The 247,749-nt window shown below is 45.8% G+C and overlaps 1 protein-coding gene and 3 long non-coding RNA genes across 5 annotated transcripts; 1 reads left to right on the forward strand and 3 right to left on the reverse strand.

The window, feature by feature from the left end:
• Window positions 1-78,679: 78,679 nt before the first annotated feature.
• On the reverse strand, window positions 78,680-83,097 carry LOC311519812. The gene is made up of 4 exons (XR_014711389.1): window positions 82,923-83,097; window positions 82,543-82,615; window positions 79,956-80,066; window positions 78,680-79,073 (listed from the first exon to the last, which is right to left on the reverse strand). It is a non-coding gene; the product is annotated as an uncharacterized lncRNA (long non-coding RNA).
• Window positions 83,098-94,265: 11,168 nt separating this feature from the next.
• LOC311519811 lies at window positions 94,266-106,842 on the reverse strand. Its single transcript, XR_014711388.1, has 3 exons — window positions 106,768-106,842; window positions 99,161-99,333; window positions 94,266-97,213 (listed from the first exon to the last, which is right to left on the reverse strand). It is a non-coding gene; the product is annotated as an uncharacterized lncRNA (long non-coding RNA).
• Window positions 106,843-117,021: 10,179 nt separating this feature from the next.
• Window positions 117,022-155,113, reverse strand: LOC311519810. The gene is made up of 3 exons (XR_014711387.1): window positions 154,865-155,113; window positions 145,041-145,157; window positions 117,022-117,617 (listed from the first exon to the last, which is right to left on the reverse strand). It is a non-coding gene; the product is annotated as an uncharacterized lncRNA (long non-coding RNA).
• Window positions 155,114-155,205: 92 nt separating this feature from the next.
• On the forward strand, window positions 155,206-222,747 carry RNF24 (ring finger protein 24). Of its 2 annotated transcripts, none has more exons than XM_084626765.1 (6): window positions 155,206-155,373; window positions 197,161-197,310; window positions 206,801-206,843; window positions 210,675-210,716; window positions 218,360-218,439; window positions 221,538-222,747. In XM_084626765.1, the coding sequence occupies exons 2-6, from the start codon at window positions 197,168-197,170 to the stop codon at window positions 221,674-221,676; spliced, it is 447 nt and encodes a 148-aa protein (XP_084482891.1). In that variant the 5' UTR covers window positions 155,206-155,373; window positions 197,161-197,167; the 3' UTR covers window positions 221,677-222,747. The 2 variants fall into 2 exon arrangements, with proteins under 2 accessions (XP_084482891.1, XP_084482890.1); XM_084626764.1 differs by lacking the exon at window positions 155,206-155,373 and adding an exon at window positions 167,058-167,145.
• Window positions 222,748-247,749: the final 25,002 nt, after the last annotated feature.

Below are 247,749 nucleotides of genomic sequence, written 5' to 3' on the forward strand. Positions count from 1 at the left end.
TCTTAAAAGAGCAACACTCCAAGGTAGAAACTACGGAACCCGAACCACCAAAAAAGAAAATCAACCTTCTGCTGGTGGCATCTGACTCAGATGATGAAAATGAATATGTGTCGGTCCACACTGCTTTGATTCTTATCGAGCAGAACCCGTCATCAGCAGGGACACATGTCCCTTGGAATGGTGGTTGAAACATGAAGGGATATATGAATCTTTAGTGCATCTGGCATGTAAATATTTTGCAATTCTGGCTACAACAGTGCCATGAGAACACCTGTTCTCACCATCCTGCAACATTGTCAACAAGAACCGGGCAGGATTATCTCCTACAAATGTAAACAAACTTGTTTGTCTAAGCGATTGGCTGAACAAGAAGTAGGACTGAGTGGACTTGTAGGCTCTAAAGTTTTACATGGTTTCATTTTTGAATGCAGTTATTTTTTGTACATAATTCTACACTTATAAGTTCAACTTTCATGATAAAGAGACTGCACTACAGTACTTGTGTTAGGTGAACTGAAAAATACTATTTCTGGTTTTTTACAGTGCAAATACTTGTAATCAAAAATATAAAGTGAGCACCGTACACTTTGTATTCTGTGTTGTAACTGAAATCAATATATTTGAAAATGTAGAAAACATCCAAAAATATTTAAATAAATGGTATTCTATTATTAACAGTGCGATTAATTACACAATTAACAGTGATTTTTTAATCGCTTCACAGCCCTAGTAATAACCTTCAATTGCTCTTTGCCTGCAGCTTATTTTAATAGGGGGGTGGGGGGAGAGGCAGGACGGGTGAACAGAATGCCTGTGTATGAAGGCAAATCAAGTGTATCTTTATGGGAGAGGTTTGAGAGATATTGATCTGTTCTCATACTTTAACACCCAGAGAGGGAAACATTTAACAAGATGAAAAGCACTCTATGAAAGTCAAACAATTACCAAGGCAGCTGTGCCATGTGCATGTGCTGGACTGCTCTTGTTAGCGGCTGCCACAAGCTAGAGAGGCTGCACATGGCTTTGGCTGGCGACATCCAGCAAACCCCAGTGTCCTGCATGAAAGGGTGTTGGTAGTTCAGTTTGTGGGATTCTACCTTTTGAGCTGGCATTGCATAGAGTTGGTCTGGTCAAAATATTTTCAATGAAATCTCCGAGACATTTTGGTTTCAACAAAGTCTTCATCAAAAAGGATTATTTTGGGGAAGTTCTCTGGCCTGTGTCATACAGGAGATCAGACTAGATGACCACAGTGTTCCCTTCTGGCCTTGGAATCTGTGAATCTAGAGTGTGCGCTTTGGTTGAAATGGGCTATACCAGTGGAAGTTATTACTTTTATCAGGCAAGGCTATTTATGAAGAGGAAGGTTTTAAAGAGGCAAGAGTTGACTCAAGTTCCTGTAAAATAGATGTAGGGCGGTGAATGGTGGGGGGGGTGGAGAAAGAAAATCTTACTGTTTAAGAGGGTGGGTGAGCACCTCTGAATGATATGCTTTACAATATTCCATACAGTGAAGGAAGGACGTATAGACTTCTCTCAGTGCCTCCTAATGAGAAAGACAGTCTGGGGGTTGGATGTTTGTGTCCCTTTGGGGTGATGTTCAAATATAACCACTACAGCCAGGAAAATGGGTGCCCCTATGCCCCGCCCTGCTCTGCCCGCCCGCTTGCCCTGCCCATGCGCCCCTATCCCATTTCCCCTGCAGGAACACCAGAGGGGCAGACCAGGGGGGACTGCAGGTGGAAGGGGTGGGGAAGGGCCCCCCACTTGCTCTGGCCCAGGGCCCCACAAAACCATAATCCACCTCTGGTTTCGGGGGTACATGCTGTTCCATGGGGGCTGTTGAGAGTGAATGGAGCTTCTAAACCCCAGCCTGACAATTGCAGACCTGACCAGAGAGTCAGGGAACTGCAGCCAGCTCCCTAAAAGCCCCCTCCCCTTGCACACACAGTAGGAACTGGGGGCAGCAGAGAATCTGGTCGCACGCTTATTAAGTTCTGTAGGCAGAGCTCACGGCAGTCACCCGGGCTGCACCTTGCCTCCCTCCATTCCCTCCTACAGGATCCATGTGTGCCACCCTTCCATACCTCTCTACTTCAGTGACTCCTGGCAACCCCTCTACCCGCTCCTCATGCCAGGGGCTCTAGGTGGCCCCCGTCACTCTCTCTCACACACACACAAAGCCCTGGTAGAGCTCCCTCAACTGGACAGTGTTGTGTTTGGGGCCCACCCAACTAAATCCACATGCTTTCTAAGCCTCTTGAGTCTGAAAAGGCCCAAGGCACTGCTTCTGGCTGGGGTGTCTCAGCACGCTCTTGGGGTCCAGGCCCTCTCTTTACCAGCCCCTTCTGAGGCTGAGATCCCTCAGTCCAAATGTCTAGCTGCTATTACCAGTACTGACCCCTGAGACTTCCCCGTAGCTTAAACACACCCTCTCCCAGAACTCCAGCTGTGTGGAGGGCTGCCAACCCCCCAGGATTGTCCTGGAGTCTCCAGAAATTAAAGATTAATCTTTTAAATTAAAGATTATGTCACATGATAAAACCTCCGGGAACACATCTCACCAAAACTAGCAACCCTCGCCATATGGGTGCGCTGAGCTTACAGTTTAATTCTTGAGGGATATGGAAACAGACACACAGACAGACTTTGTACGGGATTCTAAATGCAATGATTTTGTATTTATCAGCATGAGAGATACATGAGGCTCTGGCTGCTGGCACCCTGGGGATAGGCAGGATGGCACCCTCGTCTGAGATGGGCCCCCAAACTGAGTGGAAAGGCAGGAGGGGCAACCCCCTCTTCTAGTTTGCAACGCCACTCACTCAGCTGGGGGGGACAACCATGGCAGTGGCTCATTTGTGAGCTGGAGAGAAAGCCAGCTTGTTACATGGCTCATAGGGGGAATTCTAAAGCTCAGGACCAGCTTCCCCAGCCAGGGGGAGTATGTAACCTATGCCCACTCCGTGTGGCACTTTATCCCTTTCTAGTGGTAGCTATGGCTTGTTATAGTCTTGCTTAACAGAAGAGTCTTTTAGCACAGCCAGTGACAAGAGGCACATCCGGTATTTAGATCAAGAGGTCCCAGGATCAATCACAGACAGCTGCAGCAGCACAGGAGCTAGCAAACAGAGCTGTAAACAGGGGAGTTTGAGTGGGAGTTCTGTTGGAGGAGAAGGTATTTGTGTTTGTTTGGTTTTGTATTGGTAGTATCTGTATGTGTAGAGGCTTGTAGGGGCTTTGTGCTGGGAGAGAAGCTGAGGCCTGATTAGGGGGCGGGGCTTCACTGACTAGGGGTCCTATAAAGGCAGCAGCACAGACAGCTGCAGCAGCACAGTAGCTAGCAAACAGAGCTGTAAACAGGGGAGTTTGAGTGGGAGTTTGAAAGGGGAGTTTGTCTTGTGGTGCTTGTGTGGGGTTTGGTTTTGCTGTGGGTGGTGGTGTTTTGGTGTGGTTTGTGTTTCCCAGATTAACAGGATTTAGGTGGGAAGGCTATGATAGATTCAGAAGTGGCAGTGGGAGTGACCCATGTAGCAGATGACACAATGAAGATGACTGGATGTGGAAGCTGTGGTATGTACATGATCCTGGAGGGGGCACCTGGTAAGCGTTTTGTCTGCATGAAATGCCGTCTGATAGAGCTGATGGAGGAAAAGATCAGAGGTTTGGAGATGCAGGTGGAAAGTCTGGTAGAGTTTAGGAAGGGGTTTGAGCAGATTATGGAGCAAAGACATGAGGTATCTGAAGGGAAAAGCTCAGACTTGCAGATGGAAGCAGGACTAGGGAATTCTGAGGGGAGACTGGGTGAGGAAAATGGTCAGTGGAAGCATGTGACTAAAAGAACTAGGCAGAGGAAAAGACGGGCTAGTGAAGGAGAAATAGAGCTTCAGAATAGGTTTGCAGAGTTGGAAAATGAAGAAGGGGCTCAGCAGGTAGTCACTGAAGGTGACAGGGCAAGGAAGAAGAGAAGAGCAGTTAGTCCTATAGGAAAAGGGGAAGAGTTAATGGAGATTACACCAAATATGAGCCCCAGGAGGATACAGGATGGGTTAAAAAGGATTACAAGGGAGAATGGGAATGGAAAAAACTTGCAGCCAGAGGGAACAGGGGATAGACTGGAGAATAGCACCGTCACTAGGAAAAGGCAGGTCTATGTGATTGGGAACTCTTTACTGAGAAGAATAGATAGGCCTGTAACCAGAGCTGATCCAGAAAATAGGAGGGTGTGCTGTCTTCCAGGTGCTAAGATACGGGATGTAGACCTGAGGTTGAAAAGGATTCTAAAGGGAGCGGGAAAGAATCCCCTAATTATCCTTCATGTGGGAACAAATGATACGGCTAGATTCTCGCTGGAAAGTATTAAGGGAGACTATGCTAGGCTGGGGAGGACGCTTAAGGAAATTGAGGCTCAGGTGATCTTTAGTGGGATTCTGCCTGTTCCTAGAGAAGGGCAACAAAGGTGTGACAAGATTATGACTATCAATAGATGGCTTAGGCAGTGGTGCTATAAGGAGGGCTTTGGGATGTATGGCCATTGGGAGGCATTCATGGATAGAGGACAGTTCTCTCGGGATGGACTTCATCTGAGTAGGGAAGGAAATAGACTTCTAGGATGGAGGCTGGCACAACTGATTAAGAGAGCTTTAAACTAGGAATTTGGGGGAGATGGTTGGGAGATGTCCAGGTAATCTCCACGCCAGAATTTAGCATAGAGTGGAAAGAAAATGAAGTAAGAGTGGATACAGCTGTAGGTAGGAGGAAGGGCAGTGTAGATACAAGTCTAATAGGTTATACTGGTAGTAAAATAACCGTGCCTAATAGGGTACAGAATGTGAGTGAGGCCAAACAGCAAAAATTAAGATGTTTGTACACTAATGCAAGGAGCCTAGGTAACAAAATGGAGGAACTAGAGTTACTGGTGCAGGAAGTGAAACCAGATATTATAGGTATAACAGAGACCTGGTGGAATAGTAGTCATGACTGGGCTACAGGTATTGAAGGGTATGTGCTGTTTAGGAAAGACCGAAATAAAGGTAAAGGTGGTGGAGTAGCACTGTATATCAATGATGAGATAGAATGTAAAGAAATAAGAAGCGATGAAATGGATATGACTGAGTCTGTCTGGGCAACAATTAAATTGGGGAAGAAAACTATTAGAGCCTCCCCTGGGATATTGCTTGGGGTGTGCTATAGACCGCCGGGATCTAATTTGGATATGGATAGAGCCCTTTTTAATGTTTTTAATAAAGTAAATACTAATGGAAACTGTGTGATCATGGGAGACTTTAACTTCCCAGATATAGACTGGAGGACGAGTGCTAGTAATAATAATAGGGCTCAGATTTTCCTAGATGCGATAGCTGATGGATTCCTTCAGCAAGTAGTTGCTGAACCGACTAGAGGGGATGCCATTTTAGATTTGGTCTTGGTGAGTAATGAGGACCTCATAGAGGAAATGGTTGTAGGGGATAATCTTGGCTCAAGTGATCATGAGCTAATTCAGTTCAAATTGAATGGAAGGATTAACAAAAATAAATCTGCAACTAGGGTTTTTGATTTCAAAAGGGCTGACTTTCAAAAATTAAGGAAATTAGTTAGGGAAGTGGATTGGACTGAAGAATTTATGGGTTTAAAGGTAGAGGAGGCCTGGGATTATTTTAAATTAAAGCTGCAGAAGCTATCGGAAGCCTGCATCCCAAGAAAGGGGAAAAAATTCATAGGCAGGAGTTGTAGACCAAGCTGGATGAGCAAGCATCTTAGAGAGGTAATTAAGAAAAAGCAGAAAGCATATAGGGAGTGGAAGAAGGGAGGGATCAGTAAGGAAAGCTACCTTATTGAGGTCAGAATATGTAGGGATAAAGTGAGACAGGCTAAAAGTCAAGTAGAGTTGGACCTTGCAAAGGGAATTAAAACCAATAGTAAAAGTTTCTATAGTCATATAAATAGGAAGAAAACAAAGAAAGAAGAAGTGGGACCGCTAAAAACTGAGGATGGAGTGGAGGTCAAGGATAATCTAGGCATGGCCCAATATCTAAACAAATACTTTGCCTCAGTCTTTAATAAGACTAAAGAGGATCTTAGGGATAATGGTAGCATGATAAATGGGAATGAGGATATGGAGGTAGACATCACCATATCTGAGGTAGAAGCAAAACTCAAACAGCTTAATGGGACTAAATCGGGGGGCCCAGATAATCTTCATCCAAGAATATTAAAAGAATTGGCACAAGAAATTGCAAGCCCATTAGCAAGAATTTTTAATGAATCTGTAAACTCAGGGGTTGTACCGTATGATTGGAGAATTGCTAACATAGTTCCTATTTTTAAGAAAGGGAAAAAAAGTGATCCAAGTAATTATAGGCCTGTTAGTTTGACATCTGTAGTATGCAAGGTCTTGGAAAAAATTTTGAAGGAGAAGGTAGTTAAGGACATTGAAGTCAATGGTAAATGGGACAAAATACAACATGGTTTTACAAAAGGTAGATCGTGCCAAACCAACCTGATCTCCTTCTTTGAGAGAGTAACAGATTTTTTAGACAAAGGAAACGCAGTGGATCTAATTTACTTAGATTTCAGTAAGGCATTTGATACCGTGCCACATGGGGAATTATTAGTTAAATTGGATAAGATGGGCATCAATAGGAAAATTGAAAGGTGGATAGGGAATTGGTTAAAGGGGAGACTACAACGGGTCCTACTGAAAGGTGAACTGTCAAGTTGGAGGGAGGTTACCAGTGGAGTTCCTCAAGGATCAGTTTTGGGACCAATCTTATTTAATCTTTTTATTACTGACCTGGGCACAAAAAGTGGGAGTGTGCTAATAAAGTTTGCAGATGATACAAAGCTGGGAGGTATTGCTAATTTAGAGAAGGACAGGGATACCCTACAGGAGGATCTGGATGACCTTGTAAACTGGAGTAATAGGAATAGGATGAAATTTAATAGTGAGACGTGTAAGGTCATGCATTTAGGGATTAATAACAAGAATTTTAGTTATAAGCTAGGGACGCATCAACTAGAAGTAACGGAGGAGGAAAAGGACCTTGGAGTATTGGTTGATCATAGGATGACTATGAGCTGCCAATGTGATATGGCTGTGAAAAAAGCTAATGTCGTCTTGGGATGCATCAGGAGAGGTATTTCCAGTAGGGATAAGGAGGTTTTAGTACCGTTATATAAGGCACTGGTGAGACCTCACCTGGAATACTGTGTGCAGTTCTGGTCTCCCATGTTTAAGAAGGATGAATTCAAACTGGAACAGGTACAGAGAAGGGCTACTAGGATGATCCGAGGAATGGAAAACTTGTCTTATGAAAGGAGACTCAGGGAGCTTGGCTTGTTTAGCCTAACTAAAAGAAGGTTGAGGGGAGATATGATTGCTCTCTATAAATATATCAGAGGGATAAATACCAGAGAGGGAGAAGAATTATTTAAACTCAGTACCAATGTGGACACAAGAACTAATGGATATAAACTGGCCACTAGGAAATTTAGATTAGAAATTAGACGAAGGTTTCTAACCATCAGAGGAGTGAAGTTTTGGAATAGCCTTCCGAGGGAAGTAGTGGGGGCAAAAGATCTATCTTGCTTTAAGATTAAACTCGATAAGTTTATGGAGGAGATAGTATGATGGGATAACATGGTTTTGGTAATTAAATATTCATGGTAAATAGGCCCAATGGCCTGTGATGGGTTTTTAGATGGGGTAAGATCCAAGTTACCCGGGAAAGAATTTTCTGTAGTATCTGGCTGATGAATCTTGCCCATATGCTCAGGGTTTAGCTGATCGCCATATTTGGGGTCGGGAAGGAATTTTCCTCCAGGGCAGATTGGAAGGCCCTGGAGGTTTTTCGCCTTCCTCTGTAGCATGGGGCACGGGTCACTTGCTGGAGGATTCTCTGCTCCTTGAGGTCTTCAAACTACAATTTGAGGACTTCAATAGCACAGATATAGGTGTGAGGTTTTTTTAGGAGTGGTGAGTGAAATTCTGTGGCCTGCATTGTGCAGGAGGTCAGACTAGATGATCATAATGGTCCCTTCTGACCTAAATATCTATGAATCTATGAATCACTGCTGCCGCTGACCCACCTGGAAGTGTGGCATTACAAAAGCCCCTTGCTGTCCTGTAGCAGGAGCAAATTTCTGACCCCAAAGCAAATACAAGGAGACATGCCCACAGGAAACGTAGCAGCGCACTCCATTTGTCAGCTGAGGCCCAAAAGAAATAGTTCCAAGCCATGTTTCCTGAGCTGCTCCAGCATGCCTGGAGAATTTCCTTGATGTCAAAGAGATTTGGATCAGGCTCTACTTTTGCTCAATTTAACTAGGGAGAAGATTTCATTTTTAAAATGTCAATGTTGCTGCTTTATCCTGTGACCTGAGATACAAACCGTGCAATACCTCACTCTCAGAATTTAATTGTTTTGCTGATGCACGAGACAGCTAGGATCCAGCTTGCTGTCTGTAGCTTTGTCATCTTTGCTGTGTATAAGAGCTGTCAAAACTTGTTTGTATTTGTCCCTTAAACAGATCTGATTCAGAGACCCAGGGAGCAGGGAATTAAGAGGAAGGTGCCATTTTACATAGGGTATGTCAATACTTTAACTTAGCTAGATCTGGCACAAACCCACCTGGAACCCCGGGGTAATTACTTGTAGGACTAGCCTGCACAGAAACCAATGGTACTGCAGCTTTGCTGCTCCAGGACCTATGCTAGCTAGATTAAAGCTAGCAGCGGTATGTCTACACGAGCGGCAATCGATACCTCTAAGTCATTTTTCTGACCACAGCCCCACTTTAAAGGTGCAATAAAAGCCACAGTAGTCAGTGAACATTACGCTGTCTATGTACGTGATGGGGCACTTGCCTTCAGAACCTGATACATGTCATGTAACTTGTGCTAGCAATTAAAGTACAGTCTCTCCCAAGCACTCCTGTGTGTGTCACACTCATTACATAAGTGAGGCTGGTGATCAGGGCTAATCAACTTGACAGAGTCTCTTAAAGCACTTCGGCAACTCGCTGCTAACAAGCTCACATGGGAGCTGGAGTGCAACTGCTGTGTCATAGAGGGAGGCCCTGCTCCCAGGAACTGGGAAGGTTTTGAGTAAAATTTGGCGTGGCAGCTTGTCGTATCTCTTCCAGTTAGAGGGGAGCATTCTGGAGCTGGTGTAGAAGTCAGACAGGCTCAAGCTTCTCCCTTTCCCCAATGTCCCAGACTTTGTCATCACTTAGTCCAGGCCAGTGTGTGTAGCCTGGATTTAATAGCAATTGGGCATCTAATACAATGAATGCCAGTGAAAATGAGGTAGGATCAGAGGTTAAAATAGGGAAACGAACAAGTTAAAAACTACTTAGACAAGTTAGATGTCTTCAGGTCGCCAGGGCCTGATGAAATGCACCCTCGAACATTCAAAGAGCTGACTGAGGAGATATTGGAGCCATTAGCGATTATCTTTGAAAAGTCATGAGAGATTCCAGAGAACTGGAAAAGGGCAAATGTAGTGCCCATCTATAAAAAGAGGAATAAGGACAATCTGGGGAATTATAAACCAGTCAGCTTAACTTCAGTACTTGGAAAAATAATAGAGCAAATAATCAAGTAATCAATTTTCAAACACCTAGAAGAAAATAAGTTGCTAAGTAACAGTCAGCATGGATTTGTCAAGAACAAATTGTGTCAAATCAACCTAATAGCTTTCTTTGACAGGGTTACAAGCCTTGTGACTAGTAGGAAGTGGTAGATGTACTGTATCTTGACTTTAGTAAGACTTTTGATTCTGTCTCGCATGACCGCATAAACTAGGGAAATACCACGTAGATGGATCTGTTATAAGGTGAGTGTGTAACTGGTTGGAAAACCATCCCCAGAGAGTAGTATCAGTGGTTCACAGTAAAGCTGGAAGGGTATATTGAGTGGGGTCTCACAGGGATCAGTCCTGGGTCCGGTTCAATATCTTCATCAATCATTTAGATAATGGCATAGAGAGTACCAGGGATAGTGTCCCTAGCCTCTGTTTGCCAGAGGTTAGGAGGGGCAGCAGGGGATGGATCACCTGGTGATTGCCTGTTCTGTTCATTCCCTCCGGGGCACCTGGCATTGGCCACTGTTGGAAGACAGGATACCAGATTAGCTGGATCTTTGGTCTGACCCAATATGGCCGTTCTTATGTACGTATATAAAGTTTGCAGATGATACCAAGCTGGGAGGGGTTGCAAATGCTTTGGAGAATAGGATTAAAATTCAAAATGATCTTGACAAACTGAAGAAATGGTCTGAAGTAAATAGGATAAAATTCAATAAGGACAAATGCAAAGTACTCCACTTAGGAAGGAACAATCAGTTGCACACATACAAAATGTGAAATGACTGCCTAGGAAGCAATGCTGTGGAAAGGGATCTGGGGGCATAGCGGATCACAAGCTAAATCTGAGACAACAGTGTAACACTATTGCAAAAAAAGCAAACATCATTCTGGGATGTATTAGCAGGAGTGTTATAAGCAAGACACAGGAAATAATTCTTTTGCTCTGTTCCACACTGATACAGCTTGAGCTGGAGTATTATGTCCCGTTCTGGGTGCCACATTTCAAGAAAGATGTGGACAAGTTGAAGATCAGAGAAGAGCAACATAAATGATTAAAGGTCTAGAAAACATGACCTATGAGGTAAGAGATTGAAAATTTTTTGTTAATTTAGTATGGAGAAGGGAGGACATAACAGTTTTCAAGTACATAAAAGATTGTTACAGGAGGAGGGAGAAAAATTGTTCTCCTTAATCTCTGAAGATAGGACAAGAAGCAATGGGCTTAAATTGCAGCAAGGGCAGTTTAGGTTGGACACTAGGAAAAAACTTCCTAACTGTCAGAGTGGTTCAGCACTGGAATAAATTGCCTAGGGAAGTTGTGGAATCTTCATCATTGGGGATTTTTAAGAGCAGGTTGGACAAACACCTGTCAGGGATGGTCTAGATAACACTTTGTCCTGCCTTGAATACAGGGGACTGGATTAGATCACCTCTTGAAGTCCCTTCCAGTCCTATGATTTCTCAAACACAAAGGGCCAGCCATTGGCTTTATACCAGAATATGTCATGTACCTGCATGTTAGGCAATGTACATGATCCCATGTGCCTTTGGAAGGACAAGCTCATCCCTGTAGTGCAAACAGTCCTCAACCCAACAGATGGTGAACAGTGAGTCCAGTTACAAAAGTCCCAGTCTGACAGAGGGGTGTTTTTCAGAACAAGAAGCGAGAACCCTGCTAGAAAACCTAAAGCTGAGCAGTGTTTCCGGTCTCCCAGCAGCTTGCCCTCTTTCACCTGCCTGCTCCCTGTAAAGTTTCTGAGCTATTCTCTCAGTATAGATTTCCTTCTAAAATGTGCTCCCGGGACAACAAAGTTAACACTGAAAAAGAGACTGGGAGGTGAGGGGCCATCAGTGCTAGGAAGCCAGTTTCAGTAGTAACAGCTGGGTAGGCAAATCACCTCTCAACAGGCATCAGGTGCCCTGCTGCCCTTCCTTCCTGGACCCAGCATGGGAGGCTTCCCTCTCTCAGATGAGGAAAAATCTGGGATTTCCAAGGGGCAGGGGATAGGAGACCAAACTGGGAGGCCAGATGCCTGGGTTCTATTTCTGGCTGTGCTACTGACTCAGCATGTAACCATGGGCAAGCCACTTCATCTCCCTGTGCCCCACCTCCTTACTGGAAGAATGGGGGCAATGGGGGCAAAAAACCCGCCTTTGGAGAGCTGTGGATGGAAAAATGTGATTTAAGTGCTAAATATTATTAAAGTCCCAGAGGCCAGATCTCACTGCAGGGAAGAGGAATAAAGCTAGAAAGGGGGACCCCAATTTGCCCAGAAAAGCTTCAGGCTCCATATGAGGAATGGGCAGAAGTCCAAGTTGGCTCTTATTTTAACCCAACAGCCATTGTTAGTCAAAATGCCCGGTTGCCACTAGTCAGGAGAACAGGAAGTGTGTTTAGCAGACGGAGCACACCCACTGCACAGAGCGCTCTGAACCACTGTAAATTCCCTAACCACGGGCATAAGAGATTCATCACACATTGCTGATTGGACTACGTAACCAACAATGTGATACAGCCACCACTCCCAGGGCTGGCCATGCCAACCGGCTCGTGGGAGAAAAAGGACGGGCTCTGTTGAACTCTGCCAGTTTCCGCGATGCAGAGAAGCAGCCCCTTTGTGCCCCACGGGTTCTCAGTACAGCCCCACAAAGCGCACATTGTGCATGAGCGGTTTCCACAGGCCGGGGCTCTGCACTCAGCTGCCAGGATGGAGTTATTATGCTTGCTCGGTTTCATTTCAATCCAAACAGGAAGAAAGCCCAGGAAGCTGGTTATGGGCTCCTGTGTGTAAATCTCAATTGCCTCCCATGAACTAAGTGCTTTATCTGCCACTTAAGCCAGCTGATAATTCAAGAAGTGACTCTGGCTAGAAGGCTGCTCTCGACAAAAGGAGGTTGGGGCAACACAGAGCTTGGCAGGGTCGCTCGGAGCAGGCAAGCAGCACATTGCCTGTGCTCAGAGATCGCTTGGGGCACTTGCCGATGGGTCAAGAAAGGAATCAGCAGCAGAGAGGTGGACAGGTCAAACACAATGTTCTCTGGCTTGCTTCACCGTAGCCGGGGCCCATCAGGGCAAGAGATGGGATTTCAAGCTCTCTTTAATATTAGTAGTATTACAGCAGCACCTAGTGTTCTCAGACTGAGACCAGAGCCCCCCATTGTGCGAGGCATTGTACACAATCCAGTGAGAGACAGCACCTGCCCTGAAGAGCTTAGCGTCTGCACGCACAAGGGAGAAAGGAAGTGTGAGTGTTTGGACTCACCCAGCTGCACCTCCTGCTAGTCATCCTTGGGAATTAGCTCAATTTCCAGCCCAGAGCACCCTCTGCAGGCCGGTGATCTGCTTAGGCACTGGCCCCGGCCCCCAGTCCTTCCCATGACCCTGTGCCCTTGCCTTGGGTGCTGGCCCCCTGGCAGTACCCCCACTCCCTGGGTCTCCCCACCCCAGGGAAACCTCATCCACTATCCCCACATTGCCTCAGTCGTGGCTACTGCCAGTCACCATTGAGCCCCCGCACACTGGGGCGGACTGCAGTGTAAAAGCCAATCATCACAGGCAACAAGGGGTTTGGACTGCCTGCCTTTACCCATCCTCAGGCAGCCCCAATACTTATATGGGCCTGGGGCCAGGCCCTGCAGCCTGGGGAGTTGCTGGCCTAGGGCTTCCTGGCTCCTGAGGCCTTTCCCCAGCCCTGCCTCACTCTAGGTCCCCCGGATGAATTTCCCCCACGGTCAGGTCAGGCCCTCACTCACTCTCCAGCCAGAGAGAGTCTACCTGAGCTTCTGGCTCCCAGCCTTCATAAGGGCCAGCTGGGCCCTGACTGGAGCATAGCCCAGCTGCAGCTACTTCCCCACTCAGCCCAGCTTCTAGCCCACAGCCCTCTCCAAGGGCTGGCTTTTCAGCCCTTCAGGGCACGAGCGGGTGACCACCCTGCTACAGGAAGTATTAGTCCCCAATTCACAGATGAGGAACCGAGGCACAGAGCTCATGTGACTTGCCAAGGTCACACAGGACATCTGTGGCAGGGCTGGAAATGAACAAAGGCAGCCTTGAACTAGCAGCAGAACTGCCTTCTAGCTACTTGGAGGTTTTGTCCTTTTAATATCCATTTCCTAAGTCATTTCAGAAGCAAGTCTAGGGCTGGTGAGCTGCACCAGCCCTGAGTATACAGCAAGGCAGTGATAGCAAACTCCCCTCCACCCACCACCCCAGATGCTTGCTGTGCCCTCCGGGGAAGGGATGCCAGCAACTTAGCTTCATGCCAGCTCAGCCCTTGGTCTCTCCACTGAGACAGCCAACAATGATGCCCCTTACTGGTGGGTTCATTTGTCCTCCAGCAATGACAGAGACATGATACACACACACACATTTCACCGAGGCCACCCCGCAGGTGTCAGATATTAAAGAATTTGGGTCACCGTCATCCTGGAGCTGGATTTGAACCACTGACCGAGAGCTGTTTGAAGCAGTGACCTAGAGGAATGCAGCAGTAGTTTATTCAGCAAGGGTCTTTGGAAGGTGTGGTTTAGATAAGGGTGTCTGCTCTGAAAAGGAAGATCAAGGCATCCTATCTGGAGCCCAGTGAGCTGCCTGCCACTAAGGCAGATGGGTGGGAGCCAGACATCATTGTGCAGATGGGCCCCGCAGGGGCAATCACGTGTCCTGCAGGGGAACTCAGATCACTGCTAGTGTTACCACTTGTAGCAAGCTTGTCACTTTATTTTTAGCCCATTTGGGCTGGAGAGTGGGGCTGGATCAAGGTTTGTTTGGATCCCTTCGATGTATTTTTAGCTTCATCTAAGAGGGGTTATAAACAGAACTAATAGCTGGCTAAACTGTGTGTAAACACACCCCGGCCATCCTGCGTATGCATGTGTCTATGTGACTGGGAGGAGGCAGTGGGTGTTAGGACAGCTTCCCAGCAAGGGGCATTATAGCGGCTTATGTGCAGAGCAATGTCTAGGAACTATTTGGTGAGAGTACAGCGCATGTGGGGGAAGGAATAAAGCTGGAATATTGCACTAGGGTTGCAACTCGTCCAGGTTTTATCCGGACAGTCCGGTTTTTGGCTACTGTATCTAAGTGCCATTTAGCGTTGCCAGGTGCCTGGTTTTCGATTGGAAAGTCCGGTCGAAAAGGGGACCTGGCCACCCTAAATGGCACCTGAACCAAAAGCCTGATTACTGCAGGACAGAGGGAGGTGCCAGGTCATTAACCCATGCCAGCCTCTGCTCAGCCGGGGCCACCTCCTACCAGGGACAGGGCCCTGGGGAGAAAAGGCAGAGCAGGGGTGGGGCCTCAGAGGAGACGCAGAACAGAGGCAGCGCCTCGGGAGTCTGATTACCAGCAGTTAGAAAGGTGGCAACCCAATATTGCATGTTCTTGGCTCTGTCTCTGTGTGTGCTTGAACACTGAGGAGTAAAGCCGAGGACTGGCTGTTGCTCGTGAAGAAACTTGGGCACCTCTGCAGTTGGAAGCCACATACTTGGTGTGGGTCCCTGTCTGCTCTCCAGGCTTGCGCTAGTCTGCTCTGGCTGGGAGAACCTGAACAGATTGGAAAGCAGCTAGCATTTAAAGGGGAAGAGTGTTGGGAATTTTGACTCTGAAATACATAAGGAGCTCAGTGTTTGTGGCAGATTTTTTTCCCCCTTCAGAAGACTGATAAAGGGGAGTACAAAGGCAACAGCTACTGGGAGGAGGGACACATGAAAAGCAGTGAAAGAAGGAAGGCCAGAGTGGCTGGGATGGAGGCGAGCATGCTGCACACAACCCTGGCTGGGAGCAGGACAGCTGACCAGGAAGGAGATAGAGGGGCTGGAAAGGGTGGGAAGGACTAAGGGAAGCCGGACAGGGAGATCACAGGGCACGGGAGGAGTTAGAGAGCTAGGCGTATGTTCAAAGCCACAAGGAAGGCTTTGGCCCATGGGCCAACCTGCCAGGAGCAGGCAGCAGGAGGAGCTGACAGCAGTATTCTAAGTATTCTTGAAGGAGAAGGTAGTTAAGGACATTGAAGTCAATGGTAAATGGGAAAAAATACAACATGGTAAACCAACCTGATCTCCTTCTTTGAGAAAGTAACAGATTTTTTAGACAAAGGAAACACAGTGGATCTAATTTACCTAGATTTCAGTAAGGCATTTGATACCGTGCCACATGGGGAATTATTAGTTAAATTGGATAAGATGGGGATCAATAGCAAAATTGAAAGGTGGATAAGGAACTGGTTAAAGGGGAGACTACAACGGGTCCTACTGAAAGGTGAACTGTCAGGCTGGAGGGAGGTTAGCAGTGGAGTTCCTCAAGGATCGGTTTTGGGACCAATCTTATTTAATCTTTTTATTACTGACCTGGGCACAAAAAGTGGGAGTGTGCTAACAAAGTTTGCGGATGATACAAAGCTGGGAGGTATTGCCAATTTAGAGAAGGACCGGGCTATCATACAGGAGGATCTGGATGACCTTGTAAACTGGAGCAATAGTAATAGGATGAAATTTAATAGTGAGAAGTGTAAGATCATGCATTTAGGGATTAATAACAAGAATTTTAGTTATAAGCTGGGGACGCATCAATTAGAAGTAACAGAGGAGGAGAAGGACCTTGAGGTATTGGTTGATAATAGGATGACTATGAGCTGCCAATGTGATATGGCTGTGAAAAAAGCTAATGCGGTCTTGGGATGCATCAGGAGAGGTATTTCCAGTGGGGATAAGGAGGTTTTAGTACCGTTATACAAGGCACTGGTGAGACCTCACCTGGAATACTGTGTGCAGTTCTGGTCTCCCATGTTTAAGAAGGATGAATTCAAACTGGAACAGGTACAGAGAAGGGCTACTAGGATGATCCGAGGAATGGAAAACTTGCCTTATGAAAGGAGACTCAAGGAGCTTGGCTTGTTTAGCCTAACTAAAAGAAGGTTGAGGGGAGATATGATTGCTCTCTATAAATATATCAGAGGGATAAATACCAGAGAGGGAGAGGAATTATTTAAGCTCAGTACCAATGTAGACACAAGAACAAATGGATATAAACTGGCCACCAGGAAGTTTAGACTTGAAATTAGATGAAGGTTTCTAACCATCAGAGGAGTGAAGTTTTGGAATAGCCTTCCGAGGGAAGCAGCGGGGGCAAAAGATCTATCTTGCTTTAAGATTAAACTCGATAAGTTTATGGAGGAGATGGTATGATTGGATAACATGGTTTTGGTAATTAAATATTCATGGTAAATAGGCCCAATGGCCTGTGATGGGATATTAGATGGGGTGGGATCTGAGTTACCCAGGAAAGAATTTTCTGTAGTATCTGGCTGGTGAATCTTGCCCATATGCTCAGGGTTTAGCTGATCGCCATATTTGGGGTCAGGAAGGAATTTTCCTCCAGGGCAGATTGGAAGAGGCCCTGGAGGTTTTTTGCCTTCCTCTGTAGCATGGGGCACGGGTCACTTGCCAGAGGATTCTCTGCTCCTTGAAGTCTTTAAACCACAATTTGAGGACTTCAATAGCTCAGACATAAGTGAGAGGTTTTTCGCGGGAGTGGGTGGGTGAAATTCTGTTGCCTGCGTTGTGCAGGAGGTCAGACTAGATGATCATAATGATCCCTTCTGACGTTAGTATCTATGAACCTATGAAGCATGCTAGATGGGTGGCACATGCCAGCATGAAGCAACTACTTGAAACTCCCCGCAAGATTTGTCCAGCCATTAGTTAAAGGCCAGTCTCTGTTGTAGGCAGCTTGGGAATTCCCAGTCTAGCCAAAGAACAAACACCAGTCATCCCAGATGTTGGCTGAAGTTTGGGCGCGAGGTGCAGATGGAGTCCTCTTCCCTGTGTGTGTTCCAGAGCACGTCCCTTGGGCTAAGGGGAGAGAACAAAGCTGCCACTACAGCCACTCTGGGGAAGGCTTTTACGTTGCCAGGATGTTCTTTCCCCGTGACCCGCTGCAAGGTAAAACCTGCTGGGCTGGTGGAACACCAGCCGGGTCAGAGCAGCCAATGTACAAAGCCATGGGGGTTTCTCCCAAATGAGCCGTGAAGCAAAATTCTGATCTGGTCTGTGCCCTGGGTGAAGTGAGCTGGGGGAACTCAGCCCAGCGCATCTGGAGGGACATCCCCATCACAAAGCAGCAGCATCCCACTTGGCAATAGTCTGCCCCTTTGTTGGCAAGCTCAGCAGAAAGGCCAACGACTCAGTGGGCCATGTAGACTAAGGTCCCCTACTGCTCAGAGAGGTGGCCCCTCTAGTTTGTAGAGGAGGCATGGAGGAAGCTTAGGCTATATCTATTCTCTAGGAATGGAGAAACGGCCACACTGGATCAGTGAGGCGGGTCACTGCGTGACTGTCAAGCATTATTGATAATGACATCTCCGATCACAGCATGGCAAAGGGGAGTGCAGCCCCGGATAGCACTGGGAGCCAGGGATGGAGATTTCAGAAGAGCAGGCTTGCATATGACACTGGGCCAGAAGGTTCTGAAGAGCAAACTGCCTTTCCTGGGGTCTTTCATCACTTTGTACTTTGTCTCACCTGGAGCCAGGAAGAACCTCCATCGAGGTCCAGTCCAGATCATTGTGATGGATGAAGCTCTGGACCATTCCTACTTTATCCAGGAGCTTTGCACATCTCCACTTCAAGCACCAGCACAAGATGCTCCAAGAACCTTTCAAGTAACACATGGGTTTCCTGATGGAATTCAGTTTGCCGAGATTTCCTTGTACAGATTCCTATAGCTGAAGCACAATCAGCACTGGCTCCCAACCCTGACATTCACTGATACTGTGTCATCTTTGGGACCCACCCAGTTTGCTGCCCTGACTTCATATCTGGGTTGCCGGGAATGCACTTTTCATAGTGTGTAAATTCAGCAACTAAAGAGTTAGATCAAAAGAATGGCCATACTGGGTCACAGCAACAGTGCAGCTTGCCCAGTGTCCTGTCTTCCAACAGCAGCCAGGTGCCCCAGAGGGAATGAACAGAACAGGCAACCAAGTGACCCATCCCGTCATCCAGTCCTGGCTTCTGGCAATCAGAGGCTAAGGACACCCAGAGCATGGGGTTGCATCCCTGCCCATCTTGGCTAATAACCATTGATGAACCTATCTTCCATGATCTTATCTAGCTCTTTTTTGAACCTCATTATAGTTTTGGCCTTCACAACAACGTCTGGCAGCGAATTCCATAGGTCAACTGTGCGTTGTGTAAAGTACTTCCACTCATGGGCTGCACAACAGACAACCAAATATTGCAGCAGTCACTGAGGCCTCCATTAAAGGTATGCAAAAAAGGTGTTTGTAAAGCGCTCTTCTTTTGCCCCACAGCCTAAGGCCTTTCAGCTGTAAGATGCCTCTCATCTGACATGCAGCATACAATTACCATGTTCTACTTCCCATAGAAACTGCTCTGATGGAGCTAAATTACTGTGAAGTACTATACAGCTGAGATGATCAGCTGAGGAAGGGCAACGCAAGAGTTAGGAATCATACAATATCAGGGTTGGAAGGTTTCAGAGCAACAGCCGTGTTAGTCTGTATTCGCAAAAAGAAAAGGAGGACTTGTGGCACCTTAGAGACTAACCAATTTATTTGAGCATAAGCTTTCGTGAGCTACAGCTCACTTCATCGGATGCATACTGTGGAAAGAGTAGAAGATCTTTTTATACACACAAAGCATGAAAAAATACCTCCCCTCACCCCACTCTCCTGCTGGTAATAGCTTATCTAAAGTGATCACTCTCCTTACAAATGTGTATAATAATCAAGTTGGGCCATTTCCAGCACAAATTCAGGTTTTCTCCTCCCCCCCCCCACCCCACACACACACACAACCCCACTCTCCTGTTGGTAATAGCTTATCTAAAGTGACCACTCTCCTTACAATGTGTATGATAATCAAGGTGGGCCATTTCCAGCACAAATCCAGGGTTTAACAAGAATGTCGGGGGGGCGGGGGGGAGGGTAGGAAAAAACAAGGGGAAATAGGTTACCTTGCATAATGACTTAGCCACTCCCAGTCTCTATTCAAGCCTAAGTTAATTGTATCCAATTTGCAAATGAATTCCAATTCAACAGTCTCTCGCTGGAGTCTGGATTTGAAGTTTTTTTGTTGTAATATCGCAACTTTCATGTCTGTAATCGCGTGACCAGAGAGATTGAAGTGTTCTCTGACTGGTTTATGAATGTTATAATTCTTGACATCTGATTTGTGTCCATTTATTCTTTTACGTAGAGACTGTCCAGTTTGACCAATGTACATGGCAGAGGGGCATTGCTGGCACATGATGGCATATATCACATTGGTAGATGTGCAGGTGAATGAGTCTCTGATAGTGTGGCTGATGTGATTAGGCCCTGTGATGGTGTCCCCTGAATAGATATGTAGGCACAGTTGGCAACGGGCTTTGTTGCAAGGATAGGTTCTTGGGTTAGTGGTTCTGTTGTGTGGTATGTGGTTGCTGGTGAGTATTCGCTTCAGGTTGGGGGGCTGTCTGTAGGCAAGGACTGGCCTGTCTCCCAAGATTTGTGAGAGTGTTGGGTCATCTTTCAGGATAGGTTGTAGATCCTTAATAATGTGTTGGAGGGGTTTTAGTTGGGTGCTGAAGGTGACGGCTAGTGGCGTTCTGTTATTTTCTTTGTTAGGCCTGTCCTGTAGTAGGTGACTTCTGGGAACTCTTGTGGCTCTATCAATCTGTTTCTTCACTTCCGCAGGTGGGTATTGTAGTTGTAAGAATGCCTGATAGAGATCTTGTAGGTGTTTGTCTCTGTCTGAGGGGTTGGAGTAAATGCAGTTCTATCGCAGAGCTTGGCTGTAGACGATGGATCGTGTGGTGTGGTCAGGGTGAAAGCTGGAGGCATGTAGGTAGGAATAGCGGTCAGTAGGTTTCCGGTATAGGGTGGTGTTTATGTGACCATCATTTATTAGCACTGTAGTGTCCAGGAAGTGGATCTCTTGTGTGGACTGGACCAGGCTGAGGTTGATGGTGGGATGGACATTGTTGAAATCATGGTGGAATTCCTCAAGGGCTTCTTTTCCATGGGTCCAGATGATGAAGATGTCCTCAATATAGTGCAAGTAGAGGTCATCTAGTCCAACCCCCTGCTCAAAGCAGGACCAATCCCCAACTAAATCATCCCAGCCAGGGCTTTGTCAAGCCTGACCTTAAAAACTTCTAAGGAAGGAGATTCCACCACCTCCCTAGGAAAAGATCTGATGTCAGACCAGTATCCTTGGCAAGGACTTTGGACAAGTAATAAATCATTTACAATAATTAATCATCAAAATGGCAAGATACGAATAGGAACATGTTTCAAAATGAGAGAGAATTCATTGGTGGCAGACGCACCCACTCTTCGTGACCTCCCTTAATCCTTGCTATTCAGCTGATCGGAGAGAGGTGGTTAGAGCACCCTCAATTCAGGCACCTAGAAGATGAAAGCTGCTCTTAAGGTAATTAATAAGTGAAGATATAATTATGGTGCCAGGTCAGACAGGAAAAGTTAAGAGCCTTGTCCTAATGAATAGGTACTTCTGTCTTGCTTTTCATCTCTGGACATCTACATGCTTGGCAGATGAAGCTTCCCACCACCCTTATGAAGTAGTTATTTAACTGAGGGAACATCATAGAAAGTTCTCTCTGACTATTTGCTTGAAAATAATCAATTGGATTCACTTCACCCATCTTCTTGCCCCTGTCTGTGTGAACATTTCGGCAAGTGAGTTCACCAGCGGGAATGTTGGTGGAAATCCTGAATTTTAAGAGAATATTTGTGGAAACCCAAAAAAACTTGCACCATAAGCCTGAACCAAAGAGTTACATTCATCCAGCCAGAGAATCGAAACACCAGCAACAACACGTGGCCTCTGTGTCCAATAAAAATTTACCGATGTAGCCCATGTTTGGATATCAAAGAGTCCCAGCAAATTCCTGACCAAGAATTCATATCAGCAATCATTTATTCAGGAAGTACAGTTGCAAAAATGTGTACACAGCTCACACAAGACACAAGCAGGGAAAGTTAGGCAAAATCTATCCAAAAAGTATTCACTGAATCATTTGATGATTACCTGTTCTGTTAATTCTCTCTGAAGCACCTGGCACTGGCCACTGTCAGAAGACATGATGCTCAGTTAGATGGACCTTTGGTCTGACCCAGTATGGCCAGTCCTATGTTCTTATTCACGCAGTTCTAGTAAAGATTGTTGTGAACTGGGGCTGAACAGAGGCCCAGAGAGGTTTAGTGATGTGCCCAAGGGCAGAAAACAAGTGGGAATTATTAAGTTTTTGTAGTACAGTAGTGTCTAGAGGTCCCAGATGAGATCAAGGCCCCAACCCATTAAGCAAGACACTATATAAATATACAAAAAGAAAAGGAGTACTTGTGGCACCTTAGAGACTAACCAATTTATTTGAGCATAAGCTTTCGTGAGTGAGCTGTAGCTCACGAAAGCTTATGCTCAAATAAATTGGTTAGTCTCTAAGGTGCCACAAGTACTCCTTTTCTTTTTGCGAATACAGACTAACACGGCTGTTACTCTGAAACCTATATAAATACACAGCAAGAGAGTGGCCCAAAGAGCTCACAATCTAAATAGAAAAGACAGAGGGTAAGAGGGGAAACAGAGAGATGAAGTGACTTGCCCAAGGACTCACAACAAGTCAGTGGCTGAGCCAGAAATAGAACCGAGGAGTCCTCATTCACAATCCTTCCGTTTTAACTACTAGATAACAGTACCTCATCAACAATTATTTCCCCACAGTCATGCAGGCCACTCACTGCAGGTAGCACCTCCTCCTGGCAGCTCTGGGGATTAGCTCTGGCCAGGCGCTGCCCTCCTCTGGTGATGTCTCTACCCATCATCTCTTTCACCCTGTGCCCCCTTCTCACTCCTGGAAGTGCAGCTTTCCTGTTTGTGGCTTGACCCTCCAGCCAGGTCACTAAGGTCTTCCCCTTTTGGGGAAATCAAAGTCCTTCCAGACCAGCTGTCTGGCAGGCGTCTCCAACACTCTGCACCACTCCCCAGTGCCTGGTAGGGGAACCCAGGCCCACCTTCTACACTGGGTTCCAGCCCAGGGACCCTATAACAAGCAGCCACGGTCTGCATGATGCTAACCCTTGCTGCTGTTTCCCTGGGCTTTTTCCTACCTACCGGGCTTCCCTCTCTTTCTGTGTTTGCCAGCCCACACTCCCTCCTCCCAGGGAGGGACTATAGACTACTTTCTTGCAGCCCCTTGCTGCTCACAGCTCCTGGGCTTTATACAGGCCTCTTCTCTTCCTGCCCAGCTGAGCCCATCTCCAATTAGTGGCCTGTCATGTCTCCTTCTTCAGATGTAGTCTGGGCAGTTAATTGGCCTGCCTATCCACTTTAACCCCTCCGCTCCAGGCCTTGTGTGGGGTGGGGACCCCATCACACCCACATATGAATGTAAGTTACTAGACTGTCCCCTTTAATATACGGTCATATTTCAACATACGCTCCCACGCCTGCATCTCAACTGGTGGCTCAGGGCAACTGTACATATCAAAAACCACTGAGCTTGTAAAGAGAGAGTCATAAAGTAGGAACATCAGTTGCCAGATCAGACCAGGAGTCCATCTAACTTGGTATCCTGTCTGACAATAGCTAATACCAGATTCCAGAAGATAAAGGAAACCTCATCATTGATAATTATGGAATAAGCTGCTTACAAGGGGGAAATTTCTTCCTACCTCCAGGCAGTCAGTGGTGTAATCAGTTTCAAATTCTTTGCTATCGAAGCCTAATTAGTGGCAGATGCACAAATCCAACCCTGACTGTACCCAGTAGGGTGAAGGAACCAGCATCCCCGTTCCCAGCCTCTGGCCGGAATTGTTCTAACGGTGTGTGTCTAAAAAAAGAACTTTAATCGTGTGAACTTCCCAGAGAAAACATAGTTTCTACTGGAGAGGATAGAAGATGTGTTCCCTAGGAGCAGTTACGAAAATGCCACCAGGAAGTTCCTTCCGGGCTTCCTGTGCAGGAAGGAAGATCTTTGATTTATACTAGGTGTCAAACTTGGCAAGGCAGGCCAGCCAGATGTTCACATTGGCTCCATTTCCCATCTGAGTGCACTCCCCTCTCCCTCTCAAGTCATACACTTCGGAGTCACATTGGGAGATGCCCTTTGAAAATCCAGGGGCATGCGCAAGAGAGGGCAAGCCGAGGCACAGGCCCCTGCAATCAGCAGGGCCGTGGCACAGAACTCCTCCAGGGCCGGACAGCCAGTTCCTACAGCTGCCAGGAGAGAGCCAGCTCCTTCAGCTGAGGGGAGCACAGAAAGTGCCCCTCCAAAAGCAGACAAATTTTTATTTCTGTGCACACACCTGAAATCCACTGAAGCATTTAAGTGGTACACAGGCTGGGCTACAGGAAGATGTGTTACATAGTGATCAGGACTCGGGTCTGGGAGCCAGGAATTCCCAAATTCTGTTGCCAGCTCTGACACTGATGCCCTCCTCTGGCCTAGATTCAGCCATTACAGCTAACGTGTGACTTGTTAGGAGGCGAGGTGCATTATGTGCTTGAGCCCCAGCCAGGCTGCAGGCTTAGGGCTGAGTTAGGCAGAATGCAACTGGGGGGAAGAGCGTTTCAGCTGAGCTGGCTAACTAGGGGTCGTGTTTAACACCTCCTGCATAACCACGTATGGCTGTCTCCATGGAACCAGCTGGGATAAATCTCAGCCTTTCAGGGCAGATTCATGTTGCCAGAAATCCAGGCCAGACCTGGCTAATTGGAACAGCAACATGCTTCCTCCAGAGCAGGAGGGTCAGGGAAGCAGGCAGTGGCAACCACATGGGGACTGACAGCTGGAAATCAAATGTCTTATTCTGCTAAATGCACCAGCAAAGCCTCCACTAGAGATTTAAAGTTCAGTTATCTCAGATGTATCTGCAGAGGCAGCCGCCAGTCACTGGGGTGAGCGTAGCTGTTGCCAATACGCCATCAGGTACAGTATAAAGCTGCCTTCAGCTGAGCCTGGTGTCACGCGACTCAAAATTCTCTCCGGTTCCCCAAAATCTGCACATCTCCCCCCGCCCCCCTCCTTTCCTCTTTTGTTCACTAGCCCTGCACAGAGCTGTCTGCAAGCACCTAGAAGAGGACAGATGTTTCCAAATGGAGCATATGGAGGCAGCATGTGGCAGTGGTTCAAGCTGGGGACTGGGAGTCTAATTTTATTCCCAGCTCTGTATGGTTGGATGAAGAGCACTATCGACATCAGTCGTTATTACTGCTACAACTAAAGTAGATTTATTTATCAAGATTTTTTTTTATAAAGTGGCTGCTAGGCCTTTGATCTTCATTTATGATTTCTGCTCTCCCAAGGCACCTCAGTCTCTGTGGTCCTTTATTCAAAATTAGTAGGCTTCCCAGGGATTAATAAAGTTTTGCAGTCCCTAATAATTTCTGACCCATGCCAAGCTCTGGCAGAAATGTTCTTTGTTGGAGAAGAAGAGAGCGAACTGAGAGAGTCTCTTATCAAAGCTGAATGCAGTCACTGCAGATCAAATCAGCGCTGGGAACTGTAGAGCTTTGTTAGAAAGGATGTGATGCTACCATGGAAAGCTAAATTTTCTGGGACATTTTGTGTTTCGAAAAACCTAAATCGTGCTACACTGCCTGCCAGAGCGGCATGTTTAAATTATATTTCAAATCGTTTTGATTGCATCAAGTGCAATATAACAAGCCATGCATGGCAATTCATATCATGTACCGTTCTTTCAGCTCCTCAGTGCTAACATCATGTATATTATAGCAGCACCCAAAGACACCTGTCAAGGTTGGGGCCAAATTGTGCTAGGTACTGTATGTGCACATAGTAAGATTGTCTATATAGAGTGTAAGTAGGGACTAAGGGTAGGAGGAAAATCAGAGGGACAAATAGGGGAAGCGACTTGCCCAAGTCATACAGCAGAGCAGTAGCCAAGGCAAGCATAGAACCCAGAGCTCTCAGCACCTGGGCTGGTACGCTAGCCACACAGTCTCTCCACTCTGTGTATGTTTTTCTATGCTGCCCTCTATGCATCGAACTCCTGCCCTTATCCCAGTTGGCCAAGCCACCATCCCGACATGTGTCTGGCAGCTAGCAATGTTCTCTAAGGCCTCACGATGCAAATGGACAAGCAGAGTCTAAGAGGGGACGGAGTCAGCTAGTGTGCAGCTGTGACACTAAGAGCACTCTGTTGCCAGAAGGCAAGGGGCTCCCCAGTCGGTAGCAGCAATCCTCAGCTGGCCTGACCAGCTCAGTGTACCCCAGCTCACTGTTGTCATAATCTGTCTCTAAAATGTGTCATGTAAGGTATCACATGCAAACTGGCCACCAGCTGGTATTAATATTATTGCATGGTGTGTGTACAGATGATATATGCAAAATCATAAATATGTGCTGGAAATATGTTCTTAAAAGGGGGTTGGCAGGCAGGGCTTAAATCACTCCATCCTAGATAAAGGAATGTGGCTCGGCCTGCTTGAATGTGTCTCCAATGTAAATTGAGCAAGGAGAGACAATAAAATGACATTGACACACAAGGTAGACCAGGGATGGGCAACCTTTGGCCCGCGGCCCACCAGAGAAAGCCGCTGGCAGGCTGGGACGGTTTGTTTACCTGCAGCGTCTGCAGGTTCAACCGATCGCAGTTCCCACTGGCCGCGGTTTGCCATCCCAGGCCAATGGGGGCTGTGGGAAGTGGTACGGGCCGAGGGATGTGCTGGCTGGTTGGCTATGAGGCTGGTACTGTCTCTTCAAAGGAGCAGCAAATGTGTAAGGGTTTGGGGTCCAGGGAGAGGGACTGGACACTACCGGGGAGATGGTTTGAAGGAAACTTGGGGCTGTTGGGGTCACCCTGCATGGAGTAACCAGGCTGGTGAGAGACTTGTGCTGTGAGCAGGCTGGTGGTATCAGGGCTCTGAGACACAGCTTCACAGAATAGAAGCACCCAGGGTTACAGCCAGGCGTGACATAGCCCCTTACTGGGCTGGGTTGAACCAGCAACCCATTTCATTCACCACTGAAATGCAGCCACCTCTGAGACGGATTGTGGCAGCTGTTGAACAATGCAAATAACTCTAAGCAGTTAAGACAGGAAGTGAAGAAGTATCCTGTATCCAATGGAAACTGCAAAGGGAATTTAGGAAAGCTGAATAAACTACCCAAGTCTTAATACCTGCACAAACATGCCTTCTTTTTTGTGATGAGATTATATACAGTGAATAGGCATGAAGAATCATGCATTTAGCTCAGACACCTGCATTTAGTGAGGCACATGTGAGGTAAGTGTTGGCTTCAATTACTGGCTTTATAGCTTCAATGTCAACCCTTTAATGTTATAGAATTATATTGACATGTATGGTGCTTAAAAATCATCCCATTTCTACTGCTATAGCTTCCAGTGAGGTTTGGAAAATGGACTGTAGGCACATACTTGGGGTGACTAGTCCCTCCCGTAGCTCACGACACCACAGCTCTACTCTATTTTTAGAACACTCGCTCAATCAGAGCTGGAGCAGGGCTGTCTCCTTGAGCTGAAATCTATTCGCCAGCTGGAAGAGCAGATGTATCCTAATAGGGAAGAGGCCCCATACTCTACCACCAATTCCCTGAGCCAGAGTCATTGAGTCACTGCTTTTCACTGACTGCAGCAGTTAAACCTGCAGGAACACTGTCTCCAAGACTCTTCCAGTTACATTCTTGCTTTGTCAACATTAGCCATACACCAGGGATGGGCCAAACCAAAACCAGTAACCATAGAGGAGGCAGGTGCAGCCCCAGACACTTGCAGTAAACTCGCTCTCCCTCTCTGGCCAGGGGTTTATGCTGAGCTGTATGTGCTGGATTGTTATTGTAGGGTTGCTCATGGAGTCACAGCTAAGGTGGCTGGTTTGTTATTGTGTTGATTATGAGGACAGAGCTGCACATACTGGTTTGTTATGGTAGGGTGATTCATGGCATTTTCTTTTTTCTTTTAAAAAAGTGATAAATAAAAACAAACAAAAAGTGGCCTGCATTTTAGAGTATTAGGAAAAAACAGAGTAAAAAACTGGGTTTATTAGTTTTGACATTGCCTCTTTAAGATAGCGAGACCCTACAAATATTAGAAGAACAGGCTATTATCCAGCCAGCCAGAATCCCATCTCTACCAGTGCCCAGCACTGGATGCTTCAGAAACTGTAAATGCTCCATTTTATACCTTATACAGTATTACAGCAAAAAGAAAAGGAGTACTTGTGGCACCTTAGAGACTAACCAATTTATTTGAGCATGAGCTTTCGGATGCATCCGATGAAGTGAGCTGTAGCTCACGAAAGCTCATGCTCAAATAAATTGGTTAGTCTCTAAGGTGCCACAAGTACTCCTTTTCTTTTTGCGAATACAGACTAACACGGCTGTTACTCTGAAACCAGTATTACAGCAGAAATTCTTCCTGACCCCAGCTAAGGAGGAGCAAATGCCCTGAAGCCTGAGGATGTCCAGGGTAAAAATTGTAAGAACCATTCAGTGCAACTGCGATGCTATTTGTATCATAAATGCCTAATATTTTAATATCTGCCAAGCCATTTGCCTTGACAGTACATGGCAACCTGTTTCATAGTTTAACTATATTGTAAAAAGGTATCTCCTGTCCAACTGTGTTGCCTTGTAATTTCATAGAGTTCTCTCTTGTTCTTGTATTGCAGGGAAGGCTAACTTAAAACCCTATTGATTTGAGCATGTTACAGAACCAAACCAGAAGCTTTTAGTCATTTAGTTGGATTACGTGAGGCCCAGAATAGTCACAGAGATGGCTAGCTGGGCACTCTCTTCGTTTTCCAATTGTGTTTTTGCCTGAAGCCAATTCCTGAGAAATGTAATGTTAAGCATGAGACCATTACAGGAGCAGAGCACGCCTGAATGCATATAATCTTCACAGTGTTAATGGGAGGCAAATCCTATTATCTAGCATGAAGCACTGATTGGTCCCTCTGCTACTGCTAAGCCTATGGGATTCCCTGAACACCAGCCTTTGTACAAGTGTGTATGTGTGTGCACACAGATGGCACAGATTGAGGGCCCCGATTCCTACTGGTAGTGTGGAGAATGGCATGAAGCACCCAGTCCTTCCATGGCAAACTCAGGACACTCAACAAAAGCCCATGGGATTTTGAGGCTGGTTTCTGTGGCAGGATCAGTGCATAACCGACCAGGCCCTCACCATAAAACAGGCCTGTATTTTTGCTACTGGATATCTAAGGGCAGAGAGACTTTAGAGGGGGTGGTCTAGTGACCCAAACATCAGGTTTTAAATACCTACGCTTCACAGGTTCAAATTGCAGCCTGTAGCCTCAGTAATAAACTGAGTTCCACACCGTTTTCTGTTTGAGAAGCCTTTCAGATGAGACCTTAAAAACCAAGGTCTTGTCTGCTCCGCTAAAGATCCCACCATGCTGTCTGCTCAGAGGATTGCCCAGTTTCCTTCTCTCCCAGCAGCGAGCTGCTGCCTTCCACCCAGAAGTGGCTGCATTCTAATGGGTGCTCTGTACTGTTTAGGGAGGTAGAGTGCATCAGCCTGGAAGGTGCTATAAAATTCTGTGTCTTATGACTGACCTGTGTGCATGTGCTGCTCACCCCGCTGATGAGAGGATGGGGGCCACCCAACACCAGACAGAAGGGGAAGCCACTCTCGGGGGGGGGGGGGGGGGTGGAGAGGACATGGTGACAGAGAAAGGGCTGGACAGTCATCTCTCAAGCCATAAAATTCCACACTAGATGATGATACAGCAGGGGAGAGGGGGAATGTGAAATCAACGTGGGAAATCTGCTGGAGGCCAGCAGGGTTCTGCATTAATGCACAGGAAAGAAGGTAATGAGCCTTGGGTCTCTGCAAACAATAAGCAGGCGGAAAATCCAGACCTTGAAAGAGATGCGGGCCTTGGGGAGGTGTGGGATTGCGGAGGCAGAGTGGGGATGATGCTGAGCCATGGCCCAATAAACCCTGTGGGATGCAGTGTCCAGGAGCAGGCAGCCCTGGAGGCTTGGGGATTATAACAGCCGGTTGCACTGGTAGAACGTCAGAGCCCTGTGGTGAGAGAAGGGTCTCTACTCTCATCCCCCACCCCAGAGGGATGAAAGAGAAGGAAATGAATCATCCCCCTCCAACCTACCAAACCCCTTCCTCTGCAAGGAGACGAATGAAATCCTGAGCTCCAGGATCCCACACTGGAGAGAAGGGCAATGACTGGTGCCAGTCTGCCACCCAGCCAGCCAACCCTCCCCTCTGACACAAGAATCACAACCTCCTGTCCACATCTGCCACCCACTATCCAGTTCCTTCTATGTGACAAGAGATCAAGCATGACATCTCCCCGCTGTCAGCCTCTCTACTCCAGTAACCAGAGCCTTGACTCATCCCAGAGTCAAGTTTGGACCTGAAGCCCCAGCTCCAGCTGAAAAGCCAGCTTGCTCCTTGTCCCCTGCAGATGAACTGACACCTGTAGACAAGTCTAGTCTCTTGGAATCAGAGTTTGGATTCTCTGACCCCCCTGGAATCCCAGGCCCACCTCTAGCATGGGGACATGTGCAGAGGGCAAACCACATGAGAGAAGAAGTTGGCCAAGAACTTGTTCAGGAAGCCTAGCCCTAGGGACAGGCAGGAGCAAAACAGTGGCTGCATGAGAAAGCTGCTGACAGATGTTTCATGCTCCTGGGCCCATCCCAGAAGAGCAGGGAGGAGAAAGAGCCAGGTGCACAAAAAAGCAGCTGGCAAAGAGTGAGTCCTGAAAGCCCATCCCTGGAGTAGAGAGTGTGCCAGCTGCCTTTTCATGTTCATGGAGCTCATCTTCTAAGAGTGGGCAGGAGCCCTGAACCAGCCATATAAGAAAGCAGGAAGTTGCCACCCATTCTGAGTTTGCCAGGGCACTCCCACATCCTGCAGGCAGTGAGTGCAGGACAATTTTACTAGCTCATCAATTATTTCCAGCTTGGAAAACGTCACCACATCTCAACACAAGAGTTTCTCCTGCAGGAAACACTTCCCTTAGTGATGAGCGGGGGAAGGTGGGTAGCCCATCCTCAGAAAGGGAAGAGCAGAGGGCCAGCCTCTTAGGGGAAGGATGCTGGTTTGGAAGGCATCATGCCTGACAAATAGGGGATCAGCAGGGAGAGGTTGCTCAGACCTGGGAGCAAAGAGCTCTTACCACTTTTGTCCTTACTGTAAGAACTACCCTAGCCGGCATCCTGGAGACAGATTCCCGTCTCATCACAGAGAAAACCCTTGGCCTCTAGGTTCTCTTTCAGCACAAACTCTCCTCTCCCCTAGGAAGCTTCACAGTTTGGTTTTAAAAATAGGGAACAGGTGGGGTGGCCAGCACCTGCTCTAAGCCATTCCCTGGCTGTTTTGGTTGGACTGAGATGAATCAGAACACGTCGGTTTAGACGGTTACGAGTCCCACCAGCTACTGAAATATTATTTTAATAAGTGTCTTTGCTTCTGCATCCATTTACAAACAGATCTTTCCAGGCTTGTGCAAAGTGGGTTTGGGATGTTTTATTGAATTTGGCCTCAAATGAAGACACGAAGCAGAGAAAGATAAAAATATCAATCTGAAGCTGCTCGTCTTGGAGAATCGGAAGCAAATCTAGGCAGCATCTGAATCACCTTTACCTGGCAGTTTTCTGATTAACAGTGCAGGCTGTTGCTGCATCCTGCCCATTCTTCCTCCATAACATGGTACCTTTAAAATCTGACTTTTCCTCACGGCCAAAACATTGACCCATCCCCTGGTTATCCATAGCCTAAACTCTCGCAGCTTCCCCCAAGACTGACCCTGAATCCCTCAAATCTGGCTGACATGCTGCCATTAGAACCAGACTCCTCACCAGCCTTGTTGAATGTGGTGCCCCTGCACTGGTTTCAAGAGTTCTTCCATGTCACTTTCCAACTTCTCCTCCCCTAGACTCTTCCCCTTGATTCCCAGCCACTCCCCACATTGTGTCAAGTAGGCTCAGCTTGATGCTCCCTTGGTCTCCTTCTCAGCATGCTCCCCTGACAGCTGGACCACATTCCCTCACTTGGTGTGCTGTGCAACTTCAAATCCTTCCTCCAATCTCACTTTCTCCAGTGAACTTTCCATTGCTCACTTCGTCCCCTGCTATCTTTCCAGACTCTTTTTCCAAGTACTAACTGAAAAAGAGAGGCTCCAATATGAAGCACACATTTCAGTCTTATGGTCTTCACTGTTTTAAGCCTGGCCCTCTCAATAGTCCCTTGTTTACCATCTTCCATTGCTGTGTTATGTCTGATTTAAGATGTCAGCTCTTTGGGACTAGTCACTTTTATTTACCTGGAAAACCCATACCTATCTTTAGCGATCTACTAAAGTTAATAACTTTTATCACCCAACATAGAAATAGCACCTCAAATTCTCAAAGCTCCTAAAGCACTTTAAGAAGCACTATCTGTGTAAGAGTGTAAACAACATTACCATTTGCACCTCCACGTGATTTGACTTTACTGTGATATCTTCACTATTTCTTATAGCTGAAGTAGGACCCATCAAAAACACCTCAGATAATGAAGGTTTACTGGTCTGTGGTATTAACTGGTGAACACTGCATATACAACACTTGGAAAGTTTTTGGAAAATGTAGGGGACAATTTCCTGGTGCAATTGCTGGACGAACCAACTGGGGGCAAAGCTCTTCTTGACCTGCTGCTCACAAACTGGGAAGAATTAGTGGGGGAAGCTAAAGTGGATGGGAACCTGGGAGGCGGTGACCATGAGATGGTCGAGTTCAGGATCCTGACACAAGGAAGAAAGGAAAGCAGCAGAATACGGACCCTGGACTTCAGAAAAGCAGACTGACTCCCTCAGGGAACTGATGGGCAAGATCCCCTGGGAGAATAACATGAGGGGGAAAGGAGTCCAGGAGAGCTGGCTGTATTTTAAAGAATCCTTAGTGAGGTTACAGGGACAAACCATCCCGATGTGTAGAAAGAATAGTAAATATGGCAGGTGACCAACTTGTCTTAACAGTGAAATCCTTGCTGATCTTAAATTCAAAAAAGAAGCTTACAAGAAGTGGAAGACTGGACAAATGACCAGGGAGGAGTATAAAAATACTGCTCGGGCATGCAGGAGTGAAATCAGGAAGGCCAAACCACACCTGGAGTTGCAGCTAGCAAGAGATGTTAAGAGTAACAAGAAGGGTTCTTCAGGTATGTTGGCAACAAGAAGAAAGTCAAGGAAAGTGTGGGCCCCTTACTGAATGAGGGAGGCAACCTAGTGACAGAGGATGTGGAAAAAGCTAATGTACTCAATGCTTTTTTTGCCTCTGTCTTCACGAACAAGGTCAGCTCCCAGACTACTGCACTAGGCAGCACAGCATGGGGAGGAGGTGACCAGCCCTCTGTGGAGAAAGAAGTGGTTTGGGACTATGTAGAAAAGCTGGACGTGCACAAGTCCATGGGGCCAGATGCATTGCATCCGAGAGTGCTAAAGGAGTTGGCGGATGTGATTGCAGAGCCATTACCCATTATCTTTGAAAACTCATGGCAATCGGGGGAAGTCCTGGACGACTGGAAAAAGGCTAATGTAGTGCCCATCTTTAAAAAAGGGAAGAAGGAGGATCCTGGGAACTACAGGCCAGTCAGCCTCACCTAAGTCCATGGAAAAATCATGGAGCAGGTCCTCAAGGAATCAATTCTGAAGCACTTAGAGGAGAGGAAAGTGATTAGGAACAGTCAGCATGGATTCACCAAGGGCAAGTCATGCCTGACTAATCTAATTGCCTTCTATGACGAGATAACTGGTTCTGTGGATGAAGGGAAAACAGTGGACGTGTTGTTCCTTGACTTTAGCAAAGCTTTTGACACCGTCTCCCACAATATTCTTGCCAGCAAGTTAAAGAAGTATGGGCTGGATGAATGGATTATAAGGTGGATAGAAAGCTGGCTAGATCGTCGGGCTCAACGGCTAGTGATCAATGGCTCCATGTCTAGTTGGCAGCCAGTATCAAGTGGAGTGCCTCAAGGGTCGGTCCTGGGGCCAGTTTTGTTCAGTATCTTCATTAATGCTCTGGAGGATGGTGTGGATTGCACCCTCAGCAAGTTTGCAGATGACACTAAACTGGGAGGGGAGGTAGATACGCTGGAGGGTAGGGATAGGATACAGAGCTAGACAAATTGGAGGATTGGGCCAAAAGAAATCTGATGAGGTTCAACAAGGACAAGTGCAGAGTCCTGCACTTAGGACGGAAGAATCCAATGCACCGCTACAGACTAGGGACAGAATGGCTCAGCAGCAGTTCTGCAGAAAAGGACCTAGTGGTGACAGTGGATGAGAAGCTGGATATGAGTCAACAGTGTGCTCTTGTTGCCAAGAAGGCCATGGCATTTTGGGCTGTATATGTAGGGGCATTGCCAGCAGATCGAGGGACATGATCGTTCCCCTCTATTCAACACTGGTGAGGCCTCATCTGGAGTACTGTGTCCAGTTTTGGGCCCCACACTACAAGAAGGATGTGGAAAAATTGGAAGGAGTCCAGCGGAGGGCAACAAAAATGATTAGGGGACTGGAACACATGAGTTATGAGGAGAGGCTGAGGGAACTGGGGGTGTTTAGTCTACGGAAGAGAAGAATGAGGGGGATATGATAGCTGCTTTCAACTACCTGAAAGGGGGTTCCAAAGAGGATGGCTCTAGACTGTTCTCAGTGGTAGCAGATGACAGAACAAGGAGTAATGGTCTCAAGTTGCAGTGCGGGAGGTTTAGGTTGGATATTAGGAAAAACCTTTTCACTAGGAGGGTGGTGAGATACTGGAATGCGTTATCTAGGGAGGTGGTGGAATCTCCTTCCTTAGAAGTTTTTAAGGTCAGGCTTGACAAAGCCCTGGCTGGGATGATTTAATGGGGGATCGGTCCTGCTTTGAGCAGGCGGTTGGACTAGATGACCTCCTGAGGTCCCTTCCAACCCTGATATTCTATGATTCTATGAACACCATTTCAGCTACCCTGCAACATGTAGGGTAGAAAGCAACCACCACTGGATGCCAGCAACATGACAAGTTAATGCAGAGTGAAGGCTTGACAAAGCTTTGGCTGGCATGATTTAGTTGGTGTTGGTCCTACTTTGAGCAGGGAATTGGACTAGATGACCTTCTGAGGTCTCTTCCAACCCTAATCTTCTATGTAATTCTTTGAAGGGAAGAACAACTTCACCTGAAAGAGCGTGGGAAACATGCCTAGAGAGAATGCAGCTAGCCACCTGGGGACTGACCAGGATGTTGCAGCTAACACCTCCACTCTTCTGAAGAGTGCCATGGGACCTTTTATGACCACGTCAGAGACTCACAACAAATCCGTGATCACCCATAGCATCAGATTGCCAAATGCTCAGGATCCACAACTAAGGCCAGATTTGCTAAACGGCTCTGCACCAAACACGCTGAGCTGCTTGGAAACTCTAGCCACTTGTTGTGGTGCCTAAAAGAAAGCAGAATTCACTTTAAAACCTGGCCCCAGTTGTGCACGCTGAGCTTTTTTGCTACATGACCACAGCTCAGCCACACTAGGGGTGAAACCAGACACCTCCGACTCTAAAAGCAAAGCTTATCTAGGAACATCTATGCTTCCCATTCCCATGGTGTTAGAGCACTTCTGAAAGGAGCCCTCCAGCTGTCACTGCTAGTAGGATTTTCCTCCTTTTACAGGCCAGCCACTAATAAGCAGTAATATAGGGCCTGGTGCAACCTCCAGTGAAGTCAATAGAAAAACTCCCGTTGACTTGAGAGGACATTGGATCAGGCTCCATATGCACTGTGGTCACTATACTACAGTTGCATCGGAGAGGTGGCAACTCTGTGCCGTCTAACTCCTTGCTTAGGTACTGGTTCAATACCCTGGGAAAGGGAAGACAAGCAACTTCTAATTGTTGGGAATGATTTTCCAGGAGAAATTCAAAGGAAAAGGAACTATTAAAGAGCCAACATGTGAACTGACTGAAATGAGTGGCATACTGTAGGAGCAACATGAACTAGGGGAGTGAAGGGTGAGTCATCCTTTGACATGACTGATCATGAGTAATGTAATTACACAGCCACACAGCTCCAATAATCTTATTGGATCGGCCTTCTCTTTTCTTTTGCTGATGGGAGAAAACCACCTTTCCAGTATCTGGCAGCCCTTCTAAAGAGCCAGGTTGCATAGCCTGCAGCAAAGTAGAATGTAAGGAGAGTGCTGCTTTACTCCAACCCCATCTGACTGCTTGAAGAACAGCTGAGTCAGCCTGTATGTTGACAACTGTAGCTTCTTCAGGCCCAAACCTACTCCCATTGAATTCACTAACTGAGCCTCTGGCCACCCCAGTTCTGGCACCATCCCCAAAGTAGGGGATTACAGGTGGGAGTGCTGATAGGAAACCAGCAACTAAAGCAAAGACTATTTCCTTCCTTCCTTCTGTGTTTTTTCTGAATGTTTCTCGAAGTTAGCCGGTCTATAATGGTACACTCAAGGAATTTAGGCCCAGATCCTCGAAGGTATTTAGGCACTTCATTCCCATAGAAATCAGTCTGAGTTAGGTTACTAAGTAACTTTGAGAATCCTGGACCCTCAGCCGCATGTTTGGGTTTGGAAGATATTGAGTAAAATCTTATATTCTCTTTTTGAATGTGAAACCTAATTAGTGTTATCAGGAACACATACCTCAAATGAAATAGCTTTGGAAGTTAAGCGGACTTCAGTCAGCAGCAACAGTTCTGAGCCAATGCAGGAGACCCACAAAGCAATCCTGTCTATAACAAAAGTCAAACTGACCCGTCTACTCTGTGAAATATGAAAAAGAAACAGATTGAGCCCATGCGGGAAAAGTCAGTCGGATTTTACAAGTTCTTTCAACTTTAATCATCCATAGTCGTGTTATTAAAAACACTACTAAGGATGTTCTTGTGCTGGAAATGGCCCACCTGATGATCACTTTAGATAAGCTATTACCAGCAGGACAGTGGGGTGGGAGGAGGTATTGGTTCATATTCTCTGTGTATATATAAAGTCTGCTGCAGTTTCCACGATATGCATCTGATGAAGTGAGCTGTAGCTCACGAAAGCTTATGCTCTAATAAATTGGTTAGTCTCTAAGGTGCCACAAGTACTCCTTTTCTTTTTGCGAATACAGACTAACACGGCTGTTACTCTGAAACCAACTTAAAAGTGACACTCTAGTATTTGAAACAACTTTAACTCCTTTTTTAAAGTGATTACATTTCAAGATGCTAGCTTCTTTTTAAATATAGGAGGTCAGATCTTCAGCTGGTGTAAATCAGCATAAAGTCAGTGGAGCTTTGCTGTTTTACGCCAGCTGAGCATCCGGGTCTATGGTTTCCATCTTGTCAATATCCCTTTACAATTTCCAGACATCTACATTTGAGTTGATCATTATCTTTCACTAACGAGACCTCTTAATCTCCTCTTGTATTCTGACATACTTGTCATAATCTCTTAATCTCCTGCTTTGTAGTGACATCTGGAATTGGATAAGTGGCAAGAAAGGATTAAAAATTTTGAGGAATAAAAAAATAGCGCCTGCAGTCACCCTAGCTCAGATGAAGCTGCAAGGCCTGTCAACCCTTTCACTTTAGGGCATAGTAAGGTGCTCACAGGAAGACATTTCCCCCTGTGGTGATGAACTGCACATATAGATACTCAATAAGGGTTTTAAGCCTTCCTCTGAAGCATCCAGCATTGTGCAGGGTATTGACATTGATCCAGATCCTGCAAATATTTACGCACTTGAGTAGTCCCATTGAACATGTGGAACTGCTTATAGGCTCGGGCCTGGTCTATGCTACAAAGCTAGGTCAGCGTTAGCTGCCTTGCACTGACCTAATTGTGCATGTGCCTACACTTAAATTCGTCTCTCACTGATGCAAGTGCCCCGGTATGGCACCATGGTAACACCACCTCCCCGGGCACTGTTGAGCCACGGTCAATATACTGAGGTTGACACAGTGTGAATGTAGACTCAGTATTACCTCTGCTGATCCTAACAGTCCACCAGCAGCTGTCCCACATTGCTCAACCCTGGCCACTCTGGTCACCATTCTGAACTTTACTGCCAAGGGGTCAAAGAGACCAGCTGCAGCCTCCTTAAAGCCCTGCCAATTTTTGAACAGCCTTTTCCCAATTGTTCAGCTTGGCGAGTACACCTAGCCGCTCTCCAGTGCTGCGTGCAACTGCCCAGCTGACCTTGCTGTCTATACGCTCCAGACACACTCTGCCCTGGACCGGACAGGAGACATTGGATCTCCTGGGCCTGTGGGGAAGCGCAGAGGCTGTGTAGGCCCTGCTACAGACCAGCCGTAGAAATGTGGACATCTATGAGCAGATTGCACGGGGGATTCAGGAGAAGGAAGGGGTACAACAGGGGTCAGGAGCAGCGCCACATGAAAGCAAAGGAGCTGTGACAGGCATATCAGAAGGCCACAGATCTGGGAGGAGTACAGGGAGGTGTTGCCTTCCCAAACTGCGAGGGCCATAACCAGAGTGGGGCAGCCGTGCAGGGCGCAAAGCTGCAGGGGTGGCTCCATACACACACACCTCCTCTGATCCCCTGAGGCCCAGGATGACATGTTCAGTGAGATCCTACAAACCAGTGCTGCATGAGACTGTCAGCAGAGGGCCTGGAGGGTGAATAGTGCAGACTGTGTGGAGAAGGAAAGAGTGGACAGGAGTCTGAGCAGGAAAAGGAGAAGGAGATGCACCAGGACATAGTGCAGCTTCCCCAGTAACAAACACAGATGCTGCAGGCTCTTGTGGACCTACAGATTCAACAAACACAGGCTCACCTCCCTTTGCAGCTGTTATAAATATAAAGGGAAGGGTAAACACCTTTAAATCCCTCCTGGCCAGAGGAAAAACCCTTTCACCTGTAAAGGGTTAAGAAGCTAAGACAACCTCGCTGGCACCTGACCAAAATGATCAATGTGGAGACAAGATACTTTAGAAGCCGGAGGGGGGGAAAACAAAGGGTTCTCTCGGTCTGTGTGTGTGTTGCTTTTGCCAGGACCAGAGCAGGAATGCAGGTCAGAACTCCTGTAAAGGGTTAATAAGCAATCTAGTTAGATATGCGTTAGATTCTGTTTTGTTTAAATGGCTGATAAAATAAGTTGTGCTGAATGGAATGGATATTTCTGTTTTTGTGTCTTTTTGTAACTTAAGGTTTTGCCTAGAGGGATTCTCTATGTTTTGAATCTGATTACCCTGTAAGGTATTTACCATCCTGATTTTACAGAGGCAATTCTTTTACTTTTTCTTTAATTAAAATTCTTCTTTTAAGAACCTGATTGCTTTTTCATTGTTCTTAAGATCCAAGGGTTTGGGTCTGTGTTCACCTATGCAAATTGGTGAGGATTTTTATCAAGCCTTCCCCAGAAAAGGGGGTGTAGGGCTTGGGGGGAATTTGTGGGGAAAGACATTTCCAAGTGGGCTCTTTCCCTGTTATATTTGTTAGACGCTTGGTGGTGGCAGCAATAAAGTCCAGGGACAAAAGGTAAAATACTTTTTACCTTGGGGAAGTTTTAATCTAAGCTGGTAAAAATAAGCTTAGGGGGTTTTTCATGCAGGTCCCCACATCTGTACCCTAGAGTTCAGAGTGGGGAAGGAACCTTAACAGCAGTCCATGGAGAACTCTATTTCAGGACATCCCGGCACCGTCCCTCATCATCCCATGTGGCATCAGGGGCTGCAAACCCTACCCCAACCACTTCACTGTACCCCAGGGTACAGTAAGGACCACCACAGCTTCACGTACACTGACTTGTGACAGCCATGGTCAATGTGTGTAGAGGTAAAATTAACACGAATGTTCTTTCCCCTTATTAAGTTCTGTTCCCATAATTTATTAAGTTTTTAATGCAGATGCTTTTAAATTGCACCATTTTTGCAGTGTTCTTGTTACACAACAAAATTCCATTGTTTGGATAATCATTCATCTTTATGAGTTTCTGACATATGCTACAGAATGCCTAGCAGTAGTGAAAGCATCTGCTTGCTTGTTATTGTATAGTGCAACACAACTCATAGGATCAGTGACAAACACTGTGTAAGAATCATAAATGTTCAGCGAAAACTACACAAGCAATAGGGGCATTGACAGTGCTATATTCATGGATGTGCACCAAGCACCACACAATGCCTTACAGGCCCTGTGGCGAAGCGAGACTCACCACCACAGCGCCTCCTGCTGAGCATCCTGGGAGTTAGCTCATGGCCCACTCCAGAGCGCCCTCTGTTGGCCGGTGTCTCGCCTGCCTCAGACCCCGTGTCCCTCCCAGGACCCCAGTGCCCTTTACCTCAGGGTTCTGCCCCAGCAGTACCCCCACACTCTGGGTCTCCCCTCCCAGAACCCCCAACCCTCTAACCCCACACTGCCTCAGTGGCTACTGCCAGTCGTCATCTAGCCCCCTCTCACTGGGGCAGACTGCAGTCCGTAATGGCCACTCATCATTGGCAAGGAGGTTGGACTCGCTGCCTCTGCCTAACCCTGGGCTACACCTCTTTAGCCCCAGTACCTGCCTTGGGCCTTTAACAAGGCCTGCAGCCTGGGGAGTTGCCAGGCTGGAGCTTCCCAGCTCCTTTTGCCTTTCCCCAGCCCTGCTCCACTTCAGGTACCTTGCTCCCAGGAAGCTAGGTGCTTCTCACTCTAAGTCTGGAGAAAGACTGTCCCAGCTCCTCCCTAAGCCCTTATAACAGGGTCAGGTGTGGCCTGACTGGGGTGTGGCCCCAGCTGTGGCTGCTTCCCCAACCACCCTAGCCTTTTTCTATCAGAGTGGGGTAACTGCTCAGCTACAGGCCCCCAAACTGCAGGCCCAGGTAGTGCACAGTTCACCATAATGCATTACAGTGGCTTATGGTTAAACTGTTCTTTCAGGGCTTCCCTCAGCCATACAGCCCTGTGTGGAGCTCTTCTAATAGCTCTTGTGTCTGGCTGGTCAAACTTCACTCTCCACCTTGGCAACAACTTTTTCCCCTTTGCCTCACAGATATCATGCAGGACACAGCAGGCAGCTATACCCACTGGGATGTTTTTCTCACAGAGATCTTATCCTGTTGATAAACAACACCATCATCCCTTCAATCTACCAAAAGCACATTCAACTGTCATTCTGCAGCTGCTGAGCCAATAGCTGAATCTCTCCTTGGTGCTGTCAAGGTGGTTGGTGTACAGCTTCATGAGCTGGGAAGCAAGGGGTAGGCTGGGTCCTCCAGGATCACTATTGGCATTTCAACATCACCAATGGTCATCTGCCAGTCGGGTAAGAATGTCCCTGCTTGCAGCTTTCTGAACAGTCCTGTGTACTTAAAGATACGAGCATCATGCACCTTTCCTCATCCGCCAACACTGATATAGGTGAAGCATCCCCAGTGATTCGCCAACACTTGCATTGAAAAGTAGCCCTTTCTGTTGATGTACTCTGTGGCAAGGTGGTCTGGTGCCAATATAGGGATATGAGCGTCGTCTATCAACCCACTGCGGTTTGGGAACCCCACTGCTGCAAATCCCTCCACTGTGTCTTGCACATTGCCCAGAGTCACAGTCCTGCGTAGCAGGAGGTGATTCATGGCCCTGCTGGCAGGGACCAGACCGGCTAGGAACAGCAGCTGCTGGCCTGCTCCCTGACTAACTACACTTGCTGGGCAACCAGTGAGCCCAGCTGCTCTGCCTTAAAACAATCAGAGCCCCCACAGCAGATCAGCAGCTGCTCAACACAAACTATGCTGCAGCTGTGCTCACATGCGTTCCAGTCCCTGTTTCCAGCCCTTGCTCGTGCCCCCCTGCCACCGGCCCCACCCCAACTCCACCCCTTCCCCACCTGTTCCACCCCTGCTCCTGCTTATTCCAGCCTTTTCTCCAGCCCTGCTCGCTCCAGCCCTTGTTCCAGTCCTGCTCCAGCCCCCGCGCCTCTCTGGCTTCAGACTTGTGGCTTCAACCCCCTGCTTTGCCTCTGACTTACAACTCTGGTTCTGGCATTCAACTTCTGTCTCTCCGGTACTGATCCCTGGCTCCGCCTCTGGCTTATGACTGGTTTACTCCCTCTGGCTCTGGTATTTGGCTTCTGCCCCTGCTATACTGAGCCTCGGCTTGTTTCCTAGACTCCGTCCATCCTGGACCCAGCTCTAACTGGTAGGCCGAACTCTCTCCTTCACTACTAGGCCTGACCACCCACGGCCCAGTCAGCAACACCTGCACACTTGCATGACATCGGCCCCCACAGCGGATTTTCCAACTCCAAAATGATTTCCCATGGATTGATAGTAATCCATCATTGCAAGTGTCCACAGTGCAATCACCATTCGCTTCTCCACCATCAGCGCAGCTCTCATTCTGGTGTCCCCATGCCGAAGGGCTGTGGCAAGCTCAGCTCACAGATCCAAGAATGTGGCTTTTTGCATCCAAAAGTTCTGCAGCCCCTGTCCATCGTCCCAAACCTGCATTACAATGTGATCCCACCAGTCAGTGCTCGTTTCTGGGGCCCAGAAGTGGTGCTCCACCATCTGCAGCTGCTCTGTGAATGCCACCAACAAACTTGAATTGGATTTTGCTATGCCCCACAGCAGTCTGTCCTCCACAAAGTCGTCATGTTCCCTTCTGATGCAGTTCTTCTTGCGGGTCTGCAAACACTAGAGGATTGTGCGTCCTGTGCTTGCAATACTCATGACAACAGTGCAGAACTGTGCAGGCTCCATGCTTCTCTCAGCAAGGGGGACTACACAGATTCATGGGATTTTTTAAAAAGGCACCAAAATTATGGGATATAGATGGCATTATGGGATGGAGAAAGTTGCATGCTGGGAAGTTGACCCCTTGCTCCCAGTCACTCCTGCGTGAACCATTTTTGCCCAACCATGCATTGCAAAAACTTCTCAAAAGACAGCACACTTGATGGTGAAGAGTTGCACACTGGTATACCTACCCATGGTGCACCAACCTGTGCATCGACACAAACACTCCTGGTGAGTATGCACACCCCCAAGGCTAGGAGTCAAGTATGCACACGCATAAGCAATATATTAACTTCAGTGGCTTTATCCTGATGTAACATGCATCAACCAAAGTTTGTGGCGTTGACATGGCCTCAGGGCTTGTGTGCCTTAGTCACTGTTGCCTTCTAGAGGAATACGGACTTAGAACTGCTTCCAAGCCAGGGAGTTTTCATCTGGCTCTAGAGACCTTTGATTTTGGAAGGACCAGGGTTCATATTCTAGCTCCAATTCCATCTATTTGTGGGTCATTTATACAGTAACTTAGTGTGTTGTCTGCAGGACATTGATTTGTTCCAGTTGGTCATCATTATGGGCAGGAAGTTGGGCCAGAAGTCCAGGCATAGCCCAGGTTGTATTTTTGTTGCAGTTTTCGTGGGAATCATGGTTTCTGTGAGCTTCATGAATTTTTAAAAGCTATATACACCACTTTTGACCTCTTGCATGAATAGGGGTATGATGGTCATAGCTGAGGGAATGCCACTGAGAACTTTGAGAACCACCAAGGGAAAACCCGCAAGGGAGACTCGGGGAGAGCAGGAGCTTATGTCTGGTGGTTTGTCTTGGAGAGGAAGGTTCACAAGTTCCATTTCTGGGATGTGTTGGAAAAAAAGAGTCATGTACTTGGCTGAAGCTGTTCAACACTGCTGGCACCCTGCTGCCATTGCAGAGGCCAAGGATGGGGTACTGCACTGAGTAAGAGGCAGCAAAGGTGCTCTCCTCACCACCAGCCTACCTGCACTAGGGTTGCATGGAAGTCACAAAGGCATGAATCGCTGTGTCTACATCTGCATCAGAGATGCCAGGACTCAGACTCCTGATTGACAAAAGTGCTTCATGTCACAGTTGTCACCAAGCAATCCAGGAGCATTAATGGGACCAAAAAAATCCAAAACCAAAAACTTCTCTTGACGAATGCTGAGTACATATCCCGAAAGGAGGGTGCACTCACAGCCTCTGTCCTTTCCTTCAGATGCTTCTCCTTTCCTGTATCAGCACCAGTTCTCTCTTATCCAGACTGAGCCAACACCAGATTGTTGCCATCCTCTCTTCCAGTTCCATCAAGCTCCAGGACAGCAGCAAACCCACAACATCCAGGTTGAGTGAAAAGGTATAGATTGGAGTGCCACTCACGTTGGTGATGCTGCACACCCAAATAGTTCACCTTCACTGTGATGGCTCTACGTGCACATCGAACAGGATCGGGCAAGATAGAATCATGTTGAACCCAGCATGTGAGAGTCCTTGGCACGTCTCAGACAGGAAGGAATCCACTGAAAGGCCTTGCTGGCCACTCCCACAAGTTTTAGCAGACAAGTCAATCAAATCACCTGGGTCAAATACTGCCAACAGATCTAATAAAACTAGCACAGACTTTTCTTGTATCCATCACCAGGCGGAGATGGAATTATCTGAGAATGACTCATTCTAAAAACCTATACATAAAACTAAATTCACGAGGAGTATAGAAACCTATGAGATCCAGATGTGCCCAGGATAGCTGCAATGTCACCTTCTTAATAGCCAATCCTGAAGCACTTACATGAGAGGAAAGTGATCAGGAACAGTCAGCATAGATTCACCAAGGGAAGGTCATGCCTGACTAATCTAATCGCCTTCTATGATGAGATTACTGGTTCTGTGGATGAAGGGAAAGCAGTGGATGTATTGTATCTTGACTTTAGCAAAGCTTTTGACACGGTCTCCCACAGTATCCTTGTCAGCAAGTTAAGGAAGTATGGGCTGGATGAATGCACTATAAGGTGGGTAGAAAGTTGGCTAGATTGTCGGGCTCAACGGGTAGTGATCAATGGCTCCATGTCTAGTTGGCAGCCTGTGTCAAGTGGAGTGCCCCAAGGGTCGGTCCTGGGGCCGGTTTTGTTCAATATCTTCATAAATGATCTGGAGGATGGTGTGGATTGCACTCTCAGCAAATTTGCGGATGATACTAAACTGGGAGGAGTGGTAGATACGCTGGAGGGCAGGGATAGGATACAGAGCTAGACAAATTGGAGGATTGGGCCAAAAGAAATCTGATGAGGTTCAATAAGGATAAGTGCAGGGTCCTGCACTTAGGACAGAAGAACCCAATGCACAGCTACAGACTAGGGACCGAATGGCTAGGCAGCAGTTCTGCGGAAAAGGACCTAGGGGTGACAGTGGACGAGAAGCTGGATATGAGCCAGCAGTGTGCCCTTGTTGCCAAGAAGGCCAATGGCATTTTGGGATGTATAAGTAGGGGCATAGCGAGCACATCGAGGGACGTGTTCGTCCCCCTCTATTCGACATTGGTGAGGCCTCATCTGGAGTACTGTGTCCAGTTTTGGGCCCCGCACTTCAAGAAGGATGTGGATAAATTGGAGAGAGTCCAGCGAAGGGCAACAAGAATGATTAGGGGTCTGGAACACATGAGTTATGAGGAGAGGCTGAGGGAACTGGGATTGTTTAGTCTGCAGAAGAGAAGAATGAGGGGGGATTTGATAGCTGCTTTCAACTACCTGAGAGGTAGTTCCAGAGAGGATGGTTCTAGACTATTCTCAATGGTGGAAGAGGACAGGACAAGGAGTAATGGTCTCAAGTTGCAGTGCGGGAGATTTAGGTTGGATATTAGGAAAGACTTTTTCACTAGGAGGGTGGTGAAACACTGGAATGCGTTGCCTAGGGAGGTGGTGGAATCTCCTTCCTTAGAAGTTTTTAAGGTCAGGCTTGACAAAGCCCTGGCTGGGATGTTTTAATTGGGTATGGGTCCTGCTTTTGAGCAGGGGGTTGGACTAGATGACCTCCTGAGGTCCCTTCCAACCCTGATATTCTATGATTCTATGATTCTTCCCCCAAAAAGAGGAAGTAAGGAATTAGGCTGTAATTAGCAAGGCTGAAAATGTCAAGATGATTCCTGGAGCAGGGACCTCGCCACTGCCTAAGGACCTTGGCCTTTTGCAATCCTTGTCAATTATGAGCAAAAATAAAACCTCACTATATTCTGTCAGTCACAAGGATCTAACCTGCAGGTAGCCTGTTACAAATCTGAGACCTTAGGATGAAACTCAACCAGAGAAGGAGGTTTAATCATAGCTTTCTCCCCCGCCATTTATCCAAGTCTCAGCTAGATAAAACTGAACTTTTAGCAAAACAAATGGGAAATACTTCACAGCAAGAATAACCCGATGATGTAATTTCCCTTCAGGCCAAACTCTGGCAGCGGGACGGCGGCTTGGCCCGGCAGGCACTCGGGGATCAGGGGGGCCAGCAGCTAGGACCGATGCTGGGGCCAGCCCGGCGCTGGGGGAGGCCAGTGGCTCGGCCCAGTGCTCGGGGAGGCTCGCAGCTTGGCCTGGTGCTGGGGCTGTCTGACTCGGGGGGGCAGGCGGAAGGGCCGGCTCAGCCCGATGTGGCTGGGGCAGGCGGGCCGGGGCTCCTGTGGTTGCGGGGGCCCCTCAGAGTCAGGACTTCTTCTTTTACGGCGTAAGAGGGGAGTTTCAGGGTTCCTGCATGCAGGGAAGCGGGGCCTTGGGCAGAAGGGGTAGGGCTGGCAGACCATCCTCCCCAAAGCGGGGATTCACCCGCTGCCCATAGTTGCCTCCCTGACCATCTTGGCTAATAGCCATTGATGGACCTATTCTCCATGAACTTATCTAATTCTTTTTTGAACCCCATATTTACATCTTATAGGCTGCATTCTCACTAAATATTTATGGTGTTTTCCTGTCTGTAGATTTTTCAAACAATCGCTCTCCAAGTCTTCTCATTTTAAGGTGTATCACAGCTCCCAGCAACCTTACAGCATGAATGACACCTTAGCAACAGCCCATCAGGAAAGCTTATTGCCAAAAAACATTGTGTCATGTTAAGATGCAATTAAAATCTATCCTAGGGCAACAGAATAGATGGAAAGGTACAAATGCAACTGAATAAATTGCCTTCCCCCAGAACTGCAGTCTTACATTTCTGTACTTTTTATTTTTAAACTGACAACGGGCTCAGAACCACATATACTAATAAATTCCAATTCCTGGTGGCTTCAGAATACAGAGAAATGCTCTATTCATTAGAGCAAATTAAAAGAGAGCTCTCTTTGTTTTAACATCGATTTACTGCAATGACTTGGATGAGGAGCCCAGAGCAAGAGACTGGGAGGGTAACAATATCAGAATTGGAAGGCAGGGTGACAGAACTAGCAGAAGGGCAGACTTTAGGGTGGCAGACAGGTCTGTGCCCTCTAAAACACACACCCCTCCAGAAGCTGGAACTGAACCCAAGATTCCAGTCTTTATGTTCCTCCACGTCAGCAAATAGCTATGAAATCCAGTGTGTGCGTCTCATCGCCCTCTAGTGCCTGGTCCACATAGAGGATGGTATTTGATGAAAAGAGTTGTAGAAGACATAGGTATTATTTCAGAGTAGCAGCCGTGTTAGTCTGTATTCGCAAAAAGAACAGGTGTACTTGTGGCACCTTAGAGACTAACAAATTTATTTGAGCATAAGCTTTTGTGAGCTACAGCTCATTTCATCGGATGCATTCAGTGGAAAATACAGTGGGGAGATTCATATACATAGAGAACATGAAACAATGGGTGTTACCATACACACTGTAACCAGAGTGATCACTTAAGGTGAGCTATTACCAGCAAGGGGAGGAAGGAACCTTTTGTAGTGATAATCAAGGTGGACTATTTCCAGCAGTTGACAAGAACGTCTGAGGAACAGTAGGGGGAGGGGGGAATAAACATGGGGAAATAGTTTTACTTTGTGTAATGACCCATCCACTCCCCAGTCTCTATTCAAGCCGAAGTTAATTGTATCCAGTTTGCAAATTAATTCCAATTCAGCAGTCTCTCGTTGGAGTCTTTGTTTTTGAAGTTTTTTTGTTGAAGGATAGGTATTATTGTTACTGCTCTGAGTTACTCTCTTAGCTCAAGTGGCAGAGATCTGTGTGGTGGAACTAAAGGTTGCAATCCTGCTAAGGAAACCATGTAGGGATTGGTATGATTCCACATGAGAGAACTTCTGTGTGTTCTGTTTGCTTTTTTGAAAACCTAGGAAATTACAGGCACCAAAAAAACCCCTGTGTTTAAAAGAACAGAATTAAGGTTGATTATGCAACCTTATTTTGCTGCCTTGTGTGTATGCATTATGATATGGTCTTTAATTATGTGATCACCTACTATTTTTCCCACAGGACTCACGCTGGCGATGAAACAGGGTCGTGCAGTGAAGGATGCTGTTGTCTGTAGCACCCCTGCTTCATTTGCTGCAGAAGCCCAAAGGTGTGCAGCTAATGAGACGGGGGCTGCAGGAAGAGAAAGGATGGTCTCATGGGTAAGGCAGTTGAATGGGGCCCTGGATTCCATCCCTGCCTCTGTCACAGAGTTCTGGTGTGATACTGGGTGGGTTGTTTAAACCACACTTTTCACAGGTGGTCACTAATTGTGTGTTCCTCATTTCCTGGGTGCCCCACTTCAGACTCTGGGATCTGCTTTGCAGAAGGGCTGAGCACTCACAGCTGCACCCAAAGTCAATGGGAGCTGAGCTTTGAACCTCAGAAGTGCTACAGACTACTAAGTAGTCTGAAAAATCAGGCCCTCGGTATCTCAAATTGGGCACCCAAAATCGGGTACACTTTTGACTTGAATCTCCCTATTCCTCAGCACCCGATCTGTAAAATGAGGTTAATACCACCCCCTCATTTCACAGAGATGTTGTGAAAATAAATTCATTACAGTATTTGGATGCGTCACAATTATTAGCAATGAGCACCATAGAAAAGCCCATAAGGAAATTAATATTTCCATCTTCAGAGCAGGGTTCGAATAGTGTGCAGTAAATAAGGCCTAGAGCCAGGGATCCTGTAGAAAAAGTAGCATGTGACCATGTAATTAAAGACTATTATAATGCATACACACAAGAGAGGTGAATTCAGGTTGCATGGGCAGCCTTAATTCTGGCATTTCCTAACTTGCTAGGATTGCAAAATCAAGCACTCCCATTCGTTGAAAGGATTTCTGTGTGTAATATGTATAATGAGAACACCCAGAGATACATTAGATAGGAGCAAAAAGAAAAGGAGGACTTGTGGCACCTTAGAGACTAACAAATTTATTTGAGCATAAGCTTTCGTGAGCTACAGCTCACTTCATCGGATGCATTCTTCTACACTTTCCACAGTATGCATCCGATGAAGTGAGCTGTAGCTCACGAAAGCTTATGCTCAAATAAATTGGTTAGTCTCTAAGGTGCCACAAATACTCCTTTTCTTTTTGCGAATACAGACTAACACGGCTGCTACTCTGAAACCTCTCATTAGGTAGTATGTGATGGGGTTACAAGGGATATAAAAGCTCATGCTTCAGGCTATGAGCTAGCCACTAACGGATGGAGGCTAAGGAGAAATGTACCCTATGGGTAAGTTATTTCATAGTTTTCCATTACAGGGTTCTTGCACTTTCCTTGGAAGCAGTTGGCACCGGCCACCTGCCAGAGAAAGGTTTTTATACTAGGAGAACCACTCGTCTGAATGAGTGTAGTCATTCCTTATGTACCTGGAATAGACAAGAGCTTAATTTTGTCCCAAATACCAAGAAAGTGAGGCAACACTGGATAGGTTAAGGAAGAGTAAAAAAGCAATAAATTAGTTCTTTTAATTACAGTATTTGATAACTAAATTGATATAAAGGTCTGACCCTGGTGGTTATAACTAATGGCTACAATTTCTATCAACCTTCAGTGTGGGGAAACTCTTCTGATTAATGTGGGTTGGAAGTTAAAGAGATCCAGCTTGGAAACCCTGAAATATTTTTCACTTCTGCCCAGCAGGAAAACCATTGTCCTATAATGACAACAGGCTAGTCTAGAGAAATTACCTCTTCATAGCATTAAAATCTGAGAACAAAGGCAAATGTCAGGAAGGGGAAAGATTAATTCAGTTTTAAGAAAGGTCAGCTCCCCTTCAGGCATCTACACTAAGTGGCCATATTTTCCAAGAGTGCTCAACAAACAACGTACTGAGCAATTTTGATAAGATAGCCCCAGTTGTGGGAGCCAAGCCCTTCTGATGACTGGCCTTAGTGATGACAGCTGGGGCAAGATTGACAGCCCTGAAGATCCTCTATTGAGCAACAAAGCAAATACAGCACAGACAATAGCAGTGCAAGCTCCCCCCACATTTATGAACCCTGACAGGGCAGGATTGCCTTTAGCCATCTATGTGCAGTTCAGTTCTCGTCTACTATGATAGTCAATGTTGGGATGAGTGTGGAAATGTAATGCCCGGTTGCTGAGGCAAGTTAAGGGGCAGTCCAAAGCAGTAGTCAAGTGTGTGTGGGTAGCTAGCAGGTCAGCCTGTATCAGAGGCAGTCTGGGGCAATGGTCAGAGTTCTCAGAGGGGTCACTAGCCAGAAAATCCAATGCAAGGGGTTGGGTTGGGAGGGGAGGGAGATTGGGCAAGGCAACAGGGCAACAAGGTAGCGTCAGGAAATGTGGTCTAGGCAGCAACCAGCCAGCAACGGTCTGTTGCTCAGACAGCTTCCTTTTCCTGTTGGAGCCTTTATATAGTCCAGGTACCCAATGAGAGTTTTGTCTGTCCATCCAATCAGGGACTTGGGGCGTGACTGCTGTGAGCCTGCAGGCCTTTACCAGTTAGGCTCCTGGTCCGGGGCAGTGGCTCAATACATAGCTATAGTGAAGCAGCTAAGGATGCTGCTGGTGGTCCTGGCTTCAAAACTTGGGTCCTGGCAGGAAGATAATAGTTGAAAGGCAAGTGTGGCCCAGTGGATAGGTACTGGGTTCAGGAGACCTTGGGTTCTGTTTACAGCTCTGCCATTGACTTGCTGGGTGACCTCTGACAAGTACTTCACTATCTCTTAAGTGGGGCTAGCGCTACCTGCCCTCCTCTATGAAGCACTGAGATCTACACCTCAGAAGGTAGTGTGTAAATACTAGGTACAATCAAAAAGCTTCACACACTCCTGTACAATGAACAATCCCCTCTGAGGGGATTGACCTTAATAGCTATAATATTCATAGTAAATAGGCCCAATGGCCTGTGATGGGATGTTAGATGGGGTGGGATCTGAGTTACTACAGAAAATTCTCTCTTAGGTATCTGGCTGGTGAATCTTGCCCATATGCTCAGGGTTCAGCTGATTGCCATATTTGGGGTCGGGAAGGAATTTTCCTCCAGGGCAGATTGGAAGAGGCCCTGGAGGTTTTTCACCTTCCTCTGTAGCATGGGGCACAGGCCACTTTGCTGGATGATTCTCTGCTCCTTGAAGTCTTTAAACCACGATTTGAGGACTTCAATAGCTCAGACATAGGTGAGAGGTTTTTCACAGGAGTGGGTGGGTGAGATTCTGTGGCCTGCGTTGTGCAGGAGGTCGGACTAGATGATCATAATGGTCCCTTCTGACCTTAATATCTATGAATGCTACAGATCAGAATACTATGACTATCAAAGACCATGCAGACCCCTTTTGAGTTATTCATATATGTCATGGCCAGAAGGGTTCATTGCCATCAGCTAGTCTGACCTCCTGTATAACACAGGCCAGAGACCTTCCCCAGAATAATTTCTAGAGAATATCTTTTAAAAAAACCATCCACTCCGGATTTAAAAATGGTCAACAATGGAAAGATACACCTTGCCGCTTGGTAAATTTTTCCAATGGTTAATTACTCTCTCACTGTTAAAAATGTACCCCTTATTTCTAGTCTGAATTTGTCTAGTTTCAGCTTCCAGCCATTGGATCATGTTATACCTTTCTCTGCTAGGTTGAAGAGCCCATTATTAATTTGTTCCCCATGTAGATACTTATAGACTGAATCAAGTCATCCCTTAACCTTCTCTTTGTTAAGCTAAAGAGATTGATCTCTTTGAGTCTATCACTATAACGCATGTTTACTAATCCTTTAATCATTTTTGTGGTTCTTCTCTGAACCCGTGACAATATATCAATTGCGGACACCAGAACTGGACACAATATTCTAGCAGTGGTCACACAGGTGCCAAATGCAGGGGTAAAAGAACCTTTCCACACCTACTTGAGAGCCCTGTCTATAAGCATCCCAGGATCACATTAGCCCTTTTGGCCATAGTGTTGCCCTGGGAGTTTATGTTCAGCTGATGATCCACCGCAACCCCCACATCTTTTTCAAAGTCGCTGCTTCTCTGGATAGTCTCCCACCTTGTTAGTATGGCCTGCATTCTTCGTTCCTAGGTGTATACATTTAGCCATATTAAAATGCTTATTGTTTGCTTGCACCCAGCTTCCCAAGTGATCATTGTATCAGTGTCCTGTCCTCTTCGTTATTTACTACTCCCCAAATTTTTGGGTCATCTGCAAATTTTATCAGTGATAATTTTTTTGTTTTCTTCCAGGTCATTAATAAAAATATTAAATAACATAGGGCCAAAAACCAGTCCCTGTGGGAACCCACTAGAAACACACCCATTCAGTGAGGTTTCCCTGTTTACAATTACATTTTGAGACCTATCTGTTAGGCAGCTTTTAATCCATTTAACATGGGCCATGTTAATTTTATATCTTTCTAGCCTTTTAATCCAAAGTGTTTTACGGTACCAAGCCAACCATCTTACAGAAATCTAAGTCTATTACATCAACCCTATTACCTTTATCAACCAAACTTGTAATTGCATAAAAAAAAAATCAAGTTAATTTGACAGGATCTATTTTCCATAAACCCAAATTGATTGGCATTAATTACATGATCCTCCTCTTAATTCTTTATTAATCAAGTCCCGTATCAGCCTCAGCATTATCTTGTCCGGGATTGATGTCAGACTGACAGGCCTATAATTCCCCAGGTTATCCCACTGACCCTTTTTAAAGATTGGCACAACATTAGCTTTCTTCCAGATTTCTGAAACTTCCCCAGTGCTCCAAGACTTATTGAAAATCCCCAGTAAGCTAGAACAAAAGAATCAGGACTTCATGCTGTGAGAAATCTAATACAGGTACTGGGAAGAGTCAGAAGAAAGCAAGCCAGGCGTCTCAATATTATGGGTCATTATCTAATACTGCATTGACCAGGAAGGCAGCAGATGAATGTCCTTTGGAACCCCATGTGGTTTGAAATTTATAGGAAAAACACTAATGTGCATTCCTGGTTTATACTGTGTTCTTGTAATCACATAACTGTTTGGTCCCAATTCACCTCTAACTTACACAGAGCTGGATTCTGCCACCTTTACTCCTTCAGTAGCCTCTTACTCCATTGATTTTAATGGGACTACTCCAAGAGTAAAGTATTTATTCAACACAAGGGTAGCAGAATCTAGCCCATTACCTTTTTACCTATGTAATCCCATTGGCTTGATATGCAGTTACTTCCAATTTACACCAGTTTCCACTGACTTCAATGGGCTTTGGATCTGTCCATACGCGAGAAGAGAATTGGGTCCTTTGTTTCTCTGTGCGTTGTGGTAAAGGCTGATTGACATAAATATACTACTACTCCAGTTATTAGCCTGTGGCTTCCAGAAGATCACTTAATTAAACGCAGAGGGAGGAAGGGGGCAGGTGTCCATATCCCATAAACACAAACAGCAAAACACCTAACCCGGACAGCAGGTGCTTCCTGCAGTTCTGCCAAATGGATCTGTCTGGCTTGCAGTGATGCCACGACTAAAATAATCTAATCAATGCCCCATCCTTTCAGAGTGATAGCCCATTGTTGAGCTTACTGGGCAAAGTTCTCTCCAGAGGGTCCTGTCACCCCCATGCTTTGCTGGTTGTGAGGGCAGCCAGAGCAAACAGCCATGGAAGTCACAACAATCAGGTTAATGGTCATCATCAAGGAAGTCAAGAGAAAACTCTGTAGGTTGGGCTGTACTTTAAGGTCTGGCTTATGTGAACCCTACTGCTGTGGGGCAAAACCAGGAGGAGACTACACATGCCAGCCGCACTCTTAGTGAAAGAGAAACATTCATCCAGTGGACATGGGACTTACCCAGTCTGGCGTTGGGACCATCCACTACCTCAGTTTCCCTCTCTCAAATGGGAGACCACCAGCTCTGAGCTGATTTTGCTTTCCAAGTAAGTTGTGAAAGTCCACCCCATCCAGAGACAACTGGAATCCAAAAGGAAACAAAAAGAAAAGCCAACTCCTGCCAGGCACAGCCCTTCTTCACAGGGTCTGTCCTCTTCCACAACAGCCTTTTCCTGGGCTCAACTTCCAGCCCGCGTTGGCAGGTATCAATCCCCTCTTCCCCTTGATGGTAAGGGTGGCAGCATGGGGCAATCTGCATCCACACTTGACTACGTGTCCAAGCATTGTCAGCTCTCATGATTTCCTTTGAAGGAAGGCAATTTTGGCCACAGCTGGAGCCACTCTGGTGATGATAGAGAAATTCCAGCCATACCCAGTGGAAAACCTGCAATGATTGGCTGCCTTCCCCACATCCCCACCTCTTTGGGGGAAAAGTAACCAATCAGGGCTACTGAAGGAGGCAGGACTCCACTCTAGAGCCAAGAGGAGTTTTTGGTGTTGGATCCTCCTTCTCCTACCCATTCTCATAGGAGGGACAGTAGGGAACAGAAAAACCCCAGCAGCTCAGGGAAGATCTTCTCCTTCATCCTCTGAATAGTGGGTCAGTCTTTTGTGTGCTCCTCCCCACTGCATCCCTGCAACACCAGGCCAGGGATGGGGAGAGAGTGTGAAAAACCTCTTGGAGCTGTACCCCCTATCTCAGGCCTGGAAGGGGGCAGAAGAGGACCCACCATGGTTAATCCTCCAGACCGGAGGGTGGGGAAAGCCTCCGGAAAAACAGGAGGAGCAGATGTAGGGCTGAGGGTCAAGAATTGATGAGGGACTCATAATTAATTACTGGGCTGAAAGGTGGAAGGATAAATAGATTGTGGTGGAGAAGGTGGAAGCTCTGCACTATCCAGCAACCCACGAGAGCTCCTGCAGCAGGGGCCAATGGGACCTTACTCTAAAGACTTGGGGAAGTTGGCAACCGCATAGCTATCTCACACATAGACCCATACAAAAGGGGGGTGAGGAGTTGGAGGTTCAAAAACCTCAAAAGAAAGACCAAAAACAAATGATAACCTTAAAAAAAAAAAAAACACCTCATGGGTTTGAACTTTTGAGAGTTGCAGTACTGGGGTCCCTGCCCAGTGTTTAATTTATAAGGAAAGAGGTGCCGGGGCTCAAGCAATTAGGTGGTGGGGATCAAGCCATTTTATTACATTCATAACTGATGCAGCAAACCCAGAGGTGCCAGGGTTATGAACTGCCAAACCTAGAGGTGCCAGGGCTCAGCCCTGGCACAAATTAAGCTGGGACCCTACACAAGTGAGCTGTCTATCCCACAACTCAAATGGCTCTGACTATCCTTCCCAGGATATCTTCCCAGGGCCCAGCTTAGATCTCCTGTCTGGTCTGCTGTTTAATAGGCCACTCACACCCAGGTCTGCTCTCCCTGCAGTATCAGCCCTGACTGACCAAAGGCTGCTCTTAGATCTCCCAGCAGAGATCTTAGACACATGCTCCCCCCACCACGGGACCCTTAGACTCATTCCCTCCACCTGGGGAGATTGTATAAACCTGATACAGGTGAATAAGGCTGAGCCCCACCCCCCTTAAAGGGCCAGTTTACCCTACGACATGCAAATCCAGCTCAATCCTGCTTGCTAGGGAAGGCAGTGGGAATTTTGCTATTGAGTTCAATGGGAACAAGCTCATGGTTCTCTGTTTTATTATTTTTATAATACCAGGGAGTACATGATGTGTTGCAGATATCAGTGAAGACACTGCCTGTCCTGAAGGGGGACACTCCCTGCTAACCTAGTCCAAGACTTTTCTAAGGTTGCCAGACTAACCAAACTCAAAAGCCCAAGTCCCGTCAGGCACCCTTTGTAGGTGCTTCTTGTCTTTGTCAAGTGACTCATTGTACTTTCATTAGACCAAGTTTGTGGAAGGCACCAACTGGAGGGGAGCAAACATGCAGCCAATTTTGCCAACACTAAATATTTAGTGGGGTCTCCTCTTTGGTCCAGGAAGAACCTTTAAGTAGCCCTGAGCCATCCCAGTAATAGATGTTCTCCAACCACCATCCAAGAGATAAGTAGTACATGGCTGCTGTACCTGGATTATAGAACTCAGCCTGAACAAGACACGGACAGTGAGCCAAGGGGTTAGTAGGTCACAGTTTTGCTACTAATATTTTCAGTGATACTCAAAAGATTGCTGGACCTTTACACTACACTCAGACGCATCCTTCACCTGTGCTTCAGAAACAGCATGCGTGTTCCCTCAGTGTCCCCTACAGGACAGCAACTGGTGCGCAGGGAGGGCAGAGTCCCACCTTTCCCTTTATCTGACTGACCATGTATACAACACTCTATAGCTCCTACCATAGCTAGCCCACCAATCTCATATCTTCCACACAGGCTTAGTGTTCAGATGTTTGTCCCCCCTTTGGCATTCCTCTGCATTGCTTTAAATGAATCCCATCCCCTTCCTCTAATCTCTCCAAAATCCTCTGGGATTCAGCCTTCATCTTCCTCTGTGTTTACAAACAACTCTTCCTAATCAAATATCACCTGCAATTTTGATCAGCCCTGTACCATGTATTTCTTTCTTTAGCTCATTCAACAGTATCTGATCACTGCACACTCTACGAGATCGGCACATCCCGCCACTTTATGTGGATGCCATAGACGCCAATGGAAGCTAGGTGCCTGAACACTGAGGATCTGAGCCCTACTGACTAGAACAGGGGGCTGGGAGTCAGTGCTTCTGAGTTTCATCCCAGCTTTGTCACTGACCTGCTGAGTGACGTTGGGCAAATCACGTAACTATTAATTATTTCCATTATTGTAGCACCCAGAAGCCCCAGTCATGGGCCAGGACTCCATTGTCCTAGGCACTGGACAACACAGAACAAAGATGATTTCTGTCCCAAAGTGTTTATGATCAAAGTATAAGACAAGAGACACTAGTTGCATACAACAAGCAGACGGGGGAGCACACAGAAATGACGGGACAGTGCTGGTTAGCATGCCCAGTTTACCCATTTGTAAAATAGGAATAATAGTTGCCTCCCAGGTGTGCTGTCAGATTCATCTAGTTAGTGTTTATGATGTGCTTTGAGAACCATGGATGAAGGGTCACAGATTAATTCTAATCAGTTGCCTATTAGCCAGTTTGGAATCTGTTCTGTTTCTCTCTGTCAAACAGCAGGCAAAGTTGCAGTTACTTAAAACCCCAAAGTATGAGTTTTTTATCCCGTGATCGCGGATACAAAACATCGTATGGATGGTGAATTCGGTGTTGCCAGGTGACCCTGGAAGCTCTCCAGCACAGCCATTGCTGCTGCACTCATCCAGGAGTTTTAGAGACTCAGAGATCCATAATCAGAGGTGACAGGCTGTGCTTAGAAGAACAACCTAGACGCTCCACAACCTTAGTGGTGACCCAAAGAAGTTAACATAATGAAGACACAAGTATAGGCCAGACACTGGAGAGGGAAGGCACCCGTCACAGATCGCAGGCTGGTACTCCCATTGTCATTTTGCCTTCATATGGCATATAAGACAGGGCCACATGTCTTAAGTCTATTCCCCCAAACAGTGCAGGATTGATCCCTTCAATGAATTCCACAGTGCTTTGTCCAATTCAGTTTTAAGGGTATCGCGTAAATGCAGCAGTGCATTAAGTACATCACTCGAGTAGATTTCATCATTAATATTCAGTACTGGTTTGCTCAACTTAACCCCCTTACTCCTAGTTATAACCATCCTGAACAATTGTCCTTCCTTAGGGCCAGAGTGTGAACTCCCAGATGAGCGGCTACTTATGTGAGGAGTTGCATTGGAGTTAATGGCGAACTGGAGCAGGTAATTGCTCATCAGTACGAATAACGGGTTCATAATCTAACCTCTGAGAGCTTTTCACCCTTCAGATAGGTCTCATAACCCTCCTTCAATACACACAATACTTGTCATTAGCCTGTATCACAGCAATGAACTCATGCATCCTAGACTGCACAGGCTGCCTGTAAACACTCCCAAAGCTTGGCATGTGCCTAAGAATTTAGACTAGATTTGACATTCTCCTGGAGAACATTTAGGGCAGGTGATGCCGAGAGCAGGACTAGAAGCCCTGCAAAATAAACCTCTTCTTCTCAAGTGTCCCCACTGCCCAGCCAAGTTTTTTAAAAAGGGAGGGTCTCCCTGTGGCCCCACTGAGGGACTGCCATTCCCTGTTCTGACTGAAGTAAGACAGCGGGGAGACTGGGGGTGGGCGTAGAGTTTCTTCATGACTAAGTGTTTTCTCTGTTTAAATGATTCCCTAGGTGGATAACAGTTAAATGAGGCCACAGAAGCACCACTCCAGTTGCCCATGACCTCCTGCCTGCCTGATAACATCAGCAGCCTGCCATTGGAGATTAGATGAGAGCGCTAAGGCTAACAATCAGAGATTATGACAATAGTGTTTAGGGTGTGAATACTGGGGTGCACTCAGTCACACCCCAACTCTTCTAAAAGGTGCTGTGGGCTCTTTAATGACCACAGGTTTTTATGGCTCAGCTGGATTAATGGCTTGTTTCTTTGCTGAGGCTCACAACTCAGTTGATCACTATGCTGTTTTATGCCTTCTTGCACAACCTCATTTTGAGCAATCTGAAATACACAAGTCAACACAAAACTGAACCTCCAAATAGTCACTGTTTCCCCTTGCATCTTATGGGCGGAGTTCAAGTTTCTTAGCTGTCTGGCTGGTATCTGAAGGGTCCATTTGATGACCGAGAGGTTTTTGCAGGCCAGTGGCTCTAGCTGATCTGGCTGTATCTGGGAGAAAGAAAGGAAAACTAATCTAAGAGCCATATGCCACTATAGCTAATTTTATATACTTTCTCAATGGTGGGGCTCAATCTTTAACCTAATTTATGAAAACCCTGATTTCACCCCTGCCATCTTTGCAGGAAACAATAGAGAGATCACTAAGTCATAAAGCACACTGTGATAACACAGTCCTCTTCATTTTCACATAAAAGCACCTAAGGGCTTATTTGCATATACGAGTCATACCATGTTAACGGTACTGTACAACTCTTCTAGCATGGACAGTTATACCCGTATAAATGTGCTTGTAGCAGGATAGCTTATTCCCATATGGAAAAGGAAATAAGCTATATGGGTATTAGACACCTTTATATAAAAGGTTTCAGAGTAGCAGCCTTGTTAGTCTGTATTCGCAAAAAGAAAAGGAATACTTGTGGCACCTTAGAGACTAGCTCACGAAAGCTTATGCTCAAATATATTTGTTAGTCTCTAAGGTGCCACAAGTACTCCTTTTCTTGTTATATAAAAGTGTGTCCACACTAGGGGTTCTCCTGGCATAAGTATGTCAGTAAATAAGAAAAATCACCTCCCCCATCCCCATGCTGAAATTGTTATACCAGAACAAAATCTGTGTGTAGACCAGGCCTGAGTGATTGTGGAGAACAAGTCTGATTGAAAGGCAATGGACTTGTGCTCCTAAATCACATAAGAATTTTTGAAAATCCCACTCCTAATGAACACCCAGGTATTCCACTCACTCTTCCCTCTCCCCAGCCTCTAAGAGGTTTTCAAACCATCAAGGATCTCTCAGTTTGTACATTTGACTTTCTCCCCATTCCATCCAGCTATGCTCAAAGGGTGGACAAAGATGTAGGTCACTGTGAGCTTATCACTGCCACCCCAGAGTTGACCAGAGGGGACACTATAAAGCAGAGAGTCCACCTCCAAGAGCTAAGCCCTAGAGCTTAGTGGCAATTTTTTGATGAAATGGTTTTTCAATGTAAAATGCGGATTTGGCAAAACCAAATATTTTCATAGGAAAGGGTCGATTTTGACAAATATCACTGCAAAAAAAATTTGCAAAAAAAAAAACTTTCAAAATTGTCATTTCAATATTTTGGAAACAGAAAGTTCCAGTTTTCCAACTGAAACAATGTTTCATTGCTAAATTTAAGAAAATTGACAGTAAGAAATATGAAAGAAGATCAAAATAAAAGTAAAACATTCTGAAATGATCAAAACAAAATATTTGGATGGATTGGATCCAAAAATTGTATTTATTATTTTTTTGGATTTTAGGTTAAAAAATATTTGAGATTTCAGTTTTTTGTTCTGATTTGAGATGGGAAAATTTTTATTATTATTATTTTTCTTGAAAGTTCCCACAGGATGGGAAAATTGTTTCCTGCTTAGCTATTCTCAGCACAGTTTTTGTGAGATCCCTGGCCTGTGCCTGCCTGGGACCCAAAGCTCTAGCTCGCTGATCCTCATCCCCATAGACAGCATGGGCAGAGGCAGGGCAATTTCCCCTCATGTTGCCCTCAGCTCCATTCTGGAAAGCCCACCAGACCACAGACTACTCCCCATGCTCCAGTCAGTGTCTGCCATCCCTCCTGAGCCAACATAATGGAGCCAACTCATCAGACCACAGATAAGGAGATGGTGTGTTTTGCAAGACACACCCTCTGTTTCAATCTATAGGGGCCTGGTGGAGACCTCCAGCATCATTCCACACTGTCTATAGCAAACGCTGGCTGGAGCGATTTCAGGATTGGTTTGTTTCTCTGTGCCAAGTTCCAATTCTGTTTTTCCCAGGCTTGGGTAGGGATTCAGAGTCTGGGGTGGGATGGAAAATGAAGTGTTAATCAATCTGGCAGAGGACCTCTGGGAATGCCCACCTGCAGCTTTGAGACCGAAGAAATCAACAGATTGAAATCGACCCTGTATCTTTCCATACTGGAACTGCCAGGAGCAGCCAAGAGGACTTGTCATTGTACAGCTACTATTAGGCTTGATGACAGGAAAGCTAAGAATATCAACATCCTGTTTACCAAACACCATGTAGTTGTAGCACCAAGTGTGGGATCAGCAGGCTGCACCCAGGCCATGACTACGTAGTCTGAACCAGTTGCTAAACAATAGAAGAGAGCCTAACTCGTCTCTCTTTAGCCAAAATGAAAGCCTTAAGGTTCACCCAGGTGTTTGACAGCTAAATAGCAGCTTTCTCTTGGTTTTGCAGGGAAGACATTTCCCACCCCCAGTCTCTCACTGGGATTTTTGTCAGTTCTCCCTATACCAGAATAAGGATCTGTGGCAGCAAACCCCACAAATTGCAGCCATCTTAGTTCACGCTGAGAATTCCTCCAGAAGCCTAAACACTATTTATAGAGAAGTGTGGGGTAGTGTAGAGGAGAGATGGGCCCCAGGCTACAAAGTTCAGACCAAGATCCCAAATTTCCCAAATTCTGGGATTTAGATTTGTAGTTTGAGTTTGGCCCATTATATAGAAGATGCAGGAGTGAAGATCAGGTCTAGATGCAGATCTGAACTTCCTCAGAGTGTTGGAATCCAGTGTTTTAGGCTTGTCCTCGGAGGCATGAATCAGCATTCACATCGCATTCCCCATCAGAACCCAGGCCAAGCTGGGAAAGCTAATGATCCAACCACAGACCAAATTCAGTGATGAATCCTGGTCACATGCCACTTGAGGCACATTGTGCATATGCTAAGGAGAAGAAGTTGGGCCTGTTTGGTTCAGAGGACAGACGAGAGAGGCTCAATTTCTGGCATGTCACTTCCTGCAATAACTACTGCATCATCTGCAATTGGGCTCCTAGGTCATCGCCTGCCAATTTATCTGCTGGCTCAAATTACTTCCTTCCCTGAGTGTGAAGTGTTTCCTTCCCAGGTAGGAGGCATCTTAATCTCATTGGCCAGCCTTGCATATTCATTTTCCCATGTCTGCTTTGCCCTTTCAAGGACTGCTTCTATTTGCCTGGTTCATTCCCACTGTGTGGTCAGCCCCTCCACCTAATTTCTTAGATTTGGTCCTCCTGATTCTTTGTCCAACCATCCAACTGCTGGTAGAAAGTCTCCAAACCTGAAGTCTATTGAATTGTTTTGACAGCCACATCACAGTTCTTGTTGCTAGCATTTCCCTGGCCTTCCAGATCTTTTTCCTGGCATGCTCAACCCCAGCGTGATGTTATTGACATGAACTGGGACCATATAGATCTTTGTTGCAAGAAAAGTCCTGTAGTGGCACCAAATCTTGTATAAAGGGGGTCAAATAAGGTGTCTAAGACAAGGTTACGGTTTGCTGGTTATGATTATGCTATCTGTATGCATGTATCATTTTTGTACTCAAGTTATAAGTATTGGCTCTATACTGTCTGTAGTTCAAACTTATGCTATGCTTCTGGGTGACACCCCAGACGAGCTGGTGTCAGCTCTGCTCAGCCTGCTTGATAGCCCACTAAGGACCATCAGCTATCCAGTTGACCCATTGAGAGAAGGCAGATACACCTTGGGACTCAGCAAGGCAGGCAGGGACATGCCTATGGACAGAACTCTGAGGTTTTTCATGCCATTAGATGGACAGCTTGTCTTTGGGACAAAGAAAGCAGGGACCACACGGCAAGAGACTATAAAAAGCTGCTGCAGTTCCTCCATCTTGTCTTCAATCCTGCTTCCTACCTCGGGAGGGACTTTGCTACAAACAGAAGCTCTACACAAAGGACTGATGACCCATCCCAGCAGTGGATGGACTCCAGAGACTTGATTTGAACCTGCAGTGTATTCCATCACTGCTGCAAGCCTGAACCAAGAACTTTGCCATGACTGCATGTAATTGATTCCATTTAACCAATTCTAGCTCTCATCTATATCTTTTTCCTTTTATGAATAAGCATTTAGAGTTCAGATTCTAAAGGATTGGCAACAGCATGATTTGTGGGTAAGAGCTGACTTGTATATTGACCTGGGTCTGGGGCTTGGTCCTTTGGGATTGGGAGAACATTTTTTCTTTTACTGGGGTATTGGTTTTCATAACCATTTGTCCCCACAATGAGTGGCACTGGTGGTGATACAGGGAAACTGGAGTGTCTAAGGAAATTGCTTGTGTGACTTGTGGTTAGCCAGTGGGGTAAAACCAAAGTTTTCTCTGGCAGGTCTGGTTTGCCTTGGTGTGCATAGAAACCCCAGCCTTGGGCTGTAACTGCCCTGCTTTAAGCAATTTGTCCTGAATTGGCACTCTCAGTTGGGTCCCACCAGAACCAGCATTGTTACACCCAGATCTAGTCATCCCCCAGGGCAGTTGCTTGAACCCCTCTTGGACAGAACAGCTTTGGGTCTGACCTAGTTCCTTTACCAGATTATTTGAGTTCCCCAGCCTCTCACCCTCTGGGGCTGAAAGTGGTGTCAGGGTATCTTCCCTAACCAATGGGAAGAGTGAAACCCCTGGCCGTCCCCCCACTTCAATTTTATACCCCCAGCCTATTTCCTTGCCTATCCCCTATTCATCTATTCTTGTAGGCTCCAGCTTCCCCATAATTACAGCCCATTTGCCCAACATTGACATTCTTAGCAGGAAAACACCTATGTGCCAGTTCTCCCCACAACCAAAACAGTCTGCCCCGGGGCATCATCCCTCCTTGCCCAAACTGGATCCCCTCAGTCCTTTGTTCAGACTTCACAATAGGCCAAACCTCAGCAGTTTGTGGTCCGGTGTCTTGAACCGCTTAGTCCCCCCCCCCCCATTTCCTCTAGTGCTCAGTGCAACCGGGCCATCTTTATCATCTGTGTTATTACAGGGGCAAACCCATCCTGCATGCCCCACTTCTTCGCAGTCAATTCATTCAGTTGGTCCAGCCTGGTACCTTTGTCTCTTTTATTGTCAATGACAATCAACTCTCACCTCTCATGGAACATCCTCCACAGGCCTCTCCTGCTTTTGGGTACCCCCACAAACTGGAGCTGGAACTGCTGCCGCTCTGGCTGCCCCTCCATATGCTGACGTGGGAGGGTAAATGTGTCACTGCCAAGGAAGACACCTGCACCGGGCTGCTTGGGCATCCCTCCTTGATGGGAGGGTGTCTCAGAACTCCACTTGTAGTACCGCTTGTCACAGGGTGGCACCCTTGAGTGCATCCCTTTGTGGCACAGTGTGGCTTTACCAGCTGGATGCCTTCTTTCTCTCTTTGCAGTCTTGCAGTGATTTACTCAGATCCAGGAACTGAGAATAAGGTGCACATGGTCTCATTTATTAGCTCATTTTCCAGAGTTACCAGGACAATCCATCCTTATTAGCCCTTCAGGTTCAACACTTCTTCAGCCCTGGACTTATGCTGACAAGCAACCTCTCCAAAGTTCAGGTGTCAGCCCTCCTCATGCAGCTGGTTTATCAAGAAGTCTTCCTCTTCTTAATCCAGGAGTCCCCCAGCTCTCCTCCCAGAGCAGGATTATGCTTCAGGCCAGCTGTAGGCCTCAGGCAGCTTTTCCCCTTTTATACTCATTCCTTTCACCTGTCAGCTTGGAGAAGTTGACAGGCTCCAGTCCTTCTCCTGCTAGGGTCTCAGATAACTTCTCTCTCGAGGAGCACCTCTATGCAACTGAGCCCTGATGGCCTTTTATCAGGCCCAGGTGCTCATTATTCAGTTAACTGCCTAGATGGGTTCACTCCCTTTAAATGATCTCCTTGCGGGTAGCCAGGGCCCAGCTTCTCCTTAAAAGGGCCAGGCAACCCATGACATCTTCCTTCTGAAACACACCTGTTTCACAGAGCATTCTGTCTATCTATCCAGCCAGGTACTTATATGGCCTTCATTCCCCTTGAATCAGAGCACATTCCAGCTGCAGTGCATCACTTAGGTGTCAAGAGTTCAAATTGCTGTTCAAAGGGGTGAATCACTGGGAAATGGGTGAACGACCTTTTTACAGTTAGAAAATAAAGAGAGAAGGTGATACATTAGGCAGAAGATGTTTACCCTGTGATCTGGGAGAAAGTAACTCTTTATATGCTAATTCAAGGCTAGAGCAAACGAAGCTATCCAGATTAAATTTATTCTGGGACCAGAGACAAACCAAGCCTGTTCGCCCACGAAAAGGCAGGTAAGGAGCACAGATCTAAGGGTATCTCCCCTAAGGACAGGGCAGCACACACTGCACAGACACAGGAGCAAACCAGAGCACGTGCCATCGATCTCCAGGAGTCAATGTGAAACGCACTCACCCTGAGCATTTGCGTCTGAAGTGGAGTTAGAGAGCAGCAGTGCACACAGCATGCATCAGCGTGCGCTGGCATCAGTGGGACTTATTAATTGCTTCTCCCGAGCCTTTGGGGTGAAATGACATTTTCAAACATTTAATCGATCTCCCTATCTCCACGCTCCAGGCCTGGCGGCTGCTCCCTCCACTACACCCCCATCCCCAAAAAACGCTGCTAAACAAACGGAGCCTCCTGAACTGTGGCACTGACATTTATTCCATATGAACTGGTTTGTTTATGTTGAGCTTGGCTCGAAAGCTGAGAGAAAGGGCTGGATTTGAAATCTGCTTAAAGGGAATGTAGGGCAACACTCCCTGTGCGTGACCTGGGGCTCCATCGCCCCCATCTCCGCTTCGTACTCCCTTTAATATAGTTCTTGTGTTGGTGTTGTTGTTGAGACAGCTGCACCAATTGTTCCAGGAAATCCTGTACGGAGAAAGGACAGCTCCTGTGTATAGGAAGGCAGACAGGGGAAATGAGGCTCTTTGGATTCTAAATAACAATATCCTGTGCAAGTTGCGTCTTAGGCTGCGTCCAGTGACGTTTTCACCTTCCACTAGGCCCTTTAGCCAGAGCTATCTGGGATTCAGACCAAAGATTTGGCAGATTTTTTGCTTCACTTCTTTGGTGGCTTTATTTTATTTTTAAATACCTTCACAACACAGCTCTGCCCCCAGCTACCTCTCCAGGCCTAATCGCATCTCTTCCCCTCATCCTTTTGTCTCTGCCAGCAATTCCCACCAAACCTCCTTTCACTCTACCCTACCTGCTTTCTTCCATGCTGCTGGGAACTCCCCCCTCACCCCAATGTACCAGGCAGGCACCCGTCCCTCCTGTTCTGAAATCCCTCCTCAAAGCTCACTTTTCTCTGCACCCTGCAAGCACAGCCCATCATTTCATTCTATATAAAATCAAGGTCATAAAGTACAGTTTTCTGCCGAGCATCCCATGTGTTTGTGTTGTCTGCCTAAGCTGTGTGACAGGAACCTTCCCTAACTCAGCGTTAGGTGTAGCTGTGTCGTTACCAGTCCACATTCTCCCTCTGGGGATAGGGCAATTCAACCCTCCACCTAAAGTAGTAGTATCCCCCTTTCTGGGGTAGCAAGGTTCTCAAACAAGACAGGGCTCTAATAAGCCATTCTTGGCCCTCTCTGAGCCACAGCTACTCCTGCAGAGTCCCCCAGCAGTCTTTCACCCCTCCATGAGGCCACAGTCCCCCACCTCAAGTGTCTGTGCAACCATTCCCTCCTCTAAGGAAGGAGAATAAAGAGCTGTGGGGCTTCTTTTCGCTCTCTCTGTAAGCCAGCCTGGGCCCCCTAAACATTATGCAGTGCCTATTTAAGGTCCCAAGCCTACACTGCTTCATTTGTCTCAGGCCACCCCCTTCACTTCCAGGTTAAATCACTCTCATTCCCTTGGTGCAGAGCTCACCAGCACCACTTAGAGTCCAGCTTGTAATTACCCCTCCAAGGGCACCTTATTGCCCTACCTATCTCTAGACCTACTTCCCAGCCAAGACGTCCATCTCTGCTGGGAGCACCATGTCATTCTTGCTCAGCCCTAGTCATCCCCTTTCTGAATCACCTCATACTTCTCTCTAGTGGGGAAGAGAAGACACTTACATCCCACCCCCTTTCCCAGTGTCGTGCTTGTCATTTGTACATCTCAAGTCCTAAATGACCCTCATGGATCTTCTACAGCATTTCTTTTCAGAGGCTCATTGGAATTACAACCTTACTGCCCTTGAAAATCACCCCATCTATCATAGTAAGTTCATGTCTGCAGTTCCAATAGTCTCTTATACTTGGAGAGTAACTGCTTATTTGTTCAGGCCACTCTTTCATTATCACTTCTCTAAGCAAGGGTGGCAGAGACATCCCAAAAGAGAGGGTTCCAGGGGGCCCATCCTCTTCCCCCCAAGGCCCCACCCCACCACTTCTCTTCCACCAAAGGCCCCACCCCAGCCAAGCCGGAAGCCAGAGCAGGATCGGGGAGGCCACCCAGGGGCCAAAAGCAGCCCCCTGCCCAGGTCCCCAGGCCCTCCACCCAGGGCAGATGGAGGGACCCAGGCTCCCCACAGCTACCTGCCAGCTCTTACCCTGACCTAGCTCAGGCTGGGGCCTCGGAACTGCAGCCAGGCCATGGTAAGAGCTGTGCGGGAAGCTGTGGGGAGCCATGGCATGGACCCTCCATCTGCCCTGGGTGGAGGGCCTGGGGTGTGGGGACGTGGGCCAGAGGCCGCTCAGGGCCCCGGCACCACGGGCAGGTGGAGGGTCCACCATGGCTCCCCACAGCTGCCCAAGCAGCTCTTACCATGGCTGGGCTGCGGCTCCAAGGCCCCGCCCCTTGGCCAGAACCAGCTTGGGGTAAGCACCATGCAGGCAGCTGTGGGGAGCTGGCACGGACCCTCCACCACCATCTGCCCTGGACGGGAAGCGGAGGGGAAGGGGTCCACCATGATGAAAAGTGGACAGGCCAGGCCTGTCCACTTTCAAAAAGTGGGAGGGCCATGGCCCCCTGGCCCCACTGTTCTGGGGCCACTGTCTCTAAGTATCCCTGATTCATGTTCTCCATTTCCCCTCTTATTTGTTACAGTTTCCTATTAGCTAAGGGAATTGACTTTACAATCATATCTACATAGGCTTGCATCTCTATCTCTGAAGTCTTCTCTGGTTTCGTAGTGGGAGTCACTGCTCTGGAAAGTGCATCTGCAGTGAACATGAATTTACCAGGCATCTAGGTCACAACCAAATCATATTTTTGCAGCTTTATCACCATTCTCTGAATCCTTAAGTTATAGTCATTTAGCAGTTTGTTAAATAACCATATCAAGGGGCTTGTGGTCCATTTCGACTTCCACTATCTGGCCATAAATATACTGATTGAATCTCTCACAGGTAAACAATATTCCTAAAAGCTTCTTCTCAATCTGTGTGTATCTGGTTTCTGCCTCAGTCAGTGATTTGGATGCACATGCCACTGGTTGCCAACAATCCTCATGCTTCTGTAAAATCACTGTATCTAACCCAGACTGCAAAGCGTGTGCTGAGATTTTAATAGGCCTTCCTGGTGCATAGAACTTCAACACTAGCTATTGTATCAGTTGTTGTTTCAAACTTGACCATGATTCCTCCTGTTCTGCACCCCAACACCATTCATTTGTATTCTCAAGGAGTTTTCTCTCAAAGCTGCTGCTTTGGTAGATAGATCAGGTATGAATTTTTCAAGGTAATTAACCATTCCTAGGAACCACTGGACATCTTTCTTTGACTGGCGACATGGCATCATTTCAATGGCTGAAATCTTCCTCTTATCAGATTTTGCACCTTCACTGGAAATAATGTCCCCAACATAAGCCAGTTCTGTAACCCCTAAAACACACTTCTCCCTATTTAGTTTGAGGTTTTCAGCTCAAGTTGTATGCAGGACTTCCTGAAGCCTACGATCATGCTCCTCTTTTGTTGAGCCCCAGATCATGATGCCATCCATTCAGGTGTCAACACTGTTAATACGTTCATAGATCATATGCATGGTTTTGTGGTGCTGGAGCTATGCCAAAGGGTAAGTGTAAGAATCTGTATCTTCTAAATGGGGTATTAAATGTGCATAGTTTTGAGCTTTCTCCGTTAATTTTAGCTGCCAAAAAACTAAGGATGCATCCAATTTACTGAAATATTGTGCATTGAGCTATAATCTCCCCAACATACCATCCCGCAGATCACCAACTATCACAGAATCGTGCACCCCCAACATTCCACCCCATAGACACCTCCTAACTGAGCTGGAAACTCTGGCCCCCCAAACATTCCACCCCACAACCCCCAATTGCTATGGAACCATTACCCCCCCCCCCAGCATTGGATCCCACAGCCCTCCAAACTGCCGAAGAACCATGGGCCCCCCAGCATTCTACCCCACTGCCTCCCAACTGCCATAGAACCAAGGCCCACACAACATTCCACCCAACAGCCATTCCCAACTGCCATGGAACCTGCCCCATAACCAACATTCCATCCCACGGCCCTGCCAACCGTCATAGAACTATGAGGCCCCCAACATTCCACCCCCCAATTGCCAAAGAACTCTGCGGCACCCCAAGGTTCCACCCATGCAGTGCAGAGCACATTGAGGATCCTCAGGCCCAGACGCGCAAAGTAGAGTAAGTCTGCCTTGTTGTTTTTTACACAATCTTGAACAATCCAATACTGGGAGGGTGAACAGGAGGGGGTGACAGAACCATGGAGCACCCTAATTGCCATAGAGCAATGGGACACCCCCCCCAACTTCTGTGGACTGTTTGGGCCTCCCCATAGCCCTCTCCCAACAGCTCTGGAACTATGCCCAGCTCCCCCAACATTCCACCCCATACCCCCCAACATTCCACCCCACAGCCCCCCAACTGCTATAGAACCATACCCCCCAACATTCCATCCCACAGCCCCCCCAACTGCTATAGAACCATACCCCCCAGCATGCCACCCCACAGCCCCCCAACTGCCATTGAATCTTTGTGCCCTGCCCCGCATTCCATCCGTACAACATGTGAAGCATTCACAGCTGAACGAAGCAGACAGCCCACTTCCGCAGCTTGGGATTTACCCTCGCCCGGTGGCGTGAGTAAGGAGCACAGTTGCCTGCCTTGAATACAGTGATTTCCAGGCCAGCAGGGACAGGCCTCCTGTAAGGAAATTATCCCCCTGTCACACAGTAAAACAGATGGGACCAAAGGCTTGTCTACATGGGAGGGGGAGTCACTAGGGGCCAAGTCCGACTGTGAGAGTCAGGACTCTAGGGGGAACGTCTACACTGCAATAAAAGATCTGTGGCACAGCTGCAGTTGGCTCAGGTCAGGTGACTTGGGCTCATGGGGCGGGGGCTGCAGGACTATAAAATTGTAACGTAGATGTTCGGGCTAGAGTTGGAGCCCAGACTCTCTGAGAGCCCGTGAGGCAGGAGGGTCTCAGAGCCCAGGCTCCAGCCTTAGTCCAAACAGCTACTCTGCAATTTTTAGCCCAGCAGCCTGAGCCTCATAAGCCTGAGTAAGCTAACCAGGGCTCTGAGTCTTGGGGTGCCCCTATTTTTTTTAATCGCAGTGTAGACAGACCTTAAGTGGCAGCTAGAATAACAGGGGGTCTTGGTGACTGGTAGCTGACATGGGCCAAGGGAAACTTCATTGTATTTGTGCTAGGCAAAAAACAGGGGTGCGGTGGTCATGGAAATATAAATCCCTTGTTGTTTTAAAAGATTTTTTTTAAGTTTGAAAATTTGGGGGAGGAGGGAGTTAATGAAAAAAATCCTCCCCCATCCCATGCCCTGGATTCCTGAAGGCAGAAAGGAAACGTTTTCTTTCTGCATTGAACAAAAAAAGTGTCATTTTAAAAATGAAATTTTTTTGTTTTGGAGCTAGGCCATTTTTTGGGGTGGAAGGAGCAGGGGGGAGAACGTTTTAATTTTTTTTTTTAAAAACTCATCTAACTCGAACATCAACTTTCTGTGCTCTGCTAATGCCCACCACAAAGATGGTTAGAAATCATCCATGGCTCCTCATTACCTCCCACTCTTTCATCTATTTATCCACGGCAAGGCAGGACAGTGCTATTCTCCCATTGTACAGATGGGAAACAGAGACAGACACACTAAGGCCCAGATTCCCACTGGTCTTTGTTTTCAATGGGAGTTAGGCACCTTTGAGGATCTGGGCCTAAACCACTTGCCCAAGGTCACACAGGGCGTTTGTGGCAGAGCAGAGATTTTAAACCTACTGTCCTGAATTCTAGCCTAGTGCACTCACCACTGGGCCATCCTTTCTCTGTGAGGACAGAGGTCTGCAAAACCCCTTTTGCAGCCTGTCCCAGGACCTCAGCTCCCCCAGACACCATGTGCTTCATTAAAATGCATCTGCTGCTGTCCAACCAGCAGAGGAAAGGAAAATAATATTTTCCAGTGTTCACCTCCTTTTCTGCCCTCTTAGATTCTGCTAGCCAGGACCTGAGGCAAAGGGAATATGGCTGGCTCACAGTGATTTCTTTAGCTACATGGAGTAGACATTTTCCTAGGGTAGAGGCTGCAGATTTATGCAATAAGTTGTGGTGTGATAGTAGAAGATATGTAATATTGCCTGCTTTAACTGAATGCTAACTACATTTCTTAATTGGACCACTAGAGGACGGCAAAGGATTATTTTAGTTTCTTTTTGGCACACTCTGTAGGCAAGCTACAAGTGGGCCCCAGCCTTGGGTCACAGTGCATGTCTATACTGTAATAAAAAACTCATGACTGGCCTGTGTCAGCTCACTAGGGCTGCAGAGCTATAAAACTGCAGTGTAGATGTTCTGACTCAGGCTGGAGCCCAGGCTTTGAGGCCCACCACACTTACAGGGTCCTGGACTCCCAGCTCCAACCTGAGCCCAAAGGTCTACACTGCAATTTTATAGCCCCGCAGCTGGAGCCCAACAAGCCCAAGTCAGCTGACACCAGCTGCAGGTGTTTTATGGCAGTGTAGACATACCCATAGAATTTAAGGCCAGAAGGGACCACCAGATCATCTAGTCTGACCTCCAGCATATCACAGGCCACCAATACCACCCAGCACCCACACATTAAGTCTAGCCAACAAGTTCACAATTCACTATCAGGCTAATCTGGTGGCAGACTGGATAAGAAGACAACTTTTCACTGGTTTCAGAGTAACAGCCGTGTTAGTCTGTATTCGCAAAAAGAAAAGGAGTATTTGTGGCACCTTAGAGACTAACCAATTTATTTGAGCATAAGCTTTTGTGAGCTGTGGCTCACGAAAACGTATGCTCAAATAAACTTTTCACCATGTACAAATTGAGGCAAGGTCAATAGGGAGCGAAAGTTATTGCCATCTAGTAGCTTGTGTGAAATGAATCTGTCTCAATCCAGTCCCTAGTATGTCAGCATCCCCATAAAAAAAAGACACCCAAAATGCACACTGTTAGCAATCATGGAAGAGAAGCAAAGGCCTGAACAGGCCATAGACTGAGCTACCTACTTTGCTTGGAGGTGTGCATTTTAGGGTTAAAGGCTGAGCGTATTGGTAGGTAGCATGGGGGGAATTGCATTGCTACCGCCTCTACTGTTCCTCCTCCGAGCACTTCTATTAGACCTGCACTGATTACACATGAAAGGGAAAGAGGTAAGAGCATTCCTGCTCAATAGTCATCTACTCCCCTTCTCCCTACAAGATATAAATACGGGTTCAGCACGAGCTCCTTTGGAAGGAGTTGGAAATGGCACAGCTTTGCAAGTTCTGTCAACCAATTGAGCTAGCACAGAACCAGAGATTGGGGAAGCAAATACATTTTAGGTGCACTGGCCTTTACCAGCAAAGTGTTGTCATTTCAAGCAGGTCTAAATACTCAAACTCACCCCATAAGATAAGGTGTGAATTAAAACTGATTTTGTTAGGCTGATTCTAATGTGTGTGGACAATTATTTTGGAATACAAGGGGCTAAAGAAACCCAGTATGGTCTCATTGTTTTTTGTAGGCCTCACGGCTAGGGTTGCCAACTTTCTACTGGCACAAAACCGAACACTCTCGCCCCTCCTCTGAGGCCCCACCCCCATTCACTCCATCCCCCTCCAGCTGTTGCTCACTCTCCCCACCCTCACTCATTTTCACCGGGTTGGCTCAAGGGATTGTGGTGCGGGATGGGGTGAGGGCTCTGGCTGGGGGTGTGGGATCTGGGCTGGGGCCAGGGATGAGGGGTTTGGGCTGCAGGAGTGTGCTCCAGGCTGGAGCAGGGGGTTGGAAGGCAGGAGGGGGTGCAGGCTCCAGGCAGTGCTTACCTCAGGTGGCTCCCGGAAGCAGCGGCATGTCCCCTATCCAGCTCCTACGCTGAGACATGGCCAGGCAGCTCTGCATGCTGCCCTGTCTGCAGGCACCACCTCTGCAGCTCCCATTGGCCGTGGTTCCCGGCCAACGGGAACTGCTGAGCTGGTGCTTGGGGTGGGGGAAGCACACAGAGCCTCCTGGCTGCCCCTACGCCTAAAAGGGGGAGCTGCGGACATACCACTGCTTCTGGGAGCCACGACAGGCAGAGAGCCTGCCTTAGCCCCATTGTGCCACCAATGGGACTTTTAATGGCCCGGTCAGCAGTGCAGACCAGATCCGACAGGTCCCTTTTTGATTGGGCCTTCCAGTCAAAAACTAGACACTTGGCAACCATACTCATGGCAAAGGAGAGCTTAGCCACTTTTATTCCCAAATTTGCACTGAAATAACTAAATGGGTTTTCAGGAACCAATTTTGGACTGCTATTTTGTATTTTATTAATTTTCATAAACAATCAAAATACAAAAAGGTCAACCACATGCTGCTCATTTCATAGGATAGCCAATAAAATTATGCAACAAAACTTTACAATTTTCTCAAAGCTGCAAGACCAGACAATACAAAAATCAGACAATATTACACAGATAACATGGTATCGTGGGGGTAACAATAAAAAATAAAAAAGTAAAAGACATACACAAACAGGCAAAAAATAGAAAGAGGAGACCGGGGGAGGAGGGAAAGGAAAAGCAGGTGGAATGGAAGTTTAACATTGTTTGATCTATCTCAGTATTCTTTATCCAAATGTATCGAGAAATGGGGTCTGCATTTATTCAAATTCATAAATTGCTCTCTACATTGATAAGCTATTCTTCCTTTCCCTGCTACCTCAGACAGGTCTGAATATCACTGATCTATTCTGGGCATAAGCCTGCTCCTCTGTTGTTGTCAAATCAAGCGCTTGGTAACCACTACAGCTCTCAAGAGCCAAAGTCTTTGTGGTGGAGTTAAATCCGGCATAGGAGGTCCATAATCTAGGATCTAGTTTTCAGCTGAGGTTTGGTTGCTGAAACCAACCACTACTTCCACTCTTGTGTCCACCTTGTCTCACAGATACCTGACAGTTGGTCAGTCCCATAGCATAAGCATCAGGGCTCCTTTTTCTTTGTTACACCACAAACAACTAACACAGGACAAGGCCCCCCCATCTTGCACCACCTTTGTGGCATCCAATACATTTTGAATAGACTCTTGTTATACCAGGCGTAGCCTGAGATCCACAGAAGCATTTTTAACATTCTGTAATATGTTCTACCATTAGAGCTCTTTTTCCACAAAAAACTCCAGACCAGTAAAGTCCCTCTTCATTGGTAAAGCATACATAGCACACCTGGGCCTAGGGAATTTATGAAGCATGTCCAAGGTTCCCAGTAGCTCTGGAGCCTCTGGCAGTCCTAGGGCATCTGGACCAAATTCCTACCTTAGCCAGTGTTTTAGTGCTAAGTACTGCCACTCTGCTGAGAGTAGTGGGTCATATCCTTGCAGTTAGAGAGAAGGAGGGTGAAGAACTCAACCAACAGAATATTTGTCCCTCGGACCTAGAGATGACTTGCTATGAATCTTCTGGGGAGGAAAGGAAGGTTTTAAAAATGTGTGATATCCAAATTATAGAGAGGCCTGGAACAAAAACCCAGACCTGGACACTCCAAACTAGGGGAAAGTTTGGATCCAGACCTGAACTTTGTGGCTAGAACCCATTTCTGTCCCAAACACCAACAGAGACATGACACACAAAGAAAGATACAACACTAAGGAGTCTGACTGCAGACAAATCTACAAGTGCTTTCGTTAAGGGAAGAATAATCTCATGTTGCCCTTCTTCCAAAGGGACTCAAATCATATACATACATCGAGCCAGATTTTCAGAAGACCTCAGTTGCCATGTACTTACTTAGATAAGAGCCAGATTTCCAATGGAGCTCACCGTCCAATGTATTGAGACCTTGCAACAATCTGGCCCAGATTGTGGGTGCTGACAATCTCACCCTTAGAGCATGATCCCATAATCACTTGTGCACATGAATAATATTACTCACACATAAGTTTGTAGGATGAAGCCCTTAATATATACAGGGCAGAAATCGCTTTACCAGCCACTGAAATGCAGCCACCTCTAGGATGTCCCGTGGCTGCTGGTTAACAGCAGACAGGAAAATGAAGGATCCCATGACCAACTGAAACTTCAGGGAGACTTCAGGGTTGTAATAAAGATGTGACAGGAGGTGCTACTAGAGGCTGATCTATACTGTCTGGTCCTGCATGAGTGAGGATTACAAAATACTCCTGTCATGTGACAGGGATTAGTAAGTATCCAATGCTTCCAGTGGCTGTTGTTACAGTGGGCCAAATGTCATTTTATCCATTGCTTGAAACCTATGCTGATCAGTAAAATGGATTGGGTGGGAAGAGCTATTTCTCTACAAGCTGGTTCCAGTGCTTCCTTTTCCCCCCAGTTAATAAAACCTCTTGAATGGAGTTTGATTGTAACCTTTTATCTCTCACTGTACAGGGAGATTTTGGCAAACCAGTAAAGTGCCTGAAACCACTATTGCTTATTGCTAAAAGTAGTCAAGTCAGCAGACCACAAATTGGTCATGCAGCAGCCTTAGCATAACCAAGTCAGGAGGGGAGGGGGTTTTGCGTGCCACAGAAAGGGCAGCTTGACCCCACACCCTTCCTGCCAAGAATGTTGAAATTCTAGATATATGTATTTTAGAAAAAACAGGAAGCTTGTCTATAATGTACCCTGAGGAATGTGTTTGTCAGGGTCCCAAGACATGGACACTCTGGGGAGAAAGAAAAAAACATATCTGGTTAATTGACCATCATAAGGAAACCTCTTGCTTGAGCTTTAAAAACTGCTTGCTTAGCAAGTTTTCTTTAGTAATACAATGACATATCCCTTAATGTATAAATAAGGGGGGAAAGTTTAAGGTAGCAGGACTTCTCAGAAGGGGCTCTTCAGGGACTCTCCCCCTGGATGAATCTTGGGTTCCCCACTGGCACTCTGCCGCTGTGCCACTTGAGAGCCACATTCAGCTTCAGTAATTATCGAGGGTTGGGGGTGTTTTACTAACTTGTTGTGGACGTGTGTAAGTGCTTGAGGCTAAGTAAAGTTTAGCTCTAAGTGAAAGCACTCGTGTTGTCCTGTTTGTGCCAGCCATCTATCGGTCACATGGCCGTGTCTCCCCTGATTTATTTTTTGACACCACTTCGCACAGATTAAAAGTTACCAAGAGCTTTGGTAAGAAAGAACCCTGGGTAACACCACTAGAGGCCACCTTAGTGGGTGCTTCTCCAAGAGTGTCTTGGAAAGCTCAGCATTACAGAGACATGGTTTTGTGGTCTGACAGTTGCTGAATAAAACTGACAATCAATTCAAGATGATGGCTTTCATGGAGAGTGGTTTGTAAAGTTGATCCACTGATCAGGAGTCTTGAATGAGCCACAGTTACCAATTTTCACTCAAGACTGGAGCATGAATGGGCTCTGAATGTGTTTTCAGTGGAGGATTAACACAAGAACTAGGAAGGCTGCCCAATGAAAGTAACAGGCAGCAGGTCTGAAAAACAAAAAGAAGTACTTCTTCATATGACACATAGTGAACCTGTGGAATTTGATGCCAGGGGATGTGGTAATGGCCAAAAGTATCACCGAGTTAAAAAAAAGAATTGGATAAGTTCGTGGAGGATAGGTTCATCAATGGCTGTTAGCCAAGATGTTCATGGATACAGCCCCACACAGTGGATGTCCCTAAACCTCCAACTGCCAGAAGCTAGGACTGGATGACAGGGGATGGATCACTGCAGTCTGTAATGGCTACTCATCATTGGCAAGGGGTTAGGACCTGCTGCCTTTGCCTATCCCCAAGCTACCCCTCTGCAGCCCCAGTACCTCTGTAGGCCTTCAACAAAGCCTGCAGCCTGGGGAGTTGCCAAGCTAGAGTTCCCCAGCTTCTCTTGCCCTTTTCCCCCAGCACTGCTCCAGTTCAGGTACCTTCCTCTCAGGCAGCTAGCCCTTCTCCCTCCAGGGCTGAAGAAAGACTTCTGTCTCCTAGCCCCCACAGCCCTTTTATCAGGACCAGCTGGGCCCTGATTGAGCTGGCCACACCTGTGGTCAGCCCCTCCCTAATCAGCCTAGCTTGGCTGCTTTTAACTCCTGCCTATCAGAGTCAGGCTGCTGCCCCACTACAGGCTAGATGGACCATCAGCCTGACCCAGTATGGCCATTCTTATGTCCTTAAAATTCAGAGCAATAAAAAGTAGAAAGTCAAGGCTAGTGACTGGCACGGGATAAGCATCCTGGGTTCTGTTCTTGACTCTGACTATGACAACGAGACAGTCACCTCTGTGCCTCAATATCGTGGGGGGTTGTGAGGTTTCATTAATGAACATTTACAAGCACTTTTAGAAGTATGGTATCTTGCATGGAAAAAGCTTCCTTTTGGGAGGAGTTTGCTTTGGGGTTATTGATAATGGAATTTTCGTCTCTAGATTACTGGGTCTAATTCAGCTCAAATCAGCAGCTATGAAGAGTTACTATTCCTTATTTGTATCAAGGGGAACCCAGAGACCCTAACTGAGATCAGGGGCCTTTTGAGCTGGTGCTGCACAGACAGTGAGAAACTATCCCTGCCTGAAGACTTTGCAGTCTAAACAGACAAAACAAAAGGGCAGACAGGAGAGTTGCACAAAGAATTGAAATGATTTCCCCCAGGACATACAGCAGCTGACTTGCAGAGCTAGGAACTGAACTCAGGACTCCTGAATCCTGGCTCTGGGCTCAGTCCACTAAATTACATTTGTCCTTCTCTGAGTAGGTACATTATCAGGGATTTTCTTCATCTTCCAAGATACTAACTGTTGAATCCTATCTGATCTGGGATGGTGCCTCCTATGAGCTAACTGTTGCAATTTCATCTGTTTCACCAGAGAAGCATCCATTTTTTCCTTATACTGAGTGAGAAGCGTGCATTATCTTCTTATACTTGGGTGGTATCCCTGTACCAGCTTGACTTTTGTGGGCTGGTTGTTTTCTGATTAATACCAAGCCCACTCAATCTATGTGTTCTGTTGTTGCATTAGATTTCATATCAGTTTCTTCACTTAACCCTCTTTGCTAACAAAAATTACCCATGCAAAGTATCCAAACCACCTCATGCTTTTGAGCTCTACCCAGCAGTGCAAGTAGGGCAGTCCAGTCGACCATACCAGCAAGATATTTATAGCTGGTACGGTGTACTGAAAAAGCCACAGGAGGAGCAGAATGGAGGAGCCCAGTGGCCCCACACCTCCAGCAGGACCAGCTCTAGGCACCATCAGAGCAAGCACATGCTTGGGCAGCACATTTCCAGGGGTGGCATTCCAGCCCTCCAGTTTTGGGGGGCAGTTGTGCTCTCAGAGCTGTGCCACTTAGGGCAAGGGCACCCCACCCCGGCCACAACAGGAAGGGGAAGCCCCAGGATGCTGAGCTGCCAGGGCCCAGCCACTACCTGGGGAGGACAGGACAAGTCCTGCCAGGGAGCCAGGGCTGCACAGCCTCATCTGTGCACTGGCTGCTGCGCTGCTTTGTGCCACCCTGATATTGGGGCTTCTCTGCGGGGCCAGGCAGGGCAGGGGGGAAAGCCCCTGCAGGCACTGGGAAAAGGTGACATCACTCCCTTGGCTTCCAGCACCACCTGCAAGCCCCAGCCCCACCTGAGCTTGGGGCAGCAAAAAAACCTAGAGCTGGCCTTGACCTCCAGCACAGCTCAGCCCTTCCACGCAGGGTCTCCTCTGTCTGTACAGCAGTCTCGCCAGAGGCTAGGGCTGGGGCTGCTACAGCTGCCAGAGTTGCTGCTGGTGTTCTGCTCTTTTCCCCCACAGGCCTCTCCCAGGAACCACAGCGGGGAAAGGAGCAGAACATGGGGCCACTGGGTGGCCCCACGCCAGCAGCTCCTCTAGTCCAGCTGTGCCGCCCACAGCCCTGTCCTCTGGAGAGGCTGCTGTACAGCCAGAGGAGACCCTGTGTGGAAGGGCTGGGGTGATAGAACCGCCCAGAGGAGCTGTGGGCATGGGGCCTGCCCAGCAGGGCAGGGAGGAGTCACATGGCTCCCCCATTAACTGCTGTTCCCCCCGCCACCCACCCACACCAGTAAGAGATGGATTCCACTTGCACCACTAGCCCCACCAGACCTTGCCCCTCAGTAACAGAGCCCCAAGTACTGCTGCATCCTTTGTCTTAAATGTCAAAGTTTAGCTCAGTTCATCCTCAAAAGCCAGGCATCTAGGGGCGAATCGACAAATAGGTAGCTCCCTTTTTCTGATGATGGTATTTTGTGATCCTCTGACAGAAGAGGCTATGGAAATGCAAAGTGCTTTGGAACCACCCTTCCATAGAGGAACTATTGTACTCATGTCCCTCTACCACCAGGAGACAGACTTGAATGCATGGTCATCATCCCTTCTGCTGAAGCAGCCTCCTTGCTTGTCTCCACCTCTTCACTTCCTTTCAGATTTCATGTGAGGAGAGATGATCATGACAATTGTCTTATTTCTGGCCTGTAACTGTATCCCAAAGAACGTTACTAACAACCTCTACAAGTTATATTACAGAGCAATCATTTCACCCAACACTGAAGTGCAGCCACTTCTGGGGCAGAACACAGTGACAGTGTGCTGTGCTGCACCCTAGTTGTGATGGGGTTCTGTGCTGCACCCCCTCATCCACTAAGACTGCTCTAAGACCTTCTTGTTGGTCAACAGTGGCATGTACTTTGTTTACAGTGCCTCAGTCCCTCCACCAATACATATCAGCGCTTCCACAACTTTTCCAGTGGGGATGGGGTTTGAAGTCTACTCAGACCTCTCCTTTTCAGGCTCTCCAAGCCTGCTCTCGTTCATTCATTCCCCTCTCTCTCAAGCACTTCCTTCCAGTGCTCTTTTTAAGCCACTTGCCTGTTAATGGGTTAATTAGTTCATTTACTAGTCCAGACTAGGTTAGGTAGTTATCAGGCAACCTGACCAAAAAGGCTTCCCCCAGGGGAAGCCAACTGGTGCTAACAGTGACCAGAGTGCTGGCTCAAACTGTATCTCTCAGTGCTCTGTCACATGCCTGCAGCAAAACAGTATAGGGACAGAAGTGATAACTCTGTCTTAATACTGTCTAATGCCCTCCCTCACTAATGCCCTCCTTTACTTGTACCACTCAAGTTTCTCTCCCTCTATTATTTCTTATTCAGCTCTGTACAGTGCTTTGGGGAGAAGGAGTATGGAAAGTGCTATACAAGATAATGCTGCATTGATTGGGTTGCAATTTACAGGGATAGAAAGGAGGTCAGTGTGAGTCTGTGTAATAATAAACCCCAACTCTCAGTGTTTATCAGTCGATTGCAAGGCACTTTCCAAAGGATGGCAGTGTTGTTAGGGCATAGGACAAGAGTAACTTACCCCTCGCATTCAGTCCTCCTCCTCCCAGGGCTGTACAGACATTAACCGATTAGTCCTGGCTCCTTTGTGGGGCCCAGAAGTACTTTTATTCCCATTTCACCAAAGAGGAAGCTGGAACAGAAGTTAAATGAAGCTGAGAGGCTGAGCAGGGCCTTGCCCAAGGCCACAAGGGGACAGTTACAGAGGTTCTGCTGGCCTCAGCTGTTGCATAAAAACATTTTGGTCAATGCTCTGCCTCAGGCTTGGCTGAACATTGAGTAATTAGCAGAGGTGAAGGCCAAACAGTAACAGTTCTGAGTGCATCTGTCAAGTCAGGGATCCTTCCCCAGAGCTTATCCTAAGCAGTTCCCTGGCTGAGATCCTAGCTCTATCAGAGGGCTGATGTATCAAAAGGAATGCAGACCACCATTTGCAGGCCTGGCTGCATCTACTTGCTCAGAAGCCCCAGTCGCTGGCCCCCTGTTAGTGATGAGAAGTCAGCTGAGCTGGCTATCTTGTTGGCACTGCAGAGACATTAGCTGAGCTGATCGCCCTTGCTGAGAAGGCATGTTTCTAGCTGCCGCTCTGTGCACAGTAATTACCATTAAGCATTATGTAAGGTTAAATACTCCACCAGTGGCCTGAGCCCTACCAGTCCTTACAGTCTTATTCTGAAACCACTCCAGCAACATAGTCAGATGCTTTAACAATAGTTATAATCAAACATCTGTATTTGATGAACAGGAAGTAGCAATCAGTGGGAACTATTTGGATTTAAGTGTACAGTGCCCAAGAGGGTGTTACACCCAGTAACTCCCACTGATCTAACAGCTATCAGATAAGCCTTTAGTAAGGCTTTTGATACTGTCTCGCAAGATCTTCTCATAAACAATCTAGGGAAATACAACCTAGATGGAGCTACTATAAGGTGGGTGCAAAACTGGTTTGAAAATTGTTCCCAGAGAGTAGTTATCAGTGGTTCACAGTCATGCTGGAAGGGCATAATGAGTAGGGTCCCGCAGGGATCAGTTCTGTTCAATGTCTTCAATGATTTAGATAATGGGATAGAGAGTACACTTAAAGTTTGTGGATGATACTAAGCTGGGAGGGGTTGCAAGTATTTTGGAGGATAGGATTAAAATTCAAGATGATCTGGAGAAATAATCTGAAGTAAATAGGATGAAATTCAATAAGTACTCCACTTAAGAAGAAACCATCAGTTGCACACATACAAAATGGGAAATGACTGCCTAGGAAGGAGTCCTGTGGAAAGGGATTTGGGGGTCATAGTGGATCACAAGCTAAATATGAGTCAGTGTAACGCTGTTGCAAAAAAACAAAAACATCCACCCACCAAACATGCTGGGATGTATTAGCAGGAGTATTTAGTAAGCAATTCTTCCACACTCCGTGCCGATTAGGCCTCAACTGGAGTATTGTGTCCAGTTCTGGGCACCACATTTCAGGAAAGTGGTGGACAAACTGGAGAAAGTCCAGAGAAAAGCAACAAAAATGATTAAAGGTCTAGAAAACATGACCTATGAGGGAAGACTGAAAAAATTGGGTTTGTTTAGTCTGGAGAAGAGAAGTCTGAGAGGAAACATAACGGTTTTCAAGTACATAAAAGGTTGTTACAAGGAAGCAGGAGAAAAATTGTTCTTAACCTCTGGAGGATAAGACAAGAAGCAATGGGCTTAAATTGCAGCCAGGGTGGGTTAGGTTGGACATTAGGACAAACTTCCTAACTGTGAGAGTGGTTAAGCACTGGAATAACTTGCCTAGTGAGGTTCTGGAATCTCATCACTGGGGATTTTTAAGAGCAGGTTGGACAAACACCTGTCAGGGATGGTTGAGATCAGGGATCTCAAACTCAAACCACCATGAGGGCCACATGAGGCCTAGTACATTGGGCCAAGGGCTGCATCACTGACACCCCACACACACTGCCCCTGGCCCCACCCCCCACTCCACCCCTTTCATGAGGCCCTGCCCCCACCCCTATTCTAACCTCCTCCCCAAATCCCTGCCCCACCTCTTCTCCGCCTCCTCCCCTGAGTGTGCAGCTCCCAGCGCTTTCCAGGGGGGAGGAGCAAACTGCCACCAAAGAACTGTTTGGTGGCGGAAGTGCCTGGAGGTAGACAGAGGCGTGGGAATGCGGCATGCTGGGGGAAGAGGGGCAGGGAGCTTGGTGGCTGCAGGAAACAACTCCTAGGGCTGCATGCAACCCGCAGGCTGTGTTTGAGACCTCTGGTCTAGATAATACTTAGTCCTGCCTTGAGTGCAGGGGACCGGACTAGATGACCTCTTGAGGTCCCTTCCAGTCCTATCATCCTATGATTCTATAAGGCTACACTATGAGAATCTCTGGCAAGGTCTCACTCTGTTCTGTAGCAAAGTCTAATAATTACTAGGAAGGCTAACAAGCTGTCTGAGCACAGGAACATGAAAGGGTGCAGTGGCAGGTCAACAAGGATTTGTTTTCTCAGTACAGTATCCTCCTCCTCTCTTACAGGTGCACTATAATTAGTCTGCAGACCCTTGGGAAGAGATCAGTATTTGCAGCCAGGGCTACATGAAACCCCAAGGTGGAGTGTTTTCTACTTCTTACCTGCTTAGGTTATTGGTATGCCTTGCTGCCTGCAGCTGTTTTTCTTCTGGCTCAGCTTGCAGAAAAACCATCCCTGAAACCAAGACATCAAGCAGGAACATCACATTAGACAGCAAAGACAAAGTGTAGAACGGTTCACCTACCTGGGCAGCACCATGCTAGCCAATTGAGACCTCCCAAAAGAAGGGACATAAAGGATAGAAAGGGCAGTCACAACACTCACTAAACTCAACAACCAACTGGAATGAGGACACTAGGTCTCCCTGGAGAAACATTAAGGAGAACCCTTAGCAGGGAGGGCAGAACAGCTGATCTCAACTGCTTAGAGCAGATAGAAGCAGCAGCTAATGACAGAGGGATGGAAGAGACTGTTTTCCTACCCTGTGTGCCACCATTGGTGTGAGAAGCATGTAATCAGATTGCAGGGTAGATCCACTGGAGAATCCCTCTTGGATCCACCCTGGAGAGAATCAATGAGCAGAGAAGAAAGTCCTGTTAGATTAGTTTGTCCTTATAAGCAACCCTCCCCACTATGTAGGATTGTTCCCTGTACTATGTTCCATGTATTCTTTTCTCAACTTGCTTCAAGTCACTGCATGACTTTCAGTAACAAGACACTGGACTTTTGAATCTAGGACATTCATTATGGCAATACATAGGATCAGGCAAGATACAGAACATGTAGGGTAGTGCAAGGGTGGGGGTATAGGTGAAAAAAGGATGTAATTAAGCATGGGGAGGAATCAGACTGGTTATTACAATGTTTCTTATTATTAATTATTTTTATTAATTTTCCAAACACCAAAATACCAGCTTTCTTATAATATGCAAAGTAAATAAAGAGGTTTAGGATAAAGGGAGGGGAGGGGAAGGGACATATTGATCTTCAGGGTCTACATTAATCATAAACCTCTAAAAAAAGTCAGCCCAAATTGCTTTGAATTTTGAGTATTCCCTTTCTGCAGAAGGCCAGTAATTCATTAGCTGTGAGGTCAGCCACATTAATATTTGATAGGGATCAACTTCTCCATTTTTACAGGATTAATTTTTTAGCAATGAAAACTGTACATTGGAACCATGCTACCTTGTTACCAGGTAACCTCCAGGTATCAGGAATATATCCAAGAATGAAACTGGAGGAGGGCTCCAATTTAGCATCCAATATCAAATTAGGCCCTTGGTCCACCTCAAACTAGAAATTCTTGATACAGGGGCACTCCCAAAACACATGAGCTAATGGAGCACCAAGGAGTTACATTTCCAACAGCAGTCAGCATTTCTGAGGCCCATTACCATTAGTCTATGTGGGGACCAGTATATACCAACAGACACCTTTTTGAAAATAAGCAGTAGTCTCAGGTCTATAGTTGCTTTTTTAAGCATTATATTCAATTGGATCGCATTGGCTCAGAGAGCGCCATGTATCCAAATCTCTCATCCAAGCAACTCTCAAGTTAGTCTTTGGCAGTTTTGCGGGCCGGAAAAATCAAATATTACCGCTGGGCAAGTAAACCCAGGGAGTTTCCTCCAAAATAATAGGAGTTCCAGAGGTTCTGGAGCTCCTAGTGCATCCCATCAAAATATATTCATAAGCAAGAGCTTTCACTGGAGATATTTCCATGCTCTGGAGCAGGGCAAGCCAAACTGTTGCTGAAGATCTACAAATAGTTTCAGTGTATCATTGCCAATTAGCTGTGATATAGTTATAGTTCCATTGTCCATCCAATCCCTCCACATGAAGGTTTTGCCACCAAGTTTAAGGATAGGATTGCTCCATAGGGCCAACTCTACATAGAAGAGTGGATGGGAGCAGAATTTTCTAGTCAACTCTGACCAAGCTTGCCTCACAGCTGCTATTGTGAGAGCTCTGAAGCCATCAGATCTATAGTAATTTGATCCTACAATGCCTGATGGGGGAGAGGGTGTACCAATTCTCATTCAGTTGGAATCCAAGGTGGAGTCTGTGGGGTCATATCTAACAGTCAAAAAGACGCTTGGGTTAACAGAAAGGAGACAGAATAATTTTCCAAGTTGGGAAAATGAAATCCTCCCAGTCACAGAGGGAGCAGTAATTTAGTTCAGTGCCAGGCTAGGTTTCTTACTTGAGCCCCAAATAGATTCAATATTGTCAGAGCATTTATCAAAATAACTTTGAGGCATAGAAATAAGGAGAGACACACACCCCCCTCCCCCAAGACATACAAAATTCTAGAAAGGACATTTATGTTCAGTGTATTAATTAATTTTACCCCACAAACTGGGGATTAACAAACTCCATCTCCCCAAATCCACTTGGGCAATAGTTGGTTCTGTGTTTGCCTTAGGGATGTCCTGAATATTTTGGGGAATCAGAATTCCTAAATATTTCCATGTAGGATGATTGCCATTGAAAGTCCCAATTTGAGAAAAGGCCTTTGTGGGCATAGTTGATAATTCCTAAAATTTCTGATTTACCCCCCCCCCCCCAATTAATTTTATATCCTGAGAGGAGTCCAAATGTATTAATAGTGGTTAGAAGGTTAGGAATTGTAACCTCGGGCATAGATACAAATACAGGAGCATCATTTCTCAAATTGAGGTCTGTGTACCCCTGGGGATCCGTGAGGGTACTCCAGAGGGTCTGTGGGCCCTGCTGATCAACTCCTCCTCCTCCCTCAACTTCTTCCTCCACCCCCCAGCACCTCCTGCACACCTGGTAACAGCTGTTCCCTAGCACGCAGGAGATGCTGGGAGGGAGGGGGATAGAGGCACTTGGAGGAGGGGGCAGAAAGAGGCGGGGAAGAGGAGAGGCAGGGGTGTAATGGGGACAGGGCCTGGGCAAAATTTTAAATCAAAATGTGAGTCCTTGGATTACTAAAGTTTGAGAACCACTGAGAGCATAATTTTATGCTTTGTTCAGCCTTCCCGGCTACCATGAACATGTTGATTTGCTTGGATGCAAAGGCTAAAGGTTCTACAACTAAATGAAACAGAGGAGAAAGGGGGCAGCCCTTCCTAGTATCTCTGTGTAATGGAAAGGGGTAAGAAATAATATCTTTTCTTATTGGTGACTACCTTGGAAACTGTGTTAGAATATAAAAAATGCAATCCAAGCAATATCCAAATTTTGCTAACACATGGAAGATTGATCACACAGCCTGGGACTAAGGCCTTTTCAGCATCTAACGAAATACACCTACAGGTTCTTTAGAATTTCTTAAAGAGGAAATAGCAATCTGTTGATGCAAATTATATGAGCCATGTCTATTATGAAGGAAGCCTACCTGATTTATGTGTAAGAGAACTTTGTCCATTCACATAGCAAGAGCTTTAGCTAAAATCTTAGCATCACAATTGATTAAAGAAATTGTCCTGTAATTATTACATAGTCCGAGTTCTTTCCCAGGTTTAGGAAAAATTGAAATTACAGTTTGAGTTTGCAGATTCTTGGCCTCATTGAGCATATGTAGTAACCTAGTGTTAAAGTCTCAGATAATTTTTTGTAAAATTCAATTGGGAACCCAACTGCACCAGGAGACTTTTTGCCATTCATTTCTTTTATAGCCTGAATCAGTTCTGCTATTTCTAGTGGGGCGTTGAAAATTTCCTTCTGAGAGTCAGAGATTTGTGGAAGAGAATCCACTAAAAAGAGTTCTTTACTGATTCCCTCTTCAGCTCAATAAATATTTAATATCTGACTGCAGGGGTGCTGAGAGCCATTGAACCAAACTGTAAACCCTGTATATAATGGAAACCACTTCAAGCTGGGGGGTGTTGCAGCACCCCCCACACCCCTAGTTCTAGCACCTATGTTTGACTGTACTATACAAAGTATTGCTACTGTTGTGAATAGCAGTGTGATGGGGTCAGGACTCACCACCACTGGCACCTCCTGGTGGCTGCTCCGGGATTAGCTTGTCACCTGTGAAGTGCCCTCTGCACATGGTGTCTCACCCATCATCTGCTCTGCTGGTTTGGGACCCACATTGCCCCCGACTCAGCAGCATCCTCTTCAGGACACGGCCCTCTGGCAGTGCCCACTACTCCATTCTCACCCCCTTCCACAGGGTGGGGGGGGGGAGGTGTAACAGTCTTTTGGCTTGCACCTGCCTCAGTGGCCAACCACAACCGCGAAGTCTAGCCCTCTCCTCAGGGCAAGTTGCAGTCTGTCTCAGCCACACTCCTCAGTTGCCAGGTGCAGTGTAAGCAGGGGAAGGGGGACTCAGGCCCACCTACTACTCTGGGTCCCAACCCAGGGACCCTCTAGCAGCAGCCTCTCTCTGCCCTCCTTCTCTCCCCTCTTGTCCACCTATCTTCCCTGGGCCACTTCCCCTTTAGCCCCATGCACCTCCTTGACCCTTTTTAGCAGAGGTCACAGCCTGGCAGGTAACTGGGCCAGAGCTGCTCTCTACTCCCTCAAGCCTGCCCAGCACTGCTCTGTCCAAGGTGCTACCTCCTTACCTCAGGAGCCAGTCCTCCTCCCTTGCTAGTCAGGGAGAGACTGCCCTCTCCTTTGCTAGGCAGCCTTTATATAGGGCTCAGCCCGGCACTGATTGGCTCTCCCCAGGCCCTTGCTGATTGGCTGCTGGTCTGCACAGCCTCTCTGGCCTGTTCCAGCCCTTTCTCATGGAGTGGGGTAGCTGCCCACCCACTTCCCAGGACCCAATAGGTACAAGCAGCAATCTTATTTCTGTTAGCCTTTTGTTTAAGTCTGTGTGCCAACAGCTTGCCAGCTCTCCCACCAGATTTCTAGTAGTTTTGCTTCAAACAGAATAAAGCAAACTCAGCCCTTTGGGACAGAAGTTTGTTGAGTTCCCATCTTAGATTGATGGGGGTTCTGAGTTTCTCTGGGGAGGGGGGAAGAATCTATGTCCAAGGCCTTAATTTCCTTTGCAAGGGTATCAAGTCTATGTTCTCTCCATTTCTTTTTAAAGAGATGATACAGCCTCTGATGCAGGCTTTAAAGGCTTCCCAAAGTGTGGCAGCTGATGAAGCAGTGGGGGCATTTGTTTTAAAAAAGAACTTCAAACTCCTGTTGGATGGAGTTAACAAACGATGCATCAAACAGCAGAGAGGTATTGAATCTCCACATTTTAGTTGGGGGGGGTGCATACTCTGGGGGCCTAAAAGACACACGTATAGGCACATGGTCAGATAGAACAGTACCAATGCCACAATTGGTGACAGAACTGATCAAGTCTTGTAACGCTAAGAAATAGTTCAAATCTTAAATATGTTGAATGAGCTGTGGGGAAAAAACCTGTAGTCCCTGGCTTTAGGTTTACCCAGTCTCCACACATCATATATACATGGCTGATCTAGGTTTACAGGAAGTACCTGACAAATATTTGTGCTTTTATATGAAGATGGAGAAGATTTATAAAGGACTGGGTCTAGATTTTCATTAAGCTCTCTAGCTATAATAATAGGATGGTGGCCCATGTCATTAATACTCCTAAAAAATTAGGGAAAATATTGGGATCATTCTGGTTTGGCCCATAGAGATTGGCAAAGAGGATTATAGAATTGCCAATTTCAGCCTTGAGCACAGCAAATCTGCCCTCACTGTCAGACCCTGTGCTCAGAATACTAACTTTCACCTTTTTATGGATTAGTAGAGCAACACCTCACTTTCAAATTAAAGCAACTAGAAATCAAGAGGCCTATCCAATTCCTCATCAGTTCACAAGCTTCAAGTTTTGTCAGATGTGTCTCCTGGAGCATGGCAATGTTAATATCTTTTTAAAGCATTGAGTATTTTTTTTCTTGTAATAAGGTTATTAAACCCCTTATAGTCCAAGGGGCACAGGTAATTATCAGAGCCACCATTGTTAAAATGTACTGGATAAAATGTACAGTTGCTTTGTGAATAAATGAGACATTGCAAATTTTCCTGAGCATCATATCGTTCTTGCATATCAAAGCAGCGAACGTTATATAATCCAGGGGTAAGGTGTCGCTTCCCAGTACATATTCTACAGGAGTGGGAAGGAAATTCCCAACATGGGAGGGTAACAAGGAGAGGCAGAAAGAGGAATTAAAGAAGTGAAAAAACAAAACAGAAAAGACAGTGGATAGACAAATACACATTAGTTGCAGGGAGTGGCTCCTCCCCGTCCTGGTCTGTGGGCGGCCAATCCACCCCTCTACATCTCCAGGGGTTGCCTGACGTGGGGATCAGCAGGACAACGGGAGACATGAGTTCAGGCCTGTGGGCAGGGCCGAACAAACACACACAGTTATGGACCCCCAGCTCCTGGTCAGGGCAGTAAAGAGTCTGAGGGGCTCAGGGCTGCACAGCAAACAGTAGGGCCTCCTAGCTCTGGTGGAGGGCTGACAAGCACAGGCTTCTTGCTTAAGAGAGGGGGACACTGTCCCACATGGATTTGGGTGGCAGGGGGGGACACAGGCCCACCCACTCCACTGCATCCCAGCCCAGGTCTCTAACAGTGGCAGAGTGGTCTGCCACCGGGTCCGTGGGGTCCTGACCGCAACACACTGACTCACTTGCTCTCAGTGTTGCAGCCAGACAGGGGTCAGCTACCCCGGGCCACTTCCCAACTCCCCCTCAGGGTACTGGCTCTGGAGAGGGTCATCCTGGAAGAAGGCTTCTGTCAGCGTTTGCAGCTCCTCCATGCTCAGGTCTGTAAATGGCCCTGGTGGTCCTGACCAGTCCTCTGCTCCCTCAGGGTCTGCAGCAGCCGCCCAGCTCAGGAGCTCACAGGAGGGGTCTGGCTCCTCCAGTGGCTGCCTCCCAACGGAGTTCTCCAGCCCACCTTTTATACTTCCAGTCCCACCCACTAACTTCCAGTGGGAAGGGTGAGCGTGGTATGGCTCCACCCCCCAGGATTCAATGAGGGACCCCTCCCACTCCGGGTCTGTGGGCAGCCAATCTGCCCCACTACAGTAACATACAATCAAAAAGAAGAATCTGTTTAAAGCGTCCAAAATACGGATCAGGTGAAATTTGAAGATGCTCACAGCCTCTGAGTCCCCAAACATCTCAACTATAGTAACCACCTATTACCAACAGAACCTTGATACATTAATCCATAAGGAAGCACCATCTAATAAAGCACTTATTATATATAATTACTTATCAAATGATAGATTCTACACTGATGCTCCTTTTCCATCAGTTAAGGCAATAGGAAGTAAATTGATAATATCCCTTCAGCCCCAATCATAGGGAAAAAAAGAAAAGGAACTAAAATATCAATATCAACTAGCGCCCATCAACTTGTTTGGAGCAGCCATATCAGATCTCATCGAGCAATACATACATTTCATATGGTCAGATCATTCCATAGATGTCTCCTCTTACAAGGGAGGTGTTTGCAGATTTCTGAGGTATTTTTCTGCCTCAAGAAGGGAACTGAATGATACTATCTTCTCACCATTTTTAACATGGCATGTGGCCAGGTATTTAATAAAATACCTCCAGTCCATCTTCCTGGCCAATTGTTTTTCTTGGTTAAAAGCTGCCCTCATTGCAACCACATACATCATGGGCATAATATTGAAAGAACAGTATTTTAATTGTTGGTTCTCCCCATAACAATCCCTTTTTTTCTCTGCATTTATACAGTATAAACTCCTTAGTTGTAAACTTGGAACTTCACAGTCAGTGCTCTAAGCTGACCTCCTTGGGGCAAGGGCCCAGCGTACCCACTCTACATCAAAACAAAAATCTACCAGCAGATCTGACAATTTAGCAGTTTAAGGACAAATTCAGAGGAATTGCATTTCTCTATTTCCTCAGGGACACCCACAATCCTGATGTTACGTCATCATGAGCAGCTTTCTAGATCAATTGGTCTTAATAGCCTTGATATCATTACAGTTCTTCATAACCTGTCATTTGTTCTCTTTACAGTCATCTTCCACTTCAGGTATTCTGCTCCACCCATCCATCTCGATAGAGCGTGTAGTGCACCCTGAATCTCATTCATGGGTGGTCTATAAGGTGGAAACTGTAGATTTAATTTCAACATTTTCTGCAGTCACCCATGGGCCGTTTCAGAGCTCAAGCAACCTGCATCCATCCTGGTCACAGCATTCTCTGGTGTTTCTATTACAATGTTTCTTAATGATTGCATCTAATACCTGGTGGAATAACCTGCCGTGGGATGTGCTGGAAGCCCCATTGCTTGGGACACTTAACATTAGACTACAGGTAGATCTAGTAAATATACAGTAGGGAACCAGCCTGCTGAGGTAGAGATGGGCTGGCTTACCTTCCATCGCTAAACTTCCATGATTCTATTCACTAAAAGAAAAGAGTTAAACCCTGGTGAATCTTACCCAGGTGACTTGAAATGATCAGAACACGTCTTGTTTGAGCTGAGCCCACTCCACCCCTCCCCCCCGCCCCTTCCAGTTGTCCAATTCCCTGAACAATTCCTGAGGTTGGACCGTATCCGAGGACAGATCTCACAGCAGTCATGCTTGCTTGGTCAGCACTGTGTTCTGGCTTGGCATTCTGATGTCAGATATCTGTGACAAACAGAATAAGGCAACTATCCTGCAAAATCATGAAATTCAGCCTAGGGCATCTAGCCAAGGAGCTGTATGAAGCTGGTTTATCCCGCTGATAAAGTGCCAAGCACAGAGAGAAGTATTGAACAAAGCGTAGGAAAAGGCAATATTTTGTATCTATTTAGTGCTTGGGCAATATAGGGCTTCTCAAACGCTGGGCTCATTTCAGCAAAAATCCCAGCGGCTTGAATGACATCAACACAAACTACCAGCCGGGTCTACAGGGGGCAGGCAGTTAGCGCACAGCACATGAGAGCGTTCCATGGTCACTGCAGCCTGCAGCTTGCCCCGCCGCAAAGGAACAAAGCTCAAGAGAAGAAGCAGCTGCAGCAGCTGGGACCCATGGAGATTTGCCCTCAACAGCACTCCAGGCAGGCTCGGTGAGACGTTCTCTGCCTTCCGGGAGTTTACCACAGACCAAACGAAGACTTGGCTCTCCTTCAGCACCCAACTGCCCCCCGCCCCATTTTGCTGCAGCTGCTGCTTGAGCCTCCAAGACCCACCACCTTCCCCAAGGCTCACCAGCTGCCACTAAATCAGGACTAGAACTCAGAAATCCCCCATTCCCAGCCCTGTGCATAAACCAAGAGACCTCACTTCCCATCGCAGGATGGGAAAGTCTTGAATAAGCATTAATAACCCCCAGAGCACCCCTTTGAGTTAATTAGTGTACCCAGTGAGTTTACACATGGAGAAGCCTGCAGCTTCCTCAGAAGCATCCACTCCTGATTGCCCTCAGAGGCAGGATTCTGGACTATGGGGTCATAGGACTGATCTGGTATGGCAATTCCTATCAACTGAGGCGCAGAGACAGTAACTTTCCCTGGACCACCAACCAAATCAGCAACAAATGACAGCAGAGCCAAGAAATCTCTGCTCTAACCATTCAGCCACAGTCCCTCCCTATCCACATCAGACCAGGAGCAGTGCATCATTCTTGCCTAATATCTAGTACTTAGGCACATAAGTCTCCTACACTTAGGTTCTGCCTCTTTCTAGCCTCTGCAGCTCTCCCACATGCCTGTGCATGCTTTATGTGTTTAGATTCCACTCCCCAGCAGGCGAGCTGGATATGAGGAATGTCACCAGGTTCCTCTCCCACTTCATCTCCAAAGGATGCTGAACTGTTTGTTCATGTCTCTGCTACATCTTGGTGGAATTATGGCATCTTACGGTCTCTTTGGGTATCTCCCAGCAGGACAGTCAATTGAAAACAACAGATTTTAAATGCCTCTGCCATCATTTCAGCCAGGCATGATGAGTTGGTTTTTCCTCCTGTTTTACCTGATTGTATTTCACTAGAGTAGGGTAGCATGCTGGACTATCAGAGTGTCAATGGATCTTGCATTTTGTGTAGGGCATCTTGACCTTATTGCATTTTTATTGGGAATATTCCTCTACCGAGGAGGAAGGGCTCTGTTAGTGCAAATCTCCAGCTCTCTGCCTCAGTTTCCCCTCTACCAGGGGGATAACACTTGCAACCTTCATTACTAGGAACGTTTCAAATATACAGGCCTGTGTCTAGTCCACGGGTGAGCAAACTTTTTGGCCCAAGGGCCATATTGGAGTTGCAAAACTGTATGGAGGGCTTGGTAGGGAAGACTGTTCTTCCCCAAACAGCCTGGCCCCTGCCCCCTATCTGCCCCCTCCCACCTTCCACCCCCTGACAGCCCCCCCCCCCCCCATAACTCTCACCCCATCCAACTCCTTGTCCCCTGACCGCCCCCTCCCTGGACCCCCTGCCCCTAACTGCCCCCCCCGGGAACCCATACCCTATCCAATCCCCCCTGCTCCCTGTCCCCTGACCCCTATCCACACTCCTTCCCCCTGACAGGCGCCCTGGGACTTCCACGCCTATTCATCCCCAGTCCCCTGACCGCCCCCCACTCCCAGAACCCCCAACCCATCCAACCACCCCTTGCTTTCTGTCCCCTGACTGACCCCCGGAACCTCTCTGCTCCCCATCCCCTTACCATGCCAGAGCCAGCCACACCGCTACGCTGCCCAGCAGGAGCGGCAGGCCAGAGCTCGGGCATCACAGAGAGCTGAGGCTGCAGGGCTGGGGGGACAGCAGGGGAGGAGCCAGGGGCTAGCGTCCCCGGCCGGGAGCTCAGGGGCCAGGCAGGATGGTCCCACGGGCTGGATGTGACCCGCAGGCCACAGTTTGCCTACCTCTGGTCTAGTCTCACCAGGAGTTTTGCCAAGGACTTCAATGGGTGCAAGATCAAGGTCTTTGTCTTAAACGTCTACCTGCTGGTCACTTGTGGGTGACATTCAGTTGTCTTACAAAAGCTACATCTATTTGCATTCCAACTAGGGCCTACTCTGCCAGCCTGTCTATCACTTCTATTGAATGCTGTTACAAGTCCGTGGATAGAGTTACCACTACATACTGGGGTCTTTTGGAACTTCAGGACAACAGCTGACACAGAACTCAGGTCCTTCTACTCCCAAACCAGAGAGTCCACCACTCAGGTTAAGGGAGCATTAACTGCTAACAGTGCAGGGTTCATGACACACAGTTGAGCAGTTCTGGTTCCATCCAGCAGTGAGCAGTGACCCACCCACACAATTCTGATTTTTTTTTTCTAAGGGGTCTTGCAAGGATTCATTAAAGTTTACAAAGCATCTGGAAGATTACGAAAAGAGCTTCAGAAAGCCACGGCTGCAGTGTGATCAGAGGAAATACTCCTGTTAATGGGGAATGTCAAGGTTCCTCCCCCACTCTGAACTCTAGGGTACAGATGTGGGGACCTGCATGAAAAACCTCCTAAGCTTATCTTTACCAGCTTAGGTCAAAACTTCCCCAAGGTACAAAATATTACACCCGTTGTCCTTGGACTGGCCGCTACCACCACCAAACTAATACTGGTTACTGGGGAAGAGCTGTTTGGACACATCCTTCCCCCCAAAATACTTCCCAAAACCTTGCACCCCACTTCCTGGACAAGGTTTGGTAAAAAGCCTCACCAATTTGCCTAGGTGACTACAGACCCAGACCCTTGGATCTTAAGAACAATGAACAATCCTCCCAACACTTGCACCCCCCCTTTCCTGGGAAATGTTGGATAAAAAGCCTCACCAATTTGCATAGGTGACCACAGACCCAAACCCTTGGATCTGAGAACAATGAAAAAGCATTCAGTTTTTTACAAGAAGACTTTTAATAAAAAATAGAAGTAAATAGAAATAAAGAAATCCCCCACTGTAAAATCAGGATGGTAGATATCTTACAGGGTAATTAGATTCAAAAACATAGAGAACCCCTCTAGGCAAAACCTTAAGTTACAAAAAAGATACACAGACAGAAATAGTTATTCTATTCAGCACAATTCTTTTCTCAGCCATTTAAAGAAATCATAATCTAACACATACCTAGCTAGATTACTTACTAAAAGTTCTAAAACTCCATTCCTGTTCTGTCCCTGGCAAGAGCAGCATCCAGACAGACACAGACCCTTTGTTTCTCTCCCTCCTCCCAGCTTTTGAAAGTATCTTGTCTCCTCATTGGTCATTTTGGTCAGGTGCCAGCGAGGTTACCTTTAGCTTCTTAACCCTTTACAGGTGAGAGGAGCTTTCCCCTAGCCAGGAGGGATTTCCAAGGGGTTTACCCTTCCCTTTATATTTATGACAGGGAAATTATCAAACGAGTTGGGCTCCGGAATGAAATGGGCTTATTAAATGTAAATGGGGAAGCATTTTAGAATAAAACGTTTCTCAAATTGATTTTAAATTAGATCATATTTAACAATATGATCAGGCTCTCTGTTACATGTTGGCTATTAATGCTTGTGCATGGCTCTATTAACCCTCCACCGCTGTTGCCTGGGGGATCCAAATGGATTAATTAGCAGGCTGGTCTCCTCGGTCACCCAAGAGTTCAATGCTGGCCAGTGCTGAGAGCACTCCACACCAAGTAGAATCAGTCGGAACAGACGGCATTCAGCCCCTTTGCAGAATCAAGCCTGAAGTGGATCTGCAGTAATAGCACACCTAACGTGTGGCTAAAACTTCCCTAGCTAACCCTATATAATAGTCCTTTTGCTTCCTTAGCTGGTGAATTTTATATAAGCTTCTTTGGAATATAAAAGCCAAGCAATATAGTCTTCCTAGCAGCTAATTAACTGGCAGCATGTGTTTAAAAATGGTTCTGCAAGGCTTTTAAGGATCCTGAGCTCTGGATGGCAATAGCTGCTTCCATTTACTAGTTCACAGAATCAGAGGACTGGAAGGAACCTCGAGAGGTCTTCTAGGACAGTCCCCTGCACTCAGAGCAGGACTAAGTATTTGCTAAGCCATGAGCTGCTACAGCATGATCTAAGAGCCATTGCTCCCTGGGAAGGGCTCATCTTCACAGTGGATCAGGAACAGCAGGAGAGCAGGAATACATACTCACCTGCAGGTTGCAGTTGTTTCTGGGATGGGGGTGCAACCTGTTACAGACAAGGGGGGTAGGATTTTCAGAAGTGCTCAGGGCCTGGCCGAAGCCTGCTCCCACTTCTGTCAATGGGAATTTTATTACTCTTGTTTAACATTTATGTTATGATAGCACCTGGAGGCCTCCATCCGGCCAGGCCCCCGTTGTGCCAGGGGCTGCACAAACATGATCAATGGCAAAAGCTACCCCAGAGATCTTAGAATCCAGGACATAACTGGAGGATGAGAGAAACAAATAAGCGGGGCCTGGATGGGCTGGGAAAGATGGATAAGAAAATAACAGGCTGACCCCAATTCTTAGCCAATCAGGAGTGATCACAGCTGGACACTCCATGGGCGCTGTCAAGATCACCCTTGGCTCTAATGGGAGCAGAGTTAGGCCAATGCTCAACACTTCTAAAAATCTCACCCCTGAAGCTGAGACCTGGAGTTTTGGGTCAGGCCTATCTCAAGTGTTGGGTGCTGAGGTGACAGGCACCATCCCGCTTCCAGGGGGGCCACAAAAGTACTTAGGCACCCCACCTATCACGGTAAGTGCCTAGCCTCACTCAGCCTCTCAGCTTTGCAGTAAAGGTTCCCACCTCCGGGCATGCACGCTGCTGCCTTCCTCTGGCACCAGGCACCTCTCTCCCACCTAAGCCCCAGAGCCATCCACGAACCAATGGGAGGTTGGCGTTCGGACGCCTAACTCGCATGTGGGGCTCCAGCCAATAGATGTGCTCAGAGGCTCCCTAACCTCCCACAGAACAGCTGGGATGAATCACGTATAACCCTGAGCCCAGTGTTTGAACCCAAGTTTATGGCATTTGCTCATCCCTAGCTAGAGGGAAGAATGGAGACTTAGGGGGTTGGGGGAACCAAACAAACAGCTAGGTCAGCTGTCAAAGCTCCCCCAAGCCGGTGGCCTAACAAGCTGATGGAGTGAAGGCAACAGTACATAAGGGAGCAACAGGACCGGCATCACACCAACAGTGCTACCCCAACGGATCAGGGGCCCATCCGCAGCAGGAGGTGACCTTTCACCATGAGATTAACCACTTAGCTACCAAACCGCTGGGTCGGTGTGTGGAGTAAAAATCCAGCTGTAACAGACCATCCTGCCAGAGAGGCCATGTACACAGCTGGGTGGGGCAGACAATGTATGACCTGAAGCCCTGGCCAGGATCAGGCTGGCATTGAAACACTGTGTATGGTCTGGCTCACTGGAAAGCGGCTGGTTTTCTTTTTTGCCGGTTGGATAGCTTGGCTGCACAAATCCACCCCCCAGCTACTCAACCGGCGAGGCACCTATTTGGAAGAATTATTGGATTTGGATTTCTTATTGACCGTAATATTTTGGTTGCTATCGTACTGCCCAATTGGTACTCGAACCGCCTGCTGCTTTGTCTCATAAGCACACAGATAAAGGCTGTAATGCAGCAGAAGGGACAGTAGGTGGCAATTAGGCAACATCATGATCCCTTCATTCCAATTCCTGGATAACACCACTTCGCGTCCCTCCGTGATCTCCAGCTACTTTTCCAACCTTGATTAAACCCTCTGAGTTATGTTTTCATGCCCCTTGTGGAAGTGGAGCAGTCACACAACACCTGAGTTCATCCAAAGTCTCACAGGTGGAAACAGAACAGAAGCGTTTGGTCTCCCAGTCCCTGTTCTAGGCCAGTCTTCTCCCTGTGCAGCCATATCCTCTGAATGATAAATCCCTCTTCCTGTGTTTCTAAAGAAAGACAGAAAAAGGCTTAAGAAACCCTGCACGGTATGAGAGAGCTCCCCATGCAGAGAGGGGCAGCACTTAGTTGGTAGCACAGAGGGCATACTACGAGCCTGCTGCCATATTGATCTCAGTCGCTATGCACTCAGATAGGATTTCCTCAACCAGATTCATTTAAAGGTCTAGATGGTGACCCCAGCTTCTCCATGCAAAGGGGCACTTTCTCTCTCACTTTCCCCTTCCCTTTAGGGCAGTGAGTCCAAAGGGTTAACCAAGGGTCCTGTCCTTATCCAGCAAATATATTTCTTCTCTCCCCACACCCTCCCTCTTGGAGAATTTGGGCAAGAAAGGGTGACCAGCAGCTCAGCACTCTCCAGCATGGCATGGTCAACCCCCCACCCAGGGATGACCTCAGCCAGCTACACCAAGGTAAAGACTACAGTGCCCGCCCTGGGACTGGAGACTGAGCCAGCTAACTCGTTGTAAAGGCTCACCTCTTTTTGCAGTGAGGACAGCACCTTAGCAAAGAAGGATCTCAAGAGTTCGGCCTTGTCTACTCTTAAATCCTATACCAGCAGAGCTATGCTGACTAGAGAGGTATAGGTTTGTAACCAACATAGCTCTGCCAGGATAAGCCCTAGAGGAGAGGCATTTATACCAGCATGAAAGTGCTTTTGCTGGGATAACTGGGATAGGTCTCTGAGGAACTGGTGTATATTATGGCAGAAGCACTTTCATGCCAGCGTAAGCTGCATCTCCACTAGGAGAGTTTGCTGGTATAGTTACGCTGGTTTGGCTCTGCCAGCAAGACTATTCTAGTGTAGACAAAGCCTAGGAATGAATGCTTTCCTTGGCGATACTCTGTCTTGCTACAGCATAGGGAGCCCAGGTATGAGGGGATCTCTAGCAGGGCCTGCTGCCTCTTGAGTGCCCCCTCATGGCCAATGGTGGCTCACTGGCACTCTGCCTCAGTTTCCTCACTTGGGTAACCCAAGGATCCTATGTCAGGCTCTCTTGCTTGAATAATACCCATCCTGGGGACAATTTATTACAAAACGTAATGCAAATAGTCTGTAACAAAAATCCCAAAATGTAGCCCCTATCACCCCTAATGCCTGTAGTCCTTAAAACCCTGCTCTTCCCAGCAGGAACATACACACACCACTCAGCCTCTGTGCTGGGCATGCATCATCACCATACCCCAGTGTCTTTCACCACACCTAGGCTCCTTGTCCATCTTCCTCCTCTGTCCCTCTCCCAGGACAGCTACCCCACTCTACCCAGCAGAAAACCCCACAGCCTCTCTGCTGGGAGATCATCTTTACCAGGGGAGCACCCCTTATTCCCCTTGGCCCTCTCACCCTCCCCCTGGTCCAGTCTCCAGCGTGGAGACATCAGCAGGTAAGTCCCCTGCTGCTCCCTGCCTTCAGTCCTCTCCAGCCTTGGCTTCAGCTCTCCAACTTAGAGCCAGCAGGCACATCCCTCTGCTACTGCTGCTTCAACCCTTTCCAGCTTTCTGACTCAGGGAGGTCAGCCAGCAAACTCCTCTGCTGCTCCCCTTGCCTTCAGCCTTTCCCCAGGAACCATCTCCTGGCTCTGACAGCTCTCATCTCCTGCCAGGCAGCCCTCACTGCCCAGGTCTCCCTTCCCTCTAGGGCCCATCTGCCCTCCGTCCAGCCCAGTGGAGTGAACTGAAAAGGCACCGGGACACTGGCCCTCCTCCCTCCTGATTCGGCCTCCTGGCTCTGGCAGGGGTTGGAAGCATGGCGGAGGTGACCGAATGACCGGCCAGGCCAAAGGGATGCTGCGCCTGTTTGAAGAGAGAAAGGTCAGTGTGAACCACCCCCAGCAGTTCGGAACCAGGAAGAACCGTGCTTGTTCTCCTGATCCAGCTCAGCTGCTGTCAAAGCAATGCCCAAGATAGTGACTGCCACGCCCTGGCTCTGATTTGACCTTGAATCCGGCTCCTCTCCCTGGGCTGGATGTCTGTATTCCACCCACTCTGCCCATCCCGCAGCCTTGTCAGAGCGCCAGTAAGTTCTTGTGAGGAGATGGCCTTCTCTTCTCAGCATGTGTCCTCCCTGCATCCTCAGACCACAACTGGCAGTAGAAGCAGGAACAGCCATCTAGAATAAAGGAGTGCATGTCATCAACAATTATCTTTCTTGCCACTCATCGGAAAGACAAGGGCAAAGACTGTGGCTCAGTGACCTGTGACAAGGATGCAGCAAGAGCCACGTGAAGGGTTGCAACAAAACCAGGTGGTGGACCTGCCCTGATCTCCGGTTCAGTTACAAACCCTAAACTCACCACGTGACATTGAGGACATCGTGTCACTCCTTGGTGCCTCCGTTTCCCCAGAGGTGAAATGGGGATCATGATACCTGGCAGGGACGTTATGAGCCTAAGGAAGTGCTTGTAAAACCATGGGCAGATTATAAATGTCAAGCATTATTACATAAACAGAGAGGCTACCGGTTTGTCCAGACTCCATCAAGCACAAGCAGGAAAAATACAAATCATGCAGGTGTGTCTTAGCCATTAGATGATGGTGAATGAAATAACAGAGGTGTGTCGGAGGGAGCTTACATTGGTTACTTTCTGACATGTTGCTGCTGGTTGCCTAGTTACACCACCAGTAACTAATCCCTGACACTTCTCTTGTAGATTTTATCTCAGAAGATATCAAAGCTTTAGCCCTGCATTAGATTACCTGGGCATAGAATCACGCACATAAAAGCAGCTGTTCCACTGCACGCAGAGGGGAAGGATTGAATTGTGGTTCAGACACTGGATAAGCAGGAGACCCAAACTCAGTTCCTGGCTGTGTCAGACTCTATGTGACTTTAATCTCTCTGGCCCAGGTCCCCAAAGGTATTGAGGTGCCTAAATCCCATTGTAATCAATTGAGTTAGGCACCTGAACACCTTTGAGGATCTGGGCCCTTATGCCTTAGGTCCACATCCATCAAATGGGGCTAATACTTACTTTCTCCCACCCTTTGTCTTGTCTATTTAGACCAGTGGTTCTCAACTGTGGTCCACCGCTTGTTCAGGGAAACCCCTGGTGCACCGGGTCAGTTTGTTTACCTGCCGCGTCCGCAGGTTCAGCCGATCATGGCTCCCACTGGCTGCGGTTTGCTGCTCCAGGCCAATGGGGGCTGCGGGAAGGGCGGCCAGCACGTCCCTTGGCAAACCGCGGCCAGTGGGAGCTGCAATCGGCCAAACCTGCGGACGCGGCAGGTAAACAAACCAGCCCGGCCCGCCAGGGGCTTTCCCCGAACAAGTGGTGGACCACAGTTGAGAACCACTGATTTAGACAGTCAGCTCTTGGAGAGGCAGCTGTTAGGGCACTGAACTGGGAGGCCAGACACCTGGGGTCTACCTCCAGCTGGGCTCCTGACGTGCTGCATGACCTTAGACAAGTCACTTCCTCTCTCGGGACCTGAGTTCCTCATCTGTAACATGGGGTGCTGGCACTTCCTTGGGCTGCCTGGTCTATTGAAATCGTAAGCTCTTAGGGGCAGGCATTGTCTCTGACTGTGTTTGCACAGCCCTGGCATAGCAGGGCCCCACTCTCCCTTGGCATCTCTAGGCCCTGTTGCAGTAGAACAACACCAGCTCTAACACAGCACTTCTCATCTTTTCTTTAGGTCTCACAGCACTTTGCCTAGGAGGTCGATTTCATTAACCGCCCTTTGGCAGATGGAAAAACAGAGGCATAGCCCTGGTCTACACTAGGACTTTAGGTCGAATTTAGCAGCGTTAAATCGATGTAAACCTGCACCCATCCACACGATGAAGCCCTTTATTTTGACTTAAAGGGCTCTTAAAATCGATTTCCTTACTCCACCCCGACAAGTGGATTAGCGCTTAAATTGGCCTTGCCGGGTCGAATTTGGGGTACTGTGGACACAATTTGATGGTACTGGCCTCCGGGAGCTATCCCAGAGTGCTCCATTGTGACTGCTCTGGACAGCACTCTCAACTCAGATGCACGATTGTTTGCCTCTGACGGAGGGAGGGGCGACTGACGACATGGCTTACAGGGTTGGCTTACAGGGAGTTAAAATCAACAAAGGAGGTGGCTTTACATCAAGGAGTATTTCAGGCAGGACTTCACGGAGGGTTCCAATAAGAAATAATGCACCTAATAATAGTGCACCTAAGTTATTGTTCTTATTGGAACAAGGAGGTTAGTCTGGCCTCTGATTGATACATGGCTAGATTTACCTCGCTGCACCTTCTCTGTGAGTGACTGCAGTGTGACCTAAAGGAATGAGTCCCCTAGACGGGGGGGTGGGGGGGTTTGCAAATGAGTACAAAACAAATCTGGTCTATTTCTTGTTTTGATACACTCCATCTATCTTTTACATCTTTGGCTGGCAGCAGACGGTGCAGAGGACTGCATGCCATCCTCATCTCATGGCTGCTTGGCAGAAGATGGTACAATAGGACTGCTAGCCATCCTCATCTCTTGCCTGCCGGGCAGAAGATGATGCAATAGGACTGCTAGCAATCCGTATCACCTGCCTGCTCACCATAAGATGGTTCAATAGGACTGACTGCAGGACTAAAGAGAATGACCTGATCAAGTCACTCCAAATTTAGTCCCTGCGCCCATGTCTGCCCAGGCACTCCTGATCGACCTCACAGAGGCGACCAGGAGCACCTCGGACATGACGATGACGGCTACCAGTCCTATTGCACCGTCTACTGCCACAAGGCAATGGGTTGCTGCTACTGTGTAGCAATGCAGTACCGCGTCTGCCAGCACCCAGGAGACATACGGTGACGGTTAGCTGAGCAGGCTCCATGCTTGCCGTGGTATGGCGTCTGCACAGGTAACTCAGGAAAAAAGGCGCGAAACGATTGTCTGCCCTTGCTTTCACGGAGGGAGGGAGGGAACGGGGGCCTGACGATATGTACCCAGAACCACCCGCGACAATGTTTTAGCCCCATCAGGCATTGGGATTTCAACCCAGAATTCCAATGGGCAGCGGAGACTGCGGGAACTGTGGGATAGCTACCCACAATGCAACACTCCGGAAGTCGACTCTAGCCTTGGTACTGTGGAAGCACTCCGCCGAGTTAATGCACTTAATGCACTTAGAGCATTTTCTGTGGGGACACACACACTCGAATATATAAAACCGATTTCTAAAAAAACGACTTCTATAAATTCGACCTAATTTCGTAGTGTAGACATACCCATAGAGAAGGAGATGACTTGCCCAATGTCACCTGGCAGGGCAGTGTCAGAGCTGGGGATGGATAGCAGGTCTTCTGAGTCCCAGTCTCGTGTCCTCGCCACTAGGATGTACCGCCTAAATAAATCATAACCACACCCAACAAAAGCAGCTCTCAAGGCGGGGGCCGGGGGAGGGCGGGAGGCTTGCAGCAGTTTCAACAGCTCCCAGTATCTCTGTAGCACGGAAATCAAGACTAACTCATTGGGCTGAAATTATAGGGCTCTCTTCTCTGGGCAGAGAGCATCTGGTGGTCCCTCCTATCGTGTTTGGGCCCGGGTTCAGCGCTGACACAGCAGGACGAGAGCCACCTTCTGAATCACCCACACCAACACGCAGGTGCTCCTTGGAGATTTCCTAACCAAATCCCAAGCCAGCCCAACCCTGCTTGGCTGGGGAGAGCTGCTAGGAGGCCAACACGGAGGCCTCGGGCTGCATATGTGGAGTCTATTTTCAATTGTTCATAACTCCCCACCTACAAATTACCTCCTGGGCTGAAGTGGCTCATCCCTGAGCTTCACTAGTAGTATATTTGTGGGAGGGGAGGGGTATAAGTGCCAAGTATTAAATCAGCCTCCATATCATCCTACAGATATTAATTTAATTAGGCATATGAATACTTAGCTCTTACATAGCCTCTTCTCTCATTAAGGTGTGGTACAAACACTACCTAGTGAACCTCCCAACACCCCTCTGAGGATAAGTAGATAAGTATTAACTCCACCTCACAAATGGGGAAACCGAGGCATGGAGCAGCGACATGATTTGCTGAAGGCCACAGAGTCTCCAACACAAGCATAATCTAAAACCCTGGAGCGTGTGAGACCCAGTCCTGTGATCAGGCTTCTAGCCTGCGACTCAAAACAAGCTCTTCTAAAAGCGCAGGCTGTGAAGCCCGGCCTAGCAGAACCCAAAGGCACTCTGAGCCCCTGGGCAGGCAGCTTGCTCACTCCCTTTGAGAAGGCAGCATGTCGTACCCCTGAGCTGTTGCTGCACATCAGTGTAGGGAGTGGTGTTGAAGGGCTGCAGTTCAGGCCTGTGCCTAGCCAGAAAGATGAACTAGCACTTAGGGCAATGGACTGGGGTGTGGGGGATGTGGGTTTAAGTCCTGCCTCTTCCACAGTCTCCCAGTGTGATATTGAGCAAGTCACTAGGGCCTGATGGTCGAAGGTATTTAGGTGCATCTAGGGTGACCATAAGTCCCGTTTCAGCCAGGACAGTCCCTTTTTTAGGCTCTGTCCCGGCTGTCCCGACTTTTCTGGCAAATCTGGGCATTTGTCCCGTTTGCTCTTGCAACTGATGATCCGTTCACAAGAACAAACTGGACAAGTGCACAGTTTTGCCAAAAAGAGTGGGGTGCGGGGCATGGAGGAATGTGCAGGGTGGTGGGGACGAGCAGCAATGCCAGTCCCATGAGGGAGGGAGGGCTTGGGAGAGCAGCTTGGGCCAGCCCTGCAGTGGGTGGGTAGCAGTGGGGCCTCGGGATGGCCCCGTACAGGGAGGCTTGGACCAGCCCTGTGGGAGGAGTGGGAACTTGGGACAGCCCCATGCAGGCAGGAGGCAGGGAGGGCTCAGGCCAGCCGCATGGGGGGAGGAGAAGAGGGGCCTCGGGCTGGCCCGTGGGGTGTCCCATTTTCCGTTTGGGAAAATATGGTCACCCTAGGTGAAACTCATTGATTTCAATGGGAGTAACCCAGTAGGCACCTAAATGCCTTTTAAAAGCTGGCCCTTAATCTCTCTCTGTCTCAGTTCACCATCGGTAAAATGGGGACAATCCTTGTGCCAGCCTTCCCCTTGTCCCACCACGCACTCTCGCCCTCTCTGGGATGAGAGCCTTCTCCTCTGCAGCCCCTAGTGTCTGCCACAGCCTCGTCCTTGGTAGCTCCCCTTCTCCCTCATTGTTCCAGTTAATTTCTCCCTCCTTCCCTCACTCTTGGACGCTACCAAGGAACCAAATGTGCCTCTTGACACGCAGAGGGAACAGGAAGCCTGTGACTGAGGTCAGAGAGGAATCTGCTGCCTCCTTCCATCTACACCCAGACCAGTGCTTTTAATTTGTGCCAGGGCTGCGCTCCAGCACCTCAAGGCTTGGCAGTTCATAACCCTGGCACCTCTGGGCTTGCTGCATTGGTTATGAATGTAAAAAAAAATTTCTTGAACCCCAGGCACCTAATTGCTTGAGCCCTGGCACCTCTTTCATTACAAATTAAGCACTGACTCTGAGGAAGCCCTCCCGTGGGGGAGCAACAGGGGTCGGGTTGTGTGTTCATGGGCTGGCCTCTCTCTCTGCCCCCCTCATGAGCACACAATCCATACTAGCTGGAGGTTACTCCTGCCTAGGAGAGCAAGCATCCCTGGGTCATTCTCTCCAAAGCATCACGAGATACTTAGTGCATGAAAGTGGTGATGCCAAACATTCAGCAGAGGCAGGAATATTGCCCAGAAATCCTGTGGGAAACACAGCATGTGATCACATCATTGAAAAGTGTAGCTCACAATGTATACACACAAGGGGACTGAATTCAGACTGTGTGATGGGCTAGGGGAGTGATATGCTAACATCTGCTATGATATTTCTTTCCTCTTCCTGTACCTCCGCACACTTTTGTGTGGTGACCAGTGTCTACTCTTTTCAGACTTTGACATGTCTCTCTATTATATGGAGCTAAATCTCTGCTATGAAAGTGTGAGGGGGCACACCCTGCTCTAGAAGCGAGGAAGCTAACAAGTTCTCTGGGCACAGCCAGCATTAACCCAACACACCTGCAAGGGATGCTCTCCCTGGAAAGATAAAGCTTAAAAAGGGAAAGCCTGCTAGAGGAAGGGGTGGTGACTAGGTGGGAGACTGCTGGCTACAGGGACAGACTGGGGAAAAGGAGATGGGTACAGACCTAGCCACCCCTGAGGCTGCATGGACCAGCTATCAACTGTGGGTGAAGGACACTAGAACATGCAGATAAACCAAACCTTAAAGAGGTCATCAAGAGACTGACCCTGTTAGGATACAGATATTCACGCCTGTCTGCAAAGGCCTATACTCTAAGAATTTAGGTGTATTTTTATCACTTAGCTAGTTATAGAGGTATAAAAGAAAGAATCAAAATCACTGTCTGCTGGTGTAAGGGCCTTCTCTTACTGTGACAGTCTGAGGCCCTGTTCTTAGGCTAAGGCCTTTGGCTAAGCAGCAGAGGCAGCTGTAAGCTGGGAGGCGACCGGTCACATCCTCACATTCCAACCTAGTCACATTGAAAGAAGGTGCTATTGGGCTGTTAGGAATATAGTCCTGTCCTGGTAATGCCTATCACCTCCAGAGAAAGGGAAGTGCCTAGAAGATGTAAAAGGAAACTTAGTTTGATAGCATCCTGTCTGGCAGGAACTCACTTATCAATAGCTGGGATGTGAAATCCTCATTTCTGTGTTTGTTCTGTCACTGTAGTCCCCATTTCCCTATTGTTTGTCTGTATAATCTCTGTCTGGTTCTGTGATTGTTCCTGTCTGCTGTATAATTAATTTTGCTGGGTGTAAATTAATTAAGGTGGTGGGATATAATTGGTTAAATAATCATGTTACAATATGTGAGGATTGGTTAGTTAAATTTCAGGAAAATGATTGGTTAAGGTATAGCTAAGCAGAACTCAAGTTTTACTATATAGTCTGCAGTCAATCAGGAAGTGGGGGGGGGGGAATGGAACAGGGAATGGGAGTTGGGAAATTGGAATCATGTTTAGCTAAGGGCAGGAATGGGAACAGGGACACAGGTAAGGCTCTGTGGTGTCAGAGTTGGGAAGGGGGACACTAAGGAAGGAAACTGGAATCATGCTTGCTGGAAGTTCACCCCAATAAACATCAAATTGTTTGCACCTTTGGACTTCAGGTATTGTTGCTCTCTGTTCATGCGAGAAGGACCAGGGAAGTAAGTGGGTGAAGGAATAAGCTCCCTAACAGACCCCTTTTGTTTTTTTTTTCTTTTACTCTGCTTCTCCCTCTCTCCGGGCAGGGAGAGGGAAAGAACTGTTTTGTTTGGCTGGCTGGCTGGCTGGCTTATAAGCAGCCCAGATCATGGTCTGAAGACAGCAACATAAAATCTCTAAACAAACACTCTTACTAAATCTACAGCTACAGGACTACACAACCCTTTATTTATAATCCTTGACACAACTGTGACTTGTCAATAACAACTTTTTTAAAGCCAATGCGTTCAGGGGTTTCCCCACCGAGGGTTAGTATGTGTTACTATGCAAGTTCAGTGCAAAATGGAATTCTGCTCACATGTGCATTTGTTCCCCTAGAGCACTTCCCTAAGAGGATTTACCCTTCTTGTCACCAACTCCTTGAAGTGTGGGAAACTAGTGGTTGTCCCAGAGCCTCCTTCAAACTCTGAGGTTCTGCAGCAACAGCGGGTGCTTTGGACAGCCCACAGCAAATCTAGTTTTCTTCTTCTCCAGTGAAGTAAGAGAGGGAGTCTGCAGTCTAATCCAACAGACTGGTAAAGTTCCTGGAACAAAAGCCTCACAGTCAGGCCTGCCTGCTCCTTGTGCTGTTCTACCACTGAGTCCTCCCACTCCTCCCATTTATGAACTTCTTCCCATCACCTTATGTTCTTCATGGTTCTACTCTCAGTGACTCTGGATGTGACCTACCAGGCTGCTTGCCCACAATGGAAATCATCCAAATAGCTTCAAACAGCTAATGAGCCCACCTAATGCTCCCCCCTCCCCCATGCAATTTCTGGATGATTCTAGCCCATCCAGCAGAGTATCCCTACCTGGCTCTAGCAAGTCTGTAGGCACACAGTGGGGAGGATGCATAGGTCTTGTTTTTGTTCTGAGGGCTCTGTTTTTTTCCCTTACTTACATCACTAAATGCTACAGTGCAAGCATGTGGGTTACAGTTGCATGGACAACCTAAATTCTAGAATTCCCTCATTTCTGAGTGCTTGACTCTGCAGCCTTTATGCTTTTTTAAGATCGGGGTGGAGGGGGGGTTGTTCATAATGTGAAATATTTATTGTGCCAGATCTGGTATAAATACCTGTAATGGAGTATACTGGCCCTTTAAGACTAGAAGGGCCAGGAGACCCCATTCTAGGGACATTGTGGGAAATGGCCTTGTGGTGGGAAGAGAGGAAGCGGTCCTGGGGAATTAGTAACTGGATGGGGGAAAGCCAGGCTGCTATCCTTTTAAGGGCCCAATACCAGGAGCCCTGCAGCGTAGGGTGGGCAGGGCTCCCCTCTCTCTCAGCCAATTGAGGGGAAGCTCTCCAGTGGAGGGCGGTATATATGCTACCTTCTCTCTCAAAACAGGGAGAAGAAAACCAGGAAGGTGACCTCCTGCTAGGAAAGACAGGACTGGCAGCGGCGTGAAGAGCTGTGTGTGCGGCAGAAGAGCTGGAGACGTCTATGAACTTTTGTGTTGCTGTAATGGGTGTTATTTTGGAGACACTGAACTGTTTTGAACTGGGTTTGGCTATTAACCCAGCCCCAAGGGGAAATAGAGTAGGGGTGCTGCACAGGCACTCCCGGCCACAAGGGGGTGCTCAGTAAATGGCAACCCTGAAATACCCACACATCCGTGTCAAGTTAGAATTCTACCGGTTTGTGTTAACTTGTATTTTGACTGACCATGGCGGGTTTGTGGTGTCATTTTTATCATTTATTTTTTTTCCTCTTTATCCTAAATTACTCCATTTCTCCATTATTATTTTTTAATCTTTTTTAACCTCACTGACTTCAAGCTTCCAGTTGCTTGCAGTCTGCATTGGGAATGAGTTAAAACTATTGCTAGCCTTAGTTGACAACTGGATCCCAGTCTTGTGTGAAACTTACGACAACACTTTCTTGTCCGCCAAGTCTCCGCAGGACCGTGGAAGCTACTACCCCTCCCTCATTATGTAACTGCTTTGATTACAGCTGAGATTCAGGGTGCCCTTCCTCCCACACGCAGTCTAGTGGTGACTGTCTAGTGATGTTGCTACCTTCATTATTAAGTCCTGATTTACAGAGTGATACTAACAGTCTTAATCCTGCTTTAGGAGTTAATCATCTCTCATTACTTGGCCCCACTTTCTCATTATAGCTCAGTTGCTCTGTCACTTGGGATCATTTCCCACTGTTTGCCTAATGACTTGTTTGGGTTTTTCCTTCCGCGTGTTTGGTTTTGTGTAGCCTGCATAATCAAACAGAGCTTAGCCATTACCTAGTCTTTTCTCCTGCCACTCAGCCTGAACCCAAAGGAGCCCAAGATTCAAGCATGGTATTTAAATTTTAGGGCTGCTTGTCTCAAGTCCAACTCCAAGTCTGAAAGCCACAGTTGGCTCCCATATCTATTACAGGCTAAAACCAAAGCCTGGATCAGAGCATTCCTAAACCTGAGAAAATTCAGATTCTGATCCGGAAGCCTTGGAGCCAGTTCTAGATAGACCACAGGACCAAATTAAAGGGCAGATCCAGTATGATGTGGATTTTACTCCTCCCATTGGTGAATGAATGACTAACGCTCTGTGTTATTATTAATCCTCATCAAGAGAACTGCTATGGCCTTTTTCTGGGGGCAGATGGGGTTTGGTGGATTAACTGTGAGACCAGGAGTTAGTCGGGAATTTTATATCCTTGACTTTGTCATCTGTCTTTCTAGGTTCTCATATGGTGTCTGACCACCTTTGTGGTACCTTTACTTAATCTCTTTGAGCCTGATCTGTACAATGGGGATAATTCATTTCAATGGGAGCTACAGGCACTCAGCCCTTCTGATATAAGGTCATTTGTGTTTATGGAGTTTAACTTTAGGCAGCCAGGTGTGAACACTGCAGCTAATATTATTATTGGCATAGCACTGAACAGTGTGCATGGTGCTTTACAGACAAACAAGGGCCCCCCAGCAGTTTCTATGCAAGGCAGAAATTATGCAGACCAAGGGGGCTGAGAAGGTGAATCAACAGTAAAACTGACTAGAAAGAGACTCTGAACAACAGTAACTGACGATATACTTTTATTTTCCAAGTGTGTTAGGTAAACAATAGCTCTTAACACAATAAGTTCTTTGGGGCAAAGACTTTTCATAAGTTTGTACCGCTCATTGATGTAAATGTATGTTTTAACCTAGCACTGTCCCGTCAAACTTCATTTTTGTTCTCTATGCCATGATTTACCTGCCCATTCTATCCAAGGTGAAAGGGATGGTATTCATGGATCCCTCGTTAAATGTTTGGATGAATTTGCTTGGGGTGCCAATCTGTAATAGCCTGTTGCTATCAATACTCATTATTCTGCCTGCTCTTGCAATATGTAATGTGTATTAAGGATGGGGATGTTTTTTCTCTCTTGGCTTAGGTAAAACTTCATAGGAACACCCCATATATAATTACTAGAAGAACATAAGAACAGCCATATTGGGTCAGACCAATGGTCCATCTAGCCCAGTATCCTATCTTCCAACAGTGGTTAATGCCAGATGCTTCAGAGGGAATGAACAGAACAGAGCAATTATTGAGTGATCCATCCCCCATCACCTAGTCCCAGTGTCTGGCAGTTGGAGGTTTAGGGACACCCAGAGCAAGAGGTTTTTGATGGCAATTCATCCACACTTTTTCAAACAAACCTTACAGATGATTCAAGTTAATTGACACCTAAGGTCTGATGGTGAAGGGATAGATTTCTCTTGACGATTTCAGGATTTTTCCTCTTTTGAACTGTTATTTTAAATGTCCAGGATAGACACTTTGGGGGGGTTGGTTGAGGGCTGTCTATCCATGCAAAAATTATTTTGATGTAATGTTAATACTGCAGTTGGCATCCATTGTGCTAGTGCTCGGCAAGCAAATAATAAATGATTCTCTGCCCCAGACAAATGTGACAAGGTGGATGAGGTAATATCTTTTATGGGATCTGTGACATTGCACCCCATAATGCTTTATAAAAATATGCTTATGAGTGTAAATATGACATAACTGGAATATGTTTTATGCTAGATATGCCATGTAAAGTATCTTTGCAAAGGTTATGTTCTTCTACATGTATTCATCCTATTTGTATGACTGTACCATTTTTATATCTGAAGTTATGAGCACTGGCTCTATGCTTGTATTTAAAGTGTTTGCTGTAGAAAGCACCTAAGGCAGATTTGGTCAACATAGTGTGAAGGGGTTATTCAAGTAATTGGGAGTACTTGGTTAACAATAGACCCTGATAGATCCAATCCACATCTGAGCTTTCCTGGGAATCTGTAGATTCTGTAGAAAGTTGATATATGCATGGACACGTGACTTGCCCATGTGACTCCAAAATTCCATTTTATAGCTGGATTCTACACAGGGGAAGAGAGCGGTTTCCACCCACAAGAAAGAAAATATATATGCCCCTAGGAAAACCCCTCCATTTTGTCTTCAGCTGGCTCAAGAGGTAGCCTCTCCACTCCAAAGAGGTGCCTGAAAGAAACTGGAACAAAGGCCAGTAAGTACAGGGGTGTGAGTGATTGCTGGACCCAGACTAGAAGGAGGCTAGTCTGTCAAAGAAGCTTATTGGAACATCTCTGAGGGTGAGATTTACCTGCACTTAGTTTCCTACTGTATTAGGTGAAGACTTGCGTGTTTTATTTTATTTTATTTGGTAATTTACTTTGTTCTGTCTGTTATTACTTGGAACCACTTAATCCTACTTTATGTATTTAATAAAATCACTTATTAATTAACCCAGAGTATGTATTAATACCTGGGGGGAGAGAGGGAAGAAACAGCTGTGCATACCTCTCTATCAGTGTTATAGAAGGCAAACAATTTATGAGTTTACTGTGTATAAGCTTTATACAGGGTAAAATGGATTTATTTGGGATTTAGACGCCATTGGGAGTTGGGTATCTGAGGGCTGGAGACGAGCACTTCTTAAGCTGTTTTCAGTTAAGCCCACAGCTTGTGTGGGACGTGGTTCAGACTTGGATCTGTGTTTGCAGCAGGCAAATACGTCTGGCTCAAACAAGGCAAGGCACTGAAGTCCCAAGCTGGCAGGGAAAACAGGGTCAGAGGTAGTTTAGGCACATCAGGTGGCAGTCCCAAAGGGGTTTCTGTGATCCAACCCATCACAGGATCCACTTCTGTTATTACCTCACCCGCCTCGTGTCTCTAATATCCTGGGACTGACACAGCTACAACTACACTGCCTACATACTGTGGCAGTGAATCTGGGACCTTCAGCACCAGAACCACAAGCCCTGTCCCCTGAGCAGCTCTGCTAGTGGTCAGTAAGTAGCAGGGTTTTATTCCTGCTGGGACCAACCACTAGAGGAAGACGTGATCACATGCAGTAGCCCAGGCTATTATGTGCTGTAGCGATTGAACGATCCTTTGTCAGTGCTGCTGAGTCAAACCATGGGAGATAAGGGGGAGAAGTAAAAACGAACAATGGCTTTCAATGGGGCATGCAGAAGTGTGCCTAGAAAAGCAGGTCAGTTACTGCCGCACATTCGGGTGGCATTTGCTGTGACTTCTCCATGGCTTACTTCTAATTCTAGTGGGCCAAGTTCTGTCCCCAGCTGCACAGGATGGTGTTGGCTTGGGACCAGCGAGCTGCCTTGCTGTGTCATATTGGACTGGACAAACCAGGGCTCTGCTCCTGTGGGGCAACGCCCAGGGACAGAACTAAACGGTGTTCAGAGTCCTGCCCCATGGGCAGTAGCAGAGGAGGGACAGGGTACTTGAGAGCAGAGGAGCTAACTCTGATTTTGCTGTCCCGTCTCCTAACCCCAAAACTCTTGCAGGAAGAGAGAATGATGGAGGAGAGAAGGTGGGGGGAGCGGAAGCAGCATGTCCTGTACTGAGCAGGCTGCTTGTTGTGCAGGAAGGAAGGTGAAATGTAAAGCAAACTCCTGTTTTACCTCTCTACCTGGGCTGGGCTCTTGTGGGGTTCTATCACTTATCTCTGCTCTCCACTCTGCCCTGAGAGCCACTGCTCACTCAGTCTGCACCCCACTTCTCTGTCCTCTGACCTCGTATCCCCTCATTCCTCCACATGTCACCCAGAACACATCAGTCTATTCAGCTTCCCCTGGGGCTTCCTTTGGTTTTCCCAGCAGGGTCCTTCAGTCCCTTCTGGGAGAAATGAGGGTCTTAACTAGCATACTTGTTCGGGTCTAAACTCACTGCATAGACTCATTTAATGGTAGGAACAATCATTTCTCCTTCTCCACTCCCCTGCCAACCAGCCTTTCACCCACAAGGCAACCGCTTTGCTTTTCTCCTGGTTTTACGGGGGGGATTTTCTCTTCTCCCCATCCCACTGCCTGGTCCAATCAGGAATCCCGCCCTCTTCCTGACAGGCTTTTACTACCTTGGCTACCCTTGACACGCACACTTTCCCAGGTGTGGCCTCTCTTTGCCGCTGACCCTCAAACACCGTCCAGCATGCAATCTAACTCTCAGCAAACCATGCAAATGTGATTGCTGGGGAGAGCTGTGCAACAGTTTTGTCCCACCCTTGCCCAGCACCTTTCATTCAGAGATCTCCAAGCGCTTTACAAACCATCATTAGGGCTCATAATATCCATGCAGGCTAAAAAAATCAACAGTACTTCCATCTGACAGCTGGGTGACCACAGGGCCAAGTTCACCCACTGAACGGCCCTGGGCTGATGCCAGGAATGAATCTGCTCCAGAGGCGATATGGCATTTTCAGTGGAAAGCCCTCACCCTGGAATTCACGTCCCCCACTGGCCTTGCAGAGGCACAGCTTGCACTGTTTGACATGGCGTAAAGCGCACCTCCTTGAAGAGGTCCGTGTGTGAAGGGTGCTGGGAGCAAGTGAGGATGTGGGTAATTGCATTGGAAAATGCACTTTGGCTCAGGACAAAAGTAAAAATGGCATCATGGCATTCCATGGATATATTTTTTTTACATTGTTTTTACTCCAGATCAAATGTGATCAGTCTTCATGTAAAAAGCAAGAGATTTACTCATTGCCATCCCTGCAAACACCACTAAGGGGACCAGAGTAAAGCTGGAGTCTTTTCATCTCCTGCATCATTCCCAGGAATTCCATTGCACTGTACTGGGATGCAGGAGATCTAGGTTCAATGCTCAGCCCTGCCACAGACTTCCTGGGTGACCTTGGGCAAGTCACTTAATCTACTCTGTGCCTCAGTTCCCCAGTTGTCCAATGGAGACAGTGCTTCCCCCGACTCAGAGCTGTTGTGAAGGTGCTTGAAGACAGTGATGACAAAGGCTCTATAAGTACCTAGATAGATTCATGTTACTGGAGTAACTGATCAGTCTTGCATGGAAGCTTTGCAACCAATTCTATTTATGGAACACAAGAAGGAGTGGAATCCAGTTCACACTGGGTTACTGGGAGTAAAAAGCAAGAAGAAATTACTTTTCGCACTAAAGTCAGCAGCTCTGACCCTGAACACAGCCAAGTGACAATTCAAATATTGTTATTACGTAGTCCCTTTTCACAGTAGAGCTTCACTTAAAAAGTAACTTGCAACATATTTTGTATTCAGCATTTTAAAAACTGAGGGGAGGAAAGTCAGTGATTAGGCTGGATATAGAACCCAGGAGTCCTGGCCCATCCCAGGCCCCTGCTTAGCCATTTTACAGAACAGGCCAGCAAATTGCAATGAAAATGTTGCACGCGTTTTGGAAGTTAGAGAGGCACCAACTCAAAAAAAAAAAATCACAATGGCCTGCACTATATTTACCTGCTACTGTTTCAAACAACACTGAAGATGACAATGGCCCTGAGCCAAAGCACATTTAAGTCAATCGAACCATCCTGTTAATATTAGTGAGCAGTGGAGCTATTCCTTGTAACTGAAAGAGATTAGAGAGAGACACATTTGTTTTTAGTGTATTTATTGTGTGTGCACGTTGTGCTTGTTAGGGACTTATTCCTTCACCCGCTCACTTCCCTGGTCCTTCTCGCATGAACAGAGAGCAACAATACACGAAGTCCAAAGGTGCAAACAATTTGATGTTTATTGGGGTGAACTTCCAGCAAGCATAATTCCAGTTTCCTTCCTCAGTGTCCCCCTTCCCAGCTCTGACACCACAGAGCCTTACACCTGTGTCCCTGTTCCCATTCCTGCCCTTAGCCAAACATGATTCCAATTTCCCAACCCCCATTCCCATTCTCCCCCCTTACTTCCTGATTGACTGCAGACTATATAATAAAACTTGAGTTCTGCTTAGCTATACCTTAACCAATCGTTTTCCTGAAATTTAACTAACCAATCCCAACATATTGTAACATGATTATTTAACCAATTATATCCCACCACCTTAATTAGTTTACACCCAGCAAAATTAATTACACAGCAGACAGAAACAATCACAGAACCAGACAGAGACCATGCAAATAAATAATAGCAAAGTGGGAACTATAATGACAAAACAATACAGAAGTGAGGATTTCACAACTACATCTATAAAGACATCCAACGAATGTAGCTCACAAAAGTTTATGCTCAAATAAATTTGTTAGTCTCAAAGGTGCCACAAGTCCTCTTTTTCTTTTTGCGGACACAGACTAACACGGCTGCTACTCTGAAAAAAGACATAAGGATTTCCAAGCTGTGTCTATTGATAAGTGAGTTCTTACCAAACAGAAAACTATCAGACTAAACTTCCTTTTACATCTTCTAGGCACTTCCCTTTCTCTGGAGGCGATAGGCATTATCAGGACAGGATTGTATTTCTAACAGCCCAATAGCACCTTATTTCAATGAGACTAGTTTGGAATGTGAGGATGTGACCGTTTGTTTCCCAGCTTATGGCTGCCTCTGCTGCTTAGCCAAAGATCTTAGCCTAAGGGTACGTCTACACTACAAAATTACTCCGATTTTACAGAAGTCGATTTTTGGGAACAGATTGTATAAAGTCGAGTGCATGCGTCCACACTAAGCACATTAATTCAGCGATGTGCGTCCACAGTACCATGGCAAGCACCGACATTCTGAGTGGTGCACTGTGGGTAGCTATCCCACAGTTCCTGCAGTCCCCGCTGCCCATTGGAATTCTGGGCTGAGTTCCCAATGCCTGATGGGGCCAAAAATTTGTCACGGGTGGTTATGGGTAAATGTCGTCAGTCAACCCTCCCTCCGTGAAAGCAACGGCAGACAATCATTTTGTGCCTTTTTCCCTGGATTGCCCAAGCAGATGCCATAGCATGGCAAGCATGGAGCCCGTTCAGCTCACTGCAGCAGTTATGACCATTGTAAACACCTCGCGCGTTATGGTGCAGTTTTTGCAGAACCCGAACCTGAAAAACCAGGCAAGGAGGCAACGGCAGCGCAGTGACGAGAGTGATGAGGACATGGACACAGATTTCTCTAAAACCAGAGTCCCTGGCAATTTGGAGATCATGGTGTTAATGGGGCAGGCTCATGCCGTGGAATGCCGATTCTGGGCCTGGGAAACAAGCACAGACTGGTGGGACCGCATACTGTTGTAGGTTTGGGATGATTCCCAGTGTCTCCGAAACTTTTGCATGCATAAGGGCACTTTCATGGAACTTTGTGACTTGCTTTCCCCTGTCCTGAAGCGCAAGAAATACCAGGATGAGAGCAGCCCTCACAGTTGAGAAGCGAATGGCAATAGACCTGTGGAAGCTTGCAATGCCAGACAGCTACTGGTCAGTCAGTAATCAATTTGGAGTGGGCAAGTCTACTGTGGGGGTTGCTGTGATGCAAGTAGCCAATGCAATCATTGAGCTGCTGCTATCAAAAGTAGTGACTCTGGGAAATGCGCAGGTCATACTAGATGGCTTTGCTGCAATGGGATTCCCTAACTGTGGTGGGGCTATAGACAGAATGCATATCCCTATCTTGGGACTGGACCACCAGGGCAGCCAGTAAATAAACTTCAAGGGGTACTTTTCAATGGTGCTGCAAGCACTGGTGGATCATAAGGGACGTTTCACCGGCATCAATGTGGGATGGCCGGGAAAAGTTCATGACGCTCGCGTCTTCAGGAACTCTGGTCTGTTTAAACGGCTGCAGGAAGGGATTTACTTCCCAGACCAGAAAATAACCGTTGGGGATGTTGAAATGCCTATAGTTATCCTTGGGGACCCAGCCTACCCCTTAATGCCCTGGCTCATGAAGCCGTACACAGGCACCCTGGATGGTAGAAAGAAGCTGTTCAACTATAGGCTGAGCAAGTGAAGAATGGTGGTAGAACGTACATTTGGACGTTTAAAGGGTCGCTGGCGCAGTTTACTGACTCGTTCAGACCGCAGCAAAACCAATATTCCCATTGTTATTGCTGCTTGCTTGTGCTCCACAATCTCTGTGAGAGTAAGGGGGAGACGTTTATGGCGGGGTGGGAGGTTGAGGCAAATCGCCTGGCTGCTGAATACATGCAGCCAGACACCAGTGCGATTAGAAGAGCACAGCAGGAAGTGCTGCACATTAGAGAAGCTCTGAAAACCAGTTTCATGACTGGCCAGGGTACCATGTGACACTTCCGTTTGTTTCTCCTTGATGAAAACCCACCCCCTCGGTTGACGCTAATTCCCTGTAAGCCACCCATCCTCCCCACTTCGATCACAGCTTGCTTGCAAAGGAAATAAAGTCACTATCATTTAAAAAACATGTATTCTTTATTAATTGATTATAAAAATAGGGAGATAACTCACAAGGTAGCCCAGGTGGGATGTGGGAGGAGAGTAGGAAGGAAGGAAAAGGCCATTTCAAAACTTGTTGAATGACAGCCTTCTGTTGCTTGGGTTATCCACTGGGGTGGAGTGGTTGGGTGCCTGGAGCCTCCCCTCTTCCCCCACGTTCTTGGGCGTCTGGGTGAGGAGGCTATGGAACTTGGGGAGGAGGGAGGGTGGTTAAACAGGGGCTGCAGCGGCAGTGTGTGATCCTGCTGCCGTTCCTGAACCTCTACCAGATGCCGGAGCATGTCCGTTTCATCCAGCAGTAGCCTCAGCGTTGCCTCATGCCTCCTCTGATCTTCCTGACGCCACCTCTTATCTCAAACGTCCCTCCTGTCCTCATGTTCATTGGCCGCTTTCCTGTACTGTGCTACTGTGTCCCTCCACACATTCTGCTGAGCTCTGTCAGTGCCGGACGACTGCATGAGCTCAGAGAACGTTTCATTGAGCATGCGTTTTTTTCGCCGGCTTATCTGCGATAGCTTTTGGGACAGAAGAGGGAGGCTTGAAACATTTGCAGCTGTGGGAGGAAAAAAAAGGAGTGAAGTATTTTAAAAGATACATTTTACAGAACAATGGTTATACTCTTTCACAGTGAACAACACTATTCACATTACATAGCACATGTGATTTTGGTACAAGGTCACATTTTGCATCTTATATTGAGTACCTGCGGCTTTGTTGTTAGAGATCACACACACAGTGCTAGGCAACAGAATTCGGCTTGCAGGCGGCCATGGTAAGCCATAGTCTTTCAGCTTCGCCAGCAACCTTCATAACAGCAGCGCTCTCCTTTCCCAAACCAAGCAAAGCTCGTTGAGTTGGCCATTAAGTGCTGCGGTTTTCGTGTTAACATGCAGCAGCAGAAACCAAACTAACCCCCTCTCCCACATCCAATTCTCTGGGATGATTTGATTTAACGCTACTAAATTCGACATAAACTCATAATGTAGACCAGGCCTAAGAACAGGGCCTCAGACTGTCACTGTAAGAGAAGGCCCGTAAACAGACAGACTGTGATTTTGATTCTTTCTTTTATACCTCTATAACTAGCTAAGTGATAAGAATACACCTAAATTCTTAAAGTATAGGCCTTCGCAGACAGGCCTGAATATCTATATCCTAACAGTGCTTAGTCACTTTCACCTGTGTAATCAATTTCCCTTGTTTGTGTGGGAGATCTTCCATAGGAAGGAGAGAGAAATATCTTTACAAAAAGGGAAGTGTGATGTAAAACCACAAAACTGGCCGAGTGCCTTCCGTAGATGTCAACTCATTGGGGCAGGGAGTGTCGTTTTGGTCTGTGTTTGTACAGCCGATAGCAAACAGAGCCCTGGGACATGACTCCTAGGTGCTGCTGTAATACACATCATAAATAAATAACAACAAGCATAGGGGCAGAGGGAGGGGGTGAAACTCTTCAACTCTGCCTTCTTTTTTCTTTTTTTAATTGAGTAGGTTTCAGGTTGCCGGATTCCTTTTAACAATATTTTAAATGGAATTATGAGGGCAGGGTCGCATTTTCAGTGCTGGTGCCGTAAACAGACACAACCCCGCTATAATTAGCCCGAGCTCTGAGAGCACGCAGCTCACATGACCTCCAAACAAGGCTTTGCCCCAAACCCACATGGCCTTCCTGATCTCCAGGCAGAACTGAACAGTTCCTGCTGCTACAGAGTTCCCCTGCCAAGGCAGTGGCCACTTAATAACCTTGTAAGATGCCTGAGAAGGAAACATGATGTCCTAGAAGCATGACTGTCCTGTCAAAACACAAGCTTGGGGCATAAAATGGATGGATAGGCTGCAGCTGGGTTTGGAAGGTAAAAAATCAGGAGCCAAGTGGGACCAAGTAAAGTCAGCTCAGTTCTATGTGTAATAAGCCTCCAGCGGCTGTATGAGGCTTTCAGCTGTGTTCTTATCAGCTAAGCAGCAGAAGATCTGGTCAATTCTTGGTTGGGAGCCCTCCAAGGAGAATCCAGCAGGGAGTGGAATTGGTAATTCAGTAGCCACTGGTCTTTCCTCTGAGTCAGTGCTTCAGCTTTGGGAGAGCTCTGATAGTAGAATACCAGGGGTCAGATGTTCCTCTCTGATACACTTGGTGCAGCCCTTTTGATATTCATGGGATTGCGTCTGTATAACTCAAAGGACAATAGGGGCTTGCATTGCCAAAGCAAGGTACAAACATTGTCTGACCCTGACACCACTGCTGGGGAGATCAGTATCATCATCTTGGTGTTACAGATGGGGAAACCAAGATAGGTTCAGTGAATTGTCCAAGGCCACACAGCCTATTGGCAGCAGAGGCAGGACTAGGTCCTAGGAACTCCTGGCTCCAACCCCTGTGCTCATTCTGAGTCTTCTTAGACCATACAGGGTGTTGTGTTTTACGGGTGTACTATATAACCAAAGTCCTGACCAACTGTTTGCTCATTAAAAATCAGATGGAATTTTTCATAGCAGGATGTGGGCTTCAGCCCTGGATTCCTGGCCAGAACTGAACCCCTCTACAGTTCTGTTATGTGCAGATCTGGGGTTTTAATTTGGGCCCCATCGCTAGGTGAGTCCTTGCCATTCTGGGATTTGGAATGTCCCCAGTCTGACGAGTGGCGCTCAGCCAGCCTGGCCTATTACAGTTCCTCCATTGATATCAACTGTTCTACTGTCTCTCCAGGTGCGGTGGCCCGATATCCTCCTTTGGGTGATCGCTTCCCAGTGAGCCAGCATAACACTGACAAACCCCGGTCACCAGCAGGCAGAATCGAACCGGGGACCTCTGGAAATTACTGCATGAGCCTCTACAGCATGAGCTAAAAGCCAACTGGCTGGTAGCTCAGGCTGTAGAGCAGACTCATTTAATCTCTCTCTCTAATGGTCTCGGTGCCACTAGATGGGAAAGAACACCACATCCAGGAGGTGTGTGGGTTACACCAGCATACATTGCGCCTGCCCCACTGGAGAGGAGATTCACACTGAGCCCAGGGAAAACTTGCTCCCCCAAATTGCGTATGCTTATAGAAGAGCGAGGTGAGAGGTGATGAGCAGGACAGTGAACAGAGGGGAATCCAACCCAGCCTGATGTGAGAGGGCTGTTGTGCAGCCACCCAGTTAGTCCTGCTTAGGGACATATTTAGCTAAATGCCTCATTGACACGCTTAGCATCACACTTAAGTCCATGCCTCTTCAGAGATGCCCATTCTCTACTTCTACCTCGCCCCAGGCTCGCCCTGGGCACAGGCAAGTAAGCCATCAGGTGTCAGGGGGTTGAGACTTTTTTTAGTGCCCAGTGCAGAGGGGTATTTTATCTTACTAGGGCCAGCAAGCAAACTCCATTCACTCTTGGGTTAGACCGCAACAACCTTGCATGCTTGCAAGATCAAAGCAAATTGTGTAGCCTGATACAGAACTGTCCCAAGACAGTGGCTTTGTGGCTTCACCTATTGTGACCTTGCTGTTACATTCCCAGAGATTTTCCCTAAAGTTACGTAACGGTGCAACCGCTTTTGAAAGAGAGAATCATATGATAGAAACTGAAGATGGACAAGAGCTACGAGATCATCTAGTCAACCGCCACAGGGATCGATGCAGAATTTTCTGCTACAATAGTTATGTTCTATTAAACCCTCCATCAGCTATTCTCACTGTGTGTGCTTCAGATGCTCTCTGGAGTTTTACCCAGTCTAGTTTTAAAGAGACACTAGCTGGTTAAATTAGGTCCTAGGATGAAGTTTTATAAAAAGGTTTAAATAAAATAACGAGACATTATCTTTCTAGAGCACCTTCCATTTAAGGATCCAATCCCATGGAATTTACATGAACACATTCTGATTTCACAACACTCCTGTGAGGCAGGTAAATATCACCTCTATCTTACAAATTGGTGGGGGAAACAAGCACAGAGCCGCTAAGTGATTTGACCAAAATAAGACACCAAGTCAGTGGTGGAGCTCGATTAAAAACGCAGCTGTCTTTGCTCCCTCCCAGGCTAGTGTTTTGACCATAAAAATAATGGAAATTTTGCCCCAAAATTTTTGTTTAAAAAAAAATTCCTCTGAAAGCAGAGTTTTGTTTGGATAGAAATATTGCCTTGCTGTGTTTACAACCCAAGCAGTGGAGCATTGTGCAAGGGGCAGAAAATGAAATGGGCTGAACAAAAGTGAAACTGTCTATTCAATTTTATTGTTCTGGTTGATGGAAATGAAAAAGCATCCAAACAAATAGCAGCAATGGTAGAAAGTCAAATAGATTTTTAAAATTATTTCACTGGTCATAAATCTTCGGTGATATTAATATTTTAGAAAGGAAGTTCAAGTCTGGAGTAATAGGATTGAGGCTCTGTGGGAGTTTTGCCTGAGATAGGACTGAAGGATTTAGACCATGATTTTTAGTGTTGTTTTAAATAACCCAAGCGATGGAGCTCGAATGATCTCCTTTGGGAAATGACTGCACAGTCTAATCATTCTTACGGTTAGGCTAAATACCAGGAATTTTTTCTTAAGCTGTACTGCGATTAACTTCGCTCCATTACTGCAAGTAATATCCAAATCAACATACTGGCAGCTCCGCTAGAGATAAGGCTGAAAGTCACTTACTGTTTAAAAGATGGATTCTGAGTGCTTTAAAAGCCACATGCTGACTCAGGTGGTCTTGAAATTTGCTACGTTCATGGGGGTGCAGGGTAGGGACAGTGGTCCAAATTTGGAGTCCTAATATCAAAGCAGCTTTGTCCTCTGATTCACAAAGGCTTCCATGTGGACTCTGGGCTGGCTTTCTGCTACGCACTCTGGTTTAATGGTTGTCCTGGATAATTCTAGTTACAACTCCTGACCCCTCATGCAGCTGAGTATCTTCCAATTGTATCCAAACCATTCGAACTGCATTTGAACTATAGGCACAGTGAGGCAGTTAGTGTCTATATAGAGAGCAGAATGAGGGACAGTTTGGAAGAACTCTGAATTTATAACATTCCATTCTCTGTAGGGTTGATTATATCCAGATGGTCCATATTGCAACCTATGTTTAGAAGTGAACTAATATCTTAGGGCTAAGAGTGAATTCCTCTAATCCCCAGATGCCTTGCTCAAGCAGTCAGTAGTTTCAGAATGGTTCTTTATACATCTTGAGATTTCTTATTTTTGCATAAGAACAGCCATACTGGGATAGACCAATGGTCTGTCTACCCCACTATCCTGTCTTCTGACAGTGGCCAATGCCAGGTGCTTCAGAGGGAATGAACAGAACAGGGCAATTATCAAGTGAGCCATCCCCTCTCGTTCACTCCCAATTTTTGGCAATCAGGGGTATAGGGACACCCAGAGCATGGGATTTTATCCCTAACCATCTTAGTTAATAGCCATTGATGGACCTATCCTCCATGAACTTATCTAATTCTTTTTTGAACCCCATTATAGTTTTGGCCTTTGTAACATCCCCTAGCAAGGAGTTCTACAGGTTGACAACGCGTTGTGTGAAGAAACACTTCCTTTCGTTTGTTTTAAACCTGCTGCCTATTAATTTCATTGGGTGACTTCTGGTTCTTGTGTTATGTGAAGGGGTAAATCACACGTCCTTATTCACTTTCTCCACACCCCTCGTGATTTTATAGACCTCAATCAGATCCCCCCCTTAGTCGTCTCTTTTCCAAGTTGAGCAGTCCCAGTCTTTTTACTTTCTCCTCACATGGAAACGGTTCCAGACGCCCCATCATTGTTGTTTCCGTTCTCTCTACCTTTTCCAATTCCAAGAAAAAACAACTGAGATGGGGTGACCAGAGCTGCACGCAGTGTTCAGGGTGTGGGCGTACCATGGATTTATATAGTGGCCATTATGATATTTATGGCCTTATTACCTATCCCTTTCCTAACGGTTCCTAAAATTCTGTTAGATTTTTGATGGCTGCTCCACATTGAGTGGATGTTTTCAGGGAACTATCCACAGGGATAGTTCAGGGAAGTTGTCGGAGCTTGGGGCAGCAAAAAACCTACAGCTGGCCCTGTCTGTAACTCTCTGCAGTTTGCTTTGGATTTCACTATCCTGAGTAATTTTGTATCATCTGTAAATTTTGCCACCTCCCTGTTTACCCCCTTTTCCAAATCATTTATGAATATGTTGAACAGCTCAGAGATCCTATTATTGTACCACTGTCATGTAAATATCCTACCATTCCATCCTCTCTTGTGCTTACTTCACTGCTGTTGTTTATATTCTAGTAGCATTTAGGAATTCCAGTTGGAGATTGGGGTCCTGCTGTGCTAGGTGCTGTACAGACAACGAGACACGCCCCATCTCAGACAGTTGACGATCTAAGTTTCAGACAGAATGCAACAGGCAGAAGAAATGCAGATGGGGCAGGTTGGAAGGACGAGGTTACAATACAATGAATGGAGGTTCGCAGAAACGAGCAGAATTCCTTAGCCTAACTAATGCTAGAAAGAAGTTTTTTGGAGGCATCGCAGCAGGGGCAGAATGATCAGACGATCCAACTGTTTTTACTCTTGTTGTATTACTGACGCGGCACTCCTTGTGCATTAATATTAGGTACATTTTGAAAGCCTGCCAGGAGACAATGGCTGTTTTATTGGGTCGTGTCTTTTTCTTTTAAAATGTTAATGGGAGGAGAGCGCTCCAAAAAGTTGCCAGCCAGGGAGTGAAATCTTCAGAAGAAGTGTAGCATAGACAGCAACAGCTATCCCCTGTTAACGTGCTTCACGTGAGCTCCAGTTACTGAGCACAATACAGGGGTAAGTAGGTTGGATGTAATGTCCTGTGCTATACAGGAAGTCAGAATAAATGACCTAATGGTTCCCTTTGTTCTGAAACTCTGTTAATCTAACCATGGGAAGGGAATTCCTTCTCTATGCTCCTTCAGTCTTCAGCCTCTCTGCTGTGGTTACCATTAAAGGTTGTTCTATGTGCAATGAGTTTGGCAATTCTCAGTGTAGGTCCAAGTGGACAAGTATCTATGCGACAAGAAAACACCCCCCACACTTGGTACGTTTTTTGTCTGTGTCAGCAAAGAGGACAAATGGGCCGCAGGGAATGAATTACCTTTTGCCCCTTACAGCTAGCTAGTTCTCTCCAGGACAGGGCTGGAATATATTGGCAGGGCAGTCTGGTGAAGCCTGGGCTGCTGCTGCCAGTTCTGTGTCTGTTCTGGGGGTCAAGAAAAGACTTTGTTCTTCCAGACTGCCACTCTGACACCTTCATGAAGGCCAAAACAGCTTTTAAAGAACCAGGCACTGGCTTGCACTGCCGCTCCCCACCTGGAACTGTGATGTGGTGTAAGGAAGGCTCTGTATCTGGATTGACTACAGAATCAGACTCCAAAACATTTCATCTTCTGCTACCAGTCTGTGGCTAGAATAACTGAGATAAATCTAATTGCAGCATTCTGTGCACGTTAGTCACTGGCCCCTGGAGCCAACTTGCACATTGTCTAGGACAGCGGCCTTCAGATACGGAACTTCCACATCTTCCATCTTGATTTGAGTGCTTTCAAGGATGTTGGTGGGTGGTTGTTTTGTTTTTGTTCCCCCCCCCATTTGTTACATACTTTAACAAAACTGTAACAGCCCCTTGCTTAGATCCCTCGAGCATGGTGTGCAGCTGTTGGGGGGAAGAAGGGGGACTGAGGAATCCACACAACCGCTGGATCATTGTCATAAGTTCTGGGCTCTGTCCCATGTCTTCCTCAGCCTTCCTATGGGATCTTGGACCAATCACTGAGGCCCCTCAGTCACTGGCCTGATGCTTAGAAGTGCTGAGCTGATTTTGAGGAGAGTTTCCGGAATCTGGACAGTTTGCAGGGTCAGGGACCCCAGCATGTCAATAACATAAACCCTTCCCATAAACGGTGGGACCAGGGATGACAAGCTCAGCTCTTAATGAACCCAGGCTCCTAGAGGAAAACACCTATAGACCAGCCAATGACAACTTCTCGGGGCATTCCATGTAGGGAGACCATACAGCCCGTTTTGGCCAGGACAGTCCCCTTTTTAAAGCCCTGTCCTAACTTTTTTGGCAAAACTGAGCATTTGTCCTGTTTGCTTTTGCCAACTTGATCAGCGACACCAGCCCCGGCTGTGTGGTGGAGGCAGGGCTTGGGCCAGCCCTGCAAGGAAGCGGGCCTCAGGCTAGCCCCACGCGGTGTCCCATTTTCCCTTGGGGAAATATGGTCACCCTAATTCCACGGCATAACCAGCCAGGGGGACCTGTGGCATTGCTCAATGCTGTGCCCTCTCGTCCGTAGCGGAACAGCTTCGGGGGAAGCTTGCATAGCAGAGTTCTTGTAGCTATAGGCGGGAGGCAGGAGGAGATGCAGGGAGGGAAAACGGGCAGAGAAAAGAAAGCATCCTGCTTTCAAGGCTTATTTGTAACACCCGCAGTCCCAGCATGCTTCACTCCCCTGAAAGGAACCAAACCCTGAGCTCCTGGGTGAGATTTCATTCAGACCGTACTCAGATGGAGCTCACTGACTTCACTTCCTGGGGACGGAGCAGGCGAGACCTGTGGATGTGGCCCCAAGCGCTTAAGGGAATAATCGTGAGTCACCTTGCAGCAGCTGATATCTGGGCTGTAACTGAATGGACAGCTACATCAACACTGCAAACTGCCTGTCTGAGTCAGTGGCGGGAGGGAGAGAACAGGTCTCTGAGCCATAACACTGATCAGCTCTGGGACTGTGAGGGGAAACAAATGTAAGTTCAAGCGTCGGTTTGTTGCTATTCCCCATCCACCCGATCGTGCCCTTCCTGACAGGCTGTGGCTGTGCTATGAAACTTGCTGCAGCCCGTGGACTACTCTGCATGGTCTAAAGCCATTGATTTACCCGCAGGTGATGTGCCATCTGTACTTCAGTACGCTCATCACTTACGGCAAGTGCTTCTTCTAGCCATCACCCTCTGCCTGATCCTTCCCCTGCTCCACACAGGGCACCCCATCCACACCCAGCACAGCACCGATGAAGTGAGCTGTAGCTCACGAAAGCTCATGCTCAAATAAATTGGTTACTCTCTAAGGTGCCACAAGTCCTCCTTTTCTTTTTGCGGAGACAGACTAACACGGCGGCTACTCTGAAACCAGTGTTACTCTGGGAGGTTTCCCTCCACCATATGGAGCCTGTGCACCACCAGAGTCCGATCAGGGCCAAGTGAAAAGAGTACCAGGATGAGGCACAGTAAAGAATCAGTTGTCTGCCCTTCCTATGTCCATCTCTTTCTCTCATGTACAGAGCAGCGGAACTGGTGCTCTAACTCTATCCAGGGCTTATATTCTCATACAGTATTTCCCGGAGCCCCCACCCACACCCTGCATTTGGGGCGCCAGGCTTCAGCTGCAGGGCACCAGGGCTTGGGGCTTCAGCCCTGCAAGTTTGAAAATATTTACTGGAGCTCCGCTCTGGCCAGCTCCAGCTGAATTTAAGCCCTGACTCTATCCTTTCGCCCGAAGAGCAAGCCTTTATCCCTGGAGCTATAACAATCACTCTAGGGAGCTGGGACTAGTATCAGGTCTGTTATCCTCTCGGTGGCCCTCCCCTTAGAAGACAGCCTCATTCACATGAGAGCACATGGCTCCAGCTTGCACCAACTTATTTTGACTCTAGTTAATTTTTGTCCCTACGCTCTTCTCTTTCCTAGCGCTCTGTTCTCTGTCCTCTCTTGCGCTCCACTCTGCCCACTCCAGAGGGAGCATGTTCCAGCTGACAGGACTGGATTCCAGAGACTTTCGGTTTTACTTTTTTTTTTCCCCCTGCTGGCTCATGCAGTAGTGCAGCAAAGTAGAAAATAAAGTATGTCATGATAGAAGAGATGCACTGTCCTGCCTGACTCCGCTGTTGGTATCAGAGGGTGGGAAGGGAAAGCTTTAATAACTATCTTTCCGGGGGTGGAAGAGCAATCACTAATATTTGGTGTGCAGAAGTGACAAGCTGATAACTGTTTGATAGTGGGTATGTTCGTAATGGGATTCCATCATTTGGGGACAGTGCAAGGAGTATACAATCTAGATGAGACAGCAGTATGTGCTGGACCTAGGCATGTAAAGAGAAATGACAGGAAGGACCAAGGTCCAGTGTTGCCCATCCCTGCTAAATTACAGAAAGTTGATTCTGTGTAATGTGCCTGTTTGATCTGACCAGGCAATCCCTGCTCTGAAAGAAGACAGAAAACACCCAAAAGTTCCTGCCAGTAGCACTTAGAGGAAAATTCCTTCCCGTGGCCAGATCTGGCAATCAGGTCCACCCTGCAGGTGAGTGCAGTCCTACAACAAGCAAGTCTCACTGAACTCAATGGAGCCGGGGTTTGCTCAGCGCTTTGCAAGATCAGGTGCCAGGGGAGCAACAACCCCTGTGGCCAAGTGTCTGACTCCACTTATTCGCTGAGTTTTTTTCCCCATTGAATCCTGTTTAAACTCTTCAATTCTCTGTGAGCTTGTACCATGGCTAACAGCACACTGCCTGCAATTGGAAAGGAAGAATATGCTACATTTTTATTATCCACCCATAAACAATACCTGTTCCACTTGTTAAGCTAGATGTGACACAATACAAAATCACCCTGAAATTCCTTCGCCCTGTATGCAGGGTATGATGCATAGATTCCGCATTTCTGCAACTATTTATAAAATGTTCCCAGTCCACCATGGCTGTAGGTGCGCACACAACATCTGGTTTAAAAAACAGCCCATGTTTTGACTCTTCCAAGGAGCTAGAATAGCTGAGGACTTTCCCCTAAAACAAATAAGCAAATGCTGGAGAATAGGGCTTGGTATGAGGCCCACATCCTAAAAACACACTCAGACAGTTTAGACCAGCAAAGGAGGCAAATTCCACAAGGGAGAGCTGTTCCTTGAGCCAGCAGCTCCCAGATGTTTAATTACAGAGACTGTGACAGATACAGCAATTTACTGCCATATTCTTAAGATACCTTATTGAATTAAGCTTAAGTATCTTTGGTGTCCATTGTACTAAATGACTGGTTTATGTATTATTGCAGGCCAGGAGTGTATGGAACCTCTCCAGGGGGAGATGAGAGACGTAGGGGTTCCCTGGACTATACTGAACAATGTGCCAGACAAGAATGGACTTTTGGAACAAAAAGTCTTAAGTAGTTTTCCTGGGTAAGGTCTAGGGGAAGGTGAATAAAAATTCCCCACCTCCAGTTATGCAAAAACCCAGCCTTTTCAAACAAGGCCCTAAGGAGTGGGCCTTTGTCTGCTGATCCCCTGTTACATGGGCCCAAGATCAAAGGCCCAAGCAGTACAAAGGAAAGACTAAACTGTTTATGGTGGTTCTGGTTCTGAATCTGAGACAGTTCTGAACTTTTAACGATGGGGAAAACCCAGTTGTGGGCTGGTCTGATGACAGTTTGAAGGACTGACACCTACCAGAGTCTGAGGTTGGAGGTGGGGTGCACTCCAGTCAGCTTTTTAGAAAGTGTGGGGGTTCTTTGACTGTTTTTAGTATATTTTCTCTGTACTGCTTTCCCCTTAAGAATAAATGTGCGTGCTTAGAAAAAGCTGTGTGGTAATGGATAACGCTAGGATGGGTAAGGTAGGGTAGCAACTAGGCTGAAGCCAGAGTGGGTAGGTGGCAGTGCGGCAAGGCTCCAAGAAGAGTGCCATTCAGTAATCCAGGCCTGAGGTGACAATGCTATGAATAAGTAGTGTGATACAGTCTGGGTCGAAGAAAAAGTACTCTTGGCCATCCAGGACAACAGGGATTCGGGAATAGTTGGAGACACAGGAGCACAGACACAAATGGAAAACTTCTTGGACAAAGGCTGAGGAACTCAACAACAGGGACGAGGATACCCTCAAGATTCCCACCAACAGCTGCTCCTCCAGCCTCATCAAACCACTAGCAACATCTATGTTGGGTCTGGACTGAGCCTCAGCCAGCAAACTATCACCTAAATCCTAATCTCAGCCAAGCCCTGGGAAAGCACCAGCTGGGTGTGACGAAAGCACAACCGGGCTGTGTGTCATCTGCACAGTAATAATGCTGCAGCTCTGATCTCACCATGAGCCATTGTCCCACTCCACCCCCTGAGCCCTATCAAAGAGGGAAGAGTGGAACCATCAAGGGACTCTGCCTACCCCAGCGAGGGACATCAGGAAGGTTAGCAAAGCCGCACAGGAAGCGGTATCAGAGGCTACTCTGGACAGTTCTGGAGGATCAAGATCAGAACACTCTCCCCTCCAAATCCAGGCCGCAAAGCCAGCAGAAAAACGTAAGGACTCCAGAGCTGCCTTTAATATCCTTCTAAAAAGGCAAGATTAGGGACAGAGCAAGGACTGGTGAGAGCCAGTGACACGGCTTCCTGAGAGCAAGGATGATGCACGAGCACTTGGTTGGACTTTGGAGACCTAGGTTCAAGCTTCTGCCCTCCCATGGGCTTCCTGTGTGACAGAGGGCAAGTCACTTACTCTCTGTGCCTCAGTTTCCCATCACTTCAGTGGGGATAACCGCACTGCTCGACCTCACAGCAGTGTTGTAAGGTAAATACACTAAAGATTGTGAGGTGCTCAGATAGTCTGGTAATAGGGGCCATGTACGTACCGTAGACAGTAAGGGTCTAATGACTGCTCATTTGAGGGAATAAATTACTATACCTTCTCATATAGAAATGTCCATCTCAGCCTTTCCTGTCACTAGCCACGAGGGGCATACATCCAACTTGCAGGTGGTGAGCACAAAGCGCCCCGTCCTCTGTGACTGAAACTAGTTTGAATGCCGCCAAAGATGTTGCAGCTCCCTTCACTACAGCAGTCAGCCCTGTCTGGATCCAACAGACCCATCTGCAGAGACAGCAGAAGATTCCTCATGGCATGTGGGATGGGAGAGGATTCACCAGGATGCTGACAACTCAGGGCACTTCCACTGGAGAGGACTTTGCAGACACAGTGGTGGAGAAGGAAGATTTTCCCCCCTACACCAGTGCAGCAAGACAGGGTTTTCAAATTCTGTGCCACAGCTGACCAGAGTCAGTGCATGATTCCCACCAGCCACGTGCTAATCTCCACCCCACATCGCTCATTGTACATGCAGTATGTTCTGTAGAGTGTACAGCTGTTGCCTGTTCCCTTTTTAGCCTGGGATCATCCCACTTGTAACTCAGTAATTGGGGGTCACAGCGTGTTAAAGGGTCCCAGAATGACTTTCAAGGATGCCCAACGCTGTCATGTTCGGAATGGTTCCGAATCCAAACCTGGATTAGGATCAGAATTTCACAATTGATCTTATTTTTTTTCCCCAGTATTGCCCACAGTGTGATAAATGCTTCCCACACAAAACAGCTCCATCTTTAAAATGGGTCGGATCTGAACTTTGGAACGTCCAAAACCCAGATCAGAACTGAGGAACATGGCCCTGTCTCTAGGCACAAGACGGCAAGTTACCGTGAAGTGAACAAGGCATGTGAGGACTGTGTGGCACAATAGTCCATGAAGGAAGTATCCATCAGAGATATCAGTACAATGCGTTTTTTATCTCCCTTCTCACGTTGACATGTTTGCCCACTTCTAAAGTTTGGGAGAGTGTTGGATTATCAGCTTGTGAGCACCAGTCTCTCCGCCCACCCCAGCCTCAGCATGGGTCACAGAAGAGCAGAAAGGGAACTGGAAACAGGCAGGGAGCCTGGTGGTGGAACATGAGCAGGGCCACACCAGGCTGTTTGGGGAGGCTCAGCCTCCCCTGGCCTATGATACCGGTCACCCATGGTCTCCTCTAAAAGACCCCTCCCATAGCAGGCTGCATGGAAATAAATTTATCTACCTCAGACACAAAGGGCTCAGTTAACCCTGCCAGGATTTGAACCTGAAGGCGTCTAAGCAACCTAAAACTGACACTTAAACCACTAAGTTAGCCACTTTATCAAGCAAGCACATTCACCCACCGCAAGTATGAAAGTAATTGTCTCTTCTTCTTTTAAATGCCTCCCCACATATCCAATGAGGCCATTCAGTTTTTAAACTGAAGTTTGTTGCTGTGCATTTACAATCCTACTGATCAGGGAGATCCCTAAAAGAAATCGTTAACAGGTTTTGCAGAGGAAGATAGTTTTGGAGCGGGGGAGTATCTCATGGAGCAGAGAAAGGTGATGGGAATACATACAGTGGAGGCAGACGGGGGAAGGAACAATGAAGGAATTCATATTTTAGAAATCCTAGAAGCTCGTATTACTCATAAGCCTTCCTTGCTGCTCCATTTATCAACCAAGATAAACACAAGCGCCACAAAGCTTCACTGTTGAACCAGAGAGAGGATGTATCTGACAAGCAATTCCCAAACAGCCAGGCACTCCCAAGGATATCACATAACATCCCCCTTACGTCATCCAAGGAGCAGAGCCAGACCAACTGGATTACATTACTTCTCTTGCCTGCTGCACATGGCAACAGCCAGTAGAGATGTGGCAGGGCCCATTTCGCCCACTGTCCTTTCAACTGGAGCCCTGCTCAAAACTCCACTCGCTTTATAAAGTGCACACGGGACTATCACTGTGTTGAGCTTTTGCAGCACGTATCTCAAAGCGCTTTGCAAGCAGGAATGGGAGCTCACTGAAGTGAGATGGAACAAGCCAGTGAGCTCACCCAGTCTCTCTCCCTGCTAATGAAGAATTGTTCCCTTTCTTGATACTCCGTTTACACTTCCCCATTATTACTGATTTGTCGTAGCACCTAGGAGCCCCCGTCATGACCAGAACCCCATTGTGCTAGGTGCTGCACAAACACACCACACACAAAAAACGGTCCCTGCCTTAAATGCATTATATGAGTCCCAGCAGTCTGTGTCATCCCAGCTCCGCTCCCTCCTTGGAATGACCATCACCATTTTACAGAATAGGGAACTGAGGATCACTGAGTAACCAAAGGTCACAGAAGTCCGTCGCAGAAGTGGGAACAAACCTGTCTCCTCATCCTTTGCCTTAGCACCAAGTCTGACCAGCCCCTTCCTGATTTCTGTATGTATACCCAGTATCTGACACTCAATGGGTTAATTTCTGGCCCCACCCCACTCCCCCGGTACATCATGCAATTCTGCTTGACTTCAGTTGGATGCACATATCTGTGAACAAAACTGGATCTTAACTAAAACAATAATAGTTCTCACATTATCTTGCACTCACAGAGACCTTTTTATTGCAAAGGACTCCTGCGCTCTCTACAAGCTTCAGAGATGGGAATCACTGGGCAGGAATGCAGCGTCTGTTTAATATCATGCAACACTTCACTGTAGTGTGCGACAGGCAGTGGGAAGGAAACTGTGTATACAGCTGAACCTGTAAGCAGTATTTCAGGAGCAGTAGGCAAGAAACAATTGCCCACAATAGGCTTTGGCCAGGACATTTTGGTCAATGATACTATTCCCAGGGAATCTTTAGTAACACATAGTCAGGGCTTTGGTCGTCCATCTCATCCAAAATAGAATCCCCAATTTACCAACCCTCTGCAAAGGTATCGAGGTCACTGGCTGCTCTGAGGGAGAGAGTCAGTATGGTTATTTCCTACAGCACTCTGAGTCTTCCATCCGATCCAAGTACTGACCAGACAGGAGACTGTTTAGCTCCTGAGGTGCCTTGTCCCTACCTAGGAGAGGCTGTCTCTGTAGGAGCAGCAGAAAGGATTAACCCCCTCGGACCAGCTACATCCTGGATATTTTCCCTGAACCTGACAGGAATGGTTAGGGGTTGTGTGATGTGGACCCATGTCCCCAGTGGACATCTTGAGATTGCTAGGTCATTTTACAGAAGAGGCCCCCTAAACAGCTCTCAGATGGTAACACCGTCCAGTCACTGCCAAGTGAGTGTAGCTTTAAAGGGACCAGCCAGAACTAACAGGTGCTGGGGGTCACCTGATAACGGATCTATGCCCTGCAAACAGACACCACTATCCTATAAACCATATAAACTTTCAGGATCTGAAAGCTGAATTCTGGACCTGGGCATTTGTGTACACACATATGCCCCTGACCAGCTAATCCCCCTACAGATCCTGTTCCCTTTGCAGCCCTCTCTTTATGGATTTTGATTTCTATGCATTTTGCTCAAGTTGAGCTATCTACCCAGACCACATCCACTCTAGGCATAGACTTTTCCATAGGACTTTGGGGCCCCTGAAGTCCTGTAGCTATAACATCTACTTGCAAAACTGCAAGTTGATTATAGCGATGTACTTAAAGGCTCACGCCTGAGAGGTGAAGTCAGCAGTAGCTGAGGATAATCAGAAGCTTGCTGGATTGGTCCCTTCCTCCGACATGATCTGCAAAAGGAGACAGATACAGGATGAATCTATTACAAAGGCAAATATTTTTGCGGGGCGAGGGGCGAAGGAGGATTGCATCAAGCTGTGAACTCCTTGCTGACACCTGGAACAAAGACGTATCTGTTGTGCCCCATGGCCTTGGTCTCAGGGATTTAAAACGCATGTGTTTATGTTTTGGTTTCCTTGAGTTAGGCTGAGTACACAGAGTGGTGGTTTCTTTCTGAGCTGTGACTGGAGCAGAGTTAGCCCTTTGTTAAACATCACCCCATCCTTCCATGCAAGCATCTTAAACACTCATTAAACCCCAACACTCCGACACTATTTACAGAAGGGGAAACGGAGGCACAGAGCAGGTAAGTGACCTGCCACAAGGTAAGTCACTGGCAGAGCCAATCATAGAACCCAGGAGTCATGACTCACACTCTTCTGCTCTGGCCACCAGCCAGGGTTCCCGCCTTCATCCCTTTGCGGTTAACCCCTTCCGTCCACAATTGGACAGCTTCTGTGTTGGAGGCAGAAGCAGAACGTTCTGGGGCTGCTCTCCCCACACTCCTGCGTTTGGAGAGCCAAGTGTGTATGTGGCTTAAATGAAAACAGACCCAGGGACAGGGCGTCATTTCCTCAGGAGGAGGGTTTAAAAAAACCACTAAGAGCAGGCACGGGAGCCACAGCTGTGCGACTGTCGTCCAGAGCATGCAGTCCTGGAAACAGTTCGGGCTGGACTAATTAGGCCAAGAGTTAAAAACTAGGAAAGGCCAAAGGAGGCTCCTGAGTCCATATTTCAACATGTAAATAAGTGACCGGATTTGCAAAAAGCACTGAGCTCCTAGCAACCCCTGCCACCATGGGCCTTTGCAAGCAATTTCAATACTGGTTAGCAGGAGGAGTGTCCGTCCTCCAGCATTTCACATGCCATCACGTCCTATCACTTCTAAGCACGACGAGGCAATACAACGTGAAAAACGTGGCACATGGTGACCCCGAGCTACCATCTTAGGCATTAGAGAGGGGTGAGAGGGTCCATCTCCCTGCTAGGGATGGCTTCAAACAGGAGACTGAGCCACAAAGCTGCCCTGCTCCCAGCATGAACCATGCCAAGCTCCCCACAAGATGGCAGTGACATGATCAGAAGCCACAATGATGGGCGCAGCACAAGACCCTTGCTAGATGGATAAATAACAAAGGAGCTCGAGAATTGCCAGCAGATGGAGGGAAGTGATTGTTCCCCTCTATTTGGCATTGGTGAGGCCACACCTGGAATACTGGGTCCAGTTTTGGTCCCCTCACTACAGAAAGGATGTGGACAAATTCAAGAGAGTCCAGTGGAGGGCAACGAAAATGATTAGGGGGCTGGGGCACATGGCTTACGAGGAGAGGCTGAGGGAACTGGGGTTATTTAGTCTGCAGAAGAGAAGAGTGAGGGGGGATTTGATAGCAGCCTTCAATTACCTGAACGGGGGTTCCAAAGAGGATGGAGCTCGGCTGTTCTCAGTGGTAGCAGATGAAAGAACAAGAAGCAATGGTCTCAAGTTGCAGTGGGGGAGGTTTAGGTTGGATATTAGGAAACACTATTTCACTAGTAGGGTGGTGAAGGACTGGAATGGATTACCTAGGGAGGTGAGGGAATCTCCATCCTGAGAGGTTTTTAAGGCCCGGCTTGACAAAGCCCTGGCTGGGATGATTTAGTTGGGGATTGGTCCAGCTTTGAGCAGGGGGTTGGACTAGATGACCTCCTGAGGTCTCTTCCAACCCTAATATTCTATGAATGGGCATGGATTTGAACAGCCCTAGATAAACGGTGGGAGGAGAGGAACAAAATGGAAAATAACTGACTCCTAAACACAAGGCTCCCAAAATACTGGCCAGATTGTTTACACACACACACTATCAGTTTTTTTAAATAATCAATTAGTCAAATGGTCTGGTGGAGACAAGGCAGGTGACGTAATATCTTTTATTGGACCAACTTTAGTTGGTGAGAGAGACAAGCTTTCAAGCTACACAGATCTCTTCTTCAGGTCTGGGAAACTAACAAAGTGTCATTGTTAAATACAAAATTCCTTCTGCACTATTCTTGAATTCTCATGTTTGAGCAAAAAATATAGTTGTTACTCTATGCTACTGTCATTTTAGATGCAGTTGGGATAAAAAATAACTAGCTGAAAGAGGCAGATCTTCCTGTTACAATTTCACCTTTGAAGTGGTACTGACAGGGAATACAATGAGTAATGCTAAATGAGCTGGGTGGTAATAATAATTAAATAACTACACTGACTTATTTTGTTTAGGAGAATCCATCCTCAGCTGTCACAGGGTCCCCGCAGGCTTTCTCCCTCTTGAGCCTGCGCCCTGTGTTTAGGCTGGTGTAATAAAGACTCTTCCACACCTTCTTTTGCTGGATCACCCAAGTGTCTTTATTTACAGTGTTCGTGCAGTTCCCAGATTCCCCAACAGCTAGTGGCCCACAGACCCTCCCCAGGGTCTCCTGGCGTTTGCGGCTTCCTTCTTTGGTAAGGAGACAGCGATACCACCCTCCTATCTCCTCCCAGGCTAGCCTCCCCACTGACGTTTGCCCAGGGCTTTTATAGCTATCTCATGCCTCAGCCCAGCTGTCCGCACTTAACTTAGCATGTTCCTCTGAGCCAGCCCTCATTAGGGCTTGCAGCTGGGCTCCCTGCTCCTGGACAGAGAGCAGGATACAGCCAGCATTTTGGCAGGGCCTTAAAGGGGTTTACTCCTGCCTGCAACATCAACATATAGGATTTGAAGACTATCCACCTTCAAGATCACCATCATTTTTCTATAGTTTCAGAGTTATCTGCCAATGATAGTGTTTCAGTCACATCATGTATATCACATATCCACAGGATATCACCTGTAGCAAAAAACAAAACAAAAAAAAAACCACTCCATCACCCAGAAACAACCATAAATAAGTTTGTGATAAGAACCTGCAGATTACAAAAAGAGGTAACTGATGACAAAATTGCCCGATTTGTTTATGCAACAAACTCTCCTTTCCGTATGATTGAGAACCCACACTTCATTAACATGGTTCAGTCATTAAGACCAGGATACAGTCCACCCAACAGCAGATGAGACAGGCAAACTGCTGCATAAAGTGTATGAAAGAGAAATTGAGCAGTGTGCAAAAGGTCTAGAGGGTGAAATTGTTAACTTGAGTCTTGATGGGTGGAACAATGTCCACAATGATCCTGTTGTATGTGCTTGTGTGACAACAGAAGAATGTCTTCCTTACAGAAACAATTGATACATCAGGAAATGCACACACAGCAGAATACTTATAGGTAGCAGCAGTAAAAGCTATAACAAACTGAAAAAAAATTCAAATGTCTAGTACACAGTTTGGTCACACACAATGCTGCAAATGTATCCAAGATGAGAAGAAATTATTTAGAAGAGAGTCCCAAGCTAATAACATACGGCTGCAGTGCTCATTTGATGCACCTCCTAGCCAAAGACTTCAGTGTTCCAGAAATAAAGGCTAATGCTGTTGAAATTGCAAAATACTGTCGTAACAACCACTTGGCAGCAGCTGCTCTGAAAAAAGTGGGAGGAACCAAGCTAACTCTCCCACAAGACCTGCGATGGAACTCAGTAGTGGACTGTTTTGAGCATGAAATCAAGAACTGGCCTAATCTGATGACAGTTTTGTGAACAAAATCATGAAAGAATAGATGGTACTGTCACAGCCAAAGTTCTCAGCGTTGGGCTTAAGAGAAATGTTGAACACATGCTGAGTACCCTGAAGCCTATTTCTGTAGCCTTGAACAAAATGCAGGGAAATACCTGTTTTATTGCTGACGCTGTTGAAATTTGGAAGGAACTGAGTGAGATCTTAAAAAGAGAAATATGCAATGACAGAGTTAAATTACAAGCATTAAAAAAACAAATGGGACAAGCACTGTCTCCAGCTCATTTTCTTGCAAATATTCTCAATACTCGGTACCAGGGTCAAACCTTAACTGCTGACGAAGAGGAGTTGGCTGTGACATGGACATCCAGCAATCATCCCTCCATAATGCCAACTACAATAAACTTCAGAGCTACGGGTGAACCATTCAAGAAATATATGTTTGCTGATAATAGTTTTAAAGAAAGTCACACCAGTGAACTGGAGGAAGTCACTAAGCACTTGGATTCAGAGACTGTTGACGTGATAATCTCACTTTTAACAGCAGTAGCTTCTTCTGCCAGTGTAGAGAGAATATTTTCTTTCTTTGGACTAATTCGTTCCAAATTGAGAAATCATTTGGGACCTGAAAAAGCAGGAAAGCTCATTTTTCTTTTCCAGATTATGAACAAACAGGAAAATGAAGGTGAAGATGACTGAGTTAGCTGCAGAAGCCAAAATTTTAAGTTTCTCATGTTGACCTGGAGGATATAGTTGATTTAATTTTTAAAAAAAAAATATTTCATTTAACTATTTTAGTTAAAAACAATTTTAACAAAAACAAACCTGATTTTAAAAAACTTGAATGTTTAACGAAATTCAAAAATTCATATGCTTGTTTTGTTTAAAATATTATATGTTTGCTGTTGAAGAAAAAAAATCCAGAATACATAACATTGTTGTTTTAGTTAAATAAAACAATTTAAAAGTCTGTCCAGTGATGTTCTCGTCCTAATACAGCATGGCAAGAAAATCCTCCAAATATTAATGATTAACTTGTTGAATTGGAGATAGTTCACCTCCCAATGACTTCATAAATATCTGCTTCAATTACCTTTGGTAAATGAAATAATCAAACAAGCATTCGTTTTCTGATATAGCTGCAAAACTAATCTGAAAAGTTTTCGAAATAAATCTCTTTAAAAATGTAGAATATGTACCTTCTAAAAATGAAACCTATATCTATCTGAGTTGTGAAGAATATGAATTAAGGTTATAACAACCAACAAGAATGCACTTTTATGTAGAAACCCATGATTAAATCGAGTCTTCCTGACAAGTGATTTAAATCAATTTGATTTAAATCAAATCCACCCTTGGAGCTTGCTTCTGCTGATGAGGTTGGGGGTTGTTTGAAGGCCAGAAGAGGAGGTTCAGGAAAGATTTCTTTCAGGATGGGGTCCCCATCAAGTATGGATTGTAGTTGTTTGATGAGACCCCATATGGGTTCCAGTGTGGGGTGGTAGGTGGTACAGTCAGAAGTAGCTGGTTTGGTAACACTTTGTTGGTTGTTTTACATGTTCTTTTTAAAATCCGCTTGTTATTTTGGTGTCATTGTGTCAAAGTAAAAAACTAAAGGCCTGTTTGTGCAGTCCTTATTATCCAAGCAAATGCATTCACTGCCCCTATGTTTGGTATGAGGTGCCTACAACAAACATTGGCACCCTAGTGCCTGACGGCAGCTATCTCACCTGGCGCTGTGATCTGGTTAGATCTTCCTTGCTAAGCCAGGACATGCCTACTCCATATCAGGACAGGAGTTCTCCAAGGAGCAGAGAGAAACTGCTGCAGCAAGTGTTGGGGATGCAGTCAGTAGTGCTCTTCCAGAGCAATAACTAAGCATTTTACCACCTGGGGTGAGCAAGCACATTTGCACCTCCTAAAGGTGACATGTGGGGCGGGGGACATGTGGGGTCATGTGCCCCCCCCCAGATTTCTGCTTTCCGTTTAGCACAATGGTTTTCAAACTGTAGAGTATGTCTTCCTAGGGGAACGCACCCCACAGTTTGAAAACCACTGCCTCCTACCTGGAGCCGGCAGATCAGAAGCTGATGGGAGATGCTTGGGCCCCTGGGTTTCCACACTTTGGGAGTTGGGGCACTGGCTGGCTGCCCGGCAGCCCTCCCTGCCCGGCTTCCCAAGCCAGACCACTTCTGCACGGCTGAGTGCTCCCCAGGCAGGGGGGCGACACAGCTCCAAGGTGCGCCCCGACACACTCTTGGCTCTGTCCCGAAGGAGCCCGGCGCTGGCCAACGCAACCGCTGGAGCCGGCCCCGGCCCACAGAACCCAGCTGTCATGAGCTGCTCCCTATGATGCTCCCTGCAGTACTCATCCCCCTTGGGCCCCTGCCTCTCAGCTGTCCAGTCACACCCTGCTCGCCACCCAGGGACCTCCCATTGCAGCTGAGTCACTCTCCCCACATGCCTTATGTGCAGAGCGGAACTGTCCCTTGCTCCCATTGGCTTCCCTGTCCCCGGCCAGGGCTGCCAGGCTCACGGCCATACAGCCCAAGGTTGGCTGCGGTGCCCAGCCCAGCCACTGGGAGCAGGCAGCTGCTGCTAGAAGGGCGAACTTGCTCCCACCTGCACTGGAACCCGAGGCTGTGAGAACGGAGCCACCCCTAGGGTTACCATATTTCAAGTTCCAAATAGAGGACACTGCTGCGAGGAGGGTACAGTTAGGGGGCTACTGAAGGGGTGTCTCTCTACAGGGAGGGGGCATTGGACGGCATTGGAGTGGATATTTGGGGGGTGCTGGAAGGGTGGGTGTGTACTGGGAGGGATATTGTGGGGCACTGGAGAAGGTATTGAGGGGTCCTGCAGGGGATATCTGTGGCTGGGATACCCACAGGAGGTGGGGGGCAGCGTGGCTGGCGCAGGCCTGGGACGCACTGCCAGCCCATCAATCAGCGCCTCCCTGTGGGCCTCTCCCTCTCCCCAGGGTGGGGAGCTGGTGGCACTCAGTGCCCTGCCCGCCTGCTGCCGCCATCGCAGTCCTACTGGCGCAGGGAGAGCCTGCTCTGGTCAGGATCACCGGGCCCATGATCCTGTGGGGAGGGGGATGCTGAGCACCCTGGGCTCCAGCTGACACTGGTGGGCCTGAATCTGGGTTGTCATTAAAAGGTCACCTTTTGCCAACAGGTACCAGAGCGGTAGCTGAGATGCTGCAGTTTCCTCCTTCTACAGTGAACCCTGTGATGGGGTCTATCAGGCTTTCTCTGGAGACACCAGCACCCAGACACTCCCTGCCCAAGGAAAATCCACTCGGATTGGGCAACCAACGAGACAGTCCTCCAGAGGCCTATATGTGCCAGGAGCAAATATTTACCAATCAGGAACCACCAGGCCCATTAAGAAGGCTTGCTTGTTTTTGCTCAGGGGCAGAGGTGGGTGAGATTGGGATGGGAAGGAGCCCTTGAGTGCTGACCCAGGCCAAGGCCTGGCCTTAAGTGCCGAAACTACGCGCGTGTTTAAAAGTGCAGACAGCTGACTCCAGAGTTGCTATTTTTGTTTAGAGACTGATGCCAAGCTTATGGCGCAGGCTACCCAGCCTCAAGCAGGTGGCCAAAGGCTGCAGACTAAGGGGGCAGGGGAAACCGGACACTGTACTGCTTGTGTCCCTGAAGGGGGCACTGCAGAACAGCCCTGCCTGCTGCATCCCTGTCTCATCACTAGACCTCCCTTGGAAGAACTGAGCCTTGAACCAGTGGTGCGTATCAGCTCCAGTCTCCGCACCCCCCACCCCAACTTCAAACAGCAGGGCTGATCAAAGCTCCCAGGGTGAGAGCCTTGCAGCCTTTACCAAGACACCAACAAACAGACCTGTCTTAGGTCCTTACACAGCCTAGCAATGCCATTCACACACAGGGAACAAAATCAAACAAACCACCAACAGAGGGACCAAATGAACCACTCCCCAAGTCCTGCTACCTCCATGCACAGAGTCCACAGCAATTCCCTCTGAAGCTCTCCTGTTAGCTGACTCTGTTCAGAGCTCTCCAGTGCACCAAGCAAGTGACTTTTTATACTAAAAAGATCGGTGTGAGGAGGATCACAGCAATAATATGAGCCCTCAGGGTGCACAAAAAAAGTTAGAACCACCAAGTGATTTTGTAAAGATGTGGCTTTTTAGTGGGCTCTATCTCAGGAACCCCTTACTCAAATGACCCCAAATTTGGACCACTATCCTTACTCTACACCTCTAATGGCGCGCAGCAAATTTCAGGGCCCTGTGAATCACCAGGTGGGTTTTAGAGCACTTAGAATAAGCATCTTTTAAACAGTAAGTGACTCTCGACCTGCATTCTAGCAGAGCTGCAGCTCTGCTCTAATGTATTATCCTGATGTTTCCTCCCCTTTGAAAACTTTGCATCACCACTTGTGTCCTCCGAACCAATGGCAGCTTCAGGAATCCATGCGGGCCTGGGATGCCCCTGCTCTCTTGAAGTGGACACACCTCCTTTTTTTCGGCATGGAATTGTAAAAACTGGACTCGGAGAACATTGAAAGGTCAAAGAGTCCTGTGGCACCTTATAGACTTAGTCTATAAGGTGCCACAGGACTCTGTGCCACTCTTACAGATCCAGACGAACACGGCTACCCCTTCGATACCTGAAAGGGCCGGGGCATTTCCTGCGCTCCGCACTTACGGTGCTAAGGAACTTGCCTGGGAGAAACTGGTGAGTCTGGGCTGCCCCATTTGCTTTCTTGGCTCCTGTGCATGAACATTTTAAATGCAGTGCATTGAAGACGATGCGATTCAGTGCAACTTGGTGCTACAGCTGTCTCTACTTACTACCCCAGGATTAACCATTTATTAATAAAGGGTCAAACCTTCGCTTCTGTTAAAATGAATAAAAAAGAAATGCAGGGCAAAGGCAGCATGCGCAACCTCTGGCAGCCCCCAAAAGCTGCCACCATTCGGTGATATCACAGCTGGGCTTAACCTAAAGCTGCCTGAGCAACTTACTGGGCCTACAAATATGCCCCAGGTTTGCATATGTTCCCAGATGTGGGAAAGCTTTGGGTACTGCAAGAGAAGAAGAGCTTTAATTCAAATTCATGGCCAATAGCTAAGTGTGAGCATTCCTACTCCTTGTACCATTCCCACTGACAGGACCTAGCTCCAAGCTTCATCAATGAACATTTAGGATTGGCCAATATGTAAAGCTCAATATAACCAGTTCACTGTGGGCATTTAGCAAAGATTAGGGAGATCAGTTTTGTCAATGGGTATTAGTGTTACAAGTCATCCTCACAAGTCTTTACACTCTGTTTGTTCAGCGTAAGCACATCTCAGGCGTGTTTTGGCAAGTCCCTCTCTTGTCTGAGCTGGGATTCCCACAGCACTAAAAAGATTTCATTAGATAAAACCACCCAGCATAACTCATGTAGCCTGAGGTTAGAAGCCGCTATCCCCTTCAAACATGCTGGCAGTCTTCTGATTAATCCTATTTCTGCTGTGTCAGCACTATCTTGACATAATCCTTCATTGGTAGGGGAAATTAGATTATTGTAGGGCTGTCGATTAATCACAGTTAACTCTCGCAATTAAAAACATTATTGCAATTAATCACAGTTTTAATCAAACTGTTCAACAATAGAATACCAATTGAAATTTATTCAACATTTTGGATGTTATTCTACATTTTCACATATCTTGTATTCTGTGTTGTAATTGAAATCAAAGTGTATATTGTTTTTATTACAAATATTTGCACTGTAAAAACAATAAACAAAAGAAATAGTATTTTTCAATTCACCTCATACAAGCACTGTCGTGCAATCTCTTTGTCGTGAAAGTGCAATTTGCAAATGTACTTTTTTTTTGTTACATAACTGCACTCAAATACAAAACAATGTAAAACTTCAGAGCCTACAAATCCACTCAGTCCCACTTCTTGTTCAGCCAATCGCTAAGACAAACAAGTTTGTTTACATTTACAGGAGATAATGCTGCCCTCTTCTTATTTACATCACCAGAAAGTGAGAACAGGCATTTGCATGGCACTTTTGTAGCCAGCATTGCAAGGTATTTAATGTGCCAGATATGCTATACATTCATATGCCCCTTCATACTTGGGCATCATTCCAGAAGACATGCTTCCATGCTGATGACACTCGTTAAAAAAATAATGCGTTAATTATACTTGTGACTGAACTCCTTGGGAGAGAACTGAATGTCTCCTGCTCAGTTTTACCCGCATTCTGCCACATATTTCATGTTATAGCAGTCTCATATGATGACCCAGCACATGTTGTTCATTTTAAGAACACTTTCACTGCAGATTTCACAAAATGCAAAGAAGGTACCAGTGTGAGATTTCTAAAGATAGCTACAACACTCACCCCAAGGTTTAAGAATCTGAACTGCCTTCCAAAATCTGACAGGGATGAGGTGTGAAGCATGCTTTCAGAAGTCTTAAAAGAGCAACACTCCGATGTGGAAACTACAGAACCCAAACGACCAAAAAAGAAAATCAACCTTCTGCTGGTGGCATCTGACTCAGATAATGAAAATGAACATGCATCGGTCCGCACTGCTTTGGATTGTTATCGAGCAGAACCCGTCACCAGTATGGACGCATGTCCCCTGGAATGGTGGTTGAAGCATGAAGGGGACATGTGAATCTTTAGCACATCTGGCATGTAAATATCTTGTGACGCTGGCTACAACAGTGCCATGAGAATGCCTGTTCTCATTTTCAGGTGACACTGGAAACAAGAAGTGGGCAGCAGTATCTCTTGCAAATGTAAACAAACTTATTTGTCTGAGCAATTGGCTGAACAAGAAGTAGGACTGAGTGGACTTGCAGGCTCTAAAATTTTACATTGTTTTATTTTTGAATGCTTTTTGTTTTTACATAATTCTACATTTGTAAGTTCAACTTTCATGATAAAGAGATTGCACTACAGTACTTGTATTAGGTGAACTGAAAAATACAATTTGGGGGGATTTCAGTGCAAATACTTGTAATCAAAAATAAATATAAAGTAAGCACTGTACACTTTATATTCTGTGTTGTAACTGAAATTAATATATTTGAAAATGTAGAAAACATCCAAAATACATAAATAAATGGTATTCTATTATTGTTTAATAGTACAATTAATCAGCTTGGAAAAGAGGAGACTAACGGGGGATCTGACAGAGGTATATAAAATCATGAGTGGTGTAGAGAAAGTGAATAAGGAAAAGTTATTTATTTGTTCCCATAATATAAGAACTAGGGGCCACTTAATGAAATTAATGGGCAGCAGGTTTAAAACAAATAAAAGGAAGTTCTTCTTCACAGAGCGCACAGTCAACCTGTGGAACTCCTTGCCTGAGGAGGTTGTGAAGGCTAGGACTATAATAGGGTTTAAAAGAGAACTGGATAAATTCATGGAGGTTAAGTCTATTAATGGCTATTAGCCAGGACGGGTAAGGAACAGTGTCCCTAGACTCTGTTTGTCAGAGGGTGAGATGGATGGCAGGAGAGAGATCACTTGATCATTACCTGTTCTCTCCCTCTGGGGCACCTGGTATTGGCCACTATCAGTAGACAGGATACTGGGCTGGATGGACCTTTGGTCTGACCCAGTATGGCCATTCTTATGATTAATTTTAACAACCAATTGACAGCCCTAGATTATTGTTTATTTTATCATAGTGCTTACAGAGTGTGATTTCAGGCTTTGGACACACACAAAGCAACAGCTGCTGCCCCAAAGAGTTTACAAACAAGGTCATTAGAAACAGAACCCAGGACGCCTGGATCCCAGTCTAAGGAGCTACCCACTGACCCATGCTGCTATTTAAGGGATAGGAGAGTAGATGACCAATTATCTCTTTTCTGAGTCTTAGCTATGTTTAAACAAAGGCCCATAGGTCACACTGACCCCTAGACAGCTGACTGCAGTCAAGATGAATTTGGCCCCTTCTTTTTATTTGCTTTTTCCCCCTCCCCAAGCAGCATCAGCAGTCATAACCAACTATATGACGATCTTTACCTATGAACCAGCTGCCAGTGATACCTTAACACATCAATGTAGCCTGGTCCTTTCACCATCCGCCGACCATCACATGACAGGACAGAAATCCAGATCCCATGAGTTCAACACCAAATGCTATGAAAAACCAACACAAAAGGAGGCGTTACCAGGCATAAAGTTCCCTCGGTGTTCAGCTCCAGGAGTCATTATTTCCAATTGTCGGTCATCTACACTAACAAACAGAGAGAGAGAACACACAGGCTGGGGCTGTGGAAGGAATGGGAACACACAGGCTGGGGCTACACTTAAAAAGTTGTACCAGCATAGCTACATCAGAAAGGAGTGTTATTTTCTAGGATCAAAATTAAATTAATGGCAATTCCTTGTATAAGACTATATGCTACAGGAACTGGGACAGAGCCTTGGGCTTTGTCTATACTACAGAGTTTTGTCGACAAAAGGCAGCTTTCATCAGCAAAACAGTGGCGGTGTACACACTACACTGCTCCTTCCACTGGCAAAACTCTCCTGCTTTGCCAACAAAATAAAACCACCTCAACGAGAGGTGTAGAGCTATTTGCGGCAAAGTTATATCGACAAAGTGTCAGTTTAGATACCGCGCTTGGTTAGGTCACCGTAAATGGCCTATCTGTAAATTTCAATGATTATTAATGGAAATATTTGTTTGTCACTTTGTGTGTGTACAGTAAAATTGACAGTTACAGACACTTATCGATAAAATTCTAATTCTTCCAAGCCTATGTAGTGCCAACAAGCATGCATTTGCCTTACCAGCTATTTTTAACAGCTTCCCTATATATAAAGTGTTTTCCTTCTGTACTATGTTTACTCCTGACTTTCCTACATTTGCTGTTCTAATTTACCCAGGGATGTTGTATGTTAAATACAGTGAAGAACCTTCTCTTTTGAATCTTCTTTACCTTGTGACTACTGCTTTCTAGTCATACCAACCAACAACAAGCAAAGATTGATCTGCCCTCCTAAGGAACTACTTTGTTACATGGGGTCTAAATTGGCTGTTACCACTCAAGAAAGAGATCTTGGAGTCATTGTGGATAGTTCTCTGAAAACACTCAATGTGAAGTGGCAGTCAAAAAATCGAACAGAATGTTGGGAATCATTAAGGAAGGGATAGATAAGAAGACAGAAAATATCATATTGCCTCTATATAAATCCATGGTACGCTCACATCTTGAATACTGCATGCAGTTGTGATCACCCCATCTCAAAAAAGATATATTAGAATTTGAAAAGGTTCAGAAAAGGGCATCAAAAATGATTAGGGGTATGGATCAGCTTCCGTACAAGGAGAGATTAATAACAGGGGTGGCAGGTTTGTAGAAATTTGGGTGGTGTCCAGAACCCGCACCCCCAAACTCTGCCCCCCACCTGCCTAAGGCAGCTGTGGAGCCCTTACATTTCTCTGCTGGCTTTGAGGCCTGATTTGGAAGGGAGAGCGTTCTGATCTTTTTTCAGAGTAGCAGCCGTGTTAGTTTGTATCTGCAAAAAGAAAAGGCGTACTTGTGGCACCTTAGAGACCAATACATTTGTTTGTCTCTAAGGTGGCACAAGTACTCCTTTTGAAAAATTGACATGTCCTCAAAGTATAATCAAGCCAATGGGAATCTGTTCTGATGAGGTAATGCTTGTTATCTGATGTTTCACTGATTGAGTGTGTTGTCACTTTATTTACAGTTGGAGACTTGTAGGGGTGGAGTCTGTGGAAGGTCAGAGAACTTTCTCTCTCCTGATGGAGCTCGGTGAAGCGCGTTAAAATCAGTTTGTTAAAAATCACTCTCATGGGACTTTCAATTATTGTTTCAAACAACAATTAGGCAGTGAGGGTGGGATCAACGGTTTGTTTTTGAAGACAAAGGGGAAAGTACTGACCGGATCTTTAAGTTGTCAGGTGTGCAATTATGCTCCTAATTTGCAGATGCAATTACCATGACCGCTTGCCCAAAGTCTTAACAGGATTTCCTGTAGCACCTAACACTGTAGTATTTAAGCAATCAGATGATTTTCAGGTATGCAAATCAGGCATGCAATTGTACATAGGTTTTTGCAATCACCTGGGCTGCAGACCTTTTGAAAACAAGATCTGTTGGTTTTGAAAAAGACAGCAAATAGCTCGTTTTCTGGTTTTGAAAAAGACAATGAATAGTTTGTTTTCACAAGGAGACTAGCTTGCTCTTTGAGGACAGATGACCTCCAACAATTTCTAGGAGGGTGGCAGGAAGAAAACGCTGTGCTGCCATCATCATTAGCAAAGGCAGGGTATTGGGTTCAGGCAAAAGGATACGCGTGGCAGGGAAACCAGCTGAAACAGAGTTTAATATGTTCATTATACTGTTAAAGAGGGCAGGGAAACCAGCTGAAACAGAGTTTAATATGTTCATTATACTGTTAAAGAGGCTTTTTAAAATTCATCTATAAAAGAACATCTTAGCTAGAAGATATAGGGCCCCATTCATTTCCAGCATGGAATTCAGCCTGCAAACTCCAGGTGACAATGTCTCCTCCCCTCGGAAATGAGATCTCAGCAGCCCTTGCCACCACTTGCAACCTCTCTTTTGCTGGAAGATCCAGAGCTAGCTGGAGCCAGGACATCCAGGAGATGTACAGATTCTTCAGTGCTGATGCTGCTTATGATGAAGCCCTGGTGGATAAAGTTCCTCTTCCCTGGTGAATTTCACCTAAGATTCACCTTCCCTAATTCCTGCATGCAGAAACCAGATTAACCCCAGTGTATCCAAGCTCAACGGTTCTATGATCACTGTGGTGAAGTTGTCTGAAGAGCAAGTTTGAAGGAATTCATCCAGTTACAGTAAAATACATAAGATGCAAAGCAAGCCCAGGACCTGCTAACATTAGTGAGCTGTGGACTGTCCTGACATTCACTCCATGCCTGTCTGCTCTAGTAAAACATCCGGCTAAAGCAAGATCTGTGTGACTATTTGTCACCAGGAAACAACATCTCCATCTCTGGGAAGAAAGAAGTGCTTGGAATGTTGTCATGTCCTGAGCTGGGTTTGGTGAGATAAGGCTGAGCAATTTATAAACAATAACTCAGTGTTTCCCAAACCTGGGATACCATTTGTTCAGGGAAAGCCCCTGGCGGGCCGGGCCAATTTGTTTACCTGCTGCGTCCGCATGTTCGGCCGATCGCAGCTCCCACTGGCCATGGTTCGCCGCTCCAGGCCAATGGGGTCTGCAGAAAGTGGCGGCCAATTTGTCCCTCAGCCCACGCAGCTTCCCGCAGCCTCCATTGGCCTACAGCGGCGAACTGCGGCCAGTGGGAGCCGCAATCGGCCAAACCTGTGGACGTGGCAGGTAAACAAACTGGCCCAGCTCAGCAGGGGCTTTTCCTGAACAAGTAGCATCCCAAGTTTGGGAAACACTGCAATAACTCATTTGGGGAGCAGTCACTAGCTCTGTATGAGTTCAGTCCTGCCAAGCCTCTTTGAAGGAGAATCTGCGTATTACAACCAAAGTAATGCTGTCGCAACATTCATCCATGTACATCAAAGCACTGTAACAACCATCCTTGAATTAAGTTTCACAACATCCCTGGGAGCTAGGGAAGTACCATTACACTAGATTTACAGATAAAGGAAACTGAGGTACCCAGAGGGAAATGACTTCCCAAGATCACCAAGTCAGTGTGTGGCAAAGCTAGGAACGGATACCAATCTTCTGCTTTAGCCCAAACATTTTTCAGCAGAGCCTGATTTCATTAACCTTTGCACTCTTCCATCTTAGCATCGCTATTTGGGGTTTAACTGGCCTTTCTGGAGAACTTCCCTGAATCAATCACTGTTTGAGCTGGGCAGATCTATTAGAAAACATCCAACCTGGATTTAAACATTGCCAGTGATTGAAAAGTTGGTTAACGTACTACAGTGGGACTCAGGAGACAGGTTCAAATCCCGGCTCTGCCACAGACTCCCTATGTGTCCTTGGGCACTTTAGTCAATCTCCGTGCCTCACCTCCAGACGTCTTAGATGGGGAGATTCCCCTACTTCACCAGCTGTTTTGTGGATATGTTCATGAGGTATCAGATGTTACAATGAAGAGCCTGCACAGAGCATGGTGTTTTCCCTTTGCAACTGCTCCAAGCTGCTGGAAGCCACAATTAGTGTGAAACCTAGAGTAGGTGCTCCAGATGAGTGGCTTAATCCTTACAAAGTTGTTTCTTTGTAGTGGGATTGGCTTCTGTGCTACATACATCTCAGGGAGGGTGCATGCTTACAGCACACAACGACAACACCTAACTATGGGCATCTTAAATATTCTGAAGGGATGTTCTAATGCCCTACCTGGAAGAAAATTAATGAGCAGCAGATTCCCACTTAGAAGGCCATGGATTGCACAGATGTCTATGGCTAAAGATCAGCAGAATCAAAATAAAATAAACCTGAATCTCTCTACCAACAGTGCTAGACTGGGAATAGCTGAACATTAAATTTAAACATGCATGTATGGTCAACCTAAGGCCCTCTCCCCACAACTACCTCAAGCAGAGTTTTGTAATCAGTTTGTGAAACTCTCCTCTGGGCCAGTAAAAAACATGGTTTAGAGTGGTGTCCACACTGTAACTGCTCTGTCTGTATCTGTGGCTAGACAACATTTGGGCATCTGTCTCCCCATGCTACAACAGTGCATTCTTGGAAAATATGGGCAGTCATCCCATACTGCCTCAGCAGAGCATACACAAAGAGTGGCATTAGAACCTGTGGGACAACATCCTACTGCACAGACAGCAGGGAGGAAGGAGGACTGGCCACACTGGTTACAGTGGCATGACTGGGAGGGCCAGCTGCACTGCATAAAAAACACAGTGTGCTGAACTGGTTCCAGGGAGACAGCCAGGTATAACGTTGGCTTCTGGGAAGAAACAAGATACTGTTTGCAGCCACAGTTACTGAGGCCCAGATCCTCAAAGGTGTTTAGGCTCCTAAATCAATGGAAGCTAGAAGCGTAAATATCTTTGAGGGTCTGGGCTAAATGCACAAAAACTATGCTTAGGGCCCGCTAGTTGACCAATCTGGTTAATAGTCTCAAAGGCTCTTCTATCACTGTTTTATATAACTTTGTGATCCTATTGAAATCTGGCTTCAGATGTATCTTTCCATCTAAGCAACTTTTTCCTTTTTCAGGAGGCGGGGGTAGGGGAAGGGTAGAGCACAGAAGTACCTACTATTGGCAAAAATGGAGTCAGCTTCATTCACATCCTGGTACTTTTGGTGCATACACCCTAGCATCGTGACATCATGCTGATGCACTGCTCTGAAAACCTCCTTACACTCCTATTTCCCCACTTCCCTCTAAGAACGTTGTGATGCAATAGAACCTTAGTTGTCTTCAAAGACGGGGATGATGATCTGTTACTTAATGTTATTTAAGGAGTGTGTTATTAAAGGCACATAATGCTAAGAGCATGCACATTTCCCTGTTGTTCTTACTATGATGCATAGGGTTACCATCCATACATGTTCCAATGGGTTTATTCCATTTTTTTCAGAGAGGATGGATCCACAAGTGCTAGGTGCAGGATGGGTTGGGGTCCCAAAAACCCTGTTGGGTCCCATGTAGTGCTGTTGTAGCCATGTTGGCCCCAGGATATTAGAGAGACAAGGTGAGTGAGATGATATCTTTTATTGGACCAACTTCTGTTTTGAGACAGACAAGCTTTCGAGCTTACACAGAGTTCTTCCTCACATGTGGGAAACATACTCAGAGTGTCACAGCTAACTACAAGGTGGTGCAAATTATTCAGCGTATGTAGTTAACACATATTTCAAGTTTCAGAGTAGCAGCCCTGTTAGTCTGTATCCGCAAAAAGAAAAGGAGGACTTGTGGCACCTTAGAGGCTAACAAATTTATTTGAGCATAAGCTTTCTTGAGCTACAGCTCACTTCATTGGAATGCATTCCAATGAAGTGAGCTGTAGCTCAAGAAAGCTTATGCTCAAATAAATTTGTTAGCCTCTAAGGTGCCACAAGTCCTCCTTTTCTTTTTACATATTTCAAGGCCATTCAAGGTGAAGTGGCCCACTAACAACCCTCCAGTCATGGGGGGAAGAAGGGAGAGAGGAAGGAAGGAAGGGGGAAAAAGGCTGCTTGGGAAGGGGGTTGTTAGTGGGTTACAGATTGTTGTAAGAAGGTGATACGGTATTCTTGTCTTTTTATTGTTTTTCTGTGTGAGTTCATTTGCAAGTGCAGTGACTGTCTGGTTTCACCCACATAGCTGTTAGTGGGGCATTTACTGGGCTGGATAAGGTACACCATTTGTTTTGATAGGCACAGGCTGACCAGATAGCAAGTGTGAAAAACTGGAACACTTTTTTTTCCTCGGGATGGGGTCAGCGTATCGTTGTGCATATAAGACAAAACCCCTAATATCAGGATGTCTGATTACCCTCAGTAGGCATCAAGTATCAGAGGGGTAGCCGTGTTAGTCTGTATCCACAAAAACAACGAGGAGTCCGGCGGCACTTAAATCTGTTAGTCTTTAATTTGGGCATAAGCTTTAGTGGGTAAAAAAACACTTCTTCAGATGCCTAAGTAGGCATGTGTAGGACCCCTTGAAAGGTGGGTTGTGGTAGGTGTTGATCACTCTAGCAGCGGAGAGATATCTGCAGGTTTTGCATCTGCTGTTCTGCCAGGGTCTGTTGCCACTTTGGGTTGGTACGTCTTGGGGCTAGTCTACACTGGCAACGCGCAGCGCTTTAATGTGGCTTGTGTGGTCGCTGCAGAGCCACCTCCACGAGGGCCGCGGCTCCCAGCGCTGGGGCACTGCCTACACTGGCACTTTACAGTGCTGAAACTTGCAGTGCTCAGGGGGCTGTTTTTTCACACCCCAGGCGAGAAAGTTGCAGTGCTGTAAATTGCCAGGGTAGACAAGCCCTATGTCTGTGGAGAGCTCACCTGTGGGTGAACCCTTTTTACACAATGACCACCCTGTATCTGACCTCTCAGGCCTCATTCTCAAAGGAAAACGGCACAGCACCACAACATCCTCAAAAGACAAGCCTGGGAGTTTAAAATGGTAACTTTTATAGATATTAAAAATCATGGACTGAATAGAGACACTGGATTTACAGCTTATTACAAAAACTATAACCCACTAACAACCTTCCCACCACCGCCAGCACCTTGACAAGCTGCCTTTTTTTCCCTTCCCTTTCTTTCTGCCCTATGACTGGAGGGAGCATTAATAAGGCACTTCACCTTGAATGGTCCCTTGAAATATGTGAAAAGAAAAGGAGTACTTGTGGCACCTTAGAGACTAACCAATTTATTTGAGCATGAGCTTTCGTGAGCTACAGCTCACTTCATCGGATGCATACCATGGAAACTGCAGCAGACTTTATATACACACAGAGAATATGAACATGTACACTGCAATTAAAAACCCACGGCTGGCCCGTACCAGCTGAGTCAGGGTCAGCAGGACTCAGGCTAAGAGGCTGTTTAATTATGGTGCATACATTGGAGCCCAAGCTGGGGCCCGAGCTCTAGGACCCTGCATAGAATCATAGAATATCAGGGTTGGAAGGGACCTCAGGAGGTCATCTAGTCCAACCCCCTGCTCAAAGCAGGACCAATCCCCAATTAAATCATCCCAGCCAGGGCTTTGTCAAGCCTGACCTTAAAAACTTCTAAGGAAGGAGATTCTACCACCTCCCTAGGTAACGCATTCCAGTGTTTCACCACCCTCCTAGTGAAAAAGTTTTTCCTAATATCCAACCTAAACCTCCCCCATTGCAACTTGAGACCATTACTCCTTGTTCTGTCATCTGCTACCACTGAGAACAGTCTAGATCCATCCTCTTTGGAACCCCCTTTCAGGTAGTTGAAAGCACCTGTCAAATCCCCACTCATTTTTCTCTTCCGCAGACTAAACAATCCCAGTTCCCTCAGCCTCTCCTCATAAGTCATGTGTTCCAGTCCCCTAATCATTTTTGTTGCCCTTCGCTGGACTCCTTCCAATTTTTCCACATCCTCTTTGTAGTGTGGGTCCCAAAACTGGACACAGTACTCCAGATGAGGCCTCACCAGTGTTGAATAGAGGGGAACGATCACATCCCTCGATCTGCTGGCAATGCCCCTACTTATACAGCCCAAAATGCCACTGGCGTTCTTAGCAACATGGGCACACTGTTGACTCATATCCAGCTTCTCGTCCACTGTCACCCATAGGTCCTTTTCTGCAGAACTGCTGCCTAGCCATTCGGTCCCTCGTCTGTAGCGGTGCATGGGATTCTTCCGTCTTAAGTGCAGGACTCTGCACTTGTCCTTGTTGAACCTCATCAGATTTCTTTTGGCCCAATCCTCTAATTCGTCTAGGTCCCTCTGTATCCTATCCCTACCCTCCAGCGTATTTACCTCTCCTTCCAGTTTAGTGTCATCTGCAAACTTGCTGAGGGTGCAATCCACACCATCCTTCAGATCATTTATGAAGATATTGAACAAAACCGGTCCCAGGACCGACCTTTGGGGCAATCCACTTGATACCGGCTGCCAACTAGACATGGAGCTATTGATCACTACCCGTTGAGCCCGACAATCTAGCCAGCTTTCTGTCCACCTTATAGTCCATTCATCCAGCCCATACGTCTTTAACTTGCTAGCAAGAATACTGTGGGAAACCGTGTCAAAAGCTTTGCTAAAGTCAAGGAACAACACGTCCACCGCTTTCCCTTCATTCACAGAGCCAGTTATCTTGTCATAGAAGGCAATTAGATTAGTCATGCATGACTTGCCCTTGGTGAAGCCATGCTGCAAGGTGGGAGAGTCCCAGAGCTTGGGAAGCAGCTTGGCGTCTACTCTGCAATTAAAGAGTCCTTTAGCCTGAGCCCTGGAAGTTCAAGTCAACTGGTGCAGGCCAGCCATAGGCCTACCCTCCGAGTACATTTCCCAGACTGGAAGAATAACTCTGTAAGTTCAGAAGCTCGTCTCTCTCATTAACAGAAGTTGGTCTAATAAAACATATTACGTCACCCACCTTGTCTCTCTTTTGGGTCTCAGGAAATGCAACCATATTGTCCAGCAGGACATTTTATTTCACTTTATTGAGCATCTGGCTGTGTTCTATGAGCTTTACAATGCCACAAAATAAAAACAGGACCAATTCTACGTAACACAGCCCCAGTCCAGTGTAAGTAAAATACAGGTTTCAGAGTGGTAGCCGTGTTAGTCTGTATCAGCAAAAAGAATGAGTACTTGTGGCACCTTAGAGACTAACAAATTTATTTGAGCATAAGCTTTCGTGAGCTAAAACCCACTTCAGTTATCCCATAGCCAAGCCCTGAAGAAAAGCCTTAGAGGATAAATAGATCAGCTTTACCAAAAACTTGGCACCACGGACAATGCACCTGTGTGATACTAGGATGGGATGTCCCACTCTTGGTCATAACCAAGGATCACACGTTAATGGGGATATCATCTAGGAGGCATTACACCATTCAGTCTTCTTTGTCACTTCCCCCCAAGCTCTTGATCACATAACATTCTATGGCAAGTGCAGCAATTGCTTACCTAGAGAAGCAAGATTAGGAAAATATTAATTGTATTTTGTACTTTGCTTTTTTTAATGCAGTTTAGCTGCTGGACATGTGACTAAGGAACCAGCACCACCCGACTCGTTAGCTCTCTACCCGCCATTAGGAAACCTCTATACTGGGACACCCAGAAAAGCAGTCCCCCCCCCAGTCATGAGGTGGCTTAAAAAACAAATCATGAGTCTGGGGTTCCTTTTATCTGCCTTCTGGCTTTTCTGCACATTTCTCTGAAGCCACAAAGGGCTAGGAACTCACTTTTTGAAGAGAAACGAAAAGCCAAGATTCTCACATAATCACAGGACTCCCGGAGCTGAGGCTTTCAGAAAAACGCCAACCATCCCGAGCCGCGGCACAAGAGGTCGCAACGCCCGGGCAACCCAAGCCAGCGACGCCCGCGGGCCCCGGGGCGCGGGGCGGGGACACGGCAGCCAGGCCCCATGGGCCCAGCCCGGGGCCCGCTGCGCGCCTGGGCACCCCCAGCCTGGGAAGGAGGCGTGACCAGGGCCTTGCAGAGCGCGGGCGAAGGGCGGGAGGCGGCAGCCGAGACAGACACGCCCCCCGCCGGCCCCGCCCCGGCGCCGCTCGGCGCAGGCGCAGAGCGGGAGGCTCCCCGCGCGAGGCAGAAGGGGAGTGGGCGGGGCCCTCCAGATCCGGGTCCCTGGCGCTCCGGCAGAGCCGGGCTGTGTGTCTGTCTGTCTGTCAGTCAGCGGGAGCGAGGCGGCTGCGGCATCGACGGACTCCCTCCGCCGGGGCGGCATCTCTGGGTGAGTGAGGGGCGGGGCTCCCCCCCGGTGCAAGCTGCAGGGAGGGGGGAGAGCTGCCCCCAACCCCCCCCCGGGTGCAAGCTGCAGGGAGGGGGGAGAGCTGCCCCCAACCCCCCCCCCGGGTGTAAGCTGCAGGGAGGGGGGAGAGCTGCCCCCAACCCCCCCCCCGGGTGTAAGCTGCAGGGAGGGGGGAGAGCTGCCCCCAACCCCCCCCCGGGTGCAAGCTGCAGGGAGGGGGGAGAGCTGCCCCCAAACCCCCCCCCCGGTGTAAGCTGCAGGGAGGGGGGAGAGCTGCCCCCAACCCCCCCCCCGGGTGTAAGCTGCAGGGAGGGGGGAGAGCTGCCCCCAACCCCCCCCCCGGGTGTAAGCTGCAGGGAGGGGGGAGAGCTGCCCCCAACCCCCCCCCCGGGTGTAAGCTGCAGGGAGGGGGGAGAGCTGCCCCCAACCCCCCCCCCCGGGTGTAAGCTGCAGGGAGGGGGGAGAGCTGCCCCCAACCCCCCCCCCCGGGTGTAAGCTGCAGGGAGGGGGGAGAGCTGCCCCCAACCCCCCCCCCCCCGGGTGTAAGCTGCAGGGAGGGGGGAGAGCTGCCCCCAACCCCCCCCCCCGGGTGTAAGCTGCAGGGAGGGGGGAGAGCTGCCCCCAACCCCCCCCCCGGGTGTAAGCTGCAGGGAGGGGGGAGAGCTGCCCCCAAACTCCCCCTCCCCTCCCGGGGTGTACGCTGCAGGTTGGCGATGGGGAAGAGCTTCTTGTTCCCCCCGCCCCAGGGTCTCACTGAAGGACGGGGGCACTACAGGGAGGAGCTGCCCCCTCTCTTCCTGGGGCTTCTGGCAGCTGGGAGGGGCTCTGACCTGCTCTGGGGGAGGAGACCTGAACCCCTTGGAGGGCAGAGGGAGGTGAGCAGTGGTTACCTCCAGATACCTGCTCAGGGAGGGGAGCCTCAGCCCCTCCACCTGACTGAAGTGGGGCAAGGAGTGGTGCGAGGAGGATAACTTGGCCTGAAAGTGAGTGGGGATGCAAGGGGAGCATCTTTCTGTGCAGCGGAGCCCCGGGGGCCATCACGCGCTCCCCATCCTGCAGAGCGGTTGGCATCAGCCATGCCCCGTGGGGAGACATGCAGGCCCCCAAATCCCCAACCCAAGTTCTCAATTTGGTCTGGTCATATCTGGCTGACATCCTGGGCTGTGCCATGGTTGCCAGCAAGTGCAAAAGAGACACCCCTCTCAGGGCTGTGTCAGAGGTGGGTGCAATCTGCCCAGGATGGCACAATCGAGTGTGTCCTCTCTGTTGCTCTGTGCTGCTGAGCTGTCTGGTGGAGACGTAGGGCAGAGAGGTTGCTGCTAATGTATTGTTGTAGCACATCCTATGGCTTTTTAGGGGCTGAGACATACATTTGTGATTCTGATAAAAGCATCATCTTCATATTTAAATTGTACCATGAGATGGACTTTCCGGCCATGCAAGCACATACAGAGACAGTCTAAGCATCCGAGAGGCTGCTGTTTTTGGGGTGGTGGGTAGATTACACAGCGGAGAATGCTGGAGAGAAAATGCACCCTCTGCTTCTTGGCTTGCATCATATGTCTTTGTTTTAGGGTGCATGGGCAATGCATGGGTTAGGGAATCTGTGAGTTGATGGGAGGAAGTCTTAAAGCATAAAGACTTGCTATGGAAAAGATGTATTAGGTCGTTTAGTCTGTTCCCCCAGCCAGTGCGGAATTGTTCCCAGAGGTGTATTTGCTGGTGCAATACTCATGATGCAGGGCTCCGTTAATATCTGTAATGTGTAAGTCAATCCAAGTAGCGCTCCTCGAACCTTCCACGCACACCATGTGCAAATAGCTAGGTGGTGCCAAATCCTCCACATCTGTGTATATGTGTTGGATTTCCCCCACACACACACCCCCCTTGACAGGAGGTTTTGATAACATATTGCTCTGGCATGCTCCCCGTCTTTGATGTGGAGTTTTCTGTCATGTATAACGTGTTCAATATCACGTAACCCAGCTCAGTGGCTCCTCTCACAGGGCTGCTAGAAAATAATGAGATGCATTCCTCATTCTCATTTTTACAAAGGAATAATGTCTGGGCTCTTGAGCTGAAATTTTGTTTTACTGGCTTTTCTTTGTTTTTGTTACTGCTCTGCAGGGCTGTTTCAACTAGGAAGGGCTCCTATTCACAGTCTGCAACTGACTTTAAGCCAAATAGAGACAAGAGCTGTATGATTCTGTTCTTTTATTTAATCATTTCTCTTTTGTACCTGTTTTTTGTCTGTGGGGTGCACACTAGCTGGAGTGTTTCCTTTCCTTAGCTGCATAGTTCACATTTCATTTTTGTTATTTATTTGTTTGTGCTGTGTGTGGAGTAGCAATCAGCTAATTTAGATTAGGTATGTTGGAGAACTATATCATGAGTATATACTATATCAAATAGACATATAGCAGTCTAATGTTAGCTGGTAAACTAAATGGCAACTGAAGCATGGTTCTTATATTAATTGCTGAGAGCCCTCTTCTGTTTTACCATGTTTCTTTATTCAAATACAGAAGTTAGTGATGGAAAAGATCTATTACAACAGATAAAGTCCATCCCTCTCCAAATGCAGGCTATATATACCTCTTGCTACCAGAAGCTCATTAAGGCCCTAATTCATAGGAGCACTTAAGTTCATGTTTGATTTTAAAGTGGACTACTCACATGCTTAAAGTTAAGCATATCTGCAGAGCACTTATGTTGAGAGGAAGAAGAAAAAAAGGATGTGTGAAAGTGAATAAAATATAGATCCCCTTCCCAGAGTCCTGCCTAATTTAAAGGGCAGTTCTAGTATGAAAAAGGATTTGCAGTGCAAACAGGGAACAGATCTATTGACTACACCAAGGTGCCATTTTTACAAGATCACTATCTGCTTTATTGGGGTGGGGGACAGAAATGGAAGAATTTATTCTTATGAGTAGTTGTAGAGCCAAAAGAGCTCTGTGAGAGAGCTGCATTTACTTCTGGATCATGCTTCATCAACAGAATTGTTAAATTGCAGTTACAAGACCAAATTCTACTCTTTGGTACACCTATGCAACACCTTTGAAAATAGCTGGTTGGTACAAGTGTAACTGAAAGCAGAATTTGGCCTGCAGAATTTTATCATCATGATAATGCAGAAATAGGAAAGAACCCAGCGTGACTTATAGATTGTGGGTTGAGTCTAGTGCCTGCAAACAGGAAAAAACTGTCTTTTTTTTTTTTTTTTTTTTTTTACTTATAAACTGGACAAATTTGATATGAAATCAACCTCACAATATTAGGCTGCTGAGTCACTTTTCAGAGTGAAGCCATGCTTAAAATCTCATGTCCTCTTTTGTTTAATACATACTGTATAGAACCATATCACCAAGGTGGAACCTGTTCCTAGGCGCACACATTTGATGTATTAATTTTGGCAGTACCTGTGTGCTTTATCATGTCAAAATTATTGAACTGAAATAATTACTAATCTTAAACAATAGTCCACCCTGTTATTGCTTAGTAAGGGAAATACAATATACCAGAATAATTCCAGGTGTAACTTCTAAGTGTGTGGAGTTACACCATAGATAAGTTTGGCCCATTTAGTTCAAACAGTGAAATGGCTTGTCTCGATAAACTACACTGATGAATAAAACAAAATTTGCCCATATTCTTCCTGTTTGAGTTATGAGACAGCAAGAATGGAATGGAATGTTTCAGACTTTATTCTTGATCCCAACCTGGGTAACCTACAATATTTATTAATAAACTAAGCAACTACAATCTTCTTGGTATGTGTTTATATCAGATGTAAATAAAACTACCTTAAACTAGTTACATAATAAAATTAACACAGGTGAAACAGATTATTTATTCAGTTACTGTATTCATAAAGCACTTCCTCTGGTTACTATATTTGGAGTGCTAGGCAATCTATAGCAAAACCTTAAAGAAAATCTTGGCCCAGAGCCCAGAAAATCTAGCTAGTTTTTCCCTCAAATAATACAGAAAAAAAGAAAATAGTCTCAAAAGGAAGAACTCCTTGGGGGCGGGCAGAGATGCCAACCCACCCTAATTTTCTGTAATGCTCCTGATTTTTACATGTAATTACTAATTCAGGTTTAAGCCTACAAATTTTGCAAGCATGCGCATACTTGATGAGTCACACACGCATGCACACCTGACAAACACAGCAAATAGTTCCGCAGCTGTGGGGGGTGTTCTTCACCACCCTTATGGCACATGCACAGACTGCAGTGAGCGTCTGATAGGAAACAAGCTATGGAGATTTTGAGTGGGCCAAGATGTTGCTTGTTTCCCTGCCCAAGCCACGGGCTGTGCTCTAACTGTGACCCTGCTGGACTATGTTGATGTGCTCTGGTACCTAGTGTGTGCCAGTAAGGTCCGCTTGGGCAGTTAGTGCACGACATGCAGCTTTGTGGCTTGAATGGTGAATCCAGTGCCCCAAACTCCATTCAGAATCACTGCAGCTTGCCTCCTGTCAGACCCTCACTGTGCAGTCTGCAGGGGAGGAGGGGCAGGGCGGGGCGGGGCAGCAGGAAGAGAGAGGGAATGGGACAGAGGAAGCTCAACCTGATAAGGAGGCGCAGAACTGACCTAGGTAATTAAGGGCCCTATGCAGAATAGAAGAGCAGTTTTCCTAGGGCTGATCCTCCCCTTCACCCTGTTTAGGGGTGGGGGTTGGGCACAACAAGGCGGGGCATGCCCTCTCCTTGGTCATAGATAGTTGGGAGAGGTCCAGGTTTCTCTGTGGGGGGAGAAGTCCCAGTTATTTTAACATGCATGGAAATGCATCTAAAATGCACCACAAGCGTTCAAGGCATTCCCCTAAACCCTCCCATCTTTGTGTGGCTTTGTACCTTTGGCCCTTGCTGCTGGTCCAAGCAATCTCCATAATTCCTCCCTAGCTCCCCCCCTCCCGCCCGCAGAAATACCCCTGAAAGTCTCAGAGCAAAGCCATGGTATCTCTGGGAGGGGTGGAAAGAATCCAAAATGTATTGACCAATGTGGGAAAGCCTTGTACCAGATGCCAGAGACAGCCAGGAGAGGCAGTGTGGTCTAGTTGTTCAGGCCTGGGACTGGCAGCCAGGGGAACAGGTTTCTAGCCCAGACTCCCACTGGTGCATCTCTCTGTGTATAGTACATGCTTTAGCCAAGGGAGACTCCAGTAGATCTCCTCAAGGCGAGGAGGAGGGGGAAGTTAGACAGGCTGCCGCAGGCTAGATTCAGTTGTGCGTTCCAGACTGAAAGCAACTAAAACCCAGGCATCTTTGAGTGGCTGCTGACATCAGCAAGGGCAAATCCATCACCAGAAGATTGTCCGCTAGTACCGCTACATTGATCAGAGCTGCCTCCATGACATGAGACTGTTTGATTCCAGGGCAGATTTGAAGAGGCCCTGGGGGGTTTTCACCTTCCTCTGCAGCATGGGGCCTGGGTCACTTGCTGGAGGATTCTCTGCACCTTGAAGTCTTTAAACCATGATTTGAGGACTTCAATAGCTCAGACAAAGGTGAGAGGTTTATTGCAGGAATGGGGGGTGAGATTCTGTGGCCTGAATTGTGCAGGAGGTCAGACTAGATGATCATAATGGTCCCTTCTGACCTTAATGTTTATGATTCTAGACTGAGCTCTGTATCATCTGATCCAAGTGGTATTGGGGCTTCCCAGCCAACACTTCCTCGATAACCTCTCCTGAAAAGGGTAGATGAGAGACTAGACAAGAGACTGGGATAATAACATAAAGTGAAGGCTTTTTTATGCCTGTGGACCACTCCTTTGCACATTAAAACACAGGACCCTTTCCATCTTTATGCTTCTCTTTAGTCATCTACAAAGCCAGCACTTCTCCACTGGCCTTAAGCTCAAGCTCACCGTTAGAAACTGAACCAGGGGTGTTTGTTCCCCCCTGCTCGGACATTGTAGCAGCAGTGAGGGCCCATCCTCTGCTGATCTAGCCAATGAAAGTCATAGCAAGCATGATGTCTGTCCTCTTGGCAGATGCACCAAGGATGGAACTGGGAACCTGCAGACTTGAAAGCCTGAGCTGCATCAGTTTGAGCCAAAGCTCTGTACCTGGGGGCTGTAAAAACTTATCCACTGGAACAGTGCAGAAGGGGAGCCTGTAACACCCACCCACCCACCAGTATGTTACACAAGCAGCAACTGACTTTGTCATAGGCTAGAGGTATATCAGGCTGCTGCCATCCAAGTGTCATTCCAAATGCATAACTCTCCTGCTCTTGCAGTGGTAGAGATCAACAAAGCTATTTTACCCTTCACAGAACATCAGTAGAATCAGTGATTCTAAATAGAACACAAGGTGGTCTTACTGGTCAACCTCTACTGCTGCTCCAGCTTTTCCCCTAGCCGTTCACTCTCTCCTCTGTGCAGTCAGTAAACCAAGGCCAGCCCTAGGGTAATGCAAAGGCAGAGGAAGCTTCTTCCTGGAGATGATAATCACTATGCAAAGCCTTTGATCTCAAGGTCTGAATTTATATGGGAAGCATTCATACCCCAGTGGAACGCAGCAGCTGTTTAAAGGTGACCCATACAGCAGAAAAAAATTGTGACCCATTTTAATTCTTTATGATGTGTACATAAAGTAGGCCTGAACATTTTTGCTTTGGTTTAGTTCTTAAAACTTTCACCCCAAATATTAGGGTTTCCTAACTTTCTGTTATGGCAGAACATCTATGGCTCATAGCTGGATCTTGTAATATGTTCTGAAGCTGGCTAGGCTTTGGCTTAGCTATTGCGGGAGATAGAACTGATATCAAAGTTGAGCATTGTTGACCCAAGACATTTTATCTACAGTTTTGCAACTTTTCTTCTAGGCCTTGTTAACTGCATTGTCCCAGAAGACACTTGGCTCAGAGGCTTGTAGTTGGAGAGGCTATTTCAGATATACAAAAGCCTTGACCTGCTCACAGCCTTGTAAATGACAGGTTTCGGAATAACAGCCGTGTTAGTCTGTATTCATAAAAAGAAAAGGAGTACTCGTGGCACATTAGAGACTAACCAATTTATTTGAGCAGGAGCTTTCGTGAGCTACAGCTCACTTCATCGGATGCATGCCATGGAAATAAGGCTCAGGGTCTTGAATTGGAAATGAACTGTGAGCCAATGGAGTGTATAGAGTACAGGGGTGATGTGATTCCTCTAGCTAGGGAGCTGGGCTATCGTGTTTTGCACAAGCTGGAGCCTCTTGGTTGCTTCTACCTTAACCATAATAACCACTCTCCTGGAGGTGACCCATTCTAAAAGGTACATATTTGCTGCAAAAGTTAGGAAGTTAAACCTCTGAGCTAGTGGACCTTATTGGCCGTTCATCTGGAGGGGGCAGATGAACTATCAAACCAGCAATTGACTACGATAGCCTCTTTCACTGGCGCTGATCAGTTAATTGAACTAACTTATTTATTCCTGAAAAGAGAGAGCGAGATTTTTTTCCAAGCAGCAAAGATAGTCTGTTCTACAAAATCTGGCGGGCCCAGCAAACTACAAGGGCCTGTTAGTTCTCTTAGTCATCATTTTATAATATTTATAATATGGTGGTGTCTAGAGATCTTGATCAGGATTAGCAGTCTTTTATGCAAACAAATAACAAACACGGTCCCTGCTCTGAACAGTTGACTAGGAAGTAGCATGTAAAGGGAGGGGAACACTATCAAATATACAATTTTTGTGTACACATAGAGTTTTTTTCATCATCATGATGTAAAAGTACCAACCATGCGGATCAGCTTGTCCTCAAGCTGCTATTCATTGGCTGATTTCTTGTAGGCATCATGGCAGAGGTGCGTCTTGAGGAGAGGTTATTGGCCTTAGAGTACAATTCAGTGTGGGTGCTCAGTGCATAAGGGTCAGTGTGGAAGAAGGCATAAGGTATGTTTGTGTGAGAGGCTGCCCAATGGGTGGAACAGAGGAGGCAGGTTGTAATGTGATAAATCAAGCTCAGATAAATAGGGAAAGCAGAGTTATGAAGTTTGAGAAGCTTGAGCTTGATTTGTTGCTATAGGGAGAGCCAGAGTATGAATACAAAGAGAAGGTGGTGAGGCAAAGGTGGTGATCTTTGTAGCTGCTTTTTTGTATGGCAGTGCTAGGGGACCAGAAGGGGGAGTCAGCAGTCATTAGGACCAACGAGGGCCTGGATGAGAGTATTGACTGTTAGGACAAACAGAAGAGGTTAGATCTTTAAATAGGATGTGAAGAAAGACGTGGCATGACTTAAGTTACAGCCTGGATGTATGAGGTAAGGGTGGGAGGAATTCAAGATGGATGACCCACAATGAGGCTCAGCTATGGAGGGTGGTGGTGTATTGGCAGTGACAGGAAGCGGCATTAGTGAAGAAGGTTTGGGGGGAAATCATGAGCTCAGTTTGGCTATGTTAAGTGTAAGCTGGTGGAGACTTCTCGGAGGAGAACCGTTGGATAAACAGGCTGAGATGAGGAGCGAATTGAGAGAGACGGCTTGAGAGCCCAGAGGATAGGTGTGATTCAGCAATATATAGTACTTATGGCACCTTAGAGACTAACCAATTTATCTGAGCATAAGCTTTCGTGAGCTACAGCTCACTTCATCAGATGCATACTGTGGAAAGTATGCATCCACAGTATGCATCCGATGAAGTGAGCTGTAGCTCACGAAAGCTTATGCTCAAATAAATTGGTTAGTCTCTAAGGTACCACAAGTACTCCTTTTCTTTTTGCGAATACAGACTAACGCGGCTGTTACTCTGAAACCTAGCAATATATAGGTGACAGTTTAAACCTCTGTGAGCAATGAAGTCACCCGTCTACAGGGATTAAAGAGAGGAGAGGATCAAGACTGGAGCCCTGTGGGACTGTCACACAGAGAGATGGGTGTGTGTTGAAGACTCCCACCCTACTGAAAGATTTTGAAGTGATCCGAGAGGTAGGAAGAGAACCCAGGAAAGATGGTATCTCAAGCCAGGAAAGGACATGATTTTTAGCAGTGTCCTATCAACAGTGCCAGGAGCAGCAGAGAAGTCAAGGCAAATGAAGGACAGGCCCTAGGATCTAGAGAGGAAATGATCATTAGAAACCTTGGGGAGAGCAGTTTGTGTGGACTGGAGAGGGTTAGGAGGGACTGGATGGAATCTAAAATGGAGGAGAGGATCTCAAGGCAATGGCATGTTCACTGAGGTGGAGGTGGGGCAAAGTTAGAGAAGCAGCTGAGTTAAGACCACAGCAGGCTTGTATTTTGAGTGAAATAGGCCAGAAAAGGTTGAAAGGTGAAGGAGGAGAGAAAGGGGATGGCTGAGAGTGGGAACGCAGTAGGTTGATTAGTTAGGAGAGAATGGAGTGGAAGACAGCATTCTCACAGAAGGAGAGGATACATGTTGGCAGGGAAAAGCAGAAGAGAGTGAGAGGGAAGGGAAGGGAGGTTGTGGTGGCAGCTTTTCCTCTAGAGAAGAATAGTCCATGGCCTGGACTTGGGAGACCTGAGTTCAATTCCCTGCTCTGCCACAGACTTCCTGTGTAACTTTGAGCAAGTTTGTTTAGCCTCTCTGTGCCTTAGTTCCCTATCTCATAGGAGTGTTGTGAGCAAAAAAGCCGTTAAATATTGTGTGGGGCTCAGATACTTCAGTATATGGGGACCATATAAGATGATCTGACGATTTTTTTCTTTGAAAAACAAGCAAGATTTTGCAAAGAGTGAGTTAAATATAGCAAACTCCTAATGGAGTTTGAGGTATAGGAGTCAATGAGGATGGAGAAATAAAGCTGTTTGATAAGAGTCTACAGCAGTACTGAAGGAGGGAGAGAAGAGAGTTGCAATGGAGGAAGACTGCATGATCGTGAGACTTTCTCCAGAGATGTTTTTGGGCATGGGAAGAGGAGGAAGCAGATGTGGGAATAAACCAGGTTTAGGCGTCCAGTTGTTATAATATATCCCTCTTTAGTAGGTTTTTAAGGGCACTGTCAAGCTATCAGGTGTTTCTAGGTCCAAATTTAGATTTTGTGGGTTTGTTTTACAGAATTCATAAAATTAAAAAAAAATCTTAGTATTGAAACATTTCATCTGGACGGGTTGTGACCTTTAACAGTGTCTTAGATCATGAGAACCTGTGCATGAAACTGTCTTGTCTACTTTAGTTATCCACCCTGGCCAAAGTGATAAGAAGGTGGAAAGTACAAAGATATTTATATTTTTGTTTGCGTAATCTAGAGTATTGGCCATCCAGGAATCAATTTTCCAATATGGCTTTTAACTCTGCAATGATTTGAGGAAAAGCTTTATAGTAAAAAAGAATCTGAAAGTATTGTGTCAGAACAATACTAGGAATGTTCTGATATTAAATCTGATATTTAAATTAGAATTTTACCAGAATTTTAAAAATGTCTTTTATCCACCGGCCCCTACTTTCCTGTGTTTAAACACATAGCCTGACCACCTTTTTATTTTTAAAATTAAAAGGCTCTTTTTAAACCATCTTTACGTTTGAGATATGCAAAGAACACATTGAAAGCAAGAACACTGTGGACATACAGATTAATGTACTAGAGAAATATAATCACCAGAAGGGATTACTTTAAACTGTATTATATATTTAGGGATTCAGTATATTAAAATGAATCAAAGAAAAAAATGCATCTCTCTTCAAAGTAGCTAGCTCATTATTGCATTTCTCTTTATACTAAAGAGGAAAAGACCATTATTTTTAAGAACACTATTGTTATAGAGACAGGTTTCAGAGTAACAGCCGTGTTAGTCTGTATTCGCAAAAAGAAAAGGAGTACTTGTGGCACCTTAGAGACTAACCAATTTATTTGAGCATGAGCTTTCGTGAGCTACAGCTCACTTCATCGGATGCATACCGTGGAAACTGCAGCAGACTTTATATACACACAGCGAATATGAAACAATACCTCCTCCCTCCCCACTGTCCTGCTGGTAATAGCTTATCTAAAGTGATCATCAAGTTGGGCCATTTCCAGCACAAATCCAGGTTTTCTCGCCCTCCACCCCCCCACACACAAATTCACTCTCCTGCTGGTAATAGCACATTGTAGGGAGAGTGGTCACTTTGGATGAGCTATTACCAGCAGGATAGTGAGTTTGTGTGTGTGGTTTTTGGGAGGGGGGTGAGGGGGTGAAAGAACCTGGATTTGTGCAGGAAATGGCCCAACTTGATTATCATGCACATTGTGTAGAGAGTTATCACTTTGGATGGGCTATTACCAGCAGGAGAGTGAATTTGTGTGTGGGGGGGTGGAGGGTGAGAAAACCTGGATTTGTGCTGGAAATGGCCCAACTTGATGATCACTTTAGATAAGCTATTACCAGCAGGACAGTGGGGTGGGAGGAGGTATTGTTTCATATTCGCTGTGTGTATATAAAGTCTGCTGCAGTTTCCACGGTATGCATCCGATGAAGTGAGCTGTAGCTCAGGAAAGCTCATGCTCAAATAAATTGGTTAGTCTCTAAGGTGCCACAAGTACTCCTTTTCTTATTGTTATAGAGAATCTGTCACTGGAACAATAACTCTTATCTGATGGGACTAATGCATTCTTGCCCTCTGATCGATCATTAACATTGTTTTTATGAGTGCCTCTCGGTTGATGATTAAAAAACAGTGGTGCTGTTTTAAAAACCCATCTCTCATTTTGTTTGTTGGCTGTGACTGGCATAGCAGATGTGTGTGTCAGTTACAACTCCTGCGCTTCGTCAGGGCTGTCTGAGCTGTATTAATTTAAAACACCACAGCTATCACCCCAGCAGTGCCAGTGAGTCGTGGGGTTAGTGGAGCTCTTTGTTTGACAACTGCTGCTGTATTGTGTGTGTGTGTTTTTGTTTTTAATTTCTTTACAGATGTCCATCTCCGTTCAGATGTCCAGTTTTCTGTAAGTTGTGCTCTGATACTAGTAGTTAAATACAGGTAGCGCCTGCTCTGTAGTGGTTTAAATATCCAGCATTACTATGGTAATAGCAGGAAAGGCTTGGGTATTGGAGGTGCACTGTTTTTTCTGTTCTCTCACATTAGGGTTCATGTACCTGAACTCCTATAAATCGGTGCTTTTAAGATGAACAGACTCCTAGTAAAAAGAAAAGGAGTACTTGTGGCACCTTAGAGACTAACAAATTTATTTGAGCATAAGCTTTCGTGAGCTATGGAAGCTTATGCTCAAATAAATTTGTTAGTCTCTAAGGTGCCAGAAGTACTCCTTTTCTTTTTGTGAATACAGACTAACACGGCTGCTCCTCTGAAACCAGACTCCTAGTAGATGATTTAAATGCAAAGTTCTCGCCATTAGAGAAAAGTCATGAGAAAAGGCGATTGGCATGAAATATGTCTGCTCAATATGAGCTAGTCTGGTTTATGAAGGAAACTTTTGTGCTAACATGAAAATTTGAAATATTGGGAGTGGAAGTATTTAAACTGGTGATTTGATAACAATAAGTTAAAATACAAGAAGGGACGGTTGTGACTGCAGACTAATGTACAGTATTGTGATTGCAAATGGATATTTGTAATTTATGTTGCTTCATAGAGAGGGTATATGCATGTGCAGTAGCTGCCATTGCACTGGCAGTCTTAATTCAAAGCAATGTAAAGTCCATGTGGTCAAATGTTGCAGTGCTAATATTTATCAAGTGATGACAGTGCTGATCAAGTGTAAGAGCAGTGAGGTCATTGTTACAAAATGAGCGTGGGCTTACATCAAACTATAATGTGAGTTCTGTTTTTAGCTTATTGTTTATACATTTGGCCTCTTTTACATGCTTACACAAAGAATGTTGCATGCTGAGTGTGATATTGTGACGTTGCTGAAAAGCAGAAAGGGAGTGACTGCTTTTTCAGCTGAATGTTTGCATGAATGGAGATTACTCATAGCATTCACTGTAGTAGGAAAAGAGCCTGAGAACAGAGATGTGACTTCCCTTTTCGTGCTGTTTAATTTCTTTCTCAGTCATTCTTTACGGCTTGTCTACATGCAGAAATTGACTGGCATATCTCTAACCAAATAAATATTCTGCTATAGCTGTGCCAATCAATTTCCCCACATAGACCAGGATTAGATACAATTCAGAACTTCAGTGGAGGTGTCAGTGGATTTTATTTTTTAAGAGATTTATATTGGCAAAAGCTTACTTTTTACTCTATCTAAATTTTGGGTCAGATTTGACTTGATTCCCTTCAAATAAATTGTCTGTTATATCATCTGTCCATTGTTTAATGCACTTTCTATTTTGATTTCTTTTCATTGTCTGAGAGTGTTTTTTTATGACACAGGAACTAAATTCGCAGTAGGATCTTGCTAATGAAGGATTGAATAAATATGACTATTTAAAAATCAAAGGTATTGTATCACAATGTAGTCTGTTTTGAGAAATGTAGTTGGTTTCTAATGACAGATAATACTTCACAGTACTTCCATAGATATCCTATAGTATATTTTTACAAGTAATTAAATCTTAGAAGTGCAAGTCTTGACTACAGAACTCTGCCGTTAAACCTTGGCTGTGAAATGGGGTGAGACTGCCAGGATTTTTGAGAGAATTATCAGGCTTGCTGATAAGAGAGGGAGGTTCTGCTGAAACTGTTTTGAACTTTTCAGTGTCCAGTGACCAGAGCAAAATAAATTTGTTTTTATGGAGCCGATGTATCAATTGTTACTTTCCTCCTCCAACAACTGAGACGGTAAGACAGGGCATAGAGAACATCTCTGTGACACATTTTCTTCCACAAAATGTCATGATGTCATTCATAGCTCTGGTCTAGACTGCACAGTTAGATTGACGTAAGGCAGTTTACATCGACCTGACTCTCTAAGTGTCTACACTAAAATGTAACTCCCACCGATGCAACTCACCCTCTACACCGACTTAATAACTCCACCTCCATGAGAGGTGTAGCGCTTAGGTCGATGTGGTTAGGTTAACGTAGTGTCAGTGTAGACATTGAATTGCTTATGTTGACTGTTGCTGCCTTTTAGAAGTCACCGCACAGTGCCCCACACTGATAGTTAAGCAAGCACTCCTGGTGAGGACGCACACCACGGACACAGGAGCATAGTGTGGACATGCAAATGCGATTTAATTACTGCAGTGGCTGTATGTCAGCGTAACTTAGGTCAGCGTAATTGTATAGTGTAGACTTGCCCATAGGTTTCTCATGGTGCTTCATACATGGCAGGAATTCATCTTGGACGTGAACTCAGATGTTTCAACTACCTTGTGTAATAGTCAGACTGACTAAAATAGCAGTTGGGTTGAATTTGTTCTTGCATGCCATATATTATGGGGCAGGGTAGTTCTCAGTCCTGACTCTGCTTGCTTATGGGGGAAAGAGTAGTTGTTCTTTAATGGGAAGCCAGATGAGGGTTCCTCATCTGTGACTTTCTGTGTGGTAGCAGTCTCTGCAGGATGTGGATTGTGCTTTGCTTTCCTTTACATCGGGTTCAGAACTCCTTTAATTTGCTAGTAAGAGAATAATTCTAATCCTTTTCAATGAGATCAGTGGATTAGCGGCTTATAAAATTGCAGGGATTATCTCTTCTCTTTTTTTTTTTTTTTTTTTTTTTTTTTTAAGCAGCACCATTTGTGTACCCAAAGTAGTATAGGTTTAAGAAGGAATCTATTTGCTGTTAGTAAGATTTTTTTTAATTTAAATATTGAATTTATTTGTAGGGTTTTTTAATAAATCCAAGAACTTGAATTGATACCTGGTTTTTTCCTTTTATTTAAAAGACTAAAAAAGAATGCAGTTGGTGCATACTCAGTGTTGTTCATTTCTCAGGCCTTGTCTACGCTGCCACTTTCTCGCTCAGGGATGTGAAAAAACACCCCCTGAGCACCGCAAGTTTCAGTGCTGTAAAGTGGCAGTGTAGACAGTGCACCCGTGCTTGGAGCCGCGGGGGTAGCTACCCCCCCTTGGGGATGGGTTTTTTACAGCGCTGGGAGAGCTCTCTCCCGGCACTGGTGCCGTGACTACACAGCCATGTTAAAGGCTGCCGCAGCCGCGCTTTAACAATGCTAGTGAAGACAGTACCATAAGATATTTAGGGTACCTTTCTGCAGCTCCTACACAGGGGGAATTGCAACTGACCCTGGAGTTTTGCCCGAATGAGGTATGCAGGATCATACACAAAGAGGATTTATTTTTGAAGCCACTTGATTATGTAACCTTCATTTGTTTGTTTAGAATGAGTTTTATCTTGTAGGAAAATGATTTCAGAATCAGTCCCCTTGCCTCCTGTGGGTGACTGGCAGACCCTAGTTGGACCAGAAAGGAAGGGCTGTTTTTCTAGCCCTCTTGTATCTGATGTGAAGGGGAGAAAGATCAAATTAAGTACTTACATTCTAAAAATGTAAAAAAAAAAAAAAAAAAACACCCTTAATTCTAATAATAAAAAAAAGACCCTATTGCAAAAATGCTGTTCCTTGGAGTCCAGGAAAAGTAGGTTTTAGTTGGACAGATCTGAAGGTAAGGATTAAGTTACACCCTACTGACCCTCCCTCTCCCCCTTCAAAGTACTGCTTAAAATCTTCCTTTGTGTGTGGCTTGTTTAAAATAATTTTCTCCCCAGCTTGTTTTATTTCTGTATTTGCTTGACCTAGGTAGGCTAGGTGATCCTCATTGTCCAATTGCCGAGCTTCAAGCCGGAAAACCCTGGCTGCCCCCCAGTATGCTTTCAAAGACATGCTTTTTTAATGTATACAAAGGAAGGCTCATGATTTCCACTACACTAATGAGGCCATGGTAGTCTCATTGAAATGTGCCAATTGCTGCCATGGTGGTATTTGAGCAGTCTTGTTCTGTGAATTCAAATGTGATTTAACATGGCAGCCCCCATGGAGCTGAGGAAAACTGGCTTCTCTTACAGAATTTCAATAATGCTGCTCTTCTGCACTTAAAAAAAATTATCATTCCACCAACACAGTTTAGCCTGTGGAGCCCCGGTGTAGGTTTAATTCCAGTCTTTTGTTTTTAAAATTTAAGCTTACGTTTTGCTGAGTTTTTCCTAAAGACAGAGGTGGTACAAAGTGTATAGAAAGTAGGGAGGGTGGAATTGAGGAAAGAAACAGTCCGCTCAATTTCTTTTCTCCTGCTGAGAGGCTTGCATAGTGGTAGCAAGAGGGACTTGGGAATGCTGACAGATTGAGATTATGGTTTGATAAATGGACCAGTTTAAAGTATCTTTAGCCTGTATTAAAAGCTTGTATTACTACTCAACTGCGTCATATGCTCTCTTGACCTTTTAAAGAGATAGTTGGCATAGCCTGGATGCTCGTTGCTAAGTTGTGTGGCTGGTGCCTATATCTTTTGCCTTCCAGTAGAAGACTCTAATTACATGAAGTTATAAAGTTCTGGTATAAGACCTCTTGACCACTGCAGCGCTCTCTCTTGTGCTGGTGGCTTAATTTTCCTAGGCACTCCCAATATCTTTGCAGCAATCTTACAATAAATCTCAATAAATAGTGTATCCTAGGCCCAAAAAACCACTGTAAAGTGAAGTTAAGGTTGCAAGCAGTAACATAAAGGTAAAAATCCTTGTATTAACGTAGTGGGTGAGTTTTAGAATTGAAAACTGGAAAATTCAGAGTTAAGGTTTAAGCCGATAAAAAACCTAAACAAGGAAACAGAGGAATTGGGAACTCGGGTAGGCAACCCAGCAGGGAGTTATTCCTGTGCACCCCCTACCAACCTGCTATACACGTGCATCTATTGCATAAAAAAATCCAACTTCATTGCAGTTGCCTTTGACTTTCTATTCTCTAGCTAGTATCTGGCTGCAGAAGTGGGGAAGAGGTATCCTCCCCCGCAACAGAACCAAACACCATTTTTTAAACATCTTAATTGCAAACAGCTGGTCTGATTAACTTCGAAATTTTTCCTTTTTTCATTGACATACAGTTGAGTTACACACTTTGAGGTCTGCTTCTGCAAGGAAAAAGGCTAGAAACTTAACTTTAAAAAAAAAAAAAAAAATCCTGCAGCCACCGTAGGTCTCTAGCAGTCAGTGTAAGCCTCTCTGATCCAATGTGCCCTTCTGATGTTTGAAATGCTAATAGTTTATTGATTAAAAACTAGAGAAGAGACAAAACTTAGTGAACTGAAATCATCTAGTCAAAAAGTAATATAAATGGCCAAAGAACTTAGATTTGCTGAACTGAGATGAATACTCCTATTTTAAGGGTGTCATAATTTAATAACCTCTTATCCAATTACGTGGATGAAAAATTCTACCTCTAGCCCAGACTTAAACTACTAATTTTGAGGCCACTACAGTTTGGCTTGTGAATTTCTTAAGGGGGCAGACAGTATCAGCCTGGCTTATAATCAAAATTGAATTTTACCCCTAATAATGAGAGCACAACAGTAAATTACTGTAATTTTTTTTTTTCCTGTTTCAAATTTATCCTGTAAAATGACATGATCAGGTTTTGGGTTTGTTTTGTTTTATTTTATAAACTGTGCAGGCTTGTACCACTGAGTATACAGTAGGGTGGGAGGAACTGTAGGAGGGAAAATCATGTTGTTTTATGGCTGTCACTGTTTACTCAAACAACACTACACCCCGTGCAAGGCCCCAGGAATGCTGCTGCGTTCACTGGCCAATTTTGCAGTGTTGCGGAGGGAGTCACAGTATTCAGTTCTCTTCATTTCCCCTGCTGCAGTTCCCAGCGTGGGATAGTGGAATCTCAGTATCCCTGACTCTTTACAATTCCATGGAATTTCTTTAACCGCCTCAGAACAGTTGAAAAATTCCGCTTGCCGATAGTAAAGCATACACAGTATTGAAAAATCACAAGATGCGGCCCAAAATATTGCGTGAACTTGCATTAGGACTTTTTTTTTTCTTCCCACCAAACTGCTGAGAATTCTGAAAACCTTTCCTCCTCCTCCACAGAAAACAGCTGTTACTTTAAAATGTGGGGAAAGAGAAACCATATATTTAGCACATTTTGAGGTTAACATCTTCTGTTGGCATCAGGAAGGATGTAAAACAAACAGTAAAAACGCATTGGCACAAATTCCTATCGGAGTAGGGTGAGGAATGCCTTTTTTTTTTTTTTTTAAGGTTCTTAAATAATGTTTCAGAGTAGCAGCCGTGTTAGTCTGTATCTGCAAAAAGAAAAGGAGGACTTGTGGCACCTTAGAGACTAACAAATTTATTTGAGAATAAGCTTTCGTGAGCTACAGCTTACTTCATGATGAAGTGAGCTGTAGCTCACGAAAGCTTATGCTCAGATAAATATGTTAGTCTCTAAGGTGCCACAAGTCCTCCTTTTTCTTTTTAAATAATGTTGATATCTTAAAATCTTTTAACGAAACACAAAACAAAAACAAAAAATCCCACTGAGCTCCAAAATGTACCCTTGTCTTGCAAGAGTGGAGGGACACATCTCCTGTTAAAACAAATAGGAGACTCACCGGCTTTGTTAGTGCTTCTCTACCACAGGACACCAGCTTTTCAGTCATCTGCATGCTGCTCTATTGTGTGTGTGTGTGAGTGTGAGAGAGACAAAATTTAGTGCAGGTGAAAGGTGCTACTTTGGGCATCCCTGGAGACTGAAGTCTTGTGTTCACAGAACAAGGAATGAGGGTAACAGCAGTACAAGATTTGCTCCTGGGGCATTCTGCACCAAATAATTAAAAATTCTGTGCCAAAAAATAAAAGTTCTGTGCACAATATTTTAAAATTCTGCAAATTTTATTTATCAAAATAACACTAGATAATCACACCAGTTTCAATTATTTTGGTAATTTATTTCAAAAAACCTGTCAGCAAGTATGTCTGTAACAACACACACACACACACACACACACACACAGAAAATTCCCCCAGGAGTAGAGAGTTAAAGAAACCCCTATGACAACCCAGTTCCTGTTTCTCTGCCCCCTGCCCAGCCAGGGGGCCAGACACCCAGAACCCCTCCCCCCCAGAGCCCAGCCATGGTGCCCCTGCCAGCCAATACACCCTTCCCTCCCCCAGAGCCCAGGGATCCAGAGGGAGAAACAGCCTGATGCTGGGTCCCAGGCTTGCATGGAGTTTCCTACGCACCGCCGTCTCCTTCCCTCAGGGCATGCTGGGAACTGCAGCTGCCAGGAACCCTCTTGCTCCCTCCCCTGGCAGTGTTTTCTGTGTGTGAGCTGGACCCTGTTGGGTCTAGCATCCCCTAGTGGCGGCCAGCAGCACTGCATCCCATTTCTGTGGGGGAAAGGAAATTCTGAATGCACTGCATTAATTTCTGCAAAATTCTGCAGTGTGCCGTGGTGCAGAATTCCCCCAGGAATAAAGATTCTTCCCTTCTATCCCCATGCTACTTTGCTGTTCCACAGCTAGTCCTTGGAGCCACCTGGTCCCTTTTCAAACTACTCCCTAAAAACTTTTGAGATAATATAGCAACCTTATTTAGTTCCTCCTCTGTATCCCCATACTGAACTCAGCTAGTCTTTATTTCATTTACCTTTTGGTTCTTGGTGACCGACAGCATTCCTGCACCTAACACAAGATGCCTACCTTAAACATATGCTGTGCAGACTATTAATCTCTTGGTATTTTATTTCTGACTATACTCCGTTAGAGAAATGATGAGATGTCTGTGTATTAACATAAAAGATATGAGCGGGCCTATTCACGTTCTCCTTAGCAGCACTCCTTGTTTTAGTACAGTGGTTCTCAAACTTTTTGTATTGGTGATCCCTTTCACACAGCAAGCCTCTGAGTGTGACTCCTACGCCCTGAGGGCTGGGGCTGTCAGTCCCACACCTGGGGGGGCAAAGCAGGGCTGGGGCTGTTAGCCATGTGCGGGGTTGACAGGTCCAGCCCCACAGCTGACCCGGGGACTGACAGCTCATGACTCCCACATAACCACCTTGTGATCCCCAGTTTGAGAACCCCTGTCATAGTATAACAATTCATGAATTGGCAAAGAAAGTAGTTTTCAGGATTTTGGGGGGATCAGAGTTTTGGAGGGACCCTGTACCTAATGACTTCCTTCTCTGAGCCTCTGCCCTTATTCAGTCATCATTGTAAATCCATGGATCACCAGTGCACTTGCCATGTAGCTAAGGCTAAGAATTAGCCACGGGTATTTTTAGTAAAAGTCATGGACAGGTCACAGGCAGTAAACAAAAATTCACCGCCCTGTGACCTGTCCGTGACTTTTACTATAAATACCCATGATGACTAAATCTCTGCACCTGGGGCCCCGCTGCTCTGTGGGGCCCCTGCTCCAGCAGTGAGGGCTGACTGCCCCCAGCAGCCCATTGCTTCAAGGCCCCCGGGGACTACTCTCCCAATGGCCTTTGGGGCTGTCCCTGGGGCTGCTGCTCTGGCTGCCCCCGGGGCCACTGCTGATATTGGCACATCTCCAAGCAGCGGCCAGCGTGGCTGGCCTGGCGACAGCTGCTCCGGCCACCACAGCTGTGGAAGTCATGGAGGTCGCAGAAAGTCATGGAATCTGTGACTTCTGCAACCTCTATGACAGAATCGCAGCCTTACCTATAGCTAACTGTATCTGGCCTCATAGTATCCATGAATTTACTGCTCAGTGGTACAAGGGTTTCCTGTTTGTATTCCACAGTGGACTCTAGTAATCATGTACAGGGAAGACAGGGGAGGTCAAGAATGGGCACAGCAAGCTAGAGGCCATTGGGAAAGAGGAAGAAATTAACTGAATTGAGCAATAACGGTGGAGTGCTGTTTTTATCTTTATTGTGAAATGCCAGCCTGGAACGTTGACTGCTATGAAGCAGAAAGAGGATGTTGTTGTGTTTCTACATCCACATCTCATGGAGCAGCTTCATTCCTGGCTTTCAGTGTCTTTATTTAAAAGGAACATATGGATTTGTGTTGAAAGGAGAGCCATTTGGCGCCACTGTGAAGAATTGCACATGGATCTGGAGTTTTAATTTTGTTTGTGTGTCAAGGATTCTTCCCTTTCAAATTCAGGGGGAAATATTAGTGGAGAGTTGCTTGGAGTGTGATCTAGTACTTAAAGCAGAGGATGAGAGCTTGTAGTCCAGTGTTCTACTCCTGACTCTGTCACCTTGGACAATTCACTTAATCTTTGTGTGTGTCACTTTACACCTCTCCTCCTCCACTTGGCCTGAGGGGGTCAACACAGTAGTGTGTAAACCCAAATCCCCAATATCTGAGTACATACCAGACAGGGATAGTGAGACCTGACAGGGATAGTGAGACCAAGATTAGTCTCATCACATCATTTCTTCTCCAGCTGCACACATCATTTGGCTAGAAGTACTAACATGACAGGATCCTAGTCATTTTCACTCTGCTGCTGTTGCTGGGCAATGGGAAACAGAATAGACATGATCCTCTGTTGCTTGGGGGTGATAGGGAAATAGAGAAACTACCTTGTTAGTTTTCCAACCTCACCTGTACCCTGAGTTCCTACAACAATCGCAGAGGATCTTGCCTGTGTTTATTTCTGCACAGCACAGGTCTCCCATGACCAATAGGACCAGCAGAGAGAAACTGACCTTTGAGCATGTCATTTTAGCACTTTTGCTCCTCCTGTCTGGTCTGTGTGCTGGACAAGTAGCAGCACAGGACATGGGGGACATGCAAATAGGATGCCACCAATTGTGCACCAAATTTGAAATCCTAAAGATTAGCAGATAGTCCCCTCTCACGAAGGGAAACTAAGTACATGATAGGTTTCAGAGTAACAGCCGTGTTAGTCTGTATTCGCAAAAAGAAAAGGAGTACTTGTGGCACCTTAGAGACTAACCAGTTTATTTGAGCATAAGCTTTCGTAAGCTACAGCTCACTTCATCGGATGCATACTGTGGAAAGTGTAGAAGATCTTTTATACACATAAAGCATGAAAAAATACCTCCTCCCACCCCACTCTCCTGCTGGTAATAGCTTATCCAAAGTGATCACTCTCCTTACAATGTGCATGATAATCAAGTTGGGCCATTTCCAGCACAAATCCAGGTTTTCTCACCCTCCGCCCCCCCCCACACAAACTTTTGTGCTGGAAATGGCCCAACTTGATTATCATGCACATGGTAAGGAGAGTGATCACTTTGGATAAGGTATTACCAGCAGGAGAGTGGGGTTGGGAGGAGGTATTTTTTCATGGTCTCTGTGTATATAATGTGTTCTGCAGTTTCCACAGTATGCATCCGATGAAGTGAGCTGTAGCTCACGAAAGCTTATGCTCAAATAAATTGGTTAGTCTCTAAGGTGCCACAAGTACTCCTTTTCTTTTTAAGTACATGATAGTATTTTATGAAAAATAAGAAAGTGTGGGTACGAAAGAAGCGACAACATTATGCAAGGTTCCTGTTCGCCTATGCGAGATGGGCGATAGTGACCCTTTAAAACTGGACAATCTAAAACTAGAGTCATTGTTCCACCATCATAGCGTTAATACTAGCCTACGCTGTATATGGATTTGAAAAAACGCTGCATGCTTTCCCACCACCCTGGCGAGAAATGAAAGTCAGTGCTGAGGGACACGACATTTTGATCTCCTATAGAGGTGTTGTGGCAGGAAACAGTGAAACAAAAGGCCAAAGGAAAAAATTCTTCAAGTACTATTTCATAGCTAGGAGGGGAGAAGCAAATACACGGGTAGGACAATTTTGTGGGCACAAGCAGTTAATGGATGTAATTTAGGTTTCTGCGATTCAGTACACTGGATATGGATCTTATGACTATCTCCAAATGTGTGTTGCTGGCTGCTCTGCAAGCTTTCTGTAGTTATGCCACACACGTACTTTTCTGGGTTGGACTTCCATCGAAACAACTGGCAAGAGGATGGACAAAATGACCTAATGAATCACTTCCATTTCTCATTTCTGCTTCAGTCCAATCCGAGCACATCATGAACGAAAAATGTTCTACTTTGTTTCGAACTTCATTTCCTCACTATTTTAGGCTGGTTAGAGGTTCTTTTGATTTTTCTGTAAAATGTTAAATCAGCCCTGAGCAGACTGTGGCCTGCCTTCCTAACAAGCACTGGATGAAGGAATTTGAACTAATGAAAACTAGAGATCTATTTTCTGCATTTATTTCCATGCCACTCTTAGCACAAATTCATTCACATATAAGGGTACATTTAAGCAGTTCCTCAAATTTGATGATTATCTTCTAACTTAAATAACAGGAGTTAACCGCTCTTGCCTTGTATTATAGGCAGAGCTGATAGGCCCACATAGAGTTAAGGTTGCCTGATGCTTTCCATTAGAAGACTCTATTTTGAACTGCTTATGACTTTTTGCCAAACTTTAGCCATTCAGTCTGAAATTTTCCATATGATCATGTAATCAAAGACCATATCATGCGTATACACATGGGGACTGAATTAAGGCCACACAGGAACCTTAATTCTGCCATTTCATATCATAGAATCATAGAATATCAGGGTTGGAAGGGACCCCAGAAGGTCATCTAGTCCAACCCCCTGCTCAAAGCAGGACCAATTCCCAGTTAAATCATCCCAGCCAGGGCTTTGTCAAGCCTGACCTTAAAAACCTCTAAGGAAGGAGATTCTACCACCTCCCTAGGTAACGCATTCCAGTGTTTCACCACCCTCTTAGTGAAAAAGTTTTTCCTAATATCCAATCTAAACCTCCCCCACTGCAACTTGAGACCAATTTCCTATTGAGTGCTTGACTTTGCGACCTTAATTTTCTTTTAACTTATTTTTGGATGTGATATTAGATAGTATTGAAGTAGCTACAAACCACTCTTTCTCTAGTGCTTATAGCTTTCTGCAAAAAAATCACCTATTCCAGTGGTTCTCAACCAGGGGTCCGTGGCCCCCAGGAGGTCTGCGAGCTGGCTTCAGGGGTCTGCGGGTCCTCGAGCCCTGGCAACTCAACAGGGATGAAACTGGGAGGAGAGCCACAGGGCTGAAGCCGGGTGCCCTGAGCTCCGGTGCCCCCTATGGGGCTGAAGCCGAGAGCAGAGCCGCGGGGCTGAAGCTGAGAGCGGAGCCATGGGGAGCCCTGAGCTCATCGGTGCCTGGAACCCCAAGCTGCCATCCCTCCCTCCTCTCTCCCCCATCACACACACCCGGTGGCTAAAGCCAGGAGCCCTGAGGCCCCACAGCTGGGCCCTGAAGTTTTGTAGTATGTTGTAGGGGGCCTCAGAAAGAAAAAGGCTGCAAGTTTTTTCATTTCAAAGGTAAATTATTTTTTTTTTTAGTTGAGTAAAATTCCACTTGGCCGTTAGGAGTTAGCAGGATGTGGAAATTTTTTTCCACTTTGCAAAAGATTTTGGGGGGAAGGGGCTCATTTCCTACTCTTAGGTAACTTACATTGCTGTACTGTAAAATGTTCAGGTTTGTCATAGACTTAGTCTTCACTGAGGACAAACGCCTTTGATGTGTTGGAACAAAGTGTGCTTTCATGTTTACTCTGTTCTTTTAAATAAGTTTGTATTTTTGTAGTGTCTTCTATCCAAATATTTGTGCTTTGAAAACATGAATTAAGCTTTGCAACTTTCTTAGGGAGTAGGTAAGGGATATACGACCATTCTAGGGTGGCATGTGGGAAGTCCTTAAGAGCACACAGCAGCCCTGCTTAATGGCTAGGCGAGAAATTGAAGAATGTCATAAGCAATTGAAAGTGGAAGGGGATTTTATGTAGGTTTGGAATTTGACCAGGACACGGGGGATACTTGTTTCCATTTCACCATTGCAGCTGCTCCATCATGCTTCCTTTCTAACATCCATATTCTTGCCAAAAGATCCATAGGACCTTTAGTGACCACTGGTGGTCATTAGACTTTGGTTTTATGTCTCATCTGAAACATGGGACATCCATCAGCATAGCAACCTCATGGCGTAGGCTTTATATACTAGTGACTGAGGGCGGAGTGCTACCTCCTGAATCACCATTTCAACACCAGATCAGCGTCTTAACCTCCAGTTGTGTACGCGCTGGGCCAAATGCCAACTTGGCATAAGTAGGTGCAACTTGCATGGAAATTACTCATATCCCTTATCTTAACTTGGTCCTATGCCCTTACCTGTTTCCTTATATTATACTTCCTCTGTGTACTGCAGTGCACTTTGTGTGTGTATAAGACCAGGAGCAGTTCTGAGTCGCCACAATGCCAAGAAATAATAGGGTTACAGATGGAGTTTCAGCTTTTTGTGAGAACAAACACACACTAGTTAAGTAACTTTAATTATACCATGTTTCTCAAACTCATTGAACTTTAGGTTGCTTAGCAAAAATATTAGTAGTAGCTCCATGAGCCTTATAAATTTAATTTTATTAATTAAAATTTCAGATTATATTGCTGACCAAGTTGTGAATGAATTAATATAACTTAGGAAGTTAAAGCTTATCAAGACATAATAAATCACAGTAAAGCAGTACACTTACTCTAATCTCTCCTGTTTCTGGAGAGGTAACTTTGGTACCATTATGGCATGATGACTCTTTATTATAATTCATTTGCATTACAGTAGCACCTAGAAGCCAGGGCATCATTTTGGCAGACACCGTACAAACGTATAACGGAGAGTTGCCTGCCCCAAATCTGTGTGGATAAAACAAACACGTGGAGGGAAATATAGGTCTTTATCAGTTTGCCAATCAAAAATTGTGTCACTAAAGCAGTATTCCATATTCATGAATTTACAAATGTTTAACATTGTCTCGGATAAGTTTGTACCATCTTATGGTGTTTTTAACACTATAAATTCTATAATATATTGGTACTATATAAAATATAACAACACTCAAGTATTTTATTAAGATTATTAATATTCTTGTTTCGGCCATTGTCATACATTTTATTCTGAACTTCCTTGTTTCTGTGAATCCGATTAAAGTATCGGATTTATGTATAATTCATGTCATCAGAAAGACAGAGCTGGTAACTACAAGAGATGCAAACCTGATTCCAGATAGCTAGTTGGTACTGAAATAGCATGACCTGGACATGTGCTCTTAGCCAGTCATAGTTCATGTTACTGCTTTGCACAAATTCCCATGCGTATCAGACTGGCTGGGGATAAATAATAGCCAAAGAAAGAAAGTTATTTTCATGGACAATATTGTAATTAAGGGAATTTCCATAACAGTATGCACTAGCTACTAATATTGTCTTGCTCTTGAATGACGTGATATCCAGATGCTTGCAAAATCCGTCACTTTTTGTAACCTGTGTGGTTTTCTATATATTCATTATTATTGTAGATTGCTTTTAATAAAACATATTCTTGAAAGGAGCTAGTCTCAAATTCATTTGGGAGGGAACAGGATAGGGTTTTAGCATTGATTAATGAGAGCATGTTGGTGCAGTACATTACGTTAGTTTAACATCTTGGCTGGACTCTGAGCAGATATTAGATACATCCCAGACAGCCAGTTAATCAGGATCTCATAGCAAATGTGTATGTGTATATGTATATATTGTGGAAACATGTTGTCCTTTTTCTTTAGGCTGTGTTTCCAGAGCCTATTATAAAACTACAGAATATGAAAATGGAAACAAGTGTCATGGTTTTTTCTCCACTCCTTTTCCCTTTGCTCTAGTGTTTAGTTTTTTTGTTTTTTTTAATTACTTAGACATTATTCGCAACTGGAACAGATCCTGCTAACTTTCCCCTACTTCTTTAAATGAAACACAGAGTGCATTCTTGGCCCTTGGTTTAGCATTTGCTGGCAAAGAGCCTTTTCCCCAAAGAAGTATGTAGCAATTGCAGAGTAATTTTTTATTATAGCTTTTGTGATTGAAGACTCTCACCTTAACTTTTCACACAAGTAACCTCCCCTTTGCGTGTGCTCATAATTTGCTCCAAAATGTTCCCCTTGGGTTGAAGTGGCCCAGGCTTGGCTTTACTACAGAGGAGAAGTTAGAGAAAATTCCATTGAGCTGTTTTGGTGGGTGAGGTGGTCAGCTTTAAAAATAGTTTTTAGGGGGTTTTTTTTGCTGCTGTTTTCTACTGTGCCCAAAAGATCACGTGGAATTCAGTTTAGATGTGTGCACCTGGTGAGGATTTTGATTATTGTATGTATATATCAGATGAATAAAATAATCATATCTCATGGCTGAATGCATACCTCTGGGTATTTGAATAAGGCTTTGTCTATATTCAAGTTGCCACCGGTTTAAATTTGAGTTAACTGTTTTTCGTTAAATCGGTACGAAAGCCTGTGAGGGCTTATAGACTTTAAGGTCAGAAGGGGCCATCATGACCATCTAGTCCAGGGAAGGGCAAACTGTGGGCCGGATCCGGCCTGTCAGGGCTTTCAATCCAGCCTGCGGGATTGCCAGCCCTGTGGCGCAGCGGGGCTAAGGCAGGCTTCCTGCCTGCCCTGGCCTCGCACCGCTCCCAGATGTGGCCAGCACCACGTCCCTGCAGTCCCTGGGTGGGTGGGCAGAGAGCTCTGTGCTCTGCTCTCGCCTGCAGGCATTGCCCCCCGCAGTTCCCATTGGCTGGGAACGGGGAACAGCAGCCAATGGGAGCTTCGGGGGTGGTACCCGCAGGTGAGGGCAGCATGCAGCGGAGCACCTACTCCACCCCACCCCCAGGAGCCACTGCCGGACATGCTGTCTACTTCCGGATGCGGTGTGGGGCCACGATAGGCAGGGAGCCTGCCTTAGCCCCGCTGCGCGCCTCTGCCACCCCAGAGCCGCTTGAGGTAAGCGGCACTGGGCTGGAGCCTGCACCCCAAACCCGTCCTGCACCCCACACCCCAACCCCCTGCCTTGAGCCCACTGCCGCACCCCTCCTGCACATCAGCACCCTGCCCTGAGCCCCTTCCTGCACCCCAGCCGCTTGCCCTGAGCCCCTTCCTGCACACCTCACCCCATCCCACATCCCAGCCCCTTGCCCCAGCCCTACATTCATGGCCCTGCGTACAATTTCCCCACCTGCATGTAGCCCTCGGGCCAAAAAGTTTGCCCACCCCTGATCTAGTCTGACCTCCTGCACATCACAGGCCACAGAACCTCACCGACCCGCATCTATGATCAGCCCACAACCTCTGGCTGAGATATGGAAAGTCCTCAAATCTTGATTTAAAGACTTAAAGTTACAGGGAATCCACCATTTACTCTAGTTCAAACCAGCAAGTGACCTGTTCCCCATGCTGCAGAGGAAGGTGAAAAACCCCCCGGGTCTCTGAATTCATTTTAAACCTGACTTACAGGGTTTTGCTCCTCTGTAGCTTAAACTAGCTTCAAATCATACCTCTAGTTAAATTGATGCAACTTTGAATACAGACAAGACCGAAGTCTTTTACTAAGTTTCAGTGGAGGGGGAGGGAACTAAGTTATAAATAGTTTGTTCTAATGATCTCTTGTTGATGGTTTGGGGAATCTAAGTACAGCTTATAGAAAAGGAGTACTAGTGGCACCTTAGAGACTAAGTACAGCTATGAATTCTGTTTGTTATTGGGGAGAGGCTATGCATATATGTATCAGACTGCAGGCTCCATTTTGAATATGGAGCTTGCCTGCCTTCTCTGTCTTTCTACCTCCATGTTCCAGTGAAATTCCAAGGTGATACAATGGAGGATCATTAAACCTTGATGGTCCTCTATTCACATAGAAGCCATAAGGGAGACAAAAAGAAAAGGAGGACTTGTGGCACCTTAGAGACTAACCAATTTATTTGAGCATGAGCTTTCGTGAGCTACAGCTCACTTCATCGGATGCATGCCATGGAAACTGCAGCAGACTTTATTTATACACAGAGAATATGAAAAAATACCTCCTCCCACCCCACTGTCCTGCTGGTAATAGCTTATCTAAAGTGATCATCAGGTGGGCCATTTCCAGAGACAAAGTTGGTTACTATCCAGGGCAAACCAGTTTCTCAAGTCTGAACCTCCCCAGGGAGGTAACTTAACAACAGATCACCTGGTGGAGGACTCTGATCACCCGATGAGGTGGATCTTACCAGACATTTTAGCAGCAGAGAGAAGAGTGATAGACTTTGCATCCGATGAAGTAAGCTGTAGCTCACGAAAGCTTATGCTCAAATAAATTGGTTAGTCTCTAAGGTGCCACAAGTACTCCTAGACTTTGCAAAGCTTCCAAACCCCTGTGTGTTAACTGCTTCAATTATCACACCTTCCCAAAGGGATAAACTGTAAGTCATATTGCTCACAATGTTGGAGTTCTGGGAAAGAGTGGGCTTTAGCCACTGGGGAGTTGAGGGGGAGCTGGCACTAGTCCCAGGTGGGGATATGGATCTCAGCTCTCAGGAAGGGGTTCTAGGAGGATCTGCACCCCAAGAGTGTGCCTAGAGACCCAAAGCCGGAGGCAGTGCCTGGGCTTTCCTCAGACTCAGGAAGTTTGAGTGCATGAGCCCAGCATGTGGGCCCAAATTAGCAGCCTGTGGCATGACTCTCAGGGGAACCCTTACAAGGGGCTGTGACATCCCTTCTGACCTTAAAATCTATGAATCAGTGAAAACATTTCTGAGCATGCTTCCTGGGAATGTGTTAAGTTGTATCAGTCTATTGAAGCCACACCCATTTCATTAGATTGTTGGGGTGCTAGGAAAAATGCAGGTTCTCTGACCAACCTAACCAGGAGACATGGAGGGACAATGTGAACAAGGAGATGGTGAATGTTGCACACATGCACTTATAAATCCTCTCCCAAATCTCTGTCTTAACGCCGAGAACAGAATAAAATTGCTTGGGAATGATGGAGAGGGACAGTTGCATTCCAGTTTACCACAAATGCTAAGCTTCTGTTTAAAAATATTCTATTTCTGTCTTTTCCCATTGCTAAGATAGAACTGTCACAATACAAACTGATGCATTGCTACCCTTTTAACCCACTTATGCTGAGAACTGTCTCCATCCACTGACAGTGAAGGCATGAGCTCTCTCCTCACCCAACCCATTCACTAAAGTCCAGTATGATCCAGAGAGCTTACATGAGCTATTTGTGTAATGGCATTAAGTCAAGCAGTTTCTTTCCTGTTTAATAAATATAAACCAAGTGAACAACATACAGTTGGAATTCATGTGTTAAAATTAGGAAATGAAAATGTTGAGTTTTCATACTAGTGTTACCTTGATGGCATTACACATAGTGGCCAAATTCATGGCTCATGTGATTTCATTGACTATAGTGGCATTATTGTAGATATGAACTTGGCCATTTTGTATATTTAGGTCCATCTTTAATAGTCCAGTTTGCAATCAAAAGTATATGTGAGCAAAGCTGGCAAATGCATGTTCCTGTGCGTCCTGTAGCTGTGAGTCCTGTAACTTCATTTCCTGACTCCTGGGCTTTTTACATTTTTAACCTTTAATCTTCCATTAACTCATACTTTAATATAATTGCTTTTGTAAGTGACAAAGAAATAGGCTTATGTCCCAGAGCTAAACCTTGGCATGTCTGACTCATTGAATTGTGTAATAAAAGAGGAGAGAAGAAGTTAGTTCTGAACTAGAGGCTTTCTGTTTTAGTGCATTAATCCCCTGGTTTTAATTCAAATTATCTCAGCTGAAATGTGTGAACTGGCAATTTACATGGAGGATTTTAATTCCCTATTCAGTGTGGATCTAGTGTTTTAAAATGTTCCAGTGTAAAGGGCCATGCATGCAAATCTGATGGCAGGATCAGGGCCACAAACTGTAAGCTGTTCCTTTGTTGGATCATATTAAAGAAGTTCTGTATTAAAATCACAAATGAGTTTGATTCCCCATAGTTCAAATTCCAGGGTATTACTAATTAAGAGGTCTCTTGGTTTTTGGTACTGTTTCTCTCCCTCTCTGTGTGAAACTTGCAAGCTGCTAACTGTGTTAGTACATTCTAAGACAGAGTCTGTTCTCAAAGCAGTTCACAGAGAGAGAGACTCAAAACAATACTCTAACAACAGAAACAGCACCCAGAGACTCCCCACCCTTTTGTTGTATTAACAATTGTCATTAAAATAGAGATAGAGGATGTATGTGGATGGATGCTTGGTGTGGATAATAACTGAATGATCAGGGAGGTGCCAGCCTAAGAATCCAGTGTCCATCGGCTGAAGAAGGCGTCAAGTGGAAATAACCAGAGGACCCCACCCGGAGGGCAGACTGGAATCCACCCAACAGCCTCAAGAATGGGAGAACCAAAGAACAAGATAACATCTTGGAGCCGTCAGGAATGTGCTATCTGCTGATTGATTCAGCAACAGCATGATGAAGCAATTCCCATAGACTGGCATAGGAAGAAATTCCTATAAAAATAGACTCTAAAAAGTGAGAACTTTGGGGGTCTGATTCTGCAAACCAACTTCCAGGAGCATCAGATGAGCATCTGACAAGGCCCTGCTCCCTCCTCATGTCCAGGCCACCTGGCCAGTGGCTTGGCATGAGCAACTCTAAGGCTGGTAACTATGATAACAACCTTGCAGAACCTGTGTGTGTGTATGTTTGTATGAATGAATGTGAGAATAAATTTGAGACTGAATGAAATGTTATAACTATAACTAACTGCTTACTATGATTCTTTCTGTATTCACAATAAATGTGGTATTTTGCCTTTTTCCCTTTAATAAGATCCTGCTGGTTTTTATTTTATTGGTACAACACCTTATAATGTGTTAGTACAGAGCCAAGCACAATGGGACCCTGATCTTTATTAGGGCCTCTGGAAGCTACTAGTACTAGGGCTTCTTCTAATTGTTTTTTAAAGAAACAAACATTTTCCAGTCCTGAGCACTTCCTGGACACTATGGTGCTAATAAGCGATGGTCACATAAACACCACCCTGTGCCGGAAACCTACTGACCGCTATTCCTACCTACATGCCTCCAACTTTCACCCAGACCACACCACACGATCCATCGTCTACAGCCAAGCTCTACGATACAACCGCATTTGCTCCAACCCCTCAGACAGAGACAAACACCTACAAGATCTCTATCAAGAGTTCTTACAACTACAATACCCACCTGCGGAAGTGAAGAAACAGATTGACAGAGCCAGAAGAGTACCCAGAAGTCACCTACTACAGGACAGGCCCAACAAAGAAAATAACAGAACGCCACTAGCTGTCACCTTCAGCCCCCAACTAAAACCTCTCCAGCACATCATCAAGGATCTACAACCTATCCTGAAGGACGACCCATCACTCTCACAGATCTTGGGAGACAGGCCAGTCCTTGCCTACAGACAGCCCCCCAACCTGAAGCAAATACTCACCAGCAACCACACAACAGAACCACTAACCCAGGAACCTATCCTTGCAACAAAGCCCGTTGCCAACTGTGTCCACATATCTATTCAGGGGACACCACCATAGGGCCTAATCACATCAGCCACACTATCAGAGGCTTGTTCACCTGCACATCTACCAATGTGATATATGCCATCATGTGCCAGCAATGCCCCTCTGCCATGTACATTGGTCAGACTGGACAGTCTCTACGTAAAAGAATAAATGGACACAAATCAGACGTCAAGAATTATAACATTCAAAAACCAGTCGGAGAACACTTCAATCTCTCTGGACACTCAATTAGAGACCTAACAGTGACAATTCTTCAACAAAAAAACTTCAAAAACAGACTGCAACGAAAGACTGCTGAATTGGAATTAATTTGCAAACTGGATACAATTAACTTAGGCTTGAATAGAGACTGGGAGTGGTTGGGTCATTACACAAAGTAAAACTATTTCCCCATGTTTATTTCCTTCCTTCCCCCCCCCCCCACACTGTTCCTCAGACGTTCTTGTCAACTGCTGGAAATGGCCCACCTTGATTATCACTACAAAAGGTTTTCTCCCCCCTCGTCCCCCCCCCACCCGCTCTCCTGCTGGTATTAGCTCATCTTAAGTGATCACTCTCCTTACAGGGTGTATGGTAACACCCATTGTTTCATGTTCTCTGCGTATATAAATCTCCCCACTGTATTTTCCACTGCATGCATCCGATGAAGTGAGCTGTAGCTCACAAAAACTTATGCTCAAATAAATTGGTTAGTCTCTAAGGTGCCACAAGTACTCCTTTTCTATTTTCCAGTCCGTATGTCACCTTTTTGCTACCCTCTGATGTCCCTTCCTCATCCTGTAAGAGTTTGTTTTCTGTCCATATTCTTCTAGTTAAGCTATTTTATTTGTAACATTTCTTGTGGACCTACTAGAACTTTCCTCCAAGCAATCTCTTGGGACTTTTCATGGGAGTATACTGTACTTTTTCAGGGTCTGTTACGATTCAAGATATTCAGTCTCTTTTCTCCTATAGCAAAGTGCTTATTTTTAATCTTCCTTCAACTTGCTTATTCCTTTCGTGTCTGGGATTGTTGACATCTCTGTCCCACTCACACATACACGTTCACACACACACACACACACACACTGGTCTACGCTAGAAGATTGTTATCTTAACAAAAATCCACACCCCTGAGCAGTGTAGGTAAGCCCACCATAGCCCTGGTGTAGACAGAATTCTTCGACCTAGCGACCACCTCTCGAGGAGGACTACCTATGCCGACGAAAGCACCCCTCCTATCAGCACAGGTAGTATTACACTGAAGCGCTACATCAGTACAGCGATGCCACGGTAGCATTTCAAATGTAGATAAGCCCCCGGGCACACAACCGTCTAATCCCCCCCTCCCAGAAACTTCACACGCTGCAAGGTCACAGGGTTCTGCTGGAGGCAGTGGCAATTAGAGCCGTACGGAAATTCAGCTTTGAACAGAATTCCATCCCAAATTCTCACACTGGCCAATTGATTTTTCAAATCTGTCTGAAGCTGAGTTTTTAGTTGCCTTCCCCATACCCACACACACATGCTCAAATACCAGTGGCATAGTTGCCCTGGCTGTTTTTCATTGAGTTCAGTTGGTGCCCTACCATGATCTGGGGGAGTAGATTCTACCCCATTCTGGTTTCTTACCCATGGGCACTGGTGCAAAATCTCCTTTTCTCCTTGAGTATAATTCCTGTACTATCCTCTCAGTGCCATTTTCCCTCCCTAATGAGAGACATCCCCAACCCCTTCTGTATTTCACTGTTGCTCCCACCTCAGCTCCTTTCCTCAAAACCGCCCTATTTCTTGTACACATGCAAGGTTGTCACTTGCTCTGGCATACAAGGAGCAACAAACGATGCAAGATCATCTAGAGCATGTTGAATGCATGCTATGCTATCTCAAATCCTTCTTCATTACACTTGCTTTTTCCTAGGCCCTGATCTTCTGCCATTATTATGGATAAGAGGGTACATCAAGGCACTCTTACCCCTTCCTACCACATTTATTTGATTACCCTAGAATAGAAAACCTTTTTGACAAATCTCTGCTTATTTTACAGTTTATCTCTGGGTGACTGACCACCTTCTCCGTTGGCTTCCCATCGAAATATGAATAGTGAAGGATCTGATGTGTCTGGAAGGAAGGTGCCTGGGGTAGGGAAAGGAGTTCTTTACATTAAGCAAAGCACTTCCAAATAGGGACAGAAGCAAAAAAACACTTCATCAAAATTTAAAAAAAAACAAAGAAAATCTTTTTTCTTTTCGGTTGCTGCTTCATAGATCTGTGAAGTAGACTAAAATACAAGTTAAAAGAAGAGCCCAACTTCTAAAAATCTGTCAGTTTATACAAAGTCCCTTAAAGCTATTTGTTTCCCAAATCTCATGCAGAATATTTTCAGTCTAACCTTTAATGGTTTTTACTTGACACTTTTATTTCCCATGTCTTTATGTTAAGTTATGGAATAGAAGAAAAAAATTAACTTGCCAGGTTGACCCCAATGTGGCAAGAGTTAAATGTATTGTATTGCTGAAAGAATTTTATGCTGTGAAAAGTGCTGGACTGACAGTCCTAGAGTTTGAAGTCCTTTCTTTACTTATAGATAGGCTTGGCAGAATTCCAGTTTTGTTTTGTGTAAATTCACCAGTTATATCAGGTTTTTTAAAACCTTTTTTCTGGTTTTTATTTATTTATTTGTTTACTTATTTTTAAATAAATGTTTGGTTTCACAGTGGTGCCGCAGGGGACTCCCTTTGCAGCAGGTGACACCAGATCCCTGCAGACACAAGGTGCAGGGGAGTCTTTGCTTGCAGACTATTACCAATAGATATTTTTTTCGTCGATTCATTGTGTCCAGTGAAATCAATGTTTACTGGCAACTAACGATTTACTTCGAATCCTGTGAAGCCTGTTCATAGAACATGCACAGCATGGTCAGCACCCAGGCAAGTTTACTTCCACTTCCATCAGTATGCCTCAAGGCAGTTCATTGATTTAAGTGGAACTGATGACTTGAGTAAAGGCTATATAAGGCCTATTATCTGATTGAATTTCATTTGGTTTAATTAGGATAGTTTTAGGGCGGGTTTAATCGTCAGCTTAGACCCACTTACACTTTTTTCAGGTATTGGTTGGTTAGGGTTACCTCATGTAAGGAAGGAATGACTGAGTGGATCAAAAGGAAAAGGAGTACTTGTGGCACCTTAAAGACTAACAAATTTATTAGAGCATAAGCTTTCGTGGGCTACAGCCCACTTCATCGGATGCATAGAATGGAACATATAGTAAGAAGATATATATACACGTACAGAGAAGGTGGAAGTTGCCATACAAACTGTAAGAGGAAGGAAAGTGATGTCTGTCAGGATCAGATATTTAAGACTGCCCATCTCTTTTTTTCTTTAGTGGTTAATAAACTGCCTTTTCACTTCCTGCTCTGAAGAATGTTGCTTTAACTGAGTTTTTATAGTTAATCTGATACCAAAGGTCATAAATATAAAAGACCATGGCATATATACTGGATAACATAATGTCTGAACACAACAAAATTCGAAGCACTAGTCGGAGGATGAAGAATTGCTCCCAATGCTTTTGTTTCAGAATGAGAGGTAAAACGCAGCCAAGTCACTGGATAAAAGTAAGAAGTGATGTGTAGCATATGATGGGTGAAGGAAGTAATACTTATAAATGGTGTTCAATAGAAAAACGAAGTAGAAAGATGTGGCAAGATCAGCCTATGGAAAGCTTTTGGTTTACATAACTGTTTGTTTAACCCTGCTGCTTTTGCAATACTGTTTAAAGTGTACCTGTAATAAAACAGGAGGAGATACATCCTTCCCAAACTCCTTTCTTCGGGAGGAGGGGGAAGCTGCCTTACCCACTTTGTTGTGATAGCTTTTCACGCTGAAAACTAGCAATTAGCATTAAGAGCCTGCTTAATTTGACAAAAGGAGGAAAACTGTAACACTATCCTTATCTAGTTGTGTTAAGGTGTTGTACGGAGTTCCAAACAATCTGTGTGCGGCTGTTTTGTTTGTCCTTGTTGTTATACCACAAAGGGAGGGTCAGGTTGGCATGTTGACTTTGACTTTAACTAGACATTTCCTTTCTTTTGCCTTAGATCCCATATACACTATAGCTATCTTGGGGATCCAGTTACAACACACACCCTAAAATGGTTACAACATGGTTCCCCCTTGCAATGTAAACGTGACCAAATTGTGTTTTAACAGAATCCTTGATCCATAGTACAGCCTTTGACTAAACAAGGCTGCAGTAGCCCAGTTAAGGGACACATGAAAAAACCCCAAACTCCTACTGCAAGACCAAACTGTATTAACTCTGTCTAGACAAGGAAAATAAGTTTGGGTTTGGGTTTTTTTCTTAAATCAACATAGTTGTCACAAGATAGCTAATCCCATTTGAAACACAAGGCCTCAGACAGTTGTGTTATAAGCAGTACCCGAGAAGTGGCTTTAAGGGTGTATACAAGCTTCTAGACTCAGAAGTTATTGGAGCATTTCTGCTTTGGCTCAGAGGCTCTTTTGGTACATATTCTGGTCTTTAAGGATTTTAATCAAGCTTAGAAGTTGCAAGAAATTACTATGAAAACACTTAACTGCTATCTTATGGAACTGAAGCCAGTGAGAGAGAACACAGCAGTATTACAGCATGAAAGGTAATTTTAAAGTTACAGAGACACCTTTGTTACTCAGTGGAGTATTAGTGAAAATAAACCAGAGCCAAGTTTGAAGGTGATGCAAATCCCAAATATGACTGATGCTAGCACATGTTGGAAGAACTGTTATGCAGGTTTGAGTAAAAAATCAATATAAATGATCTCGTTCCACAGCTCTTACAGGGGTGAGGGCAAGCAACATACCCGAAGGGTAGCCTTCTGTGCGCTAATTCTTTTGGTGGGTTTTTCATTTCCCATGAAAACTAAGCTTATACGTTGTATAATACATGCACAGCCATCTACCTTATTACTGTTTATAGAGGAGCATAAGAGTACACAGTGCTTTCAGAACAGGTAAGAAGGCCCTGGTTCCTTGCTCTGAAAGTGGGTAGTATAAATCCTGTAAATGCCATGCAGGTAACAGTGGCTCACATGCAAGGAGGAATGAAAGAAACCACAACGAGATCAGCAGAGGATGGTTTAACGGAAGAAGTGGGTTTGAAAAAGGAAAGGGCATATTCATAGATTCATTCAGCAATTCTAGGACCAGATGGGACCATTGTGATCATCCAGTCTGACCTCCTGCATAACACGGGCCAGAGAATTGCCCCAAAACAATTCCTAGAGCAGAGCTTATGGAATAAATCCAATCTTTATTTAAAAATTGCCAGCAATGGAGAATCCACCATGACTCTTGGTAAATTGTTCCAATGGTTAATTACTCTCACTGTTAAAAATTTACACCTTATTTCCAGTATGAATATCTTCAACTTCCTGCCATTGGATCAGGTTATACCTTTCTCTGCCAGATTGAAGAACCCATTATTAAATATTTGTTCAGCAGGAAGATACTTAGGCTATGTCTATGCTACAGACCTTACAGTGGCACAGCTATCCCGCTGCACCACTGTACGGTCTCTTGTGTTGCTGCTCTATGCCAACGAGCGGTGGTAGCCGTGTCGGCGGGAGAGCATCTCCCACCAACATAGTGCTGTCCACCCTGCTGAAATGTATGTCGGTGGGGGGGGTTCACACCGCTGATTGACAAAAATTTTACTGACAAAAGTGCTAGTTAGACAAAGTCTTAGACTGTAATCAAGTTAATCCTAACCTTCTCTTTAAGTTAAATAGATTGAGTCCTTGAGTTTATCACTATAAGGCAAGTTTTGTAATCCATTAATCATTCTTGTGGTTCTTCTCTGAACCCTCTTCAGTGTATCAACATCCTTCTTGAATAGTGGGCACCAGAACTGGACACCATATTCCAACAATGATCACACCAGTGGCAGATACAGAGATAAACTAACCTCTCTTCCTACTCAAGATTCCCGTTTATGCATTCCAGGATTGCATTAGCTCTTTTGGCCACAGCGTTATACTGGGAGCTCATGTTCATCTGATTATCCACCTCCACATCCAAATCTTTTTCAGAGTCACTGCTTCCCAGGATAGTCCCTCATCCTGTAAGTGTGGCCTATGTTGTTTTTTTCTAGATGTATACGTTTACATGTAGCTGTATTAAAACGCATATTGTTTTCTTATGCCTAGTTTACCAAGTATTCCAGATCACTCTCTAAATCAGTGACCTGTCATCTTCATTATTTACCACTCCCCCAATTTTTGTCATCTGCAAACTTTATCAGTGATGATTGTGGTTTTTTTTCCAGATGCTAAATAGCGTAGGGCCAAGACCCAATCACTGCAGGACCCCACTAGAAACAGATCCACTCAATGACAATTCTCAGTTTATAGTTACATTGAGACCTATCAGCCAATTTTTAATCCATTTTGTGTGGCGTGTTAATTTAAATCATTCAAGTTCTTTAATCAGAATGTCATGTGGTACCAAGTCAAATCCCTTAAAGAAGTCTGACTATATTACGTCAATATGCAAAGGGAGGAAGCTATTCCAAGCCGAGGGGAATTGACTTCCGCCACACCCCAGAAAATGGCTCCGGAGGTTTTAGACTGTGCTGATGCAACAGCACAGATGCAACTTTGGATGTGGAAATAAAACACAAATGCAAGTGCAAGTAACTCTTGGATTTATATGTAGCATCAATGGTGCACAAACAATAGCACTTACGAGTGCACACAAAAATGTTTGAACATGCACAAATAGGACTGAATGGAGCCTCCTTTTGAAAACTCATTTGCCTTTGTACTTCAGTTTCTTCATCTGTAAAGTAGTCCTTGCTTACAGACAGCCCCCCCAACCTGAAGCAAATACTCACCAGCAACCACTCAACAAAAACACTAACCCAGGAAGCTATCCTTGCAACAAAGCCCATTGCCAATTCTGGCCACATATCGATTCAAGGGGCACCATCATAGGACCTAATCAAATCAGCCACACCATCAGAGGCTGATTCACCTGCACATCTACCAATGTAATATATGCCATCATGTGCAAGCAATGCCCCTCTGCCATGTACATTGGCCAAACCGGACAGTCTCTATGTAAAAGAATAAATGGAAACAAATCAGACATCAAGAATTATAACATTCAAAAACCAGTCGGAGAACACTTCAACCACCTTGGTCACTTGATTACAGACCTAAAAGTTGCGATCCTCCAACAAAAAAAATTCAAAAACAGACTCCAACGAGAAACTGCAAAATTGGAATTAATTTGCAAACTGGACACCATTAATTTAGACTTGAATAAAGACTGGGAGTGGATGGTTCATTACACAAAGTAAAAACTATTTCCCCCTGTTAATTTTCCCCCTACTGTTACTCATCTTCTTGTCAGCTGCTGGAAATGGGCCATCCTGATTATCACTACAAAACTTTTCTTCTCCTTCTGATAATAGCCCACCTTAATTGATTAGTCTCATCATAGTTGGTCTGGCAACACCCATTTTTTCATGTTCTCTGTGTATATATATCTTCCTACTATATTTTCCACTGCATGCATCTGATGAAGGGGTTTTAGCCCATGAAAGCTTATGCCCAAACACATTTTAGTCTCTAAGGTACCACAAGTACTCCTCGTTCTTTTTTTCGTAAAATAGGGATAATTTTTCATTAAGCTTCACGCTAACAGCGGGTAATTCAGCCTTGCAAACTGCACGCTCGCTCGCCTTGGGCAAATCATTTGAACAGGTAAACATCTTCTTTTTAATTCTTAAGTAGAGTTGGGCAGGTAAATTTTTTGCCTGATCTGATGTACGTTCATTTGGAAGGCTGGGATAAATTAATATTTGCATGATCTTTTTGCAAGAGGGCTGTTTACAAGCTATAGTAAGTTACAATAATAAATATGCACTTGTTTCCAAGGATTTCAAAGCCTTTTCCAAACATTGCTGTATAAACTCTAATTAGTAGCACTGTAACTTAAATGACTATGTACAGACATTAATTAATCTATTTTACCTGATTATAAGGTATTTTATTCATTTTATATCTAGATTTACCTGCATTCAGTATAACTGTCTGTTATGCTTACTGTAAAATATTGGCATCCCATATAATGAAACATGAAGCTGAAATCATGGGAGAGATCATATGTTAAGCAGCTGCTTGCAATAATGAGTTTATACAATGTAATTTGGTCCCTCTGTTGGGACTTGATTTTGGTCTCATGCTTGAATCTTGGTAAATTGACAGCTGAGCTGACTGCCGCCTTCTCCTTCCATACTCCTCCTGTGTTGCCCTATCCAAATCAGCTTCACCTATTCAAAGATGATTTGGCACTTTAGTAAGCCCCCTGAATGATCAGGGAGAATCAATGAAGGTTTAGACAGAGGCGTACACCCTACAACCTGTCTTTGAGCCAGTCTGCCTCACATGGGTAGACATTAGCTGACCCGTGTGAAAGTTGTAAAATCCAGTTTTATGGCACTTGTAATTTTCCTAAAAAGAAAAGGAGGACTTGTGGCACCTTAGAGACTAACCAATTTATTTGAGCATAAGCTTTCGTGAGCTACAGCTCACTTCATCGGATGCTCAGGAAAGCTTATGCTCAAATAAATTGGTTAGTCTCTAAGGTGCCACAAGTCCTCCTTTTCTTTTTGTGAATACAGACTAACACGGCTGCTACGCTGAAACCTGTAATTTTCCTGTGGCTGTGCCATATGTTAGTGGAAATCTCCTTGCATTCTTCTCTGCCCCCATGCAGGCTTACACTAACTGCAGCATAGGAAACCACACCTAAAATAAAAGGGAAACGCCATATTCAAGTAGGAATGCTAGCTTTACTTGAGCCAAGACAAGGATCAGCTCAGTGTTGATTTGAACAGGTTTGGATAGCAGTCAATTATTTGCATGTTTGACGTTTTCAGAGGGGAATTTCCACTAGATGAGGAATTGGTCTCAACAATTGTTAAAAAAATAAAATCCTCTTAATTCAAAGCCCTTCAGCCCTTTAAACATTCCTTTCTTGGTTGTTCAGGTTTCAGGTATTGATGGTCACTGGCCACAATAACATGTACTATGTAAATGTACATCTGTGGTAACTCTTTGTGGCATTTTTTTTAAAGCACTTGCATGTGTTTATCTGAAGGGAAATAACTGGATAAGATCACATAAGGAGGAGAAAAAGTTCTGTCTATGGTTTATTGTCCATCTGCTCTGCAATAATGCTGGACTGGTCTTGGGATTGCTAAACCAGGACCTTAGCTCACGAAGAAGAAACTTGTGGGAGCGTGAACTAGCCAACATAGCATTTCTCTTCCTTTCCCCTCTCTTATGTCACAGGGAACAATCAAATGTTGTTGGTACTGCTGGAATGCTTCCTCAGGGGCATGGGAGACATACTTGCCAGGAAATGGGATGGTCGTCTTTATTTCTCTCCTTCTAAAATGTTCAAGCTGTCATTCATCACTTTAAAAATTAACACGATTTTGATTCTTGGTCTCTTCTGACTGCACCTAAAAGCCTTCTGTTTTATTTCTGTTTCCTCACAGCCCATCCATGAGCTCAGATTTCCAGCATTACAGTTTCAGGATGCCGAACATTGGGTTTCAGAACCTGCCTCTCAATATATACATTGTGGTTTTTGGCACTGCCATATTCGTCTTCATCCTTAGTTTACTCTTCTGTTGCTACTTGATCAGGTAAATAAACTACCATTACTATTTTCTGAAGCCAACTGAAATCTATTTGGTCCCAGTCATGTGATGTGCCAAACATTTCCCGTGGTTCATTCAGGCATGGAGAGTACTATTAAGCACCTTGCTGGAGGCACTCTACCTTTTCTAGGATTGAACCCTTTTAAGTAGTGTTCAAAGAAAACAAAACACTGTTTTTTCCCCCACCTAAATGGTAAAATTTTCCATAGGCGCAGCAAGACGTTAGATTTAATGAATCCATTGTTGATTTACTTTACAGGTATTACTTGAATAGATTTGGATAGTGCTGTCTTCCCATCTGGTACTGCAAACAGTGTTGTCTGGTCTTTACCACTGGATATCATCTATGAAATTATTTTAATTCTCCATTTTTAAGTAGAATAATTTGCTCAGTGGCTTAGTATTAGACCCACACATTCATATATATTAAATCCATCCAGAGCACATATAGTAAGTACCTAATTGGATCCAGGCACATTTCTAGAGCTGAGTCTAAAGGAAAGCAATTATAATGTACTGCTTTTAAAGTGGATTTTTTTGTAATTTAAACGTGCATGAAAAGCATGATTTCTTGGCATCAGTGTTTTCTGCTTGCTGCTTATATTTTGATGCATCTCTCCCTTTAATTAATAACTCATGTACTGTGTGCTTAAGAAATGTTTGATACCTGCCCCATTTGCTTTTGTACACAAATTGCTCATTCAACAGCTCAGTTTAGAGATTAATGATGCAGAGTTGACTTGTTAATCTGAACAGTGATGAATGTGGTCCGTAAAGGTCATTCTGGTTTTGGGAAGTTTGAATATTTAATTGTGAGGCAAAACTATTTCTCCCAGATGGAATGGGAGAATGGAAACATAGCCAAATAAATAAATACTAACCTACAATAGAGGGGAGAGAAAAAAGTCTATTCTGAAAAGTCAGCACGCTGCAGTCTGCATGATTCAAGGCTGTGTCTGCCTCTCCTCAGTGGTCAGGAACAAAGGATCTCTTTGTGAAGATTTCAATTTATTGGCAGCAGTTGCACTTCACCCCACGCACATCTTAGATACCTTGCAAAATTCCTGCTGAAAACCTACATACACACAGCTGTTCTGCATATTATCTTTCTCGTTAACGTCTCGTTAACATTTTACATTTATGCACACACTCCTCCTCTTTGGAGCCTGTCTCTTGCCCAGCGTCAGACAGCAGGCTGCCCTTTACGCTCTCTCCCAAGCTGGTATTGAAAATGGTCGTTTCACTAATGTAGACGAGATCAGCAGGATTCTACACCCATTGCTGGATGCCTTGTTCCAACAGGAGTGAAGCACTTTCTGCTACTGTGAACACTGGACCCATTGACCCTGTTTACACTGGCTGGATAGCTGCTGGCATGGGGGCAATGGGGCTGCTGTGTTTAATACCTAAAAGTCAAAACCAGCAGTTTCAGTAGCGTAGATATCCCTTAGATCATAAAAGCAGAGTACAAGCACTCAGTAAGGTTCACATATTTGCAGCTCAATAACTGTTGCCCGAAGCAAAGCAAAGCCGGCTAAAACTTTTGGATGACTCAAAGATGGACAGAGTGATAAATAATAGTGAGGACGGGTCAGTCATACAGAGTAATCCTGATTGAATGGGCCCAGTTTACCAAGCCAACAAATTTTAATACATCCAAATGCAAAGTTATACATCTAGGAACGAGGAATGCAGGCCCCGTCTACAGAATGGAGGACTGTATCCTGGAAAGTAGTGACTCTGAAAAGGATCTAGGGGGGGTCATGGTTGACAAGCAACTCAACATGAGCTCCCAGTGCTATGTTGTGGCAAAAAGGCTAATGCAGTCCCTGGATGTATAAACAGGGGAATGGGAGTAGGGAGGTGACTATACTTTGGTAGACGGCACTGGTTAGACCAGTGCTGGAATACTGCATCTGGTTTTGGTGTTTGTACTTTTTAAAAAAAAAAATCTAGACAAATTGGAGAGGGTGCAGAAAACAGCGACGAAAGAGATTTTGAGAGCTGGAGAACATGCCTTACAGTGAGAGACTTAGTGTTCAATCTGTTTAGCTTATCAAAATGAAGATTGAGACGTGACTTGATTACAGTGTGTAAGGACCTTCACAGGGAGGAAATACTAGGTACTAAAGGGCTCTTTAATCTGACAGAGAAAGGCCTAACAAGAGCCAATGGCTGCAAACTGAAGCTAGACAAAAGTTGTGCCTAACTTCTAATTTGCATTTAACAGAGAGGGTGATGAATCATTGGAATAAATTACCAAGGGAAGTGGTGCATTCTCCATCTCTTGATGTCTTCAAATCAAGACTGGAGGCCTTTCTGGAAGAGATGCTTCAGCCACACACAAGTTACTGGGCTCAGTACAGCAATAACCGAATGAAACAGACAGGCTGATCTGTTGGTCCCTTCTGACCTTAAACTCCATGAATCTGTAAAAAGCCTCCCTCTCTTTTATAGTCATAATCAGCAATTCCATTTGTTGTTTGCAGGATAAGCATGAACCTGAGAAACCTTTTGTATGGGAACAACTTACATTAGTCAGGGCCTCGTATATGATTTGATTTGCAGCCATGTAAATTGCCACATAATTGTCCTCCTTTGAATTTACTGCATAATTGTGCTCCAGAACTTCAGCTTGAATTTCTGAAATAAAATTAGATCTCCACCTGTCATGTTTGTAAAGATAGCCTTCAAAATATGAGCTGACTATAGAGACATCTGCCTGAATCTGCAGAGTCTCTGAAGCAGTAGCTCCAGAGAGAAGTGGGCACTGTCCCTTCATACCAGTAGAGTTTTGACTCTGAGGTGTAATTCTTTACATGTCAGCATTAGTAACTATTCCATTGCTGACCAGCTTAGTAGAAATAGGCAAATGTACTCGGATGTCTTTATTGGATGCAGTGGCAGTAGGATTGGATGCAATGAGGGAATTAGTTGCTGTCATGATTTGCGTGGATAGAGAATGAGGAATTCAAACTCTCCCTGTTCCATACAAACACCTTAAAAAAATTAGCCCCATCTGCCCCTGCTCCAAAAGGGGTAAGAAAAGATGCATCTTTTTCACAGTTCCAAAAGCTTGAACTACCTCTTGTTTTTCAAAAATAAACTCTCCTCCCGCACCTTTTTTGTGTGCCAAAATCCCCAGTAATACGCTACCTACCTGCCTAAACCTTCTGCTTTCCCCTGGCAACTTCTGCAATGAAGTTACGATTTTAATACAAAACTGCATTTGGAGTAGGATAAAATAAATATGAATAAACAGTAACAGATGCAGTATTGACTAGACCACACCATGATACTGACTGGACCAGATCATTTAGGTCTTGCATGATGCACGAGGGCTTGATTTTAATGCAGTCTGTGAAGCCAAAACAGGGTTTTGTTCAGGTGCTAACGCAAAGTATCCCGTTATCTAACTTTTTACTTGTAGCAATGCTGGTCGCTGAAAAAAGTGCTTTTTGCAACTAACAGATGGAGCTTGTGACATGAAGTTATTTGGTACATGTTTCCCATATTCCATTCCTTACTACACCATCGTGCTGCTTCCAAGCATTTGGTTTTAGGAGTTGCAAATAAAGCCGATAAAAGAGCACCCCCTAGGTAACTTGATGCACTAATGTGTCAGACTGAAGGTACTGGAAAACAAACGTTGGTAAGACCTGATTCCTGGTGTATTTACAGCTAGGCCAATGGCTGCCTGGATTAAAAAAACGGTACTGCTGTTTGGAGAAACTGCCAAGTGAGCTGCTTTTTACAAAAGTGGTAGTGTAGACCTGCCCTAAAGTCCATCTAACTTACGTCGCGCAGGGGTGTGAAAAAGACATCGCCCTGAGTGATGCAAATGACAGCAACCTAAGCTCTGTCCAAACCAGTGCTGTGTCAGCAGGAGACACTCTCCCTCTGACATCACTTCCATCTCTCACGGAGGTAGAGTAACTATGCCAACGGAGAGCGCTCTCCTGTTAGTATAGAGTGTCTTCACTAGACACACTACAGCGGTGCAGCTGCGCCGATGTAGCGCTTTTACTGTAGACCTGCCCATAGTTTCAGGAGTCGACTGTATTCCTACCTTCTGAAGCTCCATAATACACTCCGTGGGAGCCAAGAGTTTTCCCCTCCACAATCAGATTGGCTTTACACAGAAGTATATTGGGTTATATATGAAATCTGTCCTGAAAAAGAGGGCAAGAAGGCTTGCAAGAAGGGCTGAAATAAAATTAAATGTTCTTCTACTCTTAAAAGGCATGCAGATGTGGAACATTTAATTCCACTCTTTTAAAGTAATGCTGCCTATCATGTTGCCGTTTAGGTGCATTCTGCCTTAAGACTATAGACTATAACAGGGTTCAAAAAAGAACTAGATAAATTCATGGAGGATGAGTCCATCAATGGCTATTAGTCAGGATGGGCAGGAATGTTGTTCCTAGCCTCCGTTTGCCAGAAGCTGGGAATGGGCAACAAGGGATGGATCACTTGATGATTACCTGTTCTGTTAATTTCCTCTGGGGCACCTGGCACTGGCCACTGTCGGCAGACAGGATACTGGGCTAGATGGACCTTGGTCTGACCCAGTCTGGCCATTCTTATGTTCAGCCTTTTAACAAGGAAAAGAAATTTTGCAAAGACAGTTGCTGATTTTTTTTATCTGCTTTAACTTTGGGGAAATTAATTAATGTGACACCAAATGTATTGCATTCAGTCCATAAAACCCAAACTCGGAGGGTTACTAACACCAGTGTGTTCCTTTAAATATTTTAAAGGGGTGTTTATGCTAATTTAAAGTAAATGCTAGTTTTGTCCATAATCAAACTTTCGGACAGTTTATAGTGTGTTCATGTTTATGGTTGCCACCTTTAGCTGAAATATTTCGAACTATGTAAGGAAACGTGGGGCACTTCTTTCCCAAAGAGGCTGTTTGTTCACTTTTGCCCTTCCGATTTTAAACATGCTCAGATTAAACAAGTCATTCCTTGTCAGCTGTGGAAAGCTAAAGATGCGGTATCTCTTTGTTAAAAGCAGATCTCTTTTACCACGGAGAGAATTACCACACAAATGTACTGCTGTTGCGCTGAGTTTGGGCTCCTTCTCTTCTTTTTGTTCTTGCCAATTGAAATAAGGATTTGTCTTCTCATATAAACCTATTTTCAGCCCATGGAAATTATACAGTCATCTTGAATATAATGGGAACTTTTTATTGCATGGGTTTGGTTTTTTTTTGCTTGTTCTTACTTGTGGATTTCTCCCCAAGCCCATTGGGACAGTGTCAGATGTCAAGGAGGCGTTGTATTTGGTTTGTGTCTCTATGGTGAATTGCATTTTTTGACTGAGTGTCACAAATTGTTTCGAATAGCTCTCTCGGAAGTCTAGTAGGCCAATTCTTTAATGAATTCCACTTTGAATATAATATCGCCTCTGGCGTATCACTGTTGCCTATGCACAGAATACTGACATGATGTTGTCACTGAATATACAATACTAAGAAAGCTGGGTACTGTACTCACTAGGAAGGAGAAAACATTGGTCTTTTCAAGCTGAGAATCCTCTCAGTTCAGGATTTGAAGGAACAAAGGGAGGAGCAAATAAATGTAACCAACAGAAGCTAATAGCAGCTCCAGCCAAAGAGTGATCTTTTTCATAAAGAAGCAATAGAGAAGGGACATTCCACTGTACTTCCATTGTGGGCTGTAACTAGTAGATCCATTGAGACAGTACAGCCAGAGATACTGCATCTTTAAACGCTACTCCGGTGCAAAATGTAAGACTTTTATGAGGTTTTTTCTTCTAGACTGTGCTGCCTGGTTTACAGATTTCTATCTTTGAACTCGGAGAGGTTAAGTGTACTAATAATGGAGGTAAATCTATAAAATGTTATTTCCTCTGAATTTTGTTAAGTTAATAGTTTACTCACTTCATTACTGAAGCATATTCTAATAGTACTTGAAATTGAAAGAAACAAAATTATCCAAAGCGATGCAATATTGGAACATTGGAAGGGGATTCTAAATTGTAGCTGAAATGAGTGATTAATTTTGGAGATTAATATGTCTTCACTATCTTGCCGCACTAATTGTGGAGAGCATGTTTTTAAAATACTGCATATTTTCTTCTCTAAAGATACCATCTGCCAGAACTCACTCTGGGTACCAGCTTTCTGGCATGGGACTGGTGAAAAAACTCCTCAGGCTCTGAAAGGTTCCTTGGCTTCTAAGGGCTTTGGTGCTGGGTTGTGTTAGGCTTTTTATTTGGGAGGGTGCGGGTTGGACCCTCTCAGTTTTAGTGCCTTGGTGTGACATTGGTGCCTCTTATCCAGCAATTTAGTGCTGGAACGTGCTCAGTGCGTTAGCACCAGAGACTTTCCATCATTTCGTATGTGATGCTGTAGCATGTGCAGTTGAAGAGGCTCAGCACCTGCATGAGAGCTTTGGTCTCTACTTGTCCAATGTCTCGGTGCTCACAACATAGGTTGACCTGGGAGAAGGCAGCCTCCACTGCATAAGCAGTGTTTCCATAAGGCATTTGCAAGGCAGCTGTGGGGTCCTCTTTCCCCACTGTCACAGAGCATTCTTGCTTGCATTTGGTCTCCAGAAAGGAATCTTGGTTTTGGTCTCTCTGGACTCCAGAACTTGTTCCCCAGAAAGGGGAGGCCACGGTCTCCTGTCCCCAAAGTTTTTTTTTTTTTTTGCTTCCTTGGGGATCCCCCTTGAGCTGGCCACTTTTACCCTGACTCTTATTATTGGCATATCCTACAGTCTGTCTGTGATACCTCTCAATGATAACAGAGATTTCTTAATCCCAGTGCACCTGGTTGGCATTTGCCTTCTAGTTGCTGCCTGTTGCAAGTTTTATTCTGACTATTGGGCCATCCGTTGAGTGAGAATTCTAGTGGATGGTATCTTTAGAGAAGAGAAAATGGTGGCCCTAGAATTCAGCTTCTCTGTTGGTAGCTTCTGATAGATTCTCTCCTGCTACTTATTCATCACAGTTTCAAAATTATCTCGATTGGGATGAGGTGGAGATGATTGCCTCTTGATTTTTTTTTTATTTTTTTTTTTTTTTGTGACTGGTTTATGTCTCAGGAAACTTTCTTCTTGTACTCTCCAAACTGATAGGAACATGTCAAGGGTAGCGCTTTAAGCTCAGGGACTGGTGCGTGTCAGCCTGATTCATGGTGTTAAGTGCAGCCCTTAGGGACCAAAAAAACCCTGAGAGCCTGGGGAGTTCCATCAGTGGAATGCTAGGGAGCTGAAACCCAGGAATGAGCATCCCACTGGAATGTTTTCAGAGAAGCAGAATTGCAGGTCAGTAAATTACATGTCTTCAAGCAGTGTTGGAGACTGCAGTGAATGACGGTTCAGAAAAATTACTTACATCTGTCTGGCCTTTGTGCTTGCACATTCAGACCATGTTCTAAAAGTCCTTGCCCAATTCTTTAACATCCATAACTTTCCTCTTCAGTTTTATGAATGATTTACCAAATATCAAGCTTAAAACGAGAAGCTATTTTTGATTTTATAAGCACAATTGACATTTGTAAAGGGTTTTGTATCTTCAAATGAGCTGTATAAATGACGCTGCTGTTATTAAGGCTGGCAAATATATTTTTAATAAATCTTAAATTAAAAATCATCAATGTAATCCAGCCTAGAGTAGCTGTTAATACCTAGTTCTGTCTTTGAATGTACGTGTTTATAATGGAAACCATGGCAGAGCATCAACCATACCAGCACAGCTGTAATACTAACAGACTAGGAAATGTGCTGCTTTTTCCTCTCAGCCCCATACCCCAGTGTAGGCGTTTTAGGCTAGGCCTGCCATTGGAGGTTTCCAAAAACAGATGTATAGCTTGTGAAACAAGATTAACATTAAATACATATAAGTTATGTGGATTGTAACTTTTTGTAACCATGTTGGTACACTAAGCATTTTCTGTTGATTCTAAATTAAGGCTCTGATGTGTTTAATGTATTTTTTGTTTCACTCATTTTTGTCCCTAGCAAATGGGATGGGACACTTCCATCTGTGACTTAACCGTTCATTCATTTTCATAAATAAATACTTCATCTCTTGTCCCCATTTGGAGTTCCTTGCTATTCAGGAGCTTTTTAATGTGGATTCATCCACTTAGTCTCCACCTCTTGATTCATGCCCAAAAATGAAACTATACAGAAAACAAAAATTGTACTTGGCTAGCAATGTGAAAGCCTTAAGAACTACTCAGGATACCCTACACTTATGCCTCTCACTGCATAGAATCATAGAATATCAGGGTTGGAAGGGACCTCAGGAGGTCAACTAGTCCAACCCCCTGCTCAAAAGCAGGACCCATCCCCAATTAAATCATCCCAGCCATAAAATCTTTAGTATGGACCTCATTCTGATCTCACTTAAAATTGATTTTACTCCAGTGTAACTCCATGAATTCCAGATGAGTAACTCATCATATACACCAGCGTAAGTGAAAGTGGAGTCATGGCCTATAATGAGCTCATATGATTATGGCTCCACAGTTAAATATAACACAAGTTGATCAGTTGTTAGGTAACCACAATCATTTGGTCTTCTGCTGAATTAAGTACATGAAAATAAATTCCCAGGTTAAAGTTTCAATTTCCTGTAATTTTTAACCGTGATTATCTCTTTGGCTATTAAATTGCCTCATGTCCCTTAACTGCACTGAAAGCTGCAAAATCTCACACCAGGTTTAAATCATTCTCATATTTATTTTCCTCTTAAAAAGGGATATTTATCTTTTGCTTTTTAACCAGTGCAATGACTTACCTTGAATGTTTCTCTATAAGACATTGGATATCAGAAAACTTCTTTGAAACAATATTACATGTCAAAAGCATAGCGAACAATTGGCATTTGAGATTAATTTAACGACTCAGTACAATGAGTAGGGCTCGAATGGTAAATATTTAAAAGGGGCAATTCTCTTTTCATTCTATCCACTCCCCACATTTAAAGTATGAACAGAGGTGCCTTTCTCCCCTACATTCCCCAGGCACTGAGCCCTGAGTATTCTGCACTTTCCCATCACCAAAAAAAATGCAGTGTCCATTCAACCCAGCATATGAATCTTAGTGAAGAAGTAATTGGGGGGAAGAGAAATGGACATGTATGTTAGTTGTTTGTCCTATCAGTAACTTATACAGGTTAAGAGTTTGGTGAGCGTCATTTAACAACTCAGATAATGCTTTTGCAACAAATTACATAGTTCAAAAAAGACAAATCATAGAAGGTTCTCAGCAATTGAATGGAGATAGATATAATTGGAGCGATATAAAAGCTCTTAAACTAACTCCCTGGGAACTGGATACTGCATCATTATGTGTCCTATATTTTTCAAAACTAAAAAAGTTATTAAATATGAGGGGGGAATGAGAGGGTTTTTTTTCTTTTTCTCTTATCTGGTTTCGTGCTAATCCTGATATTTTGGCTTATTTTGTTCATATTTTCCTTTCTCGATTTCTAGGCTCAGACATCAGGCACACAAAGAGCTTTATGCCTACAAACAGGTGAGATGTTAAATAGGAAACTATTTTTTCTCCCTCTCTTCTTACAGATAAATCTGAGCAAGAACTGTTAATTTCTTGTGATGGTCACCATTTTAGGTTTCCACTGAGCTGTTTCAGAGTTTGAGGTCTTGCCATTTTAGGCCTACCTCTGCAAGTACTTACATAAGTGCTTAACTTTACTCACATAAGTAGTTCCATTGAAGTCAATGGGAATATCCACATGTTTAAAGTCACACACATCCATGTGTTTTGCAGAATCAGGGCCTTACTCTATATCCGTGCATGTGGTCAGTTGTTCCCTACAACGATCTAGGATTTGTATTCTTAATGTTACTCCCTATATACCAGATGCTTCCTCAAAGTGATGGAGAAAGGATGGAGTCGACTAAGCAGAGAAGAGAAAATCAGGGATTTATAAGAATGTAACTTTCAAAAAATGTATTTATAAGTGGAGCAGCCATGTGGCAGGAAATTGACTGGTATATCATAGCTCAAACCCAATAGTGAGCTGTGGGTCAAACTGTGTGAGGCTAGATAACAAAAGGGAAAAATACAAGACTTTCAGCCTCCTTCACACAAGGAGAGTTCAGTTCCTTCACAAAACATCCAAGGCTTTCACAGATGGCAATTAATGTAATCAATTAAAATCCTGTATTTGACTGGATTTTCCTGGTTGAAGGGAGGGAGAGTTGCCAATTGAGGCACTGACTTTCTGTGCCAGGAGCTTGCACTGTCTGGAGCGGTCAGAAAAACCTGAGTGTACTTTTCCTCATGGTTGGATCTGTTCCTGTCCTGATTGAAGTCAAATGGGACTTTTGCCATTGCCTTGAATGGCAATAGATGTGCCCCAGCAACATGACTCTCAGTTCTTGCCATGTTTACAATAAGTAGTAATATACCTTTCCTACAGCAATAAAAGAAAAATGCTGTCCCAGTGGATCTAAATTCAGTTCCCATGAACTGTATCTTGCTGGGTTAGATTACACTAATCCTGAGGGCATTAAAGCCGTGTACTGAATTTGGAATAGTGGGATTTCTCTGTAGGGAATGTTTCCAAGTATTTTTGGCAGATCAAACAACTTCTTCCACTCACTCCCATAGACACACATCAGTGTCTGCTTCAAAATAAACATTGCTAATAAATTAGTGGCAGGATAAATTTAAACGCCCTGCTTTCTTTAGTGTTCTAGCTATGTTGGTCCCAGGATATGACATACATAGGGTGGGTGAGGTAATATTTTTTATTGGACCAGTTTCTGTTGGTGAAAGAGAAAAGCTTCACAGAGCTCTTGTTCAGGTCTGGAAAAAGTAACCAGAGTGTTGCAGCTAACTGTGTGGTGGGACAGATTGTTAAGCACATGGAAAGAGACCCCTTAAAATGAAGTGGGCAATCAGCACCTCTGCAGTCATGGGACAAAGGAAGGTTAGGAGGGCCTCCTCCGAGGAAGAACTTCTGGAAAAATTAACACTCACCAATGATATACCTGAAGCCAAGTCTACTGCGTCACTCAGGGGTATGAAAAATCCACACCCCTGAGCGACACATTTATACCGACTGTAATCCCCTGAGCGGATGGCACTAGATTGGCGGGAGAGCTCTCTTCCATCAGCTTAGAGTGTCTTTACCAGAAGCGCTACAGCAGTGTAGCTATGCTGATGCCAGCTTGTAGTGTAGACCTGCCCGAAGATACTTTCATCCTTTGGACAGATGACCTAAACTACCTCATAGGTTTCTACCATCTGTTCACCAAACTCTCTAGAACACTTCCACACCAGCCTCCCGTTCCTCGATGCTGCAATCAGCTTAAGCAAGGGAACCCTACAGACAGCTATCTACAAGAAACCCAGAGGTCACCACACTTACCTCCACAGATCCAATAACGACCCAGGACACACCAGGAAATCTGTTATCTACAGACAGGCACTCAGATACCACAGAATCTGCTCCAAGGAGAAAGTCCAGGATACGCACCTTAATCAAACAAGGACTGAGAAGTAAATTGCATCACGGAACAGGCCACCCAAATACTGCAAGAGAACCTGCTCCAGTAGGGTGGGAGGAAGGGGACACGCTGCCCACACACCCCTAGTTGTCACCTACTACTCCCACCCTGGAACCCATATGGGATATCATCAAACAATTACAACCTATACTTGACGGCGACCACATTCTGAAATAAATCTTTCCCGAACCTCCTCTTCTGGCCTTCAAACAACGGCCCAGCCTTGCCAAGCTCATCCTCAGAAGCAAGCTTCCCACACCCCAGGACACACCAACTCAAAGTGGCACCAGACCTTGCCAGAACACCAGATGCAAAACCTGCAGACACATCTGTGCTGCTACGATGATCAGTTTCCCTCACAACACACCTTTTCAAGATCCATGGGTCCTACACATGCCTATCACAACCTATGCAGTACCTCACCCAGCGCATCAAATGCATCAACAGCAACTGTGTGGGAGAGACCAGACAATCACTATGCTGTTCAATGAACTCAGACAGAAAAATAATAAAAGACAAAAACTCCTTATCACCAGTGAGCAAACACTCTTGACAAAGCAATCATTCCATATCTGACCTCTCAGTCCTGGTCCTCAAAGGAAACCTGAAAGTCTTTCAAAAGACGAGCCTGGGAACTTAAATTCATAATTGTGCTAGACACTGAAAATCATCTGAGACACTGATTTTATGGCTCAATGCAACAATTTGTAACCTAATATCCCTCCTTTGTCTTACGACTGCAGAGGTGTTAATTGCCTCTTTCATTTTAAATATTTTTTTGCAACATGTGTTGGCCCCTCATGTATAACAATCTGTCCCAGCCTCTATTTAGTCGTGACACTCTGGTTACCTTCTCCAGACCCAATCTCTTCCAACAATAGAAGCTGGTCCTCACCCACCTTGTGGCTCAGGGTTCTTTAGTTTTGGTAATTTATCTTTCAATTCTGTAGTCTGAGCAAGCATTCTGACATTAATAACATTACAAATTTACAGTCCTTTGATTACAATCCTACTCCCTGCTAGTTAGCCAAAGGAGACACAGAACTCTGAACAAAAACAAGGGAAAAAGGATGAATTGGTAAGAGGAGGAAATATCTGAATAATGAAGTTCATCAAACAAATATGGGAACATGGCATACTTGATTTCAGAAGGAGGTTCTCTAGATTTCATCCCCTTTTTTGGATTAGCAGTTGTAATCTGCACAATAGCTGCCTTCCCTCTCAAATGTGTTCTTGGCGAGCATTTTGAAAACTGTTTTTACTAGTTTAATATTCATGTCTGGTTTATTTAGGCTGTCGAGTTTCTGGTGGGTTTTTTTGTTTTTAAACTTCTAAAAATATTAGCTATAATTTGCCTACACATGTATATCAGTGTTCAAAAATATCTACGTTCATGAACTATCTGTAAATCTATATATCTATATAAAATGCCCTCCTTCGAAGCTCCAGGTTCCTGGGGAAGCACAGGAGAAACTTAGAGTAGTGGAGTAAAAGACCCACAGCAGGCCTGGGTCAGCTGACTTGGGCTCCCATTGCAAAGCTAAAAATTGCTTTGTTGATGTTCAGGCTCAGGGGACCCTCCCTCCTCACTGGTTGTTAGGGATATTCAATCCATATAGCTAAAGTGGGGGAAATACTGCACAGAAATTTTCACTTTTAAATTACTTCCGTTAAAGATTAAATACAAAGGAAATTATTTACATCAGCTTTATTTATTTAAAAGGAAATCTCTGAAGACCCAATTGATGTAATTGGCACCAGACAATTGAAGTACAGCGATCAGAAATGGTAGAAGTCCCGGTCCTAATGCTGTCTCTCTGTCTTGCAGGTTATTCTAAAGGAAAAAGTAAAAGAGCTTAATCTGCATGAGGTAAGCAAGTATTGTTGGGCTGCAATGAGTTACGCCTACAGAGCAAGGCCTCTTTCTGCAGTTCAGGAGTCAGCTGTTCGTCACGTTCCTTTTCTGGAATGATTATACAACTCGTGTAGAGTTCACACATTCCGGCTTCTATTCACTAGTGCAGACTTGTGGTTGAGGGAGATGGGCAAAGTAAATAAAGAATAACCAAAAATCTACAGCTAAGAGGGAACAAATGAAAAGAAAAGTCCGCCATGTTACAATTTATGGTGTAAATAGGTCAGGAGAAAATAGAACAATTGATTGTTCTCGGTCAGTGTTGTTACAGGTGCTCATTTCTGCATTTATATCAGATTAGAGAGACACCAGGGGTGAGGTAATGTCTTGTACGCCTTTGTGGAAGCTTGAAAGCCTGTCTTTTTCACCAGTGGAAGTTGGTACAGTAAAAGATATGACCTCACCCACCTTGTGTCTCTATTGTCCTGGGACCAACACAGCAAACAACAGTGGTTTACATCTGGTTGGTACTTAAGTTCCAGAATACCAATCATGTGCCCCCAAATGATTATTTAGGCACCTGTGCAGAACTCAATGTCCCAACTTAAGCCCCCCAGGACTAAAAAATGGGTTTTTATGCTAATATTTTAATTGGAGGAGGGAGGGACAGAGTTTGCATCTAAGGTCAATTTGTCTGGAAGGCTTTGTCCACAAAACTTGATGCCATGAAATTATGATATGAGTGGGGGGTTGGCATCTATGACTGAATGGCTTGTTGGCTGTTTTTTGGAAAGAATGAAGCAAGGCAAGAGGTGAGATAGAAGCCGGCAAGGAGGAAGATAGAAATGGCTGAGAGAAATGAGTGGTGGAGATCTTACTAATGAGGGAAAACATTCTGGATTTAGTGAAGGCCCCAGCGCAAGGGGGACTGTACACCCAACCTCTCTGATTGCAGCATAGCCAGGGTTTAACTGTAGACTTGTAAGTGGGAAAGGAGTTGAATACCAGGCTGTCTAAGAACAGAAAGGTTGTTTACAGTAGTGAGGAGCTGTTGCCACATCCTTGTTACTCAGTAACCCAGTTTGGATTTTTAATGTGGTTTCAATGTTACAGGAAGGTGATCAGAACAGACTAATGACTAAACTGTCAGCTCTTGTCCCGCTTAAACTTATACACACTCGTTTCCATTCCGTTTCTGGGTGGCCAAAGTGCATCTCCCTAACGCAGCCATGGCGTAGTACTCAACGCTGTAGCCAAAATGTTTGTGTGACTCTCTGCAGAAGACAGGTTTCTGAAAGGACAGCCCCCCACAGCACACCATCTCTCTGCTTCTGTTGGCTCCAGTTGTTGCCATGAATTAATAGGGATAGAGGCAGCAAAAGAGACCAGAACAAAGCAGAAATAATGGAGGGTTGAGTAACTGCAATGGACAGACAACCGTGGCCTGAGGCAGCATACTGTGTTGGTCAGACAGAGGGTCTGCAGCAGTCATGGGGCACTGGGAGCACAATATGTATGTTATGTAACGCACATCCCCAGTCCCCGAACTAGCTAAATGTAAACAGATGCCATTGTCATGGTGTGTCCTAGAATTTTTTAGAAGTCTAATTTGTTAATGAAACAACTGGAAGCCTGACTCTGAAATACTTCTGTATCACATGATTTTCTGTTGCTGGATCAGGAATGCTCCTACACTGAGATTTGGGCAGGATGTTGGGTTGGTTTGGGGTGACTCGGGGGTGGGGGTGAAGCATATGGGGACAGAAATAATGTATGTAAGATGATAGAAAACTGTAGATAAAAGAGAAAGTCAAATGTGGGTCCCTCAATGCATCCGATGAAGTGAGCTGTAGCTCACGAAAGCTTATGCTCAAATAAATTTGTTAGTCTCTAAGGTGCCACAAGTCCTCCTTTTCTTTTTGCGGATACAGACTAACACGGCTGCTACTCTGAAACCTGTCAAATATAACAGTATAAAGGTGATTTCTGGCTCAGTCTGGCCAAGACTTGGTAATGGGTCAGACAGGTACGTTTCTGGTTGCTACCTGAGTTGGGCTGAGTAAACTCCGTGGGACTTCATTCCAATTTAAAAACACCCAGCCACCTTTGCTTCTGTCCATTATGATTGCAGAGATCTCCTTCACACTATGAGCCGTAACAATGCTGCCTTCCTCAGTCTGCAGATAAACGATACCTTGAAAGGTAGAAAGGGCACCCATTCACACCAGCAAGATGTCTACTTTGGTACATTCAGAATTATGCCGCTGCTGATTACTTTAGCAAAAACACTGCGTCCTTAGACTCATAGGACTGGAAGGGACCTCGAGAGGTCATCTGATCCAATCCCTTGAACATAGGGCAGGACTAAGTATTATCTAGACCGTCCCTGACAGGTGTTTGTCTAACTTGCTCCTAAAAATCTCCAATGACAGAGATTTCACAACCTCCCTAGGCAACTTACTCCAGTGTTTAACTTCCAGGATTGTGGTGGAGCATGCACCAATTAGCACCACTTCTCCCAACCCTCACCACCCTGCCCCCTTCACCAGATGCCTAGATGTACGTGTACATTGTTATGGGTTGAAATTGTATTTGGCACTGGTGTGACTGCTGCTGGAATACTGTGTCCTGTTCTGGTGTACGCAATTGAAGAAGGATGTTGACAGATTGGAGAGGGCTCAAAGAAGAACCATGAGAATGATAAATGGATTGGAAACCATGCTTTGTAGTGAAAAACTCAAGGAGCTCAATCTGTTTATTTCAACAAAGAGAAGCTTAAGGGGCAACTTGATCACAATTGGAAAGTAGGAACATGGGGGACAAAAATTGGATAACAAAGGGTAGGGAAGGAATATCCCACAGGACTACTGAAGTTTGCTGGACGGTCTCAAAAATATTCCCCGTCAGAAACACCATTTTCTCATCTACCTCTGATAATTAGACTTGCAGTAATACGAGTGTGCCTGCTTCATCCAGCAGCCAGAGTTAGGCAGGCCTTTCGCCTGGTTTTAAGGCAGGCGGTCCTCTTTTTCTGTGGTCACACCGATCCAGGCGGAGCAGTGTGCTCTTCAAAATGGCGTCCTCCATGCGGTGTGACCTTGCACATACCATATGTGCAAGGTCTCACAAATGGGATCACACCTGGGCCCACACCATTCCCAGAAGTACTGGCATGTCCAGTATTCTGGGGATGCAGCAGTGGCTATCTTAACCAGCGTACACTCTTCACAGCATCTGCCCTGCCACTGTGAAGCGTTCACGGTGTGCGGTGGGAATGTTTATTTACCGAAGGAGCTGAGATACACCTGAGACTGCACCTGGAATGATATTAATACTCAGTCCACCTGTGGTGCCTCTCGTCCACGGTACTTAAGGCCCTGGTGCAGCATTCACTTCCAGGCACCTGTTTACCAGGAAGATGTAGGCGAGCTGGAGAGACTTCAAAGAAGAACAGCAGAAATAATTATGGGGCTTCAGCAACTTGGCTTAGGAAGGAAGATGAACAGACTCCAGTTCACCTTTGGGGCACCAGTTGCTGCTCGTGACAGCTAGCAGACACTCAGGAGGGAAAGGAACCCGTAAAGCTCTTTGAGTCCGCACATCTGCTCTATTTTCTGTAGTGCCACTTGACAGGCTCTTAACATGTAGCAAACTGTGTGTTCATGGTACTGGAGAAAAGAAGTCTGGATAGCACTCTGGGGCCCAATCCTGAGGGCTCGACTCGGGCAAAGCTCCACTGAAGTCTGTGAGAGTTTGCCTGAGCTGCAGGATTGATCTGATCTGTAAAGAGAACTTGAGACTGATGACTGGATATACTCAGTTGATCTTACTCCCTTGGAAAAGGCTTGAGCAGTCAAGAACTCCTTGTGTTCCTGCAGCTCTGGCCCTTAGAGCGTGCTGCCCTGGGACAGATGGTCTCTTTGCTCAGCCTTTTGGGAGCTTCCAGTTTCATGAGAAGAACAGCATCAAAATACAGCACACACATTAAAGAGCCCTGCACTACTGCCAGCACAAGTATCGATGATGCAGCCCCAGTGAAAGGATCATCTCAGTGAAGAGTCAGAGATGAAAGGAGTTGGAAGCATCAAAAATGGGTGAGGGGGAACCTGCGATTCAGAGGAAGGAATCAAAATGTATTCCTCATACAAGCACTTCCGATAACAAGCCACCTTTAACGAGCTTCAATCAGCTCTCATTTTACTTGTATTTCAGGATATTTAACATTCTGTTCCTTTGTATTTAGGGCTTGGAAAGCCAGGAGGTGATCATTATAGATACTACTTCTGTACTATTTCACATATGCAAAGCCCTGGGCAGATTTTCACTAGCCTTCATAACACTCTGTGAGGGAGATGAGTATTATCCCTATTCTGCAGATGGGGGAACTCAGGCAGAGCAGTTAAGTGAGTTGCCCAAGGTGACCGAGGTGGCTGAGTCAGGATTAGAGTTTAGGAGTTACTGGCTCCCAGGTTTATGCCACTAGATCATGTGCCTCTTAAGTTTGTAGTCTCTCTATTTTATCTTTTACAAGACACTTCTGCATTAGCCTCACAGAAGGCAAGTAACTGAGAAGGACCCCACCCGCACTGGGCCACCTGCTGTGTTTGCTGAACTGGATTAGCATGACTGGTCAGCCATCTTGGGTGGATGGGATCAGACTGCATCTATACCAAACTTAGAAACTCTCTCCTAGCCTATACCCCTACTCCTAACCAGGACCTCATTCCTAGTTTTTCATATGGTGAAGATTTAGCCTAAAATACTGTTTCTAAACTTGGGCTTAACACTAGCTAGCCAACCCCTGTTTTAAAACTGAGCTGGCCTGAAGTGGTTTTAAATCTGGTTTCTAACTAGCTCAACCCAGTGTAGAAGAGAATAACGCTCTCATAGGCAAAGTATGGATGTTTGACGTCAACCATGGTGGCAGTCTCCCTGTAGAGCACTGCTGAGGAAGAGGAACACACAGAATAAATGTTAGAAAGGAAATCAGACTGGGCTTTCCCAGTGGAAAGGAGTCAAAGTGGATCTAAAAGAAGGGTAGTCGCAGAGTAGCGGGGTGGTGAAAGCCCTAGTCTTTTCCCTGCTGGAGATCTAATGGAAATGAGGTGGGGGGAAGTCCAACTTGGGAGCCATCTGCACTGTAGGAGCTTTCATGTTGAGAAACCCAATTACAGCGTAGCAATCCCAGGACTTACATTGTACAGTTGAACCTCAGAGTTACGAACTGACCAGTCAAACACACATCTCATTTGGAACCGGAAGTACATAATCAGGCTGCAGCAGAGACCCTCCCCTCCCGAAAGGCAAATACAGTACAGTGCTGTGTTAAACGTAAACTGCTAAAAAAATAAAGAGAAAGCAGAATTTTTTTCTGCGTAGTAAAGTTTCAAAGCTGTATTAAGTCAATGTTCAGTTGTAAACTTTCGAAAGAACCACCATGATGTTTTGTTCGGAGTTACGAACAACCACCATTACCGAGTTGTTTGTAACTCTGAGATTCTACTGTAATTTGACTGAGTTGTATTTTCACCTCCTCCCAAACCAATACAGTCCAAGGTTGTAGCATGGTCTGGGACGACCGTTGAAACCCGGGTCAGCCTGTCCGTACTATATGACTAAACTATGTATTATATTAAGCCCCTCCCACCCAAAAAAGAGTAGTTTCCACAGTGCAGATGGGAACGTGATTCTTAACAAAGAACTATCCACACCATGAAAAGCACCCACACAGTAGTCTTGAAATAAGAGAGGCTGAAGAGTTGGAATAGCAGGAGTCCTTACGGGCCAGGATTAAGGTGATTTGGAAGGATTCTCTGGGTATCTTGTACAGCACAAACCCTGGCTAGGTCAGGTATAAGGCAGGCTATTTGACCTGTAAATTCAGCTACAAATATCTCCCCACCTAATAATTTTTTTTTTTACCAGCAATCCAGTGGGTTAGTGGTACATAGGTGCTGGAGTTAGGGGTGCAGAGGGTGCTGCAGCTCCCCCTGGCTTGAAATGATTTCCATTATATACAGGGTTTACAGTGTGGTTCACTGGCTCTCAGCACCCCCACTGTACAAATTGTCCAGCACTCCTGTAGTGAGTGAAGGACATCATGAATTTTATAAATAGGATATTACTGCCAGACAACATGTCATTTACAGGGTTTTCATACTGAGTAGGAAAGAAGTCTCTGTTTCTTGTGTGCATAAGCTTTAGTTGTTCACTTCTGAAAGTCAAATGGATCATTAACAATCTCCTGAGTGCTTCTGCTTTGCTGGCATCATTTCCATAGATCACTGAGTATCTTGGTGCCTTTCTGCAAGTGCATATTCTACTATGCTTACTGATTATCTCTCTTGAAATATCCCAGTGGTCAACAGTGGAAAGTTGGCTGGATCTAGGAGCCTATTGCCAGAGAGGTGTGGCTGCTATTGACAGTTAAGCCAAGAGTGTCAATGAAGAGCTAGTGACAGTTGTGTGGGAGTGAGTTTTACGTGCTAAGAGAACTTTTTTTTTAAACCAAGAGCATGTCACAAGGTGGGGGAGAGGGCGGTCGGGTAGTCTATGTAGACTGACCATCTGTCCATCTTCAGCGATAAAAGGCGATAAGTTGTGTTGGGGTGATTAGAGCCCAGTCATTTGTATTAAATGCAGAGAATGTTAAACTCTTTGATTTGGATTAATGTGTCAGATTAACGAACTGAGGCCCTTGGTTACTTATCACTTAAACTCTCCCAACCCTGACACATGTGACTATACCAAACTCCGATTGGGTTGTGCATGGTTACTCAGCATAAGCCTCACAGGATGGGTTCTGCACAGCACAGACCACTTGCGGTTCCCTTATACTGTCTCTGGGTTTGCCCATACTAGAGGAAAAACATTGAGAAGAAGCTTAGCCCTTCAAAAAGGCAGTGATGTCAGAGTTGTGTCCAAATGTCAAGACTGCAGGTTCACTGTGGCCATGTCTACACAACAAAATTATGTCGACCTAATTTATGTTGGCATACAGCCACTGCAGGTATTAAATCACTTGTGCATGTACACTCGTGGCTCCTTGTGTGGGTGCTGCACGTCCTCCCCAGAAGCGCTTGTATCGATTGTCTTGTCAGTGTGGGATGGCTCCTGAAGGCCCTTAGCAGTCAACATAAGCTACGCAGTGTCTATACTGACATTGCATTAACCAAATTACATGTAGTGTGACTCTATGCCGCTCGGGGAGGTAGTGTTACTAAATCGGCATAGAGAGGAGGCACTTATGTCAGCAGGAGCCAAATTTAAGTGAAGATACTTCCAAACGTAGATGGATGCAAGGCAGCTTATGTCGACCTCACTATGTAGTGTAAACCAGGCCTGTAACTCTGGCCTCTGGATGTTTTTCCCCTACAATATTTTTGTTAGGATCACAAGTGAATAACGTAACCCATTTTCGCTGAAGTGTGTTCTGTCCCAAGGCAGAGTCGTAGTGAGACCATTTGACAAATCTGCATCCCTGACAAAACAAGATGAAACAGAGTTCTTTAAAATACTCCAGTGTTAGTCAAGAGAGCAGTTTGGTGGAGAGGTTCCTTGGGGAATGTTTCCATTGACTTAGCCTTACCTACAGAGTATGTATTCAGAAAGTTTTCCATCAACTGATTCCATTGTCTCTCTGCTTTCTCACCTTTCAGATCTGTGCCGTTTGTTTGGAGGAATTCAAGCCCAAAGATGAGTTGGGAATCTGTCCATGTAAACATGCCTTCCACAGAAAGTAAGTGCCGAGCTACCAGTCGGTACAAAAGACCAAAGTTATGTTTACAAAAGCCTTGCAAGTCTCTTGGAAACACTGGCAGCACTAAGTAATTGATGGCCTCTGAATTACAAAGGCTTATATTGTGAGCATCTGCCTGTGCTGTGTTCTAAAGGATTAACAAATGCTACTCCTCTTTAATAAGGCCTCGTTTACTGTATTAAGTTGAGCCATGTTTACTAAAGCTTTGGAAGTCTAGTCACAGTTGCCTTGAAAGTTGGTGGGAAAAGTTGTCTGTGCACGAGCCTTGCCTTTAATGGAGAGACTTGTCACACGTTCACTTGCGTTGGAAGTCTAGGGTTCCAGGAGGTGTATACGGCGCTGTACCACATGTTGCACAGTGAAACCTGCCCAGGCTGCACCTTCATTCTAAAAGCACAGCTCGCTGCAATGCAGAATGCTCAAAACAAAGCAGGACACGCAGCGTGGGGCTGGCTTCCTGGTGGGGACAGGCGAGCCTTCCTGGAGAGTTTGGAAGGGAGCAAAGGTACTTGGCAAAGGGTATACAAGGCATCTCAAAGTGTATGTGGACCATGAAGTGTGGAGTGGGTGATGGAAATCCAGATAAGATCGGGTGAGGAGTAGCAAGGGATGTATGAGGAGCTGGAGGTGAGAATAGAGGCATGCAGAGGCTGATGAATTAATAGCTGGAACTGGATGTGTAAAGAGAGAGGGAAGGAGGTGAAGGGACTTGAGTGGCAGAGGAGATGTGATCAGAATGGCCTGAAAGGAAGATAATCTTGCCAGTAACCTTTCTGACAGGCTGGAGTGGAGAGAGTAGAACGCAGGGTGGAGGAAGCTTACAGTGATTGGGGTGGCAACGAATGAAGACCTGCACCGAGGTCGTAGCAGTAAGGCTAGCAATGAAGTAAATACTTGTCCTGAAATGCAGTTATCCTGTTAATTTGTAGGCTACGTATTGTTCTTGTATAGCATACGATGTGGGAGAGGGAGGGGCCATGGCTGGCCTCTAAATCCCACTGCAGTCACCTTTCACTCTATCCCTGGCTGGAGAGAGGCCAACAGCACTCTAGAGCTATTGGGCTGGAACGTTCCAGTTTAGTTCTGAACTTCACACCCTGCAACAGGATTTTAGTTGAGCTAACACACAGTAAAAGCTCATCCACTCTGCCCCTCCCTCCGCTTCCCCCAGCTTGCTGTCCACCAAGTGATTCTAATTGTTGGCTACGTAAAGGAACTGTTAGACTATGTCTACGCTGCACTTCCATTGGTAAAACTTTTGTCGGTCAGGGGTGTGAAGAAACCACACCCCAACCAACGAAAGTTTTACCAACAAAAAGCGCCGGTGTGGACAGCACTTTGTCGGCAGGAGACGCTTTCGCACGGACAAAGCTACCGCCCCTTGTTGGGGGTGGTTTTATTTTGTTGGCAGCAGAGCTCTTTCCTGCAGACAGAGCAGCTATACTGCGTACCTTACCACGTACCTTACAGCTGTAAGGTGCATAGTGTAGACACAGCCTCAGATTTGCTCTAAAGCAGTGCTGTGTGTTCCCATGGTATGAATGCATAATTTCCCCCTCCCCCAAAGCATGCAACCTAAACAGAGAGTGGAAAAATGCTTTCCCCACCATGCAAAGGTGGTTTTTCAGTGACCCAGATCTGGACGTGGAACTAGGTTTTGTGACTTTACTCCCTCAAAAATCTGCAGATCCATAAATCATTCTAGCTGTAATGGCCTGTATGTACCCTCTGTGCATGTCTGTGTTTTTCTGCATTGCACCTGTTCATGCCTTTAGATCATAGTGTTCCACGACAGATATTCCACACGCTCTGTACAGAGATGCAGCACGCTCTACTGGAAAGAGCTGCATGAGCTTCTGGAGCTAGATCAGTAATAGACTATCTCTCTTGTGCACAAGGCATCCCAAAAAGCCTTTTGAAAGAAAAAAGCCAGACACTGGTAGCTTAGGACCCAATCCTGCAAAGTGCTGAGCACCTCCCGTGCTTCAGTGGGAGTTGAGGTTGCTTTGCACCCTGCAGGAGCGCAGCTTTGTGACTTAGCAATAGCTCAAATGCAGCCTTTGGGTACTAGAGCCTGTTCCCCAGGGGGGAGAGAATACTGGTGAAGAAGCTGGAGTTAACCCCTCCTCCCTTTGGAAAATGTCACTGGTTCTTTACCTTCCCCCTGTTGACCTGCCAAAGATGGTCAGAATTGACATCCGGCACGTAGTACTTCCCATGCTGCAGTTTTGGTGTGAACCCAAGTCCTGGGACCGGGCTCAAATCTGCCAGATATTTTGCTCTGAGGTGGGATTGCTACCTGCAGGGTTTTGCTAACACAGCAACACTCTGGGCCTAATTCTCCAAGCGTGCTGCGTGCAAAGCAGCCTCTGAAGAGCTCATCTCTGTGTTGGGGGGTCGGCAGAAGGCCAGAGCTTGAGTTGAGGATGCCAGCTGTGACCGTTTCGGGGCTTTTGTAAGGATGGGGGGTTGCTTGGATGGTGCTTGCTCTTTAAAAAGAAAGCAGCATTGCAGCAGTGAGCATCACCGCAGAAGTCCATAATGGCGTTCATCCCAGTTCAGCAGAATCAGGCATGTTTAAGTGCAGTTTTTTTATTTGCATAAGGGGGTGGAGGTGCGGAATTTTAAAATTCTTTGGGTGAGATTCTCTGACAAGTTCCAGTATCGAGCTGGCACAGCGATTTTCCAGCTATAAAAATGTCTGTCCACTGTATAAAACTGACTTTCTACACGTGAATGCAAAGAGGGACTTTAAGATGAACTAAAACTCTGGAGGTAGAAATGCGCCTAATAGGATGAAAATGGCAGGTGAGTGTGGAAGCCAGGAGTCTGGGGCTTGATTCCAGCTTTGTCGCAGACTCTCTACGTGAACTTGGGTAAGTCATTTCACTTCGCTCTGTTTCCACAGCTTTAACATGGAGATAATGATTTCTACCTCCAAAAGGCTGAGAGAATTAATGTTTGGCAAGTGAGAGGAGACGCTCAAATGAGGGGGGGCCAGAGAAATGTACAAAGTGTTCAGTGGTGGTAATCAGGTTCAGTGTGAATTAACTCTGTCCTCTTTTCTTCATTCCCAGGTGCCTCATTAAGTGGTTGGAGGTGCGAAAAGTGTGTCCACTCTGCAACATGCCTGTCCTACAGCTGGCACAACTCCATAATAAGCAGGACCATGGGCCTCCCCAGGGACCACTGCCTGGGGCAGAGAACATTGTATAGCTTCTCCTAAGCAAAGGACACTTCCATCACAAAAAAAATCACAAGGATGAAAACGATGGACTTATGCAGAGAATCGCAGATCTCTGAATCTGTTCCTTACAGCCTTGGTGCATCTACCAGGATTCCCTTTGTCTCATGAAGAGCTCCCACGATGCACTTTAGGGGATGGGGCCAGATGCTTGGACTTCAGAACAACCAAAGCAATATGCCACCAGCGCAACAAGAAGACAAAAGGCAACAACAAGCCTATGTGTTTGGGTTTTTGAGAGCACTTTATGACGGACCCTGTCGCCGATATTACATGTGTAGGCCTGGTACCTGTTTCTGGCTAGTTGACTATATGATGTGCTGAGTAGGAGGGATAATGTTACGAGCACAGTAAGAGAACTTACAAGGGCAAGTCTTTCAAGACCCTGGCCCCTGGGTACCTTGAATGGCAGATCCTATGCAGCCAGTGGACATCTTCTCATCTCAAAAAAACAAAACCAACCTTCACACCCCCTTTAAAAACTGTCTCCATAAGGCCAAACCCAGCCAGTGATTACCTCACGCTGAATTGCTAGTGGCTGGAGAAATGAGCAAGGGTTTTACATTGTTCCTTTAAGGAGAATTTCCTGAAGTTGTGGGATTATTCGGAAATTTAAATTTTGACAATATCCTGTTAGCAGGGACAGCACTAGACCAGTCTGCCTCCAAGACAGTGCAAGCGCATAAGCACTCTGGGCTGAAGTAGTTCCAGGGGAAGGTTTGCAGGTACTGTCCAGTAAGGGAACTGGGTCACTCTAATGTGCACGTATGGCCTGATTGTGTCGGAGATGCTGAGCACCCACGGCTCCCCAGTCTTCATCTCTGAGAATCAACCTTTACGTGACCCCAGAGGAGCAGTGAGGTTGGATCTGATCTTGAGAACATCCATTGCCCCCGAGTGTTCTGAAAAGTGACGGGATGATTTCCTACCAAGCGCTGGCATTAAGCTGGCTTTGGACACAGGCACTTACTGCAAACTGCACAGCAGCCATAAATGTGTCCTTATTTTCCTCTGCAATAAAAAAGCCCATTTGAAAAATCTAAGTGCAAGGCCCAGCGGTTACATGCTTTTCTTCCCGTCTTGTGTAGTTGGTGAAGCATGATTGCAGTACACCGCCTCACTCTCCCACACGCCCTCCTGTCTGCACAATCACAATCTCAAAGGGCTGATCTAACCTTGGCGCAGACAGGCCCAAGTCCACTAAATTCAGCAGAGCTCTGCTGCCTCTTACTTCAGAGCCAATGATAAACCTTGACTATCTTGTTTCTTTCTCTTGGCTCTGAACTAGAGAGAGGTACCATGTCGTTCTGCTGGGTACAGAGGTATTCAAGTCGCCCTTTTGAGTTCTGTGGCCCACTTGAAATGGATGTGTGTCGGGATAAGTGGCAGGGCATAAGGTCTGTTTGTGTATGTACGTTTCTTGGGGTTGAGGAGTACCCTTGGTGTTTGGCCGAAGTATATTAAAGCAGGATAGGTTTCCGATTTCTAGCTCCGCTTTCTGAGTGATTCAAAAGTGCTGACACTACTGAGATTCCTGAATTAGACCAATAATAAACCGTACAGGTGCGACTGGATCAGAGGGAAGTTAAATGTACGTAGCTAGCCATTGTCTAAAATGCCGTAAATGTGCGTATTGCTTACTGCCTTGGCTTGCCAGCCCTTTCTCCTCCTAGGTACACACCTGCATGCTTAGCATCTGTTGAGTGCCGTCCCATGAGAGCCTCACAGCTACTCCCATTCAAGGCGGATCCTCTGGTTCTTTAACAACGTTCCAGGAGCCTGATATCCCCTGATCCCTTTGCTGTCACATCCAATCCAGTTTACATCTCATGTACTACCAGGAATCCTTTTGTCTTCTAAACATTGCTTTATAAGGGCCAAATCCTGCTGCCATTGATCTCAATGGAAAAACTCTCCTGAACCTCTGTGGCATCAGGATAGGGGACATCCGAGGGGGAAGATTCACTTACTCGTGAGTGCCCTCTGCCCTGACTTTGACTATTGCAGCCTGCATGTTGTTTGCAGACTGTATTGTGACGGGATGGGAGGGGAAGGCACGTGTATTTGTTTATAAACGTTAACCTGTGGCTAGTTTACTCTGCTTATTTGCCTGCTCGCAGGTATTTGCATGAGCTGTGAATGACTGAACAGTTTTGCAGAGGAGCTTTGCAACAACCAGTGGGAAGAAGGATGGGTTGTGAACATCTACCATTAACCACTTTGTCCATCGTGAACTTCAAAATTCCCCATTTAACCAGAATAGAAAAGGTCCAAATGCCGTTATTTCCCTTTTGTCGATCAGCACCAAGCTGGTAGTCATCGGTAGTATTGATTAAAGAAACGTTAGGTGCCTTTGACCTTTGCACCCTTTACAGAGCTACGGTACAGTACCACACCACCAGCAGCTCTTGCGGATGAAACCAACAATCCTACCATGCCTCAGCCTGTCGATTTTCTGTCTCTGGTCCAGCCAAGCAGGGCACGCTGGCTTATAGATGGATGTCCGCAAAGAGGGTTGATGACTTGTCTCTCTAATGTAGCCTAATATATGCATTTCCAATGTGCCTACACAATAATTTAGGTCAGACTTGAACAAAAAACCTCCTGCTGCCACTGAAGTCAATGGGGAATTTTTGCCACGGGCTTCACTAGGAGCAGGATTTGATCCATATAGTCTGTCCTGTGATACGTGCACCCTTCCTGACCCCCCACCACTACCACTGAGCCTTTCTGTGTACTTTTATTTTTTTGCCACAGCCATTTTTTAAGTCATTCAGAAGAATCTGTGTTCTGAACGTTTTATATATGAGACTCTTACCTAAGCAATTAGGTATCTTAGATTGTATTCTGAATGGAACAAAGATCTGGATTTGAACTATGAATATAAAGTGACAGGGCTGGCTTAGTGTCTTCCCTGCTGTCTCCTGGCTGTGCTGATGATGTTTGCATTTTATTTCTGTGATGAATACCACAGGCTACAGTGCTGTATCTCATTCATAGATTCATTGATACTAAGGTCAGAAGGGACCATTATGATCATCTAGTCCGACCTCCTGCACAACGCAGTCCACAGAATCTCACCCACCCACTCCTGTGAAAAACCTCTCACCTATGTCTGAGCTATTGAAGTCTTTAAACCACGATTTGAGGACTTCAAGGAGCAGAGAATCCTCCAGCAAGTGACCTGTACCCCATGCTACAGAGGAAGGCGAAAAACCTCCAGGGCCTCTTCCAATCTGCCCTGGAGGAAAATTCCTTCCCGACCCCAAATATGGTGATCAGCTAAACCCTGAGCATATGGGCAAGATTCACCAGCCAGATACCCAGGAAAGATATCATTGAGGATAAAACTGTGTGATCCCTGCATTCTTGTGACCTGGAAAAAGAGCCAGCCTGGCTGAACTGCTTCCTAGGTGCCCTGCAGGAGAAAATCCGTGAATTTCTTCCCTGAACGTCGAGGCCGCTGAGGATGCTCGCTAAGAAAGTGGTGGCTTTTGGTCTCCACAGTAAATAAAAGTGACCCATAGGCTGGTCTCTGGCAGCATACAACTCCTGGAGTCCGTGTCCCTCCATTCCTGCGGCTGGATTAGAATTTAGTATGAATTCAACTCCTGACCTTCCAGGTTCTCAGTGCTCAGAGCTTCTCCAGAAATCATGGAGTTCTGTGCAAGGACAGTTTGCAGGATCAGCACTAAGGATTTTTTCTGATGGCTCAGTTGGTGAGTTGGTAATAGGGTAGTGCAAAAAGCTTCAGGTCTGGGTAGTAATCTAGCCTAGGTCTGCAGTGTCTGAAAGTCACGGCCACATGATGGCGGTTGAGTGATCTGCGAGTTGGCAGTCTTATTCCCTTTGTTAGCATCTGGTCTCTCCATTCCCAGACACTTTATCTCATTTGGTACCCTTGTTGGGAATCAGAGTAGCAAGGCTGAGAAATGGGCCATGGACGCTTCTTCCTTCTTGTTCCTAGGGGTGACTCTTCAAAGCAGGGACAGAGGCAAAGGAGATGACTGCATGATGCTGTTTGCAGGACCGCTGTCTGTTCTGGGCATAGATCTTCAGTCTTGAGAGTTTCAATCTATAATTAATTTATTTAGTTTCACTAAATTCTCTGAAACAAAACTTAACTTTTCTGGTTCTCTGGATCATATCAAGTTACAAGCAAACTTGAAGCCATGCTCTGATTGGTCCCCAAATCCTATAGGGGTTGGTAACCATACAGATATATAGAATAATGTCAGCACAGCAACTGTAAAACTGGGAGAGGGGAAGGTTAAAAGCCTCTTGCAGAAACTGGTCTGAATTGGTGCCACTTGAAATGTCCTCTCAAATGGCCAGAGGAATTCCCTGCACTTGCCTGGTGTGCTACGTCCTTCAGTGTTTGGTCGAACGAGTACCTACAGCATGGCTGATTTATTCCTTTTGGCTTTACCAGAATATTCAGCTCCCAATCACATCCACGCAGTCAATGAACCAGTGGAGTGAGATGTATTTTATTTTAAAGGGCTGTTACAGTGAGACTCCATCTTTCTCCTGTTGCTGTCCATTTTAGAGCCATCTCAACCGTACTCAGGTTCACCTTGCTGAGGGATGTTATGAAGGTAGTTTGCCAGTTCCACTCTAGTCTCTGTAACCGGTACACCACCACCTTGTGTATAGTATCTGTCTGGTATCTCTAGAGCAATTGACTACCTCAAGAGAGCTATTTAATGTCTTAAACGTCAGCGGTATATGTCACAAATGTATGGGGGGGAGGGGTGATACCCACATCCCGGAGCATATGAATGTGTTGTCCTCTCTCCATTTCCCAGCACTAGATTCTGCCAAATAGCACTCAGGCTCTTGAGCAGATTTGTGGTTTGTTTCACATTAACTGGTGGCCAAAAGTGGCACAGATCCCTGCAAACTCAGCACTTCCTTGAGACAGTGATCCGGGCTTGTGGGGGGAATTAGGCTAAAATATTCACAGGAACCACATTCCTGTCTGGTAAGATTTCCTTTCCCAATCTTGTTAGTCAAAAATACTTGTTTGACAGGCCACCTACCCACAACTCCCATTCACTTCAATGGGATTTGTGTGTGATAGGGTCTGATCTTGAGAGGTGTCAGAGCCTATTCAGCCAGTGGATGAAAGTAGAAGCCCTCATGGCAAATGCAATTGTATCTCCCTTGATTGATTGGTCCCTTCGTATATAGACCTTCTAACAGTATTCTCTCCTCTAGTATGTACCCATAACTCCCACCAGTTAATGGGTGGTACATGTGTACATATCTGTGTGAGAATAGGCCACTAATTTTAGCAGGCTAGTTGCAGTCAGTTCATGGTTGGTTTCTTATAGCTGAACTAGGACAAGTTGCTTATGGATAATCCCTACTAGCTTGCTGTTTCTCTCCCAAGTGCATGATAGATGCAAATTTCCATTCCCAGGAGTTGAGTGGACAGGATCTCTGTGAATGGCCAGTCCTTGGTGCCAACTCCTTTTGTGATACAAAACATACACTGTTCACTGTAAAAGCTAAACCTTGTGGCAGAGAAGGTATTTGGAAGTATAGATTCTACCATGTGTCTGTCTTGTGTTTCTTTCAAAAGTTGACTGCCTTTATTGGAGAAAATTAAGCAACTTGTAGTCAACATTTGAAAACTCTCTTGTGTGTATTTCAAAGCAAAAGGCCCAAGTGTTAATTAGTTGCCATAAACCAGGTTGCACTGACCCATTGGTCCAGAGCATTTGTAGTGGTGATGGTGGATTCTGAAGCTTGATCAGATTTCATTGTCTTGATGAGGAAATGGAGCTGCAGGGCATAGCTCTGTGTCCTCCTGGATGTGTCTTCCTAAAACTCTTTACATGGTTGGTGAAAGCTTACTTTCCCCCTTGCTTGTTTTTGGTGACCCCAGTATTGAGCTGTTTGCCAGTGGATGGCTGACCTGTCTGATCTCTCACCCCAGTGTAAATCTGGAGTAACTCCTTGACCACCAGTGGATTTATACCAGTGTGAGATCAGAATCCAACTCCATGTCATGGGGATAACTATCTATTGATCAGCATCTAGATGACTTTGGATGTAAATGGAAGGGGCAGGCTATTACCTGAACTCTTTCTTAGGAGTTTCTCTTTTTTGCTTCAGTATTTACAACCCTCCCTACTGAAGGGGTGCAAGAAAGGGGTCATTCAGTATTACATTGTACAGGCTTTTCTAATGGCAGAGTAGACTGTTCTTTCCAATCCTTTTAGAATGGGGCTAAAGTGTCCCATTACCAATTAGTCTGTGTAGTTTGATAGCATCAGTACCTGAACTGTCGCTAGCATTTGACCGGTCTTGTGATTAGGCCACCAAGGGTTTAGGTTGGGGGCGGGAGGGTGGCGTTTTCTCCTTCTCTGTAAATACTGTGTGACTCCTGAGATGTTTATGCCTCTGGGTTCATAGACTGTTTGTACACTAAGAGTTCTGCAGCAGAATGTTTTTTAAAACATTCACTGTTTTTTGTAAGCTATATTTTTGTATATTTAATTGCTATTTTAAAATTCTAATGCATCTTTTTTGCTAATCACACTATTGTTAAGGAAAAGAGAATTTGCATGTGATTGGACTTGAAATGTAAATAAAGACGGATTTTGGAAATCGTGCTGTGTTGGAGTCACTTCCGCCACCATCTCACTGAATCACACATGTTCACCTGTCTCTGGTTTACGTAGGTCACCCCCAGGGTGACTCTGGCTTGAGTCCATTGCTTACAAATAGACGGTACCTACTGCTGGGGGCAGTCCAGGCCAGGACACCATGGTGAGATTGAGTCAGCAAAGACTTGCCCCCTCCTTGCTTTTCCCCTATAGGTCCCAAAGCAAGTAAGCACCATTATCCCACTCTGATAGGTGAGGGGAAATGCAGAAAAGTGACTTGCCTGAGGACCCACGGTGAGTTGGGCAGCATGGAACCCAACACCCTGTCCCCTGTCATGTGCTACCTCCCGGGTAAGATTAGAACTGGTCATCTTAAGGTGGTGAAGACCCTGGATTCCCTGTCACCCCTTGCACTATAGGCCGAGCAGAATATTAAAGCCTTATGGCTGGATTGTCTGAGGTGCCGAGTGTGTCCATGGCTCCAGTTCACTGCAGTTTGGAACTCTTGTGTGCTCAGGGCCAATGGAAATCAAGCCCTAACTGACTTCTAGCCTGAGGTTGGCCTGGGCATCCCACTCCGTAAAGTGATCTACATAAACTATTTGTTCTGCTGCCTCCATACAAGACTGATCCAGGCTTATGCTTAGCATTAACAAGCTACATCTCCCCCTGCTGGCTACACTTCTCCCTGTCCCCTCAATGCACTGTAGACAAAGCTGACGCATTAGCTGAATGAGAACTCCCCCATGGCAAGCCAGCCAGACCAGCACTTTCCTGGCTTGTACGAAGTGTCCTATTATTCAGCAGAAACTTCCAGAGTTCAAATTGTTCGGCTTTCCTCTGTGCTAGCAACTACTCCCTGTCCAAAAAGGAAAAGGAGGACTTGTGGCACCTTAGAGACTAGCCAATTTATTTGAGCATGAGCTTTCGTGAGCTACAGCTCACTTCATCGGATGCATAAAAGTGGAAAATGCAGTGAGGATGTTTTTATACACACAGACCATAAAAAAATGGGTGTTTATCACTTCAAAAGGTTTTCTGTACCCCCACCCCACTCTCCTGCTGGTAATAGCTTATCTAAAGTGATCACTCTCCTTACAATGTGTATGATAATCAAGGTGGGCCATTTCCAGCACAAATCCAGGGTTTAACAAGAACGTTTGAGGAACGGGGGCGGGGGTAGGGAAAAACAAGGGGAAATAGGTTACCTTGTAAAATGACTTAGCCACTCCCAGTCTCTATTCAAGCCTAAGTTAATTATATCCAATTTGCAAATGAATTCCAATTCAGCAGTTTCTCGCTGGAGTCTGGTTTTGAAGTTTTTCTGTTGCAATATCGCAACTTTCATGTCTGTAATTGCGTGACCAGAGAGATTGAAGTATTCTCCGACTGGTTTATGAATGTTATAATTCTTGACATCTGATTTGTGTCCATTTATTCTTTACGTAGAGACTGTCCAGTTTGGCCAATGTACATGGCAGAGGGGCATTGCTGGCACATGATGGCATATATCACATTGGTAGATGTGCAGGTGAATGAGCCTCTGATAGTGTGGCTGATGTGATTAGGCCCTGTGATGGTGTGGCATCGGGCTTTGTTGCAAGGATAGGTACCTGGGTTAGTGGTTCTGTTGTGTGGTATGTAGTTGCTGGTGAGTATTTGCTTCAGGTTGGGGGGCTGTCTGTAGGCAAGGACTGGCCTGTCTCCCAAGATTTGTGAGAGTGTTGGGTCATCCTTCAGGATAGGTTGTAGATCCTTAATAATGCGTTGGAGTGGTTTTAGTTGGGGGCTGAAGGTGACGGCTAGTGGCGTTCTGTTATTTTCTTTGTTAGGCCTGTCCTGTAGTAGGTGACTTCTGGGTACTCTTCTGGCTCCGTCAAACTGTTTCTTCACTTCAGCAGGTGGGTATTGTAGTTGTAAGAATGCTTGATAGAGATCTTGTAGGTGTTTGTCTCTGTCTGAGGGATTGGAGCAAATGCGGTTGTATCGTAGAGCTTGGCTGTAGACGATGGACCGTGTGGTGTGGTCTGAGTGAAAGCTGGAGGCATGTAGGTAGGAATAGCGGTCAGTAGGTTTCCGGTATAGGGTGATGTTTATGTGAGCATCACTTATGAGCGATCCAGTGTCCAGGAAGTGGATCTCTTGTGTGGACTGGTCCAGGCTGAGGTTGATGGTGGGATGGAAATTGTTGAAATCATGGTGGAATTCCTCAAGGGCTTCTTTTCCATGGGTCCAGATGATGAAGATGTCATCAATATAGCGCAAGTAGAGTAGGGGTATTAGAACAACGCTTCTTCAGCTCTCGTCCCCTAAGTCAGCCATAAAAATGTTGGCATACTGTGGGGCCATGCGGGTACCCATAGCAGTGCCACTGATTTGAAGGTATACATTGTCCCCAAATGTGAAGTAGTTATGGGTGAGGACAAAGTCACAAAGTTCAGCCACCAGGTTTGCCGTGACATTATCGGGGATAGTGTTCCTGACGGCTTGTAGTCCATCTTTGTGTGGAATGTTGGTGTAGAGGGCTTCTACATCCATAGTGGCCAGGATGGTGTTTTCAGGAAGATCACCGATGGATTGTAGTTTCCTCAGGAAGTCAGTGGTGTCTCGAAGATAGCTGGGAGTGCTGGTAGCGTAGGGCCTGAGGAGGGAGTCTACATAGCCAGACAATCCTGCTGTCAGGGTGCCAATGCCTACGATGATGGGGCGCCCAGGATTTCCAGGTTTATGGATCTTGGGTAGTAGATAGAATATCCCAGGTCAGGGTTCCAGGGGTGTGTGTCTGCGGATTTGATCTTGTGCTTTTTCAGGGAGTTTCTTGAGCAAATTCTGTAGTTTCTTTTGGTAACCCACAGTGGGATCAGAGGGTAATGGCTTGTAGAAAGTGGTGTTGGAGAGCTGCTCAGTAGCCTCTTGTTCATATTCCGACCTATTCATGATGACAACAGCACCTCCTTTGTCAGCCTTTTTGATTATGTCAGAGTTATTTCTGAGGCTGTGGATGGCATTGTGTTCTGCACGGCTGAGGTTGTGGGGTAAGTGATGCTGCTTTTCCACAATTTCAGCCCGTGCACGTCGGTGGAAGCACTCTATGTAGAAGTCCAATCTGCTGTCTTGGCCTTCAGGAGGAGTCCACCTAGAATCCTTCTTTTTGTAGTGTTGGTAGGAAGATCTCTGTGGATTAGTATGTTGTTCAGAGGAGTGTTGGAAATATTCCTTGAGTCGGAGACATCCAAAATAGGATTCTAGGTCACCACAGAACTGTATCATGTTCGTGGGGGTGGAGGGGCAGAAGGAGAGGCCCTGAGATAGGACAGCTTCTTCTGCTGGGCTAAGGGTATAGTTGCATAGATTAACAATATTGCTGGGTGGGTTGAGGGAACCATTGCTGTGGCCCCTTGTGGCATAACATTCATAAACCAGTCGGAGAACACTTCAATCTCTCTGGTCACGCGATTACAGACATGAAAGTTGCGATATTACAACAGAAAAACTTCAAAACCAGACTCCAGCGAGAAACTGCTGAATTGGAATTCATTTGCAAATTGGATACAATTAACTTAGCCTCTCCCAGTCTCTTTCAAGCCTAAGTCACTATGCAAGGTAACCTATTTCCCCTTGTTTTTTCCTACCCCCCTCCCCCCGCCCCGTTCCTCAGATGTTCTTGTTAAACCCTAGATTTGTGCTGGAAATAGCCCACCTTGATTATCATACACATTGTAAGGAGAGTGATCACTTTAGATAAGCTATTACCAGCAGGAGAGTGCGTTGGGGGACAGAAAACCTTTTCAAGTGATAAACACCCATTTTTTTATGGTCTGTGTGTATAAAAACATCCTCACTGCATTTTCCACTTTTATGCATCTGATGAAGTGAGCTGTAGCTCATGAAAGCTTATGCTCAAATAAATTGGTTAGTCTCTAAGGTGCCACAAGTACTCCTTTTCCCTGTCCAAAGGAAAACAGTCACCATCAACCTGGGAGAGCCTGGTGTTGGCAATTCAACCTTGCATTGTCCAAATGCAATGTCCTGCCAAGCTAGATGGAGCTGAGCCAATCATTCACAACAAAGAATTCAGGTGAGGAATTCAAGGGTTACTGTGTATTCTTCCCCAGCTCCATTGGGGTGCCTTTTGGCTCGACTTCAGACTAGATCCCTGTCTGTACAGAAGAAGTTGCTTGGAAGGTCTTCCCAGATGAGTAAATAGCTACTTAAGACTGCGACTACTCTTTGGTCAACAGTTCTACAGCTTTCTCTGGGGGGTTTCTGATGCCAAATACAGAAACAGCAGCTGTGACATTCTCACCCTTGAAAGATTTGCCCTCTCTGGAGCAGAGACTTGCCTTCCCCAGGGTGGTGGTGGTTGTTTCCAGTTCAGGGGGTTCTTGGCTTTTCCATACCAGGGCTCTTCCATCTATCTGGGATTCTCCCTTCCCTTTAACCATATGGATAGGTCGGAGCAGATGTGATGCTCTGACACCTATTTGCAACCCCCTGGGGGGGGGGGTGTCACAATCCCCAGACTAAGAAGCCACATTCTTGTGTTCCAGGAGCTGGGATACTATGGCAATGGAATCATCTGGAGTAGGCCGTGCCAAAACCCGTCAATGCCAGATCGTCTTCTGGGAGCAGAATGGAACGCTTTAGCTCAGCGAACCTTTCCCTGCCAGGGGAAGTGTCAGCTGCTGTAGCAACTGGCACGCTGCTGCTGCCCTGGGCCAATCCCCATCTGGCCCAAAGGAGTCTGAATCGCCTCCCCAGCTCCATAGATGGGGGCTGCTCCTGCAGGGGGAGCACAGGGACCAAACCACACACTGCTGTTATTCTTCCAGGCCAGCTCTGAGCAATCCGCTCTGACTCTCCCCCACCCCCTCCGGGGCTGGTAGTGGGAAGCAGAGTTCTTGACTGATGGCTGCAGCAGCCTGTTCCTAAAACAGGAAAACCAGCCCTTCCCCCATCAGAAACAAGGCACTGCTGGTTCAGGGCAGGTTTCCTTACTGAGCTTCCCTGAGAAGTTCTGGTCTGCCAGGGACTTTCCATGGTGCTCTTGGCACTGAAGTAATTCAGGTCCCAGAGCTACATGCGGTTGCTGCCTAGTGAAGGGTTCGGCTCAGACGCCTTTTGTGTGTTGTCTGTTGCTTTCACGGGGAAGCAGCAGCTCCCTGGGCTCTCCCCCTAGTGAGGTGTTGGAGAACGCAAGAGAAAAGAGAGAACTTTTTTTTTTCTTTTTTGAACCATCCTAGCAAAAGTAACCGAACAAGCCCAGAGAGTATTCCACAAGGATGGCTCCAAAACTCTGCAGCAGGGACTTCGCTTGTTCTTCAATGCTACAGGCTTTTACAGCAATAGAGGAGGCTATTCATGATAAGGACAGTCACAACTGGAAGGGACCTGACCCCTCCTGTTTCAGGGCATTAAACAACCTCTAACTCTAGGGAGCCAGAGGCGATTCTCCTGGGGAGGCAGGTTTAGAGAAAAAGCGTCTATTCGGTGCGAACTGCAGCAGCCCACAGCTCTGTGTGAACAAACACCTCACCCTGCTCTCTGCACTGGCTCCCCTTGGACCGCCCAGAGCATCTCCCCTGCCACTGCGTTGCCCCTGGAGAAGGGGGCGGGGGAGGGGGCTTGTGGCTTAGCACTTCCCAAGCCGTTTAGGGCTTTCTAGATCAAAGCCACCGCCTTTAAATTCCAGTGGGAAAGCCCCAGGCGGCCAGTGTGATCTCCTCATGATGAGCGATGCTGCTTAACAAGCAGGCTGGCAAATTCTGCCCTAGCTGCTATACGGCCACTATGGTTGGTGAGAGAGTGGCATGAGGAGAGGAGCTGCGGGCCCTCCCTGCCTTGTTAGCGCAGCTCTCCTCCGCTTTCACTCAGGGGGGTGTTACCCATGGGGTCTCCGGGAGTTGTCAATGGGGGGAAGAAGGACTTGCCATGCCTTTCTCGCAAGATGGTCTCTGCACTGTGATCTAAACAAGATGGGACCTAGACATGTCCCATTCCCCTGCAGCAGAGAGTTACACAGCTAAGGTTCCCTCATATGGTTTTGTTGCTGGACTCAGCCCAGCTTGCAAGGGCGTGGGGTACCTGTGCCAATTCTGGTACCTTCTTCCCTATCTCACAATGGCACCTGTCCTGTCATCTTACCCCTAGAAGTGGCCTGTCTAGGCACAGCAGTGCGGGAGGTGTGTGCTGTTGTTGCTTGGCCTGTACCTATTCTGTGGGCAGGCGCCTCCAGGCTCCAAGATGGGTGGGCTGATGCTTTTCACCAGCACTGAATTGCTTGATGGATCGGGAAGCCCAGCCAGCCACCTGAGGCTAGAGCAAAGAAACGATGTCAGGCTTTCCTAACCTTAGCAGCTACCCCATGCTACACTGAGCCAGGCTTGTGTGGCCTGCAGTGCCCTGTTGCTATGCATCTCACTTGGGCCCCTGAGAAGATGGGGGGGAGCCTCCTTTGAAGGCAACTGGGGATCCCCACTTCAGAGCACAACTTTTTAAATCTCCTGCCAAAGTCATAACACACAGCTGCTGTCTGAGTCAGGAGGAGGAGGGGCTGAGCTCCCAGCAGGTAAGGACGGGGGATGGGAGCAGATGTTAGTCATATGAGATCCATGGCAGTTGGATTTTATGATGCTGGGCCATAAACCCCAGATTCATCGCTCATGCACCATATCGGTAAAGGTGCTTGGCACTGAGAGGGACTGAAACAAAAGTCCTCTTAGGCTGGGACAGTGCCACTCCCCACCTGCCGTGCTAGGTATGGAGGCCATGGGTGCTGCGCTATACTCCTTAGGAACTGGCTGCATCCCAGCATAACATACGCACCCTGGAGCCTTACTGGCATGAAAACTGGCCTCTACAGAGGAAATGAATAGAGCTGTGGTTCCATGTCTACATCTGGAGAAAGCTGAAAAGGCAGCCGTGTGTGTTTTAAAGTAACTTCACTCCACATTAAACCCCAAACCCAAATGAAAGTATTAGTTACTTATATCACAGTAGCACCTCTGGGTAATCTGAGCCCCATTGTGCAAGGTGCTGTACATTTTAAGCCACTAACTACCCCATTAATTACCTTTTACGTGGGCTGAATGTGAGCTGCTTGTTACCTCTCCCCTCTGCTTCAGGGGAAGGCTGCACTGAAGTTTAAGAAAGCAGGAGCTGGAGCCAGCTGGGAGCTGCTGCTGAGGCAGTGGTGGCTCCAGGCAACGACCTTTCTGGGCCTGGAAAGTGAGGCTTTTGTAGGCATTCTGAAATGTAGCTGTAGAAATGGCAGCCTGGGCTTCCCTTTCTCATGATGTCTGTGTAGCCAGCCTGCTTGACTGACAATCCAAAGCTGCATCCTCTAACTGCCTGCCCTGCAAACTCAGCCTGGGAGCTGAGAGTCAAGCTGGGTACTTCCCTTCTCATGTCTCACCACTAGTGCTAACATTTCTGCTGAAGAGCCAGATGACACCAAAGCAGTCCTTTATTGCTGCCTTCCTTGGTGGGACCAAGAGGAGTAAGACAATTACTCTTGGTGTTAAAGTCAGTAGCCCTGTCTCTGAACGCGCACACAGCCTGAGTCTGCTCTAATTTACAGTGGTTTTAACCTGGGTGAAATTCCATTGACCCCCATGGTGTTAACTTCTGATTTACGCGGATGTAAGTGAGAAGAGACTCCAGCCCATGGGGCAGATCTTTAGAGCAAGTCTGGGCCATTTTTACCTTGTCATGTAATTGCACTTTATGGAAACCCACAAGGGCACTTAATGATTCTTCAACAGCCAACACAAATGACTGCTGTGATTCCCTTGAACAGACACTCAACCAACCAGATCCCCTCCAGTTTTTACCCTGTGCTGCTCCCCCTCCCTCCTCAGAGCACCACCGCTGAAAATGAAACGGTAGGTTCATGAGAGACGCGCCCACCTCAAAACTCAAGGTCCAATCCCCACCTGAATTGTGGTCCTGTGGTGCCTGAACCCACAGCGTTCTCTGGGTTAGGTTCCAGCCTTTCCCAGCCTGAGCCTGCTCAGCACGCCACACAAGGGATCAGACCAAACAATTAGCTGTTGTCAGCCCTGGGCTGTTACCTCTCTGGCAGTCGTCAGAAATCTTATCACATTGGCTTTGCTGCTCCACTCACACGCAACCTGGGGGGGGGGGGGGGGGGGGGAAATTCTGCTAGCTGAGGTGACACATTTAAGGCTAAGAAGCTGATCCTATGTCCATTACAGGCAATGGGGAAATTCCCCAGGAACTAGGCTCAAGCTCTGAGTGCCACCACTCTCTTCCCCCGCTCCAGCCCATAAGACTTTTGTGTTGCTGGCTGCGTGTGCAACCGGAGCCAGAAGCTGAGCCAAGGGGCAGCAGCAGGTGTTTCAGCCGCACCCCGTGACAGCTGAAGCACAACGAACTAGCGGGGAACCAAAGCCTCAGGCGCTAGCGTAAGGCAAAGTGGATTTATTTCCCCCTTTTTTTAATAAGCAATAATCACCTGTCAACACTGCATTGCTGGCAATAAATAGCCAGGTGGCAAGGCACGCTCGCTGCCTACTATCCATGGGCCCAGCCCAGGCTCAATCCAGCATGCTGTGGGGCCACGGAGCATTTCTCTGCCCCATGTAATGCTGGAGTAGGCCCCTCCCCAGCTCGCCCCATATGCCAGGGTGGGTGCCATGTTTACAGTGTCTTTCTGACTCAGGATGGCTGACTTGGGCAGAGGGAGGTGAAGGATGTTTGCTGTGTGCTGGGTCCTATGCCTCTGTCACCCGCTGCACCAGCCCCCTGCAGCCGGCCTGCAAAGGTTTCATTGCTCTTCTAGGGGCCTCAGCACCCCACAGGCCCTGAGTTCCATTTTTCTCCTTGCCTGATTTACAGCTCTGCTCCTACGTGCTCCGCTGCTCTCCCCATACCTCTGTCCCTCTGCGCCCCCCCCCCTCAGCCCAGTCCCTGACCCTGTGCTTCTGCTTTCCCCTCACCCCTGTCCACCCCTCATGTCCTCACAGTTGTGACCAAAAATGCACCTGCTCAGCAGAGCCCACCCGCTGCCTGGCTGATGGGCACCAGGCCCACGACCCAGGTTTTGAAGGTATCAAGGCATTTCTCTGCTTGGCGTTACAAGGGCGACATGATTTAGGAGCCTGCCTCAGTTTCTAACATGACCCAGCCCCCAATGAGACTCAGGTTCCTAATTGAGCGCCCAGTGATGGAGGACAAGTGTTTCCCTGGGGTGGAGTGGAGAGAGGTTGGGGGGCTGAGAATGGGGGAGTTTGGGAAGCCCAGGGGGTGCGGGGGAGTGGCAGCCATTTTGCAGGAGAGGGCAAAGAGCTGTGAAGAGGCTTAGCTAGAAGCTGGGCAGGTCCCAAGGGAGGCTGAACAGGGAAAAGAGACCTTGGGGAGGGATGGAGAAGGGGATGATTAGCAGGCAGAGCCAGAAGGGGGACTGACAACAGCTTCTGCTCCAGGAGCTCTGGCCAGGGGTCATAGCAGCCAGCTAGCCGGAGACAGTTATTGCTGGCCTCAGCCCTTTAACCCCCAACAGTGGACTCACTGCCCCCTCCCACTGAGCCAGGAGATGTTTTTTTTCCTTTAGTAACAAGAGGGGAGCTAGATCCTGTGCTCCCTGATCTGTCCTGTCCCTGGCCTCATGGCATCTGATCACCCTCCAGTCAATTCAAAGGTGGGCCAGTGCTACAGCCATTCCTCTAACCAGCACTGCCAGCTGCCCTCCCAGGAATCAGTTAATTGAAACCAGGATCCTTGGTTTGGTTTAGCTAAACCTGAAACTCCTCCAAGAAGGTTTTGCCCATCTAACCCCTCCCCCGTCCTCTTCACAGTCTCCCCTCTGTAACTTAGTGGGGGTAGGAATCTGAGCTGTGACGCCATGGAACGTCCTGCTACTGATCCAGCCTCCACCCCTGCCTCAGGCCCTTGATACTTTTCTCTTCTCCAGCAGCTTGAGCCCCCGTTGAGATCACACTGATTAGTTATCAGGGTGGCAATGCTGGTGTGGAGGGTGCAGTCTGCTGCTGTTCCCCAGCCAGCAGCTCGAGTGCCCTGTCTCACGCACATCCCTTCCACCCAGCAGTTTCTGTATGCCCACCTTGGGGCTCGTCAGCTACCAGCAGTCTGCGCTGCAGGGCCTCTGTTTCTGACATTCACTGAGCCCAGCCTCATGGGCACCACTGCTCCCTGCGACAGGCTGGAACTGAGGCTAGGCCAAGTTTTCAGAAAAGAGTTGATTTTAGTGTTCATCACGCCCCAGGGGGAACAGAGGCAGGTGAGAGGGGGGTAGGGAAGATCTGCGATGGAAGATGTGGTATAATGACCCACCACCATTGACGTTCAATCTTCGTTTGCTGCCCTAAGCACAATGAGTTAGGGGGCATCAGATCAGTTCCTGTCAGAATAGGGGTCTGTCATTAAAGCTATTACAATTGTCATTGGTAAGCAACAGCAAAGGGACAAATTGTCCCAGGGGTAGGGGGGATGCGGAGAAGAGGCTACATGGGTGAGAGTGTGAGGCAAAGCTTCCCGGCTGCTGCCTGAGTTATACCAGTGCCCTAGGTAGAGGGCTTCAGCCTGCAGAGCTGTCAGTCCAGCACTATGCGCCATCTCTGAATATGCACATGCAGCTGCCAGTTCACAGTAAGGAGGACTGAGGAAGCCAGAGCACAAAGCTGCAGGCCCAGCAAAAGTGGCAACTCAATGATCAGCTCCCCCCGCACAAACAGGAGCAGGGAAAAGCCAGGGCTTGGTCAGAGCACGAAGAAGATAAGAGGCCATTTACAAAATGTGGAGCCTGCTTTGGATTTTGGGATATAGGAGTTTGGTTTAAACTCATCCCAGCCAGTAGCAGGGCCCATCTCCTCTATATCTGTACTTCACCACAGCAGGAGGAGGCCTAAGGGCCCAGTTCTATTGTCAAAAGCGAATGTACTTGAGCACCAAGGCTGTTAGTTTTCAGAGCAGCAGTCGTGTTAGTCTGTATCCGCAAAAAGAAGAGGAGGACGTGTGGCACCTTAGAGACTAACCACAAGTCCTCCTTTTCTTTTTAAGGCTGTTAGTGTTCAGCTGTTCCCAGCAAGATGTTCTAGCATGGTGCTACCCTGCCCCCTAGTGTCTGTAGCAGCTGAGTCACGTAACAGCAGAGCTGAACAGGCAGAGGCATCCATTGGCAGGGGACTGCACGGGAACTGCACTATCAAATGTCACACATTTATAATCTCCAAAGTCAAAGAAAAGTTCAGCCAAGACCACTGTTGTCGTCGTTGTCCCCGCCGCCCCGGACTCAGCCCCAGCTCAAGGGCAAGCCTTTTGGTAACCCTGACTCATTTCAAGGAGAGGGCTGTCACGCCGCTGCCCAGGAGTATTTCCTGCTCACGCCAGTTCCCAGCACCTGCCTAAACTCCTCCGGAAATTTCATTTGGATACAAGACAAGTCTTCGATTTTGTCTAACCTGTTCTGTCGTGTTTCTATGCTCTGCTGATCATTGGCTGTGTTCCACCACAGAGGTGGCTAGATTTCATTATCATAATTAGAATTAAATCATCAGTAGAAAATGACAATCTTCCTGCAACTCCAAATAGCCCTCAGATATTACAGGCAGCTACAAGGGATTTTGGGAAGTGGGGTTGAAAAGGAGATGACACCAAAAATATTTTTTTCCCCAAATACATGTAAATTTAGATGAACAAGTGTTTGGCTGCTATCAGTACTTTGCATAGCTATAGCCCCTCTGCTCCAGGGGCCTGAGCACTGTACCTCTCCCCCACCCCCACCCCCACACACGGGGTCATTATCCCCATTTTACAGATGAGGAAACAGTGACACTTGGGGGAGCACAGCAGCTCCCTGGCAAGGCTGGGAATATAACCCAGCACTCACAATTCAGACCTGAGTTTTTTACCGCACATGGTAAAAAACCTTCCTCTGCATATGGTACCCACACCCAGCCTCTCCGCTGACCATTGCACATACAGAGAGGAAACCATGGTAGCTAGTGGCAGGAACGAAGGGCACAATTGGGACTCCTGGGTGGTCAGTACTGACTGACTCCCACAGGGCCTTGAGCACAGGTTTTCAAAAATGGCTCCCCAATTTCAGATGCTTCCGCCTTGGTCTGTGTTGGTATAGCACCTAGCAAATATATTAAGAACAAATAATGGTATTGGTCCATTATTAGATGGAAATGGTAGAATTATCAATAGTAATACAAAAAAGGAAGAAGTGTTCAATACATATTTCTCTTCTGTATCTGGGGGAAAGAACAGATGATAGTCTCATCAAATGGTGATGATAATACTTTCCATTCCCCCAGCTCTGGAGGACGGTAACCAGAAGCTACTAAAAGTAGGTAATTTTAAAAATCAGCAGGTTCAGAGAACTTGCACCCAAAAGTTAATGTTGCTTTTCAGTAAGGCTATGTCTACACTACCGCGGTAAGTCGACCTATGCTATGCAACTCTAGCTACGTGAATAACATAGCTCTAGTTGACATACCTTAGGCTCTACATTGCGGGAGGGTCGACTTACCTTACTCTTCTTGTCGGGGGTAGAGTACAGGGGTTTACTGGAGAGCGATCTGCTGTCGATGTGGCAGGTCTTCACTAGACCCGCTAAATCAACCGCCGGTGGATTGATCTCAGAGTGTCAATCCCCACTGTAGTGTAGACCTGCCCCAAGTCTTGGAGCACTGGGGAAGTTCCAGAAGACTGGGAGAAAGCTAACGTTGTACCAATCTTTACAAACGGGTAAATGGGACAGTAATTATAATTATATTATAGGCCTGTCAGCCTGACATCAATCCTGGGCAATATAGTGGAGTAGTTGATACAAGACTCAGTTAATAAAGAATTAAAGGAGGGTAATGTAATTAATGAAAATCAACATGGGTTTATGGGAAAAAAAAACAGATCCTGTCAAACTAGATTAATATCTTTTTTCAGGATTACGAATTTGGTTGACAAAGGTAAACCGGTGATGTAATATATAACAGAACCCCATCTATCTGATCTAATTGGGACTGGGACCAGATCGGATAGTCAAAAATTCTGATTATCCAGATAATGGGAAAGTGTGAGGCTGCAGTGCCATCTAGCAGTCACAGGAGGGACTGCCTTCTTCTGGACTTTTGTGTGCTGGTTATTCAGTTAATAAAGAGAGCCAAATAATTAGGGCCCTAACAAATTCACGGCCATGAAAAACATGTCACGGACTGTGAAATCTGGTCTTCCCCCATGAAATCTGGTCTTTTGTATGCTTTTACCCTATACTATCAGATTTCATGGGGGAGACCAGTGTTTCTCAAATGGGGTTCCTGACCCAAAAGGTAGCTGTAGGGGCGGTCACAGTATTTCCACACTTACTTCTGCGCTGCCTTCCGAGCTGGGCGGCCGGAGAGCGGCGGCTGCTGACTGAGGGCCCAGCTCTGCAGGCAGCAGCGCAGAAGTAAGGGTGGCAACACCAGACCCTGCCATCCTTTCTTCTGCGCTGCTGCTGGCGATGGGTCGGCCTTCAGAGCTGGGCTCCCGGCCAGCAGCCGCCGCTCTCCAGCTGCCCAGCTCTGAAGGCAGCGCTGCCGCCAGCAGCAGCCAGAAGGGTAGCATTACCTCAACCCCCCCTACAATAACCTTGTGACTCCCCCCCCACAACTCCTTTTTGGGTCAGGACCCCTCCAATTACAACACCATTAAATTTCATATTTAAATAGCTGAAATCATGATTTTTAAAATCCTATGACCATGAAATTGTCCAAAATGGACTGTGAATTTGGTAGGGCCCTACAGATAATGGAGGGTAGGATAAACAGAGTTCTACTGAACTTAGATTTCTGAAAAGTGGTTGACTTGGTACTGCACAGCAGTTGATTAAAAAACTAGAATGATATAAAATTAACATGGCACACATTAAATGGATATAAAGCTAGCTAACTGATAGGTCTCCAAATATAATTGTAAACAGGGAATGGGCATCAAGCAAGTTGTTTCCAGTGGCGTCCTGAAGGGACCGGTTCTTGGCCCTACACTTTTTAACATTTTTTAATCAATAACCTGGGTTTGTCTAGCCTGTTCTTAAAAACCTCCAAACACCTGTCAGGAATGGTCTAGTGTTACGTAGTCCTTCCTTGAGTGCAAATGACGGGACTAGATGACCTACTGAGGGTCTCCCAGTTCTAAACTTCTATGATTCTATGAAAATCATCACTGACAAACTGTGCAGATGATGCAAAAATTGGGTAAGTGGTTAAAAAAAGGACAGGGTCACTGATTTGGATTGGTTGGTAAGCTGGTCACAAGCAAAAAATGTGTGTTTTAAAATAGGTAAAGGTAAAGATATACATCTAGGAATTGTAGGATGTACATACAGAAGCGGGGACTTCCACCTGGAAAGCAGTGATGGAAAGATTTGGAGGTCGTGGTGGATAATCAGCTGAATATGAACTTGTAGTGTGATGCTGTGGTCAAAACAGCTAATGCGATCCTGGGATGCATAAACAGGGGACTCTGGAGCAGGAGTAGAATGGTTATTTTACCTCTGTATTTGGCATCGCTGCTGGAATAACGTGTCCAGTTCTGGAACTCACAATTTAAGAAGGATGCCGATATACTGGAGAGGGTTCAGAGATTAGCGGATCAGAAAATATACCTTATAGCGACAGACTCCAGGAGCTCAATCTATTTATCTTAACAAAGAGAAGATTAAGGGGTGACTTCATTGTGTAAGTATCTACATGAGGAACAAATAATTAATAATGGGCTCTTCAGGGTAGTAAAATTATTACACAATCCAATGGCTAGAAGCTGAAGCTGTACAAATTTGGATTGGATTCAGTGTAAATTTTTTGACAGTGAGGACAATAAACTGTTGGAACAATTTGCCAAGGGTCATGGTCGTTTCCATCACTGACAATTTTTAAATCAACATTAGGTGTTTTTCTAAAAGATCTGCTCTAGGAATTATTGTGGGGAAGTTCTTTGGCTTGTGTTATAGAGAATATCTAGATGGCCACAACGGTCCCTTCTGGCCATGGAACTCTACAGTCATGCTCCACCTGGGATGCTCAACACCCAGGCAGGTATCTTGAAGACCACAGGGCCAATACACCAACTGAGCTGGGTCAAGGCATCAAGTAATACTTTGGCTGGTCTTGAGCACCAGCAATTCCCCTTGAAGGCAATGGGAGCAGCAGGACTTCAGCACTTGTAAGATCAAAGTAATAGTTTTGATAGAATTTTTGATACATATCCCTTATCTTAAATAAAGAATGGCAAAAATTAAATTTATCATAATACAGTTTTCTCTCTCTCGCTGCAGATCGGTCTACCCTCAGGCTAGTTGCAGCAGAGTTCAGCAGTGCAATCTTCAGCAAAACCACTCTGGCTGGAACTCCCTCTATTGATTAGGCCCATTTAAGCCCTGGCCTTACTGTAAGATAACCAAGAAAGATGACCATGTTAGAACCTGACCATTTCCCCCCCAATAACAAACACTATGTTAAAATAGCTCTCAGGATGACTACAGCTCAGTGGCTCCCACTATACTTAAGCTACGCTTGGAGTGGAATAGCATACAAACCATAAGAACTATTCCGATAGCATCCATCCTGGTAAGATCTGGACTTGGTTACTATAGCATAGTCCTTAGTCCAGAACTGCAAGGAGATAGTTTGTGTGGAGATACTGGACAGCACAGGTTACATTAGCCAAGAAGCTAAAGAAAACAACACGGTTTGTGTCCAGCAGCCTCCAGAAAGGCTCCTCTTTATATTCATTACAACCAAATCCTGTCTCTTCTCTATCATCATGCTAGTTCCGTATCTCCAATAGCTATATTGTGACTGATAGTATCCGCAAAATAATTATTTTCCAAATAAGATTACCACAATGGATAATGTGCGTTTGAGAGAACTGAATTGTATATTTAAGCACAAAGCTCTTCTTGACCTATGTTCATTAGTTACAGATATAAAAACTCTTCCATCAGGACCTCTGCTTCCCACTTCCTGAGATTAAGGGCAACCCAGAAGGGTTACTTAAAAATCTGACATGCTTCAAGCAGTGAGCATCAAAAAAGGAAAATAATTTAGAGTCAAACCATGTCTCTAAATCAACCATTTGTACTGTGTCTCTGGCTGGTTTTCTCATTTATGGCTGAACAATTGAGCCAAGAATAGAAATGCACAGCCATACTCTGAGTTTAGATACACCAGTGTAAATCCAGGGAAGTCTGGACACACTCTGGGTTTATAGTGGGGTAATCAAGTGCGCAGGTGAATCTAGTAGTTACTGGTTTACCTGGAATTAGTGGCATTTTTGCAGATGAACCGTGAGAACAACCACATTGTTCCTAAGACAAAATGTCGATCTGTGTAAGATCTGTTCAGGTTTTCAGCATTTTAAAACAGCTCTGGGCTCCATATTCAAAGCCCAAACAGATAAAAGTCAAAGACTGAATATTCACAATGGAAAAATGAAAGGAAAAAAAGGGATTTGGTAACTCTACCAAACATTTTATATATACAAACCCAACACTACCATCTACAAGGCCTCTTAAATTAGCCACTCTCCTGAACAATCAGTGCCCATGGAAATTTTATATGCTATATACTAAAAACCAGCTGCAACATAAATTCAGTCCCTATTATTTGCATCAAACTCAAGGATAAAAGGTTTATTTTTATAGACTTAAAAGCAGCTGAGAATTATTTAACTTATTATGATAGTTTTCCGCCCCCTTCAGAATGCCATAAAATAATATTGATTATATTTGAAGCCAAAGGAGTTTAGTTTTACAAAATCATCTCACGGCTGCAAAGAAGCAGGGGTTTGAGGTTTAGGAATGATTAAGTTTTGGCATCACACCTGATGAAAGTTATCAAATTAGTAGACAGGAGAAAATACAAAAATAAGAATCAAGCAGTAAGACAAAGTCCTTTGGCACCCTAAAGAAACAGACCATTCATTCCAAGCAGAATCTGTTTCAAAGATTGTGCTAAGATGCTCTGAGCTCTCAAAAGCTAAGAATCAGAAAAGGTCACTAACTAGGATGGCTGAGACCAACAAGTAAAATTAAAGTGATAAAAGGGAATATTTCCTGTCCGTACTGAGCCCAGTGCCCCAGGGTGGCAATGGTGGATACTGTGCTGCTTGGAGGCCATGTCTTTCAGATAAGGGGAAAATGAAAGTCCTGACATTACAGATCATTCAGCACTCCCATGAAATAGTAGAGGGCATTAAACCTCATAACCTGGCCAACTATGAGCAGTTACAGTCTCCTATCTAAATTACTTCTGCAGTTTCCATTTGATAGAACATTTTTCATTTCCCATCTTAAAGAGATGCTTTGGTTCCCCTCCAGAGGCTATAATACCCTTCATACATGTTAAGGATAAAATGGACTATTTATGCTCATCCAGTCTGATGCCTGCACAACATAGATCACAGAATTTCACCAAGTGATTCCTGCATCAAGCCCACATATCTTTTAGAAAGACACCCAATATTACTGGCTCCCAGGGTGCTGTGAGCCAGTTATTGTTTGCAAAATATTTTGATATCATTGAATAAAAGGCATTGAGTAAAAGTACTTAGGGATTTAAAATAAAGTACAGAGTTAGACCCAGATTCAGCAAAGCACATGCTTAAGTCCATCTCCATTCAACAAAACACCCTACTACATCAAGACCCACTAAATTCAATGGGGCTTAATCACAATGCTTAAGTTCTTTGCTGAATTGGTGCCTTAACCCTTTAAGCAAGCCAGTGCTTTAAATATTCCCCAAAACCAATTAACTACGAATTGCTGGTATTCTGGAATGCTGGAAGCAGAATTAGAGCAGCTGTGAAGCAATCAGTGCTTCTCCATGACAAAGACGAAAAGGCATTGTTTTCTCAAGAAACCATGAAAAGGGATATTGAATAGCACTAACCTTTGCATTTTATTTGAACTTAATATTTTAGGAGTCTATACTTATCTCAACACTTGGCGAGAAGGTACCTACTTTAAAACCTCCCACACCAAGACAGAAATAGATTGCACATTCTGTAACAACAAAAAACAGCTTCTTTCTATGCCTTGCCTTTTGTAGATGCAGCCGTCATTTGCCTTGAATATATTTTTAAAAGCAATGACTCAGACTGAGGAAGCTACTCTTTGGAATCTCTTCTCAATACAAGGAGCAGGTAAATATTGGATTCTTTTCCTCCAGGTATCCTGCTTTCAAATATAGCTAATTTCCAATGATGACCAACAAAATGTATATGTTTAGTTAGAAGGGCTTAATGACAGTCAACCCCATAAAAAGAAAAATCTTTGTCAAAATAGAGTTAAATGTGGAGAAAACTTTTCAGTAGGTCAGACCTGCCATCTCAACCTAGTACTCTAGATAATTATTCAGATTGGTTCATTTGTTGAGCAGGACGAGAGACTTTAAATAGGCAACACAAGAATGAGTCTCGAGTATATAAAAATAACTAAATTTTTTCTTTGGATAAAATATTAAAAACAAACAGTTGTACAAAAAAAAATACAAAGGCGAGTTCCATGTTTAAGCAAAGACATCACAACCCACAACTTCAGCCTCTATTTAAAAAAAAGAAAAACACAACCCACAAAGAAAAAAAGACATCTTACATATACATGTATGTGGAGTGAATGGGGGAAAAGCAGCCAAGAAAGGGGAAATTCCAAGACACTAGATGGCTTGCTTTTTTACTCCAGTTTCAGTTCCAAGGTTTGGCATGTGCACAGCTGCAACATGGAACATAACCTGGTTTTAGGCCAGATAGCTTACTGCAGAATTTATGTACATTTCTCTTCCCTCCATAGGTTGCATTTGTATACAAGACCATATGAAAGCACTGTCAGATAGCCCCTTTCATCATCCTTTAACTCATGACCATGCTCCAAGTAATTGCTATAGAAAGATAAGGCGCTTTCCTGTAACCGACATGTATGTACGTTAATCTCTGAGAGGTCCAGTGTAGGTCCTTTGTTCCTGCTACTAAAACACTAAGCGTATTAATTCACCTCTGCACAGGGATTCCAAATGAAGCCCTTTGCACCATTTAAATCTCACATTAAGCAATGCACAGAGGGTCCACACGAGCTCACTGCATCTTATACCGCAAAATAAGGGGTTCAGTGGTACAAAGGGTCTGAACAGGGGTAGACCTCAACCTAACAGATAAAGACAATAAGAATTTCAACTGGATTCTAGACCAAAGCTGAAGCAAGGACTGAAATTCCAGTTGAGGTTGTGTGACCAAGCAAGCTGCAGAAGTTGTCTAAATTCACTGAGCATCAAAAATTTGCTGTGCATTATACAGAACATGGCATAGAAAAAGCCCTTGCCCCAAGGAGCTTACAATCTAAGTTCTGCTATATCTGGAACTAGGTATGTTAGGAAGTCTGATTTATTTCTAAAACGATCCGGTATTATATTA

Source organism: Lepidochelys olivacea, assembly GCF_965140295.1.
Source record: "Lepidochelys olivacea isolate rLepOli2 genome assembly, chromosome: 4".
Taxonomy (NCBI): Eukaryota; Metazoa; Chordata; order Testudines; family Cheloniidae; genus Lepidochelys; species Lepidochelys olivacea.

Bases quoted from the DNA above. Each gene is read 5' to 3' on its own strand.
- RNF24 (XM_084626765.1), top strand. From the start codon at position 197,168: ATGAGCTCAGATTTCCAGCATTACAGTTTCAGGATGCCGAACATTGGG. The intron at 197,311-206,800 runs GTAAATAAACTA...CTCGATTTCTAG, and splicing joins TTCTGTTGCTACTTGATCAG to GCTCAGACATCAGGCACACA. The intron at 218,440-221,537 runs GTAAGTGCCGAG...CTTCATTCCCAG, and splicing joins AAACATGCCTTCCACAGAAA to GTGCCTCATTAAGTGGTTGG.